This window comes from Eschscholzia californica, unplaced genomic scaffold (assembly GCF_041429995.1).
Source record: "Eschscholzia californica isolate CP2 unplaced genomic scaffold, dmEscCali1.0.p SCAF_3, whole genome shotgun sequence".
Taxonomy (NCBI): domain Eukaryota; kingdom Viridiplantae; phylum Streptophyta; class Magnoliopsida; order Ranunculales; family Papaveraceae; genus Eschscholzia; species Eschscholzia californica.
Genome location: NW_028238420.1, coordinates 7,936,640 through 8,224,997, shown reverse-complemented (window position 1 = coordinate 8,224,997; position 288,358 = coordinate 7,936,640). Strand labels below are relative to the sequence as shown.

At 37.1% G+C, this 288,358-nt stretch overlaps 20 protein-coding genes, 3 long non-coding RNA genes and 1 other non-coding gene across 29 annotated transcripts; 14 read left to right on the top strand and 10 right to left on the bottom strand.

Moving 5' to 3' along the window:
- The first annotated feature begins 18,945 nt into the window (after positions 1–18,945).
- Positions 18,946–22,377, top strand: LOC147548162 (uncharacterized). Its single transcript, XM_086669583.1, has 2 exons — positions 18,946–21,033; positions 21,170–22,377. The coding sequence occupies exons 1-2, from the start codon at positions 19,880–19,882 to the stop codon at positions 22,008–22,010; spliced, it is 1,995 nt and encodes a 664-aa protein (XP_086525709.1). The 5' UTR covers positions 18,946–19,879; the 3' UTR covers positions 22,011–22,377.
- Positions 22,378–30,908: 8,531 nt separating this feature from the next.
- LOC147548161 (uncharacterized) lies at positions 30,909–34,401 on the bottom strand. Its single transcript, XM_086670470.1, has 5 exons — positions 33,512–34,401; positions 32,812–32,964; positions 31,612–31,710; positions 31,342–31,497; positions 30,909–31,234 (listed from the first exon to the last, which is right to left on the bottom strand). Exons 1-5 carry the CDS (start codon positions 34,100–34,102, stop codon positions 31,100–31,102), a joined length of 1,134 nt encoding a protein of 377 aa, XP_086526596.1. The 5' UTR covers positions 34,103–34,401; the 3' UTR covers positions 30,909–31,099.
- An 8,591-nt stretch (positions 34,402–42,992) lies between these two features.
- On the bottom strand, positions 42,993–44,100 carry LOC147548160 (chlorophyll a-b binding protein, chloroplastic). The gene has a single exon (XM_086666612.1). It carries the CDS (start codon positions 43,898–43,900, stop codon positions 43,097–43,099), a length of 804 nt encoding a protein of 267 aa, XP_086522738.1. The 5' UTR covers positions 43,901–44,100; the 3' UTR covers positions 42,993–43,096.
- A 778-nt stretch (positions 44,101–44,878) lies between these two features.
- Positions 44,879–44,952, bottom strand: TRNAI-AAU (transfer RNA isoleucine (anticodon AAU)). The gene has a single exon. It is a non-coding gene; the product is annotated as a tRNA-Ile (tRNA).
- Positions 44,953–46,601: 1,649 nt separating this feature from the next.
- Positions 46,602–49,962, bottom strand: LOC147548158 (receptor protein kinase-like protein ZAR1). The gene is made up of 2 exons (XM_086669161.1): positions 48,165–49,962; positions 46,602–47,727 (listed from the first exon to the last, which is right to left on the bottom strand). The coding sequence occupies exons 1-2, from the start codon at positions 49,645–49,647 to the stop codon at positions 47,075–47,077; spliced, it is 2,136 nt and encodes a 711-aa protein (XP_086525287.1). The 5' UTR covers positions 49,648–49,962; the 3' UTR covers positions 46,602–47,074.
- Positions 49,963–71,865: 21,903 nt separating this feature from the next.
- LOC147548157 (uncharacterized) lies at positions 71,866–83,987 on the top strand. Its single transcript, XR_015238589.1, has 4 exons — positions 71,866–72,249; positions 82,260–82,328; positions 82,932–83,142; positions 83,971–83,987. It is a non-coding gene; the product is annotated as an uncharacterized LOC147548157 (long non-coding RNA).
- Positions 83,988–116,099: 32,112 nt separating this feature from the next.
- PMI2 (PLASTID MOVEMENT IMPAIRED protein (DUF827)) lies at positions 116,100–119,346 on the bottom strand. 4 transcript variants are annotated; one of them, XM_086670920.1, is made up of 3 exons: positions 118,982–119,346; positions 118,765–118,899; positions 116,100–118,042 (listed from the first exon to the last, which is right to left on the bottom strand). In XM_086670920.1, the coding sequence occupies exons 2-3, from the start codon at positions 118,891–118,893 to the stop codon at positions 116,336–116,338; spliced, it is 1,836 nt and encodes a 611-aa protein (XP_086527046.1). In that variant the 5' UTR covers positions 118,894–118,899; positions 118,982–119,346; the 3' UTR covers positions 116,100–116,335. The 4 variants fall into 4 exon arrangements, with proteins under 4 accessions (XP_086527046.1, XP_086527048.1, XP_086527049.1 ...); XM_086670922.1 differs by having other exon boundaries at positions 118,765–118,948; positions 119,093–119,142; XM_086670923.1 differs by having other exon boundaries at positions 116,100–118,280; positions 118,479–118,899; positions 118,982–119,021.
- An 11,790-nt stretch (positions 119,347–131,136) lies between these two features.
- LOC147548155 (aerobic coproporphyrinogen-III oxidase (DUF1218)) lies at positions 131,137–133,914 on the bottom strand. Its single transcript, XM_086670692.1, has 3 exons — positions 133,626–133,914; positions 133,330–133,535; positions 131,137–131,696 (listed from the first exon to the last, which is right to left on the bottom strand). The coding sequence occupies exons 1-3, from the start codon at positions 133,716–133,718 to the stop codon at positions 131,396–131,398; spliced, it is 600 nt and encodes a 199-aa protein (XP_086526818.1). The 5' UTR covers positions 133,719–133,914; the 3' UTR covers positions 131,137–131,395.
- A 10,504-nt stretch (positions 133,915–144,418) lies between these two features.
- LOC147548154 (putative glutamine amidotransferase GAT1_2.1) lies at positions 144,419–146,763 on the top strand. Its single transcript, XM_086671613.1, has 4 exons — positions 144,419–144,693; positions 145,069–145,802; positions 145,889–146,107; positions 146,305–146,763. The coding sequence occupies exons 1-4, from the start codon at positions 144,609–144,611 to the stop codon at positions 146,554–146,556; spliced, it is 1,290 nt and encodes a 429-aa protein (XP_086527739.1). The 5' UTR covers positions 144,419–144,608; the 3' UTR covers positions 146,557–146,763.
- Positions 146,764–152,241: 5,478 nt separating this feature from the next.
- LOC147548152 (uncharacterized) lies at positions 152,242–158,533 on the bottom strand. The gene is made up of 3 exons (XR_015236614.1): positions 158,415–158,533; positions 152,967–153,040; positions 152,242–152,574 (listed from the first exon to the last, which is right to left on the bottom strand). It is a non-coding gene; the product is annotated as an uncharacterized LOC147548152 (long non-coding RNA).
- On the top strand, positions 154,777–156,868 carry LOC147548153 (uncharacterized). The gene is made up of 5 exons (XM_086665277.1): positions 154,777–155,005; positions 155,104–155,402; positions 155,501–156,372; positions 156,539–156,590; positions 156,683–156,868. The coding sequence occupies exons 1-5, from the start codon at positions 154,777–154,779 to the stop codon at positions 156,866–156,868; spliced, it is 1,638 nt and encodes a 545-aa protein (XP_086521403.1).
- A 12,453-nt stretch (positions 158,534–170,986) lies between the features above and the next one.
- On the top strand, positions 170,987–172,872 carry LOC147548151 (uncharacterized). The gene is made up of 2 exons (XR_015238809.1): positions 170,987–171,133; positions 172,477–172,872. It is a non-coding gene; the product is annotated as an uncharacterized LOC147548151 (long non-coding RNA).
- A 4,009-nt stretch (positions 172,873–176,881) lies between these two features.
- LOC147548150 (LEAF RUST 10 DISEASE-RESISTANCE LOCUS RECEPTOR-LIKE PROTEIN KINASE-like 2.1) lies at positions 176,882–177,715 on the top strand. The gene has a single exon (XM_086667998.1). The coding sequence runs from the start codon at positions 176,882–176,884 to the stop codon at positions 177,713–177,715; it is 834 nt and encodes a 277-aa protein (XP_086524124.1).
- Positions 177,716–180,575: 2,860 nt separating this feature from the next.
- LOC147548149 (LEAF RUST 10 DISEASE-RESISTANCE LOCUS RECEPTOR-LIKE PROTEIN KINASE-like 1.2) lies at positions 180,576–185,917 on the top strand. Its single transcript, XM_086665867.1, has 4 exons — positions 180,576–181,506; positions 184,018–184,056; positions 184,403–184,666; positions 184,757–185,917. Exons 1-4 carry the CDS (start codon positions 180,645–180,647, stop codon positions 185,683–185,685), a joined length of 2,094 nt encoding a protein of 697 aa, XP_086521993.1. The 5' UTR covers positions 180,576–180,644; the 3' UTR covers positions 185,686–185,917.
- A 26-nt stretch (positions 185,918–185,943) lies between these two features.
- On the bottom strand, positions 185,944–192,146 carry LOC147548148 (uncharacterized). Of its 2 annotated transcripts, XR_015236888.1 has the most exons (6): positions 191,483–192,070; positions 189,380–189,416; positions 187,052–187,288; positions 186,776–186,823; positions 186,112–186,609; positions 185,944–186,043 (listed from the first exon to the last, which is right to left on the bottom strand). XR_015236888.1 is itself a non-coding variant. In XM_086665868.1 (5 exons), the coding sequence occupies exons 1-5, from the start codon at positions 191,800–191,802 to the stop codon at positions 186,205–186,207; spliced, it is 1,047 nt and encodes a 348-aa protein (XP_086521994.1). In that variant the 5' UTR covers positions 191,803–192,146; the 3' UTR covers positions 185,944–186,204. The 2 variants fall into 2 exon arrangements, 1 of the variants encoding a protein (XP_086521994.1); XM_086665868.1 differs by having other exon boundaries at positions 185,944–186,609; positions 191,483–192,146.
- Positions 192,147–193,596: 1,450 nt separating this feature from the next.
- Positions 193,597–197,351, top strand: LOC147548147 (LEAF RUST 10 DISEASE-RESISTANCE LOCUS RECEPTOR-LIKE PROTEIN KINASE-like 2.4). Its single transcript, XM_086665864.1, has 3 exons — positions 193,597–194,663; positions 194,865–194,903; positions 195,984–197,351. The coding sequence occupies exons 1-3, from the start codon at positions 193,850–193,852 to the stop codon at positions 197,135–197,137; spliced, it is 2,007 nt and encodes a 668-aa protein (XP_086521990.1). The 5' UTR covers positions 193,597–193,849; the 3' UTR covers positions 197,138–197,351.
- An 820-nt stretch (positions 197,352–198,171) lies between these two features.
- LOC147548146 (LEAF RUST 10 DISEASE-RESISTANCE LOCUS RECEPTOR-LIKE PROTEIN KINASE-like 2.4) lies at positions 198,172–201,743 on the top strand. Its single transcript, XM_086665865.1, has 3 exons — positions 198,172–199,116; positions 199,320–199,358; positions 200,376–201,743. Exons 1-3 carry the CDS (start codon positions 198,309–198,311, stop codon positions 201,527–201,529), a joined length of 2,001 nt encoding a protein of 666 aa, XP_086521991.1. The 5' UTR covers positions 198,172–198,308; the 3' UTR covers positions 201,530–201,743.
- Positions 201,744–202,649: 906 nt separating this feature from the next.
- On the top strand, positions 202,650–206,216 carry LOC147548145 (LEAF RUST 10 DISEASE-RESISTANCE LOCUS RECEPTOR-LIKE PROTEIN KINASE-like 2.4). The gene is made up of 3 exons (XM_086665866.1): positions 202,650–203,509; positions 203,790–203,828; positions 204,870–206,216. The coding sequence occupies exons 1-3, from the start codon at positions 202,705–202,707 to the stop codon at positions 205,970–205,972; spliced, it is 1,947 nt and encodes a 648-aa protein (XP_086521992.1). The 5' UTR covers positions 202,650–202,704; the 3' UTR covers positions 205,973–206,216.
- An 18,877-nt stretch (positions 206,217–225,093) lies between these two features.
- On the top strand, positions 225,094–228,577 carry LOC147548144 (LEAF RUST 10 DISEASE-RESISTANCE LOCUS RECEPTOR-LIKE PROTEIN KINASE-like 2.5). Its single transcript, XM_086667996.1, is given in 4 exon segments — positions 225,094–225,568; positions 227,252–227,779; positions 227,782–228,164; positions 228,166–228,577. Coding segments are annotated over 4 exon segments (1,677 nt in total). The 3' UTR covers positions 228,457–228,577.
- A 166-nt stretch (positions 228,578–228,743) lies between these two features.
- On the top strand, positions 228,744–238,826 carry LOC147548142 (zinc ion binding protein). The gene is made up of 8 exons (XM_086665863.1): positions 228,744–229,303; positions 235,826–236,241; positions 236,469–236,568; positions 236,671–236,827; positions 237,355–237,793; positions 238,204–238,279; positions 238,381–238,427; positions 238,567–238,826. Exons 2-8 carry the CDS (start codon positions 236,150–236,152, stop codon positions 238,739–238,741), a joined length of 1,086 nt encoding a protein of 361 aa, XP_086521989.1. The 5' UTR covers positions 228,744–229,303; positions 235,826–236,149; the 3' UTR covers positions 238,742–238,826.
- On the top strand, positions 232,307–233,140 carry LOC147548143 (uncharacterized). Its single transcript, XM_086667995.1, has one exon. The coding sequence runs from the start codon at positions 232,307–232,309 to the stop codon at positions 233,138–233,140; it is 834 nt and encodes a 277-aa protein (XP_086524121.1).
- Positions 238,783–244,841, bottom strand: LOC147548141 (Metallo-hydrolase/oxidoreductase superfamily protein). 2 transcript variants are annotated; one of them, XM_086665862.1, is made up of 12 exons: positions 244,326–244,841; positions 244,087–244,237; positions 243,438–243,595; positions 243,168–243,350; positions 242,913–242,988; positions 242,632–242,709; positions 241,944–242,029; positions 241,067–241,140; positions 240,646–240,691; positions 239,988–240,097; positions 239,743–239,917; positions 238,783–239,407 (listed from the first exon to the last, which is right to left on the bottom strand). In XM_086665862.1, exons 1-12 carry the CDS (start codon positions 244,596–244,598, stop codon positions 239,354–239,356), a joined length of 1,464 nt encoding a protein of 487 aa, XP_086521988.1. In that variant the 5' UTR covers positions 244,599–244,841; the 3' UTR covers positions 238,783–239,353. The 2 variants fall into 2 exon arrangements, with proteins under 2 accessions (XP_086521988.1, XP_086521987.1); XM_086665861.1 differs by having other exon boundaries at positions 238,783–239,102.
- Positions 244,842–253,645: 8,804 nt separating this feature from the next.
- On the bottom strand, positions 253,646–254,425 carry LOC147548140 (uncharacterized). Its single transcript, XM_086667994.1, has one exon. The coding sequence runs from the start codon at positions 254,423–254,425 to the stop codon at positions 253,646–253,648; it is 780 nt and encodes a 259-aa protein (XP_086524120.1).
- Positions 254,426–257,899: 3,474 nt separating this feature from the next.
- Positions 257,900–258,934, top strand: LOC147548139 (uncharacterized). Its single transcript, XM_086670242.1, has 2 exons — positions 257,900–258,244; positions 258,525–258,934. The coding sequence occupies exons 1-2, from the start codon at positions 257,953–257,955 to the stop codon at positions 258,788–258,790; spliced, it is 558 nt and encodes a 185-aa protein (XP_086526368.1). The 5' UTR covers positions 257,900–257,952; the 3' UTR covers positions 258,791–258,934.
- Positions 258,935–288,358: the final 29,424 nt, after the last annotated feature.

The following is a 288,358-nucleotide window of genomic DNA, read 5'->3' as shown; positions in this document are numbered from 1 at the left end:
GACCAACTACGATCGTCGAATTACGAAGTAATTCGCGGCTAACTTCGATCGGATCCTACAACGGGTTACACATAAGAGTGACAATTTGATCAAGGATATGACTAGTGGGAGTGAGATATAATCATCGGAGTGTCCCATAAACATATCTCATAGGCCTAAAAAAGATAGTACAAAAAGGCCAAAAACAGAGTTTTGGGGCCTAGGCCGATTCGGGTACTTCTAGGTCTCGGATTGGGCTGAATTTGGAGATTTCTGATATATACAGAAATATGTATGCAAAATTTAGTGGTGTTTGGGCGCACCCTCTTCGAGGAATAGAGAAAATATCAATAGTTGCTATTTTCGACTATTTCCTTAAATCTTATTCTAAGGGGTGTTTTAGGAAACCTAAAAGGAGGTAGATTCTTATTAGGGTTCTACATAAACACTCTTAGGGAAGATAATAAGGTGTGGAATTTCTCTCTAACCTTTCTTACTCTACCACATCAAGTAGAGAGGAGAAAGTGAGCTAATTCCCATTACTATCTATCTAGTCAAAGAAGAAAGGTGTTATTCTTCCAACCACCATTGGTGTGCTAGCTAACAACAAGGTGGGAGATCAAGTTGATTGCTCATGTCCCAAGTAGAGGAGCTACGTTTGAATCTCTTGGTCTTCTCAAAAGAAATTGGAAAGGTTCGAGGGAAAAACTAGCGAATAAGGTATTCATCTTCTAGTTTTGCTTAGTATTATTATGGGCTTATGCATGTGATCCTGTGAATACTAATGTAGACATTAGATATCTTATTTCCGCCATTGACATTAGTATAAGGATGTAAAACCCAACAGTGGCGTCAGAGCCTCTTGCAATTAGCCTATCTTATCTAAGTTTTGGACCAACTCCATGCTTTTCTAGATAGATTATTGTGCTTAAAAGTGTTTTGATTTTGATTAAATTTGAATGGGATTCAAGATTTTTCAAAAGATTTCAAAATTTGTTTTTGATAGTTTTTCAAAAACCTAAGATTTTGATCTAAATTGGTTTGATTAAAGAGTTATTTTTGAGTTTTAGGAAACTCCCAAAAACAAAAATTTGGAATTTTAGAAGTATTCTAAAAGCAGTTGTTTTGAGTTTTAGGAAACTCCCAAAAACAAAATTTGGAATATTTTAAAAGTTTCTAGAAGTTTTGAAAATTTTAGAAATGTTCTAAAAGGATTTCAAAATTTAGAAAGAGTTTTAAAAATTTAGAAAGTAGCAAATAGAGATTTGCAAAACAAAAAAAAAAAATTTGGAAACTAGGGTTTTTTGGAAAACCCTAGTGTCCGGCCAGGAAGCTTCCTGGCTGGACCAGAAGCTCCTTGACGTGTCCAGAGCAGCAGTTGAGACGCGTCCAGCAGCTGCAACCAGGAAGCTCGTCCAGAGCAGCAGCTGGACGCGTCTTGAAAACGCGTCCGGGTCGCGTCAAGGACGCGACCAGCAGCTGCGATAGAAGCTTCTGGACGCGTCTTGGAGACGCGTCTTGGAGACGCGTCCAGAGCAGCTGCTGAGACGCATCTTGAAGACGCGTCCAGGTCGCATCTAGGACGTGACCAGCAGCAGCGAGGGAGCTTCCTGGACGCGTCCAGAGAACTCGACCAGACGCGTTTGGGAGGTCCTATGTCCGAGACACCTATTGTTGGTACGGTCCAGCACCAGATGCGTCTGGGACGCGTCTGGTGCATGGACTAGCGTCCTGGCTCCGGCCAGGACGAGATCAGGCCTAAAGGCCTCGGCCAGGACATGCCGGCCCTATGGGCCGGGACATGTCTAGGACTTGTCCCGGGCTTTTTCGAGGCTTTTCGGACCATGAAAAGGGACCATCATTCGAGTGGGAGTTTTTGCCAAATTTTCTTCCGATTCCAACCAAATAATCCCAAAATTAATCCGGGCCATCCGGAAGGCCAAAACCGGTTTCTCTTTAAATTGATTTATGAAATCATTACGGATCGAACCAAGTTTTTTCCGAAATTGACCTGGGCTTTCTCGATCCCAAAACAGAGTTTTTCTTAAAGTTGATTTTAGAAATCATAAAAGATAAAACAAGAACGCACCATTAGTCGAATTTTTCGAATTTAGACTTAAGGTCCGTAATGTGACATGGGATGTCGACAAAAGTATCTCCCGGATTATCATGCATATATAATTCTTGGTCTTGATATATTATTTGATTGCATGTGATGTGAATGCGGGAAACTAGTATGGTCCTAGATTTGTTCCTTTGTTCTTGTTTTAAGCACGGATGGGTGCATAATTTGTAATTAATTTTACTTTCAAGTTTATACGATCTGCGAATCGTTAGAGTCTTGTAATTAGAGTTTAGGATTAGTTCTTAGTCTTGATATATTATTTGATTGCATGTGATGTGAATGCGGAAAACTAGTATGGTCCTAGATTTGTTTCTTTGTTCTTGTTTTAAGCACGGATGGGTGCATAATTTGTAATTAATTTTACTTTCAAGTTTATACGATCTGCGAATCGTTAGAGTCTTGTAATTAGAGTTTAGGATCAATTAGTCCATTGAAGAAGCTCGAGGAAGGAATCCAAAAGCAAGTGGGAGAAATCAATGGAGGTTCAAAGATGGCGATCTAAGATAAACCAAAAGGCGAAACAAGACAAAAAACCAAAGGAGATTAGATCTTCTAGGTTAGGGGCCATACTAAGATCCATGTCTGCTTGATTTACTTTCTCGCGCGCATTTACTTACTTATTTACGCTTTATGTCGTGGATGTTAGTTAGGCTAAATAGCTCACTATAACAAACGCCAGACTAGCGTAAAAGTCCCTAAAAGTAATTTTGAGTAAAGTGCCTATCCAAATTAAGACACTCGTTGCGCCCTTGTTCGAGGAAGGTGGGTCGGCCTTCGCAGAGTACCTTCTCTACCTTGGGACAATGCGGGTAGGTCTATAGAAGAGGCCTACATGTCTAAATCGTTCTACTCAACGAGATCAGCAAAAGAGTTTTGGATTCTCGAGGCAAGAGGATAGATTAGTCATTCATCAGTGAAATCTATCAACCAAGAGTCATAAGGTATGATCAATGAAGTAGTTCGCTCACCCAGAATGACGGATTTAAAGGGTAGGGCCCTAGTCCGCTTTACTCCGAAGAACTGGGGTCTTGGAATCACTTATTCAATCAGGGACGATTTTATATTGAATAATGTGGGAAAACTAATGTTTTTCAAAAACGATAATGAGTTTAAAATTTTGCCAATTCTTTATGTAGTTTTTAAGATGACACAAGAAAACGAGTTCAACATTGAATCACACCTAAGGGAGGTGTTGATCATCTTCCTAGAATGGAAGAATGAATCCGATAATGGTTCTCAGATTCAAAAAGGAAAGCGTACTAGAATACTCAATCCCAATGTCGACTCATACCAGATAAGGTCAAAAGCAATTGGCAAGCAATCGTATAACATTCTCTTTGGAAGAGTAATGGATGCTAGCACGACCATTGAGACAAACTGAGGAAATAGTTCCTACAGAAGTCATAAATGGAGAGGCACGAGACCTCCATGGCAATCTGAAAGTCATCCTAATGGAAGACAACAGAATTCATCTATCACCCAATTCAATATCGATTGAACAAAGATAGATAAGACCTTAGATGAGTCACTCAGATTGTTATGAACAACTGAGCAAAATACACGGGAACATCGAATCTAAGAAACAATTCTTAAGATTCGATGGAATGAATCTAAGAAAGAGTTCTTGGGATTCAAAAGGGCAAAGGATTAGTCAAGTGAGACAAACATTTGATCAAAGAAAAGCAGTTGCCGAGTACATGGTCAAGAATATTCTTCATTACTCTAAATGTTTCCAAATAATGGTTAGACCATTTAAAAGGAAACTACCTTTAGCACCTGGAGGACAAAAGGAATGGAATTATGAATTCCGGTTCCGTATCCTTGTTAACAAAGTTAAAAACAAGTATCGTAAAATTCCTTCATCAGGTATTTTAAACCGGATGTGCGGCTCGGCAATAATACACACCGAAGTAAAGAATCATTTTGACAAGAGAGTTTAAGTCATCCGATTAGATTGGAGTGGTAAAAACTTGAGTGAAACACTTGATAATCATCAAAGGAGTTGAGAAACCGTTTCCCAACTCGCTCCATAGAACACATCTAAGGGATGGTGGATTCAGTGGGAGTAATTGAACACTGCTATGCATGATTCGATCAATGATGGGTTAAAGCCAGTCTTCCGAATACTTTGGGATATATTCTAGAAACGATTGTTTTCTCACTTAACCAAAAAATCCGTCTAAAAGGTAAATCTTGTGTAAAAGTGTTTTACGAGGATACAAAAACTAGCTTAAAAGTCTGACGCAATTTCATTAGAAGAAATTTGGGCTTTTTCCACAACCAATCAAGAGAACAAAAGTGTTTGTTGCTCATGATAGTATTCTTATAGTAATTAGCATACCTAGTAATCTGGGAAAAAAATACTAATTATTACAAGAATAAGTGGGAGAAAACTACAATTCGAATTAATTCGATCATGAGAATAATCATGAAGAGTCATGAAGAACAATCATGAAAATTGTACAGGCCGATTAAGTTCGACCAAGAGCAACAAAACTGTTGAAAGACATAAAACCGCGGTTCCTCGGAAAAAGGAAAAGGTGGAGATTGGATCTTAAAACCTGTCGTACAAAAGCGAATGTAATTGGCAGGAGAACTCTCAAAGTAGTTGAAAGTGTCTCCAAAGGAAAAATCTCGAAGTAGTTGAGAATATTCCAAATTGTTGTTCAAAAGCCCTAAAAGTCAAAAGTAAAATCTCAAAGATTCAGAAGATAAAGGTTATTTCTGTAGAGATAAAAGACCTGCGCAGAGACGGAAACTTACTCTAGATTTTGGCTAGAAACCAAAAATCGTCATCGAATCAATCTCATCAAGACATGTAGCTTGATAATTTAAGTCAACTGAGGACCTAAATTAGTTTTCTAGAATAGAAAACTGAGAAGGATAGAAACATTCGAGTTTCACGAAACTAGACAAAAGGAATTGGATTTCCCCAGTTATATCCATACGCATGCTTAAAGAATCCATCGACGGATTAAAGCACGCAAGAGTCAGAATCTTCGATTCATAAAGGCAATCAAAATGATTTTGATCCCTGAGGAATGAAGAAATTCTTGAATCACGTACTTCAAGAAGGTAAGCAGGAGCAACAAACCTTCCGGGTCCGTATGCAGAGTACATTGAAAAGATTGAGTACGACATAAGATGTTGTGTAACAGTAAACGTACTGACTCAATAAAAGGACCACACACAAGAATAAAATGTCATTTTGGGCATCTAAAGGTCTATAAGAGTAGATCATGAAAGATTATAGGATTAGAAAGACTCAGTACGCTGAGACGCTTGAAATCCAAAATCGAAAATCTAAGACTCAAAAAGTGTAAAAGAATTTCGACCCAAAAACTCATGACAAAGAGCATTGCAAAACCCGGAGTCTGAAAAGACACCGATGAGCAAGCACGCATGAGAAAGACACTTATGTTTGAAAACATAAAGTCAATCATGTTGGACATGATTAGCATTTAGACATCCAAATTCGGATTGGAAAACCGAAACACTACTTAAAACATCCTAGAAGGCTAAAGGATGAAGTAGTACAAGAGTTGATCGTACCAACTTCCAGACATGGAAGGAAAGTAGGCTAAAAGTGTTTAGGCCGGGAACTGTTGCAAATACTACATGAAAGTTAAAAGCCTTAACTCTAGTAAAGGTTACTAGAAATTATCAAGGTTGAAGACAACAATCTTCAAATTAATTGATAGTTAGCAAAGTTTAAAACGGACTACATAGGTAGTCAAACTAAACTGTCACCTAAGACAAAGTATGAGACTCATACACAAGTCTAAAGGCATAGGGTACATTTAGAATAAACCTTGACAAGTAAATTGAGCGGGTAAAAATGAGTTTTACGGAAGAGGCTCAAATTTACAAACTCTCGTTATCAGAAATAAAGTTAATTATTTCACAGTCGTCTAAGTTTGGTTTAGTACTTAAACGACAGTCCACAGATAATAAAGCATTCCGAATAGGTTATTCAGATACGTGATCTGATGAATGAGACCCTATTAAGTGAACTTGGAATATTTATTATCATCTCCCTAGTCCAGGTCGTTGCATGGACAACAACAATTAAGGAAGACTAGCACGGGATGTCAATGAGATAGCGCAGTTTCATGGACTATAGATTAGGAGCATCCAATTCGACTACGTGGGTGTGTAAAAGGTTATACACTGGATAACCCTCGATATGAGAAGTACATCACTAGTGATGAAACGTCAAAATACTTCTCATAAAAGACAATTGGAGAGATTCCTAAAAACATGAGTGCTCCACTCATCTTATGTATGGAATGTCCGACTTTGGTTCCGTTACGTCGCGCCGTAAAAAGAGGTTATAAAGGCGGATAGTGGAAAGGACAGGATAGACATGAAGTTAAGTGGGAGCGCAAGAATGGATTGTGTCATCCTAATCACATTAGGTACAAAGTGTCCTAAGGCCACTTGATGAGTAGCAACTGAAAATGCGTGGCCACGCTCAAACGGACTAGGAGTTAATCGTTTATCTTTTACAGTTATACTCGGGTATCAAGAAAGTCTGAATGACGTGACGTATCAGATGGGATACTAATTGACACGGGAATCGAACATTGCACTTCTTCTAAGTCCAAGTGGGAGTCTGAAGGAGTTGAAGGAGATGTCCTTCGACCAAGGTGACAATGCGAAAAAAATTTTGGATAGGACAATTGATGTAGAAGGTCATCAAGTCCGATTGATTTAGGGATCGTAGAGTTTAAACTGGAGACCAACTACGATCGTCGAATTACGAAGTAATTCGCGGCTAACTTCGATCGGATCCTAAAACGGGTTACACATAAGAGTGACAATTTGATCAAGGATATGACTAGTGGGAGTGAGATATAATCATGGGAGTGTCCCATAAACATATCTTATAGGCCTAAAAAGGAATTAGGCAAAGATAGTACAGAAAGGCCAAAAACAGGGTTTTTGGGCCTAGGCCGATTCGGGCACTTCTAGGGCTCGGATAGGGCTGAATTTTTTAGGGGAGATTGATGATATATACAGAAATATGTATGCAAAATTAAGTGGTGTTTGGATACCCCCTCCTTAGGGAATTGAGAAAATATCAATAGTTGTTATTTTCGACTATTTCCCTAAATCTTATTCTAAATGGTGTTTGAGGAAACCTAAAAGGAGGTGGATTCTTATTAGGGTTCTATATAAACACTCTTAGGGCAGAGAATAAGGTGTGGAATTTCTCTCTAAGCTTTCTTACTCTACCACATCAAGTAGAGAGGAGAAAGTGAGCTAATTCCCATTACTATCTATCTAGTCAAAGAAGAAAGGTCTTCTTCTTGCAACCACCATTGGTGTGCTAGCAAACAACAATGTGAGAGATCAAGTTGATTGCTCGTGTCCCAAGTAGAGGAGCTACGATTGAAGCTTTTGGTCTTCTCAAAAGCAATTGGAAAGGTTCGAGGGAAAAACTAGTGAATAAGGTATTCATCTTCTAGTTTTGCTTAGTATTATTATGGGCTTATGCATGTGATCCTGGGAATACTAATGTAGACATTAGATGTCTTATTTCCGCCATTGACATTAGTATAAGGGTGTAAAACCCAACACCATGCTCTTAAGGTATATCCCACTGTAGGGTTCACAGTGAGTTGTTAATCAACCATTTAACCTACAAAATGGAGTTAGTTTGTAGCTAATCGCTATGATGCCTAAAGTGACTGGACATAATGATATTCATCATCTTATATTTCTGATTATTTGAGCACTTTTCCACCTTGATCTAAGGGCATCTCCTTCATCTCTTGCGTTTTGTTCTCTCCTACCCTCTTTCTTAAATCGTTAACTGCTACACCATAAGAGAATTTAAGGTAACTTCATCTTCTTCCTCGATTTCTACTCTGAATTGAGGGGGGGTCCTGGTGCTTAGCGACTCCTTTGTGACAATTACTTTAGCTTTTTATGATCCTTTTAGAGCCTCTTTATCCTTCTTTGTTTCTCATCCTCCCTCTTCTTTTCGATTTTTCCTTTTTTTCCCTACGTCTCTCGATTACTTCTAAATCTCCATCTCTAATAACTTGTTGGGAGTAAAAGGAGTAACAACAAAACCTGGGGACAAGTTTTTTTAAGAGATTTAGATACTTTTTTTCTTACTACATTTGTCGTATAACTTTTCATCTGATCCATATTATCTTGCAAATTTTCAGATGATTGTTTGCATCAAAGCAAGATTTTTAGCGTCTTGCTTCTTATCCTCTCTTGATGGTGTTATATCTGGAGCTAGATAACTGTCACGAGACATGGTAATGATGGTTTGAACTTTATTAATTAGCTGATAGAGTCGGTGACTCGTCCTTAGCAATATCCTATACTATATTACTGTGCAGGAGTCATCTTTTCAAAGCTATCTGAGCGAGTAATGCGTATTGGCAAGGGATTTGGACAATCTAGTCCCCGAATCTCTGGCAGAAATTTCTTGAAGTGTCTCTCTTGTCCTGGACAATACTAAACAAGTTTTCCAAACTATTTTCGAGAATTTTCATGCTCTGGAAGGCGATGAAAAGGTCGAAGCGAGATTCTCAAACGATTTTATAGAGCCTTTGGGAGTCTTGCGTACCATGTCCTAGTTGTTTGTTTTAGAGTGGTAGGGAAACATGAGACACAAATGATATGTCAATGGTGGTCGGACTCATGATGGTGATATAGTTCTGGAGAAAAATCTCCAGTCCATTATAAGTTTCTAAAGTAGGGCACTTGAAATATCTGGGACGTTTCGCCTGGAGTATGTCCAGGTTAAGAGGGAAGGAAGTGATTTTTCCCGAAACAATGTTTTCTTCTTGGTCCACTTCGTTAGCTTTTGTATAACTAAGGTGTTGGGATTTACACCATTCTACTAATGTTTATAGCGAATAAAGACATCATAAGTCTAACATTAGTATCCCCAGGATCACATGCATAAACCAATAATGCTAAGTAAATAAAACTAGTTTGATGATTACCTTAATCGTTAGTTTTTCCCTCGAACCTTTCCAATCGCTTTTGAGAAGACCAAGAGCTTCAAACGTAGCTCCTCTACTTGGGACACGAGCAATCAACTTGATCTCCCACCTTGTTGTTAGCTAACACATCAATGGTGGTTGGATAGAAGAACTTCTTCTTCTTTGACTAGATAGATAGTTATGGGAATTAGCTAACTTTCTCCTCACTACTTGATGTGGTAGTATAAGAAAGCTTAGAGAAAAATTCCACACCTTATTCTCTGCCCTAAGAGTGTTTATATAAAACCCTAATAAGAATCCACCTCCTTTTAGGTTTCCTAAAACACCCTTTAGAATAAGATTTAGGGAAATTATCGAAAATAGCAACTAGTTGATATTTCTCAATCCCCTAAGGAGATAACGTCCAAACCCAGCCAAAATTAGCAGATTTAATTTTCATAACATAAGGAAACGTCACTCCAAAAATCAGCCCAATCCGAGCCCTAAAAGTGCCTGAATCGGTTTAGGCCCAAAACCCCGTTTTTGGGCTTTTTGTACTATCTTTGCCTAATTTCTTTTTAGGCCTGTGAGATATATTTATGGGACACTCCCATTATTGTATCTCACTCCCACTAGTCATATCTTAGATTTAATTGACACTCTGATGTGTAACCCGTTGTAGGATCCAGTCGAAGTTAGCCGCGAATTACTTCGTAATTCGACGATCGTGGTTGGTTTCTAGCTTAAACTCCACAACCCCTAAATCAACCGGACTTGATGATCTTCTCCATCAATTGCCCTAGCCGACAAACTTGTCGCATTGCATCCTTGGTCGAAGGACATCTCCTTCAGTATCCCATCTGATACGTCACGTCATTCAGACTTTCTTGATCTTCGAGTACAACTGTAAAAGACAAACGATTAATTTCTACTCCGTTTGAGCGCGGCCACGCATTTTCAGTTGTCACTCATCAAGTGGCCTTGAGACACTTTTGACCTAATGTGATTAGGATGACACAATCCATTCTTGCGCTACCACTTAACTTCATGTCTATCATGTCCTTCCCAGTATCCGTTTTTATAACCTCCTTTTACGGCGTGGCGTTTAACGGAACCAAAGTCGGGCATTCCTTACATAAGATGAGTGGAGCACTCATGTTTTTAGGAATCTCTCCAATTGTCTTTTATGAGAAGTATTTTGACGTTTCATCACGAGTGATGTACTTCTCATATCGAGGGTTATCCAGTGTATAACCTTTTACACACCCACGTCGTCGAATTGAATACTCCTATTCTATAGCTCATAAAACTGCGTTATCTCATCGACATCCCGTGCTAGTCTTCCTTAATCGTTGTTGTCCATGCAACGACCTGGACTAGGGAGATGATAATAAATATTCCAAGTTCACTGAATAGGGTTTCATTCATCAGATCACGTATCTGACAAACCTATTCTGAATGCTTTATTATCTGTAGACTGTCGTTTAAGTACTAAACCAAACTTAGACGACTGTGAAATAATTAACTTTATTTCCGATAACAAGAGTTTGTAAATTTGAGCCTCTTTCGTAAAACTCATTTTTACCCGCTCAATTTACTTGTCAAGGTCTATTCTAAATGTACCCCATGCCTTTAGACTTGTGTATGAGTCTCATACTTTGTCTTAGGTGACAGTTTAGTTTAACTACCGATGTAGTCCGTTTTAAACTTTGCTAACTATCAATTAATTTGAAGATTGTTGTCTTCAACCTTGATAATTTCTAGTAACCTTTACTAGAGTTAAGGCTTTTAACTCTCATGTAGTATTTGCAACAGTTCCCGGCCTAAACGCTTTTAGCCTACTTTCCTTCCATGTCTGGAAGTTTGCTACGATGACTTGTTTCAACTCTTGTACTACTTCATCCTTTAGCCTTCTAGGATGTTTTAAGTAGTGTTTTGGTTTTCCAATCCGAATTTGGATGTCTAAATGCTAATCATGTCCAACATGATTGACTTTATGTTTTCAAACATAAGTGTCTCTCTCATGAGTACTTGCTCATCGGTGTCTTTTCAGACTCCGGGTTTGGCAAAGCTCTTTGTTATGAGTTTTTGGGTTGAAATTCTTTTAGACTTTTCGAGTCTTAGATTTTTGGTTTTGATCTCAAGCGTCTCAGCGTACTGAGTCTTTCTAATCCTATCATCTTTCATGATCTACGCTTGCAGACCTTTAGATGTCCAAAATGGCATTTTATCCTTGTGTGTGGTCCTTTTATTGAGTCAGTACATTTACTGTTACACAACATCTTATGTCGTACTCAATCTTTTGTATGTACTCTGCATACGGACCCGGAAGGTTTGTTGCTCCCACTTACCTTCTTGAAGTACGTGATTCAAGAATTTCTTCATTCCTCAGGGATCAAAACCGTTTTGATTGCCTTTATGAATCGAAGATTCGGACACTTTGGTGCTTTAATCCGTCGATGGATTCTTTAAGCATGCGTATCGGCATAACTGGACTGGGGAAATCCAATTCCTTTTGTCTAGTTTCGGGAAACTCGAATGTTTCCATCCTTCTCAGTTTTCTATTCTAGAAAAATAGTTTAGGTCTTCCGTTGACTTAAATTATCAAGTTTCATGTCTTGATGAGATATGGATTCTATGACGATTTTTGGTTTCTAGCCAAAATCTAGAGTCAGTTTCCATCTCTGGGCAGGTCTTTTATCTCTTCAGAAATAACCTTTATCTTCTGAATCTTTGAGATTTTACTTTTGACCTTTTAGGGCTTTTGGAACAACAATTTGGAATATTCTCAACTACTTCGAGATTTTTCCTTTAGAGACACTTTCAACTACTTTGAGAGTTCTCCCGAATTACATTCGCTTTTGTGCGGTAGGTTTTAAGATCCAATCTCCACCTTTTACTTTTTCGGAAGATCCGCGGTTTTACTGTCTTTTAACAGTTTTGTTGCTCTTGGTCGAACTTAATCGACCCGTACAATTTTCATGATTGTTCTTCATGACTCTTCATGATTTTCCTCATGATCGAATTAATTCGACTTGTACTTTTGTCCCACTTATTCTTGTAATAACTAGTACTTTTCTCCCAGACTACTAGGTGTGCTAATTACTATAAGAATACTATCATGAGAAACAAACACTTTGTTCTCTTGATTGCTTGTGGAAAAAGCCCAAATTTCTTCTAAAGAAATTGCGTCAGACTTTAGCTAAATTTTGTAACGCTTTTACAAGCTTAGCTGTTAGACGGATTTTTGGTAAATTTGTGGGAAGTTATGCCTAGACTTAGAGGATTTTGGAGGATAGGGTTTGATTCGTGTTTTTCATCTTTATCCCTTTTGGACATTCCAAATTTGGATAGATTAGAAATACACCGACGATCAACCATGTTTTCTGACTCAAGACCTTCTTTCTTGTCAGTCGATTCATTGCTTCTTTAAGCATTCTTGGTTATTTTGGACATACCGTCCTCATCCTTTTGTGATTTGGATGAACCTGTTTATGAGAGTTACATGTCTCTTTGCAGGTTTAACCAATTTTAGAGTCCTTTTGGTATAGGTTGTTAAATTAGCACTTTATAACATCTCAATATAGAAATAAATTTCTTTATTGATTCTCCATAATACTTAGTACAGAGATGATGTTAAAAAACTAGAAAAACACTTAATCTAGATTAGTGCCGAAAGTAGACTCCGATTCCTTTCAGCATCCTTAGCAGTCTAGGTTTCTGCTCCCTCTTGGATCTTCTCTCCTTTAGCCAAATACTCAGTTCCCAGCTGCACCTGTACATTCACAATGATAGGGCATTTTAGGTATCCAATACCATATTGGGAATTTTACAGTATTTGATAAATTAACTGTTAATACCTGAACTGGAAACTACTATTCCGTTCTTCTTGTCCTCCAGGAACTTAAGGCAATTTCTCTTCTAATGGCCCTTCCCATCATAGTAGAAACATTTGGTATCAGAAGGACGACCTTTGTCTTTAGGTTTGGCAACTCGTTTGCCTTTTCCTTTTGACGTAGTTTTCTTCTTCTGTTTCCCACCTTTCTTGAAACCCTTGTCCTTTTGTACTATAAGAACATCCTTCTTATTCTCCACTATCGCTACATCCTTTTCTGCCGTTAGAAGCATGATATGAAGTTCCTCCAATGACTTATCCCATCCATTCATGTTGTAGTTCATCTTAAACTGGTTGAAACCACTATGGAGGGATGGAGGATAGTATCGGTAACCGTCCGTTGGCTATAAGGAAAACCCAGTTTGGCCAGCTTGCCAATGAGCCTGATCATGTGACGAACATTAGGCCCTACTTGTATTCCTTTCTCGAGGCGCATGTCCATAAGTGCTTTAGAGGTTTCAAACCTTTCCAATCTCGACTGTTTCTGGAACATTTCCCGAAGTTGTCGAAAATGGAGCAAGCATCCATGTCTATGAACTGCTCTTGAAGAGTTGGTTCCATGGTTGCTAGCATCAAGCACGTTACTGGCTCTGCCTTCTTCTGAATATTCTTTTCATTATCTTTCTCTTCTTGAGTCGAAGTAGAATCCAATATAGAAATTGGAGTTTCTAGTACATTTTGCTTGCCTTCCATCCTGAGAACTATTCCCAGGTTCCTCTCCCAGTCGAGGAAGTTGTGCTCATTCAGCTTCTCCATCTCGAGAAGTGAGCGGAAGTTGAAATTCTCTTTGTCATCTTAATTCTACATAAAGAAATGGGAAATTTTAAAAACTCGTTATCGTTTTTTAAAAACATTAGTTTTCACACATAATTCAATATAAAATCGTCCCTGATTGAATAAGTGATTCCAAGACCCCAGTTCTTCGGAGTAAAGCGGACAAGGGCCCTGCCCTTTGACTTTGTCGTTCCGGGTGAGCGAACTACTTCACTGATCATACCTTATGACTCTTGGTTGATAGATTTCACTGATGAATGACTAATTTATCCTTTTGCCTCGAGTATCCAAGACTCTCTTGCTGATCTCGTTGAGTAGAACCATTTAGACATGTAGGCCTCTTCTATAGATCTACTCGCATTGTCCCAAGGTAGAGGAGGTACTCTGCGAAGGCCGACCCACCTTCCTCTAACAAGGGCGCAACGAGTATCTTAGTTTGGATAGGCACTTTACTCAAGATTACTTTTGGGGACTTTTACGCTAGTCTGGCGTTTGTTATAGTAAACTATTTAGCCTAACTAACATCCACGACATAAAGCGTAAATAAGTAAGTAAATGGGCGCGAGAAAATAAATCAAGCAGACATGGATCCTATTATGACCCCTAACCTAGAAGATCTAATCTCCTTTGGTTTTCTTCTTGTTTTGCCTTTTGGTTCGTCTTAGATCGTCATCTTTGAACCTCCATTGATTTCTCCCACTCGCCTTTGGATTCCTTCCTCGAGCTTCTTCAATGGACTAATTGACCCTAAACTCTAATTACAAGACTCTAACGAAGCAGATCGTATAAACTTGAAATTAAAATTAATTATAAAGCATGCACCCATCCGTGCTTAAAGCAAGAATAAGAAATAAATCTATGGCCATACTAGTTTCCCGCATTCACATCACATGCAATCATATAATATATCAAGGCTAAGAATTATATATCCATGATAATCCGGGAGATACTTTTGTCGACATCCCATGTCACATTACGGACCTTAAGTCTAAATTCGACTAATGGTGCGTTCTTGTTTTATCTTTTATGATTTCTAAAATCAACTTTTAGACAAACTCCGTTTTGGGCTCGAGAAATCCCGGGTCAATTTCGGAAAAAACTTGGTTCGACTTTTAATGATTTCATAAATCAATTTAAAGAGAAACCCGTTTTGGCCTTCCGGATGGCTCGGATTAATTTTGGAATTATTTGGTTGGAATTGGAAGAAAATTTAGCAAGAACTCTCACTCGAATGATGGCCCCTTTTCGTGGTCCGAAAAGCCTCGAAAAGCCTGGGACAAGTCCTAGACAAGTCGCGGCCCAAGCCCACAAAAGGGCTCGGACAAGATCCGGACAAGGCACGGCCCATAGGGCCGGCATGTCCTGGCCGAGGCCTACCAAGGCTTGGTCTCGTCTTGGCCAGAGCCAGGACGCTAGTCCATGCACCAGACGCGTCCTAGACGTGTCTGGTGCTGGACCGGACCAGCACTAGGTGTCTTGGACCTAGTCCGAGACACCCACAACCTCCCAGACGCGTTTGGTCGAGTGCTCTGGACGCGTCCAGGAAGATCCCTCGCAGCTGTTGGTTGTGTCCTAGACGCGACCTGGACGCGTCTCCAAGACGTGTCCCAACAGCTGCTCTGGACGCGTCTCCAAGACGCGTCCAGAAGCTTCCTGGTTGCAGCTGCTGGATGCGTCCAGGACGCGTCCAGGAGCTTCTGGTCAGGCCAGGAAGCTTCCTGGCCGAACCCTAGGAGTTTCTAAACTCTATCTAAAATTTTGAAACCCTTTTTAGAACACTTCTAATATTTTCAAAACTTTAAAGAAACTTTTAAAATTTCCAAATTTTGTTTTTGGAGTTACCTAAAACTCAAAACAACTCTTTTAGAACTCTTTCTAAAATTTTCAAATTGTGTTTTTAGAGTTTCCTAAAACTCAAAAACTAGTCTTCATCAAACCAATTTTGGATCAAAATTCTAGGTTTTTGAAACTTTTCAAGAACAATTTTGAAATCAATTTGATAAATTCTTGAATCTTATTCAAAATCAATCAAATTTTTTGTGTTTAAAACACTTTTAAAACCAAAATTAATCGAACTGAATCTTTTGAAACACTTTCAATCATCAAACTTTGATTCTCAATTTGAAAACCATGGAATCCCCATTCAAAACATTCAAATTGGATGTTTAAAACTATTTTAAACATAACTATCAACCTAATCAAGCATGGATTAGTTCTATTCTTAGCAAAAATAAGCTATTTGCTAGAGGCTCTGACGTCACTGTTGGGATTTACACCCTTCGACTAATGTTTTTAGCTGATAAAGACATCATATGTCTAACATTAGTATCCCCAGGATCACATGCATAAACCAATAATGCTAAGTAAATAAAACTAGTTTGATGATTACTTTAATCGCTAGTTTTTCCCTCGAACCTTTCCAATCGCTTTTGAGCAGACCAAGAGCTTCAAACGTAGCTCCTCTACTTGGGATACGAGCAATCAACTTGATCTCCCACCTTGTTGTTAGCTAGCACACCAATGGTGGTTGGATAGAAGAACTACTTCTTCTTTTACTAGATAGATAGTTTTGGGAATTAGCTCACTTTCTCCTCACTACTTGATGTGGTAGTGTAAGAAAGCTTAGTGAGAAATTCCACACCTTATTCTCTGCCCTAAGAGTGTTTGTATAAAACCCTAATAAGAATCCACCTCCTTTTAGGTTTCCTAAAACACCCTTTAGAATAAGATTTAGGGAAATTATCGAAAATAGCTACTAGTTGATATTTTCTCAATTCCCTAAGGATATGACGTCTAAACTCAGCCAAAATGGTCAGATTTAATGTTCATAACATAAGGAAACGTCCCTCCAAAAATCAGCCTATTCCGAGCCCTAAAAGTGCTCGAATCGGTTTAGGCCCAAAACCCCGTTTTTGTGCTTTTTGTACTATCTTTGCCTAATTTCTTTTTAGGCCTGTGAGATATATTTATGGGACACTCCCATTATTATATCTCACTCCCACTAGTCATATCCTAGATCAAATTGACACTCTTATGTGTAACCCGTTGTAGGATCTGGTCGAAGTTAGCCGCGAATTACTTCATAATTCGACGATCGTGGTTGGTTTCTAGCTTAAACTCCACGACCCCTAAATCAACCGGACTTGATGATCTTCTCCATCAATTGTCCTAGCCGACAAACTTGTCGCATTGCATCCTTGGTCAAAGGACATCTCCTTCAACTCCTTCATAAGGCTCCCAGGGAAGGGTCCTACTTTAACATATTAATTTATAGTATTGGTATGGCGGGAGTTCTATTTCTCTCTTGTTCGGTTGTAGCGGGATCCCCTTCGTCCTCTCTTTAAAATCTTTCCAACTCTTTCACCCCCGTGTTCTGCCTCTTTTTCGCGACTTCTTCATTCTGTTTCTACCATATCTTATCTATGGTCTCCAAATTTTTGTCGTTTCTGATAAAAGATGTAGATATACCCGCTGGACTAGTGAATATACTTCACGAGGGATTAGAGTTATCCACTCCTTTTTTTTCGCTTCTTCGGATTTTTCAATTTGTCCATCTTTTCTTGCAATTTTAATAGACTGGACAACATGAGAAACATGTCATCCACATCGCGTTTCTTTTCTTCTTTAAGCTTGGGATTTCCGCCACTAAATCTTCTTCTGAAAAGACAATAAGCTTATGGTAATCTGAACCTAAGTGATAGATTCTGCGAAGAATTCGGGTTGTAAGGTTCGAGGTATTGGATAGTGAAGATTTTTATTGGAGCCAACCATCCTTCTAGCGCGAAACTGATGATGTCTAAAAATGGCTTTAGGATATCATTCAGATAATGAAGGAACGAACCAAACGATGAATTTTCCTGGTTATTTGATGGACAAAAACTGCAAAAAACTTCTAAACCTCTCCAACGCTCAAGTCAGTAGGGTGTTTTTGTTGTTTAAAGAAATGAGTTCAAAGTCTGAAGTCAAAAGTTAAACCTTGCATGGTTGATTAGGGCGAACCTAATATGTTTATATGGTTGACTGACTATGATGATCTGCTGAGTTGATGAGGTGGTGAAACACTGTTTTCGACAAAACCACAAGTTAATGGTCGTAAAAAAGATTACCTTCCTTTATTGAATATCTTTCGGATTTGATATATCTTGTTCACTGATTTGAGGATCATATCTAGAAAGTTGTTTTTTTCGCATGTTTTAGCCTTTCACATAACTTACTATGTTAAAGCTTTCCTTAAAGCTCGAGAGGACCTTGCTTGTTTCGTTAATCGAGGTATCGAACATTGAAGATTTAATTGATAATTATTTTCTCTTTTCCAGACCTCGGATCAGGTCAGGACTTTTTTTTGTTGAAATATCAGGTCAGGACTTAGGTTAGGTAAACTTAAACTCGAATTCGCCTTCCTGTGCCTTGAGGCGGGACCGACTTAAGGGTCGAGTCAATTTTCGCAGACCTCCCTTACTGCTCCAAAACCCAGTGCAGGGTTCTTACCAGGACTGACAAGATTGAGTTTAGAGTTAGAGCAGGGCTTAAGGTGCCAAAGAGACTCAACTAACTTCCCAGTTTTGGTCTTAGGTGACAAAGCTCTTTCGAGTTCATCTCCCCTTGACTTGGATACGAGTTGACCCATTCGTTTCTTAATCTTTTGTTAACTTCTTGACTTGGTCAAAGCTGATCATTATTTGGTTGAGCAACACTGGGTTACATTTCATTAGGGGTGTAATAGTCAATTTAAAAAATATGTTGGTTGCAACGATATTGGAATGATGTGCTTTGAGTTTGCAATGGTTTGCATTGGAATTGAGGAACATTTAAAAAAATGTAGAGTTTGTAGCAAGACAAAAGTTTATGTTGTCTTCTTAACCGAAGAAAAATTTTCTACTAAGAAGCTATTTGTCCAACAATTGTAAGTTGTTGAACTAAATATTGGCTAGCTTTGACCAAATCAAGAAGTTAACGGATTGACCAGTAAAGCATATAAGCAAACCCTCGTTAAAACAATTAGAGGTGAATCCCGCAGAACTCTGCCTCCAAAACCCTAATATGGTAGGTCGACACAAGCGTCCAGGGCTCCTTGAACCTTGCGTTGGCCCAGAGGCACGCAAAAAGGTGAATTTGAACCAGCTCTGGTAAGAGCTCTGCTTTGATCTCAGAATATATAGTGTAGGGGGTCTGCAAAAGTCAACTCGGCACCTTGAGCCCGCTCTTCCTTGAGGCTAGAAGAAGGTGAATCCAAGTCAGATTCACAACCTAAGCTCTATTCCGCTTGAAGGTACAAAGTAAGGAGATCAGCTAGAGTAAATTCAGTCCCTTTAAGCTCATGTCTGTTGGAGAGAACAACAATGTCGTGGAAGGCTAAACAAAGCCAACTATCCACTTTTTGTACATAAACTGTTATGTGTCGAAGGATCTGGCAGTGTAAGAAGAACGCACTCATTAGATATTATTCTCCAAATGGCTATATCCAAGTGGCTATCCTATGAACCGATGCCTTATCACTGCATCATCTCAGTCATGAGTAGTCACGGTCATCAAAACCTATATAAACATACTAGGTTTCTCCTAAAAAATGATCGAAGGTCATCTTCCAACACCCGGACTTTTGAATGATGTCCTTAAACTGCAAAAGAAAAACCCCCACTGACTTGTGCATCATAAGGTCTTCATTTCTTGCATACTTTGTCCACCTAAATCGAGTCGAAAACAGAAAAGAGAATTCATCATCTGATCGAAATTCTTGATCATGAAGAAGATTTTGGAAAACCATTTCGGGACATCATCATAAGTTAACATTTGTAGTCTCATGCATATGTGGATGTGTGGATCTCTCCTATTTTCTCTCTCTAGTGTTTCTCCAATGTCACATTTTTTTTTTGTTGTTGAAATCTCCCCTCTCACATTGTTCCTGATATAGAGGAAGCTTCATTTACAAAATTCCAATTACCCAAACTTAAGCTTTTATCAATAAAAATCCATCAAACAAGCAAAATTCGAAATATCAAAGAAAATAGTTAAGCTTTATTTTGTAAGAGTATAAAACGGATCTAGTTCTCACTCCACCACCTCTTCACTTTCTCTCTCTTTCTCTACCTATTTCTTTCTTTCTCTCTCTCTCTCTCTTTTGGAGTTCTCACTCCACCACCACTACCGCCACCACTGATGGATCCATCACTACAACCACCACCACCCCAACCTCCGGTAGTCTCTGCAACCACCACTACCACTGCCACCATCACAACTAACCAGGGTTACCCTGACTCAGTTGACTCGTCTCCTCGGTCCCGGAACACCGATTCATGGGATGAACCTCTCCCACCAGTTCCAGGTGCTAAACTAAGGTTAATGTGTAGCTATGGTGGTCACATCATTCCTCGTCCTCATGATAAATCTCTCTGTTATATTGGAGGTGATACTCGTATGGTAGTTGTTGATCGTCATTCTTCTCTCTCTTCTCTCTCTCTAAGATTATCTCGTAGTCTTCTTAATGGTCGTTCTTTTTCTTTAAAATATCAATTACCAAATGAAGATTTAGATTCACTAATCTCTGTTACTACAGATGAAGATCTAGAAAATATGATTGAAGAATATGATCGTAATTCTTCTTCTTCTTCAGTTAAATCTTCTCGTCTTCGTTTATTTCTCTTTTTATCAAAACCTGAAACTGCTTCTTCAATGGGTTGTCTTCTTGATGATTCAAAGTCTGAATCTTGGTTTGTTGATGCTTTAAATGGTGCTGGTAATTTACCTAGAGGACTTTCTGCTGATTCTGCTTCTGTTAATTGTTTACTTGGATTTGATGCTGTTGTTAATGTTAATGTCAATAATAATCATAATCCCCATTCTACTGAAAATGAAACTCATAGTGATTCTATGGGGAATATTATCAAACAGGTTAGGAGCAATCAAGATATTCAATCTGTTCCTGATTCTCCTATGATGGAGAATAATTCTTCATTTGGGTCTACTTCTTCTTCACCTTCTATGTCTAATTTACCTCCAATTAGGGTTCATGTTGAAGATCATAAGGTTGGGTTAGAAGAACATTTTTCACAAATGAATGTTGTTGGTATTGGGCATAAACAACAAGAGGAAGGTTTTGTTCTTCTTTCTTCTCCACCTCCTCTTCCTACCACTATCATTGTTTCTAATGGAGCTCAAACTGGTGTTGCTAATGAAAACCCTAATAGGGTTTACTCTGATGATGAGAGATCAGACTATGGAGTCCCAAGTAATTTTAGAAAACCACCTCAGCCACCACAGCAGCAGAAAACTAGTGGTGGAACTGATTTACCCTCACCTGATGGCACTGGAAGGTACTTCCAATTTCTTCTTCATATTTCAATTCTTATTCAATAGTTTGTCTTAAAAGTTGGTATCTTTCTGGGTTTTCAAAATGGGTTCATTTAGATTACAATTTAGAGTTTTGAATTTGGTTATGTAATTTCGCAGAGAGAGTAGTATCCCGAATATGATTCCTCGCCCGAAACAAGTTTATTACCAAGAACAAGTAGTTCAACAAGTTCAAAATCAAAACAACATGGTTGGAGTAAATCATGGTGATCCAAAAAGAGATGTTTCTGATCCAAATTATCGAATCCAAATTCAGCAACAAGTTCAGGATTCTGGGTATATTTTACCTTCACAAATGGATCAACAACAACAACAATTCATCCAAGCTACTGGTACACATTATATTCATCAACCTGGATCAGGACAGGTACAAATTCCTTCTTACTACCATCCTATGTATATACAACAACAACAACAACAACAACTCCAACACCAACAAATGGATCAACAAATCCCTGTTTATTACATGCCTGTTCATCAAACCCAATCTTATAATATACCAATCCAATCAAATATGAATGAATCGGCAAAACTTTCGTCGAATCGACCACCTGCAACTCCAACTCAAACAATGACAACAAATCCTGGATACCCGCCTCGCTCTGCTCTTCCACCTAAGCCCGAAAATGCTTCAAGTGTTTATAGAACAACTACAGCAGGATCAACCATAGCTCCACAGATCATCCACACAGCTACTGATCAGCAACAACAGCAACATTATGTGAGTTACCATCCAATGCAATCAATGGCAGCAGCTCCTGCTAATACTGGTACTTATGCATACGAGTACTCAGATCCTGCACATGCCCAAATATATTATACTCAGCCTTATGCCTCAGCTGTTCCTCCTTCTCACTACCAAACAATGAACGCGGCTGCAGCAGTAACAGCAGTTTCTGAAGCTAATTCTCAATTACCCGTCGAAAATACAAAACAATAGTAAGCCCAGAACTTCACAAAGAAATCAATTCAACACAAAAAAAAGGAATCGATCTTGAGATGGGACGAAATGGGGAAGGAGAAGGTGGCAAGCTTATATAGTAAGTAAGATCTATGCTTTACTTAAATTTTTTTTTTCAAGTCTTTGGTTTATTGTTGGTTTTGTGTTGGGTTAAGTCTGTCTTCTCTGATAGAAAAAATAAGGAAATTGTTCTTGTTATTAGCTTCTAGCTTTGTTTTGCTCTATTTCTCAAAGGAAATGATGTGGGTTTGTCTGAGATTATACAGTAAATGGTTGTGTTGGAATTGCATCTCTCTCCATGCATCTGTTATTCAATAAATATTATACACAAAACTTTCACTTTGAACTTTCTCTTGTATTTTTTTTCCGTTATTTCGCCCTAAACTTAAGCCTTAAGTTGAAGGATATTCTGAATTTTGCAGGAGTCTGCACTCTGCAGCTGTTGTGAACTATATATATATATATATATATATATATATATATTATTCTTAGTCGACTATTTAACTTAAGGTACCAATAAAGGGTGGAGAAGATAATAGTTCTATAGTTCTAGTTTATCGTATAAGAACAACTACAAATTAGGTGTCTTTAATTGCAATGCCCCAATTGCCAATGTCGACTGAAGCAGTATCTTACATGACGAAAGAGAGACCCTGTAGATAAAAATTTAGTCATTTAGTCTCACCCAAAGCCACCCTAGCGTCTCCAATGCATCCCTCAATCTTAGGAAATTTAGTGTCGTAAGAGTTTTAGAGTTTCTTTAAAAACTCGCTTCAATGCAAAATTCAATTTGGATTTCTAAGATAAGTTGACGGTAGTTAATCGAAATGACATCTAGAAATATTGGCCTTTTGAAATATATCTAAATTTTAAACTCATCAATATCTGATTTTCTAACTCTAGTTAGTGTCTTCTTGAGGATATCTTAGAGTATTCTTGAGTGTCTTATTTGAGAATTCTTTTTAAAAGATTTCTAAATGGAGAAGTAAGAAAGAGACAATTAAGTTTTCCTTGACGAATTAGAATAGATTGTTATTGAGGTTTGAGAGGGGGGTACAAAGTGAAAGAAGACTAGAAAGTGAAAATTTTTGGATCAAAGAAGTACAAGTCCAACTTCAACAAAAACAGAAGGAAGGAAAAAAAAGTATACAAGTCCATAGTAGAGACCATGAACTTATGATGCTGACAGGTACAACCGTATCGATGCATCATGAGAGAATCTTACGGTACTATACCTCACAAATCTCGAGGTGTCTCTTTTTTGATGTGAAGGTATCTCTTCCCTCTAGTTAGCTTTGAATCCCAACATATTCATTCTTTTTCTTTATCTTCGAAGTTGCGAACTACATAATACATATAAAAGTTTAATAAGTAACTCCACATGATCCAACATGATAATAATATCTTAACGCCTTATCGTCGGCATACTATTTATTGATCGAGGGGCTGAACTAAGATTATAACCCTGGAGAGGTACGGTCGAGACAATGAGTTGGATTAGACGTTACAAGCCAGCCTCTGGCCCCAACTCATTTGATATAGTCAATTTAAAAGTATTGGAGGAGTCAGAGTTCAGATCTTCGCCAACTTCAACATTATAGATGTACAAGATCTTTATATATAACCATACATAAAATTTGAATAGTTCAAATTCTAAAAATCTAAGGCTCTTCGCATCTAGTTGTATAGCACTACAGTCAACCCATTTATAAGAAAAAAAACTTATTTTTGGGCTTATAGTCCAAAAAACGGGTCCTGATAGTAGATATAATCCTCTCTAATCCTATAAAGGGTTTTAAAACCAAAAAAATAATATAAATGGAAATCTAGTCCATTTGGTCTCATCTAGAGAGAAAACTCAAATCTCTAGAATAAATATTATTTCATAATCCCTAATCTAACCTTTCCATATTTTATAACTGATTTATCTTCGAAATCTATGCATATCTTTTTCCATATTTATCTCCCATATTTCTATCCAATCATGTTTCTATTCAAAGTAAGGATATCTTCATTATTATCTTCCATATTTCTCTTCAATCATGTTTCTATTCAAAGTAAGGATATCTTCATTATTTTCAGTAACGGAAACTCTTTATTTGATCTCTCTAAAACCGATTTAGTTGACAAACCTCCGTTAAACTCAGAAAATCTTCTTCTTCTACATTATATTGTTGTCCAAATTCATCATTTATCAGGTTTAATAGTTTCAAAATCTTTATAAACACCATTGTTAATATCTAATATTTCTTCTTATAACTAAAACCCTAATTATTTCGCTCTATTATAAAACGTATCAGATTTATGATACATATCTATAAGATTTGTTTACTAATTCATTAACTTCGAATGTATGATGTTTATTTTCTCTCTCTAAAATTTTCATAACTGTTTAAGATCTTTATGTTTATTCCTTATTCAATGATTCATAACTAAAACCCTAAAATTTTCATAACTATTTAAGATCTTTATGTTTATTCCTTATTCAATGATTCCTTCAAAGTTATTATGTTATGTTTGCATCCAGTGATAATATCATATTTCTTTAGATCTATGTTTAATCTTTTGTTGTTTCTGATATTTCGTGAGATCAGATTATCAATCATCAATCGAATGTTTGATGTTTATTTTCTTTCTCTCTCTTAAAATTTCATTTATGTTTTTGATCTTGATGTTTAATCCTTCAACTCGAGTTTGACATTATTGTAATCAATCATCATAGCAGATATCTTTAGATTTGTAGTTTAAGCTTAATGATATATATTCTCATTTTTTTTTCTTCAAATCTGGTTTTCAATCCGTACGGATTTATGAAACATTTGTTCTTTCGTACGGTTACTCATAACAGAATTTACAGTACATGTACTATATTGTAAATTACCACAATTTATAGTAAATTATGGGTAACTTATAGAACATTACCCGTGCTTTAACACCAAAACAGTACTCGTTTCATTAGTAGAAGTCGCTTTACTATCAAATCTCGTGTACTTTGCAATAAAGTAAATATAATTTACGTATATCTTCATGTTCTTACCATTATGTATATAATTTACGTATAAGTGCACATAAATTATGTATTATTTATTTACCGTTACGTGTACTTTTCACCCAAAACAGTAGCCTTGATAAGTTTACCAAACTACTCAAAACCTTCAAATGTTGTCAAAATTTGACAAACATTATATATAATTTACGAAATTGTACATGTAGTTTATAATACAATATATGATTTTTTCTTTAATGTATGTGTATTTATGTGTGTAGATTAGATATACTAGATGAAATTTCAAAGAGAATCATCAAATCAAAGTGAGTCAACGAAACTAATGGAGAGTACATGGATGGGCACCATTTTTTAACCAAAGAAGATTTTGTACTTTTTTTTGTAACAAAATGTAAAGGATGTGTAATGTAAAAGAAATTATATGTAATGTAAAAGAAATTATGTGTAATTTATTGAACAAGTCCCACATACATTTGATAAATTATGTTGTATAATTGACAAATGATGGTTTCCTCGTCATAAATAATACATAATTTACGTATTTGTTTCATAATTTGTATTCTATGTGTATTTATGTATGAGTAAAAACGAAAACATATGTTGCTTTAATGTTCCCAGAAAAATGTACTATTTCCAAAACTGAAAGTTAAGTGAGAGAAAGTGATATATATGTTTTGTATATTAACCCCCAAATCACGCTATATTGATCCTAAAAAATATACTATTTCCAAATCTTAAAGTTAAGTGAGAGAAAATTGATTTGAATCGAAAAAAATTTACATAATAAGAGAGAGAAAATTGATTTGGTTTCCAAATCTGTAAAGAGAGAGAAAATTGATTTGGTTACGATTTTTGTTTTGAATTGATTTGCAAATAGATTTGCTTTCCAAAACGGTTAGAAGATAGAGAAAAATCAATTTCGGATTTATACGTTAGTTGCTTTAAATCCCCTAAATCACGCCCACATTAGAAACATTCCAAATTCACCCTGGAAAATTAAAAATCCCGTGATTTTTGTAGGAGGGACATGGATGGTAGTTCTCTCATAAAGAATGGGTTATTATGTCCATAATGTAAAAGGACTAAATATCCATGTTTTGGGAAGATTGGATCATAAACCTTTTTTGAATATTATTTTGGTCTATATACCCACGGACCCAAAGGAATATCTAAAGAGGGGAACAATTTTTTGTTTGTCAAACTGGGCTACACTAGACTTCAAAACAATTTTAGTTAATTTCATTTTGGCTCCCAATTGTGACCAAGTTGCCCATTTTGCCCTCATTGGTGTTCGAAAATTCATTTTGGCCTCAGGTGGCAAGAGCAAAATAACTTTCATCTTTTCGAAAATACCTTACAACTTTTCTGTTTATAACTTGTTATCTTCCTTTATCAACATCGTCTCCCTCTCTCCACCTCACCACACCTTTTTTCCTTACTAAGTCGTCATTGGCAAACACAATTTGCGCTTAATCTCTGGATTTGAAATCACTGCTTATATATCTGGTATTGACCATAATTCACAAGGATATTGTGTAGTTTTAGTAAGAGGAGGAAGGGTGACGACTTTTAAGCTTTCTTCATCTCCACGAGAGTTTCTTTGTCTGGAAAACCAGACAAATGATCTCTTCTTCTAGATGACCAGACGAAGATCCTTGAGGAAAAAAGGGAAGAGAAATAGAAAAACATTTTGAATTAGGTTGCCAAAGAAGGTTTTCCAACCGACGACCTAGTAACGAAGTAGATGTCAGGTGGAGAAAGTGAGAGATGATGTGGACAAGTGAGAGACTAAAGTTAAGAGAGATAGAAATAATGTGGATAAAGAAAGGCAAAAAGTAAACTAAAGAAATGTCATAAGAGTAGTTTCGAAAAAAAAAAACTAAAGAAATGTCGTAATAGTAGTTTCGAAAAAAAAGACGAAATTTTTAGACGAACTATCCTACATTATTGAGCTAAAATGCTACTTGATCACAAATTAGGAGTCAAAGCAGAATGAACCCAAATAATTACAACCTCTTCTAATATTATTAATTTGGCGAGTCCAGGGCAGCCAGTTGGCCGGTTTAGTCTTTCATAAGTTGGCCGGTTTAGTCTTTCATAAGTATGCCTCTTTCATAAGTAATTACCATTTTAAATGTCAAACTGTTTTTCTTTTCTTGTTCTGAGAAAATGGAGATTCTTTCAACAAAAAAAAAAAAGAGAAAATGGAGATTATATATGGGAATTTTAGATTAGTTTGAGCAGTGGGCTCTAAATTCGAGTTCAAATGACTTCTTATTTAATCTACTTAGCATATGTATTAACTTAAAAGTCACATGCTAAAGTTAGGGTTACTAGGAGTTTTGGATAGTTAAAGGTTATAATTTGTACGTCCTTTAGTTTTTGTCTTTTTGAAAGTGCAATGGAAATTTAGGACAGTGCGGAATATCTGAAATTTGAAGAACTTAGTTAAGGATTGAATGAGCAAACACAAAGCATAATTGACAAAAAAAGAAAAAAAAAAAGAATTGTTGAAATGGAAAGTACATTCGAAGCACACTAGAGGTTCAGATCCTTGTAAGCTACTCAAATTTACATTCATTATCTCAACAAAAAAAAATTTACATTCATTCATTTAAATTTTGAAGAATTATTAACAATAAGTGTAACTCATACATTTGGAGGTGATTTTCTAGCTTGGTTACCTAGAAGAAGTAACATGCTTGAAACGTGGAGTATACTCATCAATAGAGATCTTATCGAGAGCAACATTTGACCCAAAACAAATGATGGCTCATCTATTTCTTTTTTCTTTGTTGAAAGGATGGCTCGTCTATTCAATTCTCTAAAGCTAAAAATAGTTTTCAAGGATTTGTCTTAAAAGGACATTTCCTACCCTACGAAAGTTAGGGGGGAAAGAATGAATATGCTAGATAAGTCAGCAAATTCACTTCAATTATTTTTTTTTATTTTTTTTTTTGAGAGATCTGCTAAGATTTACGTTAGTCGTTACAAGACATTGATACATCATGAAAATGAATTCACTTCACTTATTTCAATAATAATAAAAAAAAAAAATTCAATCCACTTGATTGACAATTTCTATTGTACTAAAAAAAAAACATTTAGATAAAATTTATATGGTGGTCGGGTAAAAGAAATATATAGTGTTTTCTTCAATGATAGTTTTAAATGACACTACATTTACTTAAATTTCCAATTTTGCCCGAGATTCATGGTAAAGAAGTTTAGGCAACGGGGACAATTAAATTTGAATTAATTCTAAATAAATAAATTGCATAATCTCAAGAAAATAGAAAACTACCTAAACAAAACCTTTTAGTACTAAAAATCGTAAATAACAAAAAAGTTATTTCTTTTCTGGCCCTTACTTTGTGACCAGTTTTTTTTTCACTCTTTTTTTTAGTAAATTCAAATTTGACCCTTTTTGTTAAAGCTATTAGTTAATTTTAATAATTAATTTTTATTTCTATAATTGCCCTTCTTATAAAAATGATTTTGTAAAGTCAAGATTGACCTCCTTTTAAATTTGGGTTAATTCTCAAAAAAAAACTAATTATTATAAGGGGTATTTCCCAAATAGCCCCCAACTTTATGACCAGCTTCCTGCCTAGCCCCCTACTTTATCAAAAATACCCAGATGACTCCCTTTTTGAGTTATTGTTATAACACTGTTAACTAGTCATCACCTCTCCCTCCTCCACCTCAACACCTCTCTCCGCCACCTCATCTTCTCGTCACCACATTGTCTTCATCGGCCAAGGTCGCCGGCCGACCAATTTTCCGGCCGGAGACCTTCAAACATTAAAAAATAAATAAAAAATTCATCTCTCTCTCTTTTTATTTTTTAATTTCCTCTCTCCTCTTGCTCTCTCTCTCTAAATACTCCGGCGAAGGATTTTCCCCTTCGTCGGGGTATTTAGAGAGAGAGAGAGAGGAGAGAGGAAATTAGTTTTTTTTAAGTCTCCCCGAACAAACGTTCAAGGTCTGTTCGGGCGGACGATCAAGGTCTGTTCGGGCAGACCTTCAAAATCTGTCCGAGAAGATCTTATGTGAAGGAGTTTCCCCTTCGCCGGAATATTAGAGGGAGAGAGGAAATTAAAAAATATATTTTTTTTAGAGAGGAGAGATGAATTTTTTTTCTTTTATGTTTGAAGGTCGCCGACCGGCGACCTTGGTCGGTGAAGACGATGAGGTTGCGAGAAGATGAGGTGGCAGAGAGAGGTGATGAGGTGGAGGAGAGAGAGGTGATTACTAGTTAAGGTTTTATAACGGTAACTAAAAAAGGGGGGCATCTGGGTTTTTTTGATAAAGTAGAAGGCTAGGCAGGAAGCTGGTTATAAAGTTGGGGGCTATTTGGGAAATAACCCTTGTATTAAAACAAACTAGGGGGCCAAAATGGAATTCATTTAAAAAAAAAACACCTCATTATTCTCTATTTCATCACTTCTCTCCTCCACACGATCTCTTACCACCTCATCATCTTCTCCGGCGAAGGTCGCCGACCGACCAAATTTTTCGACAACCTTTAATCTTATTTTTTTTTATGTCTCTTTTTTTTCCTTCATCTCTTTCTCCTTAATTTTTCTCTCTCTACCCTCTCTGTGTTTTTAGCTTCGGCGAAGGGGAGGAGCCCCTTCGTCGGAGAAACCAAACGTTCAAGGTCTAGTTTCAACCAACCAAAATGAAATCTGGTTAGTTGAAACCAGATCTCGGTCTTGTTTCTCCGGCGAAAAGGGAGTCATTCATTGGAGCAATAGAGAGATGGAGGTTGGAGAGATAGAGAGAAAAAGATTAGAGAGAATTGGATGAACAAAAAAAAAAGAAGAGAGAGAGATTTAAAAAAAATGAAGTTTGAAGGTTGCCGGAAATTTTGGTTGGTCCACGACCTTCGCGGGAGAAGATGATGAGGTGGCGAGAGATGATGTGGAGGAAAGAGGTGATGAAGTGGAGGAGAGATGAGGTGTTTTATATTTTTTTAAATGAATTCCATTTGGCCCCTAGTTTGTTATGAAAAGTTTTTGAGAATTAATCCAAATTTATAAGGGGGTCAATTTTGAATTTACAAAATCATTTTTATAAGAAGCGCAATTATGAGATAAAAAAATTAACCATTAAAGTTAACTGACGGTGTTAACATGGGAAGGCTAAATTTGAATTTACGAAAAATAGGAGACCAAAAAGGAAGTTGGTCATAAAATAAGGGACTGCAAAGAAAATAACTCATACAAGAAGTAGAAGTCCTTACGAGGCCTTAAACTCTAGAATTTGACCCCAAAGTAAACCAAATGTGGCATTAGCCATAATGAACGTGGGGACGTTATTTCGCACCAATGCTCAAAATTTCATCCAATTTCGATACTCCTAACTTCAATTTTAACCGTTTCAGTCGCTTATCTTTATTTTTTGCAGCACCTATTTCTGTCGTACATTTTTTGCCAATTCCTCTACATCACACCTTGTAAGCACATAAAAGAATGGTTCTTTCGATGCAGAATCTTTTTCAACAAAAAAAAATGTGCAAAATCTTGTTAAAGAAAATCTTGGAGATAACTAATAGGGGGTAACAATAATAATGGCTCAAGAAAAATTTGGTAGAAGTAGATTTCATTCTTATTTGAGGGGAGGTTTTTAATCCTCCATCCCTAACACACTCAAGAAAAATGGCTTTATCTTACGCAAAATGGTCATAAAGTAGGGTCCGTTTGGGAAATAACCCAACAACAAATCATTTACTTCTTCTACCTTGCTGCTACATTAGGGAGATTTGGGTACACTTCTTGACTGAATATCTGTAACCGACTACTCCTTACACACTACGGGAGTTCTTCAATCAACGGAAATCCAATAAATCTTGTACAAATGTTGGATTTTTATCTCAATGCATTCCATTTGCTATTTCTATATCGTGTATGGTGATGCAAAATTACATAACAAAGAATTTGATGTCTTCTAATTTTGAAGTACAAAAATCTATACAGAATAGAGAGACAATAGAGGTATTGATTGGAAAAACACATTTGCTGAATAGAACAAAACAAGATCGATGAGTTTTCTAGTTTTAGTATTGAACCATTGCAGCTACCTTGCAAACAGGACATGCATTTTTCTGCAGAAGCCATTGTTTGATGCAACATATGTGATAAGTATGACCGCAGTCGAGCTTACCCACCTCATCTTCTGCTTCATATTCTTCCTGCAAAATCATATAAACAATCGACATCACCACACAAGTAATATTCATATTGAGCTCCTCCAAAAAATGCAGTAAAATAAGTTAAAGAATGATAAGCAGTAACCCACTTGACAAATACTGCATTTCCAGTTTTCTTCAGATAGAAAATGGGGTTGATAAGAATCTAAGACGGAGTTCTTAGTTTTTCTGAGGCAATGAAATATTTCATCTTCTCTTAATCCAGTGTTTACATGACCGATTCTGTCACCTAGTTCTAGCAATTCCTGTTTGCACAACCAGAATCCAGGACATGAATAGTATTAGGTTAGGTAGTAATAGTATTTCTAAAAGCGATTGGTATAAATGATACATTATGAGACCGGGAGAAATTTGCATACCTCGTATGACATATTGTCTACATTGAGCCGCATTTCCCTGTGTCGATCATAATCATCCGAGCTTCCTCCCAACAGTATGCTATTTTGAAACATCATGATCTGCATTGGACATTCTCCGTTAAAAACTCACCAAACAACCGTTAAATATTTCTTTCTTTTCTTTATAAGCAATTTATACTATTATTTTTTTGCACGGAACAACTCCGTAAAATATCGATCTCCATAGACAAACTGAAGCTGAAGCCTGTAAGGACACACTGACACACACACACGTGTCAGGTGTACGACATAACACCCCATGAGTGTGATGTGTCCTTTGTAAATGAAGTGTTTGCTCTGCCGTCTAATACTAGCCAAACGTCCGCAATGTGAAAAAAATAAGAACAAGAAAGAGATGTATGTTTTGTATATATTTTTTTATTTATGCGGAACCTTAAATAATACATATTTATATCATTTATTTGCAATTTAAGAAGTGAGAATCTTTAATGGCTAGATCAAAAATATTTAACAGGGATCATCTCAGATCTAAGCACGTCGAAAGACTCGTTATCAAACTGAGAAATGGATTACTAAGAAAAAGTACTTCAGTAGAATAACAAACAACCAGTAGGAGTGATCAGAGACAGAAATGTGCCCACTTTCTATAGTAAATCAGCTGTACCTAGTTATCGATGAGTTCCAGGAAGAACAAAAAGAATCATCAATCTTCCCTTGTGTTCTACCTAGGCATAGTTGCTTGGCTTGAGGGAATAAAGGGTAAAGAAAACTTGAAAATTCAACTCTTTAAAGGAAGATACCCATACTTAATGACCAAGGCTTGATTACTTTTCTTAAGCCACAAAAGATAGATTTACTAGAGACAAGAATAACTTTTAATCTTATACATCAACTACTTAAAATTGTCCAAGAATGTGAACAATTTACCAAGCATTAGCCCAAGATTCCAGTCCAACAGACTGGTTTTTATCGAAGATTTCAAGGCAAATACGCAGCAAGCACAATAAAATCGAAATATTGACCTAACTTTAGGGTGACATTGAGGATTTTTATGAATCAAAACAGGAAAACTGTAAGTTCTAAGCAACATATCTCTGCTACCAACCATTTGACACAATATGGGTTATAAGCATAAAGGTCTAAGCTAATAAGATGATTCTTCTGCTTCATTACAATAAGAGTAAGAAAAAACAGTCTAACCTCGTCGAATACACCAGGAGAACGATGCCTAAAATGACGATGATGCCTAGCTCCAAATACATCTGACCCAATACGAGCTGATTCAATAGTAGATGGTGAATCAAAAATAGATACAGGTTCAAGATTCGGAACCCTCCTTGATATAGAAGAACGCTGTCAAACAAAAACAACCAATATAACAAAACCATCACTCCAAACTAAAAATATCAATAAAGATAACAATAAATCCACTGAAAGCTAATCAATATCATAGAAGTCCACAAAAACTACAAGACTTCAAATACTAAGAAAAGGAAGAGGATCCAAGATCCATAATAAAGATAGACAAAAGACTCCTATTTTCATCAAAGTATAGCAATAAATACATGTACAACTAACATATATAAGAAAAATTCTGAGTACAATTAAGGGATGTTGGACCAGTCTCTAAAAACTGGAATGTTGTTAAAACCTAGAAGAGGCATGAACCACCTCTAAGATCTATCATCTATAGATAATAAAAAAAAAAAAACTATATAGAAAACTAGTCACAACCCTTAATTTTGAAAGAAGAATTAGGACTTTAAGAATCACAGGACACCCTCTTCAATTGCAAATCAAAACCAAACAGTTGCAGAAAATGCATCTAAACTGGAACCCTAAAAACAAATGTGAAAAATGAAAGAGAACCCATTAATGAGAAGAAGCAAATAGAAAAGACCTCTCTGTGATTAACCCTATCTCCTCTCTCCTCCATCCTTCCCCTACCCTGAACTGGTCTCCTTGAAACAACACAATCAACTGAAGCAGCAGAATCAGAAGAGAAAGCAATCCCAGGAGCACACCAAACATCAGGAACCACAACAACTGGAGTTGGGTTGTTATTAGAAGTTTGAGCCATTTGATTGTGATTTTGCTTCTTTTGTTTCTTTTTTCTATCTCTCTTTTGTTGCCAATCTGAAGAAGATCGAATTATAGTTGGTGCTGAAACTTCTGAAGAAGAAGTACATCCAAATCCTCTGAATGTTGAATTGTTCTTCTTTTTGTTCTTCAAAACTGAAGAAGATATATTACTAGGATCCATATTTGAATTACTATTACTACTGTTGTTGTTGTTGTTGTTGTTGTGGGTAGAGAAAGTAGAAATGAAGAGAGATGAAATGGTGGGTTTGCAACGAGTTGATTGAAGAAGAGGAGAGATTTGTGGGGTTAGATCTAAAGAAGAAGAAGAAGAAGCTGGTGAGATTGATTGGTTTATGGGTTTCCTGTATCTAATCTGTTCTGGTCTTAAGTTCTCTGCAACAGAAGCCATTATTAACCAACAGAGACAGAGAGAGAGAGAGAGATATTTGCTTGTAAAAGGTCTTATCAGTTTGTGGAAGAGAACAGTTCTCTACTCCCTAGTAGTATATTTGTATTTCTTTTGTATTTTTTCTTATAATTAATCTTTTTTCTCTGTCTGGTTTGTTTAGATTTGATTCCTGCTAATTCTTAAAAAAAGAAAGAACATCCATTATATGCACCCCATTACACAAAAACTACAAACAAGACTCTGATCTTCCATTAATTGATCTGTTCAGCTTGAATTAATTATTATTATTTCCTAAGTCTGGGCCTAAATTGACAATAGTTGGTGAGTATTTGACCAATCAAGAAATCAACAAATTGACTTGAAGCTGTATGGGTCAACGGAGTGTCTAACAAACAATCCTTGGATAGAGTCTAGGGGTGGGAATCGGTCCGGGTCGGGCCGGTCGGGTTCATATCATTCATCGGGTCGGGTCGGTCGGGCTTCGAAACTCTCTGTCCATTCGGACTTTCGGGCTTAATCGGACGAGTTATTTAATCTTAGTGTCCAAATCCCGTCCAAGTCCGTCAAATTTTTCGGGTTTCTCGAGTACCGGGCGGTCGAGTATCGGATTTTCATTAAGTTTAAAAATATATGTATATATATATTATACACTTCAAATACTTTAAAAATGTTGTGTCAAGGGCCCTCTGCACTTGGACAACAATATATGTATATATATCTATATTATACACTTCAAATACTTTAAAAATATATAAATATATATATATATATGTCATACAGGCATACATAAATACATACAAGCAAACATACATATAATGTGCATAGGTATTATAGAATAAATGGATGACATTATTAAGCGGGTCATGTCGGGTAAAGATTATCCGGCAGGCTCGGACGGAATGTCGGGTAGCACTTCAAAACCCATGCCCGACCGGTTTATTACATCGGGTCAGTCGGGCTAAACCCGCCTTCAGGTTTCGAGTACCCGCGGGCTCTAACGGTCTCGGGTACCCGTGACGAGTTTCGGGCTTTACGAACTTTTTTCCCAGCCCTAGTAGAGTCATCAGTGGGAAGGCCAGAATTTTTTTTTCAGTAGGAGCACATTTGTATGGTAGTTAAAAAAATTATAACTTACTAAAATTATTTTTGTTGATTATAAAATTCCAAATAAGTACACTTATACATTTGTCCTCGACGAATTTTTATCTTTACAAATTGCTGCATATTAGCTTCATGATCAATATTATCAAATACATATTTCTCAACATATGCAAGTAAGTTATCATTCATCCATTGGTTTCCCATTCGCTTGCATAATCTATTTTTGACAAAACTCATACAAGAGAATACCCGCTTTATCATGGTAGTTGCAATCGGAAGGATTAACCCTAGTGTCAATAGCAAGTAAACAAGTAGGTACACCTTATCTTTTTTTTCTTCTTGGCCATCTTTTCAGCAAGACCAACAATCCCCCTCAATCCAATGAATTTAGTGTTAGACCACATATTAGTTAAGTAATTTCGAAGTTGAGTTTCAAGCATTACAAGGTTAACATCAGAAAAATCTTTGGAATAAAACGTGGCTAGACGAATCAAGTTTTGTTTGTCAAATGCCGCAAATAAGCCGAGTGGATTCAAACAAACTAGGCAAATAAGCAACTCACTACTCACCTTCAGCAAACGAGTATTTAATTCTTGAAGTTGCATATCTACGACTGTGTAAAACAACTCGGCACGATTGTGATCTAAATTTGTAATTTCTTGAGTCTTTCGCTTTGGAGTCCCTTGAGGTATGAACATATCATCCATATTAGGAACTTTAATATTGTGCTTATTGCAAAAGCAAATAACTTGAGTAACTAAAGAATCCAACCACTATCTCGCATTTCTTGCAGTCGTAACTTGCATATTCTTACAAGTTTCATACTGTCCACAATCTCCTGACCTCTTCTTTGTAATCTTGTGACAAATCATTGGCGATTCCCAGTACTGTTTTCATAAGATGAAGAGACAAAATGAAACTGAAGGACTGAATATAAATCAATAAAATCCTAGCTGCAAACTTTTGGTCAGACTTTTTATCATCAGCCAGAATCACAATTACATCTGTTACAGAAGAAAACATATTAATCAACCCTCACAAAGTCTAGTGATGAGAGCCCCAACGTGTGTAACCAGCTCGTGTAAGATTTGTTTCTTGGTTAAGTCTTTGTCCGCTTGGAAGGTCATTAAATAAGAGCTCAAAAATCACATCAACATGCTTCACATGAAGAATATCACAACGTTTTGGTCATGATTCACGACGTTACTACGTTAGCAACCAACGTAAACAAATCAATAATTTTTGTGTGCTTCTTTGCCACAACGACCACGACTAACTGCAGTTGATGGGCAAAGTGTTGGAAATTACATATATCTAATACATATCTAACTAGTGTTGGTAGCGGAATCTCAATCATCCAATGTTTAACACTAAGTTATCCAGGATCTATACATGAACTAACTATGAACTAGAAGGAAGAAGAATACCTTTAATCGCTTTCCCACGAACTAAATTTCGGCCAGTATTCGGAAGATAAAGAGCTTCAAGTGTAGCTCCTCTACTTGAGACACCAAATTGTATAACTCGAACTCCCTTCTTTCAGTCAGCTAGGACCTTCTTGAAGGTTGAGATGAAGAACTGCTTCTTCTAGACTTGATAGATAAAATGAGAATTTTTTCTCTAAAATCCTCTATCTCCAATAGTTGTCTGAAGAGAGTGATTTTCTTCTGAGAAATTTCCACACCTTTTCTGAACTCATAACTGGTCCTTATATAGGCATTACCTTAGTAGAGTTCTACTCAAATAAGGAATCCTAAAAGTCCCTTCAGAAAAGATAAGCATAAGTTAGAGTTTAAGTCTAACTGGGATTCCCCAATTAGGACTAAACCCTAATTAGGGTTTCCTTTTAGTGTGGCCGGCCACAACAGCCCTTAATGGGCTTGTTTTGGCCGGCCCACACCCCACATATGGTCGGCTAGGGCTCTCCTTTTAAGGGAGTCTTTGTTGGCCCCAAAAGTGGGTTTTTGCCTTTTTCGGACTTCTCTTTCGAGCCCGATTCTTTCTATCTCTTAAGTATTATCAGACTAGATCATATCCATCTATATACTAGTTCCCATCAGTCTATTCTCACTGTATAAGTTACCATTCTTATGTGTAAACCATTGTAGGATCCGGTCTATGTTTGCTGCGGATAACCCAAATGATCCGACAATCGTAAGCTGCTTCTAGCAAAACATTACGACTCCTAATTGAACCGGATTGATTGATCTTCCAAATAAGGTCATCATTATCCTATAAGCCAAATCGTACGCATTGCCATCTTGGTCGAAGGACACTCTTTCGGAAGGTTATACGTTCAGACCCTTAGGATATATTTCTATCAGGAAGTTCATACCTTCAGACTCGGACTATATCTCCTTCACAAATCAATGAACGAAATGTCCACACTCATTTCCTTTTAATAGTGTTTTAGGACAATTAAACCCACCTTGCATATTGCTTGCACCATCATATCCCTGCCGCCTCACTCTTGAAATACTTAATCCATGTCTGGAAAAGAAGCCATCAATAACTTTCTTAAGTGAGAGAGATGTTGTACATCTAACATGCTCAACACCCACGAAATGTTCAATTACTTTACCTTGTTTCATGTAACTTAATACTATAGTTATCTGTTCCTGTGAAATGACATTTGTAATGTCTTTCTGAATCATATATCACTAATTTCGGATTTTCTAAGGGCATTTTTCATTATGACAACTTTGATATCCTCTTTTATATCTCTCAGCCACTTTAGTCGTTCGACCAAATTTCTTCTATTTTTAGCTTTTTCTGACTCATTGCGTCCACGAAATGGAAGGCCCTGTCTTAAAAGAAACGAATCACAATCATGATGCATTTAAATGAATTCGATAACTTTTTCGAACATCATCTGACAGTTTGCACAAAAATGTGCTAATGTGTTATTTTTGTTACGACAAAGCTTCACAGCTTGTTACCACATTATTATGAGAACTAAGCCTGTCAATGGATATCCGAATATTCGACATCCGATCCGCATCCGTATTCGAATTTTAAAAAAATATCTGAAATTTCGGATATCGAATATGGATTCGGATATTCCTTATCGGATACGGATACACTAATATTCGATCCAATAAATATCCGTATCCGATAAGTAATATAACAAAAATAATAAAAATTTAAATTTATTCATAATAATATATAAAATGTATGGTTGAGATTTATTATTTAGATCTAATGGTTAAAAGTTTAAAGGAAAAAATTTGAAATTTTGTTAAAGTATCGGATGTCGGATATTATCCGATATCCTTCAATATTATCGGATTAGGATATTGATTTATAATATCCGTCGAATAATTATCGGATATGGATATTCGGATAGCTTATCGGATTCGGATACAGATATGCCTATATCTGATCCGATAAACTGCCGTTTACAGGCCTAATGAGAACTCTTAGTACCTCTGACATGAACTTGCAACCATTCATTTTTCTTTCAATTTGAAATAACTTCACCAACAAATGAGTCACAACTATCGACAAATTGATAACAACATAATCAAAACACAACATCTTTAGTTATATTATATATTCTAACCAATTACCATACTCACTAAACCAAGCAGGATTAATCTTTCGTACCTTTTTCCGAAGTTTTTCGTAGGAAAAGTATGATTTCGAGGTTGACAAAGTCCCTTAACTAGATCCGTTCTTCGTACTTGATCTCTAATATTAGAATGATAATTTAGAATTCGAGTTCGGCATCCGGGATCTGCTTGAAGATTTGTAAGGTCAATTGTGTTATTTGTAGTTTGTGAACAATCTACTTGTTCTATTGATGAAGACGGCACCAAATTTCATCATAATTTTCTTCTACATTGTTGTTTGAACCCTTCTCTATCAAATTAGGATTAGGCTTCTTACATTGTGCTGACAATTGATTCGCACCTTTTCGCTTAAAATATTACTCTATCAATTTTCAAAAATTTAGAAATAAAATAAAATTAAGTTTTCAATCACAACTTGTAATATTAAATAAAAAATTCACATATATTACCTACCTTTGTTGTATAGTTATGAGTTCAATTGATTGCGAAAATGTCTTTCAAATCGATAGAAAAGCTGACACACAATGAAATATAAAACTTGGGTTCCGGCTTGCCACATCCCAGAAAGAAAAAGAAAGTATCTAATATTTTGGCAAATATAAACTATAAAATCCTAATTGACTTATTGGGTTACATGATTAGGTTTCAGGTAAGTTTGAATTATAAGGTCAATAGTTTAGGGTTTTGCGGAACCGTGAGATTATTATTTTGGATGGGGGAACCGTGAGATTAATAAAGTGTCGGGAATGTGAAGTGAAAGAGTGGGTTGAGAGTTTAGATTTGGGCTACATGTATTATTATAGTCCCTACCACCTGAGTCCGACTATAAGCAAAGAGGTTGTTGAAAGGGCTACCACCTTAAACGTTGCGCTGGCCCAGAGACAAGGTAAGCTAAGAGATGGACCTAAGTTATCTCTGCCCCTGAGGCCCATTTGATCCCTGGAACAGAGTGAGGAGGCCTGTAAAAGTCAGCTTGACACCTTGAGCTATACTCTGTCTCGAGACAAGCAGAGCGATGGATTCGAGTAAACACTGCCCTTGAACCATTCTATGATTAGAGATACGAAGTAGGAAGATCTGCAAAAGTCAAATCGACACCTCAAGCTCTGCCCCTGCCCGAAGAGAATGACAATTACACGGAACGCCAACACAACACCAAAGATATATTTTTCATACATGAACCATTATTGTCAGAGGATATGTCAGTGTAAGAGATATGCATTTGATCAGATATTATCTTCTAACGACCAAAACACGTGTCTCTTCAAGTCATTGTCCTCATGCCACATCATCTTCATTGGTTCTTCGCCGATGCCCTCTAAACAAATATAAGTATACAAGTTCTGCCATAAAGAGGGGAACTCGTTACACACTCCCATTGAACTACTTCATAAGCAAAAATACTTGAAGGACTTGAGTGTCTGAGTTTCTATTTTACAGTCCTCCCATTTTCATGTTTAGTTCAAGAAGGACATTCAATAGATTTCACAAGGATCAACTTTGTAGGAGATACCAAGAAAATCACTTTCGAACACAATCACTTTGGCGCTAAAGGATGGTTTGTCACTCCAACAACCCCAAACATTTGTTGAGCACGAATTTAACAATTTTAAGCATTTCGTCATCACGAATTCAATTATAATATATTCAATCACTTAAATGTGAAATTACCCACTCTAGAAAAAATATATGGGTGTAGAAATTCTTCGTTCAAATGAAGAAAAGAAAAGAGATGAGATGGTAATGCATTGTCCAGTATGCAAACAACCTTGTTGAAGGTGCTAGAAGAATTTTATCAAATGAATAAACAAATAGAGATTAGGGGAAAAAGAGAACAACTCTAATCTCCCGCAAGAAAAAGAAAAGTGCAGCAAAGCATTTTAGTTAATTTACATCTGAGAGGGTTAAAATAGTGTTTAAGATAGTCTATGGAGTCTTATGTGAAGGAGATGCCCTTCGACCAAAGATGCAATGCGAGCAATTTGTCGGATATGACAATTGATGAAGAATATCATCAAGTCCGGATGATATAGGGGTCGTAGTGTATAGCTAGAAACCAACTACGATCGTCGAATTACGAAGTAATTTGCGACTAACTTCGACCGGATCCTACATCGGGTTACACATAAGAATGTCTATTTGATCGGATGATATGACTAGTGGGACAGAGACATATAATCATGGGAGAGTCTCATAAACATGTCTCATAGGCCTAAAAGAAGTTTAGGCAAATATAACACAAAAGGCCCAAAAGAGGGATTTTGGACCGGGGGCAAAAGGGAGACCTTTTTGGGCCCAGATAGGGGCCGGTATGAACGAGTCTTGGATAGTAGACTCAGGAGCTTCTTTCCATGCTACAGGAAATAAGGGGATCATGACCTCTTACAAGGAAGGGAAGTTTGGCCAAGTCGTCCTTGGTGATGGTGAAGCATGCGATATCATCGGTGTAGGTGATGTGAACGTGAAACTCAATTGTTCAACATGGAAGCTGAAGGATGTGCGGCATGTCCCAAATCTGACAAGGAACTTGATTTCTATGGGCCAAGTTTGTGACGACGACTGTGAGGTTCACTTTTCTAAGACAAATTGGAAAGTGACCAAAGGAGCTATGGTATTAGCTCGAGGACTTCAAAATGGTACTCTCTACCGAGCTTCAGAAATACCGACTCTAGCAGTGGCTAGCAGTGTTGAAGATGTCAGACTATGGCACAGAAGGTTGGGACATATGAGTGAGAAGAACATGAAGATTCTGCATTCGGCAGGTCATTTACCGGAGGTAAAATCTATAGAAATAGGCTTTTGTGAAGAATGTGTTATGGCAAAGCAAAAGCGGGTGAGTTTCAACAGAGGCGGTAGAAGTTTGAGAAAAGAAAAGTTGGACTTGGTTCATACAGATGTATGGGGACCAGCTGATGTCCCTTCTCATGGTGGTTCTCAATACTTTGTTACCTTCATTGGTGACCACTCGAGAAAGGTATGGATTTATTTTCTGAAACATAAATCTGACGTGTTTGATGCATTTCAGAAATGGAAGGCATTGGTTGAAACAGAAACTGGTCTGAAGCTAAAATGTATAAGGTCAGATAATGGTGGTGAGTATGACAAGAAGGAATTCTTACAGCTATGTGCTACTAATGGGATACGTGAGAGGACGCTCCTAGGGACACCACAGGAGAATGGAGTAGCTGAGCGTATGAATTGGACGCTAAATGCACGGGCAAGGTGCATGAGACTGCAATGCGGGTTGCTTGAAGCTTTTTGGGCGCAAGCTTTAGAAACGGCTGCTTACTTAATCAATCGGACACCAAGCAGTCCTTTAGATATGAGGATTCCAGAAGAGGTTTGGACCGGCAAGAAGGTAAACCTCTCTTATCTGAAAGTTTTCGGATGTGTTGCTTATGTTCATCTTAATCCTACAGAAAGGAAAAAGATAGGGTCACAGGCAAAGAAATGCATTTTCATTGGTTATGGAGGTGATGCATTTGGATATAAATTGTGGGACTATGAAAGTCACAAGGCAATCCGGAGCAGGGATGTAACCTTCAATGAAGATGTATTATACAAGGACAAGGATGCAACACAAGTCATAGGTGAAAGATCAATTACTTTAGTCGACAAAGAAAAATATGTTGACATGGGTGATACTACAGGGATGACTAGTAGAGTGGTGGAAGAAGCAGAGACTCCAGGTGATGAGGAATCTCAGATGCAACAGGGAGACACTCCACAAGCAGTGAGAGTTTCTCCGCCAGCTCCACAGGACCTGTCAGGTGTTCAGACCGAGACATCTACGGTGTTCGTCCCAAGGAGATCATCACGTGTACCAAGAGTGTAGCAAGGAGAACACCAAGGAATGACATGAGACAGCTGCCTCTCGCCCACACCCGCTTGACCATTAGGCTAGGGCCACTTGGCCTACTAGCATTAGCAAGGCTTGACCAAGGGATTAAGAGTTGGCTCAACTACTCGCTTTGAGAATCAATATTATCTCAATCTCCATCTTTTCTACAAGGAACTTTTTTAATATCTCCAATCCAGTTTTCCAGCCTAGAATAATTTGGTCCCAAACCTGATGGGTGCCCAAGTCAAACGATCTATTATTAAGATTATTAAGAGACTATGATGATATTATAACAAAAACAAAGCTAAAATCATAAAAAGCAAGACAAAAACAGAAGTCCCACCAATCATGATAAATAAAACTAATGCACAAAAGATAGAATAAAGTCATTTAAATATTCTGATAATGGCAACAATAATTTACATATTACATCATGAACATCCAATCAATTCTCCAATTACACCAAAATTGGTTGGTAAATCATTTTCCAGGAGCAAAGTTTGTGGCATATGACCAAGCATTGTTGTTGACAGGGTCACCTAGGTGGTCGGCCAAGTTCTCCAACGGTCCCTTACCAGTCACAATAGCTTGAACAAAGAATCCAAACATGGAAAACATGGCTAATCTTCCATTTTTAAGCTCCTTCACCTTCAACTCTGCGAAAGCCTCTGGGTCGTCAGCTAGCCCAAGTGGGTCAAAGCTACCACCTGGGTAAAGTGGGTCGACTACCTCACCGAGTGGTCCTCCGGCAATACGGTACCCTTCAACTGCACCCATCAAGATAACTTGGGTTGCCCAAATTGCTAAGATGCTTTGGGCATGAACCAAACTTGGGTTACCCAAGTAGTCTAGTCCACCCTCGCTGAAGATTTGTGAACCAGCTTTGAACCAAACGGCTTCACCGAACTTAACACCATTGCGGGATAGCAACTCAGGGAAAACGCAGCCTAGAGCTCCTAACATGGCCCATCTAGAGTGAATTACCTCAAGCTCACGGTTCTTAGCGAATGTCTCAGGATCGGCAGATAGACCAGCAGTATCCCACCCGTAGTCACCAGGGAATTCACCAGTAAGGTATGATGGAGATTCACCAGAGAAAGGTCCCAAGTACTTAACACGGTCAGGACCGTACCATGGACTACCCGACGAAACTTGTTTAGGTTTAGCTGCAGTTTTTCTCATAGTGATCCTTCCTTCACCAACTATCTCTGAGGCAGCTGGGAAGAGCTTCACAGCCTTTCCTGCAAGTGAGGAAGAAGAGAGAGCCATAGTTGAAGCAGCCATTGCCAAAGTAGAAAAAGATTGGGGTTTCCTCAAGTAAATTCAAATACTATGACTAAGAGATGATGTTTGTGGGTATGGTTATTGGGTGCATAAATAGAGAACCTTGTTAAGATTAGGAGAATATCAGTGTGTCTTCTCATTGGTTGAGACATGAGAGCTTGATTCTGTTTGCCTACTTGGCAGCTTTCATACCATGGAATCTTTCTCCTACCTGGATCTGCTTGTATGATTAATCTATCCTTCATTGGCTATAACAAAAATCTTGGGCTGGATTATTAGATAACCAATCACCATATGCCACATGTCTAAAATACCATCTTCAATTCTGATGTTGTCATCTTCTTAGATTTGTTTTCTTGAATTTTGTGTTGAGTGGTAGAAGTAAGGCTTCTCCCACACTAATTAACACACTCCCTGCCCCTTCCACAACCAATGTGGGATTAACCTAACAATCTCCCCCTCACTACTCTTAACTTCAAGAGTTATTGGACCGAGACTAGTTATGACCTGGGCTCTGATACCAGTGTTGGGTGGTCTTGGGTCTCTCTTACCCCAAAAGCTAGCTCAAGAGGTAAGGCTTCTCCCACACTTATTAACACACTCCCTGCCCCTTCCACAACCAATGTGGGATTAACCTAATATTTTGATGTCGTCCGCTTCTTAGCTTTGTTTTCTTGAATTTTGATGTGTGAAGAAGTATCATCTCCAATTTCCTTCTCATTTGATTGCAAGATCTCATAATTTTGGATAGAGAGAAAATAAGTTAATCAAAAACTAGGATCTTCTTTCCCTATATAACATTAAATATCTAAACCGTGCAAAGTTTCGAAGAATTATCACAACTTTTATTTCTACCGAGAACTTCCTCACATGAGTTAGAGAGACCTTGTTTCTTTACTCATGAAGAAGAAGCTTTAATTTTAATAGAAACAAGAGGATTGGAATGATCAGTTTTTCGGACAGAAAAATAAAAATAAATGGCCCATGCAGGTCTCGAACCTGCGACCTTCGCGTTATTAGCACGACGCTCTAACCAACTGAGCTAATGGGCCAGATGTATTTTTTCAATGGAGAACCGAATTAATATTGTAAACCCAACTCAGATGCAGAGTAACCTCAGAATCTACTGTTGGGCCTTCTCAAGAATCATATTAAATCTGTATGACATAAAATTCTAAATCTATTAACAAAGAGTGAAGGAGTGAAGAAGGTATAGACCCTAATTAAAACATCTAAACTCCAGTTCCACTTGCAGCCAACTTTTTGTGGCGTTCTTGCTCAAATGGACAAAGTTCATATTCAGACTCATCACTCATCTGCCAAAATTACTTTGCATTGAAACTCGAATCTTTTCTTCTCTTAGCGGTCCTATAAGGCCCTCCTCCTTGTACGCTTGAATCTTTGTGCTCTTTCCCATCCTATAGGACCCTTTTACTCGTAGGAGGGATGAATAGGTAAGAGCATCTCTAATGCAAATCTCAATCTTAGACACTCGGAGTGCCACATAGGACTTTTAGAGTTTTCGTCTCAAAATTCATCTCCAATGCAAAACTCAATTCAAATCTCCAAGATGATGTGTCGAGGGTGGAATGGAGATATCTCAAGAGGACATATAAGCAATTTATGGAGTTTTAGAGTGTTGCATTAGAGAAGTCCTTAGAATAGAGGATCTCAATCTTGACAAATAAGAAAAAGAAAAATTAGAGATTGACATTTGAATCTCGACACATTGGATTTTTAGAGTTTCTTTTGAATTTTGCATTGGAGATGTTCTAAGAATATACATATAAGAATATACGTACAGGAGAGGATGGGTTTGTTTTGGTATTCGTCACAAAAGATTTGGCTAGTAGGTTGTATCCATGTACCCCCAATGCTCTATTCCGTGTACTCAATGTTGGGTGGTCTTGGGCCTCTCTCATCCAAAAAGCTAGCTCAAGAGGTAAGGCTTATCCCACATTTATTAATACACACCCTACCCCTTTACACAAACAATGTGGGATTAACCTAACAATCTCCTGGGCCGAGACTTGTTATTACTCGGACTCTGATATCAGTGTTGGATTATTGGGCCTCTCTCACACCAAAAGCTAGCTCAAGAGGTAAGGCTTCTCCCACGCTTATTAACACACACTTTGCCCCTTCCACAATGGGATTAACCTAACACTCAAATGGTCTCTCCCCTTCTTAACAATAAAGGTATTATTATTTCTTTTTCTTTTTTATTTGGATTTGATATATGAAACAAATAATGTATAATTTACTTGTATAAGTTAAGTGCTCGCTTGAATTCGTATCTCTAATCAATTCAGACTTTAAAACAAATTATTTCTCAAATTTTCAAAGCTGAATATATATATATATATATATATATATTGGATTAATATAAAGAATTGTTTCAAGATATTAAGATAAAAACATGTAAAACAATTTTACATATACAATTATTTCAGATACCAAATTCAGATCTAAGAAAAGCAAAGGGCACCTAATACTCAATTGCTGCTCTCTCAGTTAAGAGTTATGCATGTTCCCACTTGCCATCCAACTAAATAGGGTTTTACTACTCTTTGTCCACCTGCTAGTGCTAGTTACCTACAAAGCAGGCCCAACATGTAGCTTTAATGGCATCCAGCTATCTGAATTCTTGTTAGTAAGGAGTAAGGACACAAAGAAGCAAAAATGTAAATGGAAAACAACATTTGCCTCAAAATATGCATATGACCATTTCAATGTATAAAAACTCAAAACCAGTAAAATCACCTAACCATCCAAGATATTGAATAGCTCTGAATGGTTCAAAGAGGAAGCTGTCATGTTCAATGACATTTATCTACTACAACCAAAGATACCCAAAGGTTCTGTTTTTTTACATATTAACAAACCAACAATACATGTGACAATACTTGAAAACCTAACACAATGACTCCAAAAAACACCAATGGACAAAACAACACATGAGAGAGAGTGAACTTGCCTCTTAAATCTTACCATTCTTTGCCAACAAACCTTTATTCTGAAACTATGGATTGAACTAAAATGGTGGTTAATAATTCATTATTGATAACGATGAGCCGAAATTGTTGCTTCTCTCATGTACCCTTCATTCTAGTTTTGATTCCGTTTGATCTCGCATCGGATAACATTAGTTAGTAATGACTTCTTACCACATATTTAATCAACGGTTAATCTACTCAAAGTATCCGAGATATGTCTCATAGAAGGTCTTTTTTCAGGACTAATGTGAACACAAGCTAAAGCAATTTTAAGCACAGCTATGATTTCCTCCTCTTCTGGTTCTTGAGCTAAGAAAGGATCCAAAATATCACCTAATGGTTTATTTTCTTCAATACAAAGTTGAATCCATTGAACTAAATTCATTTCTGTGATACCAACTTGAACCGTTGGTGATCTTCCTGAAATCATTTCGAGTAATATCACACCATAAGAATAAACATCCCACTTCTGTGATGGCTTAACAGTTTTAAAAGCTTCTGGTGCTTGATAAGAATTCCCAAAACTCATCGAATTAACTGCCATAAGTTCGGAGGGTGCATTCTGCTGTTGACTTTGTTTCTCTGAAGCTATTCGGTTTGATTGTAGTGATGGAGTCCCACCTGCTATATTAGCAAGTCGGGCGAGTCCAAAATCAGAGATATAAGGTTCCATGTTTTCTCCTAATAGAATATTATTTGGCTTCAAATCTCCATGTACGTATTTCTTCGGACTAAATTCATGCAAATACGCTAAACCTTTTGCCATTCCTCGCATGATTTCTAGTCTAGCAGACCACGGTAGGGGAGTAAACGATGCCATTCCAACCTTACCTGGTGATCAAAGAAACAATTGCAAGTAAATTTTCATTCGGACAAGAATCATCTATATTTTACTGCTAAATTGTTTATCAAAAATATTAACAAGTAAACCCACACAATCCTAGCATAGGGTGTAAACAGCGCCAATGTGACAATAATCCCACATGGACAAGAGAGGTGTTATTGTCAACCGTATAATATCTATGGTGTCGGAGCTACGCCTGCACATGACAGGTCCAGTGGTAAAAGTGCACCACGTAACCCAACAAAAAGACAAATGTTAGGCTCAAAGAATGCCACATCTGACGGGGGATTGTGAGAATAGTCCCGCATGGACAAAGAGTATTCTCACCCATGTATTCGACTTTCTAAATAATATAATTCACATGCCGCCTACTAGTTTATGATAACAATTAAACATGACTTTTGAGGTAAGTAGGAAAAGTTACCATGAAGTGTGGTCGAAAGATTGTCGTTTGGAATGTACTCATAAATGAGCAGCTTCTCGTCAATAGACCAGTAATAAGCTTTCAGTTTAACGATATTTTGATGCCGGATCTTTCCAATTGCTTCAACTTCTGTCTGAAATTCTTTAAATCTTTGAGATCCTCCTTCACCCAATCTTCTAACAGCTAAAGTAAGTCCATCTTCAAGCACAACTTTATAAACTATTCCAATTCCACTTTTACCAAGAACGAATGCAGACGCCTTAAGAAGTTCGTCAAGATCGAAACCCACCTGCAAATCCAACGGGACAAGATCATACTGCTCCACATTATCAGATAAAGTCTCTGAATCGTCTTTCCTAAAACATAAACACTCTTTTCTTCTCCTTTTCTCATAATTACCAGTACTTTGATCACCTTTACTCTTTTTAGAAGAACAAAGCTTCCAATAACAAAACGAAAACACCAACCCAATCAAGCAAATCCCAACTAAATCACTTACAATAATAGCAATCACAACATTCTTACTTAACCCCTTGCTTTTCCCACTGTTAAATTCATCATTATTAGCTCTCGAAGAAGGAGAATTACCCGGTAAAAACGGAAATGACGATTGACCGTCTGAACCCGGCGAGCCGGAGGGGCATGGGTTCCTCAATGGAGGTCCACATAGACTAGGGTTTCCCACAAAAGCAGTTGGTCCTCTGTTTTCTAGAGCACCACTTTGAGGTATTGGTCCACTAAGATTATTATAAGTAAGATCAATATAGACCTTTTCAGGAAGATTACCTAAACTAGCAGGTATAGAACCAGAGAAATGATTATGTGAAAGATCTATAGTTCCTTGTAAGCTAGATAAATTACCCATATCACTAGGAATTAAACCAGAAAACTGATTAAATGAAAGATCAAGTTTTTCAAGAGAAACTAAACCAGCACCAAATCCATCTGGTAAAGGGCCAGTTAAATTGTTTTGTCTAAGATTTAGGGTTCTTAATCTCTTACATTCAATTAAAGATTTGGGTAACCAACCATTAACAAAATTTTCTGATAAATCTAACGATTGGAGGTACCTTAGGTTAACTATTTCAGTTGGGATAGAACCAGATAAGGAATTACCATAAAGAACCAAACTTTGTAATCCTTGATTGTTGAAAAGTTGAACAGGTAAACTTCCATAGAAATTGTTATTTCTCAGATTAACATGTCTAAGTGAAGAGAGAGAACCAAGACTTGAATCAAGAAACCCAGAAAGTTTTTTCTTTGGAATACTAATAGAAACAACTTTTTCTTCTTTGCATGTAATTCCATTCCATGAACATGGGTTTTCATCTGAAGCATTCCAGTTACTTAAAGATCCTTCTGGGTCTTCAGTAATGGATTGTTTGAATGAGAGAAGAGAAAACCCTTCATTATTCAAGGAATTAACAAGGAATTTGTTGTTGTTGTTTAGAAGGAAAAGTAAGCAAACCCAAACTAAAATCATCTTCACAAAAACAGAAAATGTAACCGTTGGAGCAAAAGTTAGACCAGAAAGTTGGGACCCTTAGTGGGTTACCTTCTGTGAGTGAAAACCTTGAAATGCAGAAGAATAAATCAGAAAATTAGGGAAGTGTGTTGTGATTTTAAGGAAGAAGAAGAGGAGCTGAAGAAAGCTTCAGTCTTGAGAAGGTAGTGTGAAAGAGAGAGTTTATGAGAGAGAGAACCTTTATAAATTAATTATAGGAGGATCAGAGTAACTTAAAAAGGCCCACTGCTTTGGGCGCCACAAAGATGCTTTTCTTTTCTTTTTCTTTTTTTGTTGCAAAACTAAGAACAACACGTAATTAACTCTTGCAGGTTGTACCGCACACGTTGTTGTCCGTTCTTCCTGCTCCATTTGGCTAGGCCGTGTAGGAGTGGGAAGTGTTTGCCAATGGATTTCCAGATCCAGGAGTGGAAGGTCTTGGGATTTTGGGAAAGTATTCGGCTTTAAGAATTTTAACTCAGAGAGCTTGAGGGTCCTTGATAATGTGCCACACCAGTTTTCCCATAAAGGCTTTATTGTCAAGGTGAGGAAAACGGAGCCCAAGCCCTCCATTTTGCAAGGAAGGCAGATGGAGGACCAGTTGATGGTCTGGATGGTTTTGGACTTTCCCCACCAGAAAGACCTTTGGATGGTCTCAATGCGGTTGTTTATGCCTTTGGGGAAGGCAAAGCATTGCATTTGGTATCGGGAAACGGCCGCAGCGATAGTGGAGATGACCACTGACCGACCAACTTGTGACAGAAGATTGGTCTGCCACTTAGCCAGCTTGTGCTGGATTTGGGAAAGAAGAGAGGAAAATGCTTGGGTTTTGTGGGCCCCAATGAAGAGGTTGATGCCCAGATATTTGTCCACAGAGGAGGATTTTTTCACTTTGAGGTTACGTATGATCATTCTTTTGAGTTTTGGGTGAGAGTTTTTGGAAAAGAAGATGGTGGACTTAGAATAATTGATCATTTGGCCCGAAGCCGCACTAAGTGTGAAGGATTTGTTTAAGGTGATGAATATTCTCGAGAGAATTTCAATCAAAGATGATGCAGTCATCCGCGAAAAGAAGATGCTTGATGGTTATACTGAAGTTTGGAATGGGAAATCCTACAAACTGGTTAGGGGAGTTAGAGTTCTCAAGGAGTCTGCTGAGGCCTTCCATGGCTATAGTGAAAAGGAAAGGAGATAGAGGGTCTCCTTGTCTGATGCCCCTACTAACATTGAAGGTAAGGTCGGGGTGGCCGTTGATTAGCACTGCCATGGCAGAAGAAGAGAGACAGACATGAATCTGGTTGATCCTATGGTTGTTGAAACCCATTTTGGTCATCACAGACTCGAGGAAGTCCCATTCAATGAGGTCGAAAGCTTTAGACATATCGAGTATCAACCCGAAGTAGTTTTTTGCACCGCGAAGGTTCTTGAAGGAGTGAATAAGTTCCTGGCTAATAATGATATTGTCGGTGATTTGTCTGCCTGGAATGAATGGTGCTTGAAAGGGAGAGATTAAATCCGGAAGAAGCCTTTTCAACCGGTTGGCCAGGAGTTTAGTGAGAATCTTGAAGGTGGTGTTGAGTAAGATGATGGGTCTGAAGTCAGCCGAATTTTGCAGGGTTTTGGTTTTAGGAATCATGCAAATATGAGTGTGGTTAGCCTTCGGGGAGAGTAGAGAGGTTTGGAAGAAGCTGTTGCACATAGTCAGAAGGTCCTCTTTGACAGTATCCCAGTTCGATTGATAGAAGAAAGGGGGATAACCATCAGTGCCCGGAGCCGAGTCAGCTTTGAAGAGAAAACTGCATCCCTGACCTCTTCTTCTAGGGGGTTGTCAGTAAGGATAGAGTTGTGGTTGTGGTCGAGATGATTACTGAAAAGATTAAGAAGGTCATCTGAGATGGTGGAACCAGTAGAGGAAGAAATGTTACTAATGTGAGTAGACAAGATATTGGTTATTTCTGCCGAGTCATTAGTCCAGGTATTGTCATCTCTCTTGATGGAGTTGATTTGGTTTTTTCTATTTCTATTGATGGTTGTATGGGCCAAAATACATCACTGGGAGCGCCCCCAGAAATCCCTGATTGATGGGCTCATACGACGACTAAGCCCATGAACTAAAGGCTAATGGACCCGACCCGTTTACCTCCGGACACCCGAAGATAACGTCAAGAGGAACATGCATTTCCAACCCTGGCTGAAGAGGTCCGTCCCCACCAGCAGACCTCCTTTCGTATATCCGTTGGGAGAGGTTCAATATTCGTATAATGGTGCCAGCTCCAAGCGTTACCCGATTAAAGACGACAGCTCACGCCAGGTGACGGTTGACCACAAACACTATAAAAAGACCGAGAGGAAGATGAGAAGGTGATCACTGAAATACACCCCACTAAAGCATCATCCAATTCTCATCTAAAACACTCTATCATCTTATTCCGGGCAAGCACATCGAGTACTTGCTTAAACATTATCATCTTACAATCAACGATTACACACCATTACTTTCTCTCTCATAGAGTCTTGTTCTTTGAGGGAATCTCGCTTCGTCACATAGTCCTGCTTCTTTCCTCTCAAATAAGTACTATTACTGCATCCATATACAAGATCTTACCAAGTACGGGATTACCTTGTCAAATACAGGACCTTGGAGAAGAGAGCACCTACTTTCTCTTTCCTAACGACCACTTTATCAAAGGCCTGCCTACTTTGTCAAAGGTTTGCCTATTTCAAGAGCTCGCCTACTTTAAGAAGTCAGGATCTTCCTAAATCACCCGTGATTACCTATAAAGGTCCGCTCACTTTATCTCTCCAGAGGTCAGGTTTTCTTTTTCGTATCCCACGTGATCGTTTATAAGGCCAGACCCTTCAAGCCTTCCATTTATTTAAGGTACACCCCCCGAACAACGCAAACCTCACCAGAGCTGCCTGATTCAAGGACATACCCTATAGGCTGTCTTAATCTCTCTCCAACCAAGTTAGTTAATCCGTAGAGAGCAAGCTCTGGCCACTCTACGAGCCGTGCCTAAACTTCGACCATTATCCAACCAACGGTAACATTCCCTGGATATCACTTACACATCTTTCATTTCTCTTGCAAGCTTACTAACTTGACCGTCGGAGCCTCCTTAGGCCGGCACCATCCAGGTGTCCCCAGGGACTTACAGTCACGTGTGTTATTATCTCTATTGTCACTGGTTAAGCCCAAAAGACGTCGTAGGCCCCCGCAAAAATATTAACAGGTGGAGGTTCGACATCCGGTCAACGGTCCGGTCCAGCTGACTTCTTGACCCGCGATTTCTTACCCCCACAATGGCCTTGGAATGAAAATATTTAGTATTGTAGTCACCAAGGGTAATGAAAGTATTATGGGATTTCTCTTTCCAGAGGTTCTCTTGCTGCAGAAAGAGTTCTTCTAATTGGGAAGAGGGGTCTGGAAGGAGAGGGGATCTGTGACCTCTTGGTCTCGAGGTGCCCGAAGACAAACTTGTTCCATTTAGAAAGTCTAATAGCTAGAGAGTTGAGTTTGGTTTGAATAAGAATGGCGGATCTGAGCCAATCCGTATTGATGAAGCGGCTACAGTCTGGGTGAGTCATCCAGATTCTAATGAATTTGAATGGTCAATGATCGAGGTTCGATTTAGATTTGGTGGTGAGAAGAATGGGCTTGTGATCTGACCCAATACCCGACAGATGGGTGAGAAGAGAAGTCGGGAAGCTCCAAAAAGATGTTGAAGGGATGAAGAGTAAATCCAATTTTACCCATATGGCTTGGATTAGGTTAAAGGCTTAATTGAATTTAAGGGTTTAAAAGTGCAAATTTATTATTTAATTTTTTTAGTTTGTCATCTTCATCTTCATTATCGATTTCGGTACAAACATTCGGGTGGTTGAATATACACCACTACCACCACATTCAACCACCACTGTCGATTACTGTTACCTCTCCTGGCTAGTCTCAATTTTTTTTATGTCTCTCATTTTTTCCTCACACCCTTTATCTCTCTCTCTCGCTGTCTCTATTCCCCCGTCGAGTCCTCTCTACACTCTTGCCTAATCCTTTCTATATACTCTTTACACGACAAAAGGATTTCCTTTGCGGCCAAAAGTGTATAAAAAGGGGAAAGGACAATAAGAAACGGAAAGAAGAAGAGAAATATTAAGCGTAAAAAAACTAAATAGTGTGAATTTGGGCCCTTCAATTATAAAGATACTCCTTCAAGGTCATATAAAAGAGTCTTAATGGTTAAATAAGCACGTAAACCACCATAAACTCGACACCTAGACCCTTAAAGCTCGTATAAAGAGCATCAACGGTTATCCTAAATAGCTCTAGATTCTATTTACTCTACTTATACTTTATTGATACTCTTTTAACACAAGTCAATAGTGATGGATTTGCACTTCAACCATGAACCTCAAGGTGTCTAGAAGACTCATGTCGACCTCCCAAGGATCTCTGTAGTTAGAGTTGGACTCAAGTAGTAAAGTTGTGTCGGGTCCACCTCCTTATAGCTCTATTGAGGGTCTGCTCGTGTGTATGCAGAATTTTAGCACTTGAGTTAATACGTTGACTTCTGGACTGGTCAAAGTTGGTCAATATTTGAGTCAGGATGTATGTCTGCACACGGAGAGGAGTTGCTTATGACCAATATTTGGCTCAGCAGGTACTTAAGTTGCCCAATATTTGACTTAATTGAAATTGTTACGATGGTGTAAAATATATGTAGCAAAGAGATTAAACCTAACCTCGATTTATTTTCTTTCTGTCTAACTCGGTTACATCTGAATTAACATTATCTGTTAGTCTCTCTATAATGACATAGAATGACTATTGTTTCTAGTACAAATAAAAACTATCTTTAATAGAGTAAGTAAAATAAATAAGGTGACAAATTCAAAACTCCCCAAACAACAGTAATGTCTTCTCCTCCGTGAGTAACTCTTTTTGTTTTTTTTGTTGAAAAGCAACACATTAACATAAAGAGTCTATTACAATAAACCAAGTTGAAAAACAAAATAACATAACTGAAGAAGTATTACAATAAACCAAGTAGAAAAAAAAAATAACATAACTGAAGAAGTGCATAATATAACTTCGATTTGTAGAGCAGTCTTCATTCTGTAGCTTGCGAGTCTGGCAGCTCTTCTTGAGAATGATATAATATTAGGTCTTGAGAGTCCGTCTGGTTGATTTAAAGATGAAACTTGTACCTAACTTCCTGTAACACTTAAGATGGATTAAACAAACACCCAAAGTTTCAAGAAGAAACGAGGATGTCTGCAAGATGGAATCAAAAGATGATTCTGGGTTATCCCGCCAGTATTCTCCATATAAATAGACCATTCCGATTGAATTTTACAAAGTAGAAACAGGTCAGAAACCTGGTAAACGGGATCGCTGTCATAGCCCGAGTATAAATACCCAGCTAATCCGACAAACGATCGCAATAAAATTACGAAAAGGGGTGGAAGTGAACATGTTACGGAACTTGGATTCAGATTTAAATCTATATGATAACCAAAGACAAATGTAATCAACAAAAAGTGAGCTGGAAGATAAGCAACATAAACTGCACGACAAAGATGGAGATTAATATTCGAAGTAGAGTGTCGACCGGGGTCGAAGGGAAAGTTGAGATGAATGTTATTTATTACTAGTCTGATTAATAGGCATAAGTTTCCAACAATTGGACGATTAGCGTTCCTAAACTGATTTTGGTTCAAGATGGGTGAAACTAGAATGGATAGCCGATCAAACTTATCGTAATTAGGTCGATAACATTGTAACACTATATACCGAGGAAAAGAACTATGATCGAAGTAGGCATGAAGGTTCAGCATAACGTTAAGCAGATAGAATCGAGATCAGATTGAACAATAGAGGTATATGGCGTCCTACCATAATATTGGGCGTTCTTAACTCCAAGGAATTTCTTTGGAATGGTGAAGTGAAACCAGATAATAGGTTTTTCTCATGGATGATGCATACCATAAGACAACTTATCAGGATGAAATCAGGATGATCACTAATCATGATTAAGTTGCAGCGAAGTATGGAAAACTCGAAAATATTATGTATATAAACCATACCAGAGATTTAGGATAAGATATTAAACTTCCCTGCTAGATGAGATCTTTGGGAGTGAAGGGTTTCTGATTTCGTCGTTGATTTAGCTTATAATCGGTTGATGTTAGGGTTTCTTCTTGCTGCTGCTGCTTCCTTGATATGTACTAGTTTTTGTCGACTAGCTATAGGAAGAGCTAAAATTGATATGTATAGAGAAGATTTTTTGTAAGATGTTCGACCCTTCCGTCTCGATGATACCCTACTGGTTGATGAAGTTAGGGATAATCTTGCACGACTACTTTCTTCTCTATTGACAAAGGATGTCAGTTTTCTTCGATCTAAAGGAGAAGGGTTATTCCCTGAATCGGTATACTGATGTCTAGAAGAATGAAGATGATGTTTATTGATAGATTGCAGCTAGGGTTTCGATTTAACCAGATCTGGTTGTCCTTTCTACACAGGTTGATCTATTTGCAGTAATAAGAAGAGATTATCGAGGGGTAATAATTTGTAGAGTTAAGTTGTATTGATTTACTAAGAAAGATTTGCTTTGAGAAGGATGAAGATGAAGGTTATTGATAGCTTGGATCTAGGGTTATGGGTGAAAGAAGAGGAAGAAAAAATCGCCTCATGACGTCATTAGAACTTCTCTCTCCTAAAAAACCGTTCTACCAAAAAATTATATCAAGTAACTATTTTTGTCGAAAGGATATGTTCATAAAAGTTTTGAAGATTTTATTTTTACACATTGATGAAAAACTGTTATAATGGTAGATTAATCCCAATCCAACTATAACACCCATAACTATTACCATTCTATGGTACTTTTATTCAAGTTTTAGGTAGCGTTTGTTTGTCTGGAACAAATTTGCAATCTAGCTTGAGGCCTAAATTCACTCAAGAAAATTTTGATATGTTTGTTTTCATCTAATTAATCACAACGACTAATTCAGATTAATTATGTACCTTATCAATGATAAAATTCAAATATATACGACTCATTGTTCTCAAGATATGCATATCCATATTATATGGGGAGATGTAATGTGAAGTTTTCATGAGATATATGGATGTAACACGGAAGAATACAATAGAGGGCAAATGGACATGTGATCCTCGAAGTAGCCGTTTGCTAGACTGGCCAATCTTGACCCCACTATATATTGGTGTAACCCAAATACACCTATTATGGTCGTAACTTTTTCTGTTACAGGGGCACACTTCTTAACCCCAATAAATTGGTAAATAATCCTCTTCCTGTCTCTGTTTCTGTGGGGAGCGTGACAATCTAGATCCGAGACATTAACATTTTAATTTAATTTAGTATAAATAAGAGGAAACAAAAATAAAGGTTTGAAAAGTGAAAATAGTACAAGGTAACAGAGAGAGAGACATATCTTTGCTTTACAGCTTATACCATTAATATTATTATTTAATTAAAAGTACTTTCCTCTTTATGAAACAGTGCCCAAAAGAAAGAATATTAAATTTTAAGCCATTTGTTATACATAATGGCTGCCCAAAATTAATGGATGATGGCACATGGATACATGGGTTGCAAATAGAGTTAGTTAATGTGGGTGCCTTGATGAGTAATCTCCCTTTCCTCCATGAACGTCCAAGTGGGATGTGATGAGGAGACATCTAACACTTGTTACTTAAGTTTGAACACATGTTCATCAAGGATGGAAGATATGAAAAACTAAGTACCACCTCCACAAAACCACCTTTCCATCTCTCATTTGTTTTTCCTATAAATACCTTCACCACAGTTGTAATGGAGTAGAGATCATCCTCATGTTCATCTTATAGACTTGACTCATTTTCATATTTGTGAGCTTTGAGATATTATATTAACATTCTAATATAATAATAGTGTTCAACTCTTTATCTCTATGTTTGTGTATTTCTATTACAACACTCTTTATCTCCATCTTTGTAACCTTTTAATTATAACACGTTATCAGCACGAGTCTCTAGCCAGCTTAAAGAAGCCGTTACTCTGCTCATTTGCCGAAGTCAACATCGGTGAAATATCGAACAAACTAAGCCGCTACTCCGTCTGGTGAAAGGTATAATATTTTCATTTATATTTCATAATGTCTAACCTTGCTAGACTTGAATTTGCAGCAGTAGATATCACAGGTAAGAATTACATGGAAGGGGCAGTCGAAGCTAGACTGACTCTAAAATACAAAAATCTCCTAAACACTATTGTTGAAGGGAATAATGCAGATGAAATGCTACGGGCCCATGCTTTAAGCTTTTTGAGACGTCACATACATGATGACCTGAAGTCAGAGTATTTGTATGTGGAAGATCTATTGGCTTTATGGAATATCTTAAAAAAAAGATATGATCACCTGAAGATGGTCATCCTTCCAAAAGCTCGAAATGATTTTATAAATCTTCGACTACAAGATTTTTCTTCCATTTCTGCTTATAATTCCAACCTTTGTAAAATTGTTTCCAGACTAAAAGTGGGAGGAGATATTATCACTGATGAATGATGTGACACTAAAATGTGACATTTGGAGAGCCTAACTTAGACTAGTTATTCCTTTTTGAGTGTTATCAATAATATTTTATGTGTTTTTAATGTTAGGTACCTATTTTGGAGTTAAACATGTAAATCGGAATAAAGAAAACGAATTGTCACTATCATTTCATGTGTCGAAAACGAGAGAAAAAGACTTCAAACAAATCAAATGACAAGAGGAGTCAATGACGGGTCCAACGGTGAAAACGAAAGTCAATTCCGAGTTCGGACGGGGAAGATATGAAAGGAAGAAGCCAAGGTCTTTTCTTGAAGGCACTCTCCTTTGTTTCTAGTTGGGAATCAAAGTCAAGCCCACAAAGAAAAGAAGAAGAAAGAAAGGAGTAGAGATTTTAGAGGCACCTCTTTAGGGTCCAAGATGAAATGGTCTAAAGACTTAGTCAAACTTTGACTAAGTCTAGGGTTTGACTCAAGTTAGAGAAAGGGGTCAAAGGCTACTATTCATCTTCTTCATCATCTAAACCTTGGCAAGGAGGAACTAAGCAAGAGAGAGAGAAGGGGGCTAAAAGAGTTCTAGGGTTCTTTGAGTTTGAAGGCTTGAGAGAGAGAGAAAAAGAGAGAGGAAGAAGGAGGAAGCCGGCCAAAGCATAGGCCGGCCAGCACACTAGGCCGGCCTAGCTTGGCCGGCCGAGCAGCAGCCCGAGCTGCAATACGAGCAGCAGCTCGGGACTGCTGCAACTCAAGGGCAAGAGGAGCAGCACGGCAGGAGGACGCGTCCACGGGAGCTGCTGTGGACGCGACCAGCTTCTGCACGTCGGAACAGCAACCCGCGCACAACAGCTCCGGCAGCAGCCTCCTTCTCATGCACGGGACGCATCTGCAGGCTGGGGACGCGCGCACGACAGGGGAGCAGCACGGGACAGCAAGCAACCGGCTCGGGCAGTGGCTATTTTGGCCGGATCTTGTCTTGGCCGGATTTTCACCTTCTTTGGCCGGAGTTTTCATGGTTTTCCGGCCACTTTCTTGGCCGGAAAACATAGGGCTTTTACTCCCCGTCATCTCGGCTAGTTACCCATGTGGTTTGATTTGATTTTGAACTAAAATTTCTAGAGAGAGAAAGCTAGGGTTAAGCTTTAATGGTGGTTGGGTTTAAATGGAGAAGATGATGGTGGTCGCTATGGGGAACCCAGAATTTGCTAAGGGGAGATCGGCTGCACCTTAAAGACTCATATTTTCCGACGATCTTAGTCTCGAACCACAACGAAAAAGGGGGATTCTCTCACCATTTTCTTTCCATTTCTTATTCAATCACCATGTTTAGCTAACTTTAGTGTGTCGAATATATGAGATGAAATGTGATGAATTCGTGATTATGTTTAATATGATTTGATGTTTTGATTAGAAATTGATGTTCATTTATTTCGATTATCGTTTTGATCGTATTTTCATGTGTCTTGTCAAGCACTTCGCATAGTTAATAGACGAAACGAAGTATTCGATATCGATCGTAGTCTAAGTCATAATTTCATGTGTCTTGTCATGCACTTCACATAGTTAGGCGACTAGACAACACTTTCGTTGACTCGGGATTAACCGATTATGACGTTTGTTTGACTAAGTATGATCTCCGGATATACATAGTGCTTATAGACATCACATTAGGAGTCGAACATCGATTATACTTTGAAACATTAGATTAGACTACACATAGTCGTAGATTTATCATTATGGATTCCCGGACTTCGACACCTCTCTCACTTATTTGTTGCCCGAATCGAGTTTTACCGTCTCCCGACTCTTGTTTCTCCGACTCTTCTCTCGAATCTCTCTCGCCCGTTTACGTTAGATTATTTAGTTAGCTTTACTTGTTTTCTTCTCTTATTACTTATTCATCCAAAACCCCCCCCCCTATTTATCCTTGTTTCTCTTCTTTTTAGTCTAAGTTAGCCTTTAATATCTAGACAGAGGGATAAGACCCTTCGATATTCACACTATCTTCCTATCCTTGGATCGATCCCGGCTTTGCCGGATTACTACTTGATACCTCCGCTTGGGTGTGCAACCTTTTCGGGTGCATCAATGAACAGATGATAGATAAAACATTGAGTACGTTCCATGTCTCGGATATTGTCCTGCAGTCACAATACCGAGAACGACGCTTCTCTAAATTCTCCCAGTTACTGACTTGTCTTTTGGTCAATGAACAGAATAACCAGTTGTTATTGCATAACCATGAATCTCGACCCACTGGGTCCGTACCTGTGCCTGAAGCACATGTGATATTGTCAAATGATCATGGCAGGAAACAAAATTACAAAGGGAAACGTGGTTCCGGAAGAAACCATCAACGTGGATCCCGCACAAACAAATGGGAGAGAAACAGGCAAACCCCTTACCACCGGAAGTGGGAAAAGGGAGAAAATTCAAAGAATTATGCAACGAGAAAGCCTGATGAAGTAAAGGGTAAAAATAATACCCCTCCCAAAGCTCGTGAAGAAGTTTGTTACCGCTATGGTATGGAAGGTCATTGGTCCCGTACCTGTCGTACAGCGAGACATTTGGTGGACCTATACCAAGCATCTCTGAAATCTAAAGTTGCACCAGAGATGAACCACATGGAACTTGATCCACCGTTATGTGTTAGAGATTATCTCCCTGAAGGAGAAAATCAAACTGATGATATGTTTAATATTTAGTGTATTAGCTTTTCTAACTATTATACTTCTATATTTAATGTAAAATAACTTTTGTCTGTTAGATATTAGATAGTATATTGTATGTACCTGTAATAGTTTTGTTTATGTTATAAATATAATTAGTTGTGGTTTGAATCTTATATTATATTATGAAAGGTATGGATTCTGGAAGAAACATATCTAAAGGTGATGAAGATAGCTGTCTAGCAGACATTGGGACCACAAATTCGATACTTCGAAATACAAAATATTTCTCGACCTTAAAATTATGTGAGGCAAATGCGATTACTATCGCTGGCTCATCAAACCTTATAGAAGGCTCCGGAAGAGCTACTATAATATTGCCCCGTGGTACGAAAATAATTATTGAGGATGCTTTGTACTCGACTAGATCCCTGAAGAATCTATTGAGTTTCAAAGACATTCGTCTGAATGGGTATCACGTCGAGACTGGGTCTGAGAATGATAAAGAATATTTATATATCACCTCGAGTGTATCATGTCAGAAGCGTGTTCTAGAAAGACTTGAAGCTCTTTCTTCTGGTTTATATCTTACAGAGATTAAAACAGTTGAATCATATGTCGTTGTCAATCCGAAGTTGCACGATCCAAATACTTATAAAATTTGGCATGATCGACTGGGACACCCAGGATCTACCATGATGAGTAGAATAATGCAAAACTCCCAGGGACACCCTCTTCGGAACCAGAAGTTTCTGATACATAGGGATTTTACTTGCACCGGTTGCTCATTGGGGAAGTTTATTACTCGCCCATCCCTGACGAAAGTACATATCGAATCTCCCAAATTTTTGGAAAGGATTCAAGGTGATATATGTGGCCCTATACACCCGCAGTGTGGACCATTTAAATATTTTATGGTATTAATCGATGCATCAACTAAATGGTCTCATGTAAATCTGCTTTCGACGCGGAATCAGGCGTTTGCAAAGTTATTAGCTCAGATAATTCGTTTACGAGCTCACTTTCCTAATTATCCGATCAAGTCGATTCGTCTAGATGGAGCAGGAGAATTTACATCAAGTAGTTTTGATTCCTATTGTCTCTCAGTTGGAATTAATGTTGAACATCCTGTAGCTCATGTTCATACTCAAAATGGTCTAGCTGAATCATTCATAAAACATATCCAACTGATTGCGAGACCAATGTTAATGAGGACTAAATTACCGGTTACTGCATGGGGACCTGCAGTCCTTCATGCTGCAACTTTGATAAGGTTACGTCCTACTTCAAATAATCAATTCTCACATTTGCAATATGTTCAAGGCCAGCAGCCAAACATATCTCATTTGTGTATTTTTGGGTGTGTTGTATATGTTCTTATTACAGCCCCACAACGCACAAAGTTTGGGCCTCAACGCCGACTGGGAATATATATTGGTTTTAATACACCATCTATTATTCGATATCTCGAACCCCTGACGGGTGAGACTTTCACTGCACGCTTCGTCGATTGTCACTTTGATGAGACAGTTTTCCCGCCATTAGGGGGAGTAAATTTGCTTGTATCAAATGTTACCAAAAGAGAACTTTCCTGGGTTACACCAAATTTGTCTCATTTTGATCCTCGTACTAATCAATCTGAAGTTGAAGTACAAAGGATAATACATCTACAAGAGATTGCTAATAAAATGCCTGACGCATTTAATGATGCAGCGAGAGTGACAAAATCACCTGTACCTGCTGCGACTGTTCCAACAAGGATAGATGTCCTTGAAGGACACGATAAAAATATTGCAGCAAATGAATCGTCCAAAACACGTCTGAAACGTGGAAGACCAATCGGTTCTAAAGATATAGTTCCCCGGAAGAGGAAACACCAACCACAAGCAAATAATGTTCTAGAAGAAACAACAAATACACCCCTAGAAGTGGGTAAAGCCCCAAAAGAGGCAGAAGCTCTTGAAGAGCATGAGTTATCTCCAAATGAAGAGATATCTATAAATTATGCTTGTAATGTTAAAGTGTTAAATCGAGATAACATAATCATCGATGATATATTTGCGCTTTCAGTAGCCACTGATATTATCACTGAAAATGATGATTATGTACCACATTCTATTGAGGAGTGTTAGAAAAGGACTGATTGGGTAAAATGGAAAGAAGCAATCCAGACAAAGCTGAATTCACTGTCAAAACGTAACGTTTTTGGACTTGTAGTCCTGACACCCAAAGATGTAAACCCTGTAGGTTTCAAATGGGTATTTGTTAGAAAACGAAATGAGAACAATGAGGTTGTCCGCTATAAAGCAAGACTTGTGGCACAGGGTTTCCTGCAGAAACCAGGGATCGATTATGAAGAAACATACTCTCCAGTTATGGATGGAATAACCTTTCGATATTTGATCAGTTTAGCAGTTCTGGAAGAACTCGAGATGAATTTAATGGATGTAGTCACTGCGCATCTATATGGAAAGTTAGATACCGACATTTATATGAAAATCCCTGAAGGATTTAAATTGCCTAGAGGCAACCCACGTACCATGTATTCACTAAAGCTTAATCGAGCTTTATACGGATTGAAACAAGCCGGACGAATGTGATACAATCGTCTTAGTGAATATCTGATCAAAGAAGGTTATGTTAATGATCTCGTTTGCCTATGTTTATTTATCAAGAAAGGAGATGTTGGATTCGCTATTCTTGCAGTATATGTTGATGATATCAACCTTATAGGAACTCCAGAAGAGCTCTCTAAAGCAGCAGAATATTTGAAGAAAGAATTCGAGATGAAAGATCTCGTGAAAACAAAATTCTGTCTTGGCTTACAAATTGAAAGAAGCACAAGTGGCATACTTGTTCATCAAACATTATACACAGAAAAAGTCCTGAAGCGCTTTAACATGGAGAATTCTTATCCGCTTAGTACTCCCATGGTTGTTAGGTCTCTCGATGCTCTTAAAGATCCATTTCGACCTAAAGAAGAAGACGAAACACTCCTTGGTCCAGAAGTACCATATATGAGTGCTATTGGTGCATTATCATACTTAGCTCAATGCACTAGACCGGACATTGCTTTTGCAGTAAATCTATTGGCCAGATATAGCTCTGCACCAACTAAGAGACATTGGGTTGGAGTAAAGCAAATTCTAAGATATCTGAGAGGAACAACTGACATGGGATTGTTTTATTCAAAGAACTTATCCGGTGATTCTCAAGTAAAAGGTTACACAGATGCCGGTTATATTTCTGATCCGCACAAAGGGATTTCTCAGACAGGTTATGTATTCACAAGCGGAGGTACAACTTTCTCATGGTGATTTAGTAAACAAAGTATGTCCGCTACCTCATCAAACCATGCAGAGATTATTGCTCTCCATGAAGCAACAAGATAATGTGTATGGCTTAGATCCATTATTGAACACATTAGAAGCTCAAGTGGTCTTGATTCAATCACAAATTCTCCCACAATCATTCACGAAGATAATTCAGCATGCATCGCTCAGATCAGAGAAGGATACATCAAAGGCGATAGAACTAAGCACATATCCCCTAAATTGTTTTACTCACATCACCTCCAGAAGAATAATGAGATTGCTATCCAGAAGATACAATCATGTGAGAATTATGCTGACTTATTCACCAAGTCTTTGCCTACTACAGCGTTCAGAAAACTGGTAGATGGCATCGGAATGCGACGCTTGAATAGCATGATGATGTAAGACTACATCGATCCAAGATATGATATTCATCAGGGGAGTCTATTATCATGTGCATGTTCATGTATCGCTATCTACGCTCTGTACTCTTTTTCCTTCGTCCAGTTTTTATCCCAATGGGTTTTTCTGGCAAGGTTTTAACGAGGCAGTATTTAGCGTATCCAGCGTCATTCACAATCTATTATTTGTACTCTTTTTCCTTCATCTAATTTTGTCCCACTTGGTTTTTCTGACAAGATTTTAATGAGACAACCGATTGTGGTCATCCAAGGGGGAATGTTATACATAATGGCTGCCCAAAATTAATGGATGATGGCACATGGATACATGGGTTGCAAATAAAGTTAGTTATTGTGGGTGCCTTGATGAGTAATCTCCTTTCCCTCCATGAACGTCCAAGTGGGATGTGATGAGGAGACATCTAACACTTGTTACTTAAGTTTGAACACATGTTCATCAAGGATGGAAGATATGGAAAACTAAGTGCCACCTCCACAAAACCACCTCTCCATCTCTCATTTGTTTTTCCTATAAATACCTTCACCACGGTTGTAATGGAGTAGAGACCATCCTCATGTTCATCTTATAGACTTGACTCATTTTCATATTTGTGAGCTTTGAGATATTATATTAACATTCTAATATAGTAATAGTGTTCAACTCTTTATCTCTATGTTTGTGTATTTCTATTACAACACTCTTTATCTCCATCTTTGTAACCTTTTAATTATGACACCATTGTACTTTTTGGCCGCCGATGTGGGGAATAAAAGAAAATCTCTAGGGCATTAACACTTAGGTGTTGTTTGTTTTTTATTTATGCCTGAATCTGAATTGTCTGAATCTGAATTAGCTGAATCTGAATTGGCTTAATTATTTTACAAATAAGATGTTTGTTTTTTAAATCTTACTTATGAAGTCTGAATTAAAATTTTGTCAATTATGCCCCTATTTGATATTTTTACTAAAAAAAACTTAATTTACAAAACCCTAAAATCTCTTGAACCATAAACTCCTGCCGCCCCCTTCCCTTTCTCTCTCTAACACCATTACCCATGACCCCAATCTCAGTTTTTCTGCCATTCCCCTTTCCCTTTCTCTCTCTATCACCATTACCCAAAACCCCAAACTGAGTTTTCTCCCATTTTCTCTCTTGCTCTAAACCTAACAATGGCGAATACTAGTGGCTTCAAGAACAATTGTAGTTGTATTGCTTTACTTGAACAATTTTAAGGATAGTTTCTTCTGATGGATCTTCGGCAAAGTTTCAGTCTCTTTCTCCCTCTCTCTCTCTCTCTCTCTAACAGATCTACAACGTTAGACCCTCGCCAGATCCAGCGAGGGTTCGTCTCTCCCTTTCCTCAGTCTCTTTAACCAAAGATCGGTCATGTGGTGGTGCGATTTGGTGTGGTCTGTGATGTGGTGGTGCGATTTGGTGTGGTCTGTCATGTGGTGGTGCTGGTGTGATGGTGATGGTGTGGTTTTTGGTGTGGTGGTGGAGAAGGAGAAGCACAAGGAAGAAGATGGATATAGTACTGAATTTTAGATTTAAACAGGGGTATATATGACTTTCGTAACTTCTCAGATGTTGGGCTTCATTTTCAGACTTGTTTTAAAGTCTGAAAAGAATGGACCATTATTCAGCCTATTCAGACATGTAACCCATTCAGACGAAATTTCAGATTTACTTAAATGTAAAAGACAAACATCTGAAATCTGAATTGGATTCCAATTCAGATTTCAGATCTGAATAATAACAAAAACAAACAGCACCTTAGTCAATAAACACTAATTTAGGAGCATATTCTCTTTCTAGATTAAAACTGACATAATCAAATTCGCCCCCTAATCTTCATGTTCTCTCACCCCTCTCTCTCTCTTATGTTTCTCACTTTCTTTTGTTCTTTTACTATCTCCTTATTATTTATGTAACCAGGATGACCATAACCAACATTATTGCCATTAAAGAATGAAAGTTAATCTGAAGAGTTATTGCTTCCAATTTCTCCAACACTGAATGATTGACAAAGATGATGCTGAAACAATGTCAAAACATTATTTGTCTCGCTATTCCCTAACGGCACCAATTGGAAAACGATTGAGCATCTTCTTTGTCGGTACTGCAGGCAGCACAGGTTTGGCTTGTGTCACCATGGCTATCTCAAATTAATTATCTCTTTCTTTCTCTAAAACCTTTGCTTGTTTTTTCTGTTTCCCTCTCTCTCACTAAGAATTCGACAATCCACTCTTGTTTGTGCCCTAATTCCAGGCTCGTGTTCAACTTTGATTCTTCATTTTACTTCTCGAGTTAGGGTTTTGAAGGCTTCTTGTACATGAACAATAGACAGAGGTGGACCTGCATAGTACAATCCAAGAACAGTAGGAGAGGTTGTCAGGGATTTGAAAGGTCAACAAATTGGAATGATTAAAGCTTTGACTACTGGTTTGCTAGATTATCTCTCTATAATTGCTAAAAACAAGTTTTGATTGCGGGATGATGTATGCTGATGAATTGGAAATCTAAGTTCGTTTTCAATTAGGGTTTTGAGTTTAGAGACAGTGATGTTAGAGTTACCTATTGTTACTCTCTCTCTCTCTCTCTCTAAACGATCTCTGTTACGAATTCTGATCCTCATCATATCTTTGATGTAGATCTTTCTTCGCCTAACTTAGAGGTGAAGTTTTGATTAAAGAGATTTTGGGGTTTGTTTCTCTCTCTAAAATCTGGGTAAAGTTTGGGTAACATTTAGTGAGAGAGGAGAGAGAAGAGGTGGCAATGGCGGAATGATGGTGGTGGGAACTTGTGGTGGTGTAGGTGATGAAGAAGATGAAGATTTGAGAGCAATATTTGATCAAGTGAATCTTTGGACTAAAATAAAATATGCCCCCGAGAATGTACAAAAAAACATGGATTCCCTAGAGAGTTTATTCCCTTGAGATTATTCTTTATGCCCCAAAGTCGCGGCCTTCTTTTTTGCCGCGACTTTGGGGAATAAAGAAAAATCTTCAGGAATCCAAGTGTTTTCGTAAAATCTCCAGAGAATATTTTTCTGCGGGGAATACAGAAAAAATTACAATTTACAAAATTAACTTTAAGTAAAATATATATTTTTTTATTTTAAGAATGTTCTCCTTCTTTCTTCTTGTCCCCCATTTCTTCTTATTTGGAGAAAAACTCGTTCATCTCACCTCCTTCATAACTTTTAGCCAAACCTTTTGTTCGTCCTTCTCCATCACTTCTCTTACTTATCTTCTCCAACCCTTACTACCTCTATTTCTCTAAAATGAGAAACAAAGTTAGAGAGATAAAGAGGGAAAAAAACATTCTAAACCCTAGAAATCATCAAACAAAATCTCTTGAAGCTCATAATACATCTTCTATGGAATGTTCAAAGCAAGTTTCATCGTCCATTAATCCTCCCTCAAAGAGGTAAAAACATTTTAAACCCTAAAAATCAGTTAATTATGAGCCCTAAAACATATTTTTCATCACTTCTAAATATATTAGGTTTGTTTTTCATATTTTTAGGATTTAGTAATTAGAAGAAAACGAAGCTTTGGAGAAGAATATGAAGAAAAGAAGAAACATTTGGAAGAAATTTAGGGTTTAGATCCCTAGAAAGATTTTGTTTAGGTTTATAATGATTCATTCTAAACTCTTTTGTGGGATCTTCTAAAAATTTTGTTTTTCTTACTCCGAAATTGGAAGCCCTATATAACAAATAGAAAAAAAGTCAATCTTAGTAGGCCAATTTTGTAAAAAAAATTATTCCCCTAAGATTTTTCTTTATTCTGCAAAACCGCGACCTTTTTTCCTGGCCATATATCTCCACCTTTATTTAATACTATCCGTCTATCTGACCATATATGTGGGACTAGGTAGTTTTTTTGTTTGATTTAAAATCTCATTCCAAGTCCATTTAAGTTGGATTTTGTAATGTGTGTTTGTGTCCGATTCCTGATGTTTAATTTGTCTAAATGTTTTATTTAATTATACTGACTTTGAGTATATTGAATCAGAAAGACGACTTAGATACATAGAGTCAAATACAAATGAGTCGGACATAAATGAATTTGATACAGACAAGTCAAATTGAAGCCACAAGGAAAGAAAATATGCACCCTCTTAGTCTTGTTATTTCTTTTAACCTCAACTTTTTGTTGAACATTAGAATTTCAAAAAGTAAAAATCTACAATGTAGGTTTAGGACTCTCCCAGGGTCTCTTCCCCTTAAACCTAGTGTAAGAGTTCTCACCTTTGGGAATAGGCCGCGGCTTTAGGGAATAAAGAAAAATCTCGGGGAATAAAGAATTAAGGAACATATTCATTTTCAGTCCAAAAAATAGTTCTTTTGATTTTTGCTCCTAAATCTTCACATCTTTCTCTCATCCTCTTTCATGTTCGTCCTCTCTATTTCTCCCTTTTTATTTTTTCTTTCTCTCACTTTTTCTATATCACTGTTCATATCTCTTGGTCGTAAGGATCATTCAGGTGCATTCTCCAACTTGTGTTAATATGTATGGATCTGTTTCATCATCACCATTTATTAGGTTTTCAATTGATCGACCGATTTCACCTAGTTGATCTATTAAAGCTTCAACTAGTGTGAAATCAGCTCCAAAATCTCAAAAAAAAACTTGTACCAAGAGATCTTGTTCCACAACGATTTTCTTCATATTTTTTTCTTCTCACCGTTTTTATCAACCTTTGTTTTTTTTTTCATATTTCTAAGTTGGAACAGAAAAAGGACTACAACCATTTTCGTCCAATTTGCTTTCCCTGTTCTCACGATCTTGTTCCTCTTGTTTACAAAATCGGTGAGATCTTATTCTTCCCGTTTATGAAATCACTATCCTCCTTCGCCTTATTTAGTCAAGCATTTGTTGAAATACATTGGATCACCAAATCTTGAAAGTAGCCATTTCTCATCCACACAGCGCCGCCGTGCTTTATCCAACTTCCCCTTCTGTTGTCTTCATCAAATTAGTAGTTAGCACAAATAGTGCATTCTAAGCCCTAACAATACCTCAAATCTTCTTCCCCTTTTTCAATACCACTCTCAAAAGTCACTAAATCAGGAATCATCAATTTAGTCCCATGAAGATTATAAGTAATCTTATCCCAGACCAGTATCTCCTAAGTTGATGCTACTTCGTGGGAAGATGAATTTGCAAGTTCATCAAGATTTAGATTTCCATACCCTATGTACTCAACTAGTGGGTGTTCGAGAAGAGATAGAGAAAGTGGGAGAGAGAAAGTAAGAGAGAGAAAGAATAAGAAAGAGAGAAATAGAGAGGACGAGCAGGAGAGAGAGAGAGGATGAGAGAAGGAGATGAAGATTTAGGGGCAAAAATCAAAACAAATAATTTTTGGACTGAAAATGAATATGTTCCTTAAGTCTTTATTCCCCGGAGATTTTTCTTTATTCCCCAAAGTGGCGGCCTTAGAGCATCTCCAATGCAAAACTCAAAAAAATCTCAATTCGTCCTATTTGTCAAGTTCCAATTGAGATTCTCACTCCTAGGTGTCGAAAATAGAGATCTTCAATTCTTGTATGTCTCCAATGCAACAATCTAAACTCTTTTATTTTACTTACGTGTCATGGTTATTTTTGTAAAAAAATAATTAGTTATTTTTGAAATATACGAAGACTTGATTTCTATTGGTTGAAATTTAAATATTGATGAGTTGGACAATTAGAGATATCTCAAGAGGACACTCTGAAAATAGAGTGTCCTCTTGAGATATCTCTATTCCACTCTCGACACATCATCTTTGAGATCTTAGTTGAGTTTTGCATTGGAGATGATTTTCTAAGAAAAACTCAGAAAATCCTATGTGGCACTCAGAGTTTCTAAGATTGAGTTTTGTATTGGAGATGCTCTTAGGAATTAACTGTCTTTCCTCCTACAATATTTCCCTCACATTCATTTTAGTGGTACGTGCTTATCGAGTCGGGCCAGCTTGACTCGAAATAAAACAGTCCATACCATATTGTGGGTCGGGCCCAAGCAACCCGGACTGGAATAGTCCCGAGTCGGGCCGGACCCGGGGTGGCTAAATCTGTGGCCCATCCCGGGGTCGAGACTTGACCCAGGCCGGCCCTATTCGGACCGGGTCGGGCCAAACTCGAGTTTGGCCAGGCCAGGTTGTTTTTTTTTTAATATGAAATTCGATTAAAAAATTACTAAATCCTAAAAGTAAATTAGAAAGAAATATTACAAATATAAAGCTGTTTGTAATAGAACTTACTTACTACCTAACTAGGGTATATCTCGTGCCCTACGGCACGAACAATTGTATCAATGAAATTTTAAGAAATTTTCTTATATTCTTTTTTAAATTAGTTATTTTATTGAGAGGGAGAGGGAGAGGGAGATCTCAATTCCTTTTTTTTAACCCCTACAATTTCTTTTGTTTCTTTTTTTCTTAATTTAGTTATTTTATTTTTAAGAAGGACATGGTTTTATTGAGAGGGAGAGAGAAAGAGATTTCAATTTCTTTTTTTAACCTTTGCAATTTATTTTGTTTCTTTTTTTCTTAATTTAGTTATTTTATTTCTAAAAAGGACACGATTTTTAATAGGTTATTTTATATCTAAGAGCGACTATATTTTAAATTTAGGGAATGACTTCTAGACAATATCCTTTACTAAAAAGAGGATATTTGTCCCAGTCGGTGTTTTTCCCTTCCGTTTTATTATATATATAATAAAGTAATGAGTATTTACCTTAAATAAAATATAACTTATAATATTAACAATAAATTAAAACAAAATAGAATTTACCTAGAATTTTTTTTTTTTTTTTTTAAACCAAACGAACCATATGCATTCATACGTGATTGAATCACAATTGTTACATGGATGATCATAATTATTTCTCTCTTCAAACATCATGAGAGTTGCATACCTTTCTTTAAATGCAAAGTACCTCATAATGAGAAAGAAATTGGACTAGACACGACTCAAGAAAATGACCCTAAAGGTCGAAAATGAAAGGATCCTATAGATCACGGATGAAAAGACCCTAAAGGTCACCAAAATAACTGAAAATACAAATTAAGAATATACTAATTTACAACCCCGTCACATTCGCCGGAAAACAGCCTTTGTCGCCGGAAAACCACCTTCATCATCAAAAAACCGCCATCACCATAGAGAAACCGCCATCACTGAACCCAGTACCCACCGTCACCACATCACCACCACCATCATCAGAGTACAACCATCTATATCTATATAACAAAACAGGATGGGTTTGTGATGACTAGGACAAAATTAATGCTTCTACAAGCTGATTAGGATAACCACGTATACATCTGAGCAGGCCAACCTCTTATGGAGTGATTTCTCATTTAATCTGGTTCGTTTAATGAGACCCCAACTGATTTAGGCCCTTCAATGGAACCAACCAGTAATTCCTTTTCCAAAACCCTTCCCCTCCCAGTTTGGATCCCTCTTTTTCATTAATCATTTCTCTTCGTTTTCTCTCCCACTTCTCATTGCATCGTCTTCCTCAGTCTCTGTCCCACTAGCTTCTTCGATTGTTCTTCCTAATTCCCCTTCATTATATGTTCCTGCATCTGAGTTAGTGTCCCTCTTCAACTTTCAGCCATTCCTCTTCAATCTTTGTCCCAACATATGAGTAAGTTTTCCATTGATTAGATGATATATACAAATTAGTTTGTTGAATTTTGGTTAATTTATGAATTTTTTTTTTATGATATCTTACCTAGATTACGAAGAAGAGTCTCTAATTTTCCTTTGTTGAAATTTTGGTTAATTTATGAATTTTTCATCAAGTCAATTCATGTTAGTCCAGCTTACACAAATTAGTTTGTTGAAATGTAATTTTTCATCAAGTGAATTCTGTTGGAGATTAGAGGTATAGATACTTCAATACACTCAAATAAACTCAAAAGATTCACATCAACATACTTTCATATAATAAAGCTTCTTTAGATCTACACAATCTCATAAAACAAGAGACACAAAGTTTTGTCACAATATTAAACTAGATATTGAAGTTAGTTCTTACCTTAAACACAATATTCATACTAGATCTATGTCTTCTTCTTCAAGTTTCTTGTATACTATTCTCCTTTTACTTTCTCTCTAGATTGTTCTTGAACTTGACTAAGAAAAGAACTCTCTACACCCTTTTAATTAATTTCATGAGGCTTTTACTTTTTTACCCCTTCTAGTTTGGTAAACCATTTACTCAAACCCACACTTTTATATTGGGCCCAAACCCAAATTTGGTTTAAAAGCCCCCTTTTCAACATCCCTCCTTAAACCAAATTTCCATAGCTTCTCATACCTAACATCCACTTCAATCTCTCAAAGACATCATGCTTCAAGGGCTTCGTAAACATATCCGCTATTTGATCTTGAGACTTGCAATACATCACTTCAATATCACCTTCCTTAACATGTTCACGAATAAAATGGTAGCGCGCATCAATGTGCTTGCTTCTTTCATGACAAACGGGATTCTTGGCTAAAGCAATAGCCGATTTGTTATCAAGGAACACTTCGGTTGGACCAACTTGAGGGCATTGAAGATGCTTCAACATATTTCTTAACCAAATTGCATGACAAACCATAGAGCTAGCGGCTACATATTCCGCCTCACAAGTAGATAAAGTCACAATGGGTTGTTTTTTAGAAGACCAAGTAAATGCCGTGTAACCCATAAAAAATACAAACCCCGATGTACTCTTTCTTTCATCTAAGTCTCTACCCCAATCACTATCGGAATAACCGATAAGCTTAAAATCTTGTTCACAAGAGAAAAATAAACCATCATTGAGCGTACCTTTAACATATCGAAGGAGCCTCTTTGCAACATTAAGATGAGATTCATCCGGTGTCTCCATGTACCTACTCACTAGCCCAACTCCATAAAGAATATCCGGTCTTGTACATGTAAGATAACGTAGACTTCCTATCAAACTTTTGAAATATGTAGGATCGACATCACTTCTTCTTGAGCATTTTCTCAACTCCACTCCACTTTCAAGAGGGGTGTTTACCGGATTACATGACTCCATTTTAAACCTTCTAAGAACTTCCTTAGCATATCCACTTTGAGAAATAAATATGCCATTTTCCATTTGCTTCACTTCAATACCAAGGAAATGACCCATCAACCCAATATCGGTCATATCAAATTCCTTAATCATGCTTTTCTTGAACTCATCAAATAGTCTTGAATCATTACCGGTGAATATCAAATCATCAACATAGAGACAAACAAATAACATACCTCCACCTTCTTTCACTTTCATATATAAAGTGTGCTCATGAGGACACTTTTCAAATCCATTTTCTTGAAAATACTTATCAATTCTTGCATTCCATGCACGTGGAGCTTGCTTTAACCCATAAAGGGCCTTCTTCAATTTATAAACTTTATCTTCTTTGCCCTTTCTAATATACCCTAAAGGTTGTTCAACATATATTTCCTCCTCAAGGATACCATTCAAGAATGCCGACTTGACATCAAGTTGATAAATTTTCCATGAATATTGAGCCGCTATAGAGATTAACAATCTAATTGTTTCCATACGAGCAACGGGAGCAAATACCTCACTATAATCAATGCCGGCTCTTTGCTTGTAACCTTTAGCTACAAGTCTTGCTTTGTGATGCAGGCGCATAGGCGTGTGGGCCCACGTCCACGCGTGCCCACACCCTATTGAGTCATAATAGTAGTTTATTTAGTAGAAGAGAAATTACTTTAATTTGATATTTCTTTATTTTAAAGTTTCTATGTTTGAGTAGTTTATTATTTTAGGAATCCTAGTTTGAGTCTATCTAGGAAGGTTTATTATCTTATAAAAGGGGATCTAGTCTATGTTATTATTCACCTTGAAGAGAAAAACTATTGAAGTTATTAAGAATTTAAGTTTAGTTTATCGTTTCTTACAGTTTTCTTTAATTGTTCTTAGTTTATTTTATTGTTCTTTAATTATTCCGCTGCGTCTACATCAAGTGGTATTCAGAGCCATTTTTTTTAACCAATCACAATGGTTAATCCTACCGTTCCTACTCCAACAATCAAAGAGAAGACACCAACTTTTGCCTCCGAATGGGACAACATCAACAAAAAGTTATCCTCGGTTACAAAATTGGAAGAAGCTTTCGAAAATTGCAAGAAGGAAACTATGGAAAAATTCGATAATCACAAGAAGGAAACTATGGAAAAATTCGATCAAGTCAATGATTCGATCATGAAGCTATCTAAACAACTCGAAGGCATATGTAAGTCTCCTTCTGTTACCACTACTCCTTCTTCTACTACTTCCATTCAAGCATCATTACCACTTCCAACCACAACACCAACTTCAAATTCCCTACTTGGACAACCTAACACTACCCCAATCCCGATTCACATCAACCCTACATCACCACTATCACCGGTTTTCCCACTCACATACATAAACCCCACAACACCACCTTTCTCTTTCAACGAACAACTAACATCGAACAAACCCGATTCATTCTCCCATTATTCCACTACCAACCCAAGTACCACCCAACCATACCCCTTTCAAACACCTCGGCAATATTATTCACCAAACACCATCCCACTCGAAACCCAAACCCAAAACCACCACACATATACAAACCCTAGTTATGTAGGCTACAACCCGGATTCTATAGGCACCCCTAGTTTCCCTATACATAATATTCAAATCCCATCTATAGCCACCACCCAAATAACCCTACCCCAATATCACCAACATGTTCCTGGTTCCCTCCCAATCTTTTGGTGTCAAACACCATCACCAACACAACAAACCTCTCCTTATTATTCCATATCCCCAACACTTCTACCACAAAATTTTGAATCTTCTCATCAAGTTGAAACTCAGTTATCAACACACCCAAGTAATCAAAACCCAGAATTTAGTGAAGGAAAAGAAGAACAAAAAGAAATTATCAAAACCCATCAAAACCAAGAAGAAGAACAACAAGAGAAACACCCATTAGTCACTACACACACTAAGTTTGATGATGTGAATGATCAGTCTTTAGTATTCGGTGGAGGGATTCATGATGGATTTTCGGATTCATGTGACTGGGATATGTCAAATATTGTTAAATTTGATGATTTGATAGTTCCATCTGGTTCAAATCAGGCTTTGCCACCTTATGATGGTTCTTCTTCATCTTCTTCCTACCGTATTCGCATGGAAGTGCCTACTTATGATGGTTCGAATCATAAAATTTTTCTGAATCAATTATGTCCCACATCGCCGCTTTCTCTATCAAATCTCTTCCTACAAAATTTTCTTCAAACAATTAAGAAAAATAGGATCAATTTTCCAATTCTTACAATGAACCTATACTCAATGGTCAAAGATCACATACCAATTGAACAACTTTCATCTAGGTTTCACATATCAATTGAAGAAAACAAACAGTGGGCTCCAGGTATTGATCACGTTAGAGTACATAAACTACATGAAGATGAACGTGGAAAAGTCAATTTTGCGTGGCATATCTACACTACATGGTTCCATATCGATATCTTAGTTAGCGATGGTTATGCTTATACTTTGGCTATTGATGAAGTATTTTGGAAATTTGTTACAATTACTCTTACTTCACACTTGCTCATAGTACTTCACACTTTCTTGAAGATTAAGTGGTTGAGCCTACCGTGGGAAGATGGCGAGATGAACATTATTTATTCACTAAGGTTAATTTTGCGAGAATCATTGGCATATGAGTTTGGGTACGAGGTTGACGATTACTTGCACATTACTATCCTTCCATTCCAGTGCAAACTTCGTTCGAAGTGGAAATTACGGATCGCCATGACAAAGTTCATCGTCTGCGGGTGCATCAACTTGTTTTCTCCATCCTACAATCGGTTCGGGACGAACCTTCTGGGGAACAGGGTGCTGATGCAGGCGCATAGGCGTGTGGGCCCACGTCCACGCGTGCCCACACCCTATTCAGTCATAATAGTAGTTTATTTAGTAGAAGAGAAGTTACTTTAATTTGATATTTCTTTATTTTAAAGTTTCTATGTTTGAGTAGTTTATTATTTTAGGAATCCTAGTTTGAGTCTATCTAGGAAGGTTTATTATCTTATAAAAGGGGATCTAGTCTATGTTATTATTCACCTTGAAGAGAAAAACAATTGAAGTTATTAAGAATTTAAGTTTAGTTTATCGTTTCTTACAGTTTTCTTTAATTGTTCTTAGTTTATTTTATTGTTCTTTAATTATTCCGCTGCGTCTACATCAAGCTGATGTAGATTGTTGCGGAAGCGTAAAAGTAATGGAATCCACCATTGTTAATAAACTAAACTAACGAAATAAAACTGATAAAATAACGATAAACAATAAACTTGATTAATAACTTGAATAATAATAAACTTGGTTGATAATATTCTCTGATCTGGTTAACAAAGACAGACTAGACTTCTCTTATATAGAGATTGTACTTTTCTAGATAGACTCAAATAAGGAAATAAGATAACTACTAATAATACTTTCCTTGATTGCTAAGACTCATAATTATGGAAACCCTAAATACTTAATTATAGAAACTACGCTAATGGAGCTTCTTGACCGTGAGGCCCACTATCACCATGGCCGTGAGGCCCAATAGGAAGATGGTCTCCATCATACTCCCCCGCTGCGGAACAACTTGCCCCCAAGTTGGTGTTGTCATAAAGCGGATCGTCCAAGTAATGAGGATATATATCAGCGATGTTGAAGGTAACTTCGGCGACGAGTTTGAAGGCAATCCTTAGTTCCCACTTTTCACGAAAATTGCCGAAAATCCGAAGAAGAAAAATATTGACAATATCACCAATTATAATGTGAAACATATATTGCCAAGATACTCGCAAAAGCAATACCAACGTAGATACGTCTAGTAAATTGCGACATCGCCCGTCGTCTTTTAGTTTGACGAAAGAGGTCACATATACAACCTGTCTTGTTCTTGGAAAAACAATGGATGGCCATGAAGATTGGTTTGTATGATTCTTTGAAGTTGAAAGCCATGAATAAATCAATGGAGGAGAAAGTATTTTATGATTCGACACAACTAATTCGTCTCCCGGAATCATATATGGATCAAACAACTTATTCGAGCTTGTGTTAGTCGGTTGAATTTCTTCTTCTTGATCTGTCTCATCGAAATTTTCTTCCTCCATTGAAAAATTAGGATTTTTTTTTTATCAAAAACCTCTCCTTCAATAATATTGACCATGGTAGTCGAAGGAATTTCGGATAATAATTTGTTCGATTGGATTTGAGATTCTATAAAAGATAAGTATTCATGTAAAGGGAGAAAAGCATATCGAAAAATACTTTTCACTTTATTCCAATCATCTACGAACGATTTTCCTTCATTAACGAGTCTCCATTGCATCTCGTTGTATTTTTCATACACTCTTGTAGACAAGTGTTGTTCAAGAATAAAAACCTTATCTTCATCACGAACCTCTTGGTTTATAAACCAATCTTCCATCTGTTGAATCCAAAAATCTATATGATATTGATAATCAAACATAGGAATTTTGGAATCGACATTAATTTTGTTTTGATCTTTTCGATCAACATAGAGTTGTTGTGCATCTCTTAAAGGATCCCAACCTAAACGCGGAAGATTATTCCAACATTCAAGATGAGAAGTATTTAAAAAAAAATTATCTGTTCCCAGATTCTTAAAGCTCTGAATACCAGCTGATGTAGATTGTTGCGGAAGCGTAAAAGTAATGGAATCCACCATTGTTAATAAACTAAACTAACGAAATAAAACTGATAAAATAACGATAAACAATAAACTTGATTAATAACTTGAATAATAATAAACTTGGTTGATAATATTCTCTGATCTGGTTAACAAAGACAGACTAGACTTCTCTTATATAGAGATTGTACTTTTCTAGATAGACTCAAATAAGGAAATAAGATAACTACTAATAATACTTTCCTTGATTGCTAAGACTCATAATTATGGAAACCCTAAATACTTAATTATAGAAACTACGCTAATGGAGCTTCTTGACCGTGAGGCCCACTATCACCATGGCCGTGAGGCCCAATAGGAAGATGGTCTCCATCACTTTGTATCTTTGGACTTCTCCACTTGCATTCTTCTTTGTCTTATACACCCACTTCACACCAATAGGTTTGTATCCTTTTGGCAAATTTGTCAACTCCCAAGTATCATTTTTTTCAATTGCATTAATTTCTTCATTCATAGCATTTTCCCATTTTTCTTCTTGGATGGCTTCTTCATAACTAATAGGATCACAATCCATGAGAAAACAACACAAGTTTAATTCTTCTTCATTATCCACAACTTCATATATCTCTCTCAAACTTCTTGTTTTCATTGGCCCTTCATTAGAACTTCCCCCCGATGATGAGGATGATGGAGATGAGGACGATGGTGTTTGTGGGTCTCTTTGAAATTCTCTTGGTGGCGCATCTTCTTCTTCTTCTCCTTCAAGTCTAAGTTCAACTTGAACAATTTCTTTTCCTTTCCATTCCCATGCCAAATCTTCTTCAAATACCACATCCCTACTAAATAGAACTTTATTGACAATTGGATTAAACAACTTGTAACATTTCATTTGCTCATTATACCCAAGAAAGATACATTTCTCACCTTTGTCATCAAGTTTTGTTCTTCTTGCTTCCGGTATCTTTGCATAAGCAATACATCCAAATATCTTTAAATGAGATACACTAGGCTTGTAATAACCCCATGCCTCTTGTGGGGTCTTCATATAGACACTTTTAGTGGGACATCTATTTAACAAGTATACGGCACATGCAACGGCTTCACCCCAAAATTCTCTAAGCAAACTTTTTTCTTTTAACATGCTTCTTGCCATGTCTAATATGGTGCGATTTTTCCTATCGGCAACTCCATTTAGTTGTGGTGTGTATGACGGAGTAAGTTCATGAACAATCCCATGTTCTCTACAAAACATATCAAATGCTCTTGAGGTGTATTCTCCACCTCTATCGGACCTTAGTTTCTTTATCATAAAACCACTTTGTTTCTCAACCATGTTCTTGAACTCTTTGAATGCCTCAAATACTTCAGATTTATTTTTTAAGAAATAAACCCATGTTTTTCTACTAAAATCATCAATAAAAGTGAGAAAGTAATTGTTACCTCCATTTGTCATTGGCTTCAATGGACCACAAACATCGGTATGCACAAGCTCCAATATATTAGATGCTCTCCACCTCCCTTCTTTAGAAAAACTTGTGCGATGATGCTTGCCAAAGATACACCCTTCACACACTTTGTTTGGGTGATCAATACATGGTAAACCCCTTACCATATTCTTGCTTGCCAAGGTCTTCATCCCATCAAAGTTTAGATGCCCAAGTCTCAAGTGCCACAACCAAGATTCATCTTTCACAATAGAGTTTAAGCATTTTGCATCACCATGTTGAATTTTCAAGGGAAATAATCTATTCTTTGCCATCTTTACCTTAGCAATTAGAGTTCCACTTCTATCTCTTAATGTGAGATGAAGATCCTTCAATCTTATATCATAACCTTTTTCTAAAAGTTGTCCCAAACTCAAAATATTATTTTTCATTGCGGGAACATAATAGACATCGGAAATATAGTTATGTTTTCCATTTTTTAGTTGAATGAGGATATTACCTTTCCCTAGCACCGGTATCTTTGAGGAATCACCGAACTTTACACACCCTTTCACACTTTCATTCACTTCAACAAACAATTCTCTTTTTCCACAAATATGATTACTTGCACCGGTGTCGAAATACCAAGTGTTTGTTTGTGATTCGTCAAAACCATCACAAGAAAATAACAATGTAGGATCAACATTAATTTCTACTTCATCTTCAACAAGGTTTGATTCTTCCTTAACTTGATTTTTATACCAACATTCAGTACTATAATGCCCGAGCTTGTGACAATTATAGCATTCAATATCCCTTTTGTCTCTACCTTGGCTATTATAAGCTCTAGTAAAGTTTCCTCTACCTCTTCCTCTTGGTTCATTTGTTCTTCCTCTATTAAAAAAATTTCTTCCTCTTTGGTTTCCAAAGCCTCTTCTACCATTATCATAACCTCTACCATAACTCTCATAGCCTCTTTCTTTTTGGGGTGTATATTGTTTTTCTTCTAAAGTGAGTTTTGCTTGAAGTACTTGATCAACCGAACAATTTGAAGAGGTTGCGACATTTCTATTCACCCTTTGTTCATGAATTTGCAATGTTCCCATCAATTCATCTACCGTCATGGATTCCAAATCTTTTGATTCTTCAACGACAATAACCACATTATCAAATTTAGGTGTCAAAGACCGTAAAATCTTCTCCATCACCCGAACATCATCACATTTTTCACCACACCTTTTCATTTCGTTAACATTAGACAATACTCTTGAAACATAATCGGAGACAAGTTCTCCTTCATTCATACTCAATCTTTCAAATTCACCACGCAAAATTTGGAGACGAACCTTTACCACTTTATCAACTCCTCTAAATGAATTCTTGAGAATATTCCAAGCCTCTTTCGATGATTTTGCTTCGGACACTTTTTCAAATGTAGGACTATCAATTCCTTGATAGATAAGAAATAAGGCTTTTTTATCCATCTTTCTTGAGTCTTTAAGAACACACTTTTGTACATCATTCATAAAACTCTCTTCTTCTTGAGTTGGTTCTACATAACCATTTTGAACAATATCCCACAAATCTTGAGATCCCAATAATACACTCATTTGAATACACCAATGTTCATAGTTCTCTTTAGTTAACCTAGGTATTTGAGGTTGTATCATATTTGACATTTTCTTAAAAGATCCCCAAAAATTTCACAAACCCTAGATCTCAAAAATGTTGAAAAAGCTTGAATTGATAAACTAATATGCCTCTGATACCAATTTGTTGGAGATTAGAGGTATAGATACTTCAATACACTCAAATAAACTCAAAAGATTCACATCAACATACTTTCATATAATAAAGCTTCTTTAGATTTACACAATCTCATAAAACAAGAGACACAAAGTTTTGTCACAATATTAAACTAGATATTGAAGTTAGTTCTTACCTTAAACACAATATTCATACTAGATCTATGTCTTCTTCTTCAAGTTTCTTGTATACTATTCTCCTTTTACTTTCTCTCTAGATTGTTCTTGAACTTGACTAAGAAAAGAACTCTCTACACCCTTTTAATTAATTTCATGAGGCTTTTACTTTTTTACCCCTTCTAGTTTGGTAAACCATTTACTCAAACCCACACTTTTATATTGGGCCCAAACCCAAATTTGGTTTAAAAGCCCCTTTTTCAACAAATTCATGTTAGTCCAGCTTACAACTTGATACAGTCTTACAGGTAAATATATTTTCACGTAAGTTGTTGTATAAATTCCATTTGTAGTTTATAGATATTTCCCCATTTATTATTCTTGATTGAATTTGTAACTCCTTTGATCTTTCTCTCCCTCCCATTCTCTTCGCACGTCATTTTTCATCTACTTTCCCTTTTGCTATTTTAGGTGTATTAGTAAGAGCAATCTATTCACACCCATATTTGTAAATTGGATTTTTTTTTTTAACGATATTCATATTCAACATTCAATCTTTAACCATTACTCATCTTGTGGTGAAACAGATAAATTCAAAAGGTGTTCGATGAAATGCCATAGAGAGATTTTGAATGATGGACAAATCTTAAATGAAGGTAATATAAGTGCTGCCAAACTTTATGGTGCTCTTTTTTCTGTTGAACCTATGGCACTTCTAGGATTTCAACCTAATATTTTGACCTTCATATTTGTAGCGGACACGTGATATGCCTACATTAATATATGTTAAACAATATAATCTCACCACAACAAATAGTTTTTTTTTGCATTGAAAATAGTAGAAAAAGGGATGCAACACGAGGACTTCCCAGGAGGTCACAAAACAAATAGTTTTGTTTACTTTGATCTTCATGGTTGTTCATCTTAGTTTGCGCATATTTGATGAACTTTCGGGATTTTTCATCTATAAGGTGGATCAATAGGGTTCGCAACGGTAACTGTCGTAACTCAATCTTTTATGCTTAAAGACTATTTTATTTTCCTCTTTTAATTCAAAAATGATGCACAACTAACAATTCGGTAAAAGTTATTTGATTCTGGGTATTTTGACCTTCATATTTTTAATCAACATTGTACATTCCCATGGCAGTATATGTCAGATAATATAATCTGAGCAAAAGAGACCGTTCTACTTTGATGTTCATTGTTGTTCATGTTTTTACGCATGTTTGACCCAGTTTTGTGATTTTCCCGTATAGGGTGGATTAATAGGACACGACTGTTGTTGATCCAGTTACATGTGATAAAGTTATGACTATTCGTTAAGCTATCATATGGAAAAGATGCATCATTTATGTGGTTGCCAGAGTAGGGAGGCAGATCGACAATGGGACAAAACTGGTCTTGAAGGGTTGGTGTTAAGCTTATTAGAATTTAAGTGTTAAGAATGCGGAGAAATTGTGGAGAAAGGTATTGTTATTACTTTAGTATTCCTTCCAGTTTTCCAGTTCATGATGTTCGGTAGTTAATAGTCGCTAAAAGTTGTTGCTTCTCAATTCACTCTTAGTCGTGTCTTTTTTTTTTGTAATCCTAACACCAATAGAAGCTGTGAGAAACTTTAGTTGAATGGCTCGAAAATAAGGATGAGCTTGAGGCTTTTTCTATACTTAGTTACCTTAAGATTCAAAGTTATGCATTTTTTCCTTTATATTAAATTCCCTTAAAATTGGTTCTTTCGGCCCCAAAAATTTTGTCAATTTGTATTTTTGGTGAAGTCGATAAACTGGCCGTGTAGGAATTTCGAAGCTCATATTTTATGAACTTGAAAGAATTTCCTACAGGAACGATACATCACCTTTAGTTGTTTATTATTTTTGTACAAGTTTTTAGATTATACTTTACTGCTTTGTCCTTTGATGTTAAATTTTATAATATGACTTATATCTTTTTCTTTATTTGTATTTCTTTTATCAAATTTTTACAATCGTCTTTTCTTTTTCATTTTTCAATTTCATGCCTTTTCTGTCTTAATCGAACCTTTCACTTCGTTGTATCTGCACCAAATGTCTATCTAAAGTACTTGTGGTTTGAATTTGGGAGATACAATGAATTTTGGTATTTGTTTATGTTGTTTAATTTATGTAAATTTTGATAAAGAATTGAAAAGGTTATCAATTTATTTAATTTATTCGATGGATAAAATATTAAATTAAACAAATCACTGAGACGAATTGTATGTGCTTGTCAAATGTCTCAATGGAAATAACTCTAATATGCTTTTTGGTATTCTGAATACAGAGTTGTTTTGACCCATAGACCCTAAACTTTAATTACAAGACTCTAACGATTCGCAGATCATATAAACTTGAAATTAAAATTAATTACAAATTTGAACCCATGGTGCATTCGAGTTTTGTCTTTTATGATTTCTAAAATCAATTTTAAGAAAAACTCTGTTTTGGGTTTTTGAAAAGGCCAGGTCAATTTCGGAAAAAATTGGTTTGATTCTTAATGATTTCCAAAATCAATTTTAAGAAAAACCCGTTTTGGTCATTGGGTGGGCCCGGAACTATTTCGGTAAAATTTGGGTGGAATCGGGAGAAAATTTTAACTTTCATTTGAAAAACTCCAACTCGAGTCAAGACCCGTAAAATTTCGACCCGTGGACCTAGGTCAAACTCGGAAAGGCCCGGGACATCCCTTGGTCAAGGCCCAACAAGGTGGTCCGGGCTAAAGAGCCCTAGAAAGTGCATGGGTCCGGCCCATGCACGTTTCGGCCCTATGGCCAAGTGTTCGGGCCGTGCCTAGCACGGTCTGGCCGAGACTAGGTGGGTCTTGGCCCGGGCCAGACGCTTCCTTGCTCTCGGCCTAGTTATAGGACAAGTCCTGACACTAGGCCAGGACCCTAGCCTAGGCCCAGACGCGTCTGGCCTAAGGCCGGGCCTTAGGGTATTTCTCGGACAAAGTCCAAGACCCCTAGGCCGTCCCAGACGCATACTAGATGCGTCTGGCCATTGGACGCAGCTGTTGCGCCATCTCGGACGTGTCTTTTGACGCGTCTGGTGGAAGGTTCCTTACGTCTCGGACAATCCGAGACGCATTCGAGTTACCCGGGGCGCGTCCAAAAGACGCCCTTAACTCGAGATGCGTCTGTGACTCTCTCGGGTGCCCTGGGGCGCGTCCCAGACACGTCCCTGACCCGAGAAGCTACTGTCTCGGTCAGACCGAGACAGACAGACGCGTCTGGCCAGGACGCGTCCTGGCCAGCACCTTATGGAAACTTCTAAGACTAAAACTCTTAGTTTTTTTTTCTTTTTGCTTCTCAAACAACTAATTCCATTCTTTTAGAAACTTCCAAAAGACTCAAATTTGATTTTCAAAAACTTCTAAAGTCATGAAATCACAACTTTTGAGCTTTTGAGAAAATTTCTAAAAAACCCAATTTGTGATTTTCAACAACTTCCAAAATCGTGAAAATCACAACTTTTTGAAACTTTTAGAACAAATCTAAAATTCCAAAATCTTTTGATTATCATCTAATTACGCAAATCAATGAAAATCAAATCTTTTGAAAACAATTTTCAATACCGAAATCAATCAAAATTGAATCTTTTGAAACACTTTCAATCATCAATTTTTGATAATCAATTTGAAAACTATTGAATCTCATCCAAAACAATCAAATTGAATGTCTAAAACACTTTTAGACAAAACTATCAAGCTAATCAATCATGGATTAGTCCGAAACTTAGCAAAAATTAGTTCATTGCAAGAGGCTCTGACGCCATTGTTGGGTATTGGTGGTGTCTACTAATGTTGTTAGGGGAATCTCAGACATCTCATGTCTAACATTAGTATGGTCCTAAGATCATCATGCATAAACTAATAATCAACTAAGAGTTAGAGATTACGTTAATCGCTAGTTTTCCCTTGAACCTTTCCAATCGCTTCGAGAAGACCAAGATCTCCAATTGTAGCTCCTCTACTTGGGACACCGAATGGTCTACTTAATATCCCACCTTATAACCTAGCTAGAACTCTAATGGTGGTTTGATAATAAGAAGAACTACTTCTTGTTTATTTGACTAGTTGATAGCTTTTGGGAATTAGCTCACTTTCTCTTCTCTACTAGATGTTGTAGAGTAAGAAAGATCTTAGAGAAATTCCACACCTTATTCACTGCCCTAAGGGTCATTATAAAGAACCCTAATAAGAATCCCACTCAAATTTGGTTTCCTAAAAGACCCTTTTGAATAAGATTAAGGAAATAGTCAAAAATAGAAACTAGTTGCTATTTTCTCAATTCCTTGATGAGGGGACGTCCAAACCAGACCAAAATTGCCAGAAACAAAGAAACTAATTGCCGAAGGCAAAGAAAACAACCACCAGTTAAGCAACCAAGGTTAAACAGATATCAATTCCAACAAATAAGATGCAAAAAGATATAATCTAATATATGACTGAACTAGATATTAAAGCTCAAATGAAACATAAGATTTAAATTGGAAATAGATGCAGATTAACAAAAAATCCTAGATCTAGGATTATACTTAATAAAACAAAAGGAAGTTTAGAATTAACAGGTATCTTATCCTATGAACCACTATTCAAAGATCAGAGAAAAGTTAAACTTATAACTAAAACTTAATAAAAACTAATACCAACAGACTATCAACATATAACAACACTACTAACAAAATGCTAACTTCCACTTGAACACGATGCAAACTATACGACTTTGTCAGGCTGATCGATCACCACTTCATCCCTTGCTTCTGAGGAGTTGTTAGGAGAAACTAGCAGAGAATCAGCAAGCAAATGCCTCCTCCTTTCATCTGGGCCCTCTATGGGTTCAGGGGGGATCATCCAAGCTGATTGGTTGGGAATGGGGGTAGCATAAGATAGTGAGTGAGTCCCTTCACCCCATTCAAATGAGGAGCACCAGTTATCTTTTCTTTAAACTTTTTAGAAGAGGGAGGGGTGATGGAGCCTGGTTCTATCTGAACCCCTTTCAAAGAATCTCAGTCCTTACGCTTACCTTTTTGTTGGAAGATGAAATGAGGTAGGGTCTGGCTTTTTTGTACAGTCGAAGACTGAATAAAAGTAAGAGCCCAATTAGGGTCAGGTAGACTAGAACTGGGATTGGTTTCCATCTGTGTTATCTCCTGGTTGGCATGAACTTTGATACAAGGGGTGGGGAGTGCTCAATGATCCGGCATATGTGACATATTACCTTAGGAAACTTGAGATAACTGAAGTTGACAGACTTACCACAATCTGTGAAGATGGAATTGAGAGTTGCCAGCAGAGGAGTACGAACATCGTACATGAAGTGGATTCGGATGTATGAGTTAGTCACCATACTGAAATTACGAGGTTGAATCAGCAGAATATACCCCATACAGGAAAAGATGATATCTAAGTCATGCCTATTTTGGATGGAAGAGGGAAGACCTACGAGGCTACACCACATGGTTTCATACATGAGTTAAGGAATCTCATCTTGGATAGGCAAATCGACTTCATGCATGACAACCAGCATCCCTCTAAAAATCCATGGTCTCCCTTGGTTGATTTCATTAAGCACAGTGAGGTTACGGGGTTTGATTAGGAAGTGTTTGGGCCAACATGAGGTGAGACAATGTTACACTCTCTGAAGAATCTGGATTGAGCATTCAAGTGCTTCCTGATAAAACCTATCCTAAAATCATAGGTACAACAGATTCTAGCTATGCAACCTGAGTCGATTTATTGAAGCTCTTTGTTCTCTGAGGGCTTGAGGTAAGAGATGGTTAGATTACCATAATTGGAGAGATTTAATTGAATAGCCATTTGATTCGAGATTGCGTTTATGTCTAGATCAGAAGAAGGAGTCGAGATTAACAGAGTGGAAGAAGAGAGAAATTGATCTAAGGAGAAAGAAGAAACAAAATTCCAGCAAAACCAGTAATAAAGGGAGAGGTAGAAGGTCATCATTACTGTCTCGGGAATCATCAAGAAGGATCAGAACCACTACCTGTAGGGTTTTGTATGTTTCTAATACAAATAATCATCTAACTAATGTTGTAAGCAGAATCTCAATCATCATATGATTAACACTAGTTATCCAGGATCATATGCATGAACTAATAGAGAACTAGAAACATAAAGAGAATACCTGGATTCGCTTTCCTCGAATTAGATTCCAACTCCTTTATCCCGAAGATGAGAGCTTCATATGCAGCTCCTCTACTTGAGACACCCGAGTAAGTGGCTTAATCTCCCTTCTTTGTTGTCCGCTAGAAATCCATTGAAGGTTGAGAATAAGAACCATTCTTCTTTTGACTCCATAGATAGATTGAGAGTTTTTTCTCTAAAACTCTCGCTCTCCACTTAGCTGTATATTGTGAGAGAGATGATGTTTTCTCCTGAGAAAAATTCAACCCTTTTTCTGAACTCTAATGACCCTCGCATATAGAGAAACCCTAATAGGAGTCTCACTCAAATTAGGTTTCAATAAGAGTCTCAAAAAAGATAAACACTCGAATTTTCTTAATACCCTTTTAAGGGAAATTAGGGTTTCCCCTTAATATGGTGTGTGGCCGGCCACTTAAGCCCATTAATGGGCTTGATCTGGCCGGCCCACTCCCACACTATGGCTGGTTCAGATCAACCCATTACTAGGCTTGATCTGGACACCCCATAAGTGTGTTTTCCACTTTTTCGGGTTTCTCTTTCGAGCCTGATTCTTTTTATCTTTTTGGCACTATCAGACTGGATCATATCCATCTTAGGCAAGCTCCCACGAGTCAACTCTCTCCGATCAAACTACCACTCTTTGGTGTGACCAATTGTAGGATCCAGTCTATGTTAGTCGCGGATTACCGAAGTAACCCGACGACCGTAAGCGACTTCTAGCTAAGCATTATAACCCCTAATTGGACCGGACTAGATGATCTTCCGGATAAAGTCATCGTTATACTAACTGACAAATTGTATGCATTGCCACCTTGGCCGAATGACACTCCTTCTGAGGGAAATCTCCTTTAGACCGAAAGACTATATCCTTCACTATCACCTAAAGTTGTCTCGGGAACTAGTCTGTAGACTCCTAGAGAGGATGAAACAAGGCAAAAAATGGATGCCACTTGTTTGAGCATTAAGTTTGCACCATTCTTTGAAGGCTAAACGTTAATGAAATCACCGGTGGCGGCGCATGCAAGGTTAGGTTAGAGGATCAGCCCTTAAAGTCGTTATTAGTGGCGACACATGTTAACAAAAGAGAAGATTAAGCTTAGCGTGATGATTAATAAATGTAAAGTGGTAAAGATACTGCCCTGATTTCTCGAACTGCACCTCTCACCTCCTCCAGTTCTCGAGGCTTACGCTTGCACCCGACAATCTATTTTGTCTGTTGTTGTTTGTTGTTTTTTCCTCGATTTGCTGATGAATTCAAGAGGTTGTTGGGTTAAATTGTTTTTTGTGTACTCTGTGAGGTCTAATGAGTGCACTCTGTGGGTTGCATGCGAGGTTTCGTGGTTGGATTGGTGGGATTTGGTTGTAGTTTTTAGTGGTTTTAGGGTTTCGTTTGAGGGAGAAAGGAAGGAAAAGTTAATCGTCTGTTGACTTCAGACGGGGCTCTCTCTCTCTCCTCAAAACCCCTATGTCTGCTTGTTAGTTTATTGAAATCGCTTGAACATGTCTCTTAGAGAAGTCTATTTCTGATATGGTAGTAAAAAAATTACTCACTAAATTATTTAAAAAATATTATAGATGACAATATTTCTTTATAATTATAAGGACAATCTTCTAAACTCGACGGGATTTTATTCTTAAATCGAGATAGAAAAGTAATATTGAAAAGACCAGACCAAACTATGAAACCAGACATGCATACATGATATAAAGGGATTAGCAAAAGACATGAATACCTGCCAAGTTGGATCCATTAACTTTTCTTAAATCAGCTTCGTTAGTTGTTCTTGTTGTTGTTTTAAGAGACCAGACGGTATATTGCTTACTTTTTTTTTCTGTTAAGGATGGTATATTGCTTACTTGTACTTTTAAAAACATCCCCCAAAATAATAAATGTTAAGCCACAAAAGTGACAAACCTACAACTGTGTGAAATAAACAGTTGTACAAGTGTCGTAATAATCTCGGGTGGGAGAGAGTATCTAACAACCAAGAATATCATGTCTAGGTCCTCTCCGCTCATTGTCAATTGATTTTGAGTTGGATGACCACAAACAGGCCCGTAGATGGGCCCGTGCGGGTAGGACGCTCGCACTGGGTCTCCCACTACAAGGGTCAATTTCCTATAACACACTATAATTTGCTTTATATTATTTACGATGGCGAAGGATGAATGTGAATATGTGATGCCTACCTGCCTGGTTGGTAAGCTTGTTAAGCTAATGTGTAAAAGACCCAAGATCGAATCCCACCACGTTGAAAATCTTTTGATTTTTTCCTCTTTTCGTAATAGAGAGGACATTTGTTAAATAGACTTTTATTTCTGCTCCATTACTCTTTTTCCTAACTATTTTGTTATTTTGGATGAATTTTCAATCTTTGAAGTGTTTTCAACGTAGTTTTCACATGAGGGAAAAGGATTTTTTAGGAGAGAGAAGCTCCGCGGTGACGCAAGCAACCCCCTCCTTTCCACCTTCAACCAAAAACAACCAGTACACTCAAACCCTAATAACTTTCCGCCGTCACCACTCTATACCATTCGAATCATCCCCCACCATCATCAATACGCACAAAACAACTTAAACTCAACCACCTCGATCGTCCCTCAATCAAAGACACCACCCATATCTATATTAATACTCTGTACCTAAACCATCATTATTAGAGATCCCAGCTGATTGCATGCGCATTAAAGACTTCCCAGAAGGCATCTTGAGCATTGGGCACCAATCAGATCGAGGACTAATCTCATTCAAGGACCATATCTCCCGAGGATGCCTGGAATACGCAACAACCACCACGGCAGTAAGTCCCTCTTCTCTTTCTTTCTTTTTTGACCTCTCTCTCTTCTTCCTCCTTGTCTTTAGTGGTTATTTTTTCTCTTTCTTTCGTTTGGTTTTCTGGTCCTCCTTTGCTGCAGTGGTCTTCTTCTCTCTCTAGTATGTCAATAGTCTCTTCCGGCGAGTAGACAGCTTTGGTGGGAGGCACCCCCAATCCGGTTGCATGCATGGCTATCATTAATTATATTTTGGCTCATCTCCTCCATTCTTCTCCCTCTAGCCTATTCCTCTTTCCTTCTTCCTCACTACCTTATCTCCTCTTCTACAAATCCCCTCTGGTGAAATGGCTACTCACTATGCTCTCTCTCCCCGAGGTCGTCTCTCTCTCAGATACCAGAAACCTTCTACAAATCAAGATCTTCAAACCATCAACCAAGGATTTGTTGCTAGATGGTGTTGCCTTGAAGAAGCCAGTCTTTCACAAATCAAACGCCTCCTCTTTCCACAATCTATCTTTTTCAGAGATTGCCACTAGTATTATGTGGAAGTTCCCATTAGCACCTTCCTAATCAAACCCAAAAGCCCTTTCATTTTGAATGCCCTCAACTTCGGCAGACCTTGGATCATGCAAGGAATGATGTTAGTTCTTAAGAAAGTAGACTTCCCACTTACTGAAGAAGTTAACGATCTCTTCTTTGAGCTCATGTGGAGTACCCTCTATAAGCTCCCCATGGCTATTCAAAACAAAGCAAACCTTGACATCATCTTCGAAAGGATGGGCAAAATTATTTAGATAAAGCCTCGCAATTTGGGTTTCATTAACAACAAGGTTATAAGGGTTCACTTCCTCTACGATGTAAGATCACCTCTCCTAGCAGCTGTCAATCTCAACTTTGTCGATTTAGAACTCGACATTAAATTCAGCTACCAGAAGTTCCCTGGGGCTATCTGTCAGACATGCAGGATTGTGGAACATCCTCTAGGCCACTGTCCCAATCTTGGAGAGGAATATTCATCTTAAGAGGAGATGGACTCTAACATCGACCCCATGGAGAGCAATGATCCGTTCTTCCCACCCAATGGCCAAGAGGAACCACTTTTGATCGCACCACCACCTTCTCCTGTTTGCCACCCTACCCCTCCACACCTACTTTTTCCTTCTCCTGGAAAAAGAACCAGAGACAGTCCATTACCACTCAATTAGCTCAGATGATAGCAATCATGACCCCACTTCCTTCCAACCAGTTCTTATCGATAACCAAGAGGTCAGTAGACTCTATGATGATACCAGAATCATTACCAACAACTTTAATGTAATGGTCAACCAGGAGCAGGGAGGTGCCGTAACTCCACAAGAATAGTCACTCAAGTGTGTCTGTGTGTTTTGAGTCTGTATCTTGATTTTTGTTTTATCTTTGTCCTGCTTTAGTTTTAGTCAGTTAGTGGTCTTTGCTTCAGTCAGGTGGGTACAGGTGCAAGAGTCTTCTTCCTCCGAGTTAGGTCTCGAGCTGGGAGTTGATTCTGTGAGGTGTTTGTGTTTGACCTCTACCTTTTGTTTTCTCTTGTCTACTGTACCCTCTTGAGCTTGCTCTTCCTGTTTATATTGACTGTTCCTGCTTCCCCTGGTGGGGTTGTTATTTTGTGGTTCTAGTGTTTTAGTTATTTGGTTAATTCTGTGTTCTTTCTGCTTTCTCTTTCTTTTGTATTTTCTGGTTCTAGTTTTACCTTTCTTCTGTGACTGGCCCCTAGACATCATTGTTACCTTTCTTTTTGTTGACTGGATTTAGGGTTTTAGTTTTTCCGGCCTTGTGGACCTAGTGGTCTGACCGCTGGTGTGGTGCCTTCTAGACTGGTTCGCTTGTTTCCCTTGGCCAGCTGGTGCCCTTATTCTCCTAGGCCCAATCGTCTGAGTAATCTTATTGCAGTACCCATAGGTTGCATTCTAGATTTGTTTGGCCCGTCGGACCTCTCGTTTTTTCCTTATGGACACCCCCCCCCCAAAGAACGATCTTTCCATTCTGGTCTGGAACATGAGAGGATGTGGGAACTTCCTTAATAGGAAGCATCTCTGGTCTTTGATTCGTGAGCACAATCCGGACATCATTTTTCTCTCGGAGACCAAGTGTTTAAACACCAAAATGGAAAAGCTCCTTAACCTTCAAACCAATTACTCTCACTTTACTGTGGAGCCCACCAACAAAGCTGGTGGACTGGCTATCTACTGGGATCTTTCTATGGACCTTAAGATTCTGCATGCAGACATCCACATTATTCATATTATGGGCACCCACGCTAGTAACATTTCTCATTTCATCATTTCTTGCTTTTATGGGTGCCCATATAACGCCCACTGCATGGATCCTTGGGAACGGTTAACCGACCTGACCCCGAACCCGACTACTCCCTGGGTGCTGATTGGAGATCTCAATACTATTTTGCACCCAGATAATAAGTTAGGTGGTAAGGAAGCTTTTCCTGCCCATGCTCGGAAGATAAACAATCATATTAATTCTCTTGGCCTTCAGGATCTAGGCTACAGTGGTACCCCCTATACATGGTCCAACAGACAATTCTCTGGAAACCTCATTCAGGAAAGGCTTGACATAGCCTTATCCAATCATCAGTGGCTTACTGACTACCCCGCTTCGACCCTCCACCATCTTCCTAGAGTGGGCTCCGACCATATTCCTATTCTCCTCACTACTAAGATCCGTAACTCGATTGGCCGAAAACGTTTCAAGTTTATCCGCACCTTGATGTCCCACCCGGAGTGCAGTGATTTCATCAGCAATAATTTGCCCTCCTCTCAGAATTTAATACAAAACAAGCTGAACTTTCTGGCCATTAATCTTTCTCGTTGGAACAAAAACGTGTTTGGACATCTAGACACAAAAATAAAAAACCTTACTACCGCTCTTCAAAGTGTCCAGAATCACGCGTTCTTTTGTTCCCTTAATCAGCAACTCGAAGAAGCCTACAATCAGCAAGAGAGCCTTTGGAAAGAAAAATCCAGAATCGCCAATGTTCAGCTTGGTGATAGAAACACTAAGTTCTTCCACGCCAAGGCTATCCAGCGTAACCGGAAAAACCAAATCTCTTCCATCAAGAAGGATGATAACTCTTGGACCACTGACGAGGCGGAGATCGCTAATATCTTTTCCACTCACCTGATCACTATCTCTTCCTCTATGGGTTCTACCGTGTCTGATAACCTCCTTAATCTGTTCTCTCCTCAGATCTCCGAGTACCAAAACAACCGCCTTAATGAGATTCCTAATGAAGAAGAGATCTGAAAAGCTATCTTTTCCCTCAAATCCGACGCCGCGCCTGGTCCGGATGGTTACCCTCCCTTCTTCTACAAATCCAATTGGGACACGGTGAAAGACGATATCACCAACATGGTTACCAACTTCTTCCATCATTCGTAACTTCCGCCTTCATCTAACCATACCCACATCTGCCTCATCCCAAAAACTAAATCCCCCCAGTCTACCACTGACTACAAAACAAAAAGGGGGGCAAAAAGCTACTTTGGGTTAAAACTCGATATGTCCAAAGCTTTCGACCGGGTTGAATGGTCTTTCTTGCAGAAGATTATGGCCCAGTTAGGCTATTCGAATCATTGGATCAAGATGATTCACACCTGTATCTCCACCTCCTCGATGTCGGTCCTTATCAATGGTCACCCGGGCCCTTCCTTCAATGTTTCCAGAGGCATCAGACAAGGGGATCCCCTTTCCCCCTTCCTTTTCGCCCTGTGATGGAAGGACTCAGTAGGCTTCTGGACTCTCAGAATAGTCCTCACAACTTTATTGGCTTCAAATCCCTAACTCTGACATTTCTATTAACCACCTTCTGTTCGCGGACGACTGTATCATTTTTTGTCAGAACTCTCTTGATAATATTGATAACCTTAAACAGATTCTTGCTTTGTTTAGTGCTGCCTCCGGGCAAATTATCAACTACAGCAAATCCACCATCTCCTTTTCCAAGAATACCCACCCTAAATTCAAACGTATGATTATTCGCAATCTGAAGGTGTACTAATCCTCTTCTCTTGACAAATACCTTGGCACTCACCTGTTCATAGGAGCAAACAAGAAACATGCGTTCTCAACCATCCTCGAGCACATCCAGAACAAGCTTTTCAAGTGGCACACAAACCTTCTTTCTCAAGCTGACCGCTCCATTGTTATTTCAATAATAGCAGCGGTTGTTCCCCGATACCAAATGCCATGCTTTGCCATTCCTAAAGGTATAAACAATCGCATTGAGACCATTCAGAGGTCCTTTTGGTGGGGAAGAACTACTACCATCCACACCATAAACTGGTCTGCCATTTGCCATCCTCGCAAACGTGATGGCCTTGGCCTTAGGATACCCTCAATCGACAACGAAGCTTTTCTCAGCAAAATGATTTGGCGTATACTGCAAAACCCAAACGCTCCTTGGGCCAAGATCTTGAAGGCTAAATACTACCCCAAAGCGGAAAAACCCACCCCGGCTAAATCACACCATTCATGGCTCTGGAAATCTCTAGCCAAACGGTATAACAGGTTAGCAGCCTGAATTTCTGGGACGTGAACAAAGGTACGAATATAAACATATGGCATGACTACTGGATTCCTAACCACAAACCGCCAATCGCAAACAAAAACAACTGTCCCTTTGAGAGTGTGGCACAACTTATTACTAACAATGCATGGGATATGAATGTACTAAATGTCTATTTCAATAGTGAGTTATGCTGGGCAATCAGCAGTATCAATCTGCAAGCTCATAAAGACGATTCTGAAATGGACTTTAACTAAAACAGGTAAATTTACCATAAAATCTATGTACTATCATTTGAGAACCAAAAACTATGATTATGACATTAAAGAATGGAACTTTATATGGAAATTACCAATGATCCCGAAGATTAAACTATTCCTGCGGAAATGTTGTAACAATTGCCTTCCTGTGCGAGGCAAAATTGGCAAATATATAGGTAATCTCTACAACTGTGTTTACTGTGAAAATGAAGAAACTATCACCCATGTCCTGCTTAACTGCTGTTTTACTCGTCCCATATGGTTTCACTTTGGTATCATTACAGATTCTGTAACTAACATTCAGGACTGGATCCTTGAATGGAATAATTTTGAACCAGAACAGGCAGCACTTTATGCCAAAATTCTATGGTTTATTTCGAGAGCTAGATGTGATAAATGTTTCTCTGTTATAGAACAATCCCCTATGCAAGTGATCATGAGCATACAAGGAGTAGCAACTAGTCTTACGCGCAAGTAAAAAGACGACTAACTTGACTCAGTTTGGACTCCTCCAACGAAGCCTTATATTAAGTGTAATATGGACGCCTCCTTTTCGACGCTCTTAGACCAGGCGGGCATCGGTTGCATCATCCATGATGACCAGGCAGGATTTATTATTGCAAGAGCAGACACTATCAGAGGGCAAACGGCGGAAGAATGTGAATGTCAAGCCATTCTCCATGCAATAAAATGGGCAGAGTACCTAAAGATATCTCACTTTCACATTGAAAGCGATAACCAGAACCTCATATCTCGAGAAAGCACAATCAGATGGTGGACGAACTAGCAAAATGGGGAAAGAAGAACCTCCTTCAACGCACGTGGCACTCCGTTCATGAGCTTAATAATGATCTTGATGTGTAGTTTGTTTTCTTCCTGCTCTCTTTCAACAAAAAAAAAAATCTTTGAAGTGTTTTTAAAAATGAAAATTTAAGAAAATTCTATCAATATGTAAATATATATATATATATATATATATATATATATATGCGAAAACCATTATATAAAAGACATCATATTCACAAAATTGCTTAGATTCTAACTTGTTATAAAGGTAAATTATTTTCTATCAATTATTTTAAGCTAGTCTCTATGGTGTTATATTAAGATCCAAACATTGCATGAAAATTTTAATATTTCATTAGATTCTAACTTGTTCTAAAGATAAATTATTTTCTATCAATTATTTTAAGCTAGTCATATGGTTTTATATTAAGATCCAAACATTCCATGAAAATTTAATATTTGATTAGAATAAATAAAAAAAATTGTTTAAGTTATTGTGGATTTTTATGCTAGATTTTTCTTTAAAATGGATTTTAAAATGGAAAAAATTTCTACTATTGTTTTCTGTCAATATACATTTGGATTCATCTATGCTATGTACTAAAAGATTATCTTGCATTTTGTTCAATTTTAGTTTGTAATTTTTATTGTGCGAAAGGCCCACAAAAGAATTTCGCACAAGACCTCCAGATTCTCAGCCACAACCCTGCCTCCCATTTTGGTATTATGCTAGAAAGTCTTATCAACAAAGAATTTTTGGATGATCATTACTTTACCAATTAAAATATCTTGATAATAGTTACTTGGTCAAAATGGAATACTGCAAAAAGGAAAATGATATGTAAAAATAATAGTTGTTATAACACTATTATCTTTTTTTTCAGTATATTATTTTAAAATAAATATTCTTACTTAATAATTAGTCATAAAGATTTACATAATCATAACAATGAGAACAATGAGAACAAAAATTTTCTCAAACAAAATTAATTCATTTTCCTTTGTTAAATATTACCATTATAGTCTATTTATTATCTATCATATTATTTGAATTCTCCTAGGATATACCTAAAGCATATTTTAAAGTTACAAATATTTTTCCTATTCAACTCACTGGAATATACAGTTTTCAATATTTTTTAAGTTAAAAAAGGAATGAGCCTATGTAACCATGTCAACTTTTAGGTGGCAGGGATTCACTAACAGAAGAGACTCGGAGAAAAAAAATCTCCCAAATATAGCCTAATAAAGAAATTATTTTCCTAATTATCGTGATTCAAAGAAGAAAAATCTTATAAATTATAGTGTTTCTTTTGGGTTCTCCATCATATTTGAAGTGATAGACAACTAACAAGAAGAAATAAAAATAATTGTTTTATTTGAGATGGAGGGTAAGATGAGATGTGGAAATCAAACCGTAATTATGTTGATGATAACAGTTTTAGTGTTTGGCATGTTTGCAGAGCAAGCTCAAGCAAGTTGGTGGTGTGTTACCAAATGTTTTCTTGGTTGTAATTTTGATCCAGCTGACGTATGTTTACGTCGTTGTAAGGAGAAATGCAATAGTGCATTATCTATCGCTGAGGTCAGTATCAACTATACATGTCAGTCTCAATGTGCTTTATCTAATTGTTCTAATATCAGCACACCAGAAAATCTTCGTAAGTTTCGATATTCTTACAAGGTCAAATTTTATTTTAAATTCAATACTACTTCAAAAAATCCAAGTTGTTTTAACTTAATTTTCTTATTTGTTTTTGGACTTTGTTTTAATGCAGGTCTGGAAGAAGAAAAAAGTTGTTTAAATTCTTGCTCTGATGAGTGCAACAAAAAATACTAGATTATAGAGTAATTGTATTATCGGTGTTCGTGTGGTATACTTTCTGGTTTATAAAATAAATGGAATCTATAATTGATTGACATGGATTTTTTCTGATCTTTCGGTACTCATTTCAGTCGTTTTTTCCGAAATACTTTAGTTTTCGTCATTTTATGTGTAGATTTTGAAGTTAATGTTGTCCCTAATGCTTATAGCATTTTTTTTTCTCCTTGATCTACCAACAAGACTACTTCGGGTTAAATTTACAACTTCGATGGTACTTAGTGAACTATAATGCATGGAAGTGTATTTATTTTCACGAGCTGCGCATAAATGATTTTACGGGGGTAGCACAAAAGTGCATTTTGTATATATAATTACTAGGGCATAGCCCATTGATGTTCCCTAAAAGGTGTCCACCCTCAAGTATATAGGCGTCAAGTAGTAATTTCTGTAAGACCAAGATAGATCTATGGAGACTAATCAAATATATTCTAGACCTATGAATTAGCACAATCTTTTGAAGTTGGTGGTAATGAAACAACAAAATAACAAATAACAAAGAAGCAATTGAAAAGATAAATCATTCGAAATAAAAGAGAATCAATGAGAGGGAGAAACCCGAGGGATAAATTAACACGATCTCCATAGCTTTTATAACTCGATAGTGGGATACTATTAAAATTCAAGTCTCGGCAGATGACCACTTTAACAACTCTAACTCTTACCTATAATCTATCAAGTATCCATCATTAAAGTACCTAATCTAAACATAATGGATCAAGATTGGGAAGCATAGGTAGTGAAATATAAGATATGACAAATCGGTTGAATATTAACTAAAAAGTATTGACCATTAAAGATGACTCTCCAAACATGATAAATCAACTCGGAAGTATAATCAACGAAGAAATCATGTACATAATCGAAAGTCCATAATGTGAAATACTTAACAAGCTATCAAGACAAAATGTACAATATCTATGCAAAATTAAAATATCATCAAAACCATAGATTAGAGAAGATTAGCTACACATGGCCATCAAATACATCATTGAATCATGAATAGTTTTATTACAAAATCGAGATCACAAGAAAAGGTTTCAGAAAAAAAAAAAAAAAAAGTAAATATGAAAGGAAATTACTAAAGAAAATATTTCTAGATAATGACCAAAGTTGCTCCTCAATGATGATGATAATGGCAGTGATGGATATTGATGAAGGTGAAGGAAACTTGTTGCTGAGATTAAGACGAGAATAATGATAATGTCGCTCCTCGCAAAGACACTAATAAAAACAAGATCGACCAAATTTTGTTCCTTTGTAAAACATTTCTTTAATACCTGTTCAATAGTTGTATATTTCCCTAATGGCCCCCAACTTTGTGACCAGCTTCCCGCCTGGCCCCCTACTTTACGAAAAATACCCATATGGCCCCCTTCCGTTATAACACCGTCACTCTCTCTCCTCCATCATGTTTTCTCTCTCTGCCAAGTCACGCCACATCATCTTTTATGCCACCTCATCATCTTCTCCGGCATGGGTCGCCGGCCGTCCAAATTTCCGGCCGGCGACCTTCAAATTTTTTTCTCTCTCTAAAAAAAAAAAAAAAAAATTCTTTTTTATTCTCTCCTCTCTCTCTCTCTCTAAACTCCGGCGAAGGGACCCTTCGCCGGAGTTTAGAGAGAGAGTGAGAATAAAAAAATAAATTTTTTAGAGAGAGAAAAAAAAAATTTGAAGGTCGCCGGCCGGAAATTTGGCCGGCCGGCGACCCATGCCGGAGAAGATGATGAGGTGGCGTAAAAGATGATATGGCGTGACTTGGCAGAGAGAGAAAACATGATGGAGGAGAGAGAGTGACGGTGTTATAACGGAAGGGGGCCATATGGGTATTTTTCGTAAAGTAGGGGGCCAGGCGGGAAGCTGGTCACAAAGTTGGGGGCCATTAGAGAAATAACCCTAAGAAAAAATATAGTCAAAGTCTCTTACAAATGCTCCCTTGTTGTAAATTTGTCGGTCTATTTTCTTCAATGTGTGTCCATATTTACATGCAACTTAATGGAAATAAAGGAAGAGAAAAAGATAGAAATATAAAGATATACTAAAACAAAGAGATGATCTTGAACCAAACTATATTTAGAAGTATTCTTTCCAAATCTTTTCCATACACTTTCTTATCTCTTACAAAACTTATCTCAACAATACACAAACTACATCTATTTATAAGGTGGGAGAACTAATATGAAGTTGACACATACCCTATGTGTTGTCACTTGCATGGTGTGTTGTCACCACCAAGATGACACTTTGCATATGGAGTTGTAGAATGGTGACACATAACCTCATGTGTTGTCACTTGCATGATGTGTTGTCACAACCAAGATGACACTTTGCATATGGAGCTCCCATGCAATGACACATCTCATATGAACTACCACAAGATGACACCACATCATGGTGGCAATATAGGAATGGTGGGCTGCAATAGATGTAAGTTGGATAAGAAAAAGGTATATTAAAGGCACCCAAATCCCTTGCATCACCAATGATTTTATGGGCAGCCAAATACCATATAACACTCCCCCTTGGATGACCATCACTTGGAATAATTGTCTCATTAAAAACCTTGTCAGAAAAACCCAGTGGGACAAAATCTGATGAAGGAAAAGAGTACAAATAATAGATTCCGAGTGACGCTGGATACGCTAAATACTGCCTCGTTAAAACCTTGCCAGAAAAACCCATTGGGACAAAAACTGGACGAAGGAAAAAGAGTACAGAGCGTAGATAGCGATACATGAACCTGCACATGATAATAGACTCTCCCTGATGAATATCATATCTAGGAACGATGTAGTCTTACATCATCAGGCTATTCAAGCGTCGCATTCCGATGCCATCTACCAGTTTTCTGAACGTTGTAGTAGGCAGAGACTTGGTGAACAAGTCAGCATAATTCTCACATGATTGTATCTTCTGGATATCAATCTCATTATTCTTCTGGAGGTGATGTGAGTAAAACAATTTAGGGGATATGTGCTTAGTTCTATCGCCTTTGATGTATCCTTCTCTGATCTGAGCGATGCATGCTGAATTATCTTCGTGAATGATTGTGGAAGAATTTGTGATTGAATTAAGACCACTTGAGCTTCTAATGTGTTCAATAATGGATCTAAGCCATACACATTCTCTTGTTGCTTCATGGAGAGCAATAATTTCTGCATGGTTAGATGAGGTAGCGGGCATACTTTGTTTACTAGATCGCCATGAGAAAGCTCTACCTCCGCTTGTGAATACATAACCTGTCTGAGAAATCCCTTTGTGCGGATCAGAAATATAACCGGCATCTGTGTATCCTTTTACTTGAGAATCACCAGATAAGTTCTTTGAATAAAACAATCCCATGTCAGTTGTTCCTCTCAGATATCTTAGAATTTGCTTTACTCCAACCCAATGCCTCTTAGTTGGTGCAGAGCTATATCTGGCCAACAGATTTACTGCAAAAGCAATATCCGGTCTAGTGCATTGAGCTAAGTATGATAATGCACCAATAGCACTCATATATGGTACTTCTGGACCAAGGAGTGTTTCGTCTTCTTCTTTAGGTCGCAATGGATCTTTAAGAGCATCGAGAGACCTAACAACCATGGGAGTACTAAGCGGATAACAATTCTCCATGTTAAAGCGCTTCAGGACCTTTTCTGTGTATAATGTTTGATGAACAAGTATGCCACTTGTGCTTCTTTCAATTTGTAAGCCAAGACAGAATTTTGTTTTCCCGAGATCTTTCATCTCGAATTCTTTCTTCAAATATTCTGCTGCTTTAGAGAGCTCTTCTGGAGTTCCTATAAGGTTGATATCATCAACATATACTGCAAGAATCGCGAATCCAACATCTCCTTTCTTGATAAATAAACATGGGCAAACGAGATCATTAACATAATCTTCTTTGATCAGATATTCACTTAGATGATTGTACCACATTCGTCCTGCTTGTTTCAATCCGTATAAAGCTCGATTAAGCTTTAGTGAATACATGGTACGTGGGTTGCCTCCAGGCAATTTAAATCCTTCAAGGACTTTCATATAAATGGGTATCTAATTTTCCATATAGATACGCAGTGACCACGTCCATTAAATTCATCTCGAGTTCTTCTAGAACTGCTAAACTGATCAAATATCGAAAGATTATTCCATCCATAACTGGAGAATATGTTTCTTCATAATCGATCCCTGGTTTCTGCAGGAAACCTTGTGCCACGAGTCTCGCCTTATAGCGGACAACCTCATTGTTCTCATTTCGTTTTCTAACGAATACCCATTTGAAACCTACAGGGTTTACATCTTTGGGTGTCAGGACTACAGATCCAAAAACGTTACGTTTTGACAGTGAATTCAGCTCTGTCTGGATTGCTTCTTTCCATTTTACCCAATCAGTCCTTTTCCGACATTCCTTAATAGAATGTAGTTCATAATCATCATTTTCAGTGATAATATCAGTGGCTACCGAAAGCGCAAATATATCATCGATGATTATGTTATCTCGATTCAACACTTTACCATTACAAGCATAATTTATAGATATCTCTTCATTTGGAGATAACTCGTGCTCTTCAAGAGCTTCTGCCTCTTCTGGGGCTTTACCCACTTCTAGGGGTGTATTTGTCGTTTCTTCTGGAACATTACTTGCTTGTGGTTGGTTTTTCCTCTTCCGGGGAACTATATCTTTAGAACCGATTGGTCGTCCACGTTTCAGACGTGCTTTGGACGATTCATTTGCTGCAATATTTTTATCGTATCCTTCAGGGACATCTATCCTTGCAGGAACATTTGCAGCAGGTATATGTGACTTTGTCACTCTCGCTGCGTCATTAACATTTTATTAGCAATCTCTTGTAGATGTATTATCCTTTGTACTTCAACTTCAGATTGATTAGTACGAGGATCAAAATGAGACAAATTTGGTGTAACCCAAGAAAGTTCCTTTTTGGTAACATTTGCTTCAGGCAAATTTACTCCCCCTAATGGCGGAAAAACGGTCTCATCAAAGTGACAATCGACGAAGCGTGCAGTGAAAGTCTCACCAGTCAGGGGTTCGAGATATCGAATAATAGATGGTGTATTAAAACCAATATATATTTCCAGTCGGCGCTGAGGCCCAAACTTTGTGCGTTGTGGAGCTGTAATAGGAACATATACAGCACATCCAAAAATACGCAAATGAGATATGTTTGGCTGCTGACCTTGAACATATTGCAAAGGTGAGAATTGATTATTCGAAGTAGGACGTAACCTTATCAAAGTTGCAGCATGAAGAACTGCAGGTCCCCATGCAGTAACCGGTAATTTAGTCCTCATCAACATTGGTCTCGCAATCAGTTGGATATGCTTAATGAATGATTCAGCTAGACCATTCTGAGTATGAACATGAGCTACAGGATGTTCAACATTAATTCCAACTGAGAGACAATAGGAATCAAAAGTACTCGATGTAAATTCTCCTGCTCCATCTAGACGAATTGACTTAATCGGATAATCAGGAAAGTGAGCTCGTAAACGAATTATCTGAGCTAATAACTTTGCAAACGCCTGATTCCGCGTCGAGAGCAGATTTACATGAGACCATCTAGTTGATGCATCGATTAATACCATAAAATATTTAAATGGCCCACACTGCGGGTGTATAGGGCCACATATATCACCTTGAATCCTTTCCAAAAATTTGGGAGATTCGATATGTACTTTCGTCAGGGATGGGCGAGTAATAAACTTCCCCAGTGAGCAACCAGTGCAAGTAAAATCCCTATCTATCAGAAACTTCTGGTTCTGAAGAGGGTGTCCCTGAGAGTTTTGTATTATTCTACTCATCATGGTAGATCCTGGGTGTCCTAGTCGATCATGCCAAATTTTATAAGTATTTGGATCGTGCAACTTCGGGTTGACAACGACATGTGATTCAACTGTTTTAATCTCTGTAAGATATAACCCAGAAGAAAGAGCTTCAAGTCTTTCCAGAACACGCTTCTGGCATGATGTACTCGAGGTGATATATAAATATTCTTTATCATTCTCAGACCCAGTCTCGACGTGATACCCATTCAGACGAATGTTTTTGAAACTCAATAGATTCTTCAGGGATCTAGTCGAGTACAAAGCATCCTCAATAATTATTTTCGTACCACGGGGCAATATTATAGTAGCTTTTCCGGAGCCCTCTATAATGTTTGATGAGCCAGCGATAGTAATCGCATTTGCCTCACATAATTTTAAGGTCGAGAAATATTTTGTATTTCGAAGTATCGAATTTGTGGTCCCACTGTCTGCTAGACAGCTATCTTCATCACCTTTAGATATGTTTCTTCTGGAATCCATACCTTTCATAATATAATATAAGATTCAAACCATAACTATTTATAACATAAACAAAACTATTACAGATACATATAATATACTATCTAATATCTAACAGACAAAAGTTATTATAATATAGCATTATAATAGATAGAAAAGTTAATACACTAAATATTAAACATATCATCAGTTTGATTTTCTCCTTCAGGGAGATAATCTCCAACACACAATGGTGGATCAAGTGCCATGTGGTTCATCTCTGGTGCAGCTTTAGATTTCAGAGATGCTTGGTATAGGTCCACCAAATGACTCGCCGTACGACAGGTACGGGACCAATGACCTTCCATACCACAACGGTAACAAGCTTCTTCACGAGCTTTGGGAGGGGTATTATATTTACCCTTTATTTTATCAGGCTTTCTCGCTGCGTAATTCTTTGAATTTTCTCCCTTTTCCCACTTCCGGTGGTAAGGGGTTTGCCTGTTTCTCTCCCATTTGTTCGTGCGGGATCCACGTTGGTGGTTTCTTCCGGAACCACGCTTCCCTTTGTAATTTTGTTTCCCTCTATGATCTTTTGACAATATTGCATGTGCTTCAAGCACAGGTACGGACCCAGTGGGCCGAGATTCATGGTTATGCAACAACAACTGGTTATTCTGTTCATTGACCAAAAGACAAGTCAGTAACTGGGAGAATTTAGAGAAACGTCACTCTCGGTATTGTGACTGCAGGACAATATCCGAGGCATGGAACGTACTCAAAGTTTTATCTATCATCTGTTCATCAGTGATAATATCTCCTCCCACTTTTAGTCTGAAAACAATTTTACAAAGGCTGGAATTATAAGCAGAAATGGAAGAAAAATCTTGTAGTCGAAGATTTATAAAATCATTTCGAGCTTTTGGAAGGATGACCATCTTCAGGTGATCATATCTATCTTTTAAGATATTCCGTAAAGCCAAGGGATCTTCCACATACAAATACTCTGACTTCAGGTCATCATGTATGTGACGTCTCAAAAAGCTTAAAGCATGAGCCCGTAACATTTCATCTGCACTATTCCCTTCTTCAATAGTGTTCAGGAGATTTTTGTATTTTAGATTCAGTCTAGTTTCGACTGCCCACTCCATGTAATTCTTACATGTTATATCTAGAGCTGCAAATTCAAGTCTAGCAAGGTTAGACATTATGAAATATAAATTAAAATATTATACCTTTCACTAGACGGAGTAGCGGCTTAGTTTGTTCGATATTTCACCGATGTTGACTTCGGCAAAGGAGCAGAGTAACGGCTTCTTTCAACTGGCTAGAGACTCGTGCTGATAACGTGTTGTAAATTTGTCGGTCTATTTTCTTCAATGTGTGTCCATATTTGCATGCAACTTAATGGAAATAAAGGAAGAGAAAAAGATAGAAATATAAAGATATAGTAAAACAAAGAGATGATCTTGAACCAAACTATATTTAGAAGTATTCTTTCCAAATCTTTTCCATACACTTTTTTATCTCTTACAAAACTTATCTCAACAATACACAAAGTACATCTATTTATAAGGTGGGAGAACTAATATGAAGTTGACACATACCCTATGTGTTGTCACTTGCATGGTGTGTTGTCACCACCAAGATGACACTTTGCATATGGAGTTGTAGAATGGTGACACATAACCTCATGTGTTGTCACTTGCATGATGTGTTGTCACAACCAGGATGACACTTTGCATATGGAGCTCCCATGCAATGACACATCTCATATGAACTACCACAAGATGACACCACATCATGGTGGCAATATAGGAATGGTGGGCTGCAATAGATGTAAGTTGGATAAGAAAAAGGTATATTAAAGGCACCCAAATCCCTTGCATCACCAATGATTTTATGGGCAGCCACATACCATATAACATCCCTATCTTTATTTAATTGGAACAAGTAGAAGGCAAAACTAAAAAAGAATGATGATGACGCTCCCAAGATCCCTGTCCCTTGTCCTTTAAACCCACGGCTAGGGTTAGTTTTTTTTTCCGCCAAAATTAAGCCCCAAACAGATTGCACAAATTTGCGTCATTGATACAGGGCTACCTGGAGCAGAAGGAAATCGTGTTGTGTATAAAAAAGGAAAGCTGACGTATTTGATTTGCGCAATTATTTTCGTCGAAATTATTTTGTGTCATTATTGTTGGGGTCAAGTTATTTTTAAAACTTTTTCCCTAAAACTTATTTGTTGGTCTCTATTGTAATTTTATTAGGGACAAATGTTACAAATTTGTCTCTAATTTGAATTTGTCCTTATTGATCGTTTTTTTATATTGAGTGTTGGAGTTTGAGTGTCCCATTGGAGATGCCCTACATGGAAATGCATAGTTTTACATTCAGTCAACCAAACATGATCACCACTGGCCATTGGTTAGTTTTGTGAAACCACAAATTAACCCACTTTATTTCTCGTTTTTCCTACGATTTTGCATCTTCTTCAACCAGTTTTTATTTTTGTGTGTGTATTTTCAAGTTTTTTCTTATGTTTTTGTATTAGATGGCTGAACCAGAAGGACAAGATGGTAATGATAACATTAATTAACTAATATTATACAATTTGCCTATAAACATGTTTTAACCTCTTTTTGTACTTGCAATATTTGAACTTTGAAGAAAGAAATGAGGGATCTAAGTGTCAAGAATACTCAAGACAGTCTGCCTATACAAAAAGATGGACCTAATACCATATTTGCGGAGGTCATGGGACTTGAAAGTAGAGGTTTCACCCGCTGTTATGGAAACGGCACTTACTATTTGGCGAAAATCATCAACAACCAAATCCTGTAAGAGAAATGAAGAGGATCCAAACAAGAAGAAAATGGAAGAAATGAAAAAAGACGAACTTGATAATAGAAGGGCAGAACTAGCAGCAATAAAGGATTACTTGAGTCATCTGCAGAGCAAAGAGGTATAAATATATATACTTCTGATTTAAAATATAATATCCTTATGAAATCAATATTAGAAACCCATATAATTGTTTTGCCGCAACATGTTTCTACACCTGACTCATCGTTTGGAAATTCTCATACCGATCCAAGTTCAGCCACTCGTTCTAATTAGCATAAGGTAATCTTTTACATCATACAGATTTTAGTTATAATCATTGGTCACTAGCTTCAAGCCTACATTATACGTAAGAGACACTTAGTCGGAAACCTTGTAACTAAGCTGGAAAGCTTGGAACCAATCCAACACCACTATGTAACTAAACATATATATGACATGTGTAATATAGACGCCTTCGTAGGTATTAACTGGTATCTAGACATAAATACGACCTATGTAACATCGACATACTTTTGTTGGATAATACTAAATCTAAATAATTATTTTCTTATGTGAGGGTCGTGTCATAAAATGTTTTGTGATCTGATCAACTAGTTTTAAAACATAGGTTGCCAATTTCATTACAAATATGACTTGTAGGTGTCTCTACTTAAATACGTACTTAATTTTTATGTATATCCTTTATTCATAGATGATGCTAGTTTATGTCTTCATTACTTTTCTTGTTTTGAAACATAGGTTGTCAATTTCGTTGCTTATGATTTTTTCTAATCTATTCCCTACATCTTTGTAATTGAATTATCTACTGCTTTCAAGTTATTAACTAAGGTGTAGGCATTTGGAATGTTGCATTAAAGATGGAGACGATTGGATATCTTGACGATTCATGAAGACTAAATAGCATAATTTTGTATGTTCTTTCTGTTGATATTCACGAACTAGATATATAGAAATGACCAAGAAGTACATTTTCTTCTTGTTTAAGTAATTATTTTTAATTCATTTCCAGCAGGTAAATCAAATACATTTATTATATAAATGAAAATTTACAGATATTTTTTTTTAAGTTTCAACTTATTAGGAACGGATAATTTTCTGTCCCTAATATTTATTAGGGACGGATTAATAAAACAGGACCGTCCCAAATAGTTAGTTGGTGGAAGGTTGGAAAATTTATTAGGGACAATTGATATCTGTCCCAGATGCATTTGGGACAATTGTTTAGCCGTCCCTACTTATGTCCCAAATATTATCTGGGACGCCAGTAGTAGGGACGGTTAAAGAACTGTCCTCAAAGCGCATTTGGGACAGTTTATGTCTATTTGAGACGATTTAAAACAGTCGCAAATGTGCATTTTTTTGTAGTCTCTCTGAAGCCTAGGAAAGATAAAAAGTTTAAGAAACAAACTCTAAAGGACAAGAAAAAGGTAATTTGTTACTATTGTAACAAATTCGGCCATTATGCTCATGATTGTCGCTCAAGAAAGAAAAATCTTAGAGGACAAGCAAATATAGTCGAAGAAAAATTTGTAGCCACGGTTTCTGAAGCTAATACAATAGATTTTGACAGTGGTTGGTGGTACGACACAGGAACTACTATCCATGACTGCAATGAGTGTAATCTTTTCAAGACTTACGAAGTTGGCGGTGACGGAAACGATATTAAAGTAGCCAGTAATATTCGTTCTAAAGTCATGGGATTAGGAACTATGGAACTTTTCTTTACATCTGGAAAGACTCTAACTCTACAAAATGTTCATCATGTGTCTGATGTGACTAAAAATCTTGTATCGGGAGACCGTCTTAATAAGAAGGGGTTTAAGATGGTGTATGACTGATAAATTTGTATTGTCCAAAAGGGACACACTTTTTGGTCAGGGATACTCTTGCAACGGAATATTAAGTTGAATCTAATAATTAATAATTCTTCGGTTTACATTGTTGAGTCCGTTAATTTATGGCATGGTAGACTAGGTCATGTGAATTATGATTCTATTAGAAATATGGAAAAATTAGGCCTAATTTCTAATTGCAATTTTAATTCAACTAGTAAATGCCATGTTTGTGTTCAAGCTAAAATATTTCGAAAATCCCATAAATCTATTGTTAGTAATTCAAATTTGCTTGACTGAATTCATAGTGATGTGGGCGATTTAAAAAATCACATAACTAGAGGTGGCAACAAATATTATGTAACCTTCATTGATGATTGTTCTTGATATACTTACGTATATCTAATGAAAAGTAAAGATAAGGTCTTTGAAAAATTTATGATATTCAAAACGAAGTTGAAAATCAACTTGGTCTTCAAATTAAAATTTTAAGATCTGACAGAGGTGGTGAATATTATCCAAATGAATTTATTAAATTCTGCCCGACATATGGCATTATTCACCAAGTCAGTGCACCTTACACTCCTCAGCAAAATGGTATTGTAGAGAGGAAACATAGGACTATGATTGAGATGGTCAATGCAATGTTAATTAGTTATGACTTACCATTAACTTTATGGGTGAAGCATTGTTATCAGCATGTTATATTTTGAATAGGATATAGGAGCACTCCTACTAACAAATAGAAGAGCAAACTTCTTTTTCTTTCTTTGGGGTCAGAAGCTGATGATCGAAAGAAAAAAGATTCAATTAATGAAAGAGACGAGGTTGCTTGCAAGATAAGGGCAACTATCGGAACTAGTCCGGAACTCCGATGACTAACTAAAAGGGGTAGGGGGGTCATCTTCTTTTCCTGTAGCTATTGGAGCGTATAGTCACCAAGGGAAAGCATCTCTAACCTACCTATTACAAATTAGCCCATACCAATCACCTTACGAACCTGTAGCTCGCCACCGGGAGATGAAAAGCTGTATGAGTGCAAAGACCGGTAATCCCGAAATACAAGATCAACTTTCTCGTTGGGGACATCATTGGCTTCATTCCTATCTCAACTGTCGAATCCAAAGCCTAATCCAATCACCTGAGGAAAAGAAGAAGTTGGTTGGCTGGTTGGTTAGTTTCAGGGGGACACCCCCTGAACCCCCGTCGTTCCCCCCTGCTCTGATCTCGTAGGAACAACTTATTTGCGAAAGAAGGTATGCGACAGACACCGAATTGCAAAATTTCGTATTGTGATGATCGAAATCCCTGATGTAGTGTTCTTTCCTACTTCCTTAACCCTCTCGGATCCTCCAGGCTACTAGATAGAATGAAGCCTAGATAGTGCTACGATCCGGGGAAAGCCAACCCATTCTTGTCCAGTAGGCCTACACGATGGACGTTTATTTGCCGTGAAATGGGGATTCTGAGTGGAAGTACGAGGGCAAAAGGAAAGGGAAGAACCCTAGTAGTGTTACAGCTGCTAGAACATTAGGACAAGACGACGGTCATTGATGCCTGCAAGTCGGATATTACCCTACGGGGTGTTGGTTCCAAGACTGCAGGGATCGCTTTCTCAAGGCAACCACTGCGGAAACGGTGTGGACGAACCTAGAGAAGCATGCAAAACTGTATGTTTACTAGGAGATCTTTCGGGTACTGAAAAGGGCAAAGATAGGGATAGGGAAATAATTTAGTGGAAAAATCAAAGGTAATTTTCGTTTTTTGATATGTTCTACCGTTGTTATTTGTATCAGCTTACTTTGGAGATTGAGAACGTGTTTAGTTCGTTTAGGGATTATATCCAATTTTGAGAAGTGGCAGTTCGTGAAATGAAAAAAAACTCTTTTAGGAGAGATCGAACCACGCGTGGACAAGTAGTTGATTGTGTAGTTTCGGATTGAGGGACAACCGACCTTAGCCTTACCTTAGATCGGGCTACTCCCTTTGATCCATGTGCCCAGAAGTGTCATGGCTATGCTCGCGCTTTTCGACGATAAGACAGACCTATGACGGAAATGGATTGAATCTTCTTCCTCAAGGAAGTATAACTCTTTGATCGCTTCCAAAACGAAAATAGCGTCCACAGACGGACCCAAAGACGCATTCTCATGCATTCATGGGCCCTTAAGAACGAAAGCCAAAGTCGACTATACAGGAAACCTCAATTAAAGTGACTTTAGTTCAACCGTTTAGAACTGGTTATGTGATTTATTTTATCCAAAGCGAAAGTGTACCTAAAAAGAGTCACTTTTAAGGAAGCCAATTTAATGAGGGATCACATGCAAGCATCATAACGCGAATTCTAAGGCTGGCGAGAGGCCTTCTAGCTTCAGACTTAAAGTAAAGTACCGATTGACTTATTCAACTGATTCTGAAAGTCCTGTTGTCGAAACTATAACTGCTTGAAGCGCTTCCTCTTCCGCTTGATAGAGACAAGAACCTCTTCCTTTCGTACATAGACTAGACTTCAAAGATGAAATCTCCTGTCCCTAAAGAAGTCCTATTTTGCATGATTCGGCGGATTCGATTACAACAGATGCAGGTAGTAGTATATCTTTGGGCATTTGTGCCAGTATTTACGATATCTAGGTTAAAAAGTAAAATTCCCTCAAAGATTAAAAATGTGACTCCTTTCGAACTATGGTCCAAAAGAAAACCTAATTTTAGTAGACTAAAAATTTGGGTACGCTTTGCATATGTTAGGAAACCAGACCCTAAGAGACCAAAATTAAGTGTTAGAGCCTACAAGTGTGCTTTTATAGGTTATTCTCATAATAGTGTGGCATATCGATTCTTAAATCTAGACTTTTTTGAAATTATAGAATCTGTAGACGTATAATTTTTTTGAGCATTTGACGAGATCTAGTGCTAATGATCATAATATATTAGATCCTGTAAATTTGTCTAATTCTGAGTCTACCATTATTGAGAATAATATAAATGAAGATCCAAAATCACATGAACCTCTTAAATTAGAACCAAGGAGAGGTAAGAGGGGCTAGAATTGAACGTTCATTCGGTCCTGACTTCATCACTTATCTCATAGAAGGTGGTAGAAGTGAAGTAACAGACGTTACAAAGTTTGTTTTGAATATTGATAATGATCCGATTACCTTTTCTGAAGCTATGAATTCTAGCGACTCTAGTTTCTGGAAAGAAGCTATAAATGATGAAATGACTTCTATCTTATGAAACCAAACATGGGTATTGTCTGATTTACCTCCTGGGGCTGAACCTATAGGATGTAGATGGATATTTAAGAAGAAGTTAAATCCTGATGGTCCCATAAATAAGTTTAAAGCGAGATTAGTTGCTAACGGCTTTAAACAGAGGCATGGTATTGATTATTGCGATACTTATGCACTAGTAGCCCGTATCTCCTCAATTTGCGTGTTAATTGCCCTTGCCTCAGTTCACCATTTAGTTATTCATCAAATAAATGTCAAAACGGCCTTTCTAAATGGTGACTTAGAGGAGGAAGTTTATATGGAACAACCTGAAGGATTTATTTATCCAGGCCAAGAAAAGAAAGTTAACAAGTTTGTAAAATCTCTTTATGGTCTGAAGCAAGCGCCTAAGTGGTGGCATGAAAAGCTTGATCATATTGTCCGACCAAATGGGTTTGTCGTTAACGATGCAGATAAGTGTATTTACTGTAAAGTAAATAAGTCTAGTTTTGTACTTATTTGTTCATATGTTGACGATATGCTCATTTTTGGAACTGATCTATCTTCTGTCAAAGAAATAAAGAATTTTTTATCATCTAAATTTGATATGAAGGACCTTGGGGTGGCTGATGTTATCTTCGGAATTAAAATTCCAAGAAAGGATAATGTACTGGCTTTAAGTCTTACACATTACATCGGAAGATGCTGAAAAGGTATGATCATTTTGATCATAAGCCAGTACCAACTCCAGTGGACCCCAGTATTAAATTACTCATACTGGTCGTACCCAAGCTCAACTTAAGTATGCTAGTGTTACAGGTAGTCTCATGTATGCGATGCACTGCACTAGACCTGACATAGCCTACGATGTCAGTGTATTGTGTCGATTTACTAGTAATCCAGGACCAGAGCATTGGAAAGCAATTTCTAGAGTGCTAAGTTACCTGAAGGGAACCATGAATTATGGTTTACATTTTAAATGGGACCCCGCTATATAAGAACGATATAGCGATGCTAGCTGGAACAGTATTGAGGCAAAGTCAAAATCTACCATCGGATGAATTTTTGCTTTAGGTGGTGTTGTTGTGTCTTGGGGATCCAAGAAGCAGACCATAATTTTTTTATTCAACTATGTTGTCAGAATTAATTGCATTAGCAGATGCAGGCAAGGAAGCGGAATGGCTTAATAATCTGCTAGAAGAAATTCCCATATGGAAGCCATCTCCACCGGTCATAATAAATTGTGACAATCGGGCAACATTTTATAACGTTGCAAATAAGACCTAAAATGGCAAGTCGAGACACGTGAGTGTCAGACATCAATTTGTGAGACAATTACTCAAGAGAGGAGTAATTACAGTCGACTATACAGAATCGAAGAAAAACTTAGCAGATCCATTGACTAAAGGACTTCCTAAAGTAATAGTCTCAGTTAACAGTAAAGAAATTGGACTCAGGTCTGTGAATGAAGGTTGGTCGCCTTTAACAAAACCCAACTTATGTCTTGAAATAGATAGGCAAAGTTCAACGGGTACCAACAATTTAAAGCTTTCGCGATTATGGAATACTAGCATTTTATATTTTTCCCGTTTTTGAGCTAGTATTGGTTTTCTGCAAGACAAAGGACGGATAGTAAATCCTTAATAAGTCCTAATTCTTAAGTGGTGCCTCGCGGAAACACCTCAAGTGGACTTACCTAAGTGAGTGTGGAGATCAGGTCGTCTCGTAAGAAAATAAGACTGTTTTCTGAAGAAGACTCTTGAAAGGGATATTGTACATGGCCATTAATGTGCGGAGTATGAACACTCTGATTCACCAAAACAAGTACGTGCAATGGCTCCGGTTTCATCACTTAAGGATTCTTGGTTCAAGATACGTTCACCATAGCATTCTGATAAAACTTTGAGTTGTTCGCACTAAGTGAAGGTTCAAATCCAATAGATACCTATCATGTATGTACAAGTTTCTACGATAATGTCAAAGCTGTTTGTTTTGTTTTGTTTTGTTTTGTTTTATCTTTTATGTTTTGTTTTTCTCTGAGTTCATTTTATGACTTTTAAATAATTTGAAACTGGTGGGGGAGTGTGTTGGAGATTTTCTTCTCAAAAATTAATTGATGATAGTTTGGAGGGAGTTGGCTAATGCCTTGGCAGTGAACAGTAAAGAGTGAATGGTATATCCATTCATTTCAAAAGTGATGAGATACATCCCATGTGATGGAAGACAATGGTATCTGATTGAAATCTATAAATTGCTTCTCATCATTAGAGTTGGTACAGGATGATCCAAGAATTTCTCTCTCTCTCTCTCTCTCTCGCTTTGATTTTCTAGTTTCTATCAACAGTGAAGTTATTGGAATTTTCATTAAGTTATTTGACAAGTTTTTCGGGTCAACTTCTTTGGCATTACGAGTTACATATATACGTGTTCTCGATCTTGGTCAAGGCGTATATACTTTGAACTGGAATAGTTGTTAAAGACTTCATCGTTTCCTGAAGACATAATTGTTGACCGTGTGCTCGTGGTTTATACCAGAAGAGAGCGAAATATTGTCCAAAAGAATTGATATTATCGAGCTTTGAAATTTCGTGTACAAAATCATTTTTAGGCCGCGGCTTTGGGGAATAAAGAAAAATAGAAAACATGCATAAACTATATTTGTACGAATGTATGTTATGGAAATACTTTTTTTTTGTTGAAAGATGTTATCGAAATACTTGATACTTTGAATCCTTGAACTCTATTCTTCTTTCTGGTGTGGTCAACCAGTTGCTGTGACTATATGCTATGGGCACCACCCCCCCCCCCCCCCCCCCCCTATCTCTAGAGTTGGGAAAGATAACAAAGTCAAAACCAACTTGGGAGTTAATCTGTTGAAAAAACCAGTTAAATTGTTCACAACCAAAAGAGTTGGTGAAAATTTCAGCTAGATGATCTGTAGAGAGAATATGAGCCATCTAATGAGACCACTTTCAAGTATCTCAGGAACAAAATGACAATATACTTCGTTAGCTCGTGAAAAACTGAGTTGGCAGCAATCTTCGTAGCCACTTGTTATGAAAAAAAAAACCTAAAATGTTTTTAGAATAGAAATCTAAAAGTCCTAAAAAAGCATCTTTCAACCATTGTAGCTCCAGAGTTAGAGATGGAAGTAGGCCTGTAAACGGTAGCTTATCGGATCGGATATAGGCATATCCGTATCCGAATCCGATAAGCTATCCGAATATCCGAATCCGATAATTATCCGACGGATATTAGAAATCAATATCCGAATCCGATAATATTAACGAATATCGGATAATATCTGATATCCGAAACTTTAACAAAATGTCAAAATTTTTGTTTAAATTTTTAACCATTAGATCTAAATAATAAATCTCAACCATACATTTTATATATTATTATGAATAAATTTAAATTTTTATTAATTTTTTATATTTTTATCGGATACGGATATTTATCGGATCGAATATGAGTGTATCCGTATCCGATATCCGATAAGCAGATATCCGATAAGAAATATCCGAATCCGTATCCGAATTCGAAATTTCAGATATTTTTTTTAAATTCAAATACGGATGCGGATCGGATGTCGAATATTTGGATATCCATTAACAGGCTCATGGAAGGGAACAATACTCTGCTGAGCAGAAGATTCAGATACAATTGTTTTTTATTTTGGATTTCCAAGACAAGGGACTCGGACCAAGCATTGTGAAGTAGCCGGTGGTAGAACGATAAGTAATGGCGAAACTAGTCCAATCAAAGTCAGTGAACGAAAATGCCAGATCACTTAAATAAGAAAAAAGGATCCCATGCGAATATCTCAAAACCATATTGGTCATCAAACACAGTGTATTAAAACAATGAATTTAATATTCAAGAGTCTGATTTTGCTGCAAGAATCAATGTTATGGAAGTACAAGATTCCAATCCCTTAAATACAGAACTTAACCTTCGACTTTACGATCATTAAAATCGCGTATATCTTACCATTTTATGTAGCAAAATCCAACTCTTGAAAGACATACCTCAAAAATAGAAAACTTAAGTACAATTCAGTTTTAGTTTTGTTATTGTTTGAACAACTTGACTAGATTTGGCATAACCTTTCTTCTCCTCCTTAGTACCACTGAACCTGAATGACTCAAATACCGACCTCCTGGTGAACTAGGCCTTCGATATCTTGCCCGTCTTGGAGTTGCATTTCCTATATCTTTCATGTACGTGTTCTGTAGTTCCCCATCAATCTGCAAGTTTTTGGCCCCCTCAGTTTGTTTTTCATCTTCTATTTCTTCTTCAATGACATTATTCTCGATACAGGATACTTCTTGATCTTCCAGTAAACTTAACTCTTCGATTTCTTTCTGAACTTTTCCTGTACTCAATACTATCTCTTTCTCGCTGGCTTTTATTGCTTCAACCCATGACTGAGCTGCCACAACTTTCTTTTCTGCAAGTTCTTCGGCTCTTTTCGCACGTTCCTTTAAGTATTCATATTCAAATCTTGAAATCCTGATGGAAGATGTATTTTGAGATCTTGTTGCTCTAGTTTTCATGGTCTTCTCAGCTGCATTCTTTAGTTTTTCAAGTGATTCTAGTTCTGATGCTTTAGCTGCTTCAAGCTCTTCAAACTTCGATGGTAATCTCGCTTGACATAACTTGATTTCGGAGTCATTCTTCTCTATTTCTTCTTTAATCCAAAACATTTTTCCATTTATTGTTTCTACCTCTTTCTTCGCTGAATCCGATTCTGATCTTAAATGCTCAAGTGAAGTTGATAGATTTGATACAATTAAGTTAGCTTTTTTCTCAGCTGAAGTTGTTGCTTCCAACTTAGACTTTGCTTTTAAAAGCTTCGAACTAAGATTTTGGACTATCGAATCTGTTTTTCTTTCTGTTTTCTTCAATCTTGCTGTTTCATCCGCTATTTCTTTGAATTCTTCTCTTATGATATCCATGGATACCATTATCTTAAATCCTCCTTCTCTAATACAACCCAATTCCTTCTTCGCGGTCTCCAATTCGTCGGTAACCGATTTCAGCTCCGAAAGAATTTCAGATTCCTTCGAAGTTCCAGACCTCGATTCCATTGCCTTTACTAGCTTTAACTCATTTTGTAATACATCAACATCAGAAGAGGTTATGGCTAGTTTCGTCTCGAGCTCTTTCATGTACTGTATCTCTCGAGAAAGTTCTTTAATCCTATTCTGTGTTTTTTCCATCTTAGATGAGAATTTAGTAGCTTCCGCATCTCTCTGAGATTTTATAGCTTCATATTCTTTAAGAGCCTCGATTCGAGCAAGTTCAACAAGTATTTGTTCTTCATTGACGTCCTCGATCTCTTTTCTTAGTCTCTCAATATCTCCTGAACAAGATTTTGATTTCTCTATGGCCACTTTGGTTTCCTTATTTGCTTGTGCTTTTGTTTCTAAAGCTTTAGACATCTCAAGCTTAAGTTTACTCAATTCTCGCTTCGTTGATTCCAATTCACTCAACAGTTCAGAATACGGACAACAATCTGAGTTCTTATCATCAAAAGTGGATTTCTCTTCACCTCGCTTTGACTTGTTTAGTATTTCAAGTTCCTGTTTTCTTGCTTTTGTTCTCAAGTTTGCTTCTTCGATTTGACGAGTAAGGTCCTTCACTTTCTTTTTTGCATTAAAGAGTTCTGATTCAGCTTGAGTTCTTACTGATTCTGCACTTTTTCTGTGGTTGCTAAATTGATCAATATCTCTCTTTACAAAATGGAGTTCTTTCGTTCTTGAAGGCAGATTCCTCTGTACATAAATTTGCAAAAAGCTAGTTATGACCCAAAATTTAAAAACAATAGGTGGAGATGACGTAGACATTATATTTATATTCTTGGTTACTAGATCACCCTTTTTCCCGTGTGGGACTATTCTCACACGTCCTCTCACGTTTGGGGTTCTTTGAGCCTAACGACGTGTGACGTGGAGCACGTGTGAGCCTAGCTCTCATACAACTCAAAACCAATTGGCAATGAGTATTGATGACCTAGACATTATAGGTGGAGATGACGTAGACATTATATTTATATTCTTGGTTACTAGATCACCCTTTTCCCCGTGTGGGACTATTCTCACACATCCTCTCACGTTTGGGGTTCTTTGAGCCTAACGACGTGTGACGTGGAGCACGTGTGAGCCTACCTCTCATACAACTCAAAACCAATTGGCAATGAGTATTGATGACTTAGACATTATATAGTTATTAGATCACTATTCTCTCGTGTGAGACTATTCTCACAGAGTCACAGGTTTTAGTTCTTATGATTAACATCATATCACATCTCCTCAAACTAAAATTTGTGAAGTCGGTAAGCTTTAGGCTAAGTGGTCTCTAACAAGTTAGTCAAGTGGTTCAATCAATCAATAAGGTAAAAACTAGTCCTAAATACCTTGAGAGTGATTGAATTCAAACTACACAACCCTAAAACAAAACTAGTACCAAATGAGGTTCAAAGTGCTTGAATTCATACCTCAGAAGGTTCCATCTGCTGAGGTTTTCTGAATCCTGGTTTTGGCCCAATAAGCCTATCACCATAGAAGCTAATAGCACCTTTAACAGACTGAATTCCACTTCTATCTTTTGTCTCTCTTATCTCCATTTACAGCTTTCTCCTTCTCATGCAGTAAAATCTAACAAGTTCAATTCTTGGACTGCTGAAAAATGAAAATTAAAATGAACCCCATTACAATCAAATCCAATGTGGGCATAAATACATAATCAATTGTATATATATATATATATATATATATATATAGAGAGAGAGAGAGAGAGAGAGAGAGAGAGAGATAGAACAATACTTGCAAGAGACTAGTTGTTCTCACTATCCTATAACCTTGGATATGAAAGTTGTTCAATTGCAGAGATGAATGGCTGAGCTTCTATTATGAAAAGGACAAATTCGGAATAGATATTAGTTTTGTACTAATTTTCAGAAGGTCTATTTCTCGGTAAGAGGAGAGTGTTACTGATAAGAAATGTGCCACGTAGGAGCAATTGGACTTGGGAATTGGATAGCTAAACACAACATCCAAGCAGTAGTATATGGCCTCACATTCTCCAGCGACAGTTCATCACAGCAACTCCAACATGAAGCTAGAGGGGTCCTAAATTTGAATTTAGGGTCCCTCCCCCTAGATCCAATCTCAGTCGACTCGTAATTAAGGGTCAGTTGAACGCCCCAACAGACTGTTGGGGAGCTCCCCAACGGCAATGTTGGGGGATCACATCTAGTCGTTTGATGTCATCCAACGGCCAGATTTGGTCGTTGGATGTTACATCCAAGAGTCGAATTTTTGTTTTTTCTAAAAAAAAAATTATTAATAAAAAACTTAAAATGCGTTACATTGATAATCCAACTCATTAATAAAAAAAACTTAATAGATAATAATCTATTCGTTGTTGTTAGTACTAAACGTTCATGCTGAAACCGCCTCTCACAGTTGTCGTTAGATCTCATGTTCCACAAGTGTTCAACAAGATCTGCCTTCACCCGGGTATGTATGTCATGACTTCTAACTCGACCCATACGGTCAAGCAATTCGTCCGGTAAAGATTCTCCGCGATGTACCGGACTCATTTCATATCCCTCGACAATAGTTGTAGCATTTGGTCCTTCATCTTCAATAATGGTTTCATGGCCGAGTTGTTTATTACGATCTATCGTTTGGTGACCTGAAACAAAACCAACATGACGAGAACGTTTTCGTTTAGCATTCTTTTCCATATTTTCTAACATTTTGAGATCATCATCTCTTTCTGCAGCCCATACATCTTCTTCAAGCATCATGTTCAATAAAAAAAAACTGTTTTTCATTGTAGAAAAGATAGAGGGTATAGGAAGAGAAAGAGAGTTTGATAAGTTTGTAGAGAAAGAAGATGAAATTGATTTGAGTTTGTAGAGAAAGAGAGTTGTATTTATAGAGAAAAAGATGATAAAGAATTTAATACGGTGGTTGGAAGGGTAGAAAATAGCTAAATCAAAATTCAAAATTCAAATTTTAGGACCCCAGTAGAGACTGAGGTTGGAGCTGAATTTTAGGGGTTAAGCTGAGACTGTAAAATTTGGGTGAAAGAGTAGTTTTTAGGGCCTGAGACAGGCTGAGGTTGGACTTGCTCTTAGAGCAACTTCAATGGAAGCCAGTCCTATTCATAAAACACCACTTTTTCAACTCAAAATTTTAAGCTTAACAAATCAGCTCCAATGCCAACAAGTCTTTTAAGCGTAAAAAACTACTTGATTGAAAATTTAAATTTACTTCAGTTCGATTAAATAACATTGATTACAACTAGTATTTTTTAAAAGATGGGTCGGCTAGAGTTGGGCCCGCGACTGGCTCGAGTTGGGCCCGAAATTGGCTCGAGTTGGGCCCAAAATTGGCTCGAGTTGGGCCAGGGACTGGCCCGATCCATACAGGCCGGGCCTGGGCCGTACAGAAAACGAGCTAGGTTGAGCCAGGTTCCTTCCCCGTCCCGGGTTGGGCTTATGTTTTGGACATGATGGGCCCGACCCGGCCCGTCAAAAGCCCGTTTTTTTCTCCCTTTCTTATTTTTTAAAATTCCATAGATTTATGAGAAATCAAATAAAAGTTTCTTTTCGAAAGATCTTTCCAACAAAATCATTCCTAAAAGATTTGTTTCCATAAAATCTTTTCAAAATATCTTTCTTAAACTTATTTGTGTAAATCATCCTCTATTTATTATTTCAAAAAAGTAATTTCTAAAATCACCTCCATAAAATCTTTTCAAAAAATCTTTCCTAAACTTATTAACTTATTTATGTAAATCATCCTCTATTAATTATTTCCAAAAGTAATTTCTAAAATCACTTCCAAATAATCTTTTCAAAAAATATTCCCTAAACTTATTAACTTTTTTTTTTATGTAAATCATCGTCTATTAGTTATTTCCAAACACTAATTTATAAAATCACTTATGGTGTGTTTGGTTGCAGGATTCCTAAGTAGGATTCCTACCAAAAGTGGAATTTGGTAGGAATCATGAATCCTTGGTCTGTTTGGCTACCAAGAATTCTAGGACTCTTGAATCCTAAGGATTCCTAATCCCAAAATTTGTATTGGATTAAAATTCCACCCTACCCCCTAGGATTTGTTAGGATTTTGGATTAATGAATCTAAATTTCAAACTTAAAATTAACAAAAAAATATTTCCTTCTACAAAATCATTATTTTTTTTCAAAATCATTGTTTTTTTAAAAAATCATATTTTTTCTAAAGACGTTTAAAAATACTCAAATAATAATAAATCATAGGATTCTTAGTTGCCAAACAAGCCAAAAAATATTACTTGGATTCATGATTCCGCCATCCAAACACACCATTAAATCTTTTCTAAACTTATTTGTGTGAATCATATCCTACTAACTAGTAACTATTTTCAAAATCTTTCCAAAGTCATTTCTAGATAATGTCATGCTTATTTTTCTCATAAAATCATCCCAAATTCACTCCCAAAAAAATATTTCAAGAAAATCATTTCTAAACTATGGATTTATATATTTCAAAATAAATTACAGATTAGGGCTGGGAAAACGGTTTGGGATCCCGGAACCCGAAGGTGACCGCCCGGAGTGTTAGAGCCTGCGAAGAAATTTAGCCTGAGCTCAGGCTTACCCGACCCGTTAAAACGGGCTCTAACAGGAAGGACACGGGCAGAGCTCTTTGCCCGATGTCCGGCCCGCAACCCGCCTGGTAGGAGCCCGTTTCTAAATGGAGTTAACGGCTGAGATTACATTCCCTTTATGAAAGAATCTCAATCGTGTTTTGATGAGAGTTACTTTTATAAACCTTAACCCTAAAATTACCCCCAAATACATCTTTCCTTCCCCTCTAACAGTCCATTTTCTTTTTAACCTTGTTCTTCACTTCTTCTCAATCTCTCACACATCCCCTAATCAGTTTAAAAATTTAGCAAGAACCAATGAAGGTGATGAAGGAGGTGTCCTTCAACCAAGGATGCAATGGGAGCAATTTGTCAGATAGGACAATTGATGAAGAAGATCATCAAGTCCAGATGATTTAGGGATCGTAGTGTTTAGCTAGAAACCAACCACGGTCGTCGAATCACGAAGCGATTCACGACTAACTTCATCCGGATCCTACAACGGGTTACACAAAGAGTGTCAACTTGATCGGAAGATATGACTAGAGGGATAAGACATATATATATGGGTGAGACAGAGCCGTGTTTGGGGGCGGGCGGGAAGGGCGTCCGCCCTGGGCCCCCACCCCCAAAGAGGGCCCACCTTTTATGAAGGTCGCACTCAGTTATATATAAGTAACCCTAAACACTTTAGCATGAAACTCCATCAGCTCTAGTGGTCAAGTTGGTGGACTTCCACACCTGAGACACGGGTTCGAAACCCATCACTTGCTTTTTTCCTTTTTCTTATAATTGTGAAGTTGAGAAGATTCCTGCTAAATCAATTCTTATTTATGCTCCGTCACACTTTTTCTTTAAACTGTTTTGTTGTTTGGGTGCATAACTTTCATCTTTAGACGTGTTTTTTAAGAAAAAGAGATCTAAGTTTTTTTTAATGCTAGAGTGCCCAAATTTTTGGGCATTTTAATGCCCAGCTGATGTGGAATCACTAAAAGACAAGGGTTTTTCAAAGTTTGACTACGGTGGGGACCGCTTTTGTTTCTAAATGAGGAAATATGTCACCCTCTAAGTACCAATTTCTAAGTCACTCTATCATTTCCCTTTTTTTTATTCTAACTATACATAAATACTTATGAGAAAATCATGATACAAAATATATCATATTAAAAAGATCGCTTAGACTCTAAACGATACGTTGTACAAAGATTTTGTTTTATCAGTTTAAGTTTATCGTGCTCATTATGAGTCTTTAATCGACACGTGGTTCAATTTTTTGCTTGTAATTTTTTTATCATACCAAAGGCCATTATCAAACTTCGCCCAGGGCCCTCAAATTCCTAGCCACGGCTCTGGGGTGAGACCCATAAGATTTGTCCAAAAGTCCTAAAAGAAGTTTAGGCAAAGATATTAAGTACAAAAGGCCCGAATAAAGGGATTTTGGGTCGGGGCACCAAAGAGATATTTTGGGCCAAAAGAGGGGTCGACCATGCAAGGTCGGGTGCCCTTATAGGGACGGCCAGATCTGCCTAAGGAGGCTTGCATGGGGCGGCCACAACTAGGGGTGGGAATCGGTTCGGTTCGGGTCGGGCCGGTCGGGTTCATGTCATTCATCGGGTCGGGTCGGTTAGTTTTTGAAACTTTTTGTCCATTCGGGTTTTCTGGTTTAATCGGGTGGGTTATTTAAAAACTCCTAGTGTCCAAAACCCGTCCAAGTCCGTTAAACTTTTCGAGTTTCTCGGATATCAAGCGGTCGAGTATCGGGTTTTTACGAAAGTTTCAAAATATCTCGGTCAAAATGACCAAAATATTTCTATTTCGATGTTACCGAAATTTCTGTCGGAACTAAAATTTAATTAAGTTTCTCTTAACAACGTTATGTCAACCGCACTCCACACTTGGACAACTATATGTATATATATATATATTATACACTTCAAATACTTTAAATATATATATATATATATATGTTATACATGCGTACATAAATACATACAAAACAAGCATACATATAATGTGCATATGTATTATCGTGTAAATGGATGACATTATTAAGCGGGTTATGTCGGGTAAAGATTATCCGGCGGACTCGGATGAGATGTCGGGTAGCACTTCAAAACCCGTACCCAACCTGTTGATTTCTTCGGGTCGGTCGAGCCAAACCCACCTTCGTGTTTTGGGTACCCGCCGGCCCTAACAGACTCGGGTACCCGTGATGGAATTCGGGTCCACGGACTTTTTCCCAACCCTAGCCACAACTAAGGGAAACTAGAAAATAGAAACTAGTTTCTATTTTCAAAGGTTTCCTTAATCTTATTCAAAAGGCCTTTTATGGAAACTTGGTTAGGGTTTTATTCTAACCTACGATTCTATATAATATCTTTTAGGACTTGAATAAGGTGTGGAGAATTCTCAAAGAGCTCTCTTATTCTACAACATCATGTAGAGTAAGAAAAGGAAAGTCCCAACTATATATCTAGTTAATGAAGAAGGTGTTCTTCATCTAACAACCATTGGTGTTCTAGATAGCAACAAGGTGGGAGATCAAGGTGATTGCTCGGTGTCCCAAGTAGAGGAGCTACAATTGGAGCTCTTGGTCTTCCCAAAAACAATTGGAAAGGTTCGAGGAAAAATAGCGATTAAGGTAATCATCAAACTAGTTTGCTTAGTTGATCATTATTAGCTTATGCATGAGATCTTGGGGATACTAGTGTTAGACATATTAGATGTCTGAGACTCCGCTACCAACACTAGGAGACACCATAACCCAACAGGTGAAGGGTTAGCAAGAATTGATCTCTCACATGCCTCTCAATCTCAATTTGTCCATTTTCGCCATAGACATTTGACCTATGAAGTTGAAGTGTTAGCAAGAAGAAGAGAGAGAAACGAAGATAGTGGTCTTCTTTGAATCTTATTTTGTTGTAGAGTCGTATTGTTATCTATATTTTTTATTTCTCTCCATCTTTTTTATATAAAGGTCTCATTAGTAGATGATAGATTTGTTAATAGATATGATTAACCAACAAAATGTGAGTAAACTAACAGATCTGATGTCTCTTTCTATTCTCTTTTTCTCCATCTTTAGATTACATATCATGAACCAACAAATCTGTTGAAATTATGAATGAGTTTTTTTGTATTATTAATAGATTTTGTTCATTTCCAGAGGAAATTTGGTCATGTAAAGATTGATTCCTTTTTCAAAAAGACCTAGGATTGTTCATCTACATATTTGTTATCTATTAATTGATTTGTTTATTAATAAATCTGTAACAGTCAAGATATATTTATAGATTTGTATCTCCATTAACTTTAAATTTGAAAAAAAGAACCTAGATCCCTTTTTTACTAAAGTTCAAACCCTAAGATTTCACAGATAATTCGGAGCTCGCTCGACCCGTAACCACTGAAACCCGTTCGGGCTGGTGGGCGGCGGGCACCATAAAATGGCAAAGTGTCCCGCCCGATGAGCCCTACGAGTCAATAGTGGCTTAAGATTTCCATGCCAGAACCGCTCGAGTCCGGAAAAAAAAATCTGCGGGCATCTGAGCCCGATTGATTCCCACCCCTACTAGAGATTCATATTTTTTTTGAGATTTTTTAAAATATATATATATATATATATAAATCGGGCTGACCCGGCCTGGTTTGGGTCTATACCCAGTCCCGGATTGGGCCCTAGTATACCCGGGTTCGCTATGCTCGACTCGGCCTTTTGAAGAAGACTAATTACAACTACTTGATTAAATATTGAAACTACTTAAGTACGACTAAACAACAATGCTTACTAAAGATAACAAGGAGGGTGTCTTGGGTCTCGTGGAAGATCGACCATATAAGAATTTCGAGTTACATTAAGCATTCGTGCACCATCTTTGTCGAGATTCCTAGCATTAATCATCATTAACTTCACACCATATTGATCACTAATATATTGCATTTTCTGGTTCTTGTATTCTTGTTGTATTCGTAGGTTTTCTTGTTGAACCCATAGAGATTCATGTTGTACTTGTGCATTTTCCCGTTGTAATTCCACTATTTCATCCATGAAATTGCTTTATGGTGTGCTTCTTCGTCTCTCACTTCCTAATATCTCTCATTTGCAGCTTTTGAAGAACCACTGAAATTTGTAGAATTTTCTCCAACTCTGGCAGTTGCTTTGGCTTGTTTACGACAAATTGCCTTTTCACCCGTTGCAATGGAACTAGAATCACTTTTGTCGAATGTTGTCTCACCTGACATTTCTGATATACACTTGTTGTGTGTCATCAAAATTTTGTAAACATGTTGGAATCTAAAGTTTTTTCCTTTGTTATTATTTTGTAGCTATTAAGTGCTCTATGAAACTGAAAGAAACAAATTTTAATTTTATATTATGAAGCAAAAAAATATAAACAAAGGAATAAAAAGTTTGAATTATTATCCGATCATAATCGTTTTCCCCGCTTTTCTTAACTTTATTTACTAGTCTCAAAATAGAAATAAAGCTTTGACATTCAAAGTTTATCTCACTGAAACGAGATTTACAACTCTTGTATGTACGCTCTTGGACCGCCTTTCCATTATATTCATCGCATATTTTTTGCCAAAATACTTTGTATCTTTTATTATTTCCTGACACCGCATCATATGTGATTTTCAAACAAGAATGAACAAGTGAAATATCTTCTTCTTTTGTATACGGTACCCACGGAGCATTCTTGGTTGAAGTCGCGTCTTCTTGCGCACAAGAATCATCAATAGTTTCATCATATGTCGAGGGAATGTGTTGTGATGTTTCTTCGGTATCATCATTCCCTAATTTAACCAACGAGAAATTAGGAGACAACAATTCTATAAAATTTTGGTTGGACATTTGTTGAACATATCTGGATTCATTATATGAACAAAGAAATTAGAGAGAATGAGAAACAAGTGGAGAGTGAACGGAAGAGATAGCAAAAATTTGAGAGAGAACTTGAGACTAGAGAATGAGATGAGGTGAAATAATGGGTTCAAGAACCTATTTCTGCCCGTTGGATTTGCTCCAACAACCAAATTTGGCCTCAAACATAACCGTTGGGGTGTCCCCAACGGTTATGTTTGACCCCTTCAGTCGACCCAAATTGTTGGGTCGACTGAAGGGTTCAATGTGCATCCACTTCATTTGTGAGTGTGGTGGCTTAGCTGGGACGACAGGAGAACAACACGATTCGGCCCATTTTCATTTCGTGTTGGTTGTTGTTCCCAAAGCCGTAACTGTAAGCACATACATAAGCGTTGGGCACGGAACAGTGGTGCCCCTTAGTGAGTCGTGTCAGTGAGGAATCATGCCTCCTATTTTTCCGCTATTTTACATATGTAGTTATATTGTACACATAACACGAAACAATATTAAATGTACTTCTCCCAGGTCTTGTCTTAAGCAGCATATGTTGTCTTAGAATGAATTATTGGTGTGTTTGGTTGCAGGATTCCTACCAAAAGTGGGATTTGGTAGGAATCAAGAATTTTTGTGGTCTATTTGGCTACCAAGAAACCTACGATTCTTGAATTCTAAGGATTCCTAAGTCCAAAATTTGTATTGGACCAAAATCTCACTTTACCTCCTAAGATTAAATTAATAAACCTAGATTTCAAACTTAAGATTAACAAGAAAATATTTCCTTCTACAAAATAATAATTATTTTTTTTTTTGAAAAATCAATTTTTTTTTCAAAAACAGTTTTTTCCGAAAATCATTTTTTCCCCTCACATTTCGTTTTTCCCAAAACCCGATATTTCCGATTATTGTTTTTCCCCTAAAAATCGATTCTTCCCCAAATAACTTTTTTTTCTTGAAAACAAATTTTTTTTTTCTCCAAATCTGTTTTTTACCGAAAAATCTTATTTGTTCCTTGAAAAATAATTTTCCTTTCTCGAAAACAGCTTTTTTCGATAATTGAAATTTCCTGAAAACATTTTTGCTTCATGAAGATCGTTTTTCTTAAAAAGAAATTCCAAGAAAAACCTGTTTTCAGAAAAAAAAAAAAAAAAAAAAAAAAAAAAAAAAAAAAAAACTATTTTCATGAAAAAAAGGGGCTCAGAAAATCTCAGTTGTCAAAAAAAAATGATTTTCGAAAATAAAAATAATTTCGGAGAAAAAATGTTTTTCTTCAGGAAAAATGGTTTACGAGGAAAAAACGGCTTTCGGGAAAAACTATTTTGAGAAAGAAATAATTGGAAAAACAAATCTCGAAAAGAAATTATGATGAAAACAGAGGGTTCAAGAACGAAACGTTATTTAAAAAAACAGTTTTTGAAAAACAAGTTATGAGAACAGGGTTTCTTCAATATTTTTTCAAAGAAACATTTAAAAATACTTAAATAATACTAAATCCTAGGATTGTTATTACTTGTCAAACAAACCAAAGAAAATGACTCATTAATTCGCGGATTGGTGATTCCGTCGTCCAAACACATCATATATATTTTTCACATCCCATAAAAATAGAAAGATGTTATACAAAACAGGGCGAGCCCACATAGGGGCCCGTGGGGGCGCAGGCCCCCACGACCCTAATGTGACTCGCCTATGTTATACTTCATGTGCTACTATATTATATATGTATATTTTCGTTATGAATTATCATCCCTTCTTAGCTTAGGTGGTGTAACAGTGGAGTTACATCACAAAGGTCGGGGGATCGAAAACCATGCAAACCACATTTTTTTCCCAGAATTTCTACCAACACATTTTTATCTAGAATGTCTACTACTTAGATTAGTTGAAATTGTTCATTAAAAATATATTATGAAGGGCATGTTCCACTTAAAATTGGTTCTTATTAATTGAGATAACTCAATTTTGACCTACTCAAAGTCATCAACTAAATAAAATGGCATTCAAGAGATGATGAGTATTTTAAACAACCCCTTTAATATTGATTTTTTCGTGATTTGTATTTTGGACTTCAAAATTGTCTTTTTTACATTTTTTTGTCATAGTAAATATGTTAATAGAAAAAAAACTTTATCTTCATCTTTTCTTCCATTACGATCACTTCCTCTTCATCATCTACCATCGTTTCTTCTTAATCTTCACCAATATCTTTTCATCCCCTCCCATTTCAATATCTTTTGGGAATCCAGTTGGGGGAAGATCCTTGAAACATATTAATGAGAAATTTTGAGATTGCTTGTTATGCATCAAAATTACTATAAAATATCTAAATTATAAATAAAATTTTGTTGAATTTGCTTTCTGGTTCTAGCTTAATCGCGTACCATGAAATTCTTTCATTAGCTATAACAAAAAGGTGCCCCCACTCATAAAAATTTCTGGCTTCACCACTGATACAAAAGATAAAGATGATACTAGAACTTCTAGTTCTACTGCCGTGTTTGAGCATTTATCCAATGTCTATGTTGCTTTTGTGGAATATAGATAAGTCGATTGTATAAATTAGAATGTTACTATAGACTTATACACCTTGTAGCAGAATATAAAACAAAAGAATGTCAAAAAGTTAGATAGAAGTAGAAGACAAGAAAATGTAATAGATGAGAAGATAAAAGATTTTGTTTTTTTTGGTGAATTTGAATGAAGGAATGATCTGTGAAATATCGCTGATCTCCGAGGCATGACTTACGTTAAGGCAGTTATTATTGTTAGCAGTATCCATGTATGTTGTGGATTTAGAAAGAGAGAGTTGGTGAGGCGGTGAGATTAGAGTTTCTTGTGGCTATATAAATTGTAACCCTAAGGATATCTTATGCATTCTCCCACGAATCCCTTGTGTAACTTGTTACTCTTATCACAATAGAAATCATTGTGTCGTTGTTCGCGATAGAGTAGGTTTCATAGACGAAACCACATAAATCTCTTTGTGTTCATTACTTGATTGATTGTTTACTTTCTTCATCGTTTTTTTTTTGTTACTTGTTCTTCATTGCGACATGATCTTTGATGGTGGGTGTTGTGCCTCTAGCAATTCTATTACACCCGAGTCTTATGTCTGATTTCCATTCATATTCTAATGAGGTTCACCAGTAGGCTGAGTCTTATGTATGATCTGTAATATATTTTATTTAAATAGTAACCAAATTAGTTTTATATTTTCTCCCTACTTAAATAAACTATATTTGGTCATATACAATCAATATTTTATTGGCTGGATTTTTGTTGTTGCAAAAGTGGAATGAGATAAAAGTTTTACCAAGTATATATTTGGTTACCTGATTAAGTTTAACTGCTTGGTGAGTTGGCAGTACACTATTGGTTGGTGCATCCCCTCTATTCTCCATTTCCCATAATGGGCAGGGATTTGGGAGATTTAGTTTTTCTTTATAAAGGTAGGGGAGTCCCACCTCTCACTATGCAAGCAAACAAAAATTGTGAAACCCATTTTCAATTGCTAACAAAGGGAGAGAGGTGAAGACTACCTTGACTACTATTGTTTTTGTGTCTACTCTGAAGGAAGGGCTATTGGATTTATCTTCTTCTTATTCTATTCTTATTTACCTATTTGCAAGGAGAAAGAGGTATGTGATCCTATGTGATTATTAATGTTATTTTATTCAATCATATGTATGGACTTCTTCTAGTGCAAGATCCTGTTGATTCATGAGAAAATAAAACATAACTATGAATCATGAAATTTCTACATGATCGAGTTTGTGTATTGATGTGGTTCACCAGTGCGTCGCGTTTCATGTGCAATCTCATTTCGTATACTTATGTGGTTTATTGCTTTTATACTCATAGCATATGCACTTTACCAGCAATTTCTACTATGATTTGGATAATATTTTAGGTGACACTCTCTGAGTCTCAGTAATTCTTCTGTTACCTCTAGCAAAATGCTTTCGATTTCAGGGAAGCTTTGCAATTTACAGAAAAGAATATGTTAATTAGCAATACCCACAAAAGCATCTTGAAAATAAAACAACGAAAGCACTTCATAATTCTTCGGAAAACACCCCGAAAATGCAAAAAAAAAAAAAACGCTTTTCCACATATGCAAACAAAATAATTGTTGGAAGAGTCACAACAGCACAGCAGAAAACGCATAAAAATACCACTACAAGTCATGGACGGGAAATATCACTACATATACGATTCACTATTAACATTTAGTGTATATCTATTCGATCTTAAGTTAAGAGTAAATCTTGAAATATTATGAATTAGTTCCTTCAGAAGCCCATTTGAGTTGAGCTTTAACACATGTGTCTCTCCACCCAAAGAATAAAATTTAAATCATTTGGTACAAAACAAAAATTGAAATTCATATTATACCAACATTTCTTTTTTGTCGCAGTCTTAACGCAGATTTGACTCGTCATAATACACAAAATTAACCTAAAATACAACCACAAGTACAGTCTTGGTCAGACCAACAAAGTAAAGATCAACTCGAGTAACAAAGAAAATCATATTCTTTTCTAAAACAGATCGTCTGAATTTTATGAAACTATGTGCTATGGCTCGAATCTCAATCCTAGACCTTTTTTGCTCGTTTTTAAATGGGTTGTTCTTTGTGAGGGTCTTCTTGTTGGAAACTAGTATTATTTGCCATCATTCCAATACCTTCATTCCTGTGTTTTTGCCATCCTCCAGTATTAGCCCTTGTATGTGCCCAATAATACACTATTGATCCAACCATTGATATCAGTGTCAATGCCGCTCCCGCCGCAAATACACCTTTACGTAGACTCCCACACGACAAGTCTCGTGCACCAAACCACCCCCGATATTTGGTGTGATATGCATTCTTGGCCGACCCACCCAACAAACACGCTTCCGCACCCAAAAAACCAATCCTGGTTAACAAAAATCAATTCACAACATCAGCATTGATACTTTGAAATGGAAACTTATGATACGACCTAAAATTAAAAGAAAGATGTTTGTACGAAAATTTAAATCGCTTAGAGAGGTTTCAAAAAGCTACATGTAAAAAGCTAGTGAGCATAATAGCACTCCTTGAAATAAGCAGTTCGTTTTCGATTGTTATTGGGGAAAACATTAAATATTATTTACTTTACTGTTCTGTCATAATTTTCGAACGAAATCAGGAGAATTCTTTACAAAATAATTTATCGATGTTATAAAATTTGTTGACGTAAATAATAAAAAATTATTAATCCGCTGTCAGTGTCAGCACTTCATCACCCAAGGTGGTACTAATGAACACACACTTTTAAATATACACCAAACCATCCTTTGTTCTTTTCACAACTGCAATTCAACCTCAATACCTAATATACAACTACCAAGTTGCAATAAACAATAACAAATTTATTAGCCCAATCCCACTCTCTACCAAAATCCAAATTTGAATTTTAGTACATAATGTTATGAAAACAATAAAATTTGAATCCTGATTTCTACAATGACGAAACACAAGTAATTGTTACCACCCAACAAATTATAATTTGAAGCTCAACAATTTCGATAAAATGTAACACTTCGAGGGGATTTTATTTGTCTAAATTTAATTTGTCTGACTCGTTTAAATATGAATCCGTAACCAACATAGACCCAATGTCAACCAAAATCATTCAACTAGACAAGTCGGACACTTCGGAAAAAATAAAAATTTCAAATCTTCCTTGGACCAACTCAAACATCGAGTCAGATTTCAAATCTATAGAAATAAAAACAAATACTACCTTAGTTCAAACAGTCTTGGACACGAAAAAGGAAGTTCTAAAGGCGCCTTCTATTATTGTTGGTGTCGTTACAAAGCCAAAATCTTGTAGGCATTCATGTAGGAGTGGGCGACAGTAATGTACCTACTAATTTCCACTCAACCAAAACCGAACTTTCCGTTCATTTGGTTTAGTTGAGTTTGGTTCAGCTTGGTTAGATTGTTTCGCCTAACCCCTCCTTTCATGTGTAAGTGGTAGCAATAATATAGGGCGCCTTTGGAACTAACATACCAAGAAATTTGAAGTCCGTCTTAGGGATATGTGCGGAATGAACTCACCAAATTCAAGCGTGAATAAAAAAACCAAACAAATCCGATACACGTAGTGCCCCAACATAACCCGCCTTGCCTAGAAGACCATCCCATATAAGACAAGGGGTAAAATCGTCATTCACAAGTTGGAAAATGACAATTTTACCACTTATCTTATATGGGACGATCATCGGTCGCGTGGGTGTTACAAAAATCATTTTTTAAGAAAGAGAGAGGATTGCAACAAAAGACAGACAGATTAATCCAAAGTTCAAATTTTTCTTACTCTTTCTTACTATATAGATAAGTCTACCAAAATTCAACTTTAATTATTAAAAGTTAACTACTTTTTCTAATCAAAAAAAGAAAAAGCAGCAGCTATTCTCTATTACTAAAATAAAGCAAGTGAATCGTACCGAGTCGACTCAATGAATCACTGAGTAAACTCGGGAACTAGTATCATTGAAAGGGGAAGAAGAAGAAGATATTACCAGGAAACGATGAAGAAGATGACAGCTAAAGTTCTTGAAGTTCCATTCATTAACCCTCTTCCAAAACAGAGACATCTAGTAACGCCGTTAACAAGAGCTTGGCTTATTAATAAAAGACCAAACGCCGTTAATCCGTACGTCGTCGACGCATCGGAATTATAAACGCAGAACGTCCGTTCATCGTATTCATCAGGAACAACTACCCCCTTTCATAACCAAACCAAAAGAGAGATTATTCAAGTTAGAGAGAGAAAGTAGAATTAAAGGATGGGTAAGTAAGTGAGTATTAGGTTTACCGTGCTTCTTCGTCGTTCTGCGCCGACGGCAAAGACAAAAGCGATTAGATGGAGAGATGTGATTATGGCCAAAACAGAGATAGAAATCGCCATGCTTTTTCTTTCTCAGCTTTCTCTCTCATAAACAAGGGTGAGAAATGAGAATGGGGGAGGGAAGATCTGCTTTTGCTTTTTGAATCGGCAGTCTCTCTGTTCTTTTGTGGTTTGAGTTCAGATTAACTTTACTTTCCCAATTTTAAGTTAGTGGCTTTTTAGAGTGGCAATAATGGGTTTAATTTATTTTAATTACATGGTTTAACTTTTGATTAATGATTTTAATTTGAAAGTTAATGGAAGATGCTAAATGATTATTAGTGTGGGTCCTACTAATTGAAAGTCAGTTTTTAGTGACTGCACTAGTAGCTGAGAGCCAGGTTGAGTTGTCTCATTGTCGGTTTCCGCTGACACCGTGCGACTTTTTCATCCTTTTTTGGTTCGCTATAGACGCCCTTCTTTTTTACCCTTGGTCCGTTAATTTATAGGCACACCCTAAGCTTCGTTATATTTTTATTGGCGCCCCTGGGATATAAGCCAAGCGCCCCTTGATTAACTGTTGGTTAGTCTTTATTACCGGTAGTCCGGTACCTCCTCTGAACGAATCCCTAGACTCAATTTCTTTTCTTCACTTTGATTTCTACTCGGCCAGTTTTCTTCTGATTTGGTGTTTATTTGCAATTACTTTGTTTTATTCAGTATTAGACTAAAGAAATTGAAGAATCATACTAGAATTAACTTGTTGTCAACAAAAAAAAAAAAAGTACTGGTGTGTTTGGTTGCAGGATTCCTAAGTATGATTTCTATCAAAAGTAAAATTTAGTAGGAATCATGAATCTTTAGTGTGTTTGGCTACCAAGACTCCTACGACTCTTGAATCATAAGGATTCTTAATTCCAAAATTTGTATTGGACCAAAATCCCACCCTACCTCCTGGGATTTGCTAGGATTTTGGATTAATTTATCCTAATTTCAAACTTAAAAATTAACAAAAAATATTTTCTTCGACAAAATAATTATTTTAAAAATATTATTTTTTCAAAAATATTACTTTTTCAAAAATCATATTTTCCCAAAAAATAGTTTTTTCTCCGAAAATCATTTTTTTTTTCTCGAAAGTCAAATTTTTTTCCCAGAAATCATTTTTCCCAAAAATAATTTTAACCTCCATTTTTCTTTAAAAGTAAGATTACAAGTCCCAATCTATTTATGATTTTTCACCTTTTATTTTGTTGGGTTATTTCTCTAATGGCCCCCTACTTTGTGACCAGCTTCCCGCCTGGCCCCCCAAATTAGCAAAAATATCCATATGGCCCCCTTTTTCTGACACCGTTAACTTTCCGTCACTCTCTCTCCTCCATCATGTTTTCTCTCTCTGCCAAGTCACGCCACATCATCTGTTACGCCACCTCATCACCTTCTCCGGCAGGGGTCGCCGGCCGACCAAATTTCCGGCCGGCGACCTTCAAACTAAAAATAAAAAAATAAATTTTTTTTTCTCTCTTCTTCTCTCTCTCTCTCTAACACTACTCCGGCGAAGGGAGACCTTTGTCGGAGTGGTCTGTTCTTCACTGAACAGACCGAGATCTGTTCTTCACCGAACAGACCTGGTCTATTCTTGAAGAACAAACCTGGTCTATTCTTGAAGAACAGACCGAGATCTGTTCATTGAAGAACAGACCGAGATCTGTTCATTGAAGAACAGACCGAGATCTGTTCATTGAAGAACAGACCGAGATCTGTTCTTCACCAACAGATCTCGGTCTGTTCTTGAAGAACAGACCACTCCGACGAAGGTATCTCTTCGCCGGAGTAGTGTTAGAGAGAGAGAGAGAGAGGAAGAGAGAAAACGAAAAAAAATTTAGTTTGAAGGCCACCAGCCGGCGACCTCAGCCAGAGAAGGTGATGAGGTGGCGTAACAGATGATGTCGCATGACTTGGCAGAGAGAGAAAAAGAGATGGAGGAGAGAGAGTAACGGTGTTATAACGGAAGGGGGCCATATGGGTATTTCTCGTAAAGTGAGGGGCCAGGCGGGAAGCTTGTCACAAAGTAGGGGGCCATTAGGGAAATAACCCTATTTTGTTTGATATAGTGCTTTAAGTGTGTACTTCTAAAACCATCAATTTGTTGATTCTTAGGGTAAAGTTTTGACGGTTAATGGACTAGATTGAGTCCGATCAATTTCTATTGCACTTTTGACTCGTTCCAGTCCGTCCTAACTCAAACTGGACAGTCTGTTACTTTACGAATTTGGCAATCCGAGTTAGTGATTAACTGACAGATTGTTTACGATCAAGTATCCGTCGAACTGGATAGTCTGTTGATTCTCGAGTATCTCAGGCTGTCATGTCTGTTACCCCTCAGACTCTTTACTTATCAGTTTTCGGTTGGTCCAGTCCTAATCAAATAAGAATTTTCTTTTTCAATTTTTGTTCTTATAGTTTCTTTCATTTTCGACCCTAGGTTATATGTAAGTCATGGTTGAAAACCCCTCTACTGTATTTCCAGTCTCAATCAGGACTCAGGTGTCGAGCTGACTCGGATCCACTTTTTTGTTTGATTTTGGGTCAGCTTAAGATTCTAGGTTCCTATGAGACTCATGTCGACCTCCCAACTATCTCTTTGGCTAGAGTTAGGCTTTGGTGGTAGAGCTCCGCCATATACACCCCATAATGCTCCATCGAGGATTTGTTCGTTGGCCATGTAACGTCGACGTGTGTGGCTCAGGTCAATCTGTGGCCTTCTTAATATGTAAATCTATCTCTTTATCGACTTACTTCGGCTAATTGAGCCTCTTCATGCTATTGAATTCACTACTTTTTGGAGCAAATCTACCATTCATAACCATTATGTCTTTCGTAAATGCGATCCTGCTTTACCTATTTTAAGAGAATCAAAATATTAAATCTCTTTTTCAGGAATGAAATAATTGAGGTTCACGATTTCAATCTTCTGGTGGGTTTTCAGCTATCTTTAAGTTTCAAGAACAAGAAATGTGCGAAACTGAGATTTATATCAAACCAGCGCTCATAGTTTCATAAACTTAAAAGAGACGTGCATCTCTGATCTATCATCTATATAGGTGGGTTATCGTGCTACTGGAAAGTTCTTTTGATATATCTTTCAGATGGTAATCTCATTATAGGTCTAGATATGCACTATTCATATTTTCTTTTTAGTTTTCCCTTTGATCAAATTGTAAATTTGGGCATTGCTTCTTAACGTAAATCATGTTGAAATTATTTAAAAACAGGTTGAAAAAGGATACTTTAGTGCATACTGTAAAAATAGTCCTACATTAATAAAGGTGATCCAATAACAAAGAATATAATAGGGTTCCCATATTGTGACCAACTCACCGCTTTAGCTTCCAATTGTGTCCGGCACTTCGTTTTGGGCCCAAAGGGCCAAATTTTTTACCAAATTATCCTCGAGGGGCAAAATGGAATTATTTGTGAAAAAGTGATAAAGACACAAAAACCACATCACCTATTTCTTTCTCCTCCACTTCACCTTATCTCTCCTCCACTTCACCTTATCTCTCCTCCATCACACCACCTCCTCTCCACCTCACCTTCCTTCTCCGGAAATTGGTCGTCTGCCAGAAATGAAAAGTTCTGGCCGACCACCTTTAACCCAAAAAAAGAATTATCTTCTCTCTTCTTCTTCATTTCTTTCTCTCTCCTTTCTCTCATTTCTTTCTCTAAAACCTCCGGCGAAGGGGTTTCCTTCGTCGGAGGTTTGCTTCAAAAAACCTTCGAGGTCTGTTGAAGATCTGCTTCAACAAACCTTCGAGGTCTGTTGAAGATCTGCTTCAATCGAGGTTTGTTGAAGATCAGACCTCCGGCGAAGGAACCCTTCGCCGGAGGTTTTAGAGAGAGAAACGAGAGAGAAGCAGAGAGCAAAAGGAAGACAAAGAAGAAGAAGAGAGAGAAAGGTGATGAAAGATTGGAGATGAAGATAAAAATAAAAAAATGGAGGTCGCCGGAAAAAATTGCCAGTCGGCGACCTTTCTCCGGCAATTTTTTCCGGCCATATCCTTTGTGGACAGAGGTGATGTGGTAACTGTTAGATGAGGTGGACAAAGAAAAAGAAAAAAATAAATTACAGAAATGTCATGGGGGTAGAATTGGGAGGTTGGACAAAATTTGAGGCCAAATAGGAAAATTTTGGGGCCAAAACGAACTGCCGGACACTTATGGGGGCCAAAACCGTGAGTCGATCACAATTTGCGGGCCAAAACGGAATTAACCCAATATAATATCTAGGTCATCTCGACTCATTACCAATTGGTGTTGAGTTTGACGACAACAAATTTAAACATGATATCAGAGTTTGAGAGATTTTATAGGCAAAGCCCAAATTTTTTATAGAAATCATGCTAAAGAAAATCCTAATTTAGTTAAAGGCAATGTGGGGTTTAAGAAGAAATGCCTCAACAAAGGTTTGACCGAACAACGTCTTTTCTTTCTCTCTCTTCTTCCTTCCTTCATCTTTTTATTCTCTATCTTTCTTCATGGACTCCTCCTTCTTCCTCTTATTCTTATTCTTCTCCTCTTTTCTTCTTCTCTTTCTTCATTTTTTTCAAATTCCTTTTGCTTTACCTTTAGTAATTCTTCTTTTTCGGCAGCAAGCTTTAGATAGTCCATGGAGAGATCATCATCCTCCGAATCTGAATCAGAAAATGCAGTCTGTTTAATACTTTTCCTCTGCTTTTTGATAGATTCGGATGTGGATTGTGTTTTGATCAGATGCATAACCTGTTTCTTCTGTTTGCTCTGTTCTTTATCATCTCCATTCCCAGCATTAACCGAATCGTTTTTGTTCTCTGCAATGGTTTGATGCCCTTCAGGATATGGATTGTGTTTTGATCAGCTGCATAATTTTTTTCTATTGTTTGCTCTGTAACTTTATCATCTCCATTCCCAGCTTTAACCGAATCGTCTTTGTTATCTACAATGGTATGATGCCCATCTTCAGGCTGATTAGTTTGCTTCTCAGTAGATTTAGGAGATGCAGATGACGAATACCAAAAATATCATGAAGTAGTGGCACTGGGGGTGAACTCATGCAATTGACTTTCTCCAGTTACCTAGGAGAGAATCTGCTGAATGAAAATCATTAATACTTAAAACAAAACAAAACCAGTTTTGTCTGAATTTTTACTTCAGTGTAGCGACTATGAGAGATTCAAACAACGAATAAGTAATGTACAAATCCACATAATCAACCATCACCATAACAGGATTATGACGTAACTCAGATCTGGGGAAGAAGAAGAAGAAAGAAAACTGAGAAGAAGGAAAAGAAGAAGAAAGAAAACAGAGATGAAGAAGGAAGGAAGAAGATGAAGAAGGAATTTTTTTAATTAAAGTCGTTGCCCGGAGATGGTCGGCCGACGAATTTTTGTCGCGTGGGTGAAATAAACCCTCAAAGGTAGCATTGCCTTTAACCAAACTTGGTCATGATAAATTGACCAAGTCAAGCTTGTAAAATACGTTGGCTTTAACAATAAAGGACATTTGCCTATAAAACTCCCTTAGGTCATGTTTGGCGTGCCGGAATGGAATGTTATTCCTTGGGATCGCATTCACACAACGCAATTACCTGGGAATCCGATTATTTTAATTTGATGTTTGGTTTGATCAGGAATAGGAATTTGATTCCTGATAGATTTCTAACTAGGTGTTTGGTTCGTATAGGAATAAAATTGTTAATTTTTGTAAAAAATCTTGTTATATCTTTTACTTAAACTACATAAATTATAAGCCAACTTTGCTATGTAATTTAATCAGTATTATCTATTTAAATTTGTATATATGAATTAGTAACGTGATACACCAATTTAAGTAATATTCAAAAAATTTATTTAAAATAAATAATGGTCTCGGAAATTTTTTCTTTCTTTTTAAACGTTATGGAAACGATAAGAATGAACAAAGAACTAGAGAGAAGGAAAAAACTAGAGAGCGTAAAATTCGGGCGAGAGAGAGAAATGTTACGGTGGTGGCTAAAACCCTGGGTTTTTAATTCTTTTAGTTGTGATATTATGTTAAGGACGATTTTAATATTAGTCATTTTAATATTTTATTAAGGATAATTTTATCCATAATATTAAAAAAAAAAATCATGCCTGGGAATGGGAACCACAGGCCCACCCCCTACCCGGTTTGTTATTACCTCGTCCCTGTTTAGGGGGAATCATATTCCTCTGGGAATAGGATTCCCGCTGTATTTTCGCGAACCAAACAGTTAACAGGATTGTGATTCCCAGAAATCACATTCCATTCCCACGTGATCTCAGTGCGCCAAACATCGCCTTCGAGTTTTGCATTGGAGACACAAAAGAATTGAGAGCGCTATTTTGTATTTCTAAGAGCGAAAATCTCAATTAAAACTCGACATATAGGATTAATAGAGATTTTTTTTTAGTTTTGTGTAAGATGGTTTAAGAGCAACTTCAATGCAAAACTCAATCTTAGAATTTCTAAGTGCCACATAAGATTGTAAATTTTTTTTCTTAAAACATCTCTCCAATTTGAAACTCAAGTTAAATCTATAAGATGATCCAATGTGAATCTCAATTTAAATCTCTAAGAGCATCTCCAATCCAACACTCAAATGGAAAAACTCAAAGTGTCATCTAGGATATTTTTGAGTTTTGTGTAAAAAACTCTCTCTAATGCAACACTGAATTTGGATCTCAAAATGATGTGGCATCATTTAATTTTGAGATATCTCAAGAAGAAACTCAATATTCCAGGTTTCTTTTGAAGATCTCAATTGACCACTCAATATTAAAGCAAATCTAACCATCTAGGAAATGACACCTAAATTATTTTTAAGTTTTTAGAGTGTTGCATTGGAGATGACTTTTGAATTGAAAGTCTAAATATTGACATCTAGGGAAGAGAAACCCAATTGAGTCTTGACACGTAGGACAATTTAAGTTTTTTTTAGCTTTGCACTAGATATGCTCTAAGATGATGTGGCGGTGGTTATCTCCAAGGATACTCTATTTCTAAAGTCCTCTCGAGATATCTCTAATTATCTTAGTCATTATTTTTAAAATTTAGACCAATAGAAATTAAGTCTTCAAAGATCTTCAAAATAACTAATGGTATGTTTGGATTGTGGAATCATGAATCCAAGTATTATTTTTTGGTTTGTTTGGCAACTAATAAGAATCCTATGATTTATTATTATTCGAGTATTTTTAAATGCTTCTTTAAGAAAATATTGAAGAAACCTTATTCTCGAAACTCGTTTTTTCAAATATCGTTTCATTCGAGAACCCTCCTTTTTCTTCATAATTTTTTTTCGAGAACCGTTTTTCAAATTTTTCGTAAATAATTTTTTTTCCCAAAAACAGTTTTCCCTCGAAGCCGCTTTTTCCTCGAATACCCTTTTTCCTGAAATGATTTTTTTTTCGAAAATCATTTTTTTCGGTAACTGATATTTCATGAAACTTTGTTTTTCACGAAAATCGGTTTTTTTTTTTCGAAAATCGATTTTTTTCGATACTCGTTTTTTCTTTGAAAAAAACAATTTGGCCAAAATGGTCTTCATGAAGTAAAAAAGTTTTCCGGATTTTCATTCATCTAAAAAACGGTCGTCGAGAAAAAAAAAACGATCTTTCGGTAAAAAAAAGGGTTTGGAGAAAAAAAATTCAAAAGAAAATATGTTTTCAGGAAAAAATCAGATTTCTAGAAAAAAAAAAAGTTATTCGGGGGGAAAAACACAAATTTCGGAAAAATCGGGTTTTGGGAAAAATACGCTTTTCGGAAAAAAAAAATAAACGATTTTTTGAAGGAAAAAAATGATTTCGAGAAAAACATTTTTTGGAAAAAAAAAATTAAATAATTACTTTGTAGAAGGAAATATTTTTTGTTGATTTTAAGTTTGAAATCTAGATTTATTAATCCAAAATCCTAGCAAATTCTAAGAGGTAGGGTGGGATTTTAGTCCAATACAAATTTTGGAATTAGGAATCCTTAGGATTTAAGAGTCATAGGATTCATGGTAGCCTAATAGACCAAAGATTCTTGAATCCTACCAAATCTCACTTTTAATAGGAATCCTACTTATGAATCCTGCAACCAAACACACCATAATTATTTTCTTACAAACATTTTTTTTTTGTTGAACTATATTTTCTTACAAACATTATCACGTCACATGAGTAAACAAAATAACTTTATAGATTTGCACTTGTCACATAGGACGAATAGAGTTTTTTTTAGTTAGTCTTCTAATGGGGATGCTCTAAAAGCATCTCCAATGCAAAACTCAAAAAAAAACTCAAATTATCATGTGTCAAGGATCAATTGAATTTTTCTTTCCTAGATGTCAATATTGAGATCCTCAATTCAGAAGACATCTCCAATGTAACACTCTAAAGACTTAAGAATAACTTAGGTGTCATTTCTTAGATGATTAGATTTGCTTTTAATATTGAGTGACCAATTGAGATTCTTAAAAGAAATCTCAAATATTAAGTTTCTTCTTGAGATATCTCAACACTAAAAGATGCCACATCATTTTGAAATCCAAATTGAGCGTTATAATGAATGAGAATCTTAATCAGAACTTCGCACATAAGCTTAATACAAATTTTTTTGAATTTTGCATTGAAGATGCTCTTAAATGACCCCAAATTTAACCTAAATTTAACCTATGCTACCAAGAAAAGATAAGTAGTATGATAATTTTTATTTTTCTTAACCCTTTCCTAGTCAAGTGGGATTTGGATCCTAATCTTAACTAATAACACAAACTTATCCCCAATAAATCACACATAAGCATCTTAATGAGGTTGCTTGATATTTCAAAAACAAATTGACATCTAGCTGTACACATCTGATATGGATCTTTATCGTCTCACACGTGTCAACTGAAATTAATACACCTTTATTTAGGGCGTTGAAAACATATGTAAGCACTTACGCGGCAACTTGAAGTCGACTCAATGTGTCCACATCGACTCTTACATATATCTTCTCTCTTTCTAAAAAGTTACTACTTGTATAAATACAGATCAAAGATCTAAAGTATTTTCTTTCACTCTCTATATTTATTTGTTTCTATTTCTAAAAATTTGTTCTATAAATAATCAAAGACTATAGAGAAATAAGATCAAACACAAAATTTAGGATTATACATATATCATCTCTTCCTCTTTCTCTTCATATTATTATCATTGTTTATATTATTTTTGTCGATTGGCCATGGCTGACAATCTGATCACGGAGACGCTTCCAAGGGTTTTAATAGTGTCTAGACGCGCTGTTCGGAAGAACAAGTTCGTTAATTTTGTAGGTACGTTTTGTTTCTTATGGTTAAGTTCATGTGCTTTTAGTTTCCGCACTATAAACAAAAAATTCATGAAATTTAGAATTAGATTTAGACTAGTATCTCTATATCTATACAAGTTTTTTCTGTCTAGAAATTAAATCAATGGGCCCTCCAAGAGATTTAGATTGATTCTTTTGTGACCTAGATATTTTATTTTTCGTTAACAGAAGTAGGACTGTAGCAGCACACTGTTCCAAGAGCATACCCAATGTAAAACTTAAAAAAAGATGTTCTAAACATCTTATTGTCAAATTTTAATAGAATAAGATCTCTAGTCGATTCTATCGTATACAACAACATAAATAGGAGTGATTGGGATTGATTTTCTGCTCATTGCATTCTATTTGAAAGATAAGCACAATTTTTGTATTTTTGACAAAACTAATGATGGCATGTTATTCTTCAGCCATAAACACGGTTACTATTTTTGAGAAAAATAATAAATCTAAGAGAGTAAAATTCATTAATGATTTCACAAATATAATTAATTGATTCGATGATTAAGAAAGAATATTTCTAAAGATTATTGGTTTAAATGTCTTTTTGAGATCTCTAAGATTATGCATAATTTTACTAGAGATCAAAACTAAATTTTGCATTAGTGTGAGTTTCTATCAAATAAATAATTTTACTAGAAATAATGCAAGTAGAAATTTTGTTTAAGAAATTTAATAATTTCACCAAATATATAATATTAGAAAAAGTATAAGGTGAGGTTTCTATCTCTCGTTTCTAACCATAGAGATATGATTCTGCTAATTTAGTTAGTGGAGCTATAATTTGGACAATTCATTAATACAATACCTAGAACAAAAACAAGAACCGACATAGGCCTTTAGATTGGTTGAGTTTAGGCTCTTCTCTAATAATCGAGAGGTGGTAGCTTTCTCATTGTAAATAAAGTGGGAGGGGGAGGTTGTGTCATCTATTTGGAAGTTGCTGTAGAAATTTATTAGTGCAAATAAAGTAAAAGTAGATTTGTTAAAGTTTCTTTTCTAGTAATAGAGCGACCATAAGTCGAAAAGCGACATAGCGGACTCCAAAGGGACGGGGCGTTCATTTCTATGTGTACGAGGGTGTTTCTAAAGCCGCCCGGATGGAGTTATTGACCCCTATCTATTTTGTATGACCCACCCACTTTCTAGTGGATTTGCTTGATTTCTATATAAAATTGTTTATCCCAATAGCCTTAATTAGGAAAGTGCAACTCAATTGTCTTAAATTAACTCATCAGATAAGACCTAAGAAATTGTTTAAGCCTGACTAATTTGACTATATAGATCCACCACAATAGAAGCCGTTGGATTTTAGTATTTCGTTTCACTTTTTGATATCAATCGTAGGATTTGTTCAGCAAATCGAAATTGTGGCATTAATATTCGGTCCACGTGATCTTAGATAAACCTTGCCTAGATGGCAACAACTTATTAATTCCTGGTCAAGTAAACACCGCTTCTAGCCTAAGCGGAGGCGGTGCGCTTCATCTGAGTCTTGTCCACCTCGACACATTCTCTCTCTATAAATACGAGAAGATCAATAAGAAATCCCCCACACCTGTATCTCTGTAAATCCGATTAACAATTATTACTACCTCCATGGCTGATCTATCAATGATCCTTCCTAGGGTTCTCATTGTTTCTAGACGTACCGTTCGCAAAAACAAATTCGTTGATTTTGTGGGTATGAATCCCTTTTTCATTATTTTTTCCCATTAGGATCTGATAATCTCTTTCTTCTTCTTTAATTCAAGAATAATGATAGAGAGCATAAAAAACTAGGTAAATTTTAAGCAGAAATCTTTTGTGGTTTGTCGGTATCCGTCAGGTTCAGTGAATCAGAATCATCACGACAACATGCCATATAAGATTTCTGTCAGAATTTGTCTGGTTTTTCTTGTTTCTATTTTTATTGATCCAAATAGAATTTTTTAGATGCCAATATAAAAATGTTGTTAATCTTTTCAACTTCCATGCATATTTTTCATTTTTATCTATAGTTATGATTTGATTAGACTATTAAGAGTTGAATTTTTTTTTTTGGTTTTTGTTTTATTAGGTGAGTATCATCTTGATCTTATAGTAGGCTATGGAGCTGTACCTGTAATTGTTCCAAGAGTAACAGGAGTCCATTTATTACTAGATAGTTTTGAACCAATCCATGGTGTTCTTCTATGTGAAGGCGAAGACATCGACCCATCTCTATACGAAGCTGAAATGTCTGGTCTCTCTACTGAAGAATTAGACGAAATTAGACGAATGCACGTTAGTGACACGGCAGTTGATCGTGAAAAAGATTCGATCGAGTTAAGATTAGCTAAACTTTGTCTAGAAAGAAACATACCTTACTTGGGTATATGTAGAGGGTCACAAGTTCTTAATGTTGCTTGTGGTGGAACATTATATCAAGATGTAGAAAAAGAGCTATCGAAAAATGTTCGAGAAGATTATAATGCTGTTGTTCATATGGATTATGATAATTACGACGGACACCGACATGTTGTTAAGGTAGTGAAGGATAGTCCTTTACATGATTGGTTTAAGGATTCATTAGAGGAAAATAAAATGGAGATAATGGTGAATAGTTATCATCATCAAGGTGTGAAAAGATTAGCCCAACGTTTTGTTCCGATGGCTTTTGCTCCGGATGGATTGGTGGAAGGGTTTTATGATCCTGATGCTTATAACCCAGAAGAGGGTAAGTTTATAATGGGGTTGCAGTTTCACCCAGAACGAATGAGACACTCTGATTCCGACGAGTTCGATTATCCCGGTTGTCCTTCTGCATATAAGGTATTACATTAAAGTTCATGAGCTTATAATACAGGGGAACATTTTTTTTTATTAGTATTTTGAATTAGGTTATGTTATTTGTGTAGGAATTTGTGAAAGCTGTGATAGCTTATAGGAAGAAGTTGAATGCTGCAATATGTGTGCCCAAGAGTGTAACAACAACAACACTTGATAAAGAGATGGAGAAGAAAAGAAAGATCATTGTTCGAAGTTTCTCGATTGCTAGAGATATGTATACTAACGGCGGTGAACCTGTACAATCAAAACAGTACTCTGAACTTGAAGTGGGAGCTGAATTTCTCGAGGTATGTATAAATACTTATAGGGTTATTTTAAGATGTACCTTTAGGACACACGATAAATTTTTTAATTTTTTCGTTTTACTCTCTGAAACATTGAAGTCTGTGAAACATTGAAGTCGGTACAATCAGTGTTGATTTAAAATTTTTCATTTTACACTGTGAATTCGCAATTGTAATAATTGGGTTTTCATCCTCTGCAGTCCAATACAGCATTGAGTACACAACAAGAGAAGAGATTGAAACAAATGGGTGCAACAGTAAGGAATGCAAGTTCATTCTTAGAAAGGTTGAAGATGAATGAGGAGAGAGAAAAGATAGCAAGGAAAATAATGGGGAAGATGTCAATAGAACAGTTATCTGACCTAATGTCTTTTTACCATATGATGGGGAAGATCAGCTCTGAAGTATTAGAGAATAAGCTTCAAGATCTAGTGAATGAAGTTTCTTTATGATGAATGGTTCCATTTCTTCATACCTGTTAAATTTTTCAGAGATGAGGGTTTGAAGTGAGATGGGTGACTTTGATTAGATGAGTACTGATTTTGGCATCTTGTAACTCTTATTGTGCTCTTTCCCTAGTGTCTGTTCTATTGTGTCTTCTATGTCTGACTTGGAGACCAAGGCAAGCCAAAAGATTATAAAGTTTTACATTTTGATAGTACGATCTCTATGTTTGCATTTTTGTGAAAACCTTTGATTTAGGAGTTCCCATTACGCTTCGGCTTGTAGCAGGCTCCCATTTTCGACCAAATAGCATGTCTCAAAACCACCACGGCACCACCCCCCATTCTGTTTTGATTTTAGAATTGTGAGGCGCCCATTGACTCGTGAGGTGGTCTTCTAGTTAGTGCCTTACGCGGCCGTTGTGATTTGTCCTTCTTTGATAATGAAACAAGCTTAGCCTTCATCTCTTCTTCTGCAGATGGATCTTGTACTATGATTTTATCTTGTGATCTATAAAGCATGAACTCCCAAGCGTGAGGCTGGGATTGGTTTTGGTCATGTGATCTTGTTTCACTCAGTTTTATCTAGGTCGATCTCAGTGAAATGTCAATCACCAATCAAGGAACTCCTGAGCTATGAAATGTCAATATCCCCCAGATTATATTAGGGGTATTAAGATAAAGTAATCTAAAAACGAAAGGAGATCATGGAATTCACATTGGACCTATTATGCAACTCTGACAGACTATTATGTAGTTGAAAAACAAGAACATGATCGTTAGACCCAGACGATGCTCAGAAAGCAGTCATGTTCTTAAAAAAAGCTTTGGCCAAAGCTTTGGCCAGAACCGGAACAAAAAAATCAACTCATTTCAGTCAGTCATTTTGTATTGCCACTTGATTTTAGGACTTCTGTATCTATATGTATATGATGCAGATGTAGCAGCATATGAAGCAAGATTGTTTCATTTTATGGTTGTTTACCATTTTTTTTTGTTGAGAGTTGTTGTTTACAATACCGGGTGCCAACGGACACGTCAGGCTCGGGCGATTCGTGGGTGGATTCAGGCTCGCGGGGCTTTTTCGCACCCTTAGAGGGTGTTTGATTTTTTAGCACTTATAAGTGCTACCACTTACTAAGTGATAATCACTTAGTAAGTGATATCACTTGTAAGTTCTATGACGTTTGTTTTCCATCACTTTTAAGTGCTTGATTTTTGTTTTTATATTAATTTTAAGTATCATACAAATGAGAAATTGTCTATTTTGACCTTAAAGTATTTACATATTAGTATTTCATACTAATTTTTTTTGCTAATTCTTTTGCTTGCAAGTTTAGGTTTAGATACAAGAGAATTACGATTTATGAATACTTTGTGTTGAAAATATTAACCTCAAATATTTTAAAACTTATGAAGCAGAAAGAACTAACGTTGCATCATGGAGTTTGGGCGGTTCCGTGTTTAATGAGGGAAGAGATGGGAAAATAAATTAGGAGAAAACCTTAGGTGAAGGATGAGTGGAGAAGGAAAAGAATCATAGCTGAAGTCATAAAAAGATTTTTTACTTATCAATTGTTTAAGATTTTCTTTTTAGTTATAATTATATTGATAATTATTATATTCGGAGAAGGATAAAAATGTCTTTTTTGCACTTACTTTGGTCTCACTTACAAGTGATATTCACTTATTAAGTGAAAAAACAAACGGCCTAAAATTGCCGGCCCGCACTTACTAAGTGAAAATCACTTAATAAGTGCAAAAATCAAACACCCTCTTAGTACCCAATAACTAAGGGTTCGTTTGTTACTTGGGCAAATTGTTTTCCCGAGAAAATAGATTTTCCGTTGTTTGATTGGGTCAAATGAGTAAGAAAAACCATTTCTCATGGTAAAAGAAAGTAGGTAAAAGAGTCGAAAATTTTACGGTTAAAAAGGTGGTAAAATCAAATTCTCACCCACTATTCACTTGTGGAATTTCTTTCCCCCGTCATCTCTCTTTCCCTCATTATCTTTCTTTAAGACTTTCTCCCTCATTCTCTAATCCCTCTCCTCTCTGATGGAGATAGAACAAGTAACCAAATAACAACTAAATTTCATTAGTATGAGTGGTAATTTCATGGTGCGGAAAGCTTCTCAACAAACCTTAATAATTCCATTAGCCCACCAGCTTCTTTTCCCTCACTTAGATCATCATTCTATTGGTTTTTCATCTCTGATATTGGTGCTACTATGAAAATTAATCAGACGATTGGATGCAACCCTAAATTAGTCGTGGTGGCAAAGGCGACAGCGAAAACTCGAGGGAAAGTTCAAAAGAGTTGAAGAGTCTTTCTTCTTAACGAACAAATGCAACCAATCGAAGTTCGAACATCGCCGAACAAGTTATTTGCTCCAAGATTCAGTACTATCAAACTTGAAATTAGGTCGATATCATCGGGAATCTGTCTGAGCAAGTAATCCTGCGATAGATCAAGAACTTGACGTTTTGAACAATTATAAAGAGATCTTGGATATTCTTCATGTATATACTAGTTAACATAAGATAAATTTCAACGAGATTCCTTAAAGTTCTTCTGGTATATAGTTAACATAAGAACTTGAAGTTTTGAAATATTAGGAGTATATGATCCACTTGTAGCACACGAGAGAGAAATTCTGGGACTTCCTGAGATGCTTTCACACACAAATCGTTGAACCATGGTGCGCTATTGGGGATTTTAATGCTATCCAGTCAAGCAGGGAGAAATGTAGAAGGATAGTAAACCAATTCAGAGATATGATATCTGATTGCGACTTAATGGACTTAGGATACTCTGGACCGACCTATACATGGGTAACGGAAGAGAAACACTAGAACACATCAGAGAACGATTAGATAGGGCGTTAGCTTCTTCCGATTGGAGGATCAGGTTTCCCGAGGCACATGTAAAACATCTCCCTCTATTTGATAGCGATCACGTGCTTATCATATTGAAACTAAATAGGAGTCAACCACGAGGTAAGCCACCATTCAGATTTGAATCCCATTAGTTGCAACATCAAGAATTTGAGAACATGCTGCACAATGAATGGAATGAATTAAGAGGAAGAGTTACACATAAGTTACCAAAACTAGCTAATAGATTAAAGAACTGGAGCACGAACAAGGTAGGTAACTTATTCCACCAAACTGAGAAACAAAAGAGCATCTTATTGGAGATACAAAAGAGACTACCAACGACAGAATCAATAGAAGAAGAGAGAATTGCACAAGCCCGACTTGCTGAACTATATAGCATGGAGGAGAAATTCTAGAGTCAAAGAGCCAAAAATAATGAATTAAAGATAATGATAGAAACACCAAGTTTTTTCACCTATCAGTACTGCACCGAAGGAAAAAAATAACATATTTGCCATCAAAATGGAAAATCAAAACTGGGCAGTTGATCCAGTTAAAATTGCTAACAGATTTGTTGATCATTTTATCAGGTTCACAATGGAGGAAGAGGCAATTACTCTACCAAACTCTCTAGTTGTAGTCGAACACCCATTAGAGGAGCAGAGCAACTGATGGGCCTAAAAAGTTTCCTAAATAGGTCTACACCCGCAAGTGCACGGGTGTCAAGTTGTAATGTTCCGGTAAGACCGGTTCGTTCCTCAGAGACTAAGTCAAATTTCAATTCTAATCTTAAAACTATTATGTCTTCAAAATAGTGGTTTGATTGGTAATATTTTTTTTTTCAAATAATAAAAAGATAAATAGCAATTAAAAATTCAATAATACTAAAGTTGATATTCAGATAAAGGGAACCTATGAGAAGGGAGAACCTAGGGTTTCAAGATCCACTTTAGCAAATATGACAGACTTATGCAATTTAGATCTTCTTCTTTTATAACTCAAGGAAGTATAACCAACCTCGGATCATCTTTACTTTTCAGGACACTTACTTTAAAACTTTCAATTTCGGTACATAAAATCACGGGTACTCTAACTATTAGATATCAAACGTAAGCATGATACATTAAAGACCTAAAGCCTAAATATGAACCATCAAACATAAGTATAACTAATGAAAGGGGTTATTGTAAAAGATACGCGAAGAAATCAAAGTATTTAAGTACTTAAAAGAGATTAAGTCAGAAAATCACATAAAACTAAAGCTTAACCTTAACTAACCCTAGATCGGGAAAATTAGTTACTCATGATGGATGAGATCATAATAATGATTAAAGAGAATAAAAATAATAACATTAAAGAAAGAAAAAGAATCGGAGAAGAAAACACCCTTTTTTTCACTTTTATTCCTTCTGCGCAGCCAAACAGACCCTAAGGGAAAATTGTTTTCTCGTCTTCTCGGAAAATACTTCTTTGTGGGAAAATTATTTTCCTCCTCTGGTTTTTCTCTCTCTCTACTGTTTTCTCTTTATTTATCTCTCTAAACTTTCTCTTTCTCTTTCTAAACAGTAATATAACTCCCCCTTTCTCTCTCTAATCAAAACAGTAAAGGAAGGAGAAGAAAAAGATAATTCAATGGTGTTTTTCAATTAATTCAATCTCTCTCTCTCTCTCTCTTTCTACAAACAGTGGCTTTCTCTCTCTCTAAATATAAGCTTCTATCTGTCACTAAGAGAAGAATAAATAAGAAGAAGAAACAGAAGAGCAAAGCTTTCGAAATCTCTTTCTCTCTCTACCTCGGATTTAAGCTTTAATGGTGAGGGAGGAGTAGTTGATTTCTGCTCCCCAAAACCGAGTATGATTCCAAAACCGAGCACCCCTCTGTTTCTTATAGCCGAGAGCAGATGATTCTAATGGTCCCAGCCGAGTCCTCTCTCTCTGTTTTCTTTCCTTACTTTTATGGCCGAGCTCTCCCTCTCTTCCTCCTTCTTCTCTCGGTTTCCTTCATATGGAAAGAAGAAAAACCCGAGAGCTTTCTCAAATCTTTCTTTCCATTTCTCATATATTCAATCCCTCCCTCTCTCTCTTTATTTCTGTTTTTAGTTAGAAGCTAAGAGAGGAAAGAGAAGATTAGGAAAGAGAAGATAAGAGAGAACGAGATTTTCTTAAATCCATACGCATGGTCGCTGATTGAAAGTCGTGGGGATGATTCGTTGTAACCGGGAGTACTGAACTACTCGCGCGCCTAAGAAGAAAAGCCGTCAGATCCGCCCTCTCGTGGTTTGTCCGTCGAGTCTGTATGGACTACAGTAATAGGTTGCCTCGGGTTGCACTAAGCATAAGCAGAACAAAATATCCCGAGCGCCTCCCACGGTGCCCAACAATGTACCACTCACTCATCTGTTCCGTTGATCTACTTTCCTCTTGTGCGCCACGTGTCTTTGCTAGATTGGTGTTGACATTGGTCACCTTATCTTGGCCCAAAGTTTGACTTGCCCTAGTTTTGTCGTCCAAACTTCGATTTGACTTCCGTCTTCGCCGTTGGACTCGTCTTGGACTCTACTTTCATCCGAGCATCAAAATTGGCCTAATTACCAGACTACAATAATCTCCAAATTACCAAAATGCCCTTTGTATGCCTTTCTCCCAGTTTTATCCGTCTTTCACATTAAACTCCGTAAGAGACCCTTGAGAAAGAGAAACAAGCAATTCATCAAAGTAATTGCTCGAAATGGACTAACTAGCCCAAATTAAGAGATTCTGATGAGGCATTTTCATGACTCATCAGCAACCAGTTAAGCAGACCTCCGAGCCAAGAGGAAATATGGACTATTCTAAAGTCTATGAAATCGTATAAAGCTCCAGGACCAGAAGGATCCCTAAGTTTATTTTATAAGACATGCTGGCATGTGGTAGGAGACGAGGTAACCAATCAAATCCAAGATATTTTTCAAATAGGAAGCCTTCCAGGTATTCTAAACCACATACGCATTGCTTTAATACCAAAGATACAATCTCCTGAAAATCCGGTTGATTTTCGCCCAATAGCCCTATGCAATGTACTTTACAGAGTCATTTCGAAAAATATTAGAAATCGGATTAGAGCATTATTGTCTGGTATGATATCTTTAGTGCAGAATGCCTTTGTACCTGGCCGACAAATATCAGACAACTTAATTGTTGCTCAAGAAATGTTTCATTTTTTAAAGACTACAATAGAAAAAAAAAGGAGCTTTTGTACTCAAAGTAGACATGGCAAAAGCATATGACAGGGTCACTGGAACTTTGTGAGAGAAGTTCTAATCAGATTGGTATTGTGGGTCAGATACATAACTTGATTATGAATTGTGTGTGCTCGACTTCTTATTTTGTACTTGTAAATGGGAGGCCAAAAGGGAATTTTAGAAGTGAGAGAGACTTGAGGCAAGGATGTCCCCTAAGTCCATATTTGTTTATTCTTTGTTCAGAAACACTAACCAGGTCAGTATATCAGTATGAAAGTGCAAGCTTATATCGTGGACTAAAGGTTAACAGATACGCACCGTCGGTTGGCCACCTCATGTTTGCAGACGATCTATTTTTCTTTGGCGAAGCCTCACATGAGAACATTAATCACCTAAAGGAATTGTTAGATCAATATGCATCATTTTCGGGTCATCAAATCAATTATCATAAATCGTCTATACAGTTCAGGAAAAATTGTCTCTCACATAGAAAATTGAGGTGATGAACGTACTAGGTGTGAAGGAAATGGAGCAAAATGACAAGTACTTAGGTAACTTCTTACTTAAACCCGAGCACAAATGCAGTGCATATGATTTTATTTTGCAAAAATTGTCGTCTAAATTGGTGGGTTGGAAAAGGAATTCGTTATCACACGTAGGGAGAACAATTCTAATAAAGAATGAATTAGCTACGATCCCAGTTTATTTTCTATCTACCAATTTAGCTTCTAAAAAGGTACTAGATGATATAGACAAGTATCAAAGAATTTTTTGGTGGGGGCTTGATAGAGATGTGAAAAAATGCATTATATAACTATGCAGTCCGACTCGGCCGAGTCAGCCGAGTCACTCGGGACTCGGCTCGGACTCGGCAGTAACCCGAGCCGAGTTCCACCGAGTTCCCGAGTCTAGGGTTAGCCCGAGTGACTCGGTCAGACTCGGTCAGACTCGGTCGACTCGGCTAACTCGGCTGAGATAATTTTTCTTTCATTATTATTGCAGTCTGATTTGTATACCTATGGATGTTCTTTTTATATAATATTCCTAGTTATTATCTAATTAGGAAGAATATTTAAGAAGATAAGTCTATTAATTATTTATGGAAACTTGTTTAACATCTTTTGGAATACCAAAAGATTGTTTAGAAACTAGAAAGTTAGAAACTAGAAATAAAAGTCTATTAATAGAGTTAGGAACCTAGAGTCTATTATTCTCTTATCTCTACAACTTCAACCATCAAAGTATTCACATCAAAAGGAATGAATGAATGAATGAATGAATGTATTGTTTGTTTTTTCTGTTTTAGTATTTCTTGACTTTTATCTTCAAAAATTTGTTCTTCAAGTCTTTTTTTTTAAAAAAATTTATAGTGTTAGTAACTTAGTATTGATGTATTATGTATTATGTATTATACTAATATAACATGTATGATGTATCATGTATCATTCAATAAACAGCTTTTACAACTTGTTTTTGTACAATGTTGCTGTTTTTTTCTTTTTTGTAACTCAAAAGTATCGTTTTCAACTTGTTTTTGTACATGTTTTTGCTTCTTCAAGTCTGTTTTTTTAATTTATAGTGTTAGTATTGATCTATTATACTAATATGTATCATTCAATATACAACTTTTACAACTTGTTTTTGTACAATGTTGCTGTTTTTTTCTTTTTCATAACTCAAAAGTATCGTTTTCAACTTGTTTTTGTATATCTTTTTGCTTATTCAAGTCTGTTTCTACGATTTATTATTCAAGTCTGTTTTTAAAATCTATTATTCAAGTCTGTTTTTAATTTTCTAGTGTTACTATTAATGTGTTCTGTAATATACTTCTAGGAATGGAGGAAGCTACAAATACTTCGGACGCTGCAATTTCTAAGGAGAAAGGTGATATTGCTTGGCAATGGGCAGCTTTGAAAGATCCCAACAATAAAAAGATAGTGATATGTAAGCTATGTAAGAAGAAAATGCATGGAGGGATAAATAGATTGAAACACCATCTTATGCATAAAAGAGGAAACGTCGCACCTTGTTCAAAAGTTTCAATTGAGATAATGAAGCAACTAGAAGCTTATGAAGGGAAAAGAATCGTTACACAAGATAAACACTTTAAGCCTGGTTTGAAGAAAAGATGAAGAGGGCAAGCGATGTTAGAGGTGCTTTAGATAAACACTTTAAGCCTGATTTGAAGAAAATGAAACAAGCTACACTCGACAAAAACAATCCTATAAAAGAAGCAAAAAAGGAAGAGGCTTGGCAAGCAATTACGGGATGGATGTTAGAAGCGGGGATTCCATTCAATGTCTTACGTTATCCAAGTTTCGAAGAGATGATAACTAAAATCGGAGAGTATGGAAAAGGTAATAGTTATTTAGTAATTAAATTTGATATAGTTAATCCTTAATATATTCTTACTTATATTTAAATTTTAACTTCGAAATGTTATTATTATACATAGGCATGCCAGCACCATCTTATCGTCAATGTCGGACAAACTTATTTAGTTATCATCTTGAGAAGGCAAAGAATTTTGTCGGTTCGTTCAAGGAGCATTGGAAAAGATATGGATGTTCGATCATGTCTGATTTTTGGACAGATGGTAAGGGACGATCATTGATAAATTTCTTAGTCAATTGTCCAAAGGGTACAATTTTTTTGAAGTCAGTTGATGCATCTGAACATATCAAAAGTTCTGCCTACATTGTCAATCAAGTTGATCAAGTAATTGCTGAAGTTGGAGCAGAAAATATAGTTCAGGTGATTTATCCCACTTTTTTTTACTTAGTTAACACTTCCATTGATTTAGTGATTAATAACGAGGAAAAATTAAAATTGTCAAATGTTTTGTTTGACAGTTTGTTATAGACAACGGATTAAACTTCAAGGCTGCGGGTAGTTGTTTGGAAAGTAAATATCCTCACTTATATTGGACTCCTTGTGCAGCTCATTGCATCAACTTTTTGCTCCAAGATTTAGGTGAAAAACTTAAAAAGATTAAGGATGCAATTGCTCAAGGTAAGAGACTGGTCACTTATATCTATAATCATGGGCGAGTTTTGAAAATGATGAGGGAGTTGACAGAAGGAAAAGAGTTGCACAGGTCTTGTGTAACAAGATTCGCAACATCTTTTTATACGCTTAAGAGCATTCATGCACATAGAGCTCCATTGCAAACATTGTTTGCATCGAAAAAATGGATGGAATCAAATTTTTCAAAGGACGAAGATGGAAAAATGATGATGACAATTGTAACCAAAACTCAATTTTGGAACAATGTGTTCTTTTCATGTCAAGTAATGGCTCCCTTAGTTGATGTTGTCCGACTTGTAGATCTAGAAGAAAAACCATGCATGGGTTATCTTTACGAAGCGATGGATATCGCTAAAGAAAAGATAGAAAGGAATTTAGGAAAAGATTCAAGTCGAGTAACAACTAAGATCTTTGAAATGATTGACATGAGGTGGAATGATCAACTCCATCAACACTTGCATGTTGCGGGATATTACTTAAATCCCTCCATATTTTGCAAAATTTCCCCTCATGAGCTCGAAACTGATCCTGGGTATTTGGAGATTAAGCAAGGATTGCATCACGTTATTAAAAAGATGGTAACTGATCCAGATGAGCAAGATCAAATTTATGCTGACTTGAGAAAATATACCGATAAAGTTGGTATATTAGGTTCAGAGACCGCTCAAAGAACCAAAGACAAAATCTTACCTCGTAAGTATACTTATATCTACATTTTTTGTTACATAATTAGTAGTAATAACTGTAGTTCATACAAACTAACAGTTTATTATTATTGTTTCATTCTTTGGTGATAGATGATTGGTGGACTTCATATGGTGATGATGTTCCGATACTCAGAAAGTTCCCAATGAAAATCTTAGGTTGACATGTAGTGCTTCGCCATGTGAGAGGAATTGGAGTGCATTTGACCATGTAAGTAAGATAAACTTATTATATTAGGAATAGTATAAGTTAAAGTTCAAATTAGATGAAATATAATACTAAAATATAACAATTTATTTCAGATTCACTCAAAGAAGAGAAACAATTATCATCAAAAGAAGTTGAATGATACGGTGTTCATCCAATACAACAAAAAATTAGAACGTAGGTACACTAACAGTAACAAGCTTAGGTATGATGTTGAAGGGGCAAACGACCCCATTTTCTTGGCGGAACATGATGAAGAAGATGAATGGACAAGCCAATAGAGGATGATTATGTAATGCAGGATGATAGTTTAACTTGGACTCAAGTGCGTAATGCAATTGGACCTACTGAGTTTGACGGTCCAAGAACAAGAACTCACACGAGTCAATCACGTACCCCACCCTCGAGTTCGTATCAACTACTGGATGAAGAAGATGATGATGTGGATCTTGAATATGAGATGCCACAAGGTGGAGTACACATAGAAGAAATTCAAGAGGATAATGATGATGGTGATAGTGATAGTGGTGAAGAGGATGGTGATGATATGGATGTTTAGGTTATTATAGTCTACTAGTTATATAGTTTTAGACTTTAGTTCTTGCCATAGAGTATTAGTCTAGTAAGTCTACTAGTTTTTTTATTTTAGTTATTAGTTATTAGTATTAGAGTACGAGTTTACCGGAGTGATTATTTAGTTCTACTTGTTCCTAACACTACTAGTAATTTGATTTTTAAGTTCGAACTTGATTAGATTAAGTATTATGATCTTACTGTTTTATACACATATATACTACTAAAAATTTCATAAGGGCTTAGAGTGACTCGGCTGACTCGGACCATGACTCGGACTCGGCCCTTGGCCGAGTCGAGTCCGAGTCCGAGTCGTACTACTTACTTATATAAGTTGGCAGAAACTACAGAGGGATCTGAAAAATGGAGGTTTGGGCATCCGTAATATGGCAATCGTGAACAAATCCTTGGTGGGGAAACTAGTATGGCGATTCCTAACTGAAAAAGATGCACTATGGGTCAGATTATTGACTGCAAAATACCTTAAACAAGAACATTTCTAGTCTTATTCTTGTAAATCAAATGCAACAACCACATGGAAAAACATGCTTGAGATGAGAAAGGTAATTGAATTGAGAAGATGCATTAGCATAGATGATAGAGCTTCTACTAAAATATGGGAGGAGCCATGGGTTCCTACTATTAATGGGTTTAAACCAGGTAAGAATGAAGAAGATGAAGATGTCCCCAATCTTATTAAAGTGCACGAGTTAATAGATCAAAACAGCAAAAGGTGGAACCGAACTTTGGTTGAAAGAGTCTTTGCTAAGTACTCGACTAGAGAAATTTTGAAAACTCGATTAGGGGACTCGGCAAATGAACATAAGATGATATGGGTATTTAATGAGAACGGTAAGTTTAAGCTAAATCATTATATAGATCGATAATAATGAAATATCCATTCAATTCGCAGGTCAATACAGATAATAACACTGGTTTCACATGGCTAAAACTCTGGAAGAATTTGGAGGTGATGCCGAGGGTGCAAATGTTCATATGGAGAATCTTGAATGACGCAATTCCGACGAAAGCCAAAGCTTTACGGTTTACTAACTCAGAAACTATGTTATGCCCCCATGTGTGACGCAATTCGAGGAAGATGTTAATCATTTGTTCAAAGAGTGTTGATTTGCCAAAGAAGTTTGGTTTTGATCTCCTCTAGGATATCGATTTGAGGAGAATAAAACTATGCAAGATACAGTTAATGAGTGGGTAAAGAATAAAGGAGAAGATGGAGTAAAGCTTAGTGCTTACCTCATATGGCAATATGGAAGGCTAGGAACAGGAAGATATTTGAAAATAGTCACTTGGATGTTACAACCATAATTACAGAAGCAGTTGACATGTTCATAACCTATAAAAGCACATGAAAGAAACAGAAGATTCACTTAATGAAAATAATATTCCCAAACAACCACAACATACACAAGGGATAAATGTTTTAGAAGATGAAGTTCGAATTAACGTTGATGGGATTTCAAATACGGTGAAGGAGCTTCGGTTGCTGTTATTAGAAACTTTGAACGGGCATTCATGGCAGCTGAAACAGATTATTATATGGCAAGTAGTGCCCTTGAATCAGAAGCAAAAGCTGTCTTGATCGGACTGCGACTTGCTAAAAGATTACTAAAGTGGAAAGTAATCATAGAAGGAGACTCAAAGACAGCATACATGCATGTGAAACTGAATATAATCATGTACCTTGACAAATTCGAAACATAATCAATGATATTAGGGATGAAACAAGATACACAGAGAAAGTGAAATTCTATCACATTTCAAGGGAGCACAATGGTGTTGCAAACTCTTTAGCAAAATATTAGCTACTCAAGTTAGTGGTGAGTGGGGAACAGATGAACCACCACATTACATTGTAAGAGCTCTGCACTTAGAGATGATTACTAGTGTAACAACTAATGTAACAATTGCTATTAATGAATAAAGAAGCCAAAAAGCCTAAGTTCATCAAAAAAATACATTGTGTTATAATTATATGGCTGTCCATATTAAAAGGTGTCTATACCTTTACCACTAATAGTCAATACATATCCTCACTCGGAGGTGTCAATGAGGATGGGTGATGTGCAGGGGCGTGGATAAAGGGGTGCATCCGGCGCGGTCGCACCTGGCCCCCACTTTATCCAGGGCCCCAATTTTATTATCCATCAGACTATTGAAGTACCCAAAAAAATTTTAGTTACCAAAAAAACAATAGATGAATTTGTACTGTTAGACTTCCACTCTCTCTCTAACTTTTTCTCTATCTACCATTAAAACCAGTACCTCCCTCTCTCTAACTTTTCTCTACTTGTATATGTTATTTGATTTGTCTCCATTCCTCTCTCTCTGGCATTAATTGTAATGTACTATTCTTTCAATAATGTAATCTACTATGTGTAGAGTTTATTGTTTTTTTTTTGTTGCTGAGATAAGTTTATTTTATAATTAACCTTATAATTCTACTCTTGAATAGGAGTATAATATTGGTATGTATATAGTATTTTCTAAATCTCCAACATTATCTCATCTCAAACTTGTCTAGAATTGCTTCATTTTTATTTTGTTCATCTCAAACTAAAATTGGATTTACAACTTTCTTAATTCTTTACAAGTTCTTCCTTTGTACATCGCTTTTTTTTTTAATTAATTCAATTTTTTTACAAGTTCTACACCTCAAAAGGTGTTCTTCTCTCAAAAATCTCCAAATCTAAAAGTATGTTTAATTGTCAATTTGTCATAATTGTTAGAACTTAGAAGCAAGTACACATAGTCAAAATATTGCATAAAACTTTTATTCTCATCTAAGTGTTAATTTTTTTCTTTCAATTTTTTGCAATATTGTTTTATGATTTGAATTCATCTGCAATTTGATATTTTGTTTAAAAATTTTATTTGCAATTTCACGTGTATATTTTTTTTCATTTCTTATTTATGATATGGAGGGCCCCCAATTGAAATTTCGCACCGGGCCCCCAAATTCTCGGCCACGCCACTGGTGATGTGGAGAAGATTTAGGGACTTCTCCATTTGCTTAAGAGTTAAGTTTATTAGTTACATAGGGCTATAGACCTACGTGTCTTGTGCATGGGGTTTACACCCATGCACAAGAATCTATATATAAAGTTTTACCTCACTTTGTAATTACGAGTGAATGTTTTAGCAAAGTTACTTTGGTACCTCATATGAGTTACAGAGAGAGAAAAATTAAATAGTAGTGATTTAGTAATGAAAGTTTGTTGTTATAAATAAAAGTTTATTTATCTCTGAATCTCATCTTTAAGTTCAAGTAAGCATATTACGTTATCAGCACGATCGCTTCTATAAGCAGGTAAAGAGTTTCAGCTATAAACGAGGGATTATCTTGAAAACCATCTGAAGATCAAAGTAAGTTGTGTTATTACATTTCAAATGTCGAATCTAACCAATATAAATTTTGCAGTTCTTGACATAACAGGAAGGAACTATATCAATTGGGCTCTTGATGTTGAATCTTATTTAGAGGAAAGAAACTTAAAGAAAACCATAGCGGAGGGAAATAATGAAACTTCTTAGAATCGTGTGGCTGCACTGAATTTTATCCGACACCATCTATGTGAAGACCTAAAGTCGGAATATTTAAATACGAGAGACCCTCTATTATTATGGATTGGTTTAAAGAAACGTTTTGACCATTTAAAAAGAATTATCCTTCCCAAGGCCCTAAATGACTGGCTCCACCTTAGACCACAGGATTATAAAACTGTTTCTGAGTATAGTTCTGTTCTGTTTAAAATAACGACAAAATTGGCACATTGTGGTTTTCCTGTTAGTGAAGAACAAATGTTAGAGAAAACATTTTCAACTTTTCATGCTTCTAATTGGAATTTGCAAGAACAATATAGAAACATGGATTTTAAATGTCATTCGGATTTACTTTCATGCCTTCTAGTTGCAGAATAAAATAGAGAAGTAATTATGAAAAATACAGAAGTCCGTCCAACTGGATACACTAACTTTTCCGAATCATATTCCACATCCGTCTCTACTGAAAGACGAGAACGTAACCAAAAGGGTCGTGGTCGTGGCAACTACCACAATAAGAATTCAGAGGAACATGATCGTGGTGACGATCAAAATAAAGATAACAGAAGCGGTGGTTACCGTTCTGGAGGTCGCGGCCGTGGCTATGGTCGAGGCAGGTGGACAAATAACTCGGCTAACAGATACAAGCCATATAATCGGCAAAATAAAGGGAAGAAGGTGACAAATGAACCTTCTGAAATGAAGAATCAATCCTGTTTTAAATGTGGTATGACAGGGCACTGGCAGAGAACATGTAGGACTGCTAAACATCTAGTAGATCTTTATCAAGCATCCTTGAAGAAAAGAACTGTCAATGTAGAAACAAATCATATAGAAATCAATGATTCTTCATGTAACACAAGATTGGATGTATCTAACTATTTTACCAATGATGTAGAAATACATCTTACTGAAGTCAGGACCGAGTAAAAAATAACAGATTATGGCATTAATCTGAATAGAGACGCATCGGTGATGCAACCCCCCATCGAAGAAAATGATATCTATGGTAGTGAATATGAAAATCTTACTTGTAATGAGTTCGATCAATTACTCTATGATGAGTTTGACGAAATGATTGATCGAATTCATAACTCCCCTCAGTAGTGTTTTTATAATATTTTCAGTTGTTATATATTATGTATTATATTAATGTTTTACTTTTAAATATTGTATAGCAATGTAATATATAAAATTTATATGTTTTCTATCGGTATCTTATGTTTATTTTTATGTTCGTTAAGGTATGAATTCTAGATGTACATTTTTGAGAGATGATGAAGATATTTGTCTGGCAGACAGTGGAACCACGAATTCCATCTTTCGAAGTAAAAAGTACTTCTTGACTCTGAAATTGTTTAAGGCTAATGCGATTACTATCGCCGGTTCATCTAGTCTCATTGACGGCTCTGGCAGAGCAATTATAATATTACCAAGTGGTACGAAGTTAACCATTGAAGATGCCTTGTATTCGAACAGATCTTTGAAGAATCCGTTAAGTTTTAAAGACATACGTCGAAATGGTTATCACCTTGAGACTAGAGATGAAAATAATGAAGAATATTTATATATTACTTCAACTGCTTCAGGCCAGAAGCATGATCTTGAGAGATTGGCAACTCTCTCATCAGGATTGTATAATACAAGGATAAAAATGGCTGAATCTTATGTTGTCATAAACCAGAAGTTTTATGATCCAAGTGTGATGACACTTTGGCATGATCGTTTGGGACACCCAGGATCTACCGTGATGAATAGAATAATTCAAAATTCTCAAGGACACCCACTACAGAATCAAAAGATTCTAATAAGCAAGGATTTTACTTGTACACCTTGCTCATTGGGAAAATTAATTGTAAGACCGTCTCATACAAAAGTTCATATCGAATCTCCTAAATTTCTGGAAAGGATCCAAGGAGATATATGTGGTCATATTCACTCACCATGCAGGCCGTTTCAATATTTTATGATATTAATATATGCTTCTGCGAGATGGTCTCATGTAAATCTTCTGTCTACTCGTAATAATGCATTTGCAAGGTTGCTTGCCCAAATTGTTAGATTACGAGCTCATTTTCCTGATTTTCCGATTAAGTCCATACTTCTTGATGGAGCAGGCGAATTTACATCAAAGGCTTTTGATGCATACTGTGTATCAGTTGGCATTGATGTTGAACATCCTGTAGCTTATGTTCATACACAGAATGGTCTAGCAGAATCATTCATAAAACATATACAATTGATTGCACGACCAATGTTGATGAAAACAAAGTTGCCTGTTTCTGCATGGGGATCTGCAGTATCACATGCTGCTGCTTTAATCCGCCTACGACCTACTGTGAATGGTCAACATTCTCCTTTACAACTTGTTTTGGGTCATGAACCAAACATAGCGCATTTGCGTATTTTCGGATGTGCGGTGCACGTGCCAATAACACCTCCTAAACGGACAAAATTCGGACCTCAACGACGTCTGGGGATATATCTTGGTTTTGATTCACCATCTATTATCAGGTATCTAGAACCTACGACAGGTAATACTTTCACTGCAAGATTTGCAGATTGTCATTTTGACGAGACAATTTTCCCGCCATTAGGGGGAGAAAATTCGTCTGCAATGAATAACAAACAAATTGAATTGTGTTGGAATACACAAAGTTTATCTCATCTTGATCCTTATACAAATCAATCTGAGCTAGAAGTATAAAGGATAATACATTTGCAAGGCATTGCAAATAAACTACCAGATGCATTTAATGATGCAGCAAGGGTAACCAAATCATATATCCATGCTGCTAATGCTCGTGCACGAATAAATATTCCTGAAGCACCAGGAGAAAGTATTATAGCAAAATGAGTCGTCTAAAATACGTCAGAAACGTGGACGACCAATTGGTTCTAAAGATACTATCCCTAGAAAGAGGAAGAAACAATCACAAAATAATAGTTCTCTAGAAGAGACTATTATTGATACACCCACATTTTCTAAACAAATACCCCTTGAAGAGGGTGAAGCCCTTAATGAGGCAGAGATACCTAACAATGATGAAATCTCTACAAATTATGAATGTTTGAAAGAAGTGTGAGACCGAAATGAAACAATTATCGACGAGGTATTCTCTTTTGCAGTGGCAACCTCAATTTTGAAAGAGAATGATGATTATGAATCACGATCTATTGAGGAATGTCGAAAAAGACCTGATTGGTCGAAATGGAGAGACGCAATTCAGGCAGAACTAGATTCACTCAATAAGCGTAGTGTTTTTGGACCTGTGGTCCTAACATCTAAGGATGTAAATCCAGTCGGGTTCAAATGGGTTTTTGTAAGAAAACGCAATGAAAATGATGAGATCGTTCGCTATAAAGCACGACTTGTGGCACAGGGGTGTTTACAAAAATCTAGTATAGATTATGAAGAAACATATTCTCCTGTTATGGATGCAATTACATTTAGATATTTAATCAGTCTGGCAGCTCAAGAAGAACTTGATATGCATCTACTAGATGTCGTTACTGCATATGGAAATTTAGACACTGATATTTATATGAAAGTTCCTGAAGGATTCAAATTACCTGAAGGAAAATCACGTGTCATGTATTCACTTAAACTTAATAGAGCTTTATATGGGTTAAAGCAATCAGGGCGAATGTGGTACAATCGCCTCAGTGAATACTTAACGAAGGAAGGATATGTAAATGATCCTATTTGTCCATGTGTTTTCATTAAGAAATCATAAACTGCATTCGCCATCATTGCAATATACGTTAATGATATAAATCTAATTGGGACAGTTGAAGATATCTCAAAAGCTGCAAAATATTTGAAAAAAGAATTTGAGATGAAAGATCTTGGAAAAACAAAATTTTGCATTGGCTTACAAATTGAGAGAAGTACAAGTGGTATACTTGTCCATCAAAACTTATATACTGAAAAAGTTTTGAAAAGATTTCACATAGATACTGCATACCCTCTTAGTACTCCAATGATTGTCAGATCTTTAGATACTGTCAAAGATCCTTATCGTCCTAAAGAAGATAATGAGGCACTACTTGGTCCTGAAGTACCATATTTAAGTGCAATCGGTGCTTTATTATATTTGGTTCAATCTACTAGATCTGATATTTCTTTTGCAGTAAATTTATTAGCAAGGTTCAGTTCAACACCAACAAAAAGACATTGGATGGGTGTGAAACAAATTCTTCGATATCTTCGGGGAACTACGGATATGAGATTATTCTATCCAAAGAGTTCATCCAATGGTTCACAAGTAATAGGATACACTGATGCAGGATATCTCTCTGATCCACATAAAGGAGTTTCACAAACAAGTTATGTTTTTACTAGTGGCGGTACAGCTTTCTCTTGGCGATCAAGTAAGCAAAGCATGCCTGCTACATCTTCTAACCACTCGAAGAATATTGCTCTTCATGAAACTACCAGAGAATGTGTATGGCTAAGGTCTATTATTAGTCATATTAGACTTTCATCCGATCTCCCTAGGATTACGAAATCACCTACCATTATTTACGAAGATAATGCGGCTTGCATTGCTCAAATTAAGGAAGGATATATTAAAGGTGACAGAACGAAACACATTTCACCTAAATTATTTTTCTCGCACCATCTACAGAAGAATGGTGAAATTGATATTCAGAAAATACAATCATGTGAAAATTATGCGGACTTGTTTACCAAGTCTTTACCGGCTACAACGTTCAGAAAACTAGTATAAGGCATTGGAATACGAAGTTTGAATAATCTTATGGTATAAGATTACATCGGTCCAAGATATAATATTCATCAGGGGGAGAATATCATCGTCTGAAGATTTTTTTCACATCACTTATATCGGATTTATACGCGTTGTACTCTTTTTCCTTCGTCCAGTTTTTGTCCCAATGAGTTTTTTCTGGCAAGGGTTTAACGAGGCAACATTTTTCGTATCCAACACTTCTAATAAATTTTCTATTGGACTCTTTGTCTTTCATCAGATTTTTCTCACTGGATGATGGTCAGCCACGGGGGAGTGTTATAATTATATGGATGCCCATATTAAAAGGTGTCTATACCTTTACCACTAATAGTCAATACATATCCTCACTTGGAGGTGTCAATGAGAATGGGTGATGTGGAGAAGATTTAGGGACTTCTCCATTTGCTTAAGAGTTAAGTTTATTAATTATATAGAGCTATAAACCTATGTGTCTTGTGCATGGGGTTTACACCCATGCACAAGAATCTATATATAAGGTTTTACCTCACTTTGTAATTACGAGTGAATGTTTTAGCAAAGTTACTTTGGTACCTCATATGAGTTACAGAGAGAGAAAAATTAAATAGTAGTGATTTAGTAATGAAAGTTTGTTGTTATAAATAAAAATTTATTTATCTCTGAATCTCATCTTTAAGTTCAAGTAAGCATATTATAAAGTTAAATTTTGTTACAAAATCTATAAAACTCAAATAATAGTTACAGAATTGGGTTTTGGACGGTTTACACAGTTAATTTTTTTTTTTTTTTTACAAAATCTAATTTTCTACCATTTCCTTAATTTTATTTATACATGGTCAAAGGACTCGTCCAATTCAGTTATGATGGAAATCGGTCAATAATAGCCATTTTTCATATATTTTCAAACTAAAAATTATGAAAGACCAAATTGATATCAATTTAAAATCGGCTTATACTCTTGGCTCATATCTTAAGTTTCCTAAATCTTTCAAATGTGTATTACATAATTTGTAAAATTTAATTGTTTTTACAAAATTTAATTTGGACCGTTTACTTATAGTTGAATTCAATTTTTTTCTAAAGAAAACCCAAAAAATCTCTAATCAAAATTCAATTGTTAAAAACCTTTAATTAGATTAGAATTTCGCAAATAAAATAAATGTTTCTAGAATTTTAATGTTTACTCCGTCTGAATCCTTGAATAAAGACAAGATTGAGAATTTATAAAATTTTAATGTCAGTTTACAAAGTATAAATTTTGAACAGTTTACATGTATTTCAAATTTTTTTGCATGATGTAAGCTTAGCAGTGAGACATCAATGATCTCAGTACAACTTTATAACTTGTAACATATAAATTATAATTAGTCAGATCTTTAAGCTTGAAATACATAATTTTTCAAAAATTTAGTATGTTTATGAAGCTTGTATTTAAAAGGATTTTTGAGTTTAAGATCCAAAAATGGTAATTAGTCATACATCCACTCCTAAATTAATACTCCCTCAGTCCCAAAAAGAATGACTTATTTTGAAAACCCAACTTTTTAAGGGAACATCATTAATTGGAGTCTGACTTTAAAAAATAACATTATTTTCCCAATTGTAACCTCATTAACTTTTGTAATTTACAATGAAAAAGTTGAATTTACTTTTAAATAAAGTTGTTATTAAATTTATAGTAATGGGTATTGTTGGAAAGAGCGAAAAGTTTTTTATTTTTATTTTAGAAACAGGACACTAAAATAGGACAACCCAAAACAAAAATTAGGTGATTCAATATGGGACGGAGGGAGTAAATAATGTAAAACCAAAATAAACAGAAAATGAAAAATAAGTCCAAAAATTTACTATTTAGTGGACCCCGTGCATCAAGCCATTTATTTCCTCCCATTCTTACCCTTTGATAGATATATATTTAAGGGTGCTTCTAAAGGCACCAGACCAAAAGGCTGTTAGCATCCAACTCTATTACCACCAAGCCAAACTGCTCCTTTCTCTGTTAGCACCGTCCAACTATGTAGGCACCAGTCAAAGTGGAGTTAACCCTAACCCCTCCATCCATCTCTCACAAAATCTGAAAATTGGGAATTCCAAACTTTCTCTTTCTAAGGCTAAGCTTTCAAAATCGAACTTCTACTTCACGGAATCACTCCTAATCTCACGAATCTCTCTCAAATTTTACTCTCAATCAGTCCTTTCACTCTCTAAGTGTTAGAATCATCCATCATTTGGTGTAGACGAAGTAGAAATCAACCCACATTTGCTCCATCAAGGTTGGGTAAAAAAATCTTAACTTTTATGATTTTTTTGGATTAATTTGTTGTTTGATTGATTGGGGACGTTAATAGTATCTTGTAAAATGTTTAGAATGTTGTATTCTACAATTTCGAACATATTTAGAGCATTTTCTGTGAATATTTGATGCCCAAACCTCGGACGGACTGGTCAAGTCCGTCCGAGTCCTCCTGGTCACGGATTAGGTAATCCGTGACCTAATGAACAGAAACGGACTGCCCCTTCAATCCGTCGTGGAACTGAAAAGTCCCGGATTACATGATCCGGGATCCATTTATTTTCTTTTTTTTTTGGTTTCACAGATTGAAGCTTTCGATCTGTAGAAAGTCGGGGTTTTTATTTGATCTCAAGGGAGGAAGAAGACTAAGTTCATCATACAAAATTTGAAAACAAGGGTTTCCAGAGATTCTTCTTCCATGGGTAGTTGTTTTAGTATTCAAATTAGGGGTTTTAGTCCATCTCGTACAGGTAACTCAAGTTTATTTACCTTCTGCCATGCTCAATTTTGGAAATTTTAACTAGCTAACTTTGGAAGCTGAGGTTTCTTAGTTACTAATTCTGGTCTTTGACAGAATAAAACTCTGTTGTTTTTAGTTTGATTGTATATAATAGTGTAGTCTATTTTGATTGATTCTAGCTATATAAATCATTTCTAGATTTGGGTATGGTTTCCAATTTGATTCCTGAATTTATAAGGTGATTTATGTTCGTCCTGTATTTCTAAGTTCTTAGTAAAACCAATCTAATTTTGTGAAACTTTTGGACAATTTTCAGTGTTTGATTGTTTTTCTATATAAAACTTCTGATTGTATGAGTTAATTGTTCATTGATCTTCTTAATTTTGTTGGTTTAGGTTTAATTTAGGATAAAAGACTAATCTTTGATTGTGTGTTTATACAGGGGTAAACTCAAAATTTCTAAGCTCAGATAAAACTGACTTGAGTCGTTCAAGTAGTTCAAGAAACCTAATTTGAGTAGTTCAAGTAGCAAGACCTCCTTTACTTCCATTCCTCCAACACCTCAGAACAAAAGACGAGATTTTGGCTTCGGGTCTGTCTTTAAGGGATGGGTCGACGAGAACAGTTGAATGATGAACAAATCACTCGTGATTGATGATTTCGAATAAAAGAATGTCGCCGGTAGCTGTCGGTGTCATTGCCGTCGACGGAGAATGTTGCACTCTTTTCTAGAGTTTTGTTTTGAAGAAAGATTAATTGAGATCCTTTTTGTTTTGGAAGAAGAAGATGGAAGAAGCAAACGAAGGTGAACGTCACTCACATTAAAAACCGGTGCTTATAGAGAACTCGGATCATATGGCCATTGACCCGAGTTTATAAAATTTCCGGATGCTAACAGTTTTGGCCCGGTGCCTTTAGAAGCACCCTATATTTAACCATTAGTTTCTAATGGTTGAGTTAATACGGTTATTCTTTCCATAAATTTTAAGAGAAATATTTATGGTGGATATTTATTCTCAATATTTATTTCTAAAACTTATATTTATCTAAAGTAACCTACCAAAACAATAGTGATTTACCTGAAACGAGTTCCCCTCTCTCTCTCTAACTATGTGTTCTTCGAACTTGAAGAAATTGTGATTGTTTTTATCTCTACCTTGATATTTCCATCTCTAAAACATATTTTTCCTTGGAAAACATTAAGAAAATTGTATACATGTCGATTAAACTTAGAATCTTATTAAAAAAAATTATTTTATTACTCTCTTAGTCCCAAAATGAATGACCTATTTTGAAAACACAACTTTTTAAGGAAACATTATTAAGTAGAGTTTGACTTTAAAAAATAACATGGTTTTTATTTTTGTTCCCTCAATTCTATTACTATCTGTTTTAACCCTAATTTTTTTGTTTCTAAAATCACTATTTCTCTTCACTCTCCCTATCTTTCATTAACTTCTTTAACAAACATCTTTCCAAGATATTAATATTTTCTATTGAGAATTAACATTCTCTTTTTTTCATATAACTCAAATGTGAATGTAAAACTATTTATATAAGAATATTGTCAACACAAGTTAGAAATTACGGTAGCCGATTTAGTTGAGAGTGTCACTATAAGATATAGAGATAAGTGGTTTGACCGAGACACATGGAGTTTTTAGACGATTCGTTTATAACACAATAATTTGAATTTTTTTAGTATATACTACTCTCGTAATCCATCGATATTTTATTTTTTGCTATTTATTATAATTTTAAAAGTGCTCGCACAATAAAAAAAATTCGCGTCTCCCACTGCCTAGAAACTCAATTGTCTCTCTTAAAATCGTGATAGTTCATGTCTGGTAGTATAAATTTGAACCGGTAGTCGGAAAAATTACCACAGTTGTTACACAGTTAATCACTAAATACTTGAAGTGTTCTCCATGTGCCAAAAACATGATGCAGACGAGCGGTTAACACAAGATGAGGAGTTCAAATCCATCATCTTAAGAAAACTTCATCTTAGGGTTCCCTGAAATCAGATGAACCCCAATTTAGATCTTCTTTGCTTTAAAAAAACCTCAATTAGGGTTCTCTGAATCAGATGAACCTTAATCAAACTTGTACAAAGATTGTGGTTCTCTGAAGTGTAGATTTTGGAGTTAATAAAAGATGTTGAGATTCTTTGGAGGTTCTGTGGTCTAGGAAAGATGATGATGTTGGTACTTTTTGAAGATGATGTTGGGGTTTTGTGAAAGACATGTAAATGATGAGGATTGTGAAGCGGGAAGATGAAGATGAAAGGAAATAGAGAATATGAGAGAGAAAGAGAAAGATAAAAGAGAAATCAAGATGAAGAACATGATGGTGAGAGGAGAGATATGTTAAGTGAGAGGGAGAGACAGAAGAAAGGCATAAGGTGGAATAAGGAAGTCCGAAAAAATATTAAGGCAAAAACGAAGCTCAGACACAACTAGGGACCAAGACAGAAGCCTCGAGACAATTGAAGACCAAAATCTGTTTATCACAAATTAGAATCAAAATTGAAGTCTATCAAAATACGAGAGTTAGAAATGCGAGTTTGTTACAAATAAGGGACCAAATAGAAATTAACCCTCTTTCAACCCAACTATATAACCTACTTCATTTTGTTAGCATCCTTTTTATGGAAAGTAAGATGTTGTAACACCCCTATTTTCTTGACATACCAAATTGGGTGGAAATAATAAAAGTCTAGGTCAGTTTTGTTTAGATGAAATACTAGTGGGTTTAAAAACCCTATTTCTCTTCACTTTTGAGGAAACCCTATAGAAAAGAAAGAGGGTGCAGCCGCTCCTTAGTGAAGGAAGGAGGAATAAAGAAGAAAAGTGATGGAAATAGATTTCTCTAGTGAGAGAACAAGCCATGGTTGTGGTCTTAAAGTCATCTAAGGCGAAAAGAGGTAGATTTCCTATCTCCTAATTTTTTTGTAGGCTCTTTCAATTTATTCCATGATAGGTATAGTATTGTTAATCACATGAAATAACGATTAAATGGCTTACAGATTAGTTTTATCTAGAATTTCATAAAACATATAGACAGGACAGTATTTCAGTCTAAATTCAACTTACATCTGGTGATGATATATGAAGAATCTCGGTGTGATTCTTATATGTTTGGAAAGGTCTGTTTGTCTACTTTCTATTAGTTCAAACGGTTCGTTAATCCGAGTTCCGAGTGAAGAGTTACGATAGTTTTCGTACAAGGTGTCAGAACAGTGTCTACTGCACGTCGGTTTACATTAAAATTGAATCTGGTGCAGATATATAACGAATCTAAGTGTGATTTTTATATGGTTGGAAAGGTCTCTTTGTCTACTTTCTAGTAGTTCAAACGGTTTGTTAATACGAGTTCCGAGTGAAGAGTTACGATAGTTTTCGTACAAGGTGTCAGAACAGTGTCTACTGCACGTCGGTTTACATTAAAATTGAATCTGGTGCAGATATATAACGAATCTAAGTGTGATTTTTATATGGTTGGAAAGGTCTCTTTGTCTACTTTCTATTAGTTCAAACGGTTTGTTAATCCGAGTTCCGAGTGAAGAGTTACAATTGTTTTCGTACAAGGTGTCAGAACAGTCTCCGATGGACGAATTTATTGAGATAATTCACATGGTTTCTGTTCTTTAGGCAATGTATCTCCTAGGTAGATACCTTCTAGTGGTGAGTCTATGTTTGTTAATTATTATTTTTATTTGCTTGTTTGAGATTGCGATGCACGTGAGGATCTACTATGAGCATCATCGCTTCTGACTTGTCATGTGTTGTTGACTTGAATTGTATGGTGAGCTTGTTTGTAATTCTTGATAAGAGTCAATGTTTGTTGTGTATTGGTCTGAGATACCTGAACGAGAGTTTGATGATTGTGTCTTTCGACATAATGTTTTTGTCGACGTATATGTCAAGTTTGTGGCCATAAAGGTTTACCTTAGTTAAAGACATGATATTTTCTATCTGCTGAAAAAAAAAAGGAAAGATCGTTGTATTATCAGGGTTAGTATTAGATTAAAATAATACGAGAACCGAAAAACCTAATAGTTAATCAAAGGACATAAATTATTAATTTCGAGAGGGATTGGATAAATCTGATATATTATGTTAGTATTCACCGTTAAATTTCAGATAATGCCAATAATGAATATGAATGCAATGCTTCCTTGATTGGGGATTGAGCTTGCCTACCCGAGACTTAGGTTTGAGGAAATCTACTGCAGTTGGGTTTTAACCCAGCTATTTTGTTTTTCAGGTAATTATTGTGCACTCATGGTAGGTGTTGCTCGTGGATCCAGTTTGAAGGTCTCCAATCTTCGATTTCAAGGCGGTAGCTTGAGATTTGGGATTTGGGGCGCTACAAAGTGGTATCAGAGCTCTAGGTTTAGTGGTCCTAGGGTTGTATTGTGGGTTTGATTGTCGTCGTTAGACACGTCATTGTTATGAACACTTTAATTAGTGTCTTGCGCAACTGGTTGAATCTAGAATGTGCTTTTGGACTTGCTTTGTTGTGAAAACTTGAAAGAAGTTGTCTTTGTGTTTTCGAAATCTAAATTGTGATTGCAAATTTTCCATGGGAAGAATAATGGCTATTGATGTGATGTACTTTTTGTTTGTGATGCGTGCGAGTAAATGTCTTATTTGACCGTGATGTCAAACCTAAGTTATGTGATTGTGATTGTAGCAATACATATATTTATGATATACATGAGGGTACTGAAAATCCCTACTTTTATGGGATTTTGGGTTGTTTGAATGTGTGTTGTGTGATAGTGTATCAGTTGATTATGAATCAACTTAAAAATTTGTTTCGATGAGAAAATGTTAACTGAGAATGGTTGGCTCGACATGTGGGTCGATGCAAACACGAATTTGTTGTCGTGATAGTGGACAACCTCGTGGACCATGATTTTAAAATCTACTTATTGGATTGAACCAAGAATGGTTGGCTCGACATGTGGGTCGATTGCAAACACGGGCTTGTCAATTTGATATTGGACAACCCAGTGGACCAAGAACTTGAGTTCTAATATGGATTGACGATTATAATCCATAAGTGATCGGTGGTTGGCTCGACAGGATGATCGATGCAAACACAAGTTCATTCTTGTGGATCACATACTTCTAGTTTGAGAAGTAATGAATTGAACTAAGACTGGTTGGCTCGACATGTGGGTCGATTGCAAACACGGGTTTGTCAATGTGATATTGGACAACCTAGTGGACCAGGGGTTTGAGTTCAAATATGGATTGACGATTGTAATCCATAAGTAATCGGTGGTTGGCTCGCTTCCTGCTCATATGTGCTCGTGTTGCACGGATCCCCTTTTTGGCAGGTATCCATAGTTTATGAAGAGGTCTAAGTCGATGCAAACACAAGATCATTCTTGTGGACCACATACTTCTAGTTTGAGAAGTAATTACCAACTAGAGGTTGGCTCGCCTCCTGCTCATATGTAAAGTGCTCGTGTTGCACTGTGCTCGTGTTGCACGGATCCCCTTTTTGGGTGGTATCCTTTGTCTATTGAGAGGTTTAAGACGATGCAAACACGAATGGTAAGTGACGCTATCTCGTGGACCCCAAAATTGGTTATGCCCCTCCAAAAGGGAAGTTGTATTGTATGAATCTTTTCAACCATGTAACAGGTTGACTTCAGTTGAGTTGTATTTCTTGTGCTTGTATAACATTTATGTCCTAGCATTTGCTACACTTGATTGCATATTGTTTGTGATTGTGGTATGTTTGATTTCGAGGACGAAATCCTCTTTTTAGGGTGGAAGATTGTAACACCCCTATTTTCTTGACATACCAAATTGGGTGGAAATAATAAAAGTCTAGGTCAGTTTTGTTTAGATGAAATACTAGTGGGTTTAAAAACCCTATTTCTCTTCACTTTTGAGGAAACCCTATAGAAAAGAAAGAGGGTGCAGCCGCTCCTTAGTGAAGGAAGGAGGAATAAAGAAGAAAAGTGATGGAAATAGATTTCTCTAGTGAGAGAACAAGCCATGGTTGTGGTCTTAAAGTCATCTAAGGCGAAAAGAGGTAGATTTCCTATCTCCTAATTTTTTTGTAGGCTCTTTCAATTTATTCCATGATAGGTATAGTATTGTTAATCACATGAAATAACGATTAAATGGCTTACAGATTAGTTTTATCTAGAATTTCATAAAACATATAGACAGGACAGTATTTCAGTCTAAATTCAACTTACATCTGGTGATGATATATGAAGAATCTCGGTGTGATTCTTATATGTTTGGAAAGGTCTGTTTGTCTACTTTCTAGTAGTTCAAACGGTTCGTTAATCCGAGTTCCGAGTGAAGAGTTACGATAGTTTTCGTACAAGGTGTCAGAACAGTGTCTACTGCACGTCGGTTTACATTAAAATTGAATCTGGTGCAGATATATAACGAATCTAAGTGTTATTTTTATATGGTTGGAAAGGTCTCTTTGTCTACTTTCTAGTAGTTCAAACGGTTTGTTAATACGAGTTCCGAGTGAAGAGTTACGATAGTTTTCGTACAAGGTGTCAGAACAGTGTCTACTGCACGTCGGTTTACATTAAAATTGAATCTGGTGCAGATATATAACGAATCTAAGTGTGATTTTTATATGGTTGGAAAGGTCTCTTTGTCTACTTTCTATTAGTTCAAACGGTTTGTTAATCCGAGTTCCGAGTGAAGAGTTACAATTGTTTTCGTACAAGGTGTCAGAACAGTCTCCGATGGACGAATTTATTGAGATAATTCACATGGTTTCTGTTCTTTAGGCAATGTATCTCCTAGGTAGATACCTTCTAGTGGTGAGTCTATGTTTGTTAATTATTATTTTTATTTGCTTGTTTGAGATTGCGATGCACGTGAGGATCTACTATGAGCATCATCGCTTCTGACTTGTCATGTGTTGTTGACTTGAATTGTATGGTGAGCTTGTTTGTAATTCTTGATAAGAGTCAATGTTTGTTGTGTATTGGTCTGAGATACCTGAACGAGAGTTTGATGATTGTGTCTTTCGACATAATGTTTTTGTCGACGTATATGTCAAGTTTGTGGCCATAAAGGTTTACCTTAGTTAAAGGCATGATATTTTCTATCTGCTGAAAAAAAAAAAGGAAAGATCGTTGTATTATCAGGGTTAGTATTAGATTAAAATAATACGAGAACCGAAAAACCTAATAGTTAATCAAATGACATAAATTATTAATTTCGAGAGGGATTGGATAAATCTGATATATTATGTTAGTATTCACCGTTAAATTTCAGATAATGCCAATAATGAATATGAATGCAATGCTTCCTTGATTGGGGATTGAGCTTGCCTACCCGAGACTTAGGTTTGAGGAAATCTACTGCAGTTGGGTTTTAACCCAGCTATTTTGTTTTTCAGGTAATTATTGTGCACTCATGGTAGGTGTTGCTCGTGGATCCAGTTTGAAGGTCTCCAATCTTCGATTTCAAGGCGGTAGCTTGAGATTTGGGATTTGGGGCGCTACAGATGTGATCACTGTTTCCAGCACAAGATAAATGATCTTAACAAGATCATCAGAATGATCAAAACATTTCCAAAAACCAACAAAAAACCTGAGAAAAACAAACAAAAACCTCCAGGAAAATGGCAACCGCCAACAGATCATTTCATTAAAATTAATGTAGATGCATCATTTACTAACGTAACATCCAATATGAGAATTAGCTTAATTGCACATAATGCAAATTCCAAATTTATAGCAGCTCAGGCGAAACCCTCGAGGGCAAGAAATAGTGAAAAAAGTGAAGCTATGGCCATCTTACATGGCCTTGAATGAGCGAAAGAAAAGAATCACAAGTCAATAATTTTAGAAAACGACAACATGAATCTCATCAAGCATATCCAGAATAAGAGACACTCGGTGCAATGACAATCTTTGATCCATATCCGCAGGATTCGAGAAATCAGAAGAGCATTTGAAATAGTTTAATTCAAATACACTAGTAGAGAACACAACTCGCAAGCAGACAAGCTAGCAAAATGGGCAAGAAGAAAGAATAGATGCAAAGAGTGGAATAATGTTCCTTGTATTTTAGTTGATAAATATTGTAATAACGTTTATATTGATTAATGTAAGGAAAATTCAACAAAAAAGAAAACTCTTAAACATAACTCTCACCAGGTCTCCCCTCTAGTCTTTTCTTCTCTTTAGTGAGAGAAAAAAAAATTGTTTTAGAAATTAGAAAAAAATTGTTTTAGAAAATTAGTAAAAAAAAACGAAGACAAATTTAATTTTAAGAAAATGTCGTAAGATAAAATAAGGAAATCTGGAAAAATATCGGGCAACAAAAGGTGCACAGACACAAGTGGGGATCAAGACGGAAACAATTGAAAGATCAAAATGACCGGTTGATCACTAATTAGATATGAAATTAGAATATATCAAAATATGAGAGTTAAAAATGTGAGTTAGTAACAAATTAGTGAGTTAGTAACAAATTAGGGACTAAATAGGAATTAACCTATTCAAGTATTCAACCATGGTTTTGTTTGAATAAGTTGCATCTCCACCAACTCTTAAACGCAACTCTCACCTGGTATCCCCTTTTCTCTTCTCTTCTCTTCTCTTCTCTTCTCTTCTCTTCTCTCTCTCTCTCTCTGTCTCTGGAATACCTCTCTTTAGCTCTCAGAGATGCCGTCCATCCTCTCATCTACCTCAAAATACCGTCCATTAACTGCCACCACCACCATCTTGTTCCTGATCTTGTTTTCAATCAACAACTTTCGAGTACTCTGTTTGAGTGAAGAAGACTCCATCGAGTATGCCAAATGCAAAACTCTCAATTTCACCTGTAGAGATGGAATAAATATTGGATACCCTTTCTGGGGATATAACAGACCTGATTACTGTGGTATTCCTGATTATCATCTTGATTGTGAACATAATGAGTTTACTGAGATTGAAATCATGTCTCAGAAATACAGGGTTCTAGATATCAACCCTATAAACAGAATCATGACGATCGCTAGAAAAGATTTCATGATTGATGAAGATGCTTGTCCAGAAACATTTAGTAACACAACTTTGAATTTCACTCAATTCTATTATATTCATCCTGGGTTTGTTAATCTTACCCTTTCTTATGGTTGTAGTCAACCTCTTGTTTATAACCAAGAACAAGAAGCACCTACTAACAATTTTAGTTGTCAAACAAATATAACAGACAAAACTGATGCTTACTATTCGGGTTCAGATTTGAAGAGAGAAGTAATTCCAGATACTGTATTATGTGCAAGGAACATTGATATTCCGGTTAATAAATCAGATATATCAAGACTAATAGACGATCCTTCGAGTTTAAGTAGCATTTTGAAAAAGGGGTTCGATGTTATTTATGGGGTTGATGAAGAGAAAAGTATAGGTGAATGTATTGAATGTGTGTATTCTGGAGGGGCATGTTCATATAATACTTCGGTTCGGAGTTTTACTTGTTATTCTTCGGACGCGCCAAGTTCAGGTATGTAAATTGTAACATACTTCAACTTATTTGCTTGTACCAAAAATTAAACTCGGACACAATAGGAGAGATTTCATCAAAGACGGCTCATTTGATAATTTTGTAACGAAATGTTTAAATTATCCGAGACAATAGGATGAAACATCTTAGAATTTCGCCCAAGATTTAATAAGTTACTGAAGTCTAACAATCCTAGTAGCATATAGAGATTATAAAGATTATACTGATTTAGAGATGTAAACTAACAAATGATTGATAGGTTGGCATGTTAACATTTTCACATCCTCTATTGTCAAGTTATTAAAGATAACGAAATGAAAAATAACTTTTTTTCATCTGTGAGTCATTAGGTTTCAACAATTTTATTTACACTAATGTTTAAGATATGATTAGGGTTATAATATGAATATATGATGATCCATATTTACATTACTGCTTGAAGATAATTATTTTACATCTGTGACTCAGTAAGTTTTAGTAGGCTTATTTACATTACAGTTTAAGTTTTAAAGGTGATTAGTGTTGTATTATGCACTAAATCTATATTTGCAATTCCATTTAAAAATGGTTGGGGTTTTAATATGCAAATCTACAATCAACCTTGATTAAATTCTGATTGATAGGTTGGGGCCCTTCATTGAGGATCATGTAAATCCATGATAGCCTTTGAGTTTTGTCTTTTTCTAATCATTCCTGGAGTTAGAATTATATGCTCCCGTGCTAAATGAGCCGACGACTTTCGAAGCTGCCAAGAGCCCAAAAATTGATGTGACTGTCTCTGATTAGTCTGACTATCTCTCACTCCTCAAGATTTAGACTAATCATGATTGACACGTTATCTTTCGGATCGTAGTAGGCCTCAAAAGTCGGCCACTTAGTGTTTTTCCTAAATATGGACTAAAATGACGCGATCGAGTGAAGTTGTCCGTTTGGTGGCCCACTTATATGTAGAAAACATAATTGTGTCTTTACAAATTAGGGACCAAATAGAAATTAACCCTCTTTCAACCCCATTATGGTTTTTTTTCATAAGAATAACCTACCTATAACATAAAAAAATAATAGTAACATACTTCCCTACCAACTCTTAAACATAACTCTCACTAGGTCTCCCCCTAGTCTTTTCTTCTCTTCTAATGAGAAAAAAAAATTGTTCTAGAAAATTTGAAAAAGGGAAACAAACGAAGACGAATTTAATTTTAAGGAAATGCCATAAGATAAAATAAGAAAGTCGGCAAAAATATTGGGCCAAAAAAAGATGCACAAACACAAGTGGGGGCCAAGACGGAAGCCTAGAAACAATTGGTCTTTGGTATAGCCGTATAGGAAGAGCGATATCTAGTATAGGCACTGCGTTAGAAGGATCAATTTATGTATTTGCTCTTCTTTTATCAAATTACTTTAAGGAGAGCGTTATAAGGATCGTTTAATAAATAATACTAAAATATAAGAACTTGAATAGAAATTAACAATAAATATAATATTCTATTCACTTGTAGTTTTGTCTCACATATACAATATAACCCTAATATTGGTCACTACTATCAACATCACCATTAATATTAAAAAAAACTTGCAAAATATATAAGTTTACTATCACTATTGTCTTAGTTGTAACTTATAAGCTTTTAATGATGTCTCAAGATCTCATGGATGAGGAACCACCATTAATGAAGGAGACACCCTACATTAAGAAAGAAGAGTCCTTTTACTTAAACGAATACACCAATTAAACGAAAACATCGACTTAAACGAGGACATCGACTTAAGCGAAGATATCGACTTAAACAAAGACATATAATGAAGATAATATTTATCAGGTAAAGAAAAATCCTTTTTTTTTATCTCCCTCTATGGTTGAACAAACATTTTTAGGGTTTTATGTTGTTTTTGTTCCAGTAAAGGATTTTCGATTGGGTTGGGTGCAAAAGACAACAAATTTCGGCCGACTCGGCTGAAAATGGTCTATCTTTTCATCCGCTTTAAACGAAATCTGTTTAACTTTTCAGTGGTTCTGGATGAAAATTTTCACTATTTTCATTCATGAAATTTTATTTATGTTAAGCGAAACTTCCTTTATGTAAATGTCGCTTATATATTTTCCGAGTTACATCATGTCTAATTGGAACCGAAAATGCAAAGATTTTTCAGTGCAATGGACGAAATTATAGAGATTTTACAAAGGTTCCAACTGAAATGGTAACCAAAACAAATCACTCAGTCCAGGAGATGAGGAAGAACTCTTACCTTTCCTTGTTTGTATTCTTCATTACAATATTGATACTTGAAATCTTCAAAAATTACTGTAATCAGTGTTACATCGTAAAAATCTATGGAGAAATCAAGCAATAACAGGAGGTATGAACCCTTCTATGGAGATGAGTGTTGTGTTAGTCATCTAGGATTTAGGGCTTCGATCTCTATCTCTCTCTTTGATCGAACAACATCTCTATCTCTCTCTTTGATCGAACAAAATTTTAGGGGTTTCTCTCTCTTTGATTGAACAAAGTTTTAGGGGGTTCTCTCTTTGATCGAACAGAGTTTCTGAGGAGGGACCAAAATTTAATTTTGAGATATTTTGGAAAATAGTGTTTATCTCTCTCTATCTTAAAAAGAATGCTCTCCCTATCTAATCCACCACTTTTACTAAACATCGCTCTTCCTGTACCAAAGACCAAACAATTGAAGTTCAAAATGACCCGTTGATCACTAATTAGTAATAAATTGGAATTATATCAAAATATGAGAGTAACAAATTAGGGAGTTAGTAACAAATTAGGGACCAGATAGGAATTAACCCTATTTCAATTCAAGTATTCAACCATGGTTTTGATTGAATAAGTTACATCTCTACCAACTCTTAAATCTAACTCTCACCTGGTCTCCCCTCTTCTCTTCTCTCTCTCTCTCTAGAATACCTCTCTTTAGCTCTCAGAGATGCCTTCCATCCTCTCATCTACCTCAAAATACCCTCCATTAACTACCACCATCACCACCGTCTTGTTCCTGATCTTGTTTTCAATCAACAATTGTCGAGTACTCTGTTTCAATGAAGAAGACCCCGCCAAGTACGCCAAGTATGCCAATTGCAGAAATCTCAATTTCACCTGTGGAGATGGAATAAATATCGGATACCCTTTTTGGGGAAATAAGAGACCTGGTTACTGTGGAATTCCTGATTATCATCTTGATTGTGAAAATGATGAGTTTACTGAGATTGAAATCATGTCTCAGAAATACAGGGTTTTAGATATCAATCCTGCACACAGAATCATGAAAATTGCTAGAAAAGATTTCATGATTGATGAAGATGCTTGTCCAGAAACATTTAATACCACAACTATGAATTTCACTCAATTCGATTATATTCTAACTGGGTTTGTTAATCTTACCCTTTCTTATGGTTGTAGTCAACATCCTCCTCTTCCTTATAACCAAGAACAAGAAGCACCTACTAACAAGTTTAGTTGTCAAACAAATATAACAAGTATGACTGACTTGATGACTGATGCTTATTATTGGATTAGAAATTTATCCGGAGTATTTATCCCAGATACCAAACAATGCATAAAAAACATTGATATTCCGATTAGTGAATTAGCTGTATCAGAACTAATAGATGGTCCTATGGTTTTAAATAGCATTTTGAGAAAGGGTTTCGATGTTATTTATGGTGTGGATGAAGAGGAGAATATAGATGAATGCTTTAAATGTTTGGATTCTGGAGGGGCATGTGCATATAATGATTCAATTTCGGATCCCAGATTGACTTGTTATTCTTTCGATGCACCATCATCGGGTATGTAACATACTTCAACTTAATTGCTTTTAGTTTTACAAAAATTAAACTAGAAATGAAATTTGGGGAGTAAGAGACAAGGAAAATGAGACTTTTATCAGTTAAATTCCGGCCGGCATACGTGGCCGGACAAAATTTAGAGGGAAAATATAATACATTCTGTCTGATCATGTACCCTGATCGGAATACAGTCTGGATAGCTACCGGGCAGACTATCACTCTTGAAGAGACAACGTGATGAAAGATCTTTAAATTTAATGCCCAAGATTCTATAAGTTACCAAACTGTAATTCTAGTACCAGATAGAGATTATTAGGGTTATACCGATTTAGAGACTTAAACTAAAAATGATTGATAGGTTGGCATGTAATTCTTTTATAGAAAAATAACTTGTTTGTTCTTCATATATGCACCATCAAACATAGCTACTTCAATAATATCATTAGGTTTCAACAGTTTTATTTACACTATTGTTTAAGAGATGATTAGTGTTATAATACGATGATCTATATTTACATTACTACTTGAAGATAATTATTTTTCATCTGTGACTCATTAAATTTTAGTAGGTTTATTTACATTACTGTTTTAAATATGATTAGTGTTATAATATGCACTAAATCTATATTTGCATTACCATTTAAAGATGGTTAGGGTTTTAATATGCAAAGTCACTATTAACCTTGATTAAATTTTGATTGATAGGTTGAGGTTCTTAGTCTTTGAATTTTGTCTTTTTCTAATCATTCATGGAGTTAGAATCATATGCTACCGTGTTAAATGGGGCGAGGACTTTCTAGGCAGGCAACGACTCAAAAATTGATGCGATCTTTTCTGATTAGTCAGGCTATTTCTCACTCCTCAAGATTTAGACTAATCAAAATAGACACGTTATGGCCTCAAAAGTCGGGCCACTTAGCGTTTTCTTAAACATGGACTAAAATGATATGCCACGATGAAGTGAAGTTGTCCATTTGGTGGTCCGCTTATATGTAGAAAACATAATTTTGTTGTTTCATATTATAAAATTGGTTTGGTGAAGGGTCGAAGGAAAATTGTGCTCTCACTAATAAAATTAAGGCATGATTACTCCACTATGAAAGAGTCAAAGTCATCCGTTAATTTTCTCTACTAGTTGATAACTTGTGGTATTGGACCACAGTGATAGTCAATAAGTTTGGTCATTGGTCTTTAAGTTGACTAAGTACTTCACGTCTTCACCTATTAAAACATTTTTGTTTTGTCATTTGAATGCGACCCAGGTGATGTGGTAGTTGAGAAATTAGACTGACTTGAATTAATCGTGTATGGAGTTTGTCAACCTAGTTGTTGGGGCGGCACAACATGTAAATAGTTGGTGGCGTATTAGACGAACTATACACTGAATGTTCTACTGCATGCAGCTTGACACAACAAAGTGGTACATGCGTACCATAGTTGTGACAAGGCGAGTGAGTCAGACCATCTAAATTATCCACGACACTCTAGAGTGGTAGTTTTGACTATTTATAGATTTACGGTTGTGAAATTGTTAGTTATGTAAGAAGAAAATAATAGATTTGTCAGCTGAAGTCTCTATTTTAGGGTAATTTCTCTTTTTAGCTGTATTCGACCCACTGCTCGGATTGACTCTTCAAACTTGGGCAACTTCTCATGTATTGTTCTTATTTCCCAAACCCAATTTCCACGTATAGTTTCTTGACTAACCAGTTACTTTGTCGATCTAAATAAATAATTTGTTGGTCAAAATAGATGTAGTCATGCAAAGCACAATCATTCAAGTCAATACAAGTAGCTGTTACAAGTCAACGAAACTTGCTTAGTACCTAAGAATGCTTCTTTCCCCCACACAATTGACAATCTAAATAGCATTGGAAATGAACGGCCCACATTTGAAGGCTCGGAGAAGTTTCTTTTTTGTTTTTTTGAACTGTCAATGTGCCTCGAACCCTTGACCTCTAGGATGGAAGACTAAACTTTTTACCACTCCAACTAAGGGTTGTTGGCAAGACTCAGAGAAGTTTATGTCATTTTCTTATGAGATTTTTGTGCCAGACACCTCCATATAAATTCCCAAAATCTGGGTGTATAAGCCCTCCTATCTTTAGCTTTAGCTTGAGTTTATGTGGTGCAAAGAAAGGATTGCCCACTCGACGCAAGGGTTAGGCCACTCAGACTTGACCCCTTCTACGACTAAAGGTACTAAGTCCCGATTCATCCCTGTGACACTAGCTCTAGTACCATGTAAAACCCCATTAAATTTCACTCTCCTTAAAAACCGCTAGCAAGAAAATGATTGTCCAAGGATCGCCTACTTCGCAAATTTAATGCCGAAACAATGTGGGTTAGTTCTAATACTAACAACTCCCTACTAATGAGTTTTGATCTTCTATTTCTTTGTCTCATTCTAACACATTTTAGTTGTAATGTTGTATAGTGGAAAAATGAGTATGTTATATTTTCTTGCATACTAATGACTAATCCGTTTCTTGATTTTCATGATTTCTGCAGGTTCAACCAAAAGCCGTTTAGAAAAGAAGGTTGCAGTAGGTAAATATTCATAGAACATCATCTCCCTGGCTAGAAACTTCAAAAAATGTTAAATAACCGATTGATTTAGTCAGAGAGGTCACTACTTAATCGGGCTTAATCATTAATTCAAAGTATAAAATGACTTAAAATACAAATTGTCTCGAGTCAGATTTCAGTATGTTTAGTTTCATCTGACTCGTTCGAATAGCTAATCTGGGTTGTTTTTTGAGTCCATTTGAGTCAGATGATCCAAGTTGAGACGAGTCAATTTTCAGACAATGAGAAAAAACAAACACCACCTTCCTTTGATAGTTATTAGAACTTGTAATGAAAATGGGTGTATCGTATACTTGATTGGTTTCAGGTGTAGGAGTTGGACTTGGGGGATTTCTAACAGTTATCCTAGTGGTTGTGTTTCTCTGTTATAGACAACGTGGTAAATCCTATCAGAGAAACTCTTCTACCCTCATATCATCTCGAAACATTTCTTCGGGTCATTCCGTGAGGCCAGACCCCGAAAACGGACTGTTAGCTCCTATATTTTCGTACGAGGAGCTTGAAGAAGCTACCAACAATTTCGACGAATCCAAAGAACTGGGAGACGGCGGTTTTGGTACTGTTTACTATGGTAAGAAAGCCTGTCCAAAAAATATAAATGATTTATTAGTCTGGACATATATGGGCGAGCTTGAACTTAAATTTGTCTCGGTTTAATCAGGAGAGCTTAAGGACGGGCGTGCAGTTGCCGTGAAGCGCTTGTATGAGAACAACTGCAAGAGAGTCGAACAGTTCATGAACGAAGTCACGATACTATCTAATTTACGGCACAAAAACCTAGTTATCCTATATGGATGCACATCTCGTCATAGCCGAGAGCTTCTCCTTGTTTATGAATTTGTTCCTAATGGCACCGTAGCGGATCATCTTCATGGTGACCGGGCCGGTGCTGGTTTGGTATCTTGGCCCATTCGACTGAATATCGCCCTCGAAAGTGCGTGTGCTTTGACATATCTCCATCATTCCGACATCATACACCGTGATGTTAAAACCAATAATATCTTACTCGACAACAATTTCCATGTCAAAGTAGCCGATTTCGGGCTCTCCCGTCTCTTCCCAACGGATGTCACACACATCTCTACTGCTCCGCAAGGGACTCCTGGTTACGTCGATCCTGATTACCACCAGTGCTACCAACTTACAGATAAGAGCGATGTTTATAGTTTTGGAGTTGTCTTGATCGAGCTTATATCCTCTAAACCAGCTGTTGATATCAATAGGCATCGACACGAAATCAATTTGTCTAACATGGCAATTAACAAGATCCATAATCATGCTTTACATGAGTTGGTTGATCCATCATTAGGGTTCGACTCGGATATTCATGTGAAGACGACGATTACATTGGTTGCAGAGTTAGCTTTCAGGTGTTTGCAACAAGACAGGGAAATCAGACCTTCAATGGTGGAGGTTTTTGAGGTTCTGAAAGGGATCCAAAATGAAGGTTCAAAGATGCCCGTGGCAGTTGAAATGGATGTCCCAGCTGATGAGATCAAGTTGATGAAGGATGATACTACACCCATTTCACCCAATTCTGTCACTCAGAAATGGTCTAGCTCTTCCACTACCCCTAACAATAGTAGTTGAGATCTTACTACTCTTTTCCTTTCCTGTTTTTTAAAATGAAATCTTGATATTGATCATGTTATTTAACGTAATCTTTGTCTCTAGGGTTTCTATTTGCATTGATTCCATGTCGATAGATACATAATCATATATGTTTATAATTATCTTTGCTTATAGATTGAAGGGAATGTACATATTACAAGAGTTTCTCATATTAGGGTTCTAGATTGATGGTAACTTCCTGTTGAAGAAAGTTTAATCCGACATAAGGGCGAAAAATAACTCCAGAAAATTTAGATTCAATTACCAGAAAAGGAAATACATACAGATGAATGAGCACATAAAGAAAACAAAGACAACAATTCTGCAATTTTTCAAGCTGATACAAAACTCTGGGACTTCACAACCATAAACTGACACAAACTAATTTAATCAATTCTTGTTGACAGAGAAACCGAAGGAAAAAAAGATGAAATTAGTTTCTCACAATACTCTCAACCTATGCTAAATCATAAGTTTAGTTGACTTTCATTAAGTTAATTACCAGATTAGTAGCTTTCTTCTTCTGTACCTTTCGACACGATCGGTGCTCATCCGAGATTTCTCAGGTTTACTAGACGACTTTTTTGACTTCTCTAATCGACTATCTAAACTGTTTCTTGGAACCTCGGACTGATCAGAAGAAACATCAGATAGTTCAGATTTTCCACTTTCGAGAAGTTTGGTTTCATCATTTGTTTCCTTCTTTTTGCTATCGGAACTATTTTTCGGAGCTTTTGGTTTTCCAACTGCCAATACAAATTTCTTCATATGTTTGATATATTCGGGGTAAAGTTCGAGATTACAATGCCCGCCACCATTTACCCAGAGAGGCGTGTATTTTTCCTTACTAAGCTCCCACAGCTGCTTTCCATGGTCGCAATCAACTACTTGATCCGCTGTTCCCTGAAGAAACATGAAAAATTATGAACTTGTTCCATCGATGAAGTTTGCAGAATAGAAAACATGTTTAGAAGTTGGCAATTGTAGGAAACCGTGTTAAATAAGGGACAAAAAATCAATCAAGAAAACGGATTTAATGACTAAATAATGGGAAAGAAGAATTACATACATGAATTACGAGAACAGGACAGCTAACCATTCCAATCTTGTCGATATTCTGCAAAGAAGAAAGGGTTAATTGGTAAACCCGTAGAATGATTGAATGAGCTCTAGTTCAAATGTAATAGTTTGAGCTTGAGATGTCATATATTTTTGAAGGATATTGTAAATGGTCCCACGTTCATTTATATCATCTGAAGATCTACGGCTATGAGTTCGAACTTAAAATACAATTGGAGCTCGAGCTAATCAATCAGTTGTCAATGAAATTACTCATAAAACATACCTTGTAAATGTCAAACCAGTAAGTTCGTTTGACAGGGTACAATACTCTCAAACCAGAGAGAATTGGACTATGCAGAACTACAGCTCTGAAGTTCGGTATGCGAGAAGCAAGATCAAGAGTTGGACCACTTCCGACAGACTGACCATATAATATTATTTCTTCATCTTTCGCTCCATATTGCTCTTTTATGCATTTATATGCTGCTTCAATGTCTGCATATGTGTTATATTCACTTGGCTGTTTAAAAAGATAACAAGAAATGTTAATAAGACTATAAGAGCACAAAATGTAAGTAACAGTGAGATATCATCCTTAGATGAATTTAAAATTCATCCAAGCAAATCAAAAGGAGAGTGAGACAATATTTGTTAAGTTTGTGGTGATCCAAAATAAAACCAATTGGCAATGGGTGGAGAGGACCTAGACATTATATTCATGGTTGCTAGATCTCTCTTCTCCCATGTGAGACTATTCTCACACGCCCCCTCACATGTGGCGTTCTTTTGAGCCTAACACGTGCACTGAGCTTAGCTCTGTTACATGGCCATCCAACTCAAAACCATTTGGCAATGAGTAAAGAGGACCTAGACATTATATTCATGGTTGCTAGATCTCCCTTCTCAAATTTGGGACTATTCTCACAATATTTCAGTAAAAATCAACACATTTAGATCCAAAACTAATACTCAATACCTCAATCTTAATGTACCTTTAAGGCCATTTTTGGCACGTGGGAGTTAAACGTGATTACCAGGAATAACGATCCCGCGATGTGATTCCTTATAATCGCAATAAGTTACTGTATTGTTTGGTTTGGTCAGGAATACGTTTGGTAGAGATTGATTGGAAAGGGAATAGCAAACCCACCCTCTTCTGGGTTTAGGAATCCCCTTGAGGAGGAATTGCATTCTCCCTTGGAATGTGGTTCCTGGTTCATTGCCGCATACCAAAAATCAATTGGGGACGCGACTGCTGGTAATCACATTCTTACTACTGCTCGCCAATAATGGCCTAAGAGTATTATATAAGGCGTGAATGAGGAACCTAAACTAGAGCTGCTCCATCATTAATTATCGTGTTGGACGGTATACTTTAAGCGGGTTATTGCCTTCTTATTTCTGGCAATTACTAAAACAAATTTGTGGCAATTAATTGCTAGCTGGAAACTGGTCGAGAATTTTCACGCCCTCGCATATTTATATGGGTCCTCAGAAACAAGCACATTTGTATGAGTCACTGCAATACTCACCACACTTGCTCTATTATTCAGTTAGATGAATAAAGATACAGAAATACAACGATTCACTCAAGTAGTTTCAGAATCTTGGACTAGGACCAGAAGCCCTTGATCTTTCCTAACCAGATGAACTATCATTTATCCCTAACAAGTCATGGGAAACTAATTTCTCGACTGACTACTCGGCACAGGAAGGATCCCCCCCCCCCCCCCCCCTCCTCAAGAAGAGGAAACCCCATCTTGTAATGATTCCCTTCCCTCTCTAAGGACCATAGCAATGCCAGAACTCACCATAGCAATGCCAGGACCGAGACCGAGACGGACCGAGATTCTCGGCCGAGACACCAAGTGTAGCTATTAGCTAATGGCCTATTACTAAGTAATATGTACTAACTTTATTGTTGCTATTTATATTAGATTCTCGGCCGAGACAGCAAGTGTAGCTATTAGCTAATGACCTACTACTAAGTAATATGTACTAAATTTATTCTCGGCCGAGACAGCAAGAATTTTCAAAGTTTCTATAATGCATAAAACCTAAAAATTCTATATAGTATTATTGCTATTTATATTAGATTCATTGGGAATATAATAAGTAGTTAAGATTTACGAAGATAGTAAATAGTAGTACACAATTAGGTTTAAGAGTTTTCCAAAAATAAAAGTTTCAAATAATTAGAAATTGCTGCCTAGGTCTCGGGTTGTCTCAGTCTCGGGTTGTCTCGGCCGAGATATACGAGAAACTCGGCCAAACCCTAACTCGGGGTCTCGGCCGAGTCTCGTCTCGGGAGGGGGCCGAGACCGAGACGAGACCCGAGATTCTCGGCCGTCTCGGCCGAGACCAACCACATAGCTTGTACAGCTACCATTTCCAGTCTTGACGGACTTGTCATCTTTTACGTCTTATTCTTTGTAATCCTTTTTCATTTCAAAATATTTATGGACTCAGCAATAAAAATATTGAATACCGACTAAAACGGGTGACGTACGGCTATGGGTATCTAGAACTCATGTAGTTCAAAAATCAAATTCTAAAATTGAAGCAAAAAAGCTCGATAGAAATAACGAACAGGTCATTTTAAGAATCTAACCTTTCCAGTCGATTGTCCATACCCAGAGTAGTCATACCTGCAAAAACCATTTTTTCTATAGTCAATGAAATGAAAGAAAAAAAAATTAGTCCCAAACAACAACTTTTGCTTCAAGATAAGAATGTGAATATGAGATTGTGCTTGTCTGTCTTGAATGCCGCTAAGGACAGTGGCACAATGGGTGCATAAGAAGCCATGGTTCCTCAGTAGGACACTTATGGCGATTGCAGATCTAGAAATTGATAAAAATTGTTTGTTGTCAAAAAACTTTAATTGTTTTCGGTGTCAAGTTTTAATATAGGATCTCTAATAAGTTTTATCCTAGTTGGCCAAGTAGAGATCCCATGATTTCTTTATGTATCCAACGCAAATGTCTAAAGTTACTTTATTTACTTGCGTAACATGATTATATTTGTAAAAAAGTAATTAGTGAGTTCAAAGATTTATGGAAGAATAATTTCTATTCACGTACGGATGACGAGGATAATTACCGATCCTTAAGAGGACATTGTATAAATAGAGTGTCTTCTTAGAGCATCTCTAGTAGGAGCTCATTCTCTATAAACTTATAATGTCAAGTACGATTTTTAGATTTTTTATTGAATTCCTTCTCTAATGGAAGAAGCCTGCCTCTATTTGAACATCCATGATGATATAGAAGTTAGTTTAGAGATTCTAAGGACATTCTAAATTTAGAGTGCCCTCTTAAGGATCTCTAATCAATCCTAGTCATTCATATGTGAATTTAAACCAATAGAAATCACTCCCTCCTAAATCTTCAAAATAACAAAATATTTCTTTCCCAAAATAATGGTGCTACATAATTAAATAAAGTTGTTTTGTGATTTTCATGGGAGACACAAAAAGTGGATCTCCATTTTGCCACTTAGGAAAGAGAGTCCCAATTGAGACTTCACACAATTTGACAACGACAATTATACATAATTTTGGAGTAAAACATCGGAGATATTCTAAGGATATCTAAAATAACTACCTACAAGTCTCATAGACGTTCAACTGGATCCCCCTTTTGGGATAAGATTAAACAAAACTCCAAAAAACCTATGTGGCACTAAACCCTCTATAGATTGGGTCTTGCATTGGAGATGCTCTTACAATGACATTAAAACCACGTAAAGTATGTTCATAGGGATGCACATTTCATGACAGCTATGACATTAGAAAACAACCCAACTGTCAGTACAACATTTAGAATTTTAGATGCGAAAAATATATAACAAAAAGAAATAATTAAGGAAATACAACGAGAATTTTCCTTCGACATATCAAAAACCCCAAATCAATTGCTTACTTTTCTCAACATGATCAAACTTGTAATTGCCCAATCATTATTTGCCTGGCTGAAAAGAAAGCTCTGTCGAGACCTAAAATTTCCAAAGCTGTCTTTCTCATGAAAACTAAACTACATCATTTTGAAACTGTTTGATTTTTTTCGAACTACTAATACACAATTCTACATCATTCTTCCTACTGTGTAGTCCAAAGGAACTCCTTTGAAATGGATTTCCTAAACCTAAGCTAAGGTATATGTTATCCACATGATAACAATATCAACCTCTCTTTGCTCATTCGATGCAAAATAACTAATTTTTCAACTATGAAATGCCGCATAAGTCTAATTTAGGACCCCTATGGTACTAGTTTCTGTTTTTGAGTGCGGGAGACTAGTTTCATAGAGCTAATCTTGTAAATAATATAGGATCCCTTCGAAGAAAACGATACATCCCTAATTAGTTATATGTCATTGTTATGATTTATGAAGAACAAAATCAAACCTAAGTGTCATGAACCCTCAAAAGGAAAGTTGGAATTGGAATCTATTACTACCCCAAATTAAAGGAAACAATAATAAAGTACCAAAGATCATAATTATTTCTACCCCAAATTAAAAACCCTCAATTAAGTAACCAAATCCTACAAATTACTAAACCAAACAAATGCAGAAATAATCAGAATCTATAAGCTGTAAATCTATCTGATCAAAACATAAAACAACAAATTAATCAGAACCCATTTTTATGCCAGTAAAAGTGTAAAACCCCCAAAAAAAATTCAGAAAATATAAAATGAAAGATTAATTACCCTAAGAGATTGATTCGAAGACGAAGACTTAATTCGACGAAGAGCTCAAACATTTGACCTATATCAGCAGCATTACCATGAGAGTAAAGAAGAGTAGAAGTAGCTTTTGGATGTTTAAAATAAACAGCTACGATTTCATTTCCTCGTCTTGTTCTAAGTTTCAAAACATCAACGTTATCTCTTTTAGGGACATCAGGTATCAGATATTTGACACTTGAAGTGGAAGATGAAGAATCATCATCAGTTATTACTTGGTAAGAAGGAGGAGTTGGAGGGAAGAAAGCAAATTTAGCTGCTATTGATGAAGTTACTCCACCCATCTTCTTCTCATCTCATCAAATTATCAATTTGATTCTTTTGATTCAGAAATCAGAGAGAGAGAGAGAGGGAGTGAAGAAATTGATTTTTGAGAGAGAGAGATGGAGATCTTATTATTTTCTTCAAACAAACAAAATCTGAGAACTGTTGTTCTTGAGTCTTGGAATTTGTTTTTTAGAGAGAGAAAGAGGAAGAGGTGGTGGGCGAGAGGTTATGTTATCGGGCGGTTGAAGGTAAAAGAGAGTGGACTCCTTCCAGTCTCTTTCTAGTGTTTAGAGCTGTTAAATGTATGTTGTGTAAATACACAGTAAAGCTCTAGGTCATGTCATCATGTGCCCCTTCAAACGTTAAAGCCCTCTCAAATATTAATCAGTTTTGACTAGTCAATAAGTTAAATAGATTAACCGAAATACTCACGATGCTATTCGCGTTAAAGTCGTCAAGGAGGCGGATCCAACAGATCCTTGTCAGCTGAGCCCTGTCATGGAAGGTTGTCATGAGTGTCCCAAGCGTCTTAAACCTTGATCTGACTTACGCACAAATTAAGAGAAAAAACCATGCCAGCTCTGGTAAGAGCTTTGCCCTGAGTCTCAGAACAATAAGGGAGAATTGTTGAAATTAGTTCGGCACTTTGAGTCTCGTATTGTCTCGAGGTAGGGAAGGTGGACCCGAGATAAGATTTACCCGATTTGAGCCCTGACATAGTCAGAGGCTCTGAACGGAGAGGTCGGCCAGAAAAAGTTCAGCCTCTTTGAGCCCAGTACAACCGAAACAGAACAATGTGACGTGGAAGGCTAGAGTTAGTGTCAAAAGATACACACTCGTCATATTATCTTATAAACGTTCATCAACACATGTCTCTCATCAAAACCGGTGCCTTCCACCAGATCATCGCAACTTATCATCGTTCTATATCTTCCAAACCTATACATAAGCATATCATCGTTCTAAATCACACTTTGAATTCACTTCCTTAAACTGTAAAAAATACATCACTGACTTCAGCACCAGAGTGTCTTCTTTGTTTTTTGCAGCTCTGTTTCATTAATCACTTGAAGAGATTTCATCATCTTACGGTAGATCTCGATCGTCCAGAGGATAACAGATTGAAAAAAGAAAACTACCTTCCAACATCATCAACTATAAAAACAAATTGAAAGAAAACTATCAATAACGATGAGTAAAGGAAGACTAATCATCTATTGTACTCCAACCATAATAAAATGAATGTTAAATGATCGGTTGGAAATTTCAGAGAGAGCTACAGATAAGTGGCAATTGAGAGAAAGCGCAAAACTTTAAGTCCGGGTGCGAAAACCTTTTTACCGCCACTTTTTTGTCGAACTAAACAGTGGAAATCCGATTTACCACTTGGTTTCCACATGTAACAAACCGGCCATTAAACAAGTACTACGGAAGCAAATATGAGATGTGAAAATTAGCAAGACAGAAGGTGTTTCCTCTGGCCATCCGATTTTCTGGCATGTCACATTTTTTCTATCTTGTAGTTATAAATTTGAAGCCCTTAGTCAAATGAGAAGTAGAAAACTAGAAAATAGTGCATTCGATTATTCAACACGCTTTGGACTTGACCCTCAACTCATTGATAAATAACACAAGTCTCATTTTAAATTTGTGATCCAGATCACTTTTGTCGAACAAATACAAGTAGATAAGGTTATACCGATGTTTTGTTTTCTTTAGAAGAGAACGATTGGTGAAGACTTTTCCGACAGCATAGCCCTATCCTCCTCTTTAGTTTTTTTTTTTTTGAAAGTTCGAATGAAGGTTTTTTTGCCTTCTTGATGTAACATGATGTTTATAGTTGGAAAAGTCATGCAGGCATTGATATAGTCCTCTTCAGTACAAGTGGGTCAAGTTCCTTCATTTGTAGAGGATGCTCCTCCTAATCAGAGTTGAGAACAATATGAGGACCAATGACTCTATTCCACTTTAATCTCCCAATTTTCGCTGAGTGGAAGAGTTGTGAATTTGCTTAGAGATAATAACACAAGAAGATAAACACAGTTTGTGAGTAAACTACGTGCCATGAACATCCACAATGCATCTTCTTTTTGTCTCATCATCTTCATCTCCTCCATTATCAGGGATTTCAACTTTTGTATTGGTCAGCAGGAAGAAGACTCCGCCAATTGCAGAAATCTCAATTTCACCTGTGGAGATCGAATAAATATCGGATATCCTTTCTGGGGATACAACAGACCTGATTACTGTGGAATTCCTGATTATCATCTTGATTGTGAAAATAATGAGTTTACTGAGATTGAAATCATGTCTCAAAAATACAGGGTTTTAGCAATCAATCCTGCACACAGAATCATGACTATTGCTAGAAAAGATTTCATGATTGATGAAGATGCTTGTCCGGAAACATTTAATACCACAACTTTGAATTTCACTCGCTTCAATTATCTTCAAAATGGGTTTGTTAATCTTACCCTTTCTTATGGTTGTCCACCTCTTCCTTATAATGAAGAAGCTCCTAACAACTTCAGTTGTCAAACAAATATAACAAGCAAACTTGATGCTTATTATTATTGGAGTAGAAATTTATATCCCAAAGTAGTTATTCCAGATAGCAAACAATGCATAGGAAACATTGATATTCCGATTAGTGAATTCTCTATATCAAGACTAATAGACGATCGTACGAGTTTAAATAGCGTTTTGAGAAAGGGTTTCGATGTTATTTATGGTGTGGATGAAGTGGAAAGTATAGCTGAATGCTTTAAATGTGTGGATTCAGGAGGGGCATGTGCATATAATGATTCAGTTTCGGTTCTGAGGTTGACTTGTTATTTTATCGATTCACCAAGTTCTGTAACTAAACCAAATCCATCTGGTATGTAACATACTTCAACTTATTCGTTTTTTTTTTTTTACCACAAATCGATATCACAAAATCTCTTCGTCAATGTTTTAAAACAAACTACATTGAAATACAACCGATGGATTAGTAAAGCTCAAGTGTTAGATCAGATAACTGAACAGGATGCAAACAACTGACTATAACTAACCATTTTTGGTATTCATAACCCTGCAGGTTCCCGGAAGACTCGGAGAAAAAAACAAGTTATTGTAGGTAAGAATAAAACTAAACCCTGTTCAGCTGAAATTTCTATATCTTTTTGTGTGTAAAGCAAAAGAGTAACGCCACCACAGAAGCAACACAAATAGATGGACAGAGTTGCAACAAAAAAAATAAAATAGATGGGACAGATCTAAATAGTAAGGCATGAGCACATCTAGTATATAATAAATTAAAACGTAACCAAGATAAATTGAAGGCCTGAAGTGTGGAGCCTCAACAATACTGTAGGGATTCTACCTTGTGCATAGCACCAATATTCGACACACGTCCGCACGGTTTGCGTTTAGCCGCATAGAAGAGCAACACAAGTTTTATAAGATATGCTTTAAAAACCCTCGAACAACATTACCTCAAGAGCTTCTAAAGAGCATTGTGTTCATTTAATAGTTACTACAGTTGTCCTCTCCAAAATTCAGTGTTGACAATGACACCCTGATATGGCATTCATAGGAAGCAGTAATTGTATATGAAATTAATTTTGTAAGCTACATTACAGATAATCATAGGATGAAATTCTGATGCAGTCGCAGGTTATCGGGGAAAAGAGACAAATTAGATCATTGGCACCACGCATGATAGAAACTGTATACCCAATGTTACCTCGAATACTGAATAGGGTATTCAAAGAACATAATAGATTCGGGGTTAATAGATATATTTATCTAATCTTTACTGGGCGCAAATATCTATACTTCGTTTTTTTAGATACTTTTTGAGACCTATTGTCGATACTATATAGTAGCCTAAAGTTTGAACTCATTTGTCATGGATATGTGTACACTACCATTTAATTTTGTTGTAAATTGTAAGTTCCATATTTTGTATTTTTGAAAATATAAGTGGAGGTCTAAGGTTTTCCTCACCCAAAACCTAAATCTAATATGCTTTTAGAGACTGTCTCTCATAGACTAAATGTTTTTTTCCTCAACCGATTATCGGTTTCTTTCAAGTTCAACAAAAAAAAAAAATTAAACAGGGTGTGCCTTTATGATAACATTATTTGTGTTGCATCTACAAATTCGGTTCCAGATCATACTACTATCTAATTTCATATCACTTGCTCTGCTGCAGGTATCGCAGCGGCGGTGGGTGGACTTTTGTTAACATTATTTGTGTTGTTTATGCTAAAATGTTGCTCGAGAAAAATATACTCACAAGAAGGTTCCCCATTAGATATGCTCTGGAAGGTGAAAAGTAGTAAGACAAACAATCAAGAGTTTGAGGCTTTCTTCAGAAATTGTGGATCCTTAGTACCAATCAGATTGAGATATAAAGATGTCAGGAAAATAACTAATTCGTTTAAAGAAAAACTTGGACAAGGAGGTTATGGTGATGTCTTCAAAGGACAACTTCGGGATGGTCGGTTAGTAGCAGTGAAGGTTTTGAATAAATCGAAAAGTAGTGACGGAGAAGAATTCCTGAATGAGGTTGCAAGTATTAGCAGGACTTCCCACGTTAATATCGTAGCTCTACTAGGCTTCTGCTTTGAGAAAAATAAAAGAGCTCTTATATATGAATTTATGCCCAACGGTTCTCTTGACAAACTCATATACAGCAAAAATCTCTTACTGCAATCAGGTTTCGAATGGGAAAGATTGTATCAAATTGCAGTTGGAATTGCTCGAGGGCTCGAGTACTTGCACCGTGGTTGTACAACCAGAATTCTACATTTTGACATTAAACCTCATAATATTCTTCTCAATGAAGACTTCTGCCCCAAAATTGCAGACTTCGGACTCGCCAAGTTGTGCCCTGGAAAGGAAAGTATCATATCGATGTTGGATACAAGAGGGACGATTGGATATATAGCTCCAGAAGTTTTCAGTAGAAACTTTGGAGGAGTTTCTCATAAGTCAGATGTGTATAGCTATGGAATGATGATACTAGAAATGGTAGGAGGAAGAAAGAACTTTGATCAGAAGGTGGGAGTCGATCACTCTTCTCAGCTATATTTTCCACACTGGGTCTATGACCGTCTCAATCTCGAGGAGGGTCTTGGACTGCACGGTGTTACAACTGATGAAACAGGAGAGGCTGCAAGGAAGATGAGTATTGTAGGATTGTGGTGCATACAGACCAATCCTACGAGTAGGCCATCAATGAGTAAAGTTTTGGAAATGTTGGAAGGAATTGTCACAGCTCTAGAGATCCCACCAAAACCTTTTCTTTCGTCTCCTCCAAGATCACCACCATCACCCATGGATTCTTCGACCATCTCCACGTAGTAGCATTGACATAAACTGGCTTATCCTGTACTACATTATAAGATGCGAAGAAGTGTACGTATATTACTCATGAGTGTAAAATATCATAAACTTGTTATGTTTGAGAGAAAACTACTGAGTGAATGTACGTTAGCCTCACATCCTTTTATTAAGTCAAGTGAATTTGTACATTATTATATGGCAATAAGATGTGAGATCTACATTATTACAGAAACTCCTAAATCTAGACCTAAGGGACTTGACCTAGACGACTACTTGATATCTCGGTCCTGAGGCCCATCATCTTGTCCGGGAGGCCCACTATAATCTGCATCAGATCATATATTGTACTCCAACAATAATGAAGTAATGTACATGATCTGTTGGAAATTTCAGAGATATAGAGATAAGTGACAGTTGAGAGAGACAAATAGCAGTTGAGAGAGAGGGCAAAACTTTAAGTCGGGGTAGGAAAATCATTTTACAGCCACTTTTTTGTTGAACTAAACAGGGAAAATCGATTTACCACCTGATTTCTACACGTAACAAACTGGCCATTAAATAAGTACTACCGAAGCAAATATGAGATGCGAAAATTAGCAAGACAGAAGGTGTTTCCTCTGGGCATCCGATTTTCTTGCATATCACATTTTTTATATATGTTGTAGTTATAAATTTGAAGTTTTTAATCAAATGAGAAGTAGAAAACTAAAACTAGTGGATTGGATTATTTGAACGCGCTTTGGACTTGACCCTCGGCCCACTGATATGGTTGTAACGATATTTTTTTTCTTTTAAAGAACCAGAACAACTGGTGAAGACTTGAGATGAAGACTTGAGACGAGGACTTTTCAGACAACATATCACTGTCCTCTCTAGGTTTTTTTGTTTGAAACTTCAAATGAATTGTATTAAAAAAAAACATATGTACTGGCCTCATAGTTTAAGCTCAAACTCATTATTTTTTTCTCCTGTGATATTTATAGTTGGAAAAGTCATGTAGTGATGCAGGTAGTGTGATACAGTCCTCTTCAGTATAGTGGGTCCAGCTCCTTCATTGGCAGAGGATGATCCTCTTAGTCAGAGTTGAGAACAATATGTCAGGAGTAATGGTTCCGTTACACTTTTATCTCCCAATTTCTTCTCTGAGAAAACAAGAAAATATACCCAGTTTGTGAGTAAACTACGTACCATGAACCTCCCAAATGCAACTTCTTTTTGTCTCATCATCTTCATCTCCTCCATTATCAAGGATTTTAACTTTTGTATTGGTCAGCAGGAAGACAACTCCACCAAGCCCGCCAATTGCAGAAATCTCAATTTCACCTGTGGAGATGGAACAAGTATCGGATACCCTTTTTGGGGAAATAAAAGACCGGATTACTGTGGTATTCCAGATTATCATCTTGATTGTGAAAATGATGAGTTTACTGAGATTGAAATCATGTCTCAAAAATACAGGGTTTTAGCAATCAATCCTGATAACAAAATCATGACTATTGCTAGAAAAGATTTCATGATTGATGGCGATGCTTGTCCTGCAACATTTCTTACCACAACTTTGAATTTCACTCACTTCGATTATCTTTCAGATGGGTTTGTTAATCTTACCCTTTCTTATGGTTGTACTCAACCTCTTCCTTATAACCAAGAACAACAAGCACCTACTAACAAGTTTCGTTGTAAAACAAATATAACAAGTACGACTGATGCTTATTATTATTGGAGTAGAAATATATCGGGAGTATTTATCCCAGATACCAAACAATGCATAAGAAACATTGATATTCCGATTAGTGAATCAGCTAAATCAGAACTAATAGATGATCCTACGAGTTTAAATAGAGTTTTGAGAAAGGGTTTCGATGTTATTTATGGTGTGGATGAAGTGGAAAATATAGATGAATGTTTTAAATGTGTGGATTCTGGAGGGGCATGTGCATATAATGATTCAATTTTGGGATTGAGTTGTTATTCTTTAAATGCACCAACTTCATCAGGTACGTAACATACTTCCGTTCTTCTTTTACAAAAAATCGATATTAGAAAATCTAGTTGTTGATTTTTAAAACTAATTGCATTGAAATACAACCAAGTAACCAACCAAGCTATGCAGCAAATTACCGTTCTTATAGATAAGATAACTGAACAGGTTACAGTTAACTGACTATAACTAACCATTTTTCATTTCATCACGCTGCAGGTTCTCGAAATACTCGGAGCGAAAAACAAGTTGTTGTAGGTAAGAACAAAATAAACCCTATTCTGCTGAAATTTCAATATCTTTTTGTGTATAAAGCAAAACTAGATGGGACGTATCTAATAGTAAGGCATCAACACGAATAGTAATATAATAAATTAAAACGTAACCAAGATAAATTGGAGCACATAGGTGTGGAGCTTCAGCAGTATTTTACGGATTTTACTTGTGCTGCACTAATACTCGACGCAAGTCTGCACGGGTTGTGTCTAGCTGCATAGAACAGCAACACAAGTTTTTTTTAATATATGCTTTAAGTATCCTCGAAGAACATTATTTCAAGAGCTTTAAAAGAAGCATTGTATTCTTTTAATAGATAATAGCGAATGTCCTCTCCAAAACTTAGCGTTGACAATGACACCCTGTTCAAGAGATATGGCAGTCATAGGAAGCAGTAATTGTGTATGAATTAGAAATTTTGTAAGGGACGTTACAGATAATCATAGGATGAAATTCTGATACAGTCGCAGGTTGTCCGGGAAAAGAGACAACTTAGATCATTGGCACCACGAATAATAGAAATTGTGTACCCAATGTTACCTGGAATGCTGAATAGGTTATCCAAAGAACATAACGAAATCGGGGTTAATAGATATATTTATCTAATCTTTGACAGGGCGCAAATATTTATACTTCGTTCTTTTAGATACTTTTTGAGACCTATTGTCGATACTATATTGTAGCCTAAACTTTGAACTCATTTGTCATGGATATGTGTACACTACCATTTAATTTTGTTGTAAATTGTAAGTTCCATATTTTGTATTTTTCAAAATATAAATGGAGGTCTAAGGTTTTCCTCTCCCAAAACCTAAATCTAATATGCTTTTAGAGACTGTCTCTCATAGACTAAATGTTTTTTTTCCTCAACCGATGAAGGACTTTTTTCGGTTCCATTAAACAGTGTGTGCCTTTATGATAACATTATCTGTGTTGCATCTACAAATTCGATTCCAGATCATACTACTATCTAATTTCATATCACTTGCTCTGCTGCAGGTATCGCAGCGGCGGTGGGTGGACTTTTGTTAACATTATTTGTGTTGTTTATGCTAAAATGTTGCTCGAGAAAAATATACTCACAAGAAGGTTCCCCATTAGATATGCTCTGGAAGGTGAAAAGTAGTAAGACAAACAATCAAGAGTTAGAGGCTTTCTTCAGAAACTGTGGATCCTTAGTACCAATCAGATTGAGATATAAAGATGTCAGGAAAATAACTAATTTGTTTAAAGAAAAACTTGGACAAGGAGGTTATGGTGATGTCTTCAAAGGACAACTTCGGGATGGTCGGTTAGTAGCAGTGAAGGTTTTGAATAAATCGAAAAGTAGTGACGGAGAAGAATTCCTGAATGAGGTTGCAAGTATTAGCAGGACTTCCCACGTTAATATCGTAGCTCTACTAGGCTTCTGCTTTGAAAAAAATAAAAGAGCTCTTATATATGAATTTATGCCCAACGGTTCTCTTGACAAACTCATATACAGCAAAAATCTCTTACTGCAATCAGGTTTCGAATGGGAAAGATTGTATCAAATTGCAGTTGGAATTGCTCGAGGGCTCGAGTACTTGCACCGTGGTTGTACAACCAGAATTCTACATTTTGACATTAAACCTCATAATATTCTTCTCAATGAAGACTTCTGCCCCAAAATTGCAGACTTCGGACTCGCCAAGTTGTGCCCTGGAAAGGAAAGTATCATATCGATGTTGGATACAAGAGGGACAATTGGATATATAGCTCCAGAAGTTTTCAGTAGAAACTTTGGAGGAGTTTCTCATAAGTCAGATGTGTATAGCTATGGAATGATGATACTAGAAATGGTAGGAGGAAGAAAGAACTTTGATCAGAAGGTGGGAGTCGATCACTCTTCTCAGCTATATTTTCCACACTGGGTCTATGACCGTCTCAATCTCGAGGAGGGTCTTGGACTGCACGGTGTTACAACTGACGAAACAGGAGAGGCTGCAAGGAAGATGAGTATTGTAGGATTGTGGTGCATACAGACCAACCCTACGAGTAGGCCATCAATGAGTAAAGTTTTGGAAATGTTGGAAGGAATTGTCACAGCTCTAGAGATCCCACCAAAACCTTTTCTTTCGTCTCCTCCAAGATCACCACCATCACCCATGGATTCTTCGACCATCTCCACGTAGTAGCATTGACATAAACTGGCTTATCTTGTACTGCATTATAAGATGCGAAGAAGTGTACGTATATTACTCATGAGTGTAAAATATCATAAACTTGTTATGTTTGAGAGAAAACTACTGATTGAATGTACGTTAGCCTCACATCCTCTTATTAAGTCAAGTGAATTTGTACATCATTATATGGCAATAAGATGTGAGATCTACATTATTACAGAAACTCCTAAATCTAGACCTAAGGGACTTGACCTAGACGTCTACTTGATATCTCGGTCCTGAGGCCCATCATCTTAGCCGGGAGGCCCACTATAATCTGCATCAGATCATATATTGTACTCCAACAATAATGAAGTAATGTACATGATCTGTTGGAAATTTCAGAGAGATATAGAGATAACTGACAGTTGAGAGAGACAAATAGCAGTTGAGAGAGAGGGCAAAACTTTAAGTCCCGGTAGGAAAATCATTTTACAGCCACTTTTTTGTTGAACTAAACAGGGAAAATCAATTTACCACCTGATTTCTACACGTAACAAACTGGCCATTAAATAAGTACTACCGAAGCAAATATGAGATGCTAAAATTAGCAAGACAGAAGGTGTTTCCTCTGGGCATCCGATTTTCTTGCATATCACATTTTTTATATATCTTGTAGTTATAAATTTGAAGTTTTTAATCAAATGAGAAGTAGAAAACTAAAAACTAGTGGATTCGATTATTTGAACGCGCTTTGGACTTGACCCTCGGCCCACTGATATGGTTGTAACGATATTTTTTTCTTTTAAAGAACAGGAACAATTGGTGAAGACTTGAGACGGAGACTTGACACCAGGACTTTTCAGACAACATATCACTGTCCTCTCTAGGTTTTTTTGTTTGAAACTTCAAATGAATTGTATTAAAAAAAAAATATGTACTGGCCTCATAGTTTAAGCTCAAACTCATTATTTTTTTCTCCTTTGATATTTATAGTTGGAAAAGTCATGTAGTGATGCAGGTAGTGTGATACAGTCCTCTTTAGTATAGTGGGTCCAGCTCCTTCATTGGCAGAGGATGATCCTCTTAGTCAGAGTTGAGAACAATATGTCAGGAGTAATGGTTCCATTACACTTTAATCTCCCAATTTGGGTTTTTCTTAGAGAACAAGAAGATAAACACAGTTTGTGAGTCAACAACATACCATGAACCTCCACAATGCATCTTCTTTTGGTCTCATCATCTTCATCTCCTCCATTATCAAGGATTTTAACTTTTGTATTGGTCAGCAGGAAGACAACTCCACCAAGTTCGCCAATTGCAGAAATCTCAATTTCACCTGTGGAGATGGAATAAATATCGGATACCCTTTTTGGGGAAATAACAGACCTGATTACTGTGGTATTCCTGGTTATAATCTTGAATGTGAAAATAACAAGTTTACTGAGATTGAAATCATGTCTCAGACATACCGGATTATAGCAATCAATCCTGTGAACAGAACCATGTCGATCGCTAGAAAAGATTTCATGATTGATGAAGATGCTTGTCCAAAAACATTTAATACCACAACTTTGAATTTCACTCAATTCGATTATCTTCAAACTGGGTTTGTTAATCTTACCCTCTCTTATGGTTGTCAACCTCTTCCTAATAATATTGGAGAAAAAGCTCCTAACAAGTTTAGTTGTCAAACAAATAAAACAAGTATAACTGATGCTTATTATTGGGGTATATATTTATCTAAAGTAGTAATTCCAGATACTAAACAATGCATAGGAAACATTGATATTCCGATTAGTAAATTATATATATCAAGACTAATAGACGATCCTACGAGTTTAAATAGGGTTTTGAGAAAGGGTTTCGATGTTATTTATGGTGTGGATGAAGAGGAAAGTATAGCTGAATGCTTAAAATGTGTGGATTCTGGAGGGGCATGTGGATATAATGATTCAATTGCGGTTCCGAGTTTGAATTGTTATTTTTTCGAGGCACAAACTTCATCAGGTATCTAACATACTTCAACTTATTCGGTTTTTTTTAACTAAAATTCGATATAAAAAAATCTATTGGTCAATTTTTTAAAACTAATTGCTTTGAAATACAACCAAGTAACCAACCAAGTAACCAACCGAGCTATGCAGCAAATTACCGTTCTTATAAACATGGTATTCAAACAAGTAAATGATCCAAATAATTACTAAAGCTCAAGTGTTAGATCAGATAACTGAACAGGATGCAAACAACTGACTGTAACTAACCATTTTTACTATTAATTACCCTGCAGGTTCCCTGAAGACTCAGAGAAAAAAACAAGTTATTGTAGGTAAGAATAAAACTAAACCCTGTCCAGCTGAAATTTCTATACCTTTTAAAAGGAAAAGAGTAACACGAGCAGAGATGCAACACAACTAGTTTGGACAGATCTAAATAGTAAGGCATCAGCACGTTTAGAAATATAATAAAATCAAAACATAACCAAGATAAATTGGAGGCCACAAGTGTGGAGCCTCAGCAGTATTGTAGGGATTTTAACTTGTGCGGCTGCACTAATACTCGACATTAGTATGCACGGGTTGTGTTTAGCTGCATAGAAGAGCAACCCAAGTTTTATAATATATGCTTTAAAAATTCTCGAAGAATATTACCTCAAGAGCTTTAAAAGAAGCATTGTATTCTTTTAATAGTTAATAGCGAATGTCCTCTCCAAAACTTAGCGTTGACAATGACACCCTGTTCTAGAGATATGGTATTCATGGGAAGCAGTAATTGTGTATGAAATTAGAAATTTTGTAAGCGACATTACAGATAATCATAGGATGAAATTCCGACGCAGTGTTGTCTGGGAAAAGAAACAAACTAGATCATTGGCACCACACATAATAGAAACTGTATACCCAATGTTACTTTGAATGCTGAATAGGGTGTCCGACGAACATAACAGAATCAGGATTAACAGATATTTTTTTTTAATCTTTGACAGGCCGCAATTATCTATATTTCGTTCTTTTAGATACTTTTTGAGACCTATTGTCGATACTATATAGTTGCCAAAACTTTGAACCCATTTGTCATGGATATGTGGTACACTACTATGTTAATTATGTTTTACATTATAAGTTCCGTACTTTGTATTTTTGAAAATATACATGGAAGTCTAAGGCTTTCCTCACCCAAAAACCTAAATCTAATATGCTATTAGAGACTCGTCTCTCAGAGACTAAATGTCTTTTGCGCTTCCACTGAACAGGACATTTTGCGCTTCCACTGAACAGGGCGTGCCTTTATGATAACATTATTTGTGTTGCATCTACAAATTCGATTCCATATCATACTATCTAATTTCATATCACTTAATCTGCTGCAGGTATCACAGCGGCAGTGGGTGCAATTTTGTTAATATTGTTTGTGTTGTTTATGCTTTGGAAGGTGAAAAGTAGTAAGATAAACAATCAAGAGTTGGAGGCCTTTTTCAGAAACTATGGATCCTTGGTCCCAATCAGATTCAGCTATAAAGATGTTAAGAAAATAACAAATTTGTTTACAGAAAAACTTGGACAAGGAGGTTATGGTAATGTCTTCAAAGGACAACTTCGGGATGGTCGTTTAGTAGCAGTCAAGGTTTTGAATAAATCGAAAAGTAGTGACGGAGAAGAATTCCTGAATGAGGTTGCAAGTATTAGTAGGACTTCCCACGTTAATATCGTAGCTCTACTAGGCTTCTGCTTTGAGAAAAATAAAAGAGCTCTTATATATGAATTTATGCCCAACGGTTCTCTTGACAAACTCATATACAACAAAAAGCTCCTATCGCAATCAGGTTTAGAATGGGAAACATTGTATCAAATTGCAGTTGGAATTGCTCGAGGACTTGAGTACTTGCACCGTGGTTGTACCACCAGAATTCTACATTTTGACATTAAACCTCATAATATTCTTCTCAATGAAGACTTCTGCCCCAAAATTGCAGACTTCGGACTCGCCAAGTTGTGCCCTGGAAAGGAAAGTATCATATCGATGTTGGATACAAGAGGTACAATTGGATATATAGCTCCAGAAGTTTTCAGTAGAAACTTTGGAGGAGTTTCTCATAAGTCAGATGTGTATAGCTATGGAATGATGATACTAGAAATGGTAGGAGGAAGAAAGAATTTTGATCAGAAGGTGGGAGTCGATCACTCTTCTCAGTTGTATTTTCCACACTGGGTCTATGAACGTCTCAATCTCGAGGAGGGTCTTGGACTGCACGGTGTTACAACTGACGAAACAGGAGAGGCTGCAAGGAAGATGACTATTGTAGGATTATGGTGCATACAGACCAGTCCTTCGAGTAGGCCATCAATGAGTAAAGTTTTGGAAATGTTGGAAGGAAACGCCATAGCTCTAGGGATCCCACCAAAACCTTTTCTTTCGTCTCCTCCAAGATCACCACCATCGCCAATGGATTCTTCGACCATCTCCACGTCATAGCATACACATAAGGTGGCTCTTGTACTACACTATAAGATGCGAACAAAAAATGTTTGTATATTACTCATGAGTGTAAAATATCATAAACTTGTTATGTGTGAGAGAAAACTTCTGAGTGAATGTACTTTACCTCATATCCTTTTATTAAGTCAAGTGAATTTGTACATTAATTTATTATATGGAAACAAGATGTGAGATCTACATAATCATAGCTATTAATGACGAACGACTATTCTGCTTGTTGACTTGTTGTAGATGTGGTTTGTCGTCTGGACGCCCTTCTCTAAAGGCTAAAGATCATGCAACTCTCTCTTTACTTCCAGTAAGGAAAACAAAATAAACTACCAAATAAACAAGGTAGGCAGAATTTCAACATCTCCTATTCGAGAAAAAGCACTTCGTCAGTTCATCCTTCCAGCTAATAAACTCTATCAATACTTTATCGCGTATCGTTATGCCTACGAGGTACTAGACGAAATAGAACGATCTTAACCTTAGAAGGGACATAGGCCGCGACGACTACTTGATATCTTGGCTGTGAGGCCCATCATCTTGGCCGAGAGGCCCAGTATAATCTACATCAGATCAGATATTGTACTCCAGCAATAATGAGTGGATGTTACATGATCTGTTGGAAATTTAAGAGAGATAAAGATAAGTGGCAGTTGAGAGAGACAAAGAGCGGGTTGAGAGAGAGCACAAAACTTTAAGTCTCATGGAAAACCATTTTACCACCACTTTTTTGTCAAACTAAACAGTGAAAATCAATTTTAGCCGAAAAGTCGATTTTACCACTTGATTTTCACACGTAACAAGCTGGTCATTAAATAAGCAACTAAATAAGTACTACGGAAGCACATATGAGATGTGAAAAGTAGCAAGACAAAAGGTGTTTCCTCTGACCATCCGATTTTCTTGCATATCACATTTTTCGTATATCTTGTAGTTATAAATTTGAAGTCCTTAATCAAATGAGAAGTAGAAAACTAAAAAATAGTGGGTCCGATTGTTCAAACGCGCTATGGACTTGACCCTCTGCTCATTGATAAATAACAGTCTCATTTTAAATTTGGGATCCACATGACTTTCATCGATTAAGACCAGTAGATAAGGTTATAACAATATTTTTCTTTTAAAGAACAGGAACAATTGGTGAGGACTTGAGACGAAGACTTTTCAAACAATATAGCACTGTCCTCTCAAGGTTTTTTGTTTGAAACTTTGATGAATTGTATTAAAAAAAAGAAAGCTACGAAGAGGCGTCATAGTTTAAGGTAAAACTCATTAATTAATTTTTCCTTCTTGATGTTTACAGTTGGAAAAGTCATGCAGGTATTGATATAGTCCTGTTCAGTACAAGTGGGTCAGAGTTGTGGGTTTTTCTTAGAGAACAAGAAGATAAACACAGTTTGTGAGTCAACAACATACCATGAACCTCCACAATGCATCTTCTTTTTGTCTCATCAACTTCATCTCCTCCATTATCAGGGATTTCAACTTTTGTATTGGTCAGCAGGAAAACAACTCCACCAAGCACGCCAATTGCAGAAATCTCAATTTCACACTGTGGAGTTCCTGGTTATCATCTTGAATGTGAAAATAACAAGTTTACTGAGATTGAAATCATGTCTCAGACATACCGGATTATAGCAATCAGTCCTGCACACAGAATCATGACAATTGTTAGAAAAGATTTCATGATTGATGAAGATTCTTGTCCTAAAACATTTATTAACACAACTCTGAATTTCACTCACTTCGATTATCTTCAAACTGGGTTTGTTAATCTTACCCTTTCTTATGGTTGTCAACCTCTTCCTCATAATTTTTTTTTTGAATACTTTGATTTAATTAATAAGCAAAAGAGTACAAGAAGAAAACACAAGGCTACATTAGGCCTTGAAGACACAAAAACAAAAACAGCAGCACCAGGTGCACTCCACAGACCCCCCCTCCCCCCCCCCCCCCCCCCCCCCCCCCGACACGCCACCCCACCCTGACAAGAACCACCAACAAAACGGCGGAATAAGAGACTACACATTACAGAGAACATAAAAAGCCATCCCATGATTCAACCATACAGTTAAAAGAGTACAATTTGGCCCACTTGTACGATCTACTCCAGTGGTAAATAAGCCATTTAGCCGCGAAGAAGATGTATTCTGTTGATCGAGCTTTGTCTCTGAAAATTCCATCGTTTCTAGCACTCCAAACTGCCCAGATGATTGCTTTTGGAATAATGTTGAGAATGGCCTTCTTGTGTTTACTACCTTTGATACCTTTCCAAGCCAACATGAGTTCTGTAATGGAACTAGGGGTACACCAGACAATCCCGATACTACTCATGAACCTGTTCCACACATCCCTCGACGTGTCACAATGAAGGAAAATATGAGAGCAGGATTCTTCATCTTTCCCACAGAGACAACAACGATTCGGCGAGATGAAGCCCCGTTTCCTCAAATTGTCCATGGTTGAAATCCTCTCCCAAATCACCGCCCATAAAAACACACTCACCCTCATGGGTATATTCTTTCTCCAAATATCTCTAAAAATCGGGTTAGACTCCCTACCCTGGTTTGACAAGAGCGAAAACATCGCACTCACTGATAACTCTACCTTCTCCGGGTCCGGATTTGTTATCCACACCCTAACGTCTGGTTGGTTGTTGAGGCAGTATGGGGCTATGTCGTTCATCAGGCTATTTGCCTCCTCCAACTCCCAATCGAAAAGCCCTCTTCTGAAATCCACCCTCCAAACCTTCGAGTTTAAGTCAAAGAAATCGCTAACAGTCCCATCCTTCGAATCGGAAAGCAAAAAGAGATTCGAGTAAGCTTCTTTAAGAGATCTGTCCTTAACCCAGATATCAACCCAAAAGCTCGTATTCTTTCCGTCCCCGACCTTAATCTTGGACATGGAATGGAACTTATGCCACCTACTGTAAATCCCCCTCCAAACCGAGACCCCGTAAGCTTTTTTGGGGGGTTTCGACATCCACCCTAACTCCTCTTCCCCGTATTTTTCCTTGATGATTTTCCTCCACAGAAGGTTCTTTTCCTTGCCGAATCTCCATAACCACTTAGATAATAGCGCATCATTCATCCTCCTCAAACTTTTGATTCCCAAACCCCCTTCAGAGGTCGGCCTACAAAGAATCTCCCATGCCACCCAATGAATTCTATTGTTATCCATCTCATCATCCCAAAAGAAATCCTTGAATTTTCTTTCCAATTCGTTGCAAATCGAAACCGGAGCCGAGAAAAGAGATAAGAAATAAATTGGAAGAGCTGATAAAACCGCCTTAATCAGAGTCAATTTCCCCCTCTTGACAAAAGCCTTGCCTTCCACGGAGACAGTCGCCTAGCCACCTTCTCGATGACTGGATCCCAAAGGTGTTTAGATCTATAGGAGAACCCCAACGGCAGACCCAGGTAAGAAATAGGAAGAGAAGCTTTAACACATCCAAAAATCGAAGCCAAGACGTCTAACCCCTCCACCTTCCCAACTTCAATCACTTGGCTTTTACCGAAGTTAACCTTAAGACCAGAAGCTGCTTCAAACCATATAAGAGTGTCTTTTAGCTTGCGGATTTGGTTGATGTCGTCTTTAATGAAAAATAGAGTGTCGTCCGCAAACTGGAGGTGGGTAATAGGCGTTCCATTGTCAGAAACCCTGAACCCATCAAACCACTGAATCTCTTCCCCTCTTTTAACCATGCAGCTGAGAACTTCCGCCACGAGCAGGAATAAGAGAGGCGACAAATGGTCTCTTTGCCGGATCCCTCTGGAATTCATGAAAACCGAAGAAGTGGTACCGTTGATCAAAGCCGAGAAAGAAACCGATGAGATGCAATTAAAAATCCAAGTTCTCCATTTATACTTGAAACCCATCTTAGTCATGATGTCGTAGAGGAAATCCCAACTAATCTTGTCGTAAGCTTTCTCCAAATCGACCTTTACCATAATACCCGAGGACTTAGATTTCATCTTGGAGTCCAACAATTCGTTAGCAATCAAAACCCCGTCGAGAATTTGTCTATCGCTAATAAAAGCCCCTTCATTAGGAGATATGATGGATTCCAGAACCATCTTGAGCCGATTCACCCAAACCTCGGATATGATCTTATACGGCCCCCCCACTAAGCTTATCGGCCTGTAGTCATTCAATGATTCTGTAATATCCTTCTTAGGAATAAGCACGAGGAACGATTGATTCAATCTCCAATCTAAACTACTCGAAAGCCATAAATCCGAAATTACTTTCATAAAATCACTCCCAATGATACTCCAACATTTGACGTAAAATTTGATGGAGAAACCGTCCGGCCCCGGAACTATATCTTTGGCCAAGTCTTTGATCGCGAGGAGGACTTCCTCCTTCGAGAATGCCCCCTCCAGGGTCTCAGCTTGAAACTCCGAAATCGAAGGCAAGTTTAAACTACCCACTCCAGGTCTCCACAAAGCCGGCTCCTTGTAAATATCTGCGAAATGCTCGACCACCCGACTTTTAATCTGCTTGTCCTCCATGATGAGCTCATCGCCTACTCTCAAAGCTGTTATCCGATTCGATCTCTTTCTACAATTTATAATGCCATGGAAGAACTTCGAATTCCTGTCTCCTGCCTTAAGCCAATTGATTCTCGATTTTTGTCTCAAACTAATTTCCTGAAGACTAAGAATTTTCTCTAGCTCCGCTCTCATACTCTGTCTGAGTACAAGATCCTCATCACTCAAATTACTAGTCTCCTCCAATTTGTCGAAATTGTGAATCCCCTCCTGAAGTCTAGCCAAAGTCTCCTTCTGACCTTTGAATTTGTCTCTTGACCATTTCTTCGCCTTTTCTTTCAACAAGTTTAGCTTAGCCCAAAATGAAACATCACCGTCCATCTCCTCCCACCATAGTTTAACCTGGGGAATAAAATCCTTATCCAAAAGCCAAATATCTTCAAGTCTAAAAGGAGGGCTACCTGTGGTCTTGAGATTGGATTTCAGAAGAATGGGAGCATGGTCTGAAAGTGGTTTCGGAAGGATAATCTGCGATACAGAAGGGAAACGATCCTCCCAAGCTTTGTTAATAAGAAACCTGTCCAACCGGCTCATCGACGGAATTGATTGGTTGTTGGACCATGTGAAAGCCATCCCATTCCCTGGAAGGTCAATGAGCTCATTTCTACTCACCCATTCGTCGAATTTCTTCATCTTAGAGGTGATGGAGTGTTTGTTTCTCTTCTCACACCCGAATCTAGTGACATTAAAGTCCCCACCGATACACCATGACAAGTTCCAAAGGTCATGAGTTGAATCTAATTCACTCCAAAACGATTCCCTACGAGAAGAAATACACGGACATAAACTGAAGTAGCCATCCATTCAAAACCATCTGATACGTTACATAACTTAAGAGAAATGGAAAAGCTACCTATTACCCGATCAGAACAAGCAAAATAAGAAGGATCCCACATACATAGAATACCCCCAACCGACCCAGTAGCCGGTAAAGCACACCAGACCACATTACAGTTACCCCAGAGACTAAAAACTAGAGCATCACTAATACTATCTAACTTGGTTTCTTGTAAAAACACAAAATTCGCCTTCATCTTTGTCCTTAACTTCCTAACTGCAGCTTTCTTCTTTGCTGCTCCCAAACCCCTAAGCTTAAAAAGTTAATCGACATAATCAAGACGAGTTACCACCCTTGAGCACGAACGAGTCCTCCTGCTCCCCCTGAATCTGACTCCCTCATCGTCCACTTTAACCTTCTAGCCTCCCTTTCTAACTTGGATGTTGTTCCTGCCCTCTTCTGGCCGCTGCTCTGATCTGGAGTCCTATCTCCATCAACTGGACCACTATTATGAACCGGAGTATGAATCACCAGGGCATGATCACTACCCATAGGCGAAGCCTTTGTACTACCGACCACCCCTTCTGACTCCCCCGAACTCATTGGATTGGTCTCTTCTGGAACCATGGTAGCTAAAGGTTGAGCTAACAGCACTAAGTCGTCTTCGCCCTTGTCGAAACTCTCCTTAAGTTCAAATCCTATCATCTTGAGAAGATTCTCCATCTTCCCCCTAGACCCATCTTGATCCAACGCAAAACCCAACTCCTTGCCTGTTGCCAAGAACTCTTCCATTCTCTGTTCCATACTCGTGTTGATCACCGCCAGCGATAAGTCTTGAGACAAGATGTTATCTTGGGTGACGGCTAGATGAGGGGGAGAAACAACACCTGTCCATTCTTTGTCGAGGGTAATACAATTGGAGATAAGCGGAAGGTCTCTGCCCATTGTGCCTTTAAAAGATTCCATTAGGGCCTTACCCAGGTCCGTGATCAGAAGAGGAGGCGCCCTAGGAACCCTATTGGGCTTTCTATTACGCTTCCTGGATTTGTAGTAAATTTTGAACCTTTTCTTGGCTGGGCCAGTCTTCTTTGGGCCCCCATCCTTCTCCCCTGGCCTAGGCGCGCTTTCTTCGACGCACCCCGATGAAATTTGAAACTTGTCCTTTCCCTGACTTGTCTCTGATAGATTGATTGGAGGTTCAGATACCATATCATCGGACGAGAGATGACCTTGATCTATCACCAAAGGGGTAAGAGGATCAGACCCGGGCGGTCATTTCTCTTTACGAGGATCCCTTAAAGAGCTAATGAACCTCGTTTCTTCAGCAATAGTCAACTCCTTGGATTGCTCCCTGATGTACTGGTCTGTATCACTGTCACCTCGGTCTTCAACATCCGAGGAATGAGTTGACCCGAACACCCTCTGACCGCTTTCCGGCGACACCATAGTTTCCGACGAAAACACGCTGTGAAGAAAAACTTCAACCACATCCCCCCTATCAAGAAGGATCAATCTCTCCGGTATTTTAGTCGTAATATCGCAACTGATGTATATGGAAGCGAAAGCTAACACTTTGAAGGACTTAGTGTCTTCATCGATCATCAAGAAATCTCCAAAGGTCTCACCAATATCCTGGAACACCTCTTCATTCCAAAGGTTGAAAGGAAGGCCAAAAATCTTCACATTAACCCTACACATGGACAAGTTGACCTGATTGCAATCCGGGTGCCACCGACGAAAGAACATCCTCTCATACTGAGACAGTTGTATTTCGCCTAAATCCAGAAGGGGTTTAGTGTTATGGTTAGTCTTGATTACTGCTCGAACCCTGTTAAAAGGAATCAATGATACCTCCCCAGTCTTCAAAATCTCCCTGATTTGATCTTCCACACTCCCCCAGTCGTCAATGGTGTAGGTAGCTTCCACCAGAACGGTGTCTTCCCAACTGATAGTTCCATTCGGGGTCAAGGCCATAGAAGAGCGAAGATAATTTTCAGGTCTGATAAGGTTAGGGATGAAGATGTTGGAGCTCTGAGAAGTTCTCTGTTGAAGAAGGGCTGATTTATAGGAGATTGAGTGCTGGTGTGGTTGAGATGATAGGTTCAAAACTTGACATGTATTGGCGATAGGAATTGAAGATACTCCCGGTTTGCTGACAGATGTCGAGGGTGATAGGGTTGTGGTCTTGGATTGGTTGTTATTAGGGTGGGAATGATGGAGGTGGTTAGGACTGGTCTTGACAGAAGACGAAGATGAAACGATGGGATTTGGATGGTTATTGGTCTTGGGAAGATGGGTGGGTATCGAATTCCTCACTTGATGAGCATCCGACGGAGGAAGGGAATCAGTAATACTAAGCCGGCGAAGGATAATGGTCTCCGATTTATGGGAAAATGGAAGCGTGAGATCTAGGTGATCTGCTATAATCTTCCAAAAGATTCCGTTAACGCCAGCTGGAAAACAGAGGGAACTTCGGGCATTCTCCTTGCCACCTGTACGGTACACTCTGATGAACGGACCAAAGTTGTTTTCCCTCGTCTCCCAAAACCACACGACTTCTTGATCCCTACATCGTCCCCTCCTTTCCATGTCCTCCTTCATCGACGAGAACTTGTATGCCTTGGACCTCACGAAACACGCCAGCCCGGAGATCCCTTCTGCCGGTAAGTTGCAAGACCACTCAATGGAGTTACGGATCTCTCGAACCCTAGTGAACTTAGAGTTCATCTTCTCGAACCAGAAAATCTTCTTGTCCACCTCTAAAGAAAACGCAGTCTCAGCCATGGCGGAGGCTAGCCAATGGGAAGACCCCACGAAGCACCGAGCGCCGCCTCTCTCCTCACTTTCTCTCTCCTCACTTTCTCTCTCCCAATAGTAACATCTACCTCTTCCTCATAATGAAGAAGCTCCTAACAAGTTTACTTGTCAAACAAATATAACAAACATAACTGATGCTTATTATTGAGGTACATATTTACAGAAAGTAGTAATTCCAGATACTAAACTATGTATGAGAAACACTGATTTTCCGATTAGTAAATTTTTTATAGCAAGACTAATAGAAGATCCTACGAGTGTAAAAAGCATTTTGAGAAAGGGTTTCGATGTTATTTATGGTGTCGATGAGAAGAAAAGTATAGCTGAATGTATTGGATGTATGTATTCTGGAGGGGCATGTGGATATAATAATTCAATTCCGGTTCCCAGTTTGAATTGTTACTTTTTCGAGGCACAAACTTCATCAGGTATCTAACATTCTTCAACTTATTCGGTTTTTTTAACCAAAATTCGATATCAAAAAATCTATTGGTCAACTTTTTAAAACTAATTGCTTTGAAATACAACCAAGTAACCAACCAAGCTATGCAACAAATTATCGTTCTTCTAAACATGGTATTCAAACAAATAAATTATCCAAATAATTACTAAAGCTCAAGCATTATATGGGAAAACTGAACAGGATGCAAATAACTAACCATTTTTACTATTCATGACGCTGCAGGTTCTCCTTCTCCCAAGACCCCGAGAAAAAAAAGAAGTTATTGTAGGTGTACGAATAAAAGTAAACCCTACTCTGCTGAAATTTCAATATCTTTTTGTGTATAAAGCAAAAGAGTAACGCGACGACAGATGCAACACAACATGGGACAGATCTAAATAGTAAAGCATGAGCACGTCTAGTAATATTAAAACGTAACCAGGATATCTGATCTAATACTTGAGACCCTGTTCTGGAGATATGACATTCATAGGAAGCAGTAATTATGTGTGATTTAAGAAATTTTGTAAGGGACGAAATTCCAACATGCAGGTTGTCAGGGAAAAGAGTCAAATTAGATCATTGGCACCACAAATAATAGAACTTGTATATCCAATGTTACCTCGAATGCTGAATAAGTGAATAGGGTATCCGACGAACATAATAGATTCGGGGTGTAAGCAAGAGTATATGGCTGAACAGTGAAGAAGAAGGAAGATGAAGTTAACGACTTTAACTAACTCTCGATATGGGCGCTCTCACTCTTAATCTGCGGCACTCAGTTCTATACAAAGAAGCACACGAGGAGAGGGTGCTAATAACACAAGTGTTAAATCCAACTAATCAAAGATTAGTTAGTTAATTTCTGTTAGGTTTTACTTTCTCTCTCTAAACTGATTTACATTTTCTGTTTTCGATTTCTCTAAACTTTGATAAGTATATAAGTGAGATATCATTGTAATTGGATTAATACAATTGAGTTGAGAAGTTAATTAGAATTACACCTTCAAGAAACTCATCGTTTACATGGTACCAGAGCCAAAACCCTAAAATCGATTTTCAATATCAAATTGAAATCAAGAACAACGAAGGGCGCTGATCTTCTGTAAATCAAAGAATCAGAGATACAGTCTTCATCATCATCATCAACAAAACAACTTCAACCATTGAAAGATGAATTCGAATCAAAATCAGGTAGCTTATAATCCAAATCTTACAAATTTGATATCTGCTAGACTAGATGGTTCGAACTTTCTGGTTTGGAAAGATCAGGTAGAAAACGCCTTGATTGGAAACGACTTAGTGTGCTACATTGATGGCACCTATAGTGAACCCCCTCAGTTAATTATGGTGGATGGAAGAGATATAGCTAACCCAGCTTATCTCCAATGGCGGAAAACTGATAGCTTTGTGAAATCTTGCATAAAAGCAACAATTACACATTCAATTGCTTCTGATATTCTAGGGTTAAAGACTTCTAGAGATATATATGGTGTTATTTAGAAATGGTCTTTCTTCAAGAATTTGAGGCACAAAAGTCATCACTAAGAAATAAGCTTCAAAACTTCAAAAAGGGGTCATCTTCTATATCTGAATACTTGAGTAAAATTAAAAATCTTGCTGATTCACTTGTAGCTGTGAATGATAAAGTAAGTGAATCTAAATTAACAAGAATAGTTCTTCAAGGATTGGGTAAAGAATACTCTCAATTTGTAATCACTATACAAAATAGAGATGGGGCTCTAACCTTTGGAGAGTTAAGAAGCAGACTAACTCACCATGAACAATGGTTGAAAGAGCAAGAATCAAATGATGACCCAAGTGAATCATACTTTGTGAAGAAATTAAACAAGAACATTACAAGACCATCACCCATGAGATTCTATAATCAAAGTCAGAATGTTGAATATGGTAAAACATCCTTCAGACCCAATGTGAGGTCTTCTCCTCAGACAAGAAATGCTTTCTTTGATTTCACCACAGTACCTTGTGGGATATGCTATAAGTGGGGCCATACAGCTAGACAGTGTAGATTGAGATTCAAAGACTTCTCCTTAGAAGCTTCAAAGTCAGCCAACAGGAACTTTGCTAATCTTCATCTTCAAGAAATTGAAGATGAAGAAGAAGAGGAAGAAGAATTGGATTCTCAAGAAATAGAAGAAGAACAAGCTCATTATGGGGCTGAGATATAAGAGCACACACAAACTAATGAGAAAGCTCATCTATCTTTGAAATCTAAGGATAAGAGTTGGATATCTGACACATGAGCAACAAGCCACATGACCCATACTCAAGAGAATTTGGATCATGTTACTCCTTATCAAGGTACAAATGGAGTTATGATTGGAGATGGGAAATGTCTAAACATTGTTAGCACAGGTCCAGCAAATTTGGTCACTGGTTCAAATACCTTTCATCTCAAAAAGGTTCTTCATGTCCCAACTATTCAAAAGAACCTACTGTCCATTTCGAAATTCACAAAAGATAACTTTTGTAGTGTAGAATTTCTTCCATGGGGCTTTCTAATCAGAGACCTATGGTCCAAAAATGTCCTAGGAGAAGGTCCAATGGTACATAATTTGTATAGCATAAATTTTGAAATGGATCCCTATGCTATACCTAAAGAAGATGTGGAAATGGCTTGTTTAGCAAGAGGGACTGCTGAAATATGGCACAATAGGTTAGGACATGCATCCCAAGAGGTCATTTTGCTATTAGATAGAGAGAAGAGAATCAAGATTACTTCTAAAAACTTTAAAGATGTCTGCTCCTCCAGTCAATTGGGAAAAAGTCAGAGACTTCCTTTTCCCACATCAGAAAGCTCTACCACTGCTCCTCTTCAGTTGGTGCACTGTGATATCTGGGGTCCAGCACCAGTACCAACAAAGAAAATAAACACGCTTTATGAGTCAAGTAGTCAACAACGTACCATGAACCTCCACAATGCATCTTCTTTTTATCAAGGATGCTCCTCTTAGTCAGAGTGCGTTTTTCTTAGAGATAACAAAACAAGAAAATAAACACACTTTATGAGTCAAGTAGTCAACAACGTACCATGAACCTCCACAATGCATCTTCTTTTTGTCTCGTCATCTTCATCTCCTCAGATATCAAGAATTTTAACTTTTGTATTGGTCAGCAGGAAAACAACTCCACTAAGCACGCCAATTGCAGAACCTGTGGAGATGTAATAAATATCGGATACCCTTTCTGGGGGAATAAAAGACCTGATTACTGTTGAGTTCCTGGTTATCATCTTGAATGTGAAAATAACAAGTTTACTGAGATTGAAACTATTTCTCAGACATACCGGATTATAGCCATCAGTCCTGCACACAGAGTCATGACGATCGTAAAAAAAAAGATTTCATGATTGATGAAGATTTTTTTTTAAAACTTTGAATTAATATTAAAAGGGAAAACTATACAAGTGGGGGGAGGTTAGTGGATATGTTAACCAATCCACGCCTCCCAATCGAAAACGACATCATTATAATGTGCAGAGCCAATACAATTTAAATTTTTAGCCCACCCAAAAATAACAGACTTAATGTCCTCCACATCTAGGTTCGAATTTGCATTTCCTTCCTTGAACGTCTTGTTATTTCGATCTTTCCATATACTCCACACTATAGCTGCCGGAATTAGGTTCCAAATCTCTTTCTTTCCTCTCGGTTTGGGGGTGTGCTCCCATTGATCGAAAAGGTTTGCAACCGATGATGGGCAGCACCACTTGATACCTGCCGAGTTGAGGAAGTATGACCACAAACCTTGCACAACCTTACAATGAATGAACAAGTGAGCACTAGTCTCCTCGCTCTCCTTACACATAATACAACGGTTGATGATCATAAGACCCCTTCGTTTAAGAGCGTCCACCGTCGGGACTCTATTGATGAAAGTCGCCCAAAGCATAAATCCAACTCTCGGAGGGATACCCTTCCTCTTGAGAATTTTTACTAGAGTTGGATGCATGATTTGGTCTCCTGATTCCATCATAGAGTAGCAAAGCTTAACCGTCAGTTTCTCTTTATCTTCTCTTAACCATACCCTCGAGTCCTGGTTGCTGTTTAGCCGAACCTCCTGAAGGATTCTCATGAGGTCCATGTATTCCGTAACTTCCCAGTCATTCAGGCTCCTCCTGGTTTTGATGTTCCATACCCCAACTTCAAAGTCCATCAATTCGCACACTTTCGCCTTCTTTTCCAACACTATAGAGAAGATATAGAAACGATCTTTTAGTATCTCGTTGTCTAGCCATTTATCCTCCCAGAACATAATCTTCTGCCCATTGCCCACTTTCCATTTGGTAATTCTCTTGAAACCATCCAAGTTGTTTTGGATTCCTTTCCAAACCCCACATCCATAGGATAAATTCTTAACCTTCTTTGCCCAATCACTTGGTTCAAGTCCATATTTATCACCAATTACTTCCTTCCAAAGCTTACCATCCTCCTGCTCAAATCTCCACAACCACTTAGTAAGGAGGGCCTTGTTCATGGTCTTGAGGTCTTTGACACCCAGGCCCCCTTTAGCTCGGGCACTCTTTACCTTACCCCAAGCGACCCAGTGCATCCTCTTAGAGTCGGATTTGCCATTCCAAAGAAAGTTGCACATCTTAGTATCTATCTCCTTCAGGACACCCATAGGGATGGAAAACAAAGATAAGAAGTACGTTGGTAGAGCCTGCATTACTGATTTTAGAAGTGTCACTTTCCCTCCTTTCGATAGGACATGTCCTTTCCAAGAAGCCAGCTTGTTATTAATTCTTTCCATAACCGGATCCCACAGAGACTTTGCCTTGTATTTATGACCAAGGGGTAGTCCTAAATATGATGTGGGGAGAGAACCTATAGGACAGCCGAATCCTTCCAGCACCCCCGAATTAGTAATGCCTCCCTCATTCTCAAGCACCTCGTAAATAAAAGACTTCTTCAAGTTGACTTTCAGTCCTGAGCTATGTTCATACCAAACCAAAATATCACGCAATTTCATTAGCTGGTCCAAGTCTTCATCAAGAAAAAACAGGGTGTCATCCGCGAACTGCAAGTGGTTGATCTTCTTGCTTGAGGCTGTGACTTGAAAACCTTTAATCCATCCTCTGGCCTCCGCTTGTTGCATGCACTGGCTCAGCACCTCTCCAACTAACAGAAACAGAAGGGGGGATATAGGGTCCCCTTGTCTGATCCCTCTCAAGCTCTGGAACACCGTAGAAGGTTGGCCATTGATTAAAACCGAGAAAGTGACCAATGGAGACCATCTTCCTATTGGGCCTCACGACCATGGTGATAGTGGGCCTCACGGTCAAGAAGCTACATTAGCGTAGTTTATATAATTAAGTATTTAGGGTTTCCATAATTATGAGTCTTAGCAATCAAAGAAAGTATTATTAGTAGTTATCTTATTTCCTTATTTGAGTCTATCTAGGAAAGTACAATCTCTATATAAGAGAAGCATAGTCTGTCTTTGTTAACCAGATCAGAGAATATTATCAACCAAGTTTATTATTAATCAAGTTTATTGTTTATCGTTATTTTATCAGTTTTATTTCGTTAGTTTAGTTTATTAATAATGGTGGATTCCATTACTTTTACGCTTCCGCAACAATCTACATCAGCTGGTATTCAGAGCTTGAAAAATCTGGGAACAAAAGATGAAATTTTTTTCATAGATACATCTCTCCTTGAGTGCTGGAAAATTTTTCCACGTTTAGATTGGGATCCCTTTCGAGATTCTAAACAATTTTATGTTGATCGAAAATATCCAGAAAAAAATAAATACCGTTTCTAAAATTCCTTTATTCGACGGTCAATATCATATAAATTTTTGGATTCAACATATGGAAGATTGGTTCATAAACCAAGATATCCACGATGAAGATAAGGTTTTTCTCATCGAACAACATATGTCCGAAAGAATCTATGAACAATTCAATGCAATGCAATGGGGACTCATTAATCAAGGGAAAAAATTCGTAGACGATTGGACTACATTGAAAAGCATCTTCAGGTATGTTTTTCTTCCTTTAGATGAATATTTTTCATATGTGGAGACAAATATTGAATCAAGTAGACAGTTCTCCAATGTTACTTCGGTCACCGTGTTCGATAGTTTTGAAAAAGAAGTTCTTGACAAAAAGAACAAAAATTTCTCAATGACTGAGGAAAAAGAAGAACAAAGTGAATTATCCAAAATTCCTTCGACTACCACGGTCGACACTGTTGAAGGAGATTTTCTTGATAAAATAAATACTAGTTTTTCAATGACGGAGAAAGAAAAGTTCAATGAGATGAATAACACAAGCTCACACAAATTATTTGCTCCGTATATTATTCCAGGAGAAGAATTAGTTGTGTCGAATCATAAAATACTTTCTCCTCCATTGATTTGTTCATGGCTTTCAACTTCAAAGAATCATACAAACCAATCTTCATGGCCATCCATTGTTTTTCCAAGAACAAGACAGGTTGTATATGTGACCTCTTTCGTCAAACTAAAAGACGACGGGCGATGTCGCAATTTACTAGACGTATCTACGTTGGTATTGCTTTTGCGAGTATCTTGGCAATATATGTTTCACATTATAATTGGTGATATTGTCAATATTTTTCTTCTTCGGATTTTCGGCAATTTTCGTGAAAAGTGGGAACTTAGGATTGCCTTCAAACTCGTTGCCGAAGTTACCTTCAACATCACTGATATATATCCTCAGTACTTGGACGTTCCGCTTTATGACAACACCAACTTGGGGGCAAGTTGTTCCGCAGCGGGGGAGTATGATGGAGACCATCTTCCTATTGGGCCTCACGACCATGGTGATAGTGGGCCTCACGGTCAAGAAGCTACATTAGCGTAGTTTATATAATTAAGTATTTAGGGTTTCCATAATTATGAGTCTTAGCAATCAAAGAAAGTATTATTAGTAGTTATCTTATTTCCTTATTTGAGTCTATCTAGGAAAGTACAATCTCTATATAAGAGAAGCATAGTCTGTCTTTGTTAACCAGATCAGAGAATATTATCAACCAAGTTTATTATTAATCAAGTTTATTGTTTATCGTTATTTTATCAGTTTTATTTCGTTAGTTTAGTTTATTAATAATGGTGGATTCCATTACTTTTACGCTTCCGCAACAATCTACATCAGTCCCCTTGCCTGATCCCTCTCGAGCTCTGGAACACCGTAGAAGGTTGGCCATTGATTAAAACCGAGAAAGTGACCGATGAAATGCATTTGTAAATCCAAGTCCGCCATTTATAGCCGAATCCCATACGATTCATGATATTGTAAAGAAAGTCCCAACTTATTCGATCATATGCTTTCTCTAAATCTGCCTTAAGAACGATACCTCTACTTCCTTCTTTTCTCCTTGAATCAATCAATTCATTCGCAACCATAACCCCATCTAAAATTTTTCTACCTCCTATGAATGCTCCTTGGAAAGGGGAAACAACTTTGTCCATAACCGAAGCCAATCGAGATGCTAGAACTTTAGAGATGATCTTGTAGGCCCCTCCCACTAAGCTAATTGGTCTGAAATCCGAAAAGGAAGAGCTCTGCTTCTTCTTAGGGATCAAGACAATGAATGTCTGATTAAGCCTCCAATCCAGCTCTGCCGAACTTGAGAAGGCCTCTACCATTGCCATGAACTCTTCTTTAATGATGTTCCAACATCTACTGTAGAACGAAATAGGGAAGCCATCCGGGCCCGGTGCCTTATCTTTAGCCAGCTCGGCCACAGCCTTTCTAACTTCCTCCTCTGAAATGCTCATTTCTAACCTATCTGCCTCGTCTGGAAGGAGGTGTGGGAGATGCATATCGTCAATACCAGGTCTCCAAAAAGTAGGCTCACAATAGGTCTTGCTGAAGTATGCAACTGCCTCTTTCACAATCTCTTCCTCTTTAGTAATGTTGCCATTATCCTGAATGATGATGCTGATTCTGTTTTGCTTAGCTCTACACTTCATTATTTTGTGAAAGTATGAAGTATTCTTGTCTCCCTCTTTGAGCCATATAGCCCTGGATTTCTGCCGCATACTAATTTCTTCCTGAGCGCTCTCCAACTCCCTTTTCAGCTTCTTCCTATCCTCAAACTCTGTTTGAGATAAGGCCTGGTGCTCTTCCTTCTTATCAAGCATACCAATATCCGCTTGCAATTGTATAAAAGCCTTATGGAACTTGTTGTGCTTCTCCCTCGACCATCCTTTAAGCTTCCCTTTCAAAAATTGAAGTTTTTTCCAGAACGTATGGCTTGGAGACGATCCTATAGACCCCTCCTTCCACCAATTAGCAACTACGTCCATGAAATCCGGATCCCTCATCCACCTCTCCTCCAGCCTAAATGGTGGTGGATTAGATTTAACTAACTCTGTCCTCAACAGAATAGGAGCATGATCAGAGATTGGCCTAGGGAGAATGAGTTGCTCCACCTTAGGATATTTAACTTCCCAATCTCCACTGATTAGGAATCTGTCTAACACATTTAGAACCGGATCACTTTGGTTATTTGTCCAAGAGTATTCCATCCCTTGTTTGGGAAGGTCCATAAGACCATGTCGATCAATCCACTCCCCGAAGTCTCTCATGCTAGAAGTAATCTTCCTGCCTCGTTTTTTCTCATGGATGAATCTTATGACATTAAAGTCCCCCCCCCCCCCCCCCCCCACACACCATGGCAACCCCCACTTAGTTGAGACAAGGTCCAGCTCTTTCCAAAGATCAGTTCTTAGACTTCTTTGGCAAGGACCATAAACCCCAGAGAACACCCACTCAAAGTCATCTAAGAAATTCTTGAAGTGAAAAGAAAGACTATACGAAGTTTTAAATACTTCCTTAACTTCCATTAAACTACTATCCCATACACACAAAATACCACCAGAAGAACCTACTGCTGGGATGGCATCCCATCCACAGCTACCTTTACCCCAAATAGACCTAACAAGAGACTCGGACACATCTACTACTTTAGTCTCCTGGATACACAAAACAGACACAGCAAGATCTTTAACAACTTTCTTGACAGCTACCTTCTTGGCCGGACTACCCAAGCCCCTGATGTTCCAACTGAGAAGATTCAGGGACATTTAAACTTGATATCCCCCATACTCGGAGCTGATCGAGACCTAACCAAGGACGAAGGTGGGTCCGACATACCCCATGTTAAGTTCTTTAACTCCCTGTTCATCTTGCCTGGACTGGTCTTTTTACCATCTCCTACCTCCTTCTCTTCCTCCTGAATGACGATAGCCATGCCCACCTTATCCTTAGAACCAAAACCAACCTCCTTGCACCTTCAATTCCACCGATTTCCAGTGAGCCTCTGATGATTCTCTCTCGAGTACCACCGCTGTCTACAGAAGCCATTTTCTTGTTGGAGACAGAAGAGAAGTTGGGGTGGGACGAAGAAGATGAAGGGCGAGTCGAAAAGTTTGTGGGAGGGGGAAGAGAAGAAGAAGGGAGTTGTGTCGACTGCTTGTAGGCGTGGGGATATTTATAAGATGAATTGGGTTTGAATGAGGAAGGAATAAACTTGCCATGCATTGGTTCGAGTGGCGGTGGTGGTTGAGAGTTAAATATCCTATCCCTGGATACGCCGGTTGGCAGATTATTCCTTTTTGGCGTGTAGCTATTCAAACCCTCCTTCCTAGGGATTTGTTTGGACGGATCTACCTTCTCAGCTCCCGCCTTGATCTTGTCCCTGGCATCAAGATTGCTCAACACCTCGAATTTATTAGCAGATCTAGGGATCAGCTCTATCATGAGGGCCTCTTGAGTGTTCTTCAAGTTGTAGAAAATGGAGGTTACCTCTGCTATGGCCTTTTCCAACTTGTTCCATCCTTCACCTTCCTTCCCTTTTGGAATGCAAATCGATCTCTTACTGTTATCCCCATCCCCTATTCTGTGAGCCCAAATATACTCACCCCTCTTGTTACTCATCACCTCCCACATCCAAAGATTAGAACCATCACGAAAAATGGCTAACTTTACTGATTCCTTCTGGTTTCCTTTTCCTTTGATCGCATTAAAAGTAAATTCCTTCAAACTATTCATCCCTCCCAGCGAGAGAATGATGGCCCACTCCCTATAAAAGCCTTGCTCCGATATAGCATACCGGCCGCCGTTAAGTTTGGAGAAGAGAAATCTCTTTCTATCAACATAAGCATAGATGCCATTCTTGGCTGCCATCGTTTACCCCCGGCAAAAGGTACCCCCTTTTGATACCACTCAGCGTACCAGACGGCGCTATGCCTGAATCCAACGATTCAGTGCAATGGCATTAGCGGTGGGCTGGTATGCTACGATCTCCAGGGCAGAATTGTTACCGGAAGCAGACGACGAACAACCTTTTCCGACAAAAACCCAAGACACAGAAACTTCCTTTCGATGCACTCAGATTACCACTCGGCGCTATACCAGATCCAGAGATCTGTGCAAGACTTGTTAACTCCCCTCCGTGGTCTTTGACAATTTAGTGGGGTACTGTTAAAAGAGGGGAGAGTGGGAGTTATCCTTGTATATATGATTGATGAAGATGCTTGTCCAGAAACATTTAATACCACAACTTTGAATTTCACTCACTTCGATTATCTTCAAACTGGGTTTGTTAATCTTACCCTTTCTTATGGTTGTCAACCTCTTCCTCATAATGAAGAAGCTCCTAACAAGTTTAGTTGTCAAACAAATATAACAAACATAACTGATGCTTATTATTGGGGTACATATTTACAGAAAGTAGTAATTCCAGATACTAAAGTATGTATGAGAAACATTGATATTCCGATTAGTAAATTTTTTATAGAAAGACTAATAGAAGATCCTACGAGTTTAAGCAGCATTTTGAGAAAGGGATTCGATGTTATTTATGGTGTCGATGAAGAGAAAAGTATAGCTGAATGTATTGCATGTATGGATTCTGGAGGGGCATGTGGATATAATAATTCAATTCCGGTTCCCAGTTTGAATTGTTACTTTTTCGAGGCACAAACTTCATCAGGTATCTGACATACTTCAACTTATTCGTGTTTTTTAACCAAAATTCGATATCAAAAAATCTATTGGTCAATTTTTTAAAACTAATTGCTTTGAAATACAACAAAGTAACCAACCAAGCTATGCAGCAAATTACCGTTCTTATAAACTGATCCAAATAATTACTAAAGCTCAAGCGTTAGATAGGAAAACTGAACAGGATGCAAATAACTAACCATTTTTTACTATTCATGACGCTGCAGGTTCTCCCAAGACCCCGAGAAAAAAAAAGTTATTGTAGGTATGAATAAAAGTAAACCCTATTCTGCTGAAATTTCAATATCTTTTTGTTTATAAAGCAAAAGAGTAACGCGACGACAGATGCAACACAACATGGGACAGATCTAAATAGTAAGGCATGAGCACGTCTAGTAATATTAAAACGTAACCAGGATATCTGATCCAATACTTGAGACCCTGTTCTGGAGATATGACATTCATAGGAAGCAGTAATTTTGTATGATTTAAGAAATTTTGTAAGGGGCGAAAGTCCAACGCAGGTTGTCAGGGAAAAGAGTCAAATTAGATCATTAGCACAAATAATAGAAATTGTAATGTTACCTCGAATGCTGAATAAGTGAATAGGTATCCGACGAACATAATAGACTCGGGATAAATAAATCTATTTATCTAATCTTTGACAGGGTGTGCCTTGAGCTTATTCGCTGCGCTACTTTAGGCCCTCGTACATTTTGGACTCTTCTCCTAGGCAGTATATATTCTCTATGGTGCGTAAACACCATATTCATGTACTCACAAACTTAAAAGCTTAACTAACTTTTTTAATCTCAACTAATGTAACTGGTCAACTAAAAAGTATTGTAGTACTCAACTAGATTATCATATAGATTTTTACCCCCAAAAGATGATGGTTCAATGTGTAGATGCCAAATTAGGCTTATTGGGTCGTGAAATACCCAAGAACAGTCGAGGACTCCAATACCCAAAGGGGACAAAGCAGAAGAGCAGGCTAGAACCTAACTATGAACGCCAAATTTTGTAAAACTAAGTGATTTACTAAGGAAAGCCATAACTTAATCATTCATAAAACCGAAGTTTTATAATCTTGATTTGATTACTTGGAAATTGCAATAGTAAGTAAACCAGCTGAATATTGAGGCGACGTGTCTAAGGAGTATCAATCATTAGTTCAAATAAAGTTAGGGATTCGAGATATATAAGATTAACCCTGAAATATATACAATGATTTCTGATAGAACTTATGTAATAAATTCTAGAAGTATTCTACCAATAGAAATTCATAAGATTGATAGTGAAGCAAAGTTTGCTATTGGGTTTAACCAGATGAAACACTTAGCAATTCTCCTAACATAGTTCATGACTTAGGTACTCATCTTTCACTATTTACTTGATAAGTAACATGCTTTGAACTCAGAGCAACAGCTGCAATAATTCATGGATCGGATAAGATTTCCTTGATTAACTAGCTTATATGCAACATATTGGACTGTATTATTTAAACAAGAGATCTTCTGATGCAACCATGTGTCTCATTTTATTCATTCAATCTTCTAAGGAAAAAGAAGACAGTTAAATGGGTTGCAATTCAGAATTTCTCTAGCACGTCACCCACTAACATGGAACTCACGTTGTAACTGAATTCTAACATCTACAAATTTGGTTACAGATCATATGAATAACTTATTACATATCACTTACTCTGCTGCAGGTATTACAGCGGCAGTGGGTGCAATTTTGTTAACATTATTTGTGTTGGTTATGCTAAAATGTTGCTGGAGAAAAATATACTCACAAGAAGTTTCCACATTAGATATGCCCTGGAACGAGAAAAGTAGTAAGATAAACAATCAAAAGTTGGAGGCTTTGTTCAGAAATTGTGGATCCTTAGTACCAATCAGATTCAGATATAAAGATGTCAAGAATATAACAAATTTGTTTAAGGAAAAACTTGGACAAGGAGGTTATGGTAATGTGTTCAAAGGACAGCTTCGGGATGGTCGGTTAGTGGCAGTAAAGGTTTTGAATAAATCGAAAAGTGATGACGGAGAAGAATTCCTGAATGAGGTTGCAAGCATTAGCAGGACTTCCCACATTAATATCGTAGCTCTACTAGGCTTCTGCTTTGAGAAAAATAAAAGAGCTCTTATATATGAATTTATGCCCAACGGTTCTCTTGACAAACTCATATACAGCAAAATCTCTTATTACAATCAGGTTTAGAATGGGAAAGATTGTATCAAATTGCAGTTGGAATTGGTCGAGGACTTGAGTACTTGCACCGTGGTTGTACCACTAGAATTCTACATTTCGACATTAAACCTCATAATATTCTTCTGAATGAAGACTTTTGCCTCAAAATTGCGGACTTCGGACTCGCCAAATTGTGCCCTGGAAAGGAAAGTATCATATCAATGTTGGATACAAGAGGGACAATTGGATATATAGCTCCAGAAGTTTTCAGTAGAAACTTTGGAGGAGTTTCTCATAAGTCAGATGTGTATAGCTATGGAATGATGATACTAGAAATGGTAGGAGGAAGAAAGAATTTTGATCAGAAGGTGGGAGTCGATCACTCTTCTCACTTCTCAGCTATATTTTCCACACTGGGTCTATGACCGTCTCAATCTCCAGGAGGGTCTTGGACTGGACGATGTTACAACTAACGAAACAGGAGAGTCTGCAAGGAAGATGAGTATTGTAGGATTATGGTGCATACAGACCAATCCTTCGAGTAGGCCATCAATGAGTAAAGTTTTGGAAATGTTGGAAGGAAACGTCACAGCTCTAGAGATCCCACCAAAACCTTTTCTTTCGTCTCCTCCAAGATCACCACCATCGCCCATGGATTCTTCGACCATCTCCACGTCATAGCATTGACATAAGGTGGCTCTTGTACTGCACTTTAAGATTCGAACAAGAAGTGTTTGTTTCTTACTTATGAGTGTAATATGTCAAAAACATGTTATGTGTACATTATTATAAGGGAACAAGATGTGAGATCTTCGTACGTGATGGTACCTGTTAATGGCGAGATACTATCCTGCTTGTTGTAGATGTGGTGTGTTGTGTGAACGTCCTTCTGTAAAGGCTCAGATCGTGCAACTTTCTCTTGCCATCCATTAAGGAACACAAGAAAAGCTGCCATATAAACATTGTAGACAGAATTTCCAACATGGCCTATTGGAGAAAAACCACTTCATCAGTTTATCGTTCCATCTTATGAATTTATATCAATATTTATTTCAAGCATACAATCAAAAGATTTTATAGAGTTTAGCTTTTCTACTTCAGTCAGACATAAAGACATAAACCACCATTTACTAAAGATATGTTCCAGCAACCCTAATTTTAATAATTTTCACTTCCAGACTCGTTTGAGCATGATCAGCCTTCAATTCGCATTCAAAATTTTTAGCAGAAATTTTGAAATTGAACCAGATACTCAACTTCTTTAACATAAATGCACGACAAAAAATACCTAATCTTTCTAAATCAATACATCACCAGTTTTATGTCATGACTCCTCAACAAAGATCACAAGACAATGAAGTTTAAACTTTTGGTTGAATAAATATCAAATTAATGAAACATCAGAAACAAAAAGAACAAACCAATAAACACCATAAAAATCAAGAAATGTACCGCAAATATTTCATCATCGGAGTAAAATATGTTTGTAAAAGCTGGTTTCGCCGAGAAAGCTGAGAACGAAGAAACGGTGGGATTATGTTTTTATGATAGCAACGCATAAGAATAGAAAAGCATCCAGGAGGTCAGCTAAGAGAGATGAGAGAGAAAGTAGAGAGAGAAAGTAGTAAGGGTGCTGTTTCTTCCGGACTCCGACGACCATCCGTCCGCCGCTAACCGTCGTCTCTACCCTTTCCCCAATCCCCTCCCTTTTATCTAGTCCCTTTCTTCTCTCTTTTTTTTTTTTTTTTTTTCCAAATTCTTCTCCGTGCCCTTCTTTCTTTCAGTATGGATGGTTGGTCGTCGTCTCTGTCTGTGGATAAGAAGATTTTCAGTTTTGACAAGATGAACCCTAGTTTTATTAGAATCAGGGAACTATGTAATTCGTTAGAATGGAGCTGCAACTTACCAATAGAAGGGGTCTCCAGGTTGGCTTGCTTTATGAGATCTCGAGCAGATCGATTTTCCGATCAGGAAGGGACCCCGTCGATGGGAAGGTTCAGAGAAAACTCGGTTGTGTGGTTTTGGATAGTCCGAGAAAACAACAATGGACCGTTCATTAGAGTCTTTCGTACAGGTGCTAGAGATAATTCGAGGAGCTCTCTGTGTTTTCCGGCTGGGAAGGAAGGATGTCACTGGGTCAAAGCAGCAGCGAAAATGGACGATCTTCTTCCCTTCTCCCTTAAGTCAAAAACTATTTATCACAACAGACTTCAAAAACCCTTGAACATTAATACCCTTACTCCTGATAACCACGTTCCTTCTCAACCACCCATTAACCCCAGTCAAAGCCGAAACCTTTCATCTTCCTCTTCCAACCCCCCTCACCCAAACAAGAGACATCACCCAAACCCCATTTCCCCCCAAGTTACGTCATCCACCCCAGCTTTCTCGACAAATGGCAGACCGGAGGCATGCAAAGAAGCTGCACGCGAGAATTTAAGGCTCATCTTCCCACCTAATCCATCTACACACCCCTTGTCCTATAAGAACGCCTTGGTCCATATCAATTCCTCTACCGGAAAGTGCAGTGGAGAATCTCCTTTTCAATCTCAGAGTATGGCTACCCTCCCAAATGGTATGATCAGCTGGGAAGATACAGTGATCGTGGATTCAACCATGCCGGTGAAGGACTGGAAGGAACTTGAAGACAATATCAGAGAGCTGCTGGGATCGGACGAGGTGAAGTTGATCCCTTTCAATGAAGTTAGGGCGGTTGTGAAGACGCCGGTGAATACCAAACCCCTATTGGACTTAGGGGAGATTCAAAAAGCAAGAGATGAATGGATCTTTTTCAGAAACTGGTTTCCGGAATGCAATCAGATCAACTTAGCTAAACACAAGGTCAGTATGAAAATCTTTGGGCTCCCTTTCAACCTCTGGAACGAGGAGGTATTCAAAGATATCACCGGCGCCTTTGGTCGTTTCGATGGTATAGCAGAGGTTACTGTGAACATGGAGGTTTTGACTTTTGCTAATATCTTTCTGATCTGCGACATCACGACGAAGATTCCAGACAGACTAGTGTTACTAGATAGGGGAGAGGTGGTCGAAATCTTTCTCCATTGCGATTACTCGCCGCCGACCATGGAGATTCCGGCACCCAAGTTCAAGTACTCAGCGCACTCCTCTGACATTGAAGACAGAGGCAACAGTGATACAGACCAGATCATCAGACATCAGAACAAAGAGTTGACCAAAGACATTAATTTCGCCGACTGCTGTATCGTCAGAGACCTGGAGAAAGGAAAATGGGTAGATGGGGCTGATCCCATCGGGGATGCTGGTGGAAGCAAATCTTCTTTCACCGATAAGGAAAGTATCGGAGTTGACGAGATGGTGATTGAGTCGACAGACCCTGTGTGTAAGGTTTCTCTCCTTGAGGCGGGCTTGGCAGAGGGTGAGTCCAACCCTAGGTCTGAACCTTCCGAACCCGCGGTTGCCCCCAGAACTAAGAAGGCGCCTAAATATAAACGTAGGCCCAAATGCATTAAGAGAGTCAAAGTTCCTTTCAAGGCACCCTCCCTGAAATTAGATGGAAAATGGGCTGGGCTCTCGGATCTTCTCAAGGAGGCTGTAAGTAGAGGTCCGGGAAAACTCTTCATGGGTCAAGAGGGTCATAGCATTTGGAAGATCAAGTCTCCTATCGTGGAATCGCCTCCTTCTGCTCCTAAGGTCAATCTTTCTGCCCCAATCGACTTAACCCTAAGAATGGAGGGAGAATCGAGCAACACCAGATTCAATGAGTTCATGGAAGTAGGCAGGGAGTTGGGCTTTGAGGTGGAGGGGAAAGAAGACAGAATGAAGGCTCTTCTGGGTTCCTTACAGTGCGATCTGGGGGGAAAACCGATTTCTAGGTCGGAATCAAAGGGCGAAGAAATCATTCCCATCAATGTTGTGGCGCCAGAGACAGGGGAAGGAAAGATGGGATCAAACGATCAAGTAGGAGGTCTCTTGTTGTTGGATGACAAGGCCTTCTCGGAAGACCAAAAGGATGAACAAGGTGATGAACAGTGCCTCACACCAGTCAGCCAGATATCAGCGGAGATTAGGGGAAGGCAGATCACTCCCAGTTCTAGTTCGAGGTTTCCAAGGTCAGGGTCGTTATCCAGAAGTGAAAGGGAAGCTAGGAGATTACAATGGTCTATGAGGGATGACAACGTCGAAGGTAAGAAGAGGGTAAGGTCTGTTTCTGCTGGGGGAAAAAGTGGTAAGCATGTCAATTAACTTCATAAGCTGGAACATAAGGGGTTTGGGGTCGGCGAAGAAGAAAGCAGCGGTCAGGAAGATGAGATTGGAGCACAAAGCTTCTGTGGTTTTTTTGCAGGAAACTAAGCTTGATAGTATTAGCAACCTTTTGGTGTGTGGTTTATGGGGGAATAGCTGTGTCGACTGGGTGTGTCTCCCTGCTGTAGGGGCAGCAGGAGGGATCCTATGTATGTGGGATCCTAGTCTTTTTGTTTGTAAAGACAAGTCAGTTGGTGTCTTCTCTGTTTCTGCTATATTATGTAATGTGTTAGATGGTTTTGAATGGATGATCTCTTCTGTTTATGGACCTTGTGTTGCTAACCTTAGGGAATCATTTTGGGATGAACTTGATCGAATTTACGATAGTTGGAATTTGCCGTGGTGTATCGGGGGGGATTTTAATGTTACTCGTTTCGTTCATGAGAAAAGGAATTCTGTTTCGATTAGCAACAAGATGAGACGGTTTGATAATTGGGTGCAACGTAATTCTCTCATTGATCTTCCAAGTTTTGGGATGTCCTTCACCTGGACTAACAATCAAACTTCCCCCAACATGAGTTTGCTCGACAGATTTTTAATCAATAAGGAGTGGGAAGAAAAATATCCGCTGGCTTCTCAAATTATCTTGCCTCGCCCGATTTCGGATCACGCTCCGGTTTTACTGAAGGTGGAATCTTCGGCCTTCCACAACCCCCCTTTCAGGCTGGAAGAGATATGGTTGAGGGATAAGGATTTCTTTCCTATGGTAAAGGAATGGTGGGAGGATATGGAAGAGTCAAGTCCGTTATGGTGCAAGCTTAAAGCCCTAAAGGACAAACTCAAACCATGGTCTAGAGACAAATTCAAGCGTCAAAGGGAGGCTATGGTTAACCTTCAAGATCAGATCCATGAGTTAGACAAGATTGAAGAAGGGAGGGACCTGATTCAGTCAGAGATAGACACTAGGGCTGGGCATAAAGCGGAGTTGGAAAGCCTTCTCAGCCTGGAGGAAATTAGCCTCCGGCAAAAGTCTCGGGTTCTGTGGCTCGAAGCGGGAGATAGGAACTCCAAATATTTCCATAGCATCATCAATAGCAGAAAGAGGTCTAATAGAATTGCGGCCTTGAAAGTGGACGATTGAATCCTCACAGACATGGAGGATATTAAAGGGGCGATTTCCTCTCACTTTGCATCCTTACTCGAGGAGCCAGAATTGTGGAGGCCAGGGGCGGAGGGTATTAACCTTACCAGATTGGAAGACCCTGTTGCGTCGATGTTGGAAGGGGAATTCTTAGAAGAAGAGGTTCTGGCTGCTATTCGGGGATTGGCGAAAGACAAGGCTCCGGGCCCCGATGGATTTCCGATGAGTTTTTATGTGAGATGCTGGGATATAGTGGGTAAAGACATTATGGCAATGATGACGGATTTTTGGCTTTCAGGAAGCTTGGACTGGCGGTTAAATCAAACTTTTATGGTGCTGATCCCTAAGAAGAGTGCCTCTGAGTCGCTCAATGATTTTCGCCCCATTAGTCTGGTCAGCGGACCCTATAAGATCCTCTCCAAAGTGCTGGCTAACAGGTTAAAACCTTGTCTAGAGACCCTTATATCTCCTAATCAGGGCGCGTTCATAGAAGGGAGGCAAATTCTTGATGGCGTTCTAATAGCTAACGAACTGCTCGATTCAAGGATTAAAAGTGGCACAAAGGGCATCCTGATTAAGGTTGACCTCGAAAAGGCGTACGACAAGGTGAGTTGGGACTTCTTGCATTCAATCATGACCAAGATGGGTTTCAAAAGAAAATGGCTCTGCTGGATTTATAAGTGTGTGTCTACAGCCTCTTTCTCAGTATTGGTAAATGGCTCGACTACGGAAATTTTTCAGAATTCGAGGGGCTTACGGCAGGGAGATCCCATTTCCCCGTTATTATTTTTACTCGTGGCTCAGGTTCTGAGTACTCTAGTCTCTATTGGGGAAAACAAAGGTTGGATAGAAGGATTCAGGGTAAAGGAAGCAGGTACAATGGTTTCTCACCTCCAATTTGCGGATGACACTTTATTCTTTCTTCAAGCTAGCCGCTCTCAAATCTTAAAGATCAAAGACATCCTAATTTGGTACGAGGCAGCCTCGGGCCTGAAGATCAATTTTTCCAAGAGTCAAGTGATTGAGGTGGGCAAGGTTCATGAGCTGGATGAGTTAGCAAGGCTGTTCGGGTGTGTCACAGGATCCCTTCCTACTTCTTACCTTGGGCTACCATTAGGTCATGGATATAAGTCGAAGAAGCTTTGGGACCCAATTTCGGAGAAAGTTTCGGGTAAATTATCGTCGTGGAAAGCCAAGACTCTGTCTCGGGGAGGTAAGGTGACTCTGATTTTGGCCGTTCTTTCAGCTCTCCCTATCTATTTTCTGTCTCTCTTTTCGATGCCCATCGGTGTGGTTTCTAATATAGAAAAGAGTTTCAAAAACTTTCTCTGGAACTCGGGAGAAGAGGGGAAGAAAATTCATTGGGTGGCTTGGGAGTTGATTTGTAAACCCAAATCGATGGGAGGTTTAGGAATCAAAAATCTCAGGATTATGAACGACGCTCTTTTATCTAAGTGGTTATGGCGCTTCGGGACCGAAAGAGATAGGTTATGGAGGACCATCATAGGCCAAAAGTATGGGGAAGCTTGTGGCGGCTGGATTTCTCTCCCTCCGAAAGGAACCTATGGATGCTCGGTTTGGAAAGGAATCTACAAGCGTTGGGATGTATTTCACGACAGGACCATGATCAAGGTTGGTTCCGGGAATAATACAAAGTTCTGGCAGGACACTTGGATAATGGAGAAACCTCTTCGAGAGGTTTTCCCCATATTATTCCGCACGTGCGTTAACAATGAAGGCAAGGTATCTGATTTTTTTAACTCAGTGGAAGGGAAATGGACGGTCTCTTTGAGACGCGAGCTTAGAGAATGGGAGATGGAGGATTTCAATAGATTGACGGTTTTATTGGACGGGGTTATTTTATCATGCAGCCTGGACGTGAGGGTATGGATTTCATCAAAGTGCAAGGAGCTCTCGGTTAAGTCTTGTTACGATACATTGGCAGAGGGCACGGATCAAGAGTCCAAGGTCTTTTTGGATGTTTGGAGAAGGAATGTTCCGCAGAGGGTGTCTTTCTTTCTTTGGGCTTTATGTTTAGATCGGGTTCCTACAATCGACTTATTGAAAAGGCGGGGGGTTGTAACCCCTAATAGATGCCCGATGTGCAAGAAAGATGAGGAATCAGGATCTCACCTTTTCATTCATTGTGACATAGCATACCATGTGTGGCGTTATTTTATTGGCTCGTTGGGATTCTCGTGGGTAACCCCAGCCTCAGCTTCAGATTTATTGGCAGCGTGGGGAGGATTCAAAGGGAGAAACCCGATCATGAATATGATTCCAAAGGCGATTCTTTGGGCCATTTGGAAATCTAGGAACGCGGCGATCTTCACCGATAAGACGGGGACTACGGAAGATATAATATTTTCAGCTAAATGCTTTGTGTACCACTGGAGCCGTAATATGCCAAGGTTTAAATATAGAGGGTTCGCTGAAATTGTGGGAAATTGGGGGGCTTTCATATTATCGTTGTAGTTCTGCTACTCTTGTGGGTTTCGGGCATAAATTAGGGCTGTTTCTTTTGTGGTCTGTGGGGATTTGCGTTCTTTTTTCTTTTTCTTTCTGGGCTCGGCTTTAATGCCTTGGCGACTTTTGTCGCAGCTCCTGCCTATTTAGGCTTGTAAATTCTCTGCTCCTCTCTTTTTTTCTCTTTCAATTCAATCATATTATTCAAAAAAAAAAAAGAAACGGTGGGATTCATGTGGGACAGAAACCGGAATTAACCAAAAATTGGGGGATTCATGTGGAAAGGGCGCCTTTAGATTTTCCTTCAGAAAAATCAAATGGCACCCACATCGTGTGAAGGGGCGCCCTCATACAGCTATTCCTTTCAGTCTTCTTTCAATTCAACCATTCGACGTTCGTTTAGGGCTGGAAAGTTATAGTATCGTCGTCTCCCATGGATATTCATATTCTCAGGTAGAAATTTTTTCTGCCCTTACTGATTTAGGGTTCTAAACCAGACAGACAGTAATTTGGGTTGAAAGCTGATCGATTTTGGATGCATCAATGGATGCCAAAGCTGCAAAGAAGGCATTATATCGTTCTAAATTGAAAGAAGCAGCTGCAAATAAGAAGCGTATTGATTCTCCCCTCGTTAGGTATCACTCTCTCTCTCTCTCTCTAGCTCTCTAGTTTTACTGTTGATTAAATACCTAATAAAATTACCCATCTTAATCAGCATTACCTTCATATTCATGAATTTTAGTGTTACCTGAACTCTTGTTAACAATTCATTATATTCAATCAATTTCATGTTTTGGTATGAATAAGCTTGAGTTATTGAGTATGAACATTCTTGATTTGTTTATTTATTTATTTATTTTAGGTATAATGATTTGGATCAACCTGTTTGTCGTGTTTGTGATGTCGTTTTAAAATCCGAATCACTTTGGTCTGCTCACCAAGCTTCTCGTAAACATCACGAGGTGAAAATTCCAACTTAATCACAAATTTTGTTTAGACTAGACACTTCTGCTTCAATAGTATCATTGTTTGGTGTTTACGCAACGAGATTTTGTTTTGGACAGGCAATTCAGAATGTCAAGGCTGCTGCAGCTGGTTTAAATAAGACTCGTGATGCAAAATCCGAGCCCCATACAGAGTCTACTACGCATAAACCTCGGCCTTCGTCTTCGCTTCCAGCAGATTTTTTTGATAAACATGAATCGAAACGGCAAAAAACGGGTAAAGGCTCATTTCTAACTTCATTCCCGTGGCTGGCGGCTTCTTGTGTTTAAGTTGTTGAAGAGAACTTGAATATGGGTTTTTGCTCTTACTTATTTATATCTTTTCCTGTATTTTGTTTATACCGAATTAAGAAATCCAATTCCAAGTTCGACTAAGTGTCTGATTGCTGAACTAGGTTATGAGCTTGCATAGAAATCAACTTGTTGTTGGTATGTCCCAAAACCATTTGTTACAAGACAACAACAGAACTGCGGTTGTTTCTCGATCAATCTAGATATTCGATTACTTTCTCTATGGAGCAGCAGTTTTCTCTGCTTTATTGTCAGATTAGTTACTAAAGTATCAACACAAACAGTTAGAATTTGAACCTGAGATGAGGTTAATTCCTAGAGGATTTACATCTTGCTTATTTAGTTATTTGTGTTTATCAATGTTCCCTGATATGGTTAACTTATGGGGTAATCAGAGCATACCTTAAACGATAGCTTCTCATGCTTCTGTTATTTTGCTGTTTCTTGCTTCAGTTGCCGATGCACCTAAAAGGGCTGGAGTTTCTTCAGATGGGCAGAGAGGTGGAACATCGAATTTGCAGGAAGTTGATGTGAAACCAAGAAGAGAAATTAAGCCAGTGAAGGGAACTCTCCCAGAAGGTTTTTTTGATAAAAGGGATGCTGAAACAACAGAAGAAATGGGTCATTTACAAGTTAAAACATTGAAAAGAAATCTTCCTGACAGTTTCTTTGATAAAGAGGATCCTCGTAAAAACGAAGATTCAGGTAGCCGAGAAGTTCTGCAAACAAAGGGTGCACTTCCAGATGGCTTTTTTGATAACAAAGATAATACAACAGAGGTTGGAAGTTCAGATGTTAAGCAAGCAAAGGGAGCTCTTCCTGAGGGTTTCTTTGATAACAAGGACGCTGATCTACGTGCTCGAGGCATTCAGCCTGTTAAGATTGATATAAAGTAAGTTCCTAGTTATTTCCTTTTGATGCATCTCTAGATTTACATGTTTCTTTTTTAATTTTTTTTTGTTGCAAGTCTGGTTTGAATGCATGTTGCTCAAGAAACTATTGTTAATGGTGATAGTTCAACCTCGATAGAACATTAGTTAAAACGTGTCCGGTTCCTTGACGCATTTCATCTGAGAACTGAAAGCAGGATATTCTTATCCAGTAATGGAATTAGCTGGCTATGTCTACATTCTTCAAAGTGAAGCACTCCTCGTCATATTTGTTTAGCTCTACTGTGGGGCTAGTATTCTTGTTGGCTCTGACTGTATTTTTATTTCGATTTTGTTTGGCTGCCATTTTTAAATTCGTAATCCTAACAAAGAAAGAATCTGAAATGTGGACCTTGACATGGGATTTCTTCAGGGATGAGTACAAAGAGTTTGAGAAGTTGATTCAAGAAGATCTACAAGAAGTCGATGAGCGTTTGGAGGAAGAGGAGGTATGTACATCTTTCTAGTAGTTTCCAGACCTAGACATTCCATCGCACAGCGTTTCAATTCCTTTTACTTGAGTAAGTGTGTATTTTGATGGTTACTGCAGATAGATGCAGCTGATATTCTAGAGGGAGAGGAGTCCTTGGAGCAAAAGTGAGTTTTGATATGTCCATTGAATGTTTACATATCATATTTTAAGAAAAAAAAAGTGTCCCCTTAATTTGTTATAGTTTTCGAGCTAGATACTTGAACTCGTTTCCCTACTAAGTAATTTTTTGGTTCCTTTCTTTAGGGCTTACAGGGAAAGAGTGGAAATGTTAAAGCAAAAGCAACTGGAGCTAAAAGCCCGTCGATTTGGTGGGAAGAAAGGTGCTGGTATTGACAAGGATTCAAGTGAGGAAGATTCATCAAGTGACGATGACGATGAAGGAAACTTTGCGGTTGATTGGAGAGCAAAACGATTTTAAATATATCTGTAAGAAATGACAATTCCTTGTGGCGCTGTGAATTTATGATGAATGAACCGAAATATAAGAAATCATTATTTTGAAAGTTTTAATATCTACTTTTCCTTCGATACAATCTCTTGTGCACTACTACAATCTTAGGGCCATCACAAAATCAAATTTGTTATTATCACTTTGATATGAGCTTGGGTTTAACGACATAAAACATGGCAATGCCCATTACCACTGCAGATACTGAAAAAAGGTTGGTTCTGCTTTGCTTTTGATACTGCACGGCGACACTGCTTTTCACGAAAACCCATGCCCATCGCCATATAAACTGTAATCGGCAACTTTTCTGAAACTTTTGAATAGAAAATTCCTGCATTATAAGAGATAACAATGTAGAAAGTGAGGTGAGATAGTATGTTTTTAACTCCAATTTTAAGCTCATGCAGGAAACTGTAATCGGCAACTATTCTAGAACTTCAGTTTCGATATTGATTTATCAGTGTTTCACAAGCAGCCATTGTAACAGAAATCATATTCATTTTTCAGTATTGGAGACTGTTTGCCATTACATGAGAAAAAGAGGAACCGCTGTCAGCTGCCATTGCACGGTTAGTTAAGACTTCACAGTTTCTCAAGAAATGCAACATGGCTGCGCTTGAACCTTTCTAAGAAGACCTGCAAGCACCCTCACAGATATTGTTGCAAGTCATGGATCAATATAAGAACTACCTATCTAGACTGATGCCATAACTCGTAAATCTGAGTCTAGAGAAAACCCGTGTTTTCTATTCTCTCTGGCTAATGGCTATATATAGAGTTGTAACAGAGATTTCTAGATTCTATTCCTACGCCAAGGATCTAGGATTTTCTCACTACCTCATGTGGTAACTGATGTTACAGAAAGCAAACAAGCATTTCTTATGACGCTAGACTGTTTTCCGGAGACATGCCTAAAGAATTAGAACAAAATAATAAATGAAAGAATCACCGAAACGAAGAGATTTTTTTACCTCAGGTAACACGCCTTCTTGAACCAGATGCTCCACATGAATCCTCACATTTGAGGAAGCGGGAATCCAGAAACTAGGATTGACGTCAGAGTACACCTTCGCGACAATGTCAAACAATGTCTCCGCTCCATTTTGTATGGCTTTTAACACAGCTGATTCCCTACTTCTTCGGTTCCTGAAAGTAAGAAATGTTAGCAATATAAAAGACAGTAAATGATGGGAGAAGTTGTATTTATTTTTCGTACTTGAGGTATTTACAGAGCATGTTCTTCGGCCACAGGTTCACTCTCCCATGCATCGGGATTAATACATGAGGAGAAAGATCCAAAAATTTATAGGTTGTTTCGAAATAGTCCTGCATATACAACAAAAACACTTCAACCTTTGTAGGACTCGAAATGCTAATGGAAGTGGAAGATGGACTTCTTTCTCAAACAAAATAGGCAAACTCCCGCTATGGGCCAAATACAGAATCACGTTAGAAATTTTCTTCTCTCGAGTATCACATAACTAACTGATTGGATTATTTTTGTAGCAAGAATGTTATCGTCGACGAAACATTTTGTCTTCTATACTACTTTTTCTTTCTGAGACTTCTAGTAAAGGCTCCTCTTCGTTTTTGCTTTGCACCAGGAAAGTTTAAGCCTATGAACTCAGGTTTATATACGGTTTTTGCTTTCATCCAAAGTTGCTAGGGTTCTACTCTGTGGACCATATCATCCATATGGGCCAGCAAAGTCCACAAGTTTAGAAACGACTAATATAAGTTTCAGTAACCCTTCTGGAAGCAGGACTAAAGTCCCATGAGCACAAAACTGAATTGTAGATCAAAGCTTAGTTCTCCATATTTCTGTACTTGGGAACATCAACACTAATCAGGAATCGAGGTTAAAAATCACCCACCTTCAAGTTTCCACCAGATTCAATATCCAGGATAGCACTTCCTTGACTGTAATAAACCATAGATAGAAAAAAACAAACAAATCATTGAAGTAGAATAACAGCTTGAAAATTCCAAGAAAGCAATTGTAACACCAAGGATATACTGTAATTTATACACTTTATGGTACGCTAACTTTGAGATACTGGACCGTGAGCCCACCCAAAAAGGGAACAGGGAATCAAGTATGTGGTACGCAAAGGAGAAGAGAGTATTTGGCAAAGTTGCTAGATGCGATCATTCTGTTGTTTATATGTTGGTCAAACATATTATGAGAGAATGTAGGCATGACATGAGAAGATAACAAAACGGTTCATTTTTTTTGGTTCGAGCAGCAAAAGGTTGATACTTAACAAAGAATTTCTTGTTTGATGAATATCTTACCCCACGCAATGATCCCCTACAATCAGAGAGTGAGTTCTAACATGATGCAAAGCCATATGACCATCGGTATGTCCCTGAATTTTAACTTTGCTTAGTTAGATATGGGATCAAAGCAGCAGCAGATAAAGGTACACATGAATTAAAAAACCAACAAACTTAAGTACGTAAGAACAATTAGTAAAAGATGTAAAGACTATTCTCTTTTTTTTTGTTGAGGATGTAAAGACCATTCTTGGTTAACATATTTTGCATACTATGTAACAACGGTTGATCCAAAAGTAAAAGTAAAAATTGTAAACCAAAATAAGGGACTCAATAACTAAGACAATAAAATATATCTAATTTGGCTTGTCCTTGTTTTGGCCTTTTTTCGGTCACACTATTTGTCGCCTCCTACCAATTTCATTGACCAATCCCTATGTGTGTTAACGGCTTGCCACCTTGTCAAATCCATGTTCATGTACTAATCACCTTCACATAAATGTCAGAAATTATAAAGTGGATGACTTAAACTTCAAGGCAAGTCAATGGAGAACAAATTTGTACTTCACCCTATAATCTAGAAAATTATTATCAGCTAATCAAAATGTAGCAGTATCATTTCATTTTGGATCTATATGTCAATGTTAAATGCAAATACAAGCATGATATTTTGAGCAATTAGTTTTACAGTACTAAAGTAACTTCAGCAACAAAATTGTAGCTTTAGAATTACTAGTTATAGGCACCATTATCATCTTATTATTTAGATGTTTTGTTCTTAACCCACATTTAGTTGACCTAGATTATTTGTATACCCACCAATCCACAAATCCACAACCATTTTAAAGCGAACATGATTCAACACTAGTACATAAAAAGACGTAAAATGTGTTACCGGAGCAGAAATAACATTCAACCGCTGTCCACCAATGCAGATCTCTTCACCTCCTGAAATTGCAGTATAACCAAGAGACCAATGATCTGTGGCAATACAAAAGTATGTAATTTGTTACCGATAAATCTCTTTTTATGTGGTGTCTGGTAGAAAAAACAGCAACCACCACTAAAATTACGAGTATTAAGCTAAGGTTGTAGGGGGGAGGAGTAAGCATCGTACATTGTCAACTATTTAATATATAGATAACTTATACATCCCTTGGTTACAGAACGGTTATTTGATGTACATTATACACGATAAATGAGTAAATTAAAATGGCTATAAATTGGCTATGTACTCAATGGTTGTTCAAATAAAAAAACACTTAAGCGGATCACTCGATTGTGGTCAATATGAAAAGCATTGTGATTGAAAGCACTTTTAGAGCCGTAGCGGAGCAACAGAGTTTTGATATTCCCTTCAATCTTCAAGTTAAGGATTAAAACATAGCACCATTTGAGATGTAAAATGTCATGGACTCATCAATAATTTGAGGATTTGAACGCCCGCTCTTTGGCTTAAACCAAAACAGAATTGAAAAACATAAATCTCCATAAATCCTTAAATTCTATTGGAATAAATTGAATCATGATATCACCATAAACTCAGCAAACAAAAAGGACTGCTAACGGGAACGAGAGATAACCTTTTCGAATACGACGTATAGTATTTTCATGTGCTAGGAGAGTAGCATCAGGATTGCATTTCTGAATTATTGATAGGCCTGAAATCACACCCTCTATTTAGAAACTTTTTCTCAAGCAAGCAATCTTAAAGCTTGAAAATCAAATAAAATGCCATATAAATGAAATAACAGCAAATAGCAGAACATGTAACACGATAGTACTGTATAATAGAATATCTCATTACACAGTTTTACTGAAACAAGAATCTATAGCCTGTTTATATACTTCCTGAAATCAATACCTTCAACATGATCGTAGTGGTGGTGAGTAACAAACACTACCAACTTTCTCGGCAAAGCAGCAACAATTTCCATAAGCTGCCATCAGAAACATCTTAATGGAAGAAACATCAGCAAAGAAGTAAAGTAGCACAAACGAAACAAAATGGAACGACATGGTACTAGTTGTTATCAGAGAACCTATTTCAAAATATAGCATATAGCATCCATTGATCCATGCATCACACAGACAAGAATACAGCAAACGATGTAAATACCTCTTTATGGCAGGTCACCCGGCATCCTGGATCCATTATCAGAGCATCCCCATTCACAGCAAAACTTGAACTTCCACTATCATCAGTAGCATTTTTAGGTGCGATTATAACCAAGTTTGTTGTATAAAAAGGTTTTGCTGTTTTACTTGCCATTGGAACAATTGTGATGCCTGGAGGGTACTCCTAATTAACATACATTCGTGTAAGAAACAAAGTTTGATTTCTTAATAGTACTATAGATTCGTGTAAGAAACTAGAAATACAACGAACCTGGTAACACAAAGGAGGAGAGACTTTGAACCCTCCTTCGGAACAAACATGCTTATTGAGAAGCCCTAGAACTATTAAAGGTCCCACACGATCACTACTTGGCTTCACTTCCAAAAGAAGATCTAGGCAACTTTGGATAGACATCCACCTAGAAACTCCTGACAAAATGGAAGTATGAAACATATATTAAGAAGACAACAAAAATGTGTACTATGACAAACAAAAAATTAGAAAATTGGAGTAACAATTATATTAGAGAAAGTTAAGAACATCTACTTGAAAAGAAATATATTGCCATATTGGTTCAACAAATGTCGAACTTCATTCATATTTTTATGCCAAGTTAATTGAACAAAAGATAAGATTCAAAACTTTGAAAAATGAAAGAGCTGTTCAGTTTGTGGTCATCCAACTCAAAACCATTTGGCAATGAGCAGAGATGACCTAGACATTATATTCTTAGTTGCTAGATCGCCCTTCTCCATGTAAGACTATTCTCACAAGAGCTATCCATGAACTAGTGATTTTGACATTGTCATTCATAATACTTATATATAAAACAAGAAGAAAATCCTTTTGATTTATTTGAAATGATCACAGATTACTTGAGTATCACAATACTATCATCAAATAGTAATAAATTTCAAACCTTGAGGATTCTCATATTCAATTCCCAAATTCCCAGAGATGAACAAAGTGTTAACAGGAGGTCCAGGACCAAATTCAGCTTCTTCTACATACTTCTGGAGAATCCAATTCCCACCAATTTTCCTCCCTCGAAAACCCACTTGTGATATTATCTACCAAGACAAGAAATCAAAACCCATTTTCTCTTCACTCTTCTTTAGTTGTTGGAATGAACAAAATGATTTACTGACAATTCCTTACCTGATCGAGAGCTGATTCAAAATCAAAGTAGGTTAAATTGATTTTGGTCGAATCATATTCAGGGCCTTCTGTTAAAAACCCAGATTGTTGAAATTGACCTTGGAAGGAGTTCAATGTAGCAGAAGGCAAGTCCCAGAGATCAGAATCAACGTAAGAATTGTATTCTTCTTCATTGAATTTTGGGGGTGGAGTTTGTTTTATGAGAAGGTATTTATCTTCGTCGGAATAGTTGTTGATGATTACGGCAAGCTTGACAATCTTGGAACTTGCCATTGGAAGGAAGAAACCAAATATGAGAGCTTTTGGTGTTTATGTCAATAATTAAGAAGGGGTAAGTACCTGATCTTTCACAACAATTTTTATTTGTTTGATGAAATAAACTCCCATAAAACTCAAAAGACATTCATACAGAAGTCTTTAATTTAACACGGAAACCACGAGGTACTACATTCTAAATTTTCCTCTGCCCATTGCGTCTATCCCATTTAGCAAGAGCATCCGCTTGTACGTTGCATTTGTTAGGAAAAATAACCTAATTAACTTGTTCAGTAATATGAAGATAAACGATGCGAAAGTAAAAGTAAAGACACCAAGATTATTTAACGTGGCAAAAAACCCCTCCAAACTAGAAGGTAAAAAACCACGGGACCTAGTCCAGAAATCTTCCACTATAATTAAATAATGGTTTACACAATTCTTCAAGATGTGTAGAAACACTCTTGGACAACTCTTCACCAAACCTATGGTGGATAAACTGAACAAAGAAACAAAGAAATCAAATCTCTTACTCCTTAGGATTTGAACAAATCCTAGATTACTAAAGGTTGAAGAAGATAACCACAAACTAAATTGTTTCACAAGATTAATAATCTTCTTTTCTTCAAACCAATATTCTGCTCTTTCAATCTCTCTTGAAAGAACCACTTCAGAAATCTCTCTTTCTCTGACTTCTCTTTGTTCTGGAAGTTGTTGTGTATAATCTCTTCCCTTTCATTCCCTATTTATAATAATAAATAAGGAGGTTTACCAATAGAAATAGGAATTCCTTTTTAGGCTTGAAAAAATAGAAGTTTCTATTTTTTCCCCAAACAAGGAATAAGGGAAATCCTATTCCAACTAGGAGTCCTTTAATTATAAGGAGGGACCCCAACAAACTCCCCCTCCCGACTTATGAAGAGGGACCTACCATCCCCAAACCTGCAACACTGCTACATAGCTCATGTTTGCCTGTGGGTAATGGTTTTGTCATCATATCTGAACCATTGTCGTCAGTATGGATTTTCTCGATCTTCAACACCTTGTCTTCAAGAACATCTTGGATCCATTGGTATCTCACATTTATATGCTTGGACTTTGAATGGAAACTAGAATTCTTACTGAGGTGGATGACACTTTGACTGTCGCAATGAATAACATAATTATCTTGTTTCATACCAAGTTCTTCTAACAACCTCTTCACCCATAACATCTCCTTGCAACATTCTGTAATGGCAATATATTCTGCCTCTGTAGTAGATAAAGCTACACACTTTTGTAATTTAGATTGCCATGACACTGCTCCCCCTGAAAATGTAAATAAGTAGCCTGATGTGGACCTTTTAGAGTCTACATCTCCTGCCATGTCTGCATCTGTGTAACCGACTAATACTGGCTTATCATTACCAAAACATATGCGAGCTTTAGACGTACCTCTAAGATACTTCAGAATCCACTTCACTGCTAACCAATGCTCTTTGCCTGGATTAGCAAGAAATCTGCTTACTACTCCAACTGCAAATGCAATGTCCGGTCTTGTACACACCATTGCATACATCAAACTTCCTACAGCTGAAGCATAAGGAATTTTCTCCATTTCTTCTTTCTCACTTCTAGTTGATGGACACTGATCACGAGTCAACTTGAAGTGACTGGCTAATGGACAACTCACTGGTTTTGTTTTGTCCATATTGAACCTTTCTAGAACCTTCTCGATGTATCTTTCTTGTGATAGCCAAAGTTTTCCAGCTTTTCTATCACGAGAGATATGCATGCCAAGAATTTGTTTTGCTGGACCCAAGTCTTTCATATCGAAATACTTGTTTAGTTCCTTCTTTAACCTGCTAATTTTATTAGCATCCTGACCAACAATCAACATATCATCAACATAAAGTAGAAGTATAATCAAATCTCCATCAGGAAATTTATGAACGAAAACACAATGATTTGAAGCCGTCCTGTGATACCCTTGATCCTTCATGAATGATTCAAACTTTTTGTACCACTGTCTTGGTGCTTGTTTCAGCCCATATAAACTCTTCTCTAACTTACAAACCAAGTGTTCCTTACCTTTAACTTCAAACCCAGTTGGTTGTTCCATATACACATCTTCCTCCAAGTCACCATGAAGGAAAGCGGTCTTGACATCTAGTTGTTCAATTTCTAGGTTCATACTTGCAGCCAATCCCAATACTAACCGTATCGAGGACATCTTCACCACCGGAGAGAAAATCTCATCAAAATCAATACCCTTCTTCTGCCCAAATCCTTTCACCACTAGGCGTGCCTTATACCGTGGTTGTGAATTTCTTTCTTCAGTTTTGATTTTGAAAACCCACTTATTTTTAAGAATTTTCTTATTCTTAGGTTTTTTAACCAACTTAAAAGTGTTGTTCTTATGCAATGATTCAATCTCATCTTGCATAGCTTTCAACCACTCCTTCTTGTGTTCATCATCTATGGCTTCTTCATAACACTGTGGTTCTCCACTATCTGTAACCATCACATACTCGTGTGGAGGATACTTGGTAGATGGTGCTCTATCTCTAGTCGATCTTCTCAATTCAGCTGGTGGTTCATGTTGAACTTCCATTTCCTGCTCAACATCATCACCCATAGGAACATCTTCATGAGCTTCATCTTCATGATTTTGTTCTTCACCTGCATTATCATGCATAACCTTAGAAGAGATATGTGGATCTAGATCAATGAGATCATTACTATGATTCTCATGCTTCTCAACTTTCCCGAAGTCCTCAATAGTTTGATTTTCAAGAAAGACCACATCTCTACTTCTAATAATCTTCTTATCGACTGGATCCCATAACCTGTATCCGAATTTCTCATCTGCATACCCTAAAAAAATGCATTGCTTGGCTTTATCATCAAGCTTTGCTCTTTGATCTTTAGGTATATGCACAAAAGCCCTGCAACCAAACACCCTTAAGTGTTCATAACTGACTTCTTTCCCAGCCCACACTCTCTCAGCTACATCTCCATCTAATGGTGCTGAAGGTGATAAATTAATCAGATAACATGCAGTACGCATTGCTTCACCCCAGAAACTTTTAGGCAACTTAGCTTCTGAGAGCATACATCTGATCCTCTCCACAATAGTGCGATTCATGCGTTCTGCTACACCATTTTGTTGTGGAGTTTTGGGAACTGTCTGTTCATGTCGAATACCATGGGTTTTGCAATACTCTTCAAACGACCCGATGTATTCTCCTCCATTGTCAGTGCGAATGCACTTCAATGATTTTCCTGTCTCCCGTTCTACCATGTTGTGGAAATTCTTGAAAACCGCAAGTACCTGATCTTTGGTCTTTATGGCATTTGCCCAAACTTTCCTGGAAGCATCATCTATAAAAGTAACAAAATACAAAGCACCACCAAGTGTTTTGACCTTTAAAGGTCCACAAACGTCAGAATAAACGAGCTCTAAAACACTGGATTTTCTTTCAGATGCATTCCTTTGAAAGGATACTCTATGTTGCTTTCCTACTAAACAATGAGAGCAAGTGTTTAAATTTATACCTTTTACGTTCTGTAAGTCTTGTCGTTTAGCAAGGATTTGAAGTCCTTTCTCGCTCATGTGCCCGAGTCTTCTATGCCAAAGATCAGTGGAAGAATCTTTTTCAACTGCATTCAATTCTCCTTTACACAGTTTTACTTGAGTCCTGTATAAAGTACAACACTTCTTCCCTCTTGCTATCACCATTGACCCTTTTGTGAGCTTCCACTTTCCATCACCAAAGTGACTGTGGTACCCTTCATCATCTAATACTCCGGTAGAGATTAGGTTATATCGAAGATCTGGTATATGCCTCACATTCTTAAGAATCAATGTACTCCCTGTGCTCGTCTCAATTTTCACTTCTCCAATTCCTACGATTTTTGAGAAACCTAAGTTTCCCATCCTGACTTTGCCAAGGTCACCAGTTCTGTAAGAGTTAAAGAAATCCTTACATGGAATAGCATGATACGAAGCACCTGAGTCCACCAACCATGTTGTTTCTGGTTCTGACTCAGTCATACTTAAGCAAGTGTCTCCACAACCTGAGAGTAAGATAATGTCATCACCTGAGGCAACTGCCGCAACATTATCTTGTTTTTCATCATCCTTTTTATTTTCCTTCCTTGGGTTCCTGCAATCACTCTTGTAATGACCCATTTTTCCACAACCAAAACATCTAACTTCTTTCTTTGGTTTTGATCTCCCTCTTGACTTATCACGGTTATGAGGTTTTCTACTTTTACCTCTCCCCCGTCTTTCTGTAACAAGTGCCTCTGAATGAGACTCATCTGACGATGATTTCCTTCTTGTTTCTTCATTCAACAAACTACCTGTTACGTGATTCATACGCATTATGCCATCAGGAGCAGAATTGCTAAGAGACACCACCAATGTCTCCCAACTATCTGGTAAAGAATTTAGAAGAAGTAAGGCCTGCAACTCATCATCCAAAACTAACTTCATTGCAGAAAGCTGGTTTACTAGACTTTTCATCTCATTCAAGTGTTGAGCAATTGAGGTTCCTTCTTTATATTGTAATTTTCCTAGCTTTCTGAACAAGTAAGCCTTTTTGGCAGCTGTCTTCTGATCATACAATTCTTCTAATTTCCTCCATAGACTATAAGCGGAAGTCTCCGTCGATACATGATGAAAAACACTGGGTTCTACCCATTGTCGAATAAATCCAACAACTTTACGATCTAATACCTTCCAGTCTTCTTCATCTATCTTCATCGGTTTTGTACCGTGATTTTCAATGGGTGCAGCTAGGTCTTTGCAGTATAACAAATCTTCCATTTTTGCTTTCCACATCAAGTAGTTTTCTCCATCTAAACTAATCATGCGATTAGTATTCACTTCCATATTTCTGAACAATAAATCCAACCTTAGCTCTGGTACCACTTGTTAGGAAAAATAACCTAATTAACTTGTTCAGTAATATGAAGATAAACGATGCGAAAGTAAAAGTAAAGACACCAAGATTATTTAACGTGGCAAAAAACCCCTCCAAACTAGAAGGTAAAAAACCACGGGACCTAGTCCAGAAATCTTCCACTATAATTAAATAATGGTTTACACAATTCTTCAAGATGTGTAGAAACACTCTTGGACAACTCTTCACCAAACCTATGGTGGATAAACTGAACAAAGAAACAAAGAAATCAAATCTCTTACTCCTTAGGATTTGAACAAATCCTAGATTACTAAAGGTTGAAGAAGATAACCACAAACTAAATTGTTTCACAAGATTAATAATCTTCTTTTCTTCAAACCAATATTCTGCTCTTTCAATCTCTCTTGAAAGAACCACTTCAGAAATCTCTCTTTCTCTGACTTCTCTTTGTTCTGGAAGTTGTTGTGTATAATCTCTTCCCTTTCATTCCCTATTTATAATAATAAATAAGGAGGTTTACCAATAGAAATAGGAATTCCTTTTTAGGCTTGAAAAAATAGAAGTTTCTATTTTTTCCCCAAACAAGGAATAAGGGAAATCCTATTCCAACTAGGAGTCCTTTAATTATAAGGAGGGACCCCAACAGCATTCTCTTGGAGCATAGGTGAAGATAATGTCTGTGAACTGAACTTTCAAAGCAAAAGATTATTTCAAAATCTTTGACACCGAACTTCTCTATAAAACTAGGGGGACTGGGGAGTGAGTGATGCAACTATCCAAAAGGTGAGTCAAATAGAGAAGGGCGAAAAAAATGATGTTAGATCTTAATGTCAAAGTCATGAAACAACACAAGAACATAACTAATTGTGAGAGAGTTAGAAGAGAAATGCTATCCTCACTCGGACCAAGACATAACTTTTACTTGTTCAAATAACAATTAAGGTGAAGTAGGATCAGGAACTATGAATCTATAAAGAGATTCATTTTGCAAGTTTGTTATTACGGGTAGTTCCTACAAAGGATCGGATTAATGACGTATACAATACTTGAATTCTAGATGTAGAACAAGAGAGATGACGGGTCCCTCTTTGCGAGAGAAAGATACAGAGAGAAGAATTATGAGACTCTAAGAGCATCTCCAATGCAAAACTCAAAAGAAATTCTAACTAGTTTATGTGTCAACTCTCAATTGAGGTTCTCTTTCCTATATGGCTAACTTGAGTGTCTCCTACAAAAGATCGGACTAATGACGTATACGATACTTGAATTCTCGATGTAGAGCAAGAGAGATGACGGGTCCCTCTTTGTGAGAGAAAGATACAGAGAGAAGAATTATAAGACTCTAAGAGCATCTCCAATGCAAAACTTAAAAGAAATTCTAATTAGTTTATGTGTCAACTCTCAATTGAGATCCTCTTTCCTATATGGCTAACTTCAGTGTCTCCAATTCAAGTCCTTCTCCAATGCAACAGTCTAAAAAATTCTAATAGTTACACATGTCACACATACAAAAACCGTAAACTTCTCTCTCTAAAAACGCTTTCTGTTCAAAACAAAAAATCGCATTCTCTAGAGAATCCCACTGAACCTTCAGCGGATCAGATCTCTTTCGCTTTCAATGTTTTTAGTTTTTTTTTCTTTTAGATCTAACCTAAATTTTTTGGGGTGACAAAGAGTAAAAGAAAAATGAAAGAAGATGTTGGCATGGATACAAGTTTCTTCTCTCATTAAAAGTCACCTCGATCTTCATGAACAAATGAGACTATCTTCAAGTAGTGTTGGTTTTCCTATATCTCTTCTAGGGTTACTAAATCTGACCGAAGTCAAGTAGTTTGTTCAAATTATCAACCCTTTCTAGGGTTCACCTTACAATAATCATCACTTTAGATTTCGGCATCAAGAAGAAAATACTACATGAAGAAGAAGATACGACATGAAGAAGAAATTTTGACATCAAGTAGAGATGAACAAATGAATCTGCGACAAACCATGAAGAGAAGACATCAAGAAGACAAAATTGTATTCGATCAACAACCTTCTTCCACAAACTCATCAAATTTCAAAATTCTCCACTAATTGTTGTGTTAGATGTATAGTAACGTTCACGACCTTTAGGGTCTCTTTCGTGATCTTTAATTTGTGACCTTTAGGGTCTTTTTATTTAATTTTTGCAATATTGTACTTCTTTCCCTTCATGTTGTCTTTGCCTATGTTAGTTTCATGTTTGTTATTTACTTTAGTAAATCCATGTTGTACTCAAAGGAGTCAAAACACTCAAAATCATGTAATGTGTTGGATTGTATTTCTTCGTGTGAATGAAATTCTGGTTTAGCTAAAAGAAAAATACATTTCATAGGAAAAAGTAGTTCAAAGAGATCCACTTTGTATTGGTCCTAAAATTAAATTTGATGACTTTAACACTTAAGACTCTCAAAAGAGATCTCAAAAATAGAGTTTCTAATTGAGACATCTTAAAATTAAATGCTTCCCCATCATTTTAAGATCTCATTTGAGTCTTGCATTGGAGAAGTTTTTGCTTAAAAAAACAACTCGAAAATCCCAAGTGTCACTTAAGATTTTAAGATTGAGTCTTGCATTGGAGATGCTCTAATTGATTGAAAAGAGAAAAAATTAATTTGTTGACAAGACAAAAGAGATGAAACTTAGTTTTAGCTGTGTCCTGCTACTCCTATACTTGATGTCGGTCCATATTGTTTAGTGACTTCAACTTTTTATCGGGAATTTTCATGACTTGTCCTCACATGTCAGGTATAGTTGCGCTAAAATAAAAGTTAGTTTTTGAACGCCGGCCATCCAAATCTTCGATAAATTCTTCCATGCAATTAAACTTCAGAAAGTTTTATAACATCGACTCAACTCGTAAAAATAGACGGACAATATAGAATAATCGTTGAATTCTACATACTACATTCTATGGGTATAATTAGTAAAGTAGCCCTTTTATGTAGTGTTGGAAGTTATTTATTCATAAACCATTTCTAAATGAAAGAAACTTCTAAACATTTGAAATTTCAGAATCTCCAAAGACAGAAAAGGGTCGAAAACCTATATAATTATAAACTTGTTATTTTAAAGGCTAAAAAATAGAATTGACCTACAAATGAAAAATTCATCATGTGTTTGCTTAGAATCCCATTTTAGATCAAAAGATATTTTTCACTCTAGTTTGACGCTTCGTGGTACTAAGAGCATCTCCAATGCAAGACTCAATCTTAAAATCTTAAGTGTCACCTAGGACTTTAGAGTTTTTTTTGAGAAAAAATCTCTCCAATGCAAAACTCAATTGAGATCTTAAGTTGATGTGGAAGCATTAAGTTTTAAGATGTCTCAACTAGAAACTCTATTTTTGAGATCTCTTTTGAGAGTCTTAAGTGTCCTAGTCATCAAATTTAATTTTTGAACCAATAGAAAGCTTTTCTTTCTCAACCACTTTTTCCTATTAAATGTATGTATGACATGTGTATCTATTAGAGTTTTTTAGAGTGTTGCATTGGAGAAGGACTTGAATTAGAGACACTCAAGTTAGCCACATAGGAAAGGGAATCTCAATTGAGACTCAACACATAAGCCAAATAGAGTTTTTTTAAGTTTTGCATTGGAGATGCTCTAACCTCGTCTAGTACTCTCGGTTGCCTCTCCATCACAATATTAAGGCCCAATGTGAAAGTACATTATGTTAAACGTGGGTTACACTTCTTTAAATTTCTTGTGATCAGTGGACTAATTAAACTAAGCATTTGTGATTACAAGTCAAAAGTTTTGTGAGTAATTAAGTGCAACTAAAATTTGGGAGAAAACTTACTACCTTTGCCATTATATCATTGCCTGTCTGCCCACCCCTCACCAACCCAATACATCTCTCCTCTTGACTTTGCTTTTGGGTGCAAAATATTTTCCACAATCAAACCTATAAGTCTTTTGAGGTCAAACTTTTACAAAGAGAAACTACTACAACAATTATATCCATGGCATTTGTCAATTCTCAACGAAAGGTACTTTTTTTTTTGTTAAAGAATGACCAATTACATATGTCATCAATTTTTAAGATGCTACTGCTAAACTTCTTTCATATACCCATATAGTCCTACTCCTACTACATTTTTTTTTTATGAAATAGGCCCAAGCCTAGCTTTATTAATAATTTATTTGAGCAAACATGGCTTTATCACTAGCCAATTGGCTTACAATGCAACTCAGAGGTTCTAAGAGCTCCTGAGTTGTGTTCAAAGCAGAATTAAAAGCAAGGTGCGCTAGTTTATGCGCTACTTGATTAGCATTACGATTACAATGAGTGAATAAACAATCTTGGATAATGGAGCTCGCTTCTTTTATTTCTACCATTAATGTTCGTAGTTCCCAAGGGGCGTCATCATCACTTGCCTTACAAGCTTGTATCACCGTCATCGAATCACCTTCAATGATGAACTCGTATTGGTACAGATCCGTTGCAATTTCAATTCCGAGTTTAGCAGCCTTTGCCTCGGCTTCTAATGGTGAGGAGGCTATTGTGTTTACTGTTTTTCCTAGAACAAAATCTTCATTACCATTCCTACAGACAGCAGCTAGTCCTGCTTTCCCTTCCTTGTAAGATGCGTCGAAATTAACTTTCATTTTTTCTTTGCTTGGGGGGGTCCAATTTGGTAATGTAGCAGGTATTTCATTCCTTCTTGTGACCTCCGATAATTTTGTGATCGTCGAGAAGTCATCTAACATGATTTTCGCTGAATTTATGATGGAATAACTACATGTTGTAATCCCTTCGAAAACCAATTTGTTCCTGGCTTTCCACAAATGCCATAAGACATATAATCTCAATGCAATAACTTCTTCTTCTTCTTCCCCTACTAACCATTTACACAATATCTCTGTGAATTCCATGCCCCCGTCCAACCGGAGATTGAATGGACTCGCCATCCATGTTTCATGAGCAATTTGACATGTACGGAAGATATGATCGATATCTTCATCATCTGACTTACATAATCGACAAGTCCGAGACGCTTGGTATTCTATCGTAATGCTCTCTTCATAGTGGGCAATGCATTTTGTAATATCCTCCAAATAAACATCTGAGCCCTTGGTGCTAGTTCAACCCGTGTCCACACTTTTCTCCATTGGAGATCATAAGTCAGCTCCATTCTATTTGACGATGAAGGTCTCTCTTTGGCGATAGATTTATACAACGATTTTGATGTAAATTCTCCTTTCTTCGTGAATACCCAAATCATTTTATCTTTCACACCTAACTTTGCTGCTGGTAGTTTTATTATTGCTATTGCAGAGATGGAATCAAAGGTCGCCTCAATCAGGTTCGTTTTCCATCTACCATCGGTATATTTTAAGTCACTTACATAAAATAAGTCTTTCACCATAGTCTCTTCAGTCTTCTTTCCTGGTTTGAACCCTCGGATATTCGGTATCCAAGGGTCATCCCAAATCCTTATGGTTGTACCATCCCCAACTGAAAAACATCTTCCTGTTTCGATAGACCCCGCATTTCCATTATTCCTTTCCATGTAGTTGTGTTACTATTACGAGGTTTATGTTTCCAAACGTCTTCGTTCTCTAGGTACTTTGCTTTTAATAATATAGCCCATATAGATTCTGGTTCTGAAAGAAATCTTCATAGTAACTTTCCCACCAAAGCTTCATTAACTATACCCATATTACGAATACCCAGTCCTCCCTCTTTCTGACTTTCTTGTAGTTTCTTCCAATTGATGTAATGCATCTTGGATTTATCTGTATCATGCCCCCACCAGAAATTTCTTTGCTTCTTTTCAATTGATTCCATTACCCCTTTGGGTACTAAATTTGTCGACAAGAAATAAACCGGAATAGAAGATAATTCACTTTTTAGGAGAGTAGTTCTTCCTGCATGGGGTAAGGTACTTCTCTTCCACCCCAGTAACTTCTTGTCTATCTTTTGAGAAATAGAGTCATATGAGGCAATCTTATGCTTTGGTTGCAGTAAATATCATCTGCTTTCATCTCTTTTACCGCGAGCATTTTTAATACTAATTCTCTTTTGACAGGATTGCAGTTCTTGCTAAGGTGAATAGAAGACTTGCTATAATTTATAAGCTGTCCGGAGCACCGAGCATATAAGTCTAAAATTTCTTTCAGTCTCTCCACATTAGCATTCCCTGCTTTTCCAAAAAAGAACAAATCATCTGCAAACATAAGGTGGCTGATGGTAGGAGCATACCTGTTAATTTTCAGCCCATTATATAATCCGGTGGATTCTGCTTGATCCATCACTTTTGTCAGAAACTCCGCACATAAAATAAATAGGTCAGGACTAAGTGGACAACCTTGTCTTAATCCTCTCTCACTTTGAAATAGACCCTTAGGTCTTCCATTCGTTAAGATGGAGAAAGATGTCGTCGATACACAATTCATTATTAAAAAGTGAGTATTAGCCACAATACCATAACGTTTAAGAACCGAACTCAAGAATCTCCAATCCACTCTATCATAGGCTTTTGCCATATCAACTTTTAAAGCAAAAACCCCCTCTTTCGCCGATGTATTCGCTATAGAGTGAAATTACTCCTGCGCTATAATAATATTGTCAGAAATCTGACGTCCGGGTACAAAAGCACTTTGCACCTGCGATATTAATCTCCCAATAATCAGACGGATTCTATTTGTTAAGATTTTGGTGATGATCCTATACAACACATTGCATAACGAAATTGGTCTGGAGTCCACTGGTCTCTCCGGATTTTGTACCTTCGGAATAAGAGCTATAAAAGTATGGTTGAGAGAATTTGGTAATATCCCTGTAATGAATATATTATTAACTTGTGATGTTACCTCATCACCAATAATGTCCCAAGACTTTTTGTAGAATGATACCGAAAACCCATCCGGTCCAGGCGCCTTTCCTGACTTCATGTTCTTTATGGTTCTCCATATTTCATCTTTTGATGGAGGCTCACTCAACAAAATGTTCTCTGTAGCTGATAATGGTCTACTTGATAGTTCAATAGGTGGGTTTCTCATATGATGAGGAATTAATTTGATGTTGGCCTTTTCATATGAGAAGGATGTTTGTGTATTTCAACACACAAAAAAAGTTGTTTTTAACATTTTAGATATATGTTAGTCGCCTAATTTAAACCAAGAATGAAAGAGACAAAAAAACCTAAAGCCCGACAAGTTATATAGCCTAAATTACAAGGATAAAAATTTAATGGCAAATTGCTTCCACCGAGACTCGATCCAACGACCTCATGCACTTAAGAGGGTGTCCAACCATTGCACCAAAGGGCGATGGACAACTAACTATCTAATTGTTATACATAGTTACATAAATAACAAAATATTTATTTGGGAAATATGTGCAACTAATTATGTAAGATGATTAATTTAATTTGTTCGTGATCAACCTTGAATTTTTCTTTTAATATTAATTATTTAAATATAACAAAAACTTATATAAAATATTGCTACTAGGAGTGGATCGGTTTTCATCACCAAATCTTATTACCGTCCCATAACTGATTTTGATTTTGCCTCTCATTGTCGTCTCATTTACTAATCATTCCCTACTTTGTCCCATTAGAGACAGTACATGGTAGGAACCGTAGGTGATAGGCCGAACCGGTTGTAAGTTGTAACGGTAGTTGTATTGTAGAATAAATAATGTTGCTTTTAGGAGAGCTTTTAATTGCCTTTAGAATTAATCAAAATTCATATAGCATGTGTTTCTTGTAAAGGTGCACACTCTAAAGAACTCACAAATATTTCATTAAAAAAAAAAAAGAACTCACAAATAAGATCTACTTAAACATTTTAAACTTTTGATCATTTTCATATACCGACCATTCAAAGCAAAATATTTCCTATAGGCAGGGTAGAAAAATCTTATTTTGTTACTTAGTTGAATCAAATATCTAAGTTGATCACGTTCAGAAAACTCAGAAAGACATCCTACCATACCAGAGTCTTTATTATTGAACGGTTCGATTATATAATTGGTTAAATGTAGTGAAGTTCGGAGAGTTGATTCGGTAGAGGCATTTCGGTTGTAAACTCATCGCACACCTTTTTGCATTAATCGTTATCCGGCTATGCAACTAAGTCTGTTGTAAATTCGTTTCACACCACACCTAACAGAATCAGTTGGTTTTTACTATGCTAATTTTTTTTCCCTAGCATATAAAATTGACTAGAGCACTTAGGTAAGTCAAAAATGAGAGGAGCACAGGAAGAGTGATCATGAGTTCTTACAAGTTGAGAGAGTGAAAGAGAGAGATTTCTTTTTCTGGCCAACCCACCAAAGAAAGAAAGAACTAACCAATACCAGTAATTTGGCCTTAAACCACAATATATTGGCTGACTTTCTTTCTCTGAGTATGCTATATAAACCCCATACTTCCCCAGTCATTCTCACATTCAGTCATTCATCAGTTTTCATTTGAATATCATCAAAGATGGGTTCTGGATTCATTAGTTTAGCTCAAGGACTTTTTCTCCTCCTAGTAGCAGCTTCTTCAATGTTGGTCTCAGTACTTAGTTTCCCTAATAACTACCCAAACATGCCCCCAAATTTCCCCAACTGGCCACCAAACCCTAACCCTAACTGGCCTCCCATTTTCTCTCACAGACCCCCAAAACAGACTCACAAAATAATCAATGTTGGTGGCTCCGATAACTGGCGCTTTGGCTTCAACTACACTGATTGGTCTTTCCGCAACGGTCCTTTCTTTCTTAAGGACACGCTCGGTACGTTTATTGCTACATTTAACTAACTATTAAGTGTCATTATATATGTTTGTGTCATAAATGTGGAAAGTTGAATCTCCACGTGTTAAAAGTAAAAGTTTGTTTTAAAAACTTTAAATTATAGAGTTAGACGAAGAGATTCAAGATAAAAAAATAAAAAAATGTTTATATCCGAACGTCAATCTGACAGTCACGTTATAAAAATCCCTCCTATTTATATAAAAGATGTTACTTCGTTTATTTGTACAATTGTGTTTATCTATGTTGTTTCGTTGTGTAGTGTTTAAGTATGATCCACCAAATAGCACGACTTTCCCTCATAGTGTGTACTTGGTAAGAGATTTTTGGAGCTTCCAAAGGTGTGACTTGAGAAAAGCAAAGATGATTGGAAATTTGACTCAAGGTGGTGGTGATGGATTTAAATTTGTACTTAAAAGGTGGCAACCATACTATTTTGTTTGTGGAGAACGTAATGGTGTCCATTGCAATATTGGGATGATGAAGTTGGCCGTTTTTCCTGTTCCACGATGGCCCTATGCCCGTTGATGACCTGGCTGATAGACACGTACTTGAACACTTTCTTCGATGTAATCACTATGTTATTCTCATTATGGTTAATAATTAGTCAAGTGAATGACAATACCAAGTATCAATAAGAGAGTTTTTTTTTTCTTGCAACTAAAAAGAATAAAGAGAGTTTTTTTTTATATATGTTTCCATTTTGTTATCATGTTTTTCGTTTTAATAAAGACATTTATTATGGTTTGTTGAAGTTTAGTTTATGGATTGTGAGAGTAGCTAAATACATCATAAACTCTAGGTCTAGGTTCTATGTATGTTAATCTCTAGGGGATGGTAACACCGAAAACTTAGCTTATGTGGGATAGTAGAAACAAAGGTATTGGAAAGAAACATGAGGAGGGTCCAACGAGGTATAAATCCTTTTTGGTCTTATTTTGATAATAATGAAGTAGGGGCGGAGGGTCGGATTTGGCTGACATGGGACCCCAATATTTTGACAGTTCAACATATCCATACTTCTTCACAATTAATTGTGGTTCGAGTTGTCTGGAATGACAAGTTATTTATGTTGGCTATTGTTTACGGACATACCTATTTAGCAGGTAGAGCTCTCTTATGGGCTGAAATTGAAGCATTAGTTACTCAGTTTGAGTTGCCTTGGTTATTCATGGGGGATTATAACTCCATATTGTTCGCGGACAATAAAATAGGAGGTGATGAGGTACGGCCATGCCACTTTGCTGATTTCTTAAACTGCACCCAAAATTCACAGCTACTAGATTGTCCGTATTCGGGTTATCGCTATACTTGGACGAATTCCCAAGTAGGGTCCAGAAACATTCTCTCAAAACTCGATAGGTGTCTAATGAATATCGAGTTACTTGATTTATTTCCAGGCGTAAAGGCTACATTTCTCCCGCCAGGTTTGTCAGACCATTCACCTATGGTGGTTTCACTAGAAGAGATAAACCATTTAGGTAAGAGGCCCTTCAAGTTTTATAATTGTTGGTTAGAGGAGCCAGGTTTCGTAGATATGGTCAGTGAAGCATGGACGACACAGGTGCAAGGTAACCCAATGTATCAATTGGTTACTAAACTCAAAGCTTTGAAGAACAGAATCATCCAATGGAGGGGAGCCCGATTCGCAAATATGCCAAATCAGATTGAATCAGCAAAAATACATATGTATGAATGTCAGGAAAGGTTATTTGATGATCCAGTGAACCCAGAACTAAGGAGAACAGAAAGGGACGCAGTTCGATCATATGTTACAAAGTTGTCAACTGAAATGTCTATGAAAAAACAACAGTCCCGCATTAAATGGCTATGTCTAGATGATCAGAATACATCATTCTTTCATAATACAGTAAAGGAACGGAGAACCCGAAACAATATAGTTATGATACGTGAGGAAGATGGTGTCGAAGTGACTGATTTAGATGTTATCCCCGGAAAATTTGTTGATTATTATACAAAATTGCTGGGCACAGAAGTGCAAAATGACGAAGAAGAGGATATTTTGGCTAGTTTTGACTTCCCACATACTCTTGACACCACTGCAGCTCAGTCCCTTGATAAATTGGTAGATGGGAATGAAATCTTAGCAGCTTTATCAGCAATAGGCTCTGAAAGAGCTCCGGGACCAGACGGTTTCTCTTCTCTTTTCTTCAAAATCTGCTGGCCGGTAGTGGGTATTGATTTCACGAGAGCTATTCAGTGTTTCTTTCAATCAGGCCACCTACTCAGACAGGTGAACTCAACCTTAATTACTTTGATCCCAAAAGTACCTAATCCTTCTTCTTTAAGTGATTTCAGGCCGATCTCATGTTGCAACGTCATATATAAGTGCATCACAAAGATTCTGGCGAATCGGTTAAAACTTTATGCTTCCTCCCTAATCAGTGAAAACCAGTCGGCTTTTATATCAGGCAGACTAATCCAAGATAACATCATGTTGGCTCATGAATTGGTCCGGGACTATGGTAAATCTATGGGTCTAGACAGATGCACGGTAAAGATAGATCTTCGAAAGGCATACGATACAGTGCGGTGGTCTTCTTTGTTTAGAATATTGAAGAAGTTTGGGCTCCCTGATAGATTTATTGGTTGGATAAAAGAATGTGTTTCTACACCACGATTCTCGGTGATGGTAAATAGTTGTGCTCATGGTTACTTCGAGGGGAAGAAAGGGTTAAGGCAAGGCTGCCCTCTATCTCCGTATCTCTTTGTTATGGTTATAGTAGTATTTTCTTCACTCATTCGGATAGAACAACAGGAAGGTAATTTTAAACTCCATCCACGGTGCAGAGATCCTATAGTCACTCACCTTTGCTTTGCAGACGACCTTATGGTTTTCATGCAAGGAAATGTGGGCTCAGGCAGAGCTTTACATGATGTCCTTAATAAATTATTTAAATGCACCGGTCTCGCGGTGAATGAAGGAAAGAGTTCCATTTTTTGTGCAAGCATGCTAAATGAACAGAAGGAGGAATTACAGGTAGCTCTTGGTTTCCAACTAGGTGAACTCCCCATTAAATATCTCGGACTCCCATTACTCGCTTCAAGGTTATCGTATAAGGATTGTATTCCATTATTAAATCAGATTCAAAAGAGAGTACAATCATGGAAGACTCGCTTTCTCTCTTATGCAGGACGACTTGTATTGCTTAAGTCTGTCTTAGGCAGTATGCTTATTTTCTGGTCGTCAGTGTTTGTACTTCCGAAGCGAGTGTTTAAAGAAATTAATCAGATATTTAATAGGTTTCTCTGGAAGGGCTTGGAGGAGGGTAGTAATAGACCGACCGTTAAATGGCTTGAGGTTTGTTTGCCGAAGGAAGAAGGTGGATTGGGATTGCGTGATATTGAAACCATGAATCAGGCAATGAATCTCCGACATGTGTGGGATATCATCAGTGAGAAGAATACTCTTTGGGTTCGTTGGGAGAAGAAATATTTGATCAGGGGAAAAAACTTCTGGACTATGGAGATTCCAACTAGTTGTTCGTGGTGTTGGAGACGTATTTTGGGCAGCAGAGGTTTGGCTGAAGAGTTAGTCCAGTACCTTATTCATGATGGCCGGAATACCTACTTCTGAAGAGATATTTGGCACCCTTTAGGGTCGCTGGCCGAGTATTTCAAAACGAATCAACGATTTGCTTCCCAACTAAGAGAAGATGCCCGAGTGTCCGATTTTCTTATTAATGGCAATTGGGTAGTTCCTGACCGAGTTAGCCGTGCTTTCCGTGAGGTGTTTAATGAACTGCAGAATATAGATATGGGGGGTTTGGAGCATGACCAGGTAGTATGGAAGGTTACATCTTCAGGTGAATATACAGTAAGGGACACTTATAACGCTATTAGGCGAAGAGGTAATCGACAACCGTGGTCCAAATTAGTTTGGTGTATAGAGGGAGTTCCCAAGCACTCATTTATCGCCTGGATCGCACTTAAGCGAGGTCTGAAAACAAAAACAAAATTGCGGGGTTGGGGTTTAGAGATGGATGAGCACTGCCCGCTTTGTCATTCTGGAGTGGAGACAGACGAACATCTTATTTTCCAATGTACCTTTTCGATCTTTGTGTGGACAGAACTATTGCTTATGATGGGCATACAACGCAATCACTCAGGTAATTGGGTAGAGGAAATTAATTGGTGTGTAGACACATTTCAGGGTAACTCACTCCTTGGCCGAATGAGAGGACTGGTGTTTACAACATATATTTACTACATATGGAAGGAACGAAATAACAGGGTGTTTAGAGGCGAGGAAAGGTCGAACAGAGAGACCTTAAAGGAAGTGATAAGAGCGGTCAAGATTAAAGTGACATCATGAAACAGAAAGCAACCCAAACGAGCGAGGCATTGCTAATCATGGATCGTTGGAATCTAACACTCCCACTTACCATGAAAATTGCAACTACATGTAAATGGAAGGGTCCTGAACTTGGCCAGATTCTTGTAAATACAGATGGCGCTTTTGATTCGTCATATGGAGGGTTTGGTGCTATATTGCGTGATTATAATGGAGATCCGATTGTCGCAGCTGCAGCCATTACAATGAGAGAGTCAGTAATAACTCATGAAATGCATGGAGTCCGGTTAGGGCTCCAATTGGCTTTGAAATATGGTAGAACTCGGGTCAAGATAGCAACAGATTCTTTGCTTACTGTTTCTATCCTCACAAACCCAGAGAAACCACCACCGTGGCAGATTAAGAGATTGGTCCGAGAAATCAAATTATTATGGGAGCAATTCGAGGAGTGTTCTATTATGCACGTGTATAGGGAAATAAACCAGGCAGCAGATTACCTCTCAAAAATGAAGCCCGCAAATGGAATGATTGAGATGACCCCAGAAGCAATGCCTGAGGAATTAAAGAAGCTAGTGAGAGATGACCAGAGGGGTGTAATTAGAATTAGGCATACTTAATTTGCTGATTGATATGTTTCTTTATAAGTTTATTGTTTCATTCGTCATTTTCTGACTCATTAGTTGTGTAAAGGGTCGGGCCCTTCAACCCGTTGACAATTTCAAATAAAAAACACGAGGCGGGCAATCTTCTTCTTTGTCCTTACTTTTTAGTGGCTTGAAGCGAATTGAGTTACATGGCTTATATCATACTTACACGCTTATATATAAGTATATAACTAGGTTAACACATCTAGGACACAGGCACTTCCATCAAGTGGGCCATACCCGTTAATAATGGTTTAGTAGTTTACTAGAGCAGCATAAATTCTTCCATGGACCAAGAGCAAGGTACATGGATAGCTCCTCATGATGCTCACCCATATATTCTTGAAAACATTATATAGATGAATATTCTTCTATTGAAGTAGTTGGTTTACTCGAACTAACTTCTCTCCAAATCAATTTGATCAAAATCAGGAAATCCTAGTAGACTTCAACTAGAAGAGTAGAAGATAACAACCCTAAAACCCAAACTAATAGAAACATAATCAAAGCAAAACTAGTACATCAATATGAAAAGCCTATGCCTAACCCAATTTACAATTATGAAGCCTCTTGACCGGGGTGGTGTCGGTCAAAGAGGTTCCAACACTCTAGCAACTTCCACTCTTTCAAGTAGAGCAGAGCTTAAGTTGTCAACTTCCACTCTTTCATGTAGAGCAAAGCTTAAGTTGTCAAGCTCATTTCTGAATACCTCTCTGTCCTGTCTCTTTGGTCATAACAGGGTTCAAGAGCAGAATTTGTTCGGATCCACCTCTCCAGTTTCTTCTATGCTATAACAAAGATCTATGTGTCGTAGACGCGCGTTGACTTCCCTACAATCTCTCTGGTTAGAGTTAGTTTCAAGGGGCAGAGCTTATTCAGACCTATGCCTCTATTATCTCTATCAAAGGTTCATTCTATATGTTCGTGTGAAGCTGGCATGTGTTTCGTTCCTGTAATTCGTTGGCGTCTTGATGTGGTCAAGCTGACCACGTATTGGCCAAACAACAATGATATCAACTTTTTATTGAGGATACCATTTGGAGAAAATTTGACTTCATGAAGTCTTGGGGTTGTTGAAAATATGTATAATTCACGTTACATATCCGCACTTGATCCATGTTGTTGATTACATTTGCAACATGGCCATTGAAGTGTTATTTATGAATAAATACGACATAAGTCGCTTCGATCATTTGTTGTTGTGATTAACGAATCATATCCTACATTAGACTATGGATAGTTTGGTTTGGATTGAGATTTACAAAAATCGAACCTTTTCGATTGGACTACGACTACGGATAGGCTCAAAAAGTCGGTTACCGAACCGATGTTCACCCCTATTTTGCTATTTTCTCGTTCTATTGGTGGTGATGGAAACAAAATATCATCACGATTTTTATCTAAGTTCTTGTCTTTGTTTTTTCTTGTGAACTATTACGAAGCTTCTTGAATTGTGAGAAGATTCATCCACAACTTTTGTTTAAAATATCTCTCCGTGACTTTTTTGATATCTGACATATATATATATATATATATATTTAATCTATATAAAAAATGACATAGGTTTTTATGTCATGTCATAACTTGCATAAATAAGTCGGGGACGTTCAACTCTCATTTGTGAATCTTAACCTTTCTTTTCGAAGAGTCTTAGAAATATAAATATTCAAAAGTCAAAATAACTATCCACTTACTATAAATTCTTCCATTATTTTTCCCTCTCCCTCTCCAAACATCGTTTCTCTCTCTCTCTCTCTTTCTTTCCTCTTTTCTCTCATCAAACAACCCAATAAAGTCTCCCATTATGACATAGGTTTTTAATATATTTTTGTAAAAATTATTTATAACCAAACTATTTGGCCATTTTTGTAAACATGGTGGGTTAGGCATAAGAGATATGAGAATAGTAAACAAATCTTTGGTGGGCAATTTGGTACGGAGATTTCTTACAGAACCTAATACTCTATGGATTAAGTTGTTGAAGGCCAAATACATAAAGAATGCAGATTTTTGCAGCTATGAGGGCAAAATGACTTCAACCAATACACGGAAGAGTATGTTAGAGATGAGAAAATTTATAAAAGAAGGGGTATGCTTTTCGGTGGGTAATGGTAAATCTATTAGAATTTGGGAGGACCTGTGGATACCTACCTTATATGGCTTCAGACCGGGGAAGAAAGATGAGTTGCAAGACGTCCCGAACCTATTCTTGGTGAGTGACCTTATTATAGATGGCAATTGGCGTTCGGACTTGATTAAGAGATTTTTCGATGAGATTTCGGCTCAGGCAATAATGCAATTATTGATTGGGATTCAAGTGAAGAAAATGAATTAATTTGGGTGCATACGACTAAGGGGGAGTTTTCTACTAAATCCTTGTGTACTTCGATAACAAGGGGAGACCTTCCACATCATTTACTATGGAGCTCCCATTTGGTTTGTCTTGGAAAAAGGTGTGGACTAAATTTAATTTAGCTCCTCGGTAACTTACTTCATATGGACACTTCTTTATGATGCACCTCTAACAAAAATCAAGGCTCTCAAGTATATTGAACCAGCTTGACGTCTGTGTTCCATGTGTAATGAAGAAGATGAGGATCTTGATCATTTATTTAGGACTTGTGAAGTGGCGAGAGAACTTTGGTTATGTTCCCCCTTGGGATTACGGGTAGATGAAGATGAGCCATTTGATAGTTAATTTGTCGTTGGATACAAAAAGAAGAAGATGAAAACAGTGTTACTCTCCGACTTTATGTGGTGTGGTTCATGTGGAAAGCTAGGATCAAGTTTGTCTTTAAGGGAGAGAAACAGAGTTGTTATAAGATTATCCATGAAGCTTTGGCTATGCCGCTGGATTTTCATGGTACATTTATTAATCCCTCGACCTCGATCAGAAGAAATGAAGAACATAGGGTCACGATTTGGGCTTCACCGGAGAGAGGGAAATTAAAAATCAACTTCGATGCAGCATTCTCGCAAGGAATAGTTGATTTAGAGGTTGTGTGTAGAAATGAGTATGGGGAATTTGTATGGGTTGTTACATAAGATGGGTGCCTGCTCGAACGGGTTATACCCTTGTTTAATTTAAATAAGATGAGTCCAGAAAAAGAAAATCATATACCTAATTTTTCTTGATTTCACGACGAAAAAGAAAGATGAGATTGTGGCTTCATACAAAAATAGATTACCAAAAATTTACAACTTTTGTATCCTTGTTTGTTTCCAATTTGGGGTGGAATTAGGGTTTTAATTAATGTATGACAGTGGAGCGGGAAGTGAATTTTAACTAAAACAGAAACAACTAAAAGGCATTTGGGGTTTATGTAAAGGTTAGCGTGGGATTGGTGCCTGGGTGGGTGGTGCGTAGTTATTTTGTTTGAATCAACGGACGGTCATAAGAAAAGGTTAAAAGTTCGTGGGTCATTTAAGTTTTTATCTTCGGCTGAAGTATTTTCGGTTAATGGGGTGGTAGGTGTTGGGTTGTGCAGTCATCTAGTGCTTTAAGCGAAATCTCAGACGTCTAATACGTCTAACACTAATATCCCAGGATCTCATGCATGAACTAAAGATAAACTTGAATAAGGATAAAAATTTACCTGATTCGATTTCGCACAGACTCAACTGACTGCCTTTATCCCAAAGATAAGAACCTCAAATCGCATCTTCTCTACCTAAGACACTCGAGCAATCAACTTGATCTCCCTCCTTCAAAGTCGGCTAGGACCTTACTGAGAGGTCAAGACAAAGAACTATTCTCATTTAGACTAGTTAGATAGTTTGGGAGCTTTTTTTTTCTAAATCTCCCACTCTTGCCACTTGAGTGGGCAGAGATAGAATTTCCCTGGAGAAATTTCTTTTCTAATAAGGTCCTTATATAGAAACTCTAAAGTTAAAGTCTTATTCAAAATATGATTCAGTAAAGACTACAGAAAAGATAAGACTCATATTCCTAATCTGAGTGGGACTCCCAAATGGGACTTTTGTCCCATTCGGGACATCCCTTTTGAGCCTCCCTTTTGGACCCGATTATTTTTATCTTTGTCCGGTTATTGTCAGGACCTTTTTGGTCTACCAATATAGATTTGATCCAACCTTTTACTCTGTTCTCTCTAGTCATATCAAGTCGTCACTCTTTGTTGTACATCGTTGTAGGATATAATCGAAGTTAGCCGTAAATTAATCATTGGATTGATTCGACAATTGGAGTTGGCTCCTATCTAAGCATTACGATCCCAAAATCGACCATACTTGGCGATCTTTATAAAGTCATCATTGTCCTATTTAACAAATTGAGCGCATTGTTATTTTGGTCGAAGGACATCTCCGTCAGTCTCCCACTTCTATTTAGAACAAGTGCAATGCTCGATTCCCATGCCTTACAACTTTAAGATGAACATTTATCATCTAAGGGAGATAAAATCATATGCACTTATAACTTTAAGACGGAATGTACCTTCTAATGTAATGAGGGGGAGATTAAATTGAGAACTTTGAAAGTTATCCTTTATAGAGAAAAAAGAAAAAGAAATAAGAGTGAATTAAGACGGGAGCTCTAGAAGTTAACGGTCACTTCTGCTAAGAACCCTGTAGTCCGACGAAGCTAGTTCGTCAAAGACCAAAAATGTTTTGTCTTATTCGCCAAGTAAGATTGTGGCACGTAGCATGTGGACCGTCAATTATAAATGACTAGTATCTATTTTGGCATGTCATTATCTTCTTCTAAGAATAACAAGTCGACGAGAACAACATAACGGTTGTAAAAGTGTAAAATATTTTTGTAGCAATAAATTAAAGGGTCCACGGACTTTAGGTCCAAAATAAAATTCAAAAAGGGATTAAGGTCCAATCGTCCAAAAGAATAGGATTTTAGTCCTTTTTCCTTTTGGAAGAAAAATTGTTGATACATAATGTCTTATGTATGACACCTATAAAAGAAATGAAATAAAGTATGAAACTATAACAATAAATAACACGTTACTTATGAAACAAAACAAGAATCAATAAATAGAAAAACACTGTAACTTTGACATCTAGACATACTTTAACTATACTAAATGTGTTTTGTTATAGAAATATACGTAATTGAAAATAAATAACGTGTATATTGCGAAACAAATAGTAAGTTTGAAATCAATCGAAAAAATTTGAGAAAAAAAGAAAGAGAATTTTAGGGATTGGTTTTTAAAAGTAGGTTTTTTCTAATATAAAAAGTTATAATGGGTATTATGATTAAATAGAAATTATAGAGATCTGTTTTTTCTATACAGGTGGATCAATTTGGACTAAATATCCATTATAATTATTACTTTGGCTTAAAAGTCCTATATTAATATTAGGGTGGACTAAATGTGTGTTTAGGTGTAGATTTGACTACGAAACCAAAAATTATAAATTAACTAGAATTAAAATGTAAGTTGTTTAAGTTATAAATAGAACATTATAAATTGATAACATTTTATTTTAAACTTAATAAATAAATATTATATTTAAAAATTAATGTAAACTTTTGATTATTGCAAATAGATAAAAAAATATTTAATAGATATAAAATATCTTTGTTTATTGAAGAAATACCTTTACTTAACAAGGTTTTTTTTTTTTTTTTTTTTGTTGAAGATACTTAACAAGGTTATAGTTATTTAAAAATAAATACTTTTACAATTAAAAAACACAAACCATATGATTCTATACAAAAAAAAATGTAAATAAAATAATGAATTTTTAAAATGATGATAGAAATGTAAATAGTTGAGAGAAACTATTGGTCTAGTATCTATAATATATATACATAACATGAGACTAAATAATACGGTGGTGGTCCCACAAAATATTCGAGTGACGGTGTCAAAAATACAACAAGAGATCCCATTAGAATATAAAAACAATGTTGTAAAAACAATGTATTTTTCAGAATATAAAAACAATGTTGTAAAATAATTTAATTTCTGTCTGTAGCAATAAATTTCTGTCTGTAGCAATAAATTAACTAAAATATAAGTAGTTTAATTTATAAATCATAAATTGTAAATACTTACAATTTTATTTCAAAATTAAAAAATATATAATATCTTTATAAACTATGTTATTCTTTATAGTTGGATCAAATAAATTAACTAAACTTTTGATTATTATAAATTAAAAAATATATATTTAATAAATATATAGTATTATTATTTAATAAATAAATATCTTTACTTAATAAAGTTATAATTATTTCAAAATAAATACCTTTATAATTAAAAAACACAAACTGTTTGGTCGCATATTTATAAATTTTCTTATATGAAATAACTAGTCAACACCCATCAAATATTTCAACCCATTCTTCAAAAAGTTCTAAACAAAAAAACCCATTAAAAGTACTACTACTTCAAGAAGTTAAAAAAACCTATACATCCTGCGTAATAACCAATATCTTCCTCCTTTTTCGCGATACGAAGGTCTCTTATCTACAAGAAATGACAATGAAGCTGAAATCTTATTATCGAATTAAAGCAAAATTTTCAAAGCGAACAGAGAATAGAAGTACTATTTGCAACAAATATCATGATACTCCATTATGAAACATTCTGGAATTGTCCAATTAGAAAATCAACTTTTTAATCCAAAAAGAGAAAATTTTAGTATATCTGAACATACCATAAAGTATAGGAAGGGAAAGAGCGACGATATTGTTGGAATCGGAGCCGATTTTGGATCGGTTCAAGTCGTCAAACTCAGAAACGAAGCACACCATTGCGTTCGTCTCGTCGAGCTCTTAAGTTTAGACTCAAGAATCACTCAAATCCGATTCCGGATGAATGAGATATTCAAGTTTAAAGTTTGATCGATTTTTGGTTGATTTAGGGACTAAAATCGCAATAAGGAAAAGTTGGTTTGGGGGCTATTTACGCAAAGAGGACACGTCCAGATCAGACGGCCCAAATCCCAGCCGACACGTCTGTTGCTAAAGAAGTGACCCGTCACTTTACTTTCCAACAGATGCGTCCCTAAAACCCAACAGAAGTGTCCCTTATGAATGCATCTATTCGAAACCTATTTATAGGACCCAAATCAACTCCAAATTTGAATCCGTTTTTTCCAGAGTGTCAAGCATTGTTAGAAGATCATATTAGAGTATCTAAGAGAAAGATTTAGCAAAGTTTTCAAGGAGTTTCATTAGCAAGAAGTTTGGTCCATTTGCATAAGTCAGAGGTTAGTATACTTTCAAGTTCGACTGCTTTCTGATTCGAAGTACCATTGAATCGAAAGGTTAATCGTTGTATCCTGGGAGACAAACGCCGGTAACTGTTTGGTACTATACAGGGCGTCAATTGTCTTAAGGAAAGAGGAATACCTCGCCTCGATCAAAAAATTATTCTTCTTCTAATCCTCCGATTTTTCTTTTTCTTTTTAGTCTATCTGATTTCTTAATCAAAGACATTCTGATTTTCCAAATCAGAAGTGTGTTGATTTTTTAAAGTAATAAATCAGTAAACACAGAAGGATACAATTCCTCTTTCCGATCTTAAATCGATAGTGAGATTCGACTATGAATCATCTGTTCTGGATAACAGACATTATCGGTTAGAAATACGAAAGATATTGAGTTGTTCTATTCCTTAGTTTTTCTCCATTAATTTGGAAAGAAAGTGTTTTTGATTGATTTACAAATAAAATCAAAGTAGTAACCATTTTCACCAGTGATTCGGTTATAGACTCGCTGAGTCAACTCGTTGAATCGGTACACCGAAACCAACAGATATCGGCAATGCTGAAAAGAAAACCACATAGACAAAGAGTTCTATCAGTAAGTATTACTCAAACATATATAATCCATCTATCAATTGCCTGTATTAACAAAAAACAACCTCACAAAGTTCCTTAAACCTACAATATTGCTTGATTGATTATGCTAAAATGCGAGCTACCAATTCATAGAATGCCCTAATTTAGATCCCCACAGGACAACAACAAGCTAGTAAGCAACTCCAATAACCCTAGAAATCTTGTGAATCTAAAAGACTAAGCTCACCATAGAATGCGAGCTACCAATTCATAGAATGCATCTAATTTAGAGGAAGAACTTTTTCTAGTAAGAAGGAAAGCAAATAAAATTTGTGAATCTAAAGGACAATGCAAAGCCACTTAGCTGGCCATTTTTCACAACTTCTGACCACCACCTCTCCTATCTCTGATACCAATATAAACTCCTTATTTCAGACAATAATCACTTCTCCATCCAATGATATTCTAGTAGCCATTCCCTCAACTGAAGAAATTTCCCTAGAGGTTCACCACCTAAAGGCAGAAAAATCCCCTAGCCCTGATGGTTTCTCTACATCTTTCTTTCATCAGCACTGGAATTCTATAGAGGAAGATGTAATCTCTATGGTACAAGAGATTTTCCAAAAAGGATCCCATTCCCCCAGCTATAAATAACACCCACATTGCTCTTATCCCCAAAACTAGAACTCCTCAATCTTTTAGTGACTTTAGACCTATAAGCCTTTGTAACACCACATATAAGATAATCTCAAAGATTTTAGCTAATAGGCTCAAAATTCATCTTCACAACTTTATCAGTCCTCACCAGAGTGCCTTTGTGCCTGGCAGACAAAGCACAGACAACATCATTATTGCTTCAGAGATTGTTCACTCTATGAAATGAAAGGAAATCAAAAATACTTAGGCCTGAAATTGGATATGTCAAAAGCTTTTGACAGAATTGAATGGAGTTTCCTCCTGAAAAAACTATCTAACCTGGGGTTTTCAGACTCCTTCTGTTCCTTGATCAATCAATGTATCTCTACCACATCCTACTCAGTCCTTCTCAATGGTAACCCAGGTCCTACTTTTCAACCTTCTAGAGGATTAAGACAGGGAGATCCCCTCTCCCCATACCTTTTTATCATATGTATGGAGGCTTTAAGTTGAATGCATAATTCTTATCAAAACCAAGGCTTTATTCAAGGCTTCAAAGTATCAACCACATCCCCTATTATCACCCACCTCTTCTTTGCAGATGACTGCCTATTATTCCTCAAAATAAACATCCCTTCTGTCCACAATCTTCTTAGTCTTCTGAATCAATTTGGGATAGCCTCTGGATAGGTGATAAACTTCCAAAAAAGTGGGATTTTCTTTAGCTCCAATGCTAAAGATTAGTTTCAAAAATCCTTAAAGTTAAGCAAATCAACAAACAGGACCCTTACTTAGGGACAAATATCTTCATTGGAAGAAGCAAATCTGCAGCCTTTCTTCCTCTTATTAACAAATTAAAACAGAAACTCAGTATATGGAAGAGTAACCTTCTATCTCAGGCAGGCAAGGGTGAACTTCTGATATCATCCCTTGCTGTCGTCCCCAGGTACCAGATGACTGACTATCTTTGATATTCCTTGCAATATCAAGAAAGTTATGACATCTCTTCAGAGAGACTTCTGGTGGGGAAAATCACCTCAACAAAGTAAGATATATCTCAATAATTGGAATGCTATATGTAAGCCAAAATCATTAGGAGGGCTAGGATTCAGAAACATCACTCTAGATAATCTTGCTCTTAGAAGCAAGCTGAATTGGACAGCAAAAAATGATCCAGCCTCTTCATGGGTCAATTTTATGAATGCCAAATATCCCTCACACATACTTAGCAGCAACAACTCCTGGCTTAGGAAAACAATCCAAAGGAATCAAGAAGATATTAATGAACACATTATCTGGGATATTGGAGATGGAACCAGTGTTAACATCTGGTCTAATCACTGGATTCCAGGAATAAAGTGCTTGGAGCCTCCATCAAATAACTTTGGCTTTACTTTTGTCTCCCAACTAATATCTAGTAATGGGGATTGGGATGGAAATGCTCTGGATCTCCTTTTCTCAGAAAGCATCAAAACAAGAATCAAATCTATTCCTCTCAAAGCAAGTGTGGATTCACAAAAATGGGAGCTCTCACAATCAAGAACATACATTGTCTCCTCTTATTATAAGTATCTCATACACAACCAACACATCACACCCACACTTCCTAACACTAATATCACTAACCCACACATTTCACCTCCTGTTGTTTGGAAACCTTTATGGAACTTAAGAATCCGCCCCAGAATAAAACTTTTCCTCTAGAAGTTAGCTCAAAACATTCTCCCTGTTAATAGCAAACTATCTAGAATGATACCAAATATTTCCCCCTTATGCCCTCTTTACTCCTTTGCTGAGGAAAGCCCAATACACTCCTATCATCTTTGTCCAATTACCAAAGTTTTCCTCCAACAAATCTTCCCAAACCTAAACCATCAGAGTAACCACCTCAATTTCACCTCATGGTTCAATGATCTCTTACATTTACACCTAAACACAAACACATCTACATCACTGACCCCCCTAGAACTTGTTTCCACTTCTCTTTGGCACTTGTGGAAAAAAAGATGTGATATCATCTTCAAAGGACATAACTTAAATATAAACTCTCTTGTCCTAGATTCAAAAGTCTACATTCAAATCCAAACCAGAAACCTTAAAGCATACCCCTTGTCCTCAACAATTCCAACCTACTGGCAACCTCCACCTCTAGGGACTATCAAGATCAACTATGATGGATCCTTCAATCATAAAACTTTAAAATCTGGTTTGGCTTTTGTGGTTCATGATGATGCAGGTCCAGCTCGCAGGAGAAGCTAAAGTCTCCTCAAATAGGACAGTAGATGAAGGTGAAAGTGAAGCTGCCTTGATGGGAATTTTGTGGGCAAAGAACCATGGGTTTGCTAATCTCATTTTGGAAGGGGACTCTCTCAATCTTAACAACTTTTTGATGGGAAACAAGAACTTGCTCCACTGGACAGCATTAACATCTAACAAAAGACATCAAGACCCAGTCCTCATCTTTTAAATCCATATCTTTTGTTTATGTAAATAGGAAGTTGAATAGCAAAGCCCATAAAGCTGCTATAAATTGTAGGAACTCAGGCTCTTCATGTTTCTCTTGCTTTCCTAACTGTTTTTCTTCCCATCATAGCAACTTTGTAACTAACTCTTCTTCTTTGGCTATGGTTTACTAAAAAAAAAAAAGAATGAGCTCACCATAAAGTTTACAAACCTAGAAATCTTCCACCATCGAAGACTGATTTGAAAAATTAAAAACAGCTTAAGATTTCACTAAAGAACTAATAACCCTCATACCCATTTCGATCCTAAACTACCAATACCCAATCATCAAAACTTCCTAAACAAATCAACCATTCTTGAAAATCTAAGACCACATTCTAAGATTTCACTATAAACTAGTCAATACCCATAAAATATTTCACCCCATTATCAAAAAGTTCTAGACAAAAAAACCCATTAAAAGTACTAATTCAATCCAAAATGATTTTTTTTCTTAAATGAAAGAAAACCCATTATAGAAATAACTTACCATTGCTTAAAACAACAACCCAAATATAGAACAGTAACTTATAAGGAATCCCTGTCTGGGTATCTTTCTGAAGATCAACCTTACAACCAGGACAATTCTCATAATACACCTTCTTCAACAATGCTTCTTTATATCATTATTATAATCCGCCATTAGAAATTCCGTGATGGATAAAATCAAGTTTCAATAAGAACCCTAAATCTGAAATTTGTTTCAGTAGCAACCCTTGATCTGAAATTTGTTTTGAAGAGAGAAATTTTATTTTGTTTATGAGTAGGTATAACCCGTGCCATGCAACGTAGAATTAGAAAGCAATTGACTAACAATGCCATGCAAATATTTTTCGGCATTGAATAGTTTCTCTTTTACATATAAAAGAGATCCATCAATTAGAAAAACTTTGTTGCCACAAAATTCAAGCTAGGAAAAAGAGGGAAAACTCAAAACTCACTTCATTCATTCAAACCTAAAAAACACATATTTCTAAACCTCTGAGCTCAGTGAAGGAGATGTCCTTCGACCAAAGATGCAATGCGAGCAATTTGTCGGATATAACAATTGATGAAGAAGATCATCAAGCCCGGACGATTTAGGGGTCGTAGTGTTTAGCTAGAAATCAACTACGATCGTCAAATTACTAAGTAATTCGCAGCTAACTTCGACCGGATCCTACATCGGGTTACACTAAGAATGTCTATTTGATCGGATGATATGACTAGAGGGATGAGACATATAAATATGTGAGAGTCCTATAAACATGTCTCATAGGCCTAAAAGAAGTTTAGGCAAAGATAGTACAAAAGGCCCAAAAGAAGGGTATTTTGGCCGGGCACCAAAAGAGGTGATTTGGGGGCCAAAAGCGGACGGTCAAGCTTAGGCATAGATCTTACCAAGATGGGCTTGTTTTGGCCGGCCAATGATGAGGAAAAGAGAAAATAGAAACTAGTTTCTATTTTCGACTATTTCCTTAATCTTATTCAAAAGGGACTTTTAAGAAACCTAATTTGGGTTGGATTCTAACTAAGATTCTATATAATGTATCTTAGGGAGTTGAATAAGGTGTGAAAGATCTCAAGGAGTTTTCTTCTCTACAACGTCAAGTAGAGAAAGAAAGAGAGATTATTCCCAACTATCTATGTAGTCTTAAAGAAGAATTGTTCTTCTAATCAAACCACCGTTAGTATTCTAGATAACAACAAGGTGGGAGATCAAATTGATCATTTGGGTGTCTTGAGTAGAGGAGCGACACTTAGAGCTCTTGGTCTTCACATTAGACTGGAAAGGTTTAGGGAAACATTTAGCGATTAAGGTAATCTCTAACTCTTAGTTAATTATTAGCTTATGCATGAGATCCTGGGACATACTAATGTTAGACACTAGAGCGGAACTAATGTCTGAGATTCCGTTAGTAACACTAGGAGACACCATAACTCTATAGTGGCATCAGAGCCTCTTGCAAATAGCTAATATTTGCTAAGTTTCAGACTAATCCATGATTGATTAGATAGATAGCTATGTCTAAAAGTGTTTTTGGCTTCAATTTGAATAATTTTGAATGTGATTTAAAAGTTTTCAAATTGATTCTCAAAGTTGATGATTGAAAAGGTTTCAAAGGATTCGATTTTGATTGATTTCGATCGGTATTGAAAAGTGTTTTCAAAGGAATTGAGTTTCTTTGATTTTAGAAATCGTTTGAAATCAAACTCTGGTTTTTAGAAGTTACTAAAAATGGGACAGCAACTTTGGAAGCAAAAGAAAAAAAAATGAAAGTTGCAAGGAGATGCAACTTTAAAAGTTGTTAAAAACTGGTCGGCACGCGTCTAGGACTCGTCCGGCCAGTCACGTGTATGCCTCGGTCTTGCTGGATGAAACTGTTCCAGACTAAAAGTCTGGAACATGCAAACACGGCTTCTGATCACGTCTGGGACGCGACCAGGTCAACTCGAGACCGTCTCGGACTTGGTCGGAGACGCATGGAAGCTTCCACCAGACGCATAAGGATGCGTCTGGGTGCTCTAGGCATCTCGGTCGAGGACCGAGGTGACCTAGAAGCTTCGGCCAAGGGTCAGGCACATCTAGGATCCACCTCGGACGGCCTAGGATGTCTCGAACTTGATCTGAGGCATCCCATAAGGCTCGGCGTTAGGCCAGACCTATGCACCACCTAGGCTTCTTATGGCCCGGACCACCTTGTTGGCCCTTGACCTTAGGGTCTTGGGCCTTGACCAAGGATTGTCCCGGGCCATTCCGAGTTTGACTTAGGTCCATGGGCGAAGTTCTACGGGTCTTGACCCGAGTGGAAGTTTCTTCAACGAAAATCCAATTTTTTTCTCGATCCCACCCAAATTTTACCGAAAATGTCTCAGGCCACACGAAGGCCCGAAACGGGTTTTCTTAAAATTAATTTTGGAAATCATTAAGAATCAAACCAATTTTCCGAAATTGACCCGGTCTTTTCAAAAGCCCAAACGAAGTTTTTCTTGAACTTGATTTTAGAAATCATAAAAGATAAAACTGGAACACACCGTTAGTCGAATTCTTCGAATATAGACTTAAGGTTCGTAATGTGACATAGAGATATCGACAAAAGTATCTCCCGGATTATCATCCATATATAATTTTTAGCCTTGAATGTTATATGAATGCATGTGATGTGAATGTGGGAATAGTATGACCATAGAAAGTTGTTTTCTTTCATTCTTGTTTTAAGCACGGATGAATGCAAGTTGTAATAATTTTAGTTTCAAGTTTATATGATCTGCGTATCGTGAGAGTCTTGTAATTAGAGTTTAAGGTCTATGAGTCCATTGAAGAAGCTTAAGGATGAGATCCTGATTCGAGTGGGAGAAATCAATGGATGTTCAAAGATGGCGATCTAGGCGAACCAAAAGGCGAAACAAGAAGAAGCCAAAGGAGATTAGATCTTCTAGGTTAAACGGGTCATACTAGGATCCATGTCTGCTTGATTTATTTTCTCTCGCGCATTTACTTATTTATTTACGCCTTATGTCGTGGAAGTTAGTTAGGCTAAATAGTTCACTATAACGCATACCAGACTAAACGAAAAAGTCCTTAAAAGTAATTTTGAGAAAAATGCCTACCCAGACTATGACACCCTTTTAGCCCTTGTTCGTGATGGTGGGTTTGCCTCAGCAGAGTGTCATCTCTACCTTGGGACAACGCGGGTAGACCTATGGTAGAGGTCTACACGTCTAAATGGTTTTTCTCAACGAGGTCAGCAAAAGACTTGTGGATACTCGAGCCAAAAGGATAGATTAGGCATTCATTAATGAAATCTATCAACCAAAAGTCATAAGAGTATGATCAGTGAAATAGTTCGCTCACCTAGAACAACGGGGTTAAGGGCAAGGCCTAAGTCCGCTTAACTTCGAAGAACTGTGATCTTGGAATCACGTTATTCAATCGGAGACGGTTTTATATTGAATAATGTGGGAAAACTGAAATTTTCCAAAAATAATAACGAGTTTTAAAACTTTGCAAATTCTATCATGTAATTTAAGATGACGCAAGATAACGAGTTCAACATTAAATCACACCGAAGGGAGGTGTTGAACAACTCTATCCATGAAGGAAGGATTCGAGATATACTTTGAATATTGGATAACGGGTATGAAAACGAGTTAGATGTCTCAGATTATTCAATTTCATAATTGGATTCTATTTCGACTACTGAAGAGGTAGAGCATCAAAGGGATAATCGAAAGAGGGCAGAACTGAAACTGATAACATCTTGGATATCGGCAATCATGGAGGCAACTCTTGAAGAGGGACCTCTTAACATGGAAGGCCACACCATGAGTCGACAACCTGAGGAGTTACTCTGAAGGAAGTCGAGATTGGAGAGATTTGATACCACCAAGAAATTATTGAGTCTGTGGCTCGAGGAAGGAAAACCAGTAGGCCCTCATGTTTGACAAATGATTGAACTCTTTGCGAAACCAGAATAGCTGAGTTTTTCGATCAGCCTAGAGGCGGCTAACGACATCCTTTTTTCACTTCATAAAGAGTTCAATCTGTTCCGGATGAACTACGGCATGAATGGGTGGAATAAGCCCTTGGAAGAGGTTGATGCAATGCTTCAAGCAGCTGAGCGATTTATAGCAATGGTGGAACCAAAGAATAAGATTCTTGTGGTTCAAGAAAACAAAAGGCAGAAGAAGTAATCAACGTCCAAAGGGAAAGGCAAACCTGCTAACCTAAAGACAAAGGTTCCCCTTATGATGCTAGGTGTTTCCACTGTGATGGCAAGGGTCACTGGAAGAGAAACTACCCTAAGTTCTTGGAGGACAACAAGAATGGAACAATAGCTTCCACTTCAGGTATTGCCAGTTAATTTATCAAATACTGTAAAATTCCCAATTGGTATGAGATACCTAATGCCTTATCATTGTGAATGTACAAGAGCAGCTGGGAACTATGTATTTGGCTAAAGGGGACAAGATCCAAGAGGGAGCAGAAGCGTAGACTGCTAAGGATGCTGAAAGGGATCGGAGTCTTCTTTAGGCACTTGTCTAGAATTTTGTTTTTCTAGTCTGACATCATCTCTGTACTAAGTATTATGGAGAATCAATAAAGAAGTTTATTTCTATATTGAGATGTTATAAAAGTGTTGAATTAACGATTTATACCAAAATATTATAAACTTGATTATACTTGTAAAAGAGACGGATTGATATGTGAATCAACGGGATCATCCCAATGATAAAGGGATGAGGACAAAGTGTCCAATATAATCAAGAACGCTTAAGAAGCGGAGAATCGCATTGACAAGAAAGGAAGTCTTGAGTCAATAACAGAGGTTGATCATCACTTTTAATCTATCCAAATTGGAGTGTCCAAAAGGATAAAATTGAAGGATACGAATCAATCCATGTACTCCGAAAAACACTATGTTTAGACACATCTTCCCACATGTAACCAAAATCCGTCTAAAAGCTAATGGTCATGTACAAGGATTACAGGGTCACAAAATTAGCTAAGTCTGACGTAATTTCTTTCGAATAAATTTGGGCTTTTCACAACCAATCAGAGAACAAAGTGTTTGTTGCTCATGATAGGTATCCTCATAAAATTAGTTCTGAAAAGAGTAATTGATTTAGAAGGATAATTGGGAGGAAGAGTCGAATAGGTTCGGCCAAGAGCAACAAAACTGTTATAGAACAGTGGGATAAAAAGGTAAAATAGAAGGGAGCTAAGTACCTACTTTCCAAGAAGAATAGAAATTCGTCAAGAGAACTATCAAATAGTTGAAAGTTACTCAAAAGAGATATTTCAAGTGTTGAGAGTATTATGTTGCTCGTAAGCCTTGAAGATCGTTAAAGCTTATCTAACAAACTCAGAAGATTGAAATCTTACTGATAAAAGGATAAGAGCACAGACCTGCGCAGAGACGGAAACCAATTCTAAAATTGGCCAGAAGCATATTGAAAATGGAATCCAAATCTCATCAAGTTTTAGAACTTGATAATTGAAGTCAATGGAGCGATACCATTGGACGGAAATTAGTTTTCAAAGAAGGATGGAAACATTGGAGTTCCCCAAAACTAGACAAAGAAGATTAAGATCGTGGATTCATACCATGAGATTATGAACGAGATCTCAAATTAGTCTAAGTTGGAGTCCATAAATGCTTCGGAAATCCATCAAGGGAGTGAAGCAGACAAGAATTAGAATCTTCAATTCAAACAAGGAAGTCAAAGACGTTTGATTCCTGGAAGAATGAAGAGAATCTTGAATCTCGCGATCTTAAAAAGGTTAGTGGGAGTAAAGCTTTTCAGGTCCGGTATGCGGAATACATACCAGAATTGAGAACAACATAGCGATGTTGTAATCAGTTAATGAAGAACCGCAAAGGATGAAATGTTTTTGGGCAACAAAGGTATATGAGTATAGATCAAAAGATGATGGGACTAAGATAAGAAACTTGGGATTCTTAAAAGTCCAAATACAAAAGACTCTAAAAGAGATATTCAACCCAAATCTCATGGCACATAGCTCGGCAAGACTCAGAGTCTGGGAGACCCTGATGAGCAAGCACGCATGAGGAAGATTGTTATGCTACAAGCATAAGATCGGTCATGTGGGACATGATTTAGCATTTGCCCAAGACATCTCAAATACTGGAGTATTAGGAGATGTTAACTTCCGAATTCAGATAAAACAATCTGAACCACAACTAACATCCTAAAAGGCTTGTAAAATTACTAGGATGAGTTAGTTAAAAGTAAAAAAAGAAAGTTGGACACGTCAATGCAAACTTCCAAACATGGAAGGAAAGTAAGTTGAAAGTGTTTCGAATCGGGAACTGTTGCAGACTCTGCAAACGAAAGAATGGAAGCCTTAACTCTAGTAAAGAGTTACTAGAAATTATCAAAAGAAAATTGCAGGAAGCGACCTTCGATAATAAGCAAAGTTTAATTGGACTACATCCGTAGTTAACTAAACTGTCACCTAAGACAAAGTATGAGAATCATACATAAGTCTAAGGCATAAGGTAAATTCTGAGAATAACCTTGACTAGTAAATTGGGTATGTAAAAGGGGTTTTACGGAAGAGACTCAAATTTACAAACTCTAGTTATCAGAAATAAATTAGTTATTTCAAAGTCGTCTAAATTTGGTTTAGAATTTAAACGACAGACCATGGATAATAAAACATTCCAAATAGGTTTGTCAGATACGTAATCTGATGAATGAAACCCTATTAAGTGAACTTGGAATATTTCATTATCATCTCCCCTAGTCCAGGTCATTGCATGGACAACAATGATTCAGGAAGACTAGCACGTGAGGTCGACGATATATCGTTGTTTCATGGGCTATAGGAATAAGAGTATTCAAATCGGCTACGTGGGTGTACTATTAAGAATATACACTAGATAACCCTCAAATGAGAAGTACATCACTCGTGATGAATGTCAAACGCTTGGCATTGGCAATATTGGAGAGATTCCTGGAAACATGAGTGCTCCACTCAGGTTATGTAAAGAATGCCTGACTTTGGCTCCGCCAAATGCCTCGACGTAAAAGAAGGTTACAAAAGCGGATACTGGGAAAGACATGGTAGACATGAAGCTGAGTGGGTACAAGAATGGATTGTGTCGTCCTAATTAAATTAGAAAAAGTATCTCGAGGCCACTCGATGAGTAACAACTGGAATATCTTTCCATATTTTAAGATATCCCATATAATATTGTTCCTATATTAAGATATTAGGAAGTACCAAATATTAGAAAGTAGTAAATATAGAAACTAGTATTACTGTAACTCAATAAATAGAGTCTTATGTTTCTTTTGTAAATCATTAAGGAATAAAATAAAATTTCTTTGATCACTTTGAACTTGGTACCAGAGCCAACGATCTTAAATTTGTTTTGTGAATTTCTAGAGAAAAAATATTCATCTTATCTTGTTTTCCGATTTAGCAAAAGTGAAGGAAAAAAACTTCACCAAGTTTTTTTATTTAATTAATGAAAGAGAGAAACTAAAACAACTGATGCTTCCGCAATAATGACTCGGAATAAGGCAATATTAGATTTTGCTAAAGTTGTTAGTCAATCCGACAAAACTACTTAGAAGTGTACCCACTGCGACAAAATTGGGCATAACAAAAGTCATTGTTATGAACTATTAGGCTATCCAGAGTGGTGGGATCATAATCAAAAGAAAAACTCTAAGAAGACCACTGTAGATCTAATTGTTGAGCAAGCTTCATCGACGGTAGCCACTACAGGTAATGTAGGTAAGACTTTAAATATGTCTACACATGTTTCGAATAATACTTGGATAATTGATTCTGGTGCTACAGATCATATGACTTTTGATTTTAGACAGGGTTCAACCATTAACCAATTCTCACATAAATGTGTCTCTACTGCCAATGACACCTCATCCCTATTATAAGGGAAGGACTCATAACTCTAACTAATACCTTGAACTCAGACTCTGTTTTGGTTTTCTCATCTTTAGATCATAATATATTATCAATGTCTCAAATAACCATCACTCTATTTTGTGTTGTCATCTTTTGGTCTGGATTTTGTGTATTTAAGGACATCCAGACGAGGCAAACGATTGGTTATGGTATTAGGCGAGGAAAGTTGTATTACTTAGATTTAGTATCTGAACACTCTAGTACAATACGTCGGGTATTAGTAATGAACAGTTCTGAAATAAAAAATAAAGTTGAAATATGGTTATGGCATCAACGTTTGGGGCATGCCTCCTTTGATCACCTTAAGAACTTATTTCCATCGTTATTTATGAAATGCGATGTTTCAAGTTTTCAATGTGATGTTTGTGCACTTGCGAAAAGTCATCGTGCATCGTTTTCGTTAAATTTAAATAAAAGACTAACTCCTTTTATGATCTTACATTCTGATGTTTGGGGTCCATCTAAGATTCCTACTTTGGGTGGGTCACGGTGGTTTGTTACTTTTATTGATGATTGTACTAGGATGACTTGGGTGTGTTTGATGAAATCTAAAAGTGAGGTAAAGTTATTGTTTCAGAAGGTTCATAAGTTGTTTAGTACTCAGTACAACGCAAATGTCCAGATACTTCATAGTGACAACGGAGGAGAGTATATGGATCATGAACTTCAAACTTATTTGGATTCTCATGGTATTGTTCATCAAACTACTTGTCCAATTACCAGGGTCGTGGCTGATAAGCCCAGTGCCAAATTTCAATCAGGACACATTTTTTACGAAAAATATTAAGCCTGATTTTATTTTTTACGTTGAAGTAATATTTTTATTAAAAGAGATTAAATCATTGATAAATGAATCCAAGTTTAATGTATGAAATTGCTATGCGATTGACTCAATGTTTTTTTATAGTATAAAACTTTTGTTATCGTAGAATTTTTTCTTCCAAAAAACATAATTTCAGAGTTTAAGAAAGTAAAATCTTGGACAAAGTCTATTTTTTATCGCATTTAAAGAATTAGATTGAAAAATTGGTTTTTTCATGCAAAGAAAACAAAATTTTTGATAAAATAGTCAAATATCAATATTTGCTAAAGTAGCGGGAAAATAAAATTCCTTTATATATACAACTGTCAAAAAGTTCGATTTTTGATGTTCGTCTTTGCAAACTAGAGAGAGGGGGCGAAGAGATTTACAAATACCATACCAACTGTAGACAATCAAAATACTACTCGTATTTAACTGAGTTATTAGATTGACGAAATTAGACTATAAAACTACACACAATATAGCAGATATTTGAAGCAAATTTGGAAGAGCAGTAAGTGTTTAACCTCTAACAAAAAGGAATAAATTTTGCCAATAGGAGGATTCAAACCCGGTTCGTTTGGTTCTTAACGTTGACGCCTGACCACTAAACCAACCACGCCTTCTTTGATAACAATCCTAACTATTTTAATTGTTATTCAGTAACTTACAGAATTATAACAATAATAGGTCCCTATGGGGGGCCAGTGCTGGTTGGGCGCCCGCACTGGGCCAAACACCTGCTTGCCAAATACCCCTCCACAAAATGGGATCATTGAAAGAAAGAATCATCAGTTGTTAGAAGTTATCAGGGCTATGTTGATCAAAGCAGATGTGCACATTATCTTATTGGAGAGAAGCACTTCTTGCTGCAACCTATTTAATTAATAGAGTACGTTTTAGTACTATAGAGTTTAAGACTCATTTTCAAGTTCTATTGGATGTTATAACCACTCCGAAAGTTTCAGATTTACTTCCCCGTATCTCTGGTTGTGTAGCGTTTGTTCATCTTCATGAGCACCGACGTACAAAATTAACTCCAAGGGCATTAAGATGTGTATTTGTAGGGTATGCTGCAAATCAGAAAGGGTAGAGATGTTATCATCCTCTAACTAAACGAATTTTTGTTACATTGGATGTTATCTTTCATGAAGATTCAAAATATTTTTCACCTGAGACTGAACTTCACGGGGAGAAAAGAAAGTAGGAAGTTCTGATTCTTGATTATGAAGAAATAGATAATCATGTAAAAGAAAACAACATGAGATCTAATATTGAAGTAAATTTGATTCCTGAAGAAACAATTAGAGCTGAAATTGAAATTCCAGAATTACCACCACCTGAATCGGTAATTGAAGAAAGTGTTAATGAAATCGTTGAACAAATTGTCGATTTATCTCCAATTGAAGCTGTTGAACCAGGTGTTAGTAATACACCAAACCAATTGCTTGTCTAGGATGTTCCTGAAGCACCTTATGAACCACCTAAAAAAATATTACCTTTGCGTCAAACCAGAGGTACTCCTAAACCGACATATGAACCTAAGTTGTCTAGTAAAGTCAAATATCCTATGAGCCAATATGTGTCAGATCATCGGTTGTCGGAATCAAACAAGTCATTTTTAGATCCATAATCTACTGTATTTATTCCTAACAATGTGCAGGAAGCTTTATCTGATCCAAAATGGAAAGCAGCTAGGAATGAGGTGAAGGAGTTGAAGGAGATGTCCTTCGACCAAGATGGCAATGCGAGCAATATGTCGGCTAGGACAATTGATGAAGAAGATCATCAAGTCCGATTGATTTAGGGGTCGTAGCGTTTAGCTAGAAACCAACTACGATCGTCGAATTACGAAGTAATTCGCGGCTAACTTCGATCGGATCCTACATCGGGTTACACATAAGAATGGGTATTTAATCGGATGATATGACTAGTGGGAGTGTGATATAACATTGGGAATGTCCCATAAACATATCTCACAGGCCTAAATAGAATTTGGGCAGAAGATAACAAAAAGGCCCGAAATAAGGGTTTTGGGTCTAGGCCGATTCGGACACTTTTAGGGCTCGGATTGGGCTGATTTTTGGAGGGACGTTTCCTTATGTTATGAACATTAAATATGCCAATTTTGGCTGGGTTTGGATGTCATCTTCTTAGGGAATTGAGAAAATATCAACTAGTTGCTATTTTCGACTATTTCCCTAAATCTTATTCTAAAGGGTGTTTTAGGAAACCTAAAAGGAGGTGGATTCTTATTAGGGTTCTATATAAACACTCTTAGGGAAGAGAATAAGGTGTGGAATTTCTCTCTAAGCTTTCTTACTCTACCACATCAAGTAGAGAGGAGAAAGTGAGTTAATTCCCAAGCTATCTTCTAGTCAAGCAAGAAGGTCTTCTTATTTTCAAACCACCATTGGAGTGCTAGCGAGCTTTCAAGGAGGGAGATTAAATACACTATTCGGTGTCCCAAGTAGAGGAGCTACGTTTGAAGCTCTTGGTCTTCATTAATCTATACAACTAGTTCGAGAGAAATAGCGATTAAGGTAATCTACTATCTTCTTATTGGTTAATTACTAGTTTTGCATGATGATCTTGGGGATACTTGTGTTAGACATTAGATGTCGTTATCCGCTATAAACACTAGTATAAGGGTATAATTCCCTTCAGTGGCGTCAGAGCCTCTTGCAATTAACTAGTTTTTGCTAAGAATCGAACTAATTGATATTTGATATGCTTGATAGTTTGATAGATTGAGTTTATAAAGTATTTTAAAAGTGTTTTAAAAGTACTTCAAACTCATAATTTGATTACAATGAATATGATTCAACTAGTTTTTCAAATTAAAATCAAAATTGATGATTGAAAGTATTTCAAAACATTGAATTTCATTGATTTTGAATTGGTTTTCAAAATTGTTCTTGAAAAAGTTTCAAAAACCTAGAATTTTGATCCAAAATTGGTTGATTAAAAGAGTTGTTTTTGAGTTTTAGGAAACTCCCAAAAACAAAAAATTTGGAATTTAGAAGTATTCTAAAAGAATTGTTTTTGAGTTTTAAGAAACTCCCAAAAAGAAAGTTTGGAAATTTTAAAAATTTCTAAAAGTTTTGAAAAATTTTGGAAGTCTTCTAAAAGGATTTCAAAATTTAGAAAGAGTTTAAAATTTGGAAGTTAGCAAATAGATATTTGCAAAAAAAAAAAAAAAAAAAAAAAAATGGAAACTAGGGTTTTGGAAACCCTAGTGTCCGGCTAGGAAGCTTCCTGGCCGGACAGAAGCTGCTGGTAGCGTTCACTGGACACGTCCAGAGCAGCTGCTGAGACGCGTCCAGGAGACGCGTCCAGCAACTGCGACCAGAATGCTGCTGGATGCGTCTTAGAGACGCGTCCAGAGCAGCTGGGACGCGTCTTGGAGACGCGTCCAGGTCGAGTCTAGGACTCGACCACCAGCTGTGATGGAAGCATCTGGACGCGTCTTGGAGACGCGTCCAGAGCAGCTAGGACGCGTCTAGGACGCGACCAGAAGCTGCACTGGTAGCTTCCTCGACGCATTTAGGACGCGTCCAGAGCTCTCGACCAGACGCGTCTTGGAGATGCGTCTGGGAGGTTCTGGGTGTCTCGGACTAGGTCCGAGACACCTAGTGCTGGTCCGGTCCAGCACCAGACGCGTCTGGTACATGGACTAGCGTCCTGGCTCCGGCCAGGAGGAGACCAGGCCTTGATAGGCCTCGGCCAGGACATGCCGGCCCTATAGGCCGTGCTATGTCCGGACCTTGTCCGAGCCCTTTTGTGGGCTTGGGCCGGGACTTGTCTAGGACTTGTCCCGGGCTTTTTCGAGGCTTTTCAGACTACGAATAGGGACCATCATTCGAGTGGGAGTTTTTGCCAAATTTTCTTCCGATTCCAACCAAATAATTCTAAAATAAATCTGGGCCATCCAGAAGGCCAAAAACGGATTTCTCTTTATATTGATTTATGAAATCATTACGAATCGAACCAATATTTTTCTGAAATAGACCCGGGCTTTCAAAACCCGAAACGGAGTTTTTCTTGAAGTTGATTTTAGAAATCATAAAAGATAAAACCGGAACGCACCATTAGTTGAATTCTTCGAATTTAGACTTAAGGTCCGTAATGTGACATGTGATGTCGACAAAAGTGTCTCCCAAGATAATCATGCATATATAATTCTTAGCCTTAATATATTATATAAATGCATGTGATGTGAATGCGGGAAACTAGTATGGCCATAGATTTATTTCTTATTCTTGTTTTAAGCACGGATGGGTGCATGCTTTGTAATTAATTTTAATTTCAAGTTTATACGATCTGCGAATCGTTAGAGTCTTGTAATTAGAGTTTAGGGTCTATGAGTCCATTGAAGAAACTCGAGGATGAAATCCAAAGGCGAGTGGGAGAAATCAATGGACGTTCAAAGATGGAGATCTAGACGAACCAAAAGGCGAAACAAGAAGCAAACAAAAGGAGATTAGATTTTCTAGGTTAGGGGCCATACTAGGATCCATGTCTACTTGATTTATTTTCTCGCGCGCATTTACTTACTTATTTACGCTTTAAGTCGTGGATGTTAGTTAGGATAAATAGTTCACTATAACAAACGCCAGACTAGCGTAAAAGTCCCCAAAAACGTAATCTTGAGTAATCGCCTATCCAGATTAAGACACTCGTTGTGCCCTTTGTTCGAGGAAGGTGGGTCGGCCTTCGCAGAGTACCTCCTCTAGCTTGGGACAATGCGGGTAGGTCTATAGAAGAGGCCTACACGTCTAAATGGTTCTACTCAACGAGATCAGCAAGAGAGTCTTGGATACTCGAGGCAAAAGGATAGATTAGTCATTCATTAATGAAATCTATCAACCAAGAGTCATAAGGTATGATCAGTGAAGTAGTTCACTCACCCGGAACGACGGAGTCAAAGGGTAGGGCCTTCGTCCGCTTTACTCCGAAGAACTGAGATCTTGGAATCACTTATTCA

What these genes read in the sequence shown, in the direction of transcription:
- LOC147548140 (XM_086667994.1), bottom strand. Translation starts at nt 254,425, where the DNA reads ATGGCGAGTCCATTCAATCTCCGGTTGGACGGGGGCATGGAATTCACA.
- LOC147548155 (XM_086670692.1), bottom strand. Translation starts at nt 133,718, where the DNA reads ATGGCGATTTCTATCTCTGTTTTGGCCATAATCACATCTCTCCATCTA. An exon ending in CAGAACGACGAAGAAGCACG is followed by an intron (nt 133,536 to 133,625) that starts GTAAACCTAATA and finishes TGGTTATGAAAG; the next exon opens with GGGGTAGTTGTTCCTGATGA. An exon ending in ATCTTCTTCATCGTTTCCTG is followed by an intron (nt 131,697 to 133,329) that starts GTAATATCTTCT and finishes TTTGTTAACCAG; the next exon opens with GATTGGTTTTTTGGGTGCGG.
- LOC147548147 (XM_086665864.1), top strand. Translation starts at nt 193,850, where the DNA reads ATGAACATCCACAATGCATCTTCTTTTTGTCTCATCATCTTCATCTCC. An exon ending in AACTAAACCAAATCCATCTG is followed by an intron (nt 194,664 to 194,864) that starts GTATGTAACATA and finishes ATAACCCTGCAG; the next exon opens with GTTCCCGGAAGACTCGGAGA. An exon ending in AAAAAAACAAGTTATTGTAG is followed by an intron (nt 194,904 to 195,983) that starts GTAAGAATAAAA and finishes GCTCTGCTGCAG; the next exon opens with GTATCGCAGCGGCGGTGGGT.
- LOC147548145 (XM_086665866.1), top strand. Translation starts at nt 202,705, where the DNA reads ATGAACCTCCACAATGCATCTTCTTTTGGTCTCATCATCTTCATCTCC. An exon ending in CGAGGCACAAACTTCATCAG is followed by an intron (nt 203,510 to 203,789) that starts GTATCTAACATA and finishes ATTACCCTGCAG; the next exon opens with GTTCCCTGAAGACTCAGAGA. An exon ending in AAAAAAACAAGTTATTGTAG is followed by an intron (nt 203,829 to 204,869) that starts GTAAGAATAAAA and finishes AATCTGCTGCAG; the next exon opens with GTATCACAGCGGCAGTGGGT.
- LOC147548160 (XM_086666612.1), bottom strand. Translation starts at nt 43,900, where the DNA reads ATGGCTGCTTCAACTATGGCTCTCTCTTCTTCCTCACTTGCAGGAAAG.
- LOC147548153 (XM_086665277.1), top strand. Translation starts at nt 154,777, where the DNA reads ATGAAGAGGGCAAGCGATGTTAGAGGTGCTTTAGATAAACACTTTAAG. An exon ending in AATCGGAGAGTATGGAAAAG is followed by an intron (nt 155,006 to 155,103) that starts GTAATAGTTATT and finishes TATTATACATAG; the next exon opens with GCATGCCAGCACCATCTTAT. An exon ending in GAGCAGAAAATATAGTTCAG is followed by an intron (nt 155,403 to 155,500) that starts GTGATTTATCCC and finishes TTTGTTTGACAG; the next exon opens with TTTGTTATAGACAACGGATT.
- LOC147548143 (XM_086667995.1), top strand. Translation starts at nt 232,307, where the DNA reads ATGATCTCTTCTGTTTATGGACCTTGTGTTGCTAACCTTAGGGAATCA.
- LOC147548149 (XM_086665867.1), top strand. Translation starts at nt 180,645, where the DNA reads ATGCCTTCCATCCTCTCATCTACCTCAAAATACCCTCCATTAACTACC. An exon ending in TTTCGATGCACCATCATCGG is followed by an intron (nt 181,507 to 184,017) that starts GTATGTAACATA and finishes TGATTTCTGCAG; the next exon opens with GTTCAACCAAAAGCCGTTTA. An exon ending in TTTTGGTACTGTTTACTATG is followed by an intron (nt 184,667 to 184,756) that starts GTAAGAAAGCCT and finishes CGGTTTAATCAG; the next exon opens with GAGAGCTTAAGGACGGGCGT.
- LOC147548146 (XM_086665865.1), top strand. Translation starts at nt 198,309, where the DNA reads ATGAACCTCCCAAATGCAACTTCTTTTTGTCTCATCATCTTCATCTCC. An exon ending in AAATGCACCAACTTCATCAG is followed by an intron (nt 199,117 to 199,319) that starts GTACGTAACATA and finishes ATCACGCTGCAG; the next exon opens with GTTCTCGAAATACTCGGAGC. An exon ending in CGAAAAACAAGTTGTTGTAG is followed by an intron (nt 199,359 to 200,375) that starts GTAAGAACAAAA and finishes GCTCTGCTGCAG; the next exon opens with GTATCGCAGCGGCGGTGGGT.
- PMI2 (XM_086670920.1), bottom strand. Translation starts at nt 118,893, where the DNA reads ATGGAGATAAGAGAGACAAAAGATAGAAGTGGAATTCAGTCTGTTAAA. An exon ending in AGCAGATGGAACCTTCTGAG is followed by an intron (nt 118,043 to 118,764) that starts GTATGAATTCAA and finishes ATTTATGTACAG; the next exon opens with AGGAATCTGCCTTCAAGAAC.
- LOC147548148 (XM_086665868.1), bottom strand. Translation starts at nt 191,802, where the DNA reads ATGGGTGGAGTAACTTCATCAATAGCAGCTAAATTTGCTTTCTTCCCT. An exon ending in CTTCGAATCAATCTCTTAGG is followed by an intron (nt 189,417 to 191,482) that starts GTAATTAATCTT and finishes TGGTTTTTGCAG; the next exon opens with GTATGACTACTCTGGGTATG. An exon ending in GTCCTGTTCTCGTAATTCAT is followed by an intron (nt 186,610 to 186,775) that starts GTATGTAATTCT and finishes ATGTTTCTTCAG; the next exon opens with GGAACAGCGGATCAAGTAGT.
- LOC147548162 (XM_086669583.1), top strand. Translation starts at nt 19,880, where the DNA reads ATGGATCCATCACTACAACCACCACCACCCCAACCTCCGGTAGTCTCT. An exon ending in TCACCTGATGGCACTGGAAG is followed by an intron (nt 21,034 to 21,169) that starts GTACTTCCAATT and finishes GTAATTTCGCAG; the next exon opens with AGAGAGTAGTATCCCGAATA.
- LOC147548158 (XM_086669161.1), bottom strand. Translation starts at nt 49,647, where the DNA reads ATGATTTTAGTTTGGGTTTGCTTACTTTTCCTTCTAAACAACAACAAC. An exon ending in TCTTTCGACCACACTTCATG is followed by an intron (nt 47,728 to 48,164) that starts GTAACTTTTCCT and finishes TTTGATCACCAG; the next exon opens with GTAAGGTTGGAATGGCATCG.
- LOC147548154 (XM_086671613.1), top strand. Translation starts at nt 144,609, where the DNA reads ATGGCTGATCTATCAATGATCCTTCCTAGGGTTCTCATTGTTTCTAGA. An exon ending in CAAATTCGTTGATTTTGTGG is followed by an intron (nt 144,694 to 145,068) that starts GTATGAATCCCT and finishes TTGTTTTATTAG; the next exon opens with GTGAGTATCATCTTGATCTT. An exon ending in GTTGTCCTTCTGCATATAAG is followed by an intron (nt 145,803 to 145,888) that starts GTATTACATTAA and finishes TTATTTGTGTAG; the next exon opens with GAATTTGTGAAAGCTGTGAT.
- LOC147548161 (XM_086670470.1), bottom strand. Translation starts at nt 34,102, where the DNA reads ATGGCTTCTGTTGCAGAGAACTTAAGACCAGAACAGATTAGATACAGG. An exon ending in CTCCTGGTGTATTCGACGAG is followed by an intron (nt 31,711 to 32,811) that starts GTTAGACTGTTT and finishes TGTCCAATGCAG; the next exon opens with ATCATGATGTTTCAAAATAG. An exon ending in GGAAATGCAGTATTTGTCAA is followed by an intron (nt 31,235 to 31,341) that starts GTGGGTTACTGC and finishes ATGATTTTGCAG; the next exon opens with GAAGAATATGAAGCAGAAGA.
- LOC147548142 (XM_086665863.1), top strand. Translation starts at nt 236,150, where the DNA reads ATGGATGCCAAAGCTGCAAAGAAGGCATTATATCGTTCTAAATTGAAA. An exon ending in CCTGTTAAGATTGATATAAA is followed by an intron (nt 237,794 to 238,203) that starts GTAAGTTCCTAG and finishes GGATTTCTTCAG; the next exon opens with GGATGAGTACAAAGAGTTTG. An exon ending in AGCGTTTGGAGGAAGAGGAG is followed by an intron (nt 238,280 to 238,380) that starts GTATGTACATCT and finishes TGGTTACTGCAG; the next exon opens with ATAGATGCAGCTGATATTCT.
- LOC147548139 (XM_086670242.1), top strand. Translation starts at nt 257,953, where the DNA reads ATGGGTTCTGGATTCATTAGTTTAGCTCAAGGACTTTTTCTCCTCCTA. An exon ending in CTTTCTTAAGGACACGCTCG is followed by an intron (nt 258,245 to 258,524) that starts GTACGTTTATTG and finishes TTCGTTGTGTAG; the next exon opens with TGTTTAAGTATGATCCACCA.
- LOC147548141 (XM_086665861.1), bottom strand. Translation starts at nt 244,598, where the DNA reads ATGGCAAGTTCCAAGATTGTCAAGCTTGCCGTAATCATCAACAACTAT. An exon ending in CCACTACGATCATGTTGAAG is followed by an intron (nt 242,710 to 242,912) that starts GTATTGATTTCA and finishes GTGTGATTTCAG; the next exon opens with GCCTATCAATAATTCAGAAA. An exon ending in GTAGGGGATCATTGCGTGGG is followed by an intron (nt 240,692 to 241,066) that starts GTAAGATATTCA and finishes GGTTTATTACAG; the next exon opens with TCAAGGAAGTGCTATCCTGG.
- LOC147548150 (XM_086667998.1), top strand. Translation starts at nt 176,882, where the DNA reads ATGCCGTCCATCCTCTCATCTACCTCAAAATACCGTCCATTAACTGCC.